Source organism: Polypterus senegalus, chromosome 7 (genome assembly GCF_016835505.1).
Source record: "Polypterus senegalus isolate Bchr_013 chromosome 7, ASM1683550v1, whole genome shotgun sequence".
Classification (NCBI taxonomy): Eukaryota; Metazoa; Chordata; class Cladistia; order Polypteriformes; family Polypteridae; genus Polypterus; species Polypterus senegalus.
Window position 1 is genome coordinate 67,656,309 of NC_053160.1, and position 282,263 is coordinate 67,938,571.

At 38.5% G+C, this 282,263-nt stretch overlaps 7 protein-coding genes, 3 long non-coding RNA genes and 1 pseudogene across 17 annotated transcripts; 6 read left to right on the plus strand and 5 right to left on the minus strand.

Moving 5' to 3' along the window:
* The first annotated feature begins 8,975 nt into the window (after positions 1-8,975).
* ppp2cb (protein phosphatase 2, catalytic subunit, beta isozyme) lies at positions 8,976-52,259 on the plus strand. Its single transcript, XM_039758783.1, has 7 exons — positions 8,976-9,437; positions 45,953-46,162; positions 46,335-46,508; positions 47,904-47,993; positions 48,966-49,127; positions 49,632-49,750; positions 51,508-52,259. Exons 1-7 carry the CDS (start codon positions 9,336-9,338, stop codon positions 51,578-51,580), a joined length of 930 nt encoding a protein of 309 aa, XP_039614717.1. The 5' UTR covers positions 8,976-9,335; the 3' UTR covers positions 51,581-52,259.
* Positions 52,260-53,998: 1,739 nt separating this feature from the next.
* ubxn8 (UBX domain protein 8) lies at positions 53,999-97,966 on the minus strand. Its single transcript, XM_039758785.1, has 8 exons — positions 97,856-97,966; positions 92,290-92,424; positions 85,690-85,760; positions 84,861-84,983; positions 82,408-82,551; positions 81,233-81,274; positions 77,809-77,883; positions 53,999-55,869 (listed from the first exon to the last, which is right to left on the minus strand). Exons 1-8 carry the CDS (start codon positions 97,938-97,940, stop codon positions 55,708-55,710), a joined length of 837 nt encoding a protein of 278 aa, XP_039614719.1. The 5' UTR covers positions 97,941-97,966; the 3' UTR covers positions 53,999-55,707.
* A 320-nt stretch (positions 97,967-98,286) lies between these two features.
* Positions 98,287-112,325, plus strand: LOC120532625. Its single transcript, XR_005634330.1, has 3 exons — positions 98,287-98,579; positions 102,168-102,289; positions 112,298-112,325. It is a non-coding gene; the product is annotated as an uncharacterized LOC120532625 (long non-coding RNA).
* mat2al (methionine adenosyltransferase II, alpha-like) lies at positions 106,654-137,644 on the minus strand. The gene is made up of 9 exons (XM_039758784.1): positions 137,220-137,644; positions 126,367-126,444; positions 117,329-117,451; positions 116,718-116,830; positions 115,935-116,078; positions 114,648-114,866; positions 113,214-113,396; positions 111,570-111,703; positions 106,654-106,881 (listed from the first exon to the last, which is right to left on the minus strand). The coding sequence occupies exons 1-9, from the start codon at positions 137,299-137,301 to the stop codon at positions 106,779-106,781; spliced, it is 1,179 nt and encodes a 392-aa protein (XP_039614718.1). The 5' UTR covers positions 137,302-137,644; the 3' UTR covers positions 106,654-106,778.
* Positions 137,645-163,163: 25,519 nt separating this feature from the next.
* Positions 163,164-172,094, plus strand: si:ch73-234b20.5 (uncharacterized protein LOC449923 homolog). Its single transcript, XM_039758786.1, has 3 exons — positions 163,164-163,289; positions 167,942-168,100; positions 171,234-172,094. The coding sequence occupies exons 1-3, from the start codon at positions 163,287-163,289 to the stop codon at positions 171,375-171,377; spliced, it is 306 nt and encodes a 101-aa protein (XP_039614720.1). The 5' UTR covers positions 163,164-163,286; the 3' UTR covers positions 171,378-172,094.
* Positions 172,095-172,300: 206 nt separating this feature from the next.
* On the minus strand, positions 172,301-182,456 carry LOC120532154. 2 transcript variants are annotated; one of them, XR_005634226.1, is made up of 4 exons: positions 182,348-182,456; positions 180,695-180,891; positions 172,551-172,614; positions 172,323-172,359 (listed from the first exon to the last, which is right to left on the minus strand). It is a non-coding gene; the product is annotated as an uncharacterized LOC120532154 (long non-coding RNA). The 2 variants fall into 2 exon arrangements; XR_005634225.1 differs by having other exon boundaries at positions 172,301-172,614.
* A 2,308-nt stretch (positions 182,457-184,764) lies between these two features.
* Positions 184,765-188,499, plus strand: LOC120532153. The gene is made up of 3 exons (XR_005634224.1): positions 184,765-184,879; positions 186,269-186,424; positions 186,855-188,499. It is a non-coding gene; the product is annotated as an uncharacterized LOC120532153 (long non-coding RNA).
* Positions 188,500-205,086: 16,587 nt separating this feature from the next.
* Positions 205,087-218,999, minus strand: hnrnpd (heterogeneous nuclear ribonucleoprotein D). 4 transcript variants are annotated; one of them, XM_039758788.1, is made up of 8 exons: positions 218,669-218,999; positions 215,105-215,273; positions 213,018-213,179; positions 211,588-211,719; positions 211,141-211,240; positions 208,490-208,642; positions 206,711-206,805; positions 205,087-205,401 (listed from the first exon to the last, which is right to left on the minus strand). In XM_039758788.1, the coding sequence occupies exons 1-7, from the start codon at positions 218,821-218,823 to the stop codon at positions 206,738-206,740; spliced, it is 939 nt and encodes a 312-aa protein (XP_039614722.1). In that variant the 5' UTR covers positions 218,824-218,999; the 3' UTR covers positions 205,087-205,401; positions 206,711-206,737. The 4 variants fall into 4 exon arrangements, with proteins under 4 accessions (XP_039614722.1, XP_039614725.1, XP_039614724.1 ...); XM_039758791.1 differs by lacking the exon at positions 205,087-205,401 and adding an exon at positions 207,098-207,138 and having other exon boundaries at positions 206,722-206,805; positions 208,502-208,642; XM_039758790.1 differs by lacking the exon at positions 205,087-205,401 and adding an exon at positions 207,098-207,138 and having other exon boundaries at positions 206,722-206,805.
* A 2,808-nt stretch (positions 219,000-221,807) lies between these two features.
* Positions 221,808-226,616, minus strand: hnrnpdl (heterogeneous nuclear ribonucleoprotein D-like). Of its 4 annotated transcripts, none has more exons than XM_039758794.1 (8): positions 226,400-226,615; positions 225,526-225,694; positions 225,272-225,433; positions 224,501-224,632; positions 224,321-224,426; positions 223,924-224,091; positions 223,205-223,299; positions 221,808-222,121 (listed from the first exon to the last, which is right to left on the minus strand). In XM_039758794.1, exons 1-7 carry the CDS (start codon positions 226,489-226,491, stop codon positions 223,229-223,231), a joined length of 900 nt encoding a protein of 299 aa, XP_039614728.1. In that variant the 5' UTR covers positions 226,492-226,615; the 3' UTR covers positions 221,808-222,121; positions 223,205-223,228. The 4 variants fall into 4 exon arrangements, with proteins under 4 accessions (XP_039614728.1, XP_039614727.1, XP_039614729.1 ...); XM_039758793.1 differs by having other exon boundaries at positions 221,808-222,817; XM_039758795.1 differs by having other exon boundaries at positions 221,808-223,299; positions 223,924-224,088; positions 226,400-226,616.
* A 22,549-nt stretch (positions 226,617-249,165) lies between these two features.
* On the plus strand, positions 249,166-252,122 carry LOC120532155 (annotated as a pseudogene).
* Positions 252,123-253,519: 1,397 nt separating this feature from the next.
* enoph1 (enolase-phosphatase 1) lies at positions 253,520-271,358 on the plus strand. The gene is made up of 6 exons (XM_039758796.1): positions 253,520-253,797; positions 253,885-253,986; positions 261,276-261,478; positions 264,249-264,381; positions 265,151-265,274; positions 270,371-271,358. Exons 1-6 carry the CDS (start codon positions 253,726-253,728, stop codon positions 270,508-270,510), a joined length of 774 nt encoding a protein of 257 aa, XP_039614730.1. The 5' UTR covers positions 253,520-253,725; the 3' UTR covers positions 270,511-271,358.
* Positions 271,359-282,263: the final 10,905 nt, after the last annotated feature.

Here is a 282,263-nt window from a genome sequence, read left to right on the forward strand (position 1 = left end):
AAAGTCTATTGGTTAATGTAGATTAAGCTTACATGGGACATGGCAGTGGATTTCATTTTGAACACAACTGTTCTTGAAAATGTGCGTGTCATACCTTGCCCCTGTTTATTCCCCTACCTTGCCTCTGGCTACAACCCTGTGTAAAGTTTGTCTGTGCCCACGCCTCCTACTCTCAGTTGCAGGATAATCAGTATTATCTGCATCAATCTACCAGTAACATAAAGCCACTTTTTATGGTCTCTTGACATGCTTAGTCCCAGAATACCTGTTATTTGTGTTGAATTCTCATTGTTTTTGTTCTCTTCTTTGTGATTAGCTACCAATTATTATACAGTTGCTGCCTTTTTTAACCCTATGTTTATCTTCTACTTTGAGTTATTGTTGATCTGGTATGTACATGTTTTACATGAAACACTTCTTCTTCTTTCAGTTGGTCCTGTTAGGGGTTGCCACAGCGGATTATCCTATTCCATATTTTCTTGTCCTCTGCATCTTGCTCTTTTACACCCATCACCTGCAAGTCCTCTCTCACCACATCCATAAACCTTCACTTAGGCCTTCCTCTTTTCCTCTTCCCTGGCAGCTCTATCCTTAGCATCCTTCTCCCAATATACCCAGCATCTCTCCTCTGCACTTGTCCAAACCAACGCAATCTCACCTCTCTGATTTTGTCTCCCAACCGTCCAACTTGAGCTGACCCTCTAATGTACTCATTTGTAATAAAACACTTTTAATGCAAAATGTTAAATGTTAGTTTCCATAGCTAAAGTTCTATAATTATCTGACCCCTAAGTTAGCATCAAATATTTCTAAACCATATCCTGTTCTCTTAAATATAATTTTAATATATAGTTTGGGGAAGTATTTCTTTACCACCTGCAAACCAGAGATATTGCCCACTTCTTAAATATATATTTGGCTATTTTCTAACTAAATGGTTGGCCAGATAAAAGCTTAAATTAATAAAGTGGTTCTCAAGTTTGTGCTTATGAGCTGGTGCTTCTTCAGACATGCCTGCATGTGGCCCAGCATCTTTGATTTCTGCATTTTTAATTGCACTGAAATGTGACCAGCCTAAAGGACAAATGATCACCAATGTATTTTTTAAAGAAAATCTTATGTCTTTCACATTTTTAATAATATTCTATTTTCCTTCACTCTTGGGAGGGAGTTAGAAGACAATAGGTAACTTGAGGAACCTTCTCCTCCCTCCAATACACGCACCTATCTTCTGAACACACTCACTAATCCCCAATACTTGACTTTATTTCTGTCCCTCAAGGGGTTAAATTGCTACCTAATAGGATATGATGTATCCTATATACTAAAATGTGTTACCCCATGACACAGATGTCTATGTATATAAAATACTATAGTTAGCCCATCTGTCATGGAATTACTCACAAACTACCGGGGTTAGGACCTTGCTCTTGATGTTAATCCAAAGCTTATGACTTGATTCATGCTGCAAATTTAAAAAGAATCAAGCAGTGGTAACTTCAAAAACAAAAGCAGCTACATTTGCTGAGTATCAAGCTCATAAAAGAAACTTACTAAGCGGAGAAGAATTAAAATGCAGACAAGATGCTGAATCACATAGACAAGCAAGAAGTAATCCTGAATATTGCCTAATATGATCTGGAAATTCAAAAATGTTTAGGTAATGGGAACCTGGTGACCACTTGACACGTGACCCCGAAAAATAATAGCACATTCCCTGCAAGCCTGATTGATACACATGTTTAAAATTCATGATCAAGTGTAAGTATTGTGTTTATTGATCATAGTACTTTGAACTTTGATGCATGTAATAAAGGATGGCAAAGTCAACTGTGGTCATTGAGTTTACAGCAAATTGATGGCACAATATTGACAGAAAGAAAAAGAAGAGCAGTGACATTTGCTGAGTGTCAAGCAAATCGCAGAATGCAATTAAGTAATAAGTAAGAAGTAATCTTGAATGTAGAGCATTTGAGGAGCAGACAAACATGATGGCTCATAGGTGTGTAAGGCAAAGTCCATGAAACAGTCTGTAAGATTGACTAAGAGACAGAATTGCAGGTCATCAAATAGTTGAAACTTCTGATCGTATGACAGCATTCCTTTTAATTTCAAACATCAATGTTTCTTTAAAAACTCCTAAATTACATCAGCAGTGTGATCAATGTCAAACTGTATCTTTTATTGTTGGAAACCAAAAAATGCGTTGCCAACATAGAAAAGTTCTGCTTACTCTGAATGAGACCAGAAATAATAAAATACCTTATGACTTCTAGAGGATCTGAAAGATGTATCTATTTAGAAAATCCAAAAACAGCTCCTTATCTTTAATTTGGTTTTTATTTGCATTTTATTTTAGGATTGTAGTTCTACATGTTTCACTAGTTTGTTATAACACTGTGAGGCCTACCAGTATAAACTATGGTATACAGCCAAAACACATGTTTTTGACTAGATACATACTATAGAATTTGTAACAAACAAAAGCAATAGAATCAAATGATTTACTAAATAGACTAGTGATTTCATCCTGAATTTAAGGTGGGATAAAAATATCCTTGCAGCTTGAATCTTGGTACTGTTATTCAGCAATTTCCTCATTTTCATTTGTCAAGTACAGGGTGCAGCAGAAATAACTCCCACATTTTGGAAAATCACTGTGGGCTCCCCAAAGCGGGTAGAGGGCTGCGGTCCGTTCTGTTAGGTACGGTACATAATAAAGTTTTCAGTCGTCACCATGCCGTGGTCGGGTGAGCATCGAGGCTTTGTATTGGAGGCTTTTTTCAAAAATGGCGAATCTGTAGCTGCGACGCAGAGGGTGTTTCGCACGCGGTTCGGTTTACCTGCTAATGAAAGTGTTCCAGACCGGAAAACGATTTTGCTGTGGGTTCAAAGAGTAAGGTCAACAGGAGGTTTTCAAACATCGTCCTCGGTTCTTGGACCAACTAAAGGAGGCTATTCAAGAAGAAATTGAAGGAATTTCACCCGACATGCTAGTAAGAGTGATGGAAAACTTCCAAGAACAGCCCCAAATGTGCATCAGCCGTCAAGGCCACCATTTGGACGATATAATTTTTAAAATTTAAAGTAAAAAAACTTTTTTATATCTACATTTGGGAAATAAAAAGTTTTTGGTCATACCTCGTAGCATTTTTTTTCAATCCCCCTTTGAAATGTGGGAGTTATTTCTGCCGCACCCTATACCTTGTCATGGAGTTCACTATTAAAAGTTGACATACAGTATTAAAAAGAAGTTTGTTTGAACTATTAAAAACATTTACTGTGCTAACACCCTTATTACTTAATTTTCCATTCATTATGTTAGTTCAGAAAGTGAGCACATGTAAAAACTGAGGGCTCATTCAGTTACTTTACCAACGCCAGCCAGCCGTCACGTTCAGCACCTTCAGCAAGTCATTTTCCAGTACTACTTCACCTTAAAATAAATGAATCTTGGGTTGATCCAGGCAACTGGATCAAAAGATTATCTTGGCATCACAGTTGACTTAAACATTAATGGAATCGCATTGCTTATGGTTAACAAAAGTATCTTTATTCTCGCTGGGTGGTCTTATTGCAATATAAGTGCAGTAAAGTGTTTGATTATAATAGGAAACCCAGACACTGCTACAAATTGCCTTTTATTGTTGGCCTATATACACACCACATATGGAAATGCAATCTATCACCTTATTGCTCCCAGTACAGCCAGCATAAAGATGCTGAAGCTTGGCTAAGATATTCCTGACATGTTGGCCAGTTCCCTCTGTGGGGTACTGGTTGCCAGAAAACCATCATGGGCAAAAAAATCCAGCCGGTTGATAAAAGCTTGTTCCCCTCATATATGACCATTTGCATAGTCTTCAAGCAGCACCAAACAAGCCATGTTATGTCAAACCATTAGGTTATAAATAGGCTGCATGTCATGATATTTATAGTTTTTGTATGCAGGAGTGAGTCACAAGTCACACCTTTTTACTTAATGCAATTATCAACAATAATCATTTCGTAATACTGTGAAGTGACAACAGGTAGCTGGTATAAACTGAGGAAAACCAAATGATTTTTTTAGTGCAAATATGCAGCATTGGCCCTCCTTTAATATTGCGTCTATATGTCAAATACATTACTTTAAGGTTAAATATGTTTGTCATGTCAATGTGCATTATAATAACAGCTTGGTGATAATGAATTATTAATGTGCATGAGTTGTCATTTAGCTGGTTTCACTACATTTTTTGATCATGTGTGTTGTCATTTTCCACTTTCTCCAAAATGTTGCATACAGATGTAAATATACTATACACAAGTTTTCTTTAATAAATCCCAACTTTTACGAGCTTCTTATTATACATACGCAGTTATTATAAATCTGACCTCAGGTGAGTGGCGGAAGCCTGCAGATAAACCAACAAAAAAGGAGTCAGCATTATAACTACTGTAGAGTAGCCATACAAGAATTAGCTTGCCATGTAGTAAGAGAATGAGGAGCACTGCAAATCTGACAGATTTTCTGTTTTTGCTGGAATTTTATTGTCTTTCCCAGTGTACCTGCCAAAGACATTACAGCAGTAGTAGCCTAGGCACTTCAACTAAGGAGGTGCTTTCTGATAAACACCTCTGTTAAATGCTGACCCTTCTTCTTCGCATCTAAGATCATTACAGTATTTTTTTACGTGTATTTGTAGAAAAAGAAATTTGTGATCATTGTAGCATTTATGATAACGAGTAACTGTTGGCCATAGGTGGTCCTCCATTCCTTTGATTCTGACAAATGGCCCTCTTTTTCACAGCATTTTGAGAACTGATATACTGCACATTTCACTATTCCTAAAAGATCATCTTACCATGTTGCACTGATTTGCCAGTTTATGAGATTATAGATATGACAAGAAAGACAACCTAATATTAATAAAGAATACACAATATATTAAAAGGGCAAAAATTACCAAAATGCTAGGGAATGCAGGACAAAACAGTTCACCCAACTGTTGGACCCCAGCTGTTGGTCAGTGGATGGTGCAGTCAATATGTGTCAATGCTATATCCTTCAACATCTTGACAACATCCCCAAACTCCCACACTAAACCCACCTGGCTTTCTTGTCCCTGCCTCTACCTGTTTGTGGATTGCCAATTTCCTGACAAATAGGAAATGGCAGGTGAAACTCACCTCAAGCTCCTGTACAATCAGTACTGGTGCCCCCAATAATGTGTGCTTCTCTCCCTCTATGCTAATGAATGTACCTATAAGGACCCATCTGTCAAACTCCTCAGATTTTGATTGACCCAACCATCATTGGACTCATTAGAAATGGTGAGAAGTCTGCATGCACAAAGGAGGTTGAGCAGCTGGCCCTTTGGTGTAGTCAGAACAATCTGGAGCTAAACACACTCAAAAGTCTATGGATGACAGTGGACTTCAGGAGGGCATCCCCAATATTATCTCCTCTAATCATACTTAGCAGTGATGTTTCAGTTGAGTAAACCTTTACATTTCTAGGATCTGTAATCACCTAGGACTTGACATGGAAGAAAAACACATTCCATCATGAAAGAGACATGACACTAACTTTACTTCCTGTGGCAGCTGATTTCAATCTACCACAAACGCTGCCATGTGTAATTAATTTCTACACAACAATCACTGAGCCTGTTCTAAGCTCATCCATTGCATTGTGGTTTGGATTAGCAGCTAAATTTTGACAACAGGCTACGACAAAAAAGTTAGGTCTGTTGAAACAATCACTGGCACCAGTCTTCCCATCTTACTGGACCTGTACTATTCCAGTCATGAACCAGGCAGAGAAATTCACCATCAACCTCACATATCCAGTACACCACCTCTTTGAACTCTCCCATCTGCCAGCCATTCTAGACTAATATTCAATGTACTCAGTTTTAGTAATATTACAAAGGCAAGTTTAGAGGGGAATATTATAGTCATGGAGGACTTTAACTACCTGAATATGAACTGGGCTAACCTTGCAAAAAGCAGAGCACAAGAGCAGAAGTTTTTAGAAGTAATAAGTGACTGTTTATTAACACAGTAGGTTAAAGCACCAATGTAGGGTGTGAGGGGAGCCTGTCTGGATTTAGTATTCTAATAATTTGGTAGGGCAAAATAAGGGAACACTTAATCATCACAGTGTAACACCATGTTAATTAAACTTCATGGATATCAATCTGTCCAGTTAGGATGCATAAATGATTGTGAATCAACTTCACCAGCTTTGGTGCAAATGAAAGTGACAACAGGTTCACTGGAGAGGCAAAAGCAAGACAACCCCAAAAGGTGAAGGGTTTTACAGGTGGTGGCCATAGGCAATTGCTCTCTCCTCATCCATACGGACTGATTCTTCTCTAGTTTTGCACTACTTGTCACTACTGGTAGCATGAGGCAGTACCTGGTGCAGCCAATTCAGGTTGCACAGGTAGTCTAGCTTCTCTAGGATGGCAGATTCATATGTGATGTTTGCTGTGTCCCCCAGAATAGCCTCAAGAGCATGGAGGTGATGCCAGGAGATGGGATGTTAGAGGAGGAGAGTTGGACAGGGCTGTAGAATGACATCTGCCCAGCAACAGGACCGGTATCTGCTTTTTTGTGCGAGGAGGAACAGGAGGAGCACTGCCAGAGCCATACATCTAGCTGGCCACTCTGTGCATGTTTCTGACCAGACTGTCAGAAACAAACTTCATGAGGGTGGCATGAGGGCCTGACATCATCTAGTGGGACATGTGCTCACAGTCCATCACCATGCAGTGCAATCTGCATACGCTGGAGAATACTGTACCACAATTTCCTGTTCCACCATTGGCACCCTTCACAGATGTGAGCAAGTTCACACTGAGCACATGTGACAGACATGAAAGAGTCAAAGAGTCTGGAGATGCTGTGCTGAACATTATGCAGCCTGCAACATCATCCAGCATGATCAGTCTGGTGCTGGGTCAGTAATGGTCTGGGGAGGCATATCCTTGGAGGGTCACACAGACCTCCATGTGCTATATAACTGACTGCTGTTAGGTACTGGGAGGTTATGTATCAGTGAATCCGACACCACCAAGTAGCACCACAGACTGTCCAGGAGCTCACTGATGCTCTGATAATATATATAAATGATTTGGATAGGAATATAAGTAACAAGTTGGTTAAGTTTGCAGGTGATACCAAGTAACGTGGATTAGCAGATAATCTGGAATCTGTTGAATCATTACAGAGGGACTCAGACAGCATACTTGTACAAGTTTGGGCAGATTTGTGACAGATGAAATTTAATGTAAGTAAATGTAAAGTATTACACATTGGAATTAAAAATGTTAGATTTGAATACACAATGGGAGTTCTAAAAATCGAAAGTAACCTAATGAGAAGGATTTAAGAGTCGCAGTGGACTCTATGCTGTCATTTTTCAGACAGTGTTCAGAAGCCATTAAGAAGGCTAACAGAATGTTTGGCTGTATAGCGCCCTGCTGTGTGGAGTACCCATCCAAGGAGGTTATGCTCAAGCTTTATAACACACTGGTGAGGCCTAATCTGGAGTACTGTGTGTAGTTTTCGTCTCTTGGCTACAAAAAGGACATAGCAGCACTAGAAAAGGTCCAGAGAAGAGCGACCAGGCTCATTCCAGGGCTACAGGGGATGAATTATGAAGAAAGATTTAAAAAGCTGAACTTTTGCAGTTTAAGCAAAACAAGATTAAGAGGAAACATGATTGAGGTGTTTAATATTATGAAGGGAATTAGTACAGTGGATTAAGACTTACTTTAAAATAAATTCACCAAGAGCAGGGGACACAGTTGGAAACTTGATAAGGGTGCATTTTGCACACACATTAGGAAGTTTTTCTTTACATGTAGAACCATAGATACTTGGAATAAGCTACCAAGTAGTGTGGTAGACAATAGGACTTTAGGGACTTTCAAAACTAGAGTTGGATGTTTATTGGAATAATTAAGTGGATAGGACTGGCAAGCTTTGTTGGGCTGAAATGGCTTGTTTTCATCTAGATTTTTGTAATGTCCTAAACAAAACTATGCCATAACAAGCAGATATAGTAACAGATTCTTGCCTCAGGCCATCAAGCTGACAACTGGTTAATTCAGCTGTACTTGCTCAGTCTGGTTGGTTGGGGGCACCCACCATATGATGAATCACCTGGATTAGGACCTGAACCTAAATCTTAAAATATTCTTACATATAACTAATGCTTAATTTACTATTTCTTGCACTGCCTTGCACATTGCATATGATCGTTATATTGTATTTATCTCAGGTGTGTACTTGTCAGTTTTGTGCAGGTCTATAATGTATACCCTGGAGTCATCACAAATGAAAACTCAAATCCAAATTCCTTCCCCGTGAGCATACCTGGCCAATAAATGTGATTCTGACTGTGATGTATCCATATACTAATAAATTTGTTCATGTACAAACACAAGTTTTTAAAAATGTTTGCGCTCGTTAGGATATATAACGGCGTATAAAACACATTTTCAAATTTATTGGAAAAAGGTACAAATTCGAACTGAAAAAATGTAACCTGTCACATTTTAAAAGTAAAGAGCCTCACTGTGTGGTATTCACCCTTAAAAATGAACGACTCTGACAGAAACTTGGCATACTTTTACACAGCTCCATTCAAATAACTTTTATAATTGCGAATGTTTCCTTACTGCTTACGCAATCAGGACCGCGAAAACATCAGCAGGTAACACCCTTGTTCTTACACGCGAGCTTTTTATTACTTCCTGAAAATGCTAAGTTCAGCAGCGCACGTAACTCCACAATTCGTTCTCTTGTTGTGGCTCGCCGTTACCATGACGTCGTCGCACATGCGCAAAGATCAAAGGGAAGCTGCGCGGCTTGTTGTAGAGGGGGTGGGGCGAGGTCGGAGCGCGCGCACGGCTCCTCGTCGTTCTCGGTCTTCTATGTTGTGGTGAAATGCCGTTGCAGTGACGTCATTGGCGGGGAGGTGTGTGCAGAGCCGGGCAGCCATTACACAGCAGTAACGTTGTTACGGCAGGAAGGTCGGTTGGAAGGGAAAGGCAACTAATCTGGAAATCTAAAATTAAAAACCTCGGTCTAAGATAACTAAGTGATAGCAACGCTTCGGCGTTTCACAGCCCGTTACACGAGGTGTTTGTCAGACCTGTTCGAGCTGTAGCCAACCCGTAATTAGCTTCGGAACTGCTGCTTATTCTGCGAGTGGAGACGTTTTTTTAAGCAAATTCGTGCTTTTCAGAGCAGGCATTCAGCGCGGGAGCGACTGGGAACCTTAATTACTGGAGCACTTTAATTTGGACATACACTAAGGGTTTATTTTCAACACAAAAATGGACGATAAAGCTTTTACGAAAGAGCTGGACCAGTGGATCGAACAGCTGAATGAATGTAAACAACTGACCGAAAACCAAGTCAGGACGTTATGCGAAAAGGTAATGCTTACTGCAGCGATCGGTAATCTATTTCCGAGTAAGATTTACGCATGGCTTGTGTGGGGTCATGTCCGTGAGGCATGGAACGGTATTGAAACATGATACGAGGCATCTTAAATAAAGGGGGTGGGGGTATAATTGAGCTCCATATGTTAGAACTGTTTGTTCGTTGATGGCTGTAATGCTATTTTAGCCTGTAACGAAACCACCGGGCCCCGCGACTGGTAGCGGTAAGAGAGACTAGGCGGCTGGAATGGAAGGGGGCTACCACATTATTGCGCATGCGCCTTGTGAGACACTGGCGGCCTGTACGTAGATATCGCATTCGCCAAAACTGCGGGGCGGGGGCGTGACCTTATCGAATATTATTTCAGCGAACATTTTGGGGACTTTCTCACAATACATAGACTTCCCGCCGGGGATTGGTTCTCAGCTTGTGCGCGATGAAACTTGGTCATCCTAAACGTGGCTAAAGTGGGTTTTGAAAACTGACGGATCAATGGATCATGATTATGAATGAATACTTGTGTCGTTCGTTTAATTTTAATCAGATCTACCTGTCAAACTAAATGGTAATTTTTGCAGTGTTGACTATTGTCTATTACTTTAAGGTTAACTTGCAGCAATTCGAAATTGCCGAATCATTGTGAGTTAACAGTGGACAAGTCGGCACACGTGATGTGATACGAGACGAATATTTTCGTTTTACTTGCAGCAGGGCTTCTTAAAATGCCACGGTGAATTGTTTGGTATCTGGTACTCAGTGTTGCCCTTTTCTTGTAACGTACTGTTCTGCAAGACATATTAGAAACAAAAAGCAAAACAATAATATACACTATTACTTGTCGTCAGGGATTAGGTCAAAAATCAAACGTCTTTCACCGTGATCGATATTATAGAGTAGCGCAGAAGCGATCAAACGCTATACGTTACAGGGCTGTAAAAACGAATTGATTAATGCACATGAGCCAAAAAAGGAGTACTATTTTTTTCTCTGCTGAAAAGGACTAATTTTATTCGGGATCACAAAAAAGACACCCTGTTTATTTCACATAGCAAAATTAGAGACACTGTTAAGTGATTATATCAAAGCATTGTCATATTACAGTATTGATTATTGCTGGCACAAAGCAATTTTCAAAATTGGGAACTCTCCAAAAAGGCTAATATTGAATAGATTCTTATTTTGTATTCAGGCTTGTGATTTCAAATAGGCATAAATAGGATTTTTATTTAAAGTGTTGGGCCAGGCCACAGTGTTAATTGGCTTCAATCTACAAAACCGTTTGTATTTTGTAAAATTTACAATATTGGAAATGAAGTGGAGAATGGTTGTGCTGTTGGTTCATTTAAGTAAAATTTTGTGTTTCTTTTAATTGGCAAAATTTGGTTCCAGTTATGGTTCCAATTAATGAAATTTTTTGGACCAAAACTCAGCAGCCACTGTGGCCTCCCAAAGAACTAACCATCACTGCTTCAGAGATTTACAGTGTTGAATGTACCATAACATCACTCTAGTGCTAATAGCATGTTTTTCCTGTTTAATTATGACATTTTTCTACTGGGTGGTGAGTTTACAGGGTTTTCATGATAGTTTTTTTTTTATGTTTTGCAACCATAAAATGCTATTTTGCAATTTAGAAAGTTTGGTATACTTGTTATACAAATTGTTTGAGTAATATTGAAATCAAATCCTTATAGGCTAATGTGACCATCCGTTTCACTTTATATATAAACAAAACTGAACTCGATCCATTCCACTTAAAACGTTTTAATCTTGGACATGAATTTCAATTTTTATAGCAATATTTAAGTAGCACACTTATGTAGTACAAATTCTGTAGGCATTAGTACATCTTTTAAGCTTAGCTTTGGGTGATTCCTTGTGAATTGTCCTTATGTGGGCTATATTAATGTATTATGAAATTAAGAGTCATGTGTTACCTTAATTAGTACTAGGGTGTTGTACCGTGTTAGCCATTACGGATGCAACGAAATGTCAAGCAAAATAACATCTTGCCTGAAGAAGGGGCCTTAGCTGGCGCGAAAGCTTGCATATTCTAATCTGGTCAGTTAGCCAATAAAAGGTGTCATTTTGTTTGACTTCTCATAACAGTAATTATTAAACTTTATTGTAGTGCTGAGTGATATACCAAGAATTTAATAATACTGACAATAAGAAGCGCTCTCCACTCTAATATGGCCTATTTCGGTTTGTTCTATAAAAGTGTTTTTCTGCTGTGTGCGTTCATGAGCTGTTACCTAATATGACAACAGCATTTAATATCCAGTCAAGTGCTTCCATCTCATCCTGCTGTCATTCATCATTCAAACAAAAGCAGCCTGTCAGGCATGAAAAAACACTAGCTCCAATGCCAAACCCCAGTCAGGCAGGGATGAGCTGAATACAAATAAAAACAAGCTGGTATAAAAAAAAAAAAATGCAATATTGTTTGGTTGCATTTTGGCTTAAGCGAACAGTCTGCTGAACAAACAAACGCAAATTGTAAACTTGGAAAAACATTGCTGTGACTAAGCATAACATAACTTCTTTTGTTGCTTGAAAGACAATCATGACATAGAAAATGAAGTGTGCATTGCCCAAACAAAAAGCAAGAAACTGATTGTTTTAATGGCTGGAATAGTGATTTTGAGAGGCTCGTTCCAACCCTTGATATCCGGTACGCCATAGCTGCCGAGGTAAATGTAGGTGTGTCAGTTTGTTCGGTGATTGGGTAACTTCAGCTTGCCCTTTACCATAAAATCATTTAAAACCTTTTTTTTTCTTCACTAACATGTATATTATTTCTAGCAAGATTGTTTTCAGAATGAAAATTTAGTATGCATTTTATCAATATTCAAATTCAATATGTGCATTGTGCAGTGTGTGAAAATGTTAAATAACAGTACAGTAATTCTGTTCTGAATATTCATGAATGATGTTCTTTTGTAAGCAGTTTAGGTGAGGTGTGTACATGTTTAAAGCATAATCTTTCAACATATCTTGTAATGCACATGGATAAATAAATACATTGGAGTTAAGACACTAAACACGTTTTTTTAGTTGGGGTTGTAAAAAAAAAATGTCATCGAATTTATGTACTAAATTATCACAACATTGATTTGAAGTCAGAATGCTCAGACCTACTTCAATACATAATAAGTAAAACATGTTTTAACACTTCTATGTTGACAGAAACTGGTAAAAATTCTGTATTTATTAACCAAGGGGCATCTGTTATACTCTTTGTTCATGGAGCTTTATTACAGTTTGGACCAGATTTAAATCTCATGCAGAGAAAAATTTTGTCTAATTGGGACAGAGAAGAACAAAGCACCTTCAGATCTGATAAGCAATCACAGCTGAAATTTCTTCTACACAAAATTCCCCCGATCCACTGTGCAAATGGAAGAGAGAGAGCAAAATCTCTGCTGCATTATCTTCGCACCATTTACAGGAAATGCAGAGCAATCTCCTACTGATGAAAGATAACATTGCATTCTCCAATCCACTTGGATTAATTGCTTTTTTAGAAGCAGTGCTCCAATAAAATGCAGTTTCTAAGGTGCCGCATCCTCAGTATGTAAATGATATAATTGCAACAAAAAGTAGTACAACGCTGTATAGAGTGGATACCTCTTACTCATCTGCCTTTATCTTCTGTATGTTTGGGATCCCAGAAAACCATCTGAATCTGTTTCAACTAGTGTATTAATGCTGTTTTTTGAAACAAGATCACCCTGTTAAGCCTTTGTTATCTAGGATAAAAGCACAAGTTTTTAAAGCTTATCTCATAAAGTTTGGAAAGGTGTTGCATAGAATGTGAGAGATTTAGGAATGTTTTCTAAGGCTACTGCTTCCATACTGGTCACAGAGCAAAGTAAACTTAGTGAACAGTTTAAAATAATAGATAAATGTTGTAAAATTTGTTTTGCTTCTTGTTTTTTCCTGCTTCTGCTGTACAAGGATTAACAATGCATATACAGTAGCAGTACAATATAACATTAATATAGTTCAATTTTAAAATAAGTCTGTGTTGCATTTCTTTATAAATTTTATAATCTAGTGTTTTAACTTGGCTTTTCTTATTAATTGGCTCTAGGTAGACTTTCTTATCCTAGAGGGAAATTTGTGTGCCACACAGACTTACAAAAGTACTGTTCTGCCAGTGAACTGAGCAGAAAGAAAGATAGGAACACACACACACAAGAATTCAGAAACATTTTCAGCAGATGTATAAATGTTGATCAGAAATCATAATTGAAAAGTGAAGCAAGGGATCATAATTAGAAATACTAGAAGAGATGCACACCAAAATTTTTGTTTTAGAGGTTTGAATCCAAATCACAAACGAGTAAAGCGGTGTGCTAGTATTTTAAGTCTTCATTTATCTGACTTAACATATCGTGCTCTCAGATCCCTAGCAATTGGGACAGTCTCCTAGCAACACACTTCACATGGTAACACCCATAAAAATTAACGTAGTGGTATAGTGGAACATTACCAATACATAAACAATCAAGTGTACTTTACCAGAACACAGGAGAATTAAGTAACTAGGTTGGAATGGTCTTTGTGTCAGAAAACAAAAATATTTATTATTCAGACCTCACAAGAAGGTGTAAAACACAGAAAAAATATTTTATAAACCTAGTCACATTTAGCCAAGAAGCCGTATATACATTGTTTTAATTCAAACATACACATGTTATTATCATAGGGAAAAATACTGTATGTTAATATAAGCTATAATAGAATTGGTGAGATGTGTTGAAATTTTCTTTTTTCTGGCCGTGACTCTTGCTGAGGCTTTCTGGACTAACTGCAAACGACTGATGTCTGTCTTAGGTAGACCTGTTAGGAGTGCATTACAGAAATCTAGCCGACTAACACCAAAAGCGTGAATTGGAGTTTTTTTTTTTTGTTTTGCATTTAAATTGTATACACTATTTATATATGAGAATGTAGATACTTAGCTACCATAGAATGGATACAAAGCATCAATCAACATTTTAGGTAATCTGGTGACTGCTCTTTGTGGTGTTCTTTTTAACAGATAATACATATGCAGAATTTCTCCTCTAAATCATCTGTGTGTGGTTTTTAAACCAGATGCATTGTTGAGACAGACACAAAAAATACAGATGTATGTACAGCTTTCTAAACAAATGCTGTCATCCACATTAACATCATAGTGTCTATAGATCTTTATATGTGAAAGGTAATACTTGGCTATCATTTCAGCAGCTAAGAAGATTTCTGATAACACTGATGTTCTATTATCCCATAATCAAGCAGATACTATATGTATTTTGAAACAAATATATACAGTGCATTCGGAAAGTATTCACAGCGCATTACTTTTTCCACATTTTATGTTACAGCCTTATTCCAAAATGGATTAAATTCATTTTTTTCCTCAGAATTTTACACACAACACCCCATAATGACAATGTGAAAAAAGTTTACTTAAGGTTTTTGCAAATTTATTAAAAATAAAAAAATTGAGAAATCACATGTACCAACATATTCACAGCCTTTGGCATGAAGCTCAAAATTGAGCTCAGGTGCATCCTGTTTCCCCTGATCATCCTTGAGATGTTTCTGCAGCTTAATTGGAGTCCACCTGTGGTAAATTCAGTTGATCGGACATGATTTGGAAAGGCACACACCTGTCTATATAAGGTCCCACAGTTGACAGTTCATGTCAGAGCACAAACCAAGCATGAAGTCAAAGGAATTGTCTGTAGGCCTCCGGGACAGGATTGTCTCGAGGCACAAATCTGGGTAAGGTTACAGAAAAATTTCTGCTGCTTTGAAGGTCCCAATGAGCACAGTGGCCTCCATCATCAGTAAGTGGAAGAAGTTCAAAATCACCAGGACTCTTCCTAGAGCTGGCTGGGTCAGGGAGGTGACCAAGAACCCGATGGTTACTCTGTCAGAGCTCCAGAGGTCCTCTGTGGAGAGAGGAGAACCTTCCAGAAGGACAACCATCTCTGCAGCAATCCACCAATCAGGCCTGTATGGTAGAGTGGTCAGATGGAAGCCACTCCTTAGTAAAAGGCACATGGCAGCCCGCCTGGAGTTTGTCAAAAGGCACCTGAAGGACTCTCGGACCATGAGAAACAGAATTCTCTGGTCCGATGAGACAAAGATTGAACTCTTTGGTGGGAATGCCAGGCATCACGTTTGGAGGAAACCAGGCACCGCTCATCACCAGGCCAATACCATCCCTACAGTGAAGCATGGTGGTGGCAGCATCATGCTGTGGGGATGTTTTTCAGCTTTGGGAACTGGGAGACTAGTCAGGATAAAGGGAAAGATGACTGCAGCAATGTACAGGGACATCCTGGATGAAAACCTGCTCCAGAGCGCTCTTGACCTCAGACCGGGGCGACGGTTCATCTTTCAGCAGGACAACGACCCTAAGCACACAGCCAAGATATCAAAGGAGTGGCTTCAGGACAACTCTGTGAATGTCCTTGAGTGGCCCAGACTTGAATCCGATTGAACATCTCTGGAGAGATCTTAAAATGGCTGTGCAGCGACGCTTCCCATCCAAACTGATGGAGCTTGAGAGCTGCTGCAAAGAGGAATGGGCGAAACTGGCCAAGGATAGGTGTGCCAAGCTTGTGACATCATATTCAAAAAGACTTGAGGCCGTAATTGCTGCCAAAGGTGCATCGACAAAGTATTGAGCAAAGGCTGTGAATACTTATGTACATGCGATTTCTCATTTTTTTTATTTTTAATAAATCTGCAAAAACCTCAAGTAAACTTTTGGCACGTTGTCATTATGGGTTGTTGTGTGTAGAATTCTGAGGAAAAAATGAATTTAGTCTATTTTGGAATAAGGCCGTAACATAACAAAATGTGGAAAAAGTGATGTGCTGTGAATACTTTCTGGATGCACTGTAGAAGGATTAAATAGTCCAGTTTGGACAAATCTGTTTTATACTGTATTAATAATCGTACATGTAAACAAAATATCCATCTTATTGTTCTCTTAACAGACCTACTCCCTTCTTAATTATTTTGTTTAATTCCTAGAATGCAGGTGTTGTTTTTATAGTTTAGTATGTATTTTGCTGCTTTGATTCTATTGACATTGATGCGACAGACGTACTCAAGATACATGTTACATTAGTTATTTACTTACAGTGTTAGAGCAAAACTGAGACGCGGTCTTATAAGGAGAGTGAATTCTAGAGTTGACAATGATTTGTGCGTTATCATGCACACATCCAGACATTTTGCTGCTGGTCTGCATGTATTTTTACTGTTTTGATTTATTTGACATTGTTCGCCAGATGTGTATGTTACATAGGTATTTTATGCCTGTTTGCAGTGTGTGAGCAAAACTTCTGAGAACTGGTTTTAGAGGGAGAGTGGATTAGAGGTCACAATGATTTCTGCATTACCATTCACATATCTAGATGTTTTGTGGCTGGTCTGCATTGCAATAGTTTCTTTTTGGCTATTAGGCTTGCGTCTTAATAGTCTGACCAAAACATGTTGTGTTTATTGTACCACTGATTTAATTAGTTAGACTTCATATATTTCATGGTACATTAATGTATTTCATTTTCAGTTGTAATCACTGTCCAAAACTCAGTTGTGAGCACAAGCTTATTGATTTTTGGCTAGTTGGTGACCATGACTTGTTCTTGTGTGTTCATTGTAAAGTGAGTGAGTAATCAAGTGGTAAGCACCATGTTAGAAAGAAAAGGAGCAACATCAGCTGAGCATTAAGCAAATCTCAGAAAGTGATTAAGTGAGCAAGAGCGAGAAAGAATATAAAAACAAGACACTGATGCCCATAGACAAGTAAGTCATAAACCTGACTGTAGCCTGATAATGTCTGAAAATTCAAAAATATTTAGGTTATGGCAATCTGGAAGCCTGAAATGTTTATAACATCACCCACAAGCCCATCTATTGATAATCCCAACACGGTACATATGTGTTCAAAATTAAGTATGATGTTTACTGATCATCAAATTTTATTAAACATAAAGGATGACAAAGAGATTGGAAATCATGCGATAGTCACCTTAATGGAAGAAACAAACAAAAAAGAGCAGCAGCTTCTGCAGGGAATCAAACAAATTGCAGAAGGTAAAAGACATGGAGCTGAACCACATTGACACACAAATAGTGATCCTGAATATAGAGCAGTTGAGAAGATGGTAAACGTGGTGGCTCAAAAGCATGTAAGACAATGTCCAGAATACAGAATGCAAAAAATACATAGAGACAAAACTTCACAGCATCAGTCAAGAAAATTATTAAATAGACAACTACTTAGCAAAGTTACATTAGCAGTGTCAAGCTGTATTTTTTCATTTTGAAAACAAAAGTAATGTTTTGCCAAAATATATAAAGTGTGCTTGCTTTAGATGAGCCACCAGAAGTAATATATTATGACTTCAAGATGAACTGAAAAAGGTAACTATTTAGAAAACAGAAAAAATATCAAAAAGAAATATCAGCTGTTTATCTTTAACTTGTCTTTTATTTGCTTTCTATTTTGAGACCATATGTCCACATGTTTCACTAGTGAATTAATATTTTATGGAAAAGATTGCATATACAGTATTTCCCACATACAAGGACCTTTGCAGTAACTGTTACATGCAATTTCTCTTTATGTCTGTGTAAGTTGAAGTGTCCGTTTTTATATCTGCAGAAAATACAAATTATCTTCCCTTTTTTCTCCAAACAGTTTGGGGTATCGTCTTAAGTTCAAAAAGGATGAACTTCCCCTCTTAAGGAAAGTACCTGATTTTTACATTGACAATATTGATTAGTGTTGAGTTAAACTTTTCCACCTTTGATATAAATGAGGTTCAAAATCAAGAAAAGTGCAAATAAGCATTCTTTTATAATACATAGTTTAAAGAGCTAACTTTGAATATTCTTTCCTTGAAGGCTCCAGAGTAGGTTACCACTTCACCACATATTTGTTTAGTAAGCAGTTTTTCTCATTTGTTGCAAGAATAGTCATTGATTTTTTAAATCGGTACTTTACAGTTGAGGCACATTTGTTACTTAGGAATTGATTTATTTTTACTTTAGGAATTGATTTATTTTTTTTTTATTGTTTTGTTAAGATCGTATGCTTACGATGTTGCCTGCCTGTTGCCAATTGCTCTTCACTAGAACTCACAACTAAACTTCTAAAATTGACCTAAACACAGGCTGAAGTATATTTTTGCATACCTGTAATATAGAAATTCATGAAACTGACTTGGAGTGTTTAGCGAATTTGTATTCTGGTTCGTTCTTTTTTATTTGGTAAACCCAGAGCTGCCAATGCATGACTGTGCTGCTGTAAACACACAGTTGTCAGTTCTTTAAAATGTTTATTGTGGGCCAACTGCCCTTAAACCTGAATCTAAAAAGCAAAAAACAGTGACACAGCGAGGTTATTAGCAATCCTCAAAGATCACTCGAGCATTCTAAAAATTGACTTTAGAAGGCTTCCATCTTTCTAACCCTAAAAGGAAGGACACTTCAGCAGAAAAAATTGGACATTCACTTCATAGTTACATTATGCTTTATATTGCGAATTAGCTTATATAGAAACCATTTTCTACCCAGTATCTCAAAAGGAGATAAAAGACTACACTATATTTTTATTACTATCATTATCATTAATAATTTTTAGTGTTTAAGATTTGCTTAACCACTAGACACAAGCTTTTTTCCCCCATCAGAAAAAGTGTCCAATAACTTAACGTATTTGTGAGGCTGTGCCTTGAGAGAATGCCCCAGATATGGCATTTGTGAGAATGGAAAGTAGGTCACATTCTGCTGATTGTATTTGTCAGCCAAAAATGCTTATGCCTCCTTTCTAGAAATTGTTGTGCTATGGCATTTTATTTAGTTAATCCCCTAAAATAAACCTGAACATATTAATATGGATTTAGTATGAAAATGTATTTAATATTTGCTGCAATATAGATGTCTTAGGCTCAGATAAATACTGGCTAATAACGCATTGCTGAAATTATTGCACGTTAGTCATTTGTAACATGAGCCTAAACCTAAGGTATGATGAATACTTTACCAGCTTATTTTTAGATGTAATGGCTGTTTTGTTTTGTGAGGGTGTCATCATTACTGTTACTTTTTTCTTAAGAAAATATGTTTTAGGCCATTCAGTCCATCATTCTTAATTTCCTGCTGGCATACTGTATGTACTGTTGCAAACTGGAATTAACACTGTAACACAGGCTAAACATAATGGAGCTCAAAACCATTTTCCTGATTATCAAATGGATTGTCTGAAATTAGTAGCAACTGATGCGACATATATTTTTCTTAAGTTAGTTTTGGCATTATTTTAATGAATGTATTGAAAGTTAAAGTCTCCTTTCAAAGTGCTAAAATCTCTGTGAATACTCATTGTGTCTATATAGTGGGTTCAGAAAGTATTCAGACTCTTTCACTTTTTTCACACTTTGTGTTGTAAATTTAATTTTAAATGGATAACTTTTTTGCCCTTCTGTATATTAATAACCCATAATGAGTGAAAACATGCTTTCAGAAACGTTTCCATAATTTTTAAAAATCCGAAACTGAAGTTTGGTCATTTATTTAGTTACTCAGAACTTTTGAGGTGACATACTAAATTGTGGGCAGGTGCATCCTGTTCACTTTAATTATTCTAGCTATGTCTAGATCTTGATTGCAGATCGCCTGTGGCAAATTTAATTGATTGGACATCGTTTAGACAGGAATACACCTTTGTATACAAGCTCCCTCAATTCACACTGCATGTTAGGACATAAACCAAGCTATATAAGTCCAAGGACCACTCCCTAGACCTCTGTGATACAAATGTGTGAATGCATGGGTTAAGCTATTAAAACATTTCTAAAGCTTGGAAAGTTCCCGTGAGAAAAGTGGTCACAAAAATTGTGAAGTGGAAGAAGTATGGACCCGTTAACTTCCTTTTTAGCACTGGCCAGCTGCCCAAACTTCATAACCAGGCAAGAAGGGTCTTGGTCAAGGAGGTGACCAAGAACCCAACAGTCACTCAAAGAGAGCTTTGGAAGTCCCCTACTGATATGCGAGAACTTGAATGATGGTCATTTCAGCAGCATTCTTGAGTAAAAGGCATATGACAGCCTTTTAGAGTTTACCAAACCACATTTAAAGGACTCTGACAGCCTGAGGAAAAAGATTCTCTGGTCAGAAGAAACAATAATTGAACTCTTTTCAGAACTTCAAGCACTATGTGTGAAGTCTGGGCAGTGCTCCTCAACTGCCTAATACCATCCCCGTTGTGAAGCATGCTGGTGGCAGAATTGTGGTATGGTGTGCTTCTCTGCAGCAGGGTCAGGGAAACTGGTCAGAACTGAGGGAATGAAAAATGCAGCCAAGTAAAAAGAGCTCCTTGGAAGAAAAGCTGATCCAAAATGCACATGATCTCAGCCTGGGGTAAGGGTTCACCAGTCAGCATGACAATAAAAGCATACACCCAAGATAATGCTGAAGCTGATTGTCCATGAATGGCCAAGCCAAAGCCCAGTCGTAAACCCCACAAACCATCAGATGAGAGACCGGTAGATGGCAGTTTACAGATGCTTCAAATACAATAAAATGGAGCTTGAGAGGATCTGCCAGGAAGACAGCTTCCTAAATCCAGTTATACAAAGCATACAGAGCTGTACCCAAGGAGACTTAAAGCTCTAAGTGATGCCATTGGGGCTTCCACAAAGTTCTGAGTTAAGGTTCTGAATACTTAATGAATGAGAAATTTCAGTTTTTGATTTGACTTTAAAAAAAAAATTGCAAACCTTTCCTTAGTACTAGGGTGTTACCATTTTAGCCATTATGGATGCAGTGAGAAGTCAAGCAAAATGACACCTTTTATTGGCTAACAGATGTATTGAAAAATTAACTTTGTCAATCATTTCTTCTTGAGTATATGTTAATTTTCAAAAATGGCAAAATTATCCATTTAAAATGAAATCTACCACACAATAAAGAGTTCTGCAAATTACGAGTACAATTCTCAAGCGTGAAAAAAACTGTTAAAACTATGTCATTGGATGTACAAAGCATTCTCTATCAAAGAACAAGCAATTGATTTTTGTTACTATGCGTGTGCCGCAAAGGTGGAATGATGGAGTTACTTTTGACAGCGATCGTACTCTAAACATAGAGACTAAAGCTTTGGTTAAATTGCCGCCTCGGTGTTTGTGATCTAACTGGAGTTCTTGGGGACCTGAGTTTTCCCTAGCAGAATTTAGTGAACATCTGTGGGTGATCAGCCCAGGCTATGATGCTAATCCATCACGTGGACCCTTGGACCCTCGATTTATTTTACCTGCGAGTCTTCGTAAGGTCTGGCATAAAGCCCACGGAGATATGGTGAGAGCGTGACCATTTCACGTGAGCCTGAAGTTATTCTCTTCCAGTCAGTTTATTTACACAACTTGTGTAAAACAGTTACTCATTCAACGATAAGTACCAGTCAAAATATTCTGCAGCATAAAATATTAACATGCATCACTAAAATGGACTCTCTTTGAAAAAAAAAAAAATCCACATTTTATACCTGATCGGATACAAAGGAGTTGTGTCAAATTAACTTAATTTTCAAAGTTTTGCGACAAGACAGGTGCCTTTGTTAAATGGCAGTTCAGTTTTGCCCAGCTGAATGGCAAACTTGGCTCACTGTCATATCTAATGAGTAAGATATACTCTGGTGTTTAATGGGCGCAGTAAAGCGTTGGGTGATGTTGGGCAGCCCTCATTTTTACAACTTTGTAAAAAGACATGCCTTTGTTATGTATGAGTTGGGTACATGGGTCAAATTGACAGGCAAAGTTGTCCCATTCCCAGTGATTGGAATTAGATACTTAATGGGCACTGCAGGGAGTTAGATGGCATTGGGCTACACTAGTTTTGAGAAATGAAAGATGCCTTTGTTACATTACAGGTGAACTCTGGGTACATGGGTCAAAAAGACTGGTAAATTTGTTGTATTCCCATATGTCTAATAAACAGATTTCAGTGCGATTTTCTGCTGGCATTATACAGGGTTATGTGCCACTGACCTACTCTAATTTTCAGAGAAAAGTCAATACCTTTGTTAAAGTGCAGTTGAGATTTACTGTCCCTGTGTGGTTACATGGGTCAGACTGACTAGCAAACTTGGCAATGAAGGAAATTAACTATGATGTTTAATGAAAAAGGTGTTGGGCCATCCTACTTGTCACAGTTTTCGGAAAATGCAGATGCTTTTGTTAAGTTGTAGTTGAGTTTTGCACAGACCAATATGATACCTATCTCAGATTGACTGGCAAATTTGTCACATTCCCATTTTTTAATGACTAGGATTGATTTAGATGTTTAACAGGTGATGTAGAGGGTTGTGCAGCATTTTGCCACCCTTTATATTCATAGCTTTGTGACAAGATTCCTTTTGTTATGTTGCAGTTGCTTGGCCCAAAGTGAGTTCATGGGTTAAATTGGCTAACAAACTTGGCATATCCAATAAATAGGTTTCACTGTTATGCTCAATTGCCACATTGTAAAGAGTTAAGTGGGACTGGCTCACCCTAATTTTAACAACTTTGTGACAAGATGGATGCCTTTGTAACATTTCAGTTGAGTTTTTGTTGTCCCAGAAAAACATGGGTCATACTGACTGGAAAAGTTGCCACACTGTAATGTGATGAGTGAGATTTATATGATATTTAATTGGTACAGACAGAAGAAAAGAATAAAGCTTTATGCTTCCTGGGATAGGCTCCAGCTTCCATGTGACTCTGCCTTTGCTCAGGATAAAGTGGGTTTAGAAATTGGATGAATACATGGATAAATACACAAATAAATAAATAAAATGAAAACAAATAGAAGTATTGTAAAATGTGACACTGAATAAATAATAACAACATGAAATGCAATTATAAATAACTAAATAGGTCACAAAATATCCCTTTAGTTCCTTATTTCTTTATGTCATTTAGTCATTTTCAACCCTGCTTAGTCCTGAACAGGGTCGTGGGGGTCTTCCAGAGCCTATCGCAGCCAGCATAGGGCTCCAGGCTGTCGCAGGAAGAACGCACACATACACACCCAATTCAGTACCGCCAAAGCACCTAACCTGCATGTCTTGGACTGTGGGAGGAAACGCCCACAGACACGGGGAAACTCCCATATTTAATGTTATTATGTATTTATTGTCATATTTCACAATTGTTTGATTTATTTTGCTTGTTTCTTTTTGTCCTAAATATTCTTCCATTATAAGAGTGTAACATTCTCCGCACTCAGTTGTATTCTAACTCCTAATTCTTGCTTCCATAGCAAAATAATGAGCGTTAAAAAAACTCACTTAAAAGCGGTGCCGGCACGAGGGGGCTTCTTCAGAAGTTTATATTGTGCTAATCTCCCGATCTTTACATCTGTTTTGTAGTTTTATATATATTCATATCCTCAGGTGGGAAGAATGTGGGGGGTTTCTAGAGGTAGTCATAATTCCGTGCCTCCCACCCAGCCCCCTATCTATGACTAACTGTGCCGAAATCTGAAGACTGTGAGCCTTCAGCAACATCTCGCTCTCCTATTCACAAATATATAAAAAACGTCTGGACGCTTGGCTAAGATGTTATGTAAAGTTTAAAACGCGGCACCATTAAGTTGTTAGTTTCATGCTCTCACTTTTTATTGTTAATTGCATGTTGTTATTGTTCAATTAATTTCATTGTGTCTGTTTTTATTTTGTTTTTTGTGTTTTGCCCTTTGGAGCCACTGTAACAGGGCTAAGTATGAAGTACAATCGCTGTCAGAAATAACTCCAGCATTCTACCTTTGTGGCACATGCATAGTAACAAAATTCGATTTGTTTCTTCCTTGATAGCGAGTCTTTTGTGTGTCCAGTGACATATTTTTGACAGTTTGTTCACACCTGAGAATTGCACTCGTAATTTTCAGAAGCAAGCATAACTTTCAGAAGTGCAAGCGTGTTTTTGTATAAAATTTTATGCCAGAACATTATTACCAAATCACTTAAAAAAAAAAAAAAAGAATTTCAGGTTCTAAAATTCAAGGTTGACAGGTAGCTAAATTTTCAATTAGCTCTGATATTTGCTCATTTATAAGCTGGAAACCTTTGAATGAGCTAATAAATATTCTATTAACAACCCTTCCTGGTTTTATTTTAGAGATGTGTGTTGGCCCTGGCCCATTCATAGAGGAAAGTGATGGAGACTTGGCTATTTTACTCCTCGTAGTGTAGTTTCAGTGCAGATGTCCTTTGACATGGAAATGGACTGTAAACCTTTGGAACCACTGCCAGAAAAGCGAAACAATGAAATAAAAATTTCCATGTTGGATTTTGCCCAGCTGTACTATTTACTTATAAATGCTGACGTTCACTTTTTGTAGAAAACTAAAACAATTGCGAATGATAATTTTTTGCCTTCAGGCACCTGGTTTCTGCTTCATATGCAGTTGTGGCTAACATTATTGACACAGTTGCATTTTAGAGATATCATTTACAATATTTTCTTAAATAATTGGAAATTTGCCAATGTTTGATCCTGAGATTAATTTAGCAGGATGTCCAAATTTAAACAAGAAAAAAAAAGTCTCTTCAACTTGCGTAGTTTTTTCATAGAAGAAAATAAATTGTGAACTGTATTAAAGGTGCTTTTTCCCTAATACTTGATTGTACAACACATGCATCCTTCATCTGGTAGTTTCTCCTGCTCATCAGTTGTATTTTGTTCTTGCTCCTCAATGTTTGCAATCATGTATTTCCAAAGGATTTTCAACTGGATTAAGATCAGGACTTATTACCTTGTTTTCTGACACTGGATAGCACAATCTGCTTTAAAAACTCATAATTCTATGATTTCAAAATTTCCTTAGTATGTTCAAGGCAGTATTGGAGGCAGCAAAAAAGTCCCTGTCAGTTTAGCGAGCAGTGTAATGGTACAGGTTGAACCCATCACTTTCGAGCTGTAAGCTGTTTGGATGTTTTACATTGTATTTTTTTCAACAGTTTACATCAACCCTTGAAGACCTCTTTGGTCACTGCTCCTGTTCTTACTAGGTTTGTCAAAAGTGTCAATATATCTAAGTATTGCTTTTAATATTTTAAAATTACTTCATTACTCATTTTTCATGTGATTCTATGGCCTACATTATGAATACACTTCTGGTTCGCTTTGGCTTTTGATGGTTGAGGTTTGTAGGCTAACAAATGGCATGGCTGTAGATGCAGCCACATTTCCGTTCACACACAGGTGTTAAAAAGTGGCAAATTCTGCCCTGTCTGAGCCTTCACCAGCATGCTTAATTGACAAAGATGACAGCCAGAGTGGCATCTGGAAATACTTCAACTTTAGAACAAGCGAGTGCAAAAAACCACAAGATACATGCCAGCCTGTATGCAAGGTTTGTTATCATACAATACCAAATAAAAGAGCTAATGTAACCAATTTAGCCAGACACATGAAGGACTAACTCACAAGTCAATTCAAAGAATTTTGAGAGGCGGCTTATTTTTAAATTACATAAACAATAAGTATTAACTTGTAAACTGATGCTTTTGATTTAGGCACGTGGTGTTTATTTTTTCTACAGGTTAAAAGTGTTTTTTGATTGCTCGGTATACCACCGAAAAACCCAAATTACACTTAGATTACGTAAAATAGAAGAACAGTTTGCCTGCCTTACTGTTCTGCCTATGGTTTCTCTCCTGGGAATAAAAAACACACCATTAATTTCAGGTTAGTAGAGGTGAGAAAAAACATTCTCAAAAGGACATTCTGTACATACAGCAAGTGTATTCCTGGTTGATACTGCACTATATACTGTATAAGCAGTGGTGTACCTTATTGAATGAAGCTCCATTTGCCTTGTGGTTGTGCTGTGGTTGACAGTCCTCATGTCTGGTAACACACAGGTTTAATAGACATAGTGTAGTCCTGGATAAAACGGCACTATACATCTGTAAACATCTTTAAAACAAATTAGTGTGTACACCTCATGTTCAACAGGATACCAAGAAGAAGTGATTCACCCGTGTTTGTGTGTCTGCTTTTATCCCTTCAGCGTTAACTTTTACAAGTACCATAAGTTTACACAGACTGTTACAGACTCAAATTGTATGGTTTTCATTATATAAAAATAATAGCATCTCACTACTCCAAGCACTTCATGCAGGGAGGATCTGGGATTCAAACCCATGACCCCCGAAACTGCCAGGCAGCAATGTTACCTCTGCAGCGCCTGCGTGGATCTGTACTGCAGCAGCATTACCACTGTGACAGCTGCATTGATATCAAATATAACTGATTGAAAATGAAACACACATGCATGCAAATGGCTTTATTTTGTACCAACTGATATTTGGACTTGGCGTTTTCACACATTCACAGCAACTTGTCATTTGAACAGTTTTCTTTTTGTTTGTTTTTTTGTTCTTGAATAAAAGCACCACTTGTTTTGTTTTACCTTTTGATAAAGTGTTTATTTGATATTTAAACGTTGTCTTTATACATTCTACATTTCAACATTATTACTATAACATGGAAAAAAAAATATTTTATCTATGTGTACCTTTATTGTCTCATGTTTTTTATGTCATTTACACACATCATTGTAGACACTGAACACACATGAAATGTATGTATTACAAATCACAGTATATCATTACCTATATAATTCCTTACAACTCATTGCTAGATAAAATCTTCAGTGCAGACTTGAGCTGTGAGAATTGTGGCTGGCGATGGGTTTGGCTTGCTGAATGGGGGATGAATGAGTGCCGGTTAAGTGCCGCAAATTAAGATATTTGCTAAACAAAAGAACTTATTGGTGGACAAATGTAGGCCCAATTAAAAATATTGATTTTCTGATTAAAATCTATTTTTCATTTAAACAATCCAATATAAATTCTTAAAGTCTCAATATCGATCCTGCTCAATTACTATATGTAGATTTTTGCTGATCTTTGTTTTTCGTGTCTCATCCAGTAGATGGTGCTAATGTGCCTGTTAAGGCTTTCCATGGAAAAGGCGCTTTACTAAATTCACAAAGGATGAGAGGGGTCCGGCTGCAAGTTTAATAGCATGAAATAAAGTGTCCTTTATAACTGAAATCGGCATCTTAGTCCCTGTCCCCACAGATGTCTGAACTGAGCATTTTTCTGCCATTTGTAGTGTCAGATGATCGTGGATCAAGCAGCAAGTGTTTTTTCTGCTCATTGCAGTGAATCAGAGTGTCCACAGGGGTTTTCATCATTTGTGTTCAGTTAGATGAGTGTTCAGAAGGCATCAAAAAAGGTCACATAGAGCTTTTCCTTTGCGTCAGTTTATGCCAAAAGCATAAAGAAAACTTCTTTATTGCATTTACATGTTGTTCATTTAACATTCTGAAGTAGCAGATATCCAGGGCTCCAAAACAATTAGGGAACTGGGATCTCTTACAGAATTCTTCAGCAATGTCAGTCCATAGCTGTTCAGGGCTAACTTTGACTCGCATATTGGTTGACCAGCATGTAATAATGGTGTTAATACAGGCTGCAGCAGGCAATCAAAACTCAAAACTGACATTCAATGGTATTTGAAGAACTTGTGCAGAAATGGTTGCATTTCTTCATAGATTGCTACCTTATTTCTCATGCTGTGCAATCAAAGGGTGAACCCCATAGTGGCGGCAATGATTTCTCTGCCTTAATGTGAGAAATTATTAATCCAGACGTCGCTTATAAACATAATATCATTTGACATCCAAGCTGGTAGAGCTTAAACAGTCTACACTGGAGACAGTGGGTAGCTCCAAACTATTTGCCTTTTGCCCAACAAATTACAGAGTCTATAGCAGTGTTGATCTGTAAAGATATGAGACCCCCACATCATTGTTTAAAAAGAAGGCTTTCGACAAATGATACGTTTTCGAACTGCGACATGCTATGCCAATCAGAAAGCAATTGAGTGAAGGTATTGTACCGAGGCTTTAGAAAGGTCTTAAGCAAAGAATCACCATGTCTCTCTCAGGCCAGTGGAGAGAGTAGTCCTAGCATACGACAGCTGAACAGCCAGGGCGTCAGATTCCTATGTGACGGTCACACATTTTAAACGACTGAGCACCTGTGGTGGAGGTGTTGTGGACACATGCACTGCAAGCCAGTCAGACCGAGCGCAACCTCGCTGCCTAAATGCCGAGAGGTGGAGCTGACTTGCTGTTTTTCCAAAAACCTTTCTAGCACTTCCAGTGCGCTCTTCCATTGTGTGACCACATCAATCACACTTTTGTGTTTTGCCAAGTCCTTTAAATGTTGCTTCTGTACTGCTACTGTGAATGTGACTGCTACAAGTGAGCAACAGAAGATATGTAGAATTATAGAAATTAATTTTATTTTAGATACCTGAAAAGAATATCTTCAAATCATGATATACATTTCAAGATATCTCAAATGGAACAGAAACACATTTTATAATCTCAGGAAATTAATCTGAGGTATCAAAAATTGTAAAAGTAAATCAAAGTGAAGATGCTTGAATTGATTTAGATTTCTGGATTACATTTCAAGGTATCTTGAAATAACCTATAGACTATATTGAGATATCTCAAATTCATTTCTAGATATCTAGATATAAGAACTTCCTGTTTATTTTCCTGTTTTGTATTTTCTTAGATACATTTCAGTGTATCCTAAAATACCACCAGTGGTCAATACAATAACTAGTGGTCATTTTGAGACATCTCGACTTATCTTCTTATATAATACGCTACCGTGGCCGTTTGTTTGTCTACCAGGATTTTAAATCACCTGTAGCTCACAAACCATTTCACCTATTGACTTGAAATTTGGTACACATATGCTACGTGACGTCTACTATCCACTTTCGGGGTGATTTTTTTTATTTTTTTTTTATATATTGTAGAATCAACTGTCGGCATCGCGCAGCAGGGCAGCCGTGTGGCGCATGCGTATGGGCGCCGTTCTCATTCCCTACCACCTTCGCTAATCATTCTTGAGGCAGAGTGAAGACTTATGTGCCAGCTTAACACTAGAATTACCAAAGCCTACGAAAAAACTCGTAGGTCTGTCCCACCTTAAATTGCTTCTTAAAACCGTTCTCACCTCTCCGCCAGTGTCTTTTGTTATTCTAAATTTGCTGATAAAAGAAAAGCTGCAAGTAGCCGGCTATTCCATCCCCCGCCAACTTAGAACGTGCACAAACTTCTCCTAGCTCATGCCTTGATTGATTATCTGGGAGTGAAGTGGAGTTTTAGAGTGGAAATAATAGATCATTATTTGGAACATACGCATTTCACGTGTTCCGTTTCTACAGTAATCCGTGTAAACACATTTTTAAAACAGAAACGTTTTTCATATTGTAGTAGTAAATGACAAAATGTAAGCATAAACTATATAATGTATGAAGTCTGAAGTCCAAATATCAAACACTTTCACAAAAGGTACAAATATAACAGAACACGTATGCTTTTATTCAAAAATATAACTGCAGAAAAAAGCCGCCTTAGCATGCCACATTGACAGACACTTACTACAGCTGTCACGGTAGCGTAACGGTATCAGCCGCTGACTAGTATTCAAAAGGTCATGAGTTCAGTCCCACACAATTCAGTTTTGAGAAGTAAACTGCTCTTATTCTTACTATTTTAGAATAAAAACATGCATTTGATTTCAGTGTGTAACAGCCGATGTAATTTATGATGCTTGTAAAGGTTAGGTTTTTTTTTTTATTCATTCACTTTTCATTCTCTCAGTCGTGTTCAGGATCCTTCCCTATTACCCCCCTCTTAGAATGTTGTTTTCACATAAAGCGTACTTGTGACTGCATTCTCGTACCAATGCATGCGAACTGAAGTGCCTGCGTGCACTTTTCGTGGCATTACACGTCTATTTTTTTGAGCATGCCCGTGTCGCTCAAACACAGGAACATATGTTGGTGTACAAGTTTAACAAAACAAGTGCACTTCTATTCTAGACTATAAGCGAAGAAAAAATAAAGTAAGTTACAGTAGGCGGTTGATACGACAGCTTGCGTGGTGCAATGCTAAGAACTGCTGATTTCCGATCCGTGCTATATAAACTCATCACATTCAAATATTAACAATTCCCACACACCCTTCCTACATTCACGACATGCGTACTTGTTGCAGTGTACACATCTCTCTGTGCTATTACACTGAATGAGCACCTGACATTGTACATTCTTCCCTATATAAATAACATCCCAGTATAACGCGTCTCCAAATAAATCACATTCGAGTATAGCGCGTCTTTATGTGAAAACAGCATTGTCAGATGGGGGGGGTTTGGGATCGTGAACGTGACTGAGAGAATGGAACTGAGTTTAAAAAAAAAAAAAAGCTGACCTTTACAATTATCATGCATTTACACTGGCTCTTACAGACTGGCTGAAATCAAATGTATGTTTTTATTCTAAAATAGTTCAGTACATGCAATATTATTTAAAAATGAACAGCGTCAGATCTGAGAATTCCCTGTAATTTGCAGCTCTATTCATTATCTCAAAACACCACGCACATTCACAGTAATTCCCAGTTATGTCCACCACTCACACCCACGCCCACAACCATACAGAACTGATCCCACATCAGAGAATTTCCAGTTCCTGCATAAATTCACACCCGATCTGACGCTGTTCATTCTCAAATAATATTGCATTAGTGCGATGATATTTTCACATGTATTGTCTCTTTCTTTCAGGCGTGTAATAGAAACCACAGCATAGAGAGAAGTGTGTACATTGCTTCTTACAGGAAAAGGCGATGGAAAAAGTGCACTTGAATAAAAGTGCACTTTTGTTATACTTTTACACCAATATATGTTCCTTTGTTTGAACGACACGGGCAGATGGGGAGTGTCTGATGATTGCATATAGCGCCGAAGTTACTGGTCTTTACCATTCTCTCTCCTCTGCATGTCCTGGAGTACAAAATAAACAGCATACAACAACATGTGGGGACTGGCAGGAACACTCAATAAAACTGAATAAAAAGAAAATTAAGTGACAGTGAGATACGAAGAAGGCAGCTTTGCCAGCGTTTGTGTGTCAGAACCCGGTTGTGTGGGGGTCGTTAGTATGCATCGTGGTACACTGCAGAGCTGTAGCGCGTCTTTAGTGAAAACAGCCGTGTCAGATGGGGTTGTATGGATTGATTCTGAACGCGACTGAGAGAATGAAAAGTGAATAAAAAAAAAAAAACAAAGCTAACCTTTATAAGGATCATAAATTACACCGGCTGTTACAGACTGAAATCAAATGTATGCTTTAATTCTAAAATAGTAAGACTAAGAGCAGTTTACTTCTCAAAACGGAATAGTGCAGAATCGAACTCGCGACCTTTTGATTCCCAGTCAGTAGCCGAATGTATTGCGCCACGGAGGCGATCGCAATTAGTCGCTGTCAATGTCACATGTTAAGGCGGCTTTTCTTTCTGCAGCTATATTTTTGAATAAAAGCGCAATTGTTGTCTTATATTTGTACCTTTTGTGAAAATATTTCTTTGATATTTGGACTTTAGGCTTCATACATTATATAGTTTATGCCTACATTTTGTCATCATCTACTAGAATATAAAAAACGTTTCTGTTTTAACAATGTGTGTACACAGATTACTGTAGAAACGGAACAGACAAGAAATGCGTGTGTTCCAAATAACGATCTATTATTTCCACTCTAAAACTCCACTTCACTCCCAGATACTCAGTCAAGGCATGAGCTGAGAGAAGTTCGTGCACGTTCTAAATTGGTGGGGGATGGAATAGCCGGCTGCTTCTACCGTCTCTTTATCAGCACATTTAGTAGACAAAGGACGCTGGCGGAGAGGTGTGAAGGGATTTAAGAAGCGATTTAAGGTGGGACGGATTTACGAGTTTTTTCATAGGCTCTGGTAATTCTAGTGTTATGTGAAAAAATTTAAGAAAAGTACTTGCATCACAAAAACTAACTTAATCAGTTCTAATGCGGAAAGATGCCAATGAAAGAAGAGAGGCAGCGTGCCGCTAGGGTGGAGAAAAGAAGAGCTGCTCAGGAAGCAGCGAGCACATCAACCTCTGAGCAAACAAATGATAAACCGAGACAGAGGAAGAGTATGAAAACTAGGAATGCTCAAGTCAAGTGTATTCACTGCACATTATAGTGCAGTACGCCATTACTGGTATTAGATATTTTATAATGCAGATAAGATTTCTCAAAATGCAGTGGAGAAAATATATTTTTGATACCTGAAAGTGACCAGTATGATAATCTATAAATGCATATAAGATATCTTGATGTATACATAATTTTCGCTATTCATTTTTAAAAACTGTGTCTTAAAATTGCACTTTGTGATCTTTGTAAATGTCGTTTCCACTTGTTGAAGATGTCTTCATGATGATTCCAGAAGGGGGCACTAGGTCCCTTGGAAAATCGTCTCCTTTTAAAGGGGGGGGGGGTTTAGGAGCAGGCACTGATACAGCACATTGCTGCACCGACCACACGACAAACCAACTCAGGATCCACATTAGGACCAGAGTGCAGCCATGCAATGGGTGACACCTCAGCACCACACTAGTTCAGATGGAATGGAGAGCAGCAAAGAAAGATGTAATTATCATACTTTTCCTGTTTCTGTGCAGGCAGAGAAAAACTTGCACTTAGCTTGTTTCTCTTTAATGTTGAAATGTTACCTCTGCAGAAACAATAGATAAAGGGAGCCTGTTTGGTGTAAAAAAAAAAAAAAAAAAAAAGGTTGTTTATATGAAAGCCATCAAGTCTCATTTTTCTTTAGCTGATTTTACAAAAGCACCATTATAAGCTTGAAAGTGAGCAGATGTTCTCTTTAACCAGTTGTATCATCAATGATGTAAACCAGGACATATTCTCCTTTTTCCAGCTCATCTTCAGGATCTTACCCAGCTATTTCATGGCTTCCCCAGTCAATATTATCCTGAAGTGATATTCATACAGCCTTGTTGTTGGTCAGGATGCCCAGTTTTCCATGCTATAGTTTCATGTTCTATTTTATGGCCTGTAGGGTCTTCAATATTCAAACCTTTGTCTCTGCCGAGAAATCAGTATTCATATATAATGTTGACGAAGTGAGCCACTCCATATGTTCATTTCAAAATTAAGTCTGATCATTTGTGTAAGGCACTTTGAAAACAATACAGAAACAGCTATCTTACATGAGTTCTAAAAAAAATATGGCTTCTCTTTGATTTCACAAAAGTAATCTTGAATTCAGTCATATGTTAAAGTGGAAGAGATTTGGAAAATTAAATCATTAGGAGTTTTGACATTTGAAATTTGAATTAATTTGTCTGATATCCATTAACTATTATTCTTCAGTAAGTGTTACTAACCAGCTAATGTCTCTGCCTTATACTGATACATGCGTAAATCTCACAACAGCAAATGTCACAAACCTGACAAAGTGATTTTCTGATAAACCTAATTTGAAAAGTGTGATATTACGAAAGCAACTTTAAAGAATTTGAGTAAACAAAAATATCTTGAATTGTCTTAGTATTCACAAACTCAAGTGTGTCAACCTCAAGATTCACGGGTCAGATTTCGGCCCAGGGACCTTTTTAAATGCAGCCTGTGTCATCAGTGTTCAAAACATGTTACATACAGCTCACAATGGCTGCTAATTTTCTCAGAAATTGCCTTTAGTATGTGCTTCATATGTAAATTCTGCTTATAATTGACATTTACACTTGGCATTTAAATGCCTGTTTAGTGGTCATTGCACTTACATATAGCACAGCACACAGCAGCCACTGGCCTCTGGTTACAATGAAAACAGGACCCAACAAAAGAAAGTGAAAAGGTGAGACAATACACTGCCATAAAAAAAAACTTTATTTTTTTTAATAAGATGCTAAAGATGTGATTGCCTCATGAGGGAAGTACTGGCCTGATTTCACCCACACCACTTCATTCACTTTTAAAGCTGCACAGGTTTTCAGTGCTGGCTGCTGGTCCCGCCACTGCTTACCTGACTGCTGCCACCATCGCCACCTTACACAGTTCTTTTGTTGTTTGCATTTACATTTACACTCCTGTTAAGTGTGATTTTAGTCTGTTTCTGACCAACTCCAAATGTGGTTTGTGTGCTCCATCACCAGCATAATTTATATTAGCCTATATCCATTTTTTTAAATGAGGTCGGGTGAAATCGATTGTGATGTATGGAATAATGTTACTGTAAATGGACGTTCTTTGCATTAGAAACAAATTGTAGCCTGTGTTCGGAGTGCCATTTTTCTCTTGTCTTTATTTGCTAACCAGGGCACACTTTACCCAGGATGCAGTGTATTAGTTGCTCTTTAGCTGAACATCCTTTCTTTATTTTCTCTTGGTGCAGGCTGGTAGCTTTATTTTTGTTTTACAGCTGTCCTTTGTCATCTCTTCCACCCTTACTTCATCATCAGTTTGATGCAGGTATTAGATATAGCTATAAGGTTTTTCTTTCCGTTTCTTCCTTTATTTTTTTAAGCACAGTGGACTGCCATTTGGAGTGGTTTTAGGAGTTTTTTATGTGCCCTGTTATAAATCCTCAAAACATGAGGAATCAAATTACTTCCAAGGCTGGAATTCTGCTTAACTAGTCAGCATACTCTTTACAACCTTATCATTTCTTGAATTGCATGTTTAATATATGTATACTAGACCTGTTTCTTCTTCTTCTTAATGTATCTTAGTATTAGGCCTGGGAAAGTTAATGCATTATTTTTGGCAATTAATGTGGTCTGTTTAACGCGTTAAAAAATATTGTTGCATCCAGGGCCAGGAATGACGCAAACGCCTCAGGCAGTGCTTTGGTCAGGGTGGCATTTTCATGTTTTTTTTTTTTTTGTTTTTTATTATTACTAAACAATAATACAAATAAATAAAGTTTGTACCTAAAAATTACATACACATTCAGTACCATATTTATATACTATCTTTTCAAAATTTTATGAAATAACGTCAAAATTTACAATGATATGCCACATGTCAATATGTAATACTGGTGCTCATTTTCTTAATTTCTGCATACTGTCATAGGTGCAGGGGAGTGGAAAGAAAGGAAAAGGGTGGGGAGGGTTTTACGATAGTCCTGGTGCGGTGATAGAGAAAAGCTGCAATGGTAAAAATGATACTTTTTTGTGTTTATTCATTTCAAGTTTCTGTAAGAAGATCAAAGCAAACTCGTATCTCATAAGTGCTAAATAAGTTAACTTTGAGTGGCACTTGAACCCAAAAGTCTAGCACCTTGGTATTTAACTTACCAGTGTGCCAGCCAGCTGACTGCCGTAATATAATAACAAAATTCTACAAAATAGAAGTGTAATGATTATCTATACCCATGTCCAGTATCTTTGCTAATTTATGCAAAGAACACAACGTAACCACCCAAGTAGTGCACTGTGTCAGTTTGTAATTGAGCGATAATTGTTTTCGCACGCGAGGAGCAAAAGTGTTGGTAGAACAGTGTTTTCCAACAGTTTTTTCTGTGGTGGCACACTTTTTGAAACCCAAAAAATCCCAAGGCATGATTCTGTCAACCATAGAACCATTAAATCTATACACGTGCTAAACTGTGCAGAACGACGATCCCAGAGCTGATTTTATGTCTGCGTCTCCTGATAGTCCCGTCCTCTTCAGACCGGTCTTGGACACCTGAAGTGTGCGTCTGTCTCTCTCCGGTCTGGACCCAGGGCTATGGTGCCCCAGTTGAAAAACACTTGTGTAGAGTATAATTATCAAGTCATTGATAGTAATGAACAATTGAGTATATTATATACAGAGTTTTAACACAAACTTTTAATGTGTGCCCTTTTAAGAGATGCTTATTTTATTTAAGTAAGTCTTTAGCAGTGCAGTGAAGGTCTACAGTCATTTTGATCGTTTAATTTTTGCTTTGACATTTTTGTCTCACATGCTATATCAATTTGATAATTAATACAATGGCCTTGTTTTCCTGTATTATTCATTCAGGTTGTACTTGCTCAAGTAGTAGTTTGTTAAAAGTTCAGGTTTAAGGTCATTGTTTAAGTTTAAACTATGCCATTCATTTTCTTAAATTCCTTTATGTTGATTATAAATTAAATTTGTGATTCTGTGTGTGTGTTTTGCTTCATGGTTTATGTATTAATTTTTTAATATCTTTTAATGCTAGGTGTGATTAATTGGTTCATTTTTAATTGATTCCCAGCCCTACTTAGTATTAACTAGCTGTCCCCCGCAGCTCCATCCGTGTAGAAGTGAAACGGGACAGTGAGGAGCGAGCGCCCTGCCTGACGCCCAACTCCTGATGTCGCGCTTCCCCCTCCCTTCAGCACACAGCCTCTGTCGAGGATTAGCATGAATATATCGTGCAAAGCGGACAAACATACATAGAGGCATTGAATTTTATTTATATGTATTTTTTTTTTATTTGTTTTGTTTGCTATATATAGTATTAATGTGAACAATTTGTGAAATTAGTTGAAATTTTACAAACCCAAGAGGCATAAAGTATTCATCATATGTGTCCTTTTTAAATTAAAAGCTTTACTTACTTTTTAAAAATGATATTCTATTGTTAAAATGCAACTACCGTTTATTAATAATTTAGAATTATTTTTATATGTATATATTTGCATATACACAAATTTTATAAACAAAATATATTCATTTGCTAAACTGGTAAGAGAAATTTGTATTCATTTATGAAATACAGAGTGTGCCAAAATGAAGGACCTCATTTCTCAAGATCATTGCGAGAGGTAGAGACAGCCGAGTGGGTTGGGGTGGGGGTCCTTTGATAAGCGATCCCTTGTAGTTTTCATTCGGCAACATGCTTTGGTCCGGTGTGCACCATGCTTTCACTGTCAAAGCGTTCTTCAAAACAACAAATCCATCATCACTACGCAACGTGCATTCCGAACACACTTCAGAATTCCTCCTAACAGTGACGTCCCAATTCGGAAAATAGTTCTTTATTGGGTGGCTAAATTTAGACATACGGGTACAAAATTAAACCGAAAATCTGCAGGCCGCTCTCAGAGTATACAAACAACTGAAAACATCCAAGCTATAAGGGCATCAATTTTGCAGGCTCTTAGATGTTCAGAGCGTAATCTTGTTCCTGCCTTGGGCATTTCCAAAACGTCTTTGAGGAGGACCCTTGCACAGTAAGCGTGTTACAGTGTGTTGCGCCATTGCACAATTTGGCATTGTAGGCCCTTACTTTCTTTTCTGGGGGGTTGGGGCCACCATTGTTTCAGAATGTTACATTGAAATGCTAGAGAACTTTTTGCAGCCCCAACTGTAAGAAATGGATGTGGTGGATGCCTGGTTTCAACAAGATGGAGCAACAGCTCTTACGGTGTGGAGATCCATGCAAGGTTTGCGGGAGATGTTTCTGGGGAAGCTGATCTCCCTGTGCGGTGATGTCGGGTGGCCTTCATGTTTGCCTGATCTCGCTCCATGTGATTTCTTCTTGTGGGGCTATCTCAAGTCAAAAGTATAAATACACCAACCTCAAAACCATGAAGCCCTCAAGGACGCTGCTCGTCACGAAATCACCGCTATTTCCCATGAAATGGCCAAACAAGCGAGTCACCTAGCGTCCAGAAAATCGTTTCGAAAAGTGTATCACTAATGATGGCCACCACCTTGAAGACATCATTTTTAAAACACAGTGGGAAAAGCTCTGTTTTGTATTCTTGTGTCGTAATGAAATTTATTTTATCTTGTAAGCGTTTTTGTAGAATAAATATTTGAAATGCGATACTTCTTTTTGGTTCACCCTGTCTCTCTAGTAAAGTGCAAGTTTTCTTTTTGGCATCATTTCTTAAAAACTGGGGACAAGGGACATTTTACAGTTTCATCTAGGCCAGTTAGAAGACAGACATGAGGCAGAGTATAAAATTGTGATAAACAGAGAAGTACTTGTGTGTGCTACTTGTAGAGGAAATGTGGTGGGAGTTCCGTGCATCAGGCATATAAAGTGATCTTTCTAGCCCTTAGTTGAATGAGTTTGACACCCCTGCACTAAGTCATATAGTACTGATGTCATAATGCTTACATTTTTATTTTTAGGATTGCTTTTTAGCCAGATTTATTTTTTAAGTTACTTTACAGTAAATCTAGTATGTGCACATGGTAAGGAAAATCAAATATTCTGTGTTACTTGTGTCATTCTTTAAAAACTGCACACTGAAATAAATACCTTTGTTACATTGGATGGAAATGCCCTCAGCCACCTTTTAAATTCGAGTCCTGTACATTTCTCTTTATTGATCTTGAGCCCCACAGCATGCACTTCCCTCATTGCCTGTTGCAGAAGAGGTGCGAGGCTCATTTGGGGTTCAAGAAACTTAACATTTTAAGTCTTTTGACTTTCTGAAGTGTATTTTCATCTCTGGTTTAAAGCCGACTCTTGCTTTGCCAAATGTGGGAAACTTGAACTGTAGAGACACTTTGCCGTAATGGGAGCACATGTTAACATTAACTGTTACGAGCAGTGATGGTATATTACGTAACACTGCAGTTTTATGTCTTTCAAGATGCTGTTTCCCAAGAAGCTGTCTGTCATTCATGGCATTGGCACAGCAGCAAGCAGAGTTGTTCTTGACCTTATCTAACAAACTGTAACAATCTACAGTTGTCATTTTAAGATGACTTTTAACTAGTTGACTGTGTTCAGCTTTGTGGGTGAAAGCTCAGTTTTTCTGCCACAATACAAATTGTTGCCTTTTTCCCTAAGGTCCATGCACTGTAACAACAGAGTTTTATAATGAAGACATGTCACATTTAAACTGCCATTGGGGGGGACACACTCCACAGATTTACAATGAACTGGGGCCTCATGCATAACGGCGTGCGTAGAACTCCCACTATAACATGGCGTAAGCACAAACAGCCGAAATGTGCTTACGCACAGAAAAATCCAGATGCAGGAACTTCCGCGTTCTTCCGCTCCATAAATCCCAGTCAGCATGAAAAGTAACGCTTGTGCACACGCCTGCTGTCCCACCCCGTCTCCTCCCAGAATTATGCCTCTTTGAATATGCAAATCAATATAAATAGCCCTTAAGCTCAGCGTTCTGTGAAACAACAATGACAAAAGTAAGAGGGGAAAATGGAAGAATTTCAGCGAATACCAAGTGGAGGCAAAGGAAAAATGTACTATTTGTTGGTTTAAACAGTGGTATAAACAACAAAAGGAAGCTGATCGACTGACATAGCATGTCGGAGAAACTCGAAAGCTCAAGTTCACAAAGTCGCACAGTGCCCGAAATAAAAAAGAAGTCGCATATCAAAGTCATCGTGAAAAGGCGAGTTGTAGCCCACCGTGTGAGTGTCATATGAAAGCTTATTAGGGTACAGACAAAAAAAAATAGGCACACAGAGGGGAAAAAAGCACGAAATGTCAACTTTAATCTCGAAATTTCCACTTTAATCACGTAGTTTATTTTGTCATTAAAGTAGAACGTCATAAACTTTATCTTAAAATCATCTGATTTATTTGTTTCTCAAATCCCATCGTAACTAAAGTAGCACATTAAATGCTTTGTTTTGTATTTGATCTTCTATGTGCTCCGTGTGTGTGAATCACTATGTGCTTCCGTTCTTTCTCTTCCTCCGACAGGACACAGAATCCATTACATTCATGATATTACAGCTCTCTGAATAATTAAAATACTGAGATGTATACGTGATATCATTTTCATGGTGATTGGAATGAAAGCATGTTATTAAACATGGGGACACGGTGGCACAGTGATTGTTGATGTTTCACACAAGATGCTTGCTGCGCCATTCATGACCTTCGATGAAATAATTGTTTGTAGCAGTACTGTCTGTCTCTTTCAAACGCACTAACCTCCAATTCATGTCCTTACTTTTCTTTCTTCAAATGCCTGTCCGCCACTCAATCAGCTCTGAAATAGACATTAAGTCATCTGTAAGCTTACAACGAAGATTCTTCAAAACTTTTAAGGAACATTGGAATATCTTCATAGTACGTGTTTAACGATTCTATCCTTCCAGTGTCGTGCCAGCCTCAGCAAATGCAGCGCAAGGCAGGAACAATATGTGAACTTGCTAGCGCTGCGGCACTGTGTCCTCACACGTTTAACTATTAACAATTTTTATCTGTATAATATAATCAACATATTTTGCTGCATTTCATCATATGTAAATACGCGCTTTATAAACCAGATTGTGCAATATTATAACTGTAGTGTAAGTTTACAGTGAGGTGATTGTACTTATAAGTACAAACAGTTCTACAAGGAGCACTTGATTGACTGTTTAAAGTTCTTGGGATTAAACTGTTTCTGAACCGCGAGCTCCGTACAGGAAAGGCTTTGAAATGTTTTGCCCTGGCTTTGGCAGCGTGGGCTTGATACTGTATACCAATAATTCTCTTTCCAATCAGATGCTGCTGTGATTCCCCACTTAGATACAGTGATATAAATACTCTGAGTCGTGCAGTGAGAGTAATATGGAAAAAGATGATCCGCTGTGGCAACTCCTAACGGGAGGAGCTGAAAGAAGAAGAAGAAGAAGTGAGAGTAACAACGCTAAAGCAGTTATGGTATTTGGAATACTATGGCTGTTCCCTGGATCATTATATTGTTACAAGTTAATTACAATCAGATGCATTACACTAACAAACAATATGCGGTTAGCTTCTGTGTATTTATAAAGCCGTGTCAGGAAAATAAAGAGTAACCACACAGGAACAGTAGCACTGCTTTGACGCTGGGTGCCGCCAGTCTGCAAAACCGAGCGTAGAACTTGCGTATGACAAGGTATGAGGTACCGTGGAAAAGTGCGTGGATTTACGCCAAGTGTAGGTTTTATACATCGCGATTTGAACGTGGAAAAGTTCTTACGCAACATTTCTGTGCGTACGTATCGTTTATACATGAGGCCCCTGATCTTAGTTTTTACACATTATAAGTAATTTGTCCCAAACGGATTATTTACTCGAGTGTTTGTAGTTGTGCGTTAATTGGGGTCTTATTTGTAGGTAAATGAGTTAGGTTTGAGCAGCAGTACTCGTACTGATTGTCTTTTTTATTTTTCAGTGATAATCTGTACGCAGAATGTTTGGGGTTTTTTTTTCCCCAATTTAGGTTTGGGGTTTAAGTGCAACCTTTGTGTGTCTGATACTTGCCAGACATCTGGAGCTGGTGAAGTTTGTTTTTTAAATCTGGTTTAATGTATTTTCTGAAAATGTATGAATGGGTATATCGTCAGTCTTAGGGTTGACTTGAGTGTGGTTCAGCCAAATATGAAGTATTAATACTGGACTTCTCAAACTAGAAATGGGGAAAAAATTACAGACCCCCTACTATAACAAAGCAAATCACTTATTATCACAAAATGCATGGAACCCTTGAAAGTAAAAGACCTTTTTGGATTGTTTAGATTTAGAACTGCACTACACCACATTTGTGCATACACTTTAAATGATTGTGTAGCCGGTAAATTACTGAGATGGGCTTGCTTGTCATATTTTCCTTTTTTTTTTTTAGCTGAGGCTAGCATATTTTTACTTGACAACGTAGATGCTTGACCAAAAAATCTGTTAATTGAAAAATCTCAAACTGCTTTCCCTCTCGCCTCATACAGTGGACGTTTTTTGTCTTTGACCACTTTTATGATCAGGTTGGTTCTGGTCTATCATTTTCTTTCTTCTAGTCTGTGGAAGCCATATTTTTATAACCTTGTTCTTTTGAAATCTCTGGATTCCATAATAATCGGTCATCCCTTTGCTGCATGAAAGGTCTTTGTGCTACTTTGCTCGTTGGGAGTGGGATGGCAGTGGGTCTGTCCAGGATTTTTAAATCACCTGTAGCTTGCAAATCGTTTGAACTATTGACCTGAAATGTGGTAGACGTATACTATGTGACGTCTACTATCCGCTTTCGGGGTGATTATTCCAAGGTTATTCCTCTTTTTATTTTATTTTATTGTATAATCAACTCTCGGCAGCGGCAAACAGGGCAGCCGTGCGGTGCATGTGTCTGTGAGCCGTTCTCATGCCTCCCACCTTCGCCGTCACTTCCCCTACCTCTTCATGCATTATAATCATTCTTGAGGCAGATTGAATACTAAAGTGCCAGCTTAAATGAAAAATTAAACTAAGTAATTGCAACAGAAACACTGATGCAGATGAAAGAAGAGAAGCAGCAGGCCACTAGGGTGGAGAAAAGAAGAGCTGCTCAGGAAGCAGCAAGCGCATCAACCTCTGAGCAAACGAATACTAAACCGAGACCGAGGAAGAGGATGAAAACTATGAAGAGTGCACTCAGTATTTATGACAGGCTGACTCTGAGCGGAAGACAATTGCTTGAGCAACTGAGCGCAAAGAACAGACCGTACAATGAAGACAGACCAACATCGAGTGAAAGAGAATCGCAAGAGCAAATGAGATGGAGGAAGAGGCTAATCGACATCTGCAATCAGTGGTCAAATGAGACAGAACAAAATGCCATCCATTGACGACAAAGAGATGCTGATGGTGTGAGAATTGCTAGAAGGCTCTCAGTCAAATGTATTTGTGCAGTGCGCCGTTACTGGTAAATAAATAATTTAGTTGGAAACCAGGGGCACTCCAGCTGCCCCGACACAAACAGGCAGAGACACGAGTTCAACATAGTACACATATATTTACACACGGGAAGTGCATTTCCCTCGCGCCCCACAAAAACACAGTGCATCAGGCATACAGGCCCATCTTCCTCCTTTCTTCCCGCTTTGTCATTCTGCCTCCACTCCTCCTCTGGTAAGCTTTGTCCTCTTCCACTTGACTTTTGACTCCTTGAGTGGAGTGAGGCGGCTCATTTTTTTGTTTCCCTGGGACTGTTCCTGTTGGCTCATTAATCAGACCTGGAATCCCTCCCAGGTGTGTTGAAAGCCAGTGTAGGACTCTGCAGCCTCCCCTTGCAGCCCTCACGGAACTCCCATCGTGCCCTGAGGGAATCCACGGTGCCACGGCTGCCCACTAGCGTCATGGGGGAGGTAGTGCCTTGCAGATGCTCTCTTCCCCGGTCCTTCCATCCAGATGGCTGGGTATTGGCTGTGTACGCCCATCACTATATATATATATATATATATATATATATATATATATATATATATATATATATATATATATATATATATATATATATATACACACACACACACTCACCTAAAGGATTATTAGGAACACCTGTTCAATTTCTCATTAATGCAATTATCTAATCAACCAATCACATGGCCGTTGCTTCAATGCATTTAGGAGTGTGGTCCTGGTCAAGACAATCTCCTGAACTCCAAACTGAATGTCAGAATGGGAAAGAAAGGTGATTTAAGCAATTTTGAGCGTGACATGGTTGTTAGTGCCAGACGGGCCAGTCTGAGTATTTCACAATCTGCTCAGTTACTGGGATTTTCACGCACAACCATTTCTAGGGTTTACAAAGAATGGTTTAAAAGGGAAAAACATCCAGTATGAGGCAGTCCTGTGGGCTAAAAATGCCTTGTTGATGCTAGAGGTCAGAGGAGAATGGGCCGACTGATTCAAGCTGATAGAAGAGCAACTTTGACTGAAATAACCACTCGTTACAACCGAGGAATGCAGCAAAGCATTTGTGAAGCCACAACACGCACAACCTTGAGGCGGATGGGCTACAACAGCAGAAGACCCCACCGGGTACCACTCATCTCCACTACAAATAGGAAAAAGAGGCTACAATTTGCACAAGCTCACCAAAATTGGACAGCTGAAGACTGGAAAAATGTTGCCTGGTCTGATGAGTCTCGATTTCTGTTGAGACATTCAAATGGTAGAGTCAGAATTTGGCGTAAACAGAATGAGAACATGGATCCATCATGCCTTGTTACCACTGTGCAGGCTGGTGGTGGTGGTGTAATGGTGTGCTATCCTATCAATATGGGCCAACATTTCTAAAGAATGCTTTCAGCACTTTGTTGAATCAATGCCACGTAGAATTAAGGCAGTTCTGAAGGCGAAAGGGGGTCAAACACCGTATTAGTATGGTGTTCCTAATAATCCTTTAGGTGAGTGTACATATGTGTGTGTATATGTGTGTGTGTGTATATATATATATATATATATATATATATATATATATATATATATATATATATATACACACACATACATACAAATAGAGACCTATTTTATTCTTTGTTTTGTTTTTAAAGACTAAAACTAACAATGCTGTTAGTCCAGTCCAGGGCTGTGACCACCAGCTCCATTCATTGTGGTGCCTGCTTACGCCCGCTCACACTGTGTGCCAGATTGCAAATCGCCTGTTCTCATTACATTCACATTTCAGGAGAGGTGGAAGGAAAACTGGATTACTTGGAAAACTGGATTACTTTGAGAAGACCAGCCCAGAATGAGCATTTATTTAAATGACTTTTGTGTCATATCCAAAAGAATGTTATATGAACGATTAAAAAAAACAAACCCAGCAATTTAATCTGCCAGAAAAGTCCTAATCTCTGCATTTAAAATTGCCAACATGAGCACAATGTCCGTATTTGTTCACCTTGTACGTGATGTGCGAGTGTGATATTCATTTCAGGCTTTCTTGTTACCACACTGACATCATTCACTTTGTATGCCATGCCGTTGTTTGTCATCTTTATTTATTTTTCTTACTGTACTACGTGAGCGATATTGGAAGTGACTGAAAGTTGTAAAACTGTAAGCTAGATTCCTGAGTACTTTGTCTCTGCCAGTAATTTTACTTGTCCAGCGCCATTTCTCATCTTAGAGGCACATTCTGAGCTCTCGCTGCTGAGTGAGCATTTTGTAGACATTTCAACAAAAGTGGCAAAAATCTTAATGCAGGAGGATGTCGTCTCCAGTCATCAAGCTGAAGAAGGTTTGAGTGGTCTGCCGTTTGAAATGTTTGTGAATGTGAAACTGTACAGGATACATACATACATACATACATACATACATATACACGTATTGAAGGTTCACTGGTTTGTGTTGGTTAAGTTTTTTTTATAAAGGATGTCAAGTCTTCACTGAACCACATTGGAGTGAATTCATGATCCAGACACGGTTTAGGTTAGGATTCATTTTTACTGAGGGAAATGATCGTGCTTTATGATTTGAACTGAGTGGACTTCAAACACATCTTTTAAAATGGAGACTGCACCAAGTCCAGAGTGACGTTTTGCTCAAATCCATCCAATAAAACAAGTCCAGTGTCCCCAGATGGGATGGCAGCGCACATACACACATGCCATGAGCGTTTTGAAGGATCGACTGATTTGTGAGTAGTGCTTTGCAGTGTCTGTGCAGCCTTGTGGTCTGTGGACTGTAAGGCTGTTAGTTTAATTCGCCAACCGTGACCCACCTTAATGTATTCACTTTGATCGTGTTCGCCATTGTACATTATTGGTCTCCATGGATTGACAAATCATTTTTTTTTTTTCTACCTTCCATAGTCAAAACATTTAATATTCTGTATTTCTCACAGGCTAAGGAAATTCTTACAAAGGAGTCAAATGTCCAAGAGGTTCGCTGTCCTGTGACGGTCTGTGGAGATGTACACGGACAGTTCCATGACCTTATGGAGCTCTTCAGAATTGGAGGCAAATCTCCAGACACCAACTATCTCTTTATGGGTGATTATGTTGACAGAGGCTACTATTCAGTTGAAACAGTAACACTTCTTGTAGCATTAAAGGTAAGAAAACACAGTTAAAATAAAGACGGCAAAAATGTTTTAAATCATAATCTCACATGCTGCTGTGTTCAGAGAGAATGTTTTTGTTCCTCTCTAAAGGCCTTTAATGCAAAGATGGAGAACAAGCTTTTTAAAGTAATGTATGTCTTCTTTTTTTCTCTTTTAACTTTAGGTTCGTTATCCAGAACGTATCACAATATTGAGAGGAAATCATGAAAGCAGGCAGATCACACAAGTATATGGGTTTTATGATGAGTGTCTGAGAAAATATGGCAATGCCAACGTCTGGAAATACTTCACAGATCTCTTTGACTACCTTCCTTTGACTGCATTAGTAGACGGCCAGGTGAGAATTTTCAGTTTTCAGCCTCCCTTAAGTTTACACCAGGATGTGCCTTTATTTCATGTATTGGTTGTTTCTGGGCTCATTGGGGCAGAGGGAGAATACTTGTCCTCGGAGTTCTGTGTATGGTAGATGGTTTGTTTCCATGTCCTTGTCTCTCAACTACATGACAAACGTCCTTGAATTTAAGATACTTATAACTTAACGGCGGGATTTGGGGAAAAACAAACTACAAAAATCCATTTCAGTCATACTGTAAAAATAAGTCAGAGTCTGTTATCAGGAATACTGGCATACACACATTCAGTCATACCAGGCCAACTTAGAGTCACTGGTTCACCTTGTGCCCGCCTGTAGAGAAGTGCCACACCTGGAGAAACCCACCCAGGCACAAGAACAGCCTGAGGCTTGGGATGGGGTTCAGGCTTAGCGGTCCACGCGTGTGAGGCTGCCAGTCTGATGCCTTTACCTCAGTGATGACCCCACTGTCAGAAATCTGGATGGGTGCCAGTCCTGCACAGTTGCCTCTTGCCCTACACCCAGTGCTAGTCTGGCTCATGCACGATTAAAAGTATATAAATACAGCTTATGTTCTAATTTTTGATAACTGTAAAAAGAACGTGCAGTTTAAATCTTAAGCGTCAGCAACATTTGTGTTTTATATTTAAAGGTTACTAGTTTTACACAGAGCAGCTCTGAGGAATGAATATGCATATATAGTATTGTAAAGTATAAAATGAATACATTTAGAATATTATTTTCTTTTGAAGAATTCTGATGTGTCTGAAATAACTACAAATCACCAGACACCAACTGACACTGCCAGTGAGGTGGGACCTCCTAAGAGGAGTTAAGGATTGTAAGATCTGCCAGAATTACAGATTCACTTGTGCCACGTTTTAGACATCCTCTGGCTGTCGTCTGTGCTCGTTTTTAGCCACGTACTCATGATTGTCTACTGATGTGCTAAAAATGTGGACGATAGGCGGTGAATTTAAAAAGGGCCTAATGACGTGGATGTACGAGCGAGCGAGTGCTCAATCCTGTGGACAAGCACATCCATCCGGGGTTAGACCCTTCACTGTGTCTAACGCTGATAGATTACGCTGTGTGGTGGATTTCTTCTGTGGCAGTAGCAGAGTAAGATGAGCCAATTAACAATGGGAAGCAAACGCTTCTGGGTAATGTTTGCCTCGTGGGTTTGGGAAAAAAGAAACTCCATTCAGCAATGTAATGTACCATGATATTATGTCATTTTCATATTAACTGACATTGACATGTCACACTTTAACCAGACTCATGAGTTTTAAGTCTGCAAAGCTTTAAAGGATGTAGTGTGGTTCTGAATATATGGAGCATTGCTAGTAGAGTGTAACGGTTATGTTTTTTGTCTGTTAGATATTCTGCCTGCATGGAGGCCTTTCTCCTTCAATAGACACACTGGACCACATTCGAGCTCTCGACCGTCTGCAAGAAGTTCCTCATGAGGTACCCATTTTCTCCTTTTTTAGTTTTTACCTACCGTGGCTGAGGCCTTCATACTCGTAATGGGAACTTCCAAAGCCCGTTCTGTTGATTTTATTTGACGTTTAGCCAGACCAATAACTGCCTCGCTACAATCAGACCTCTACTTGAGGCCGTAGATGACAGTCCATAGCCAGCCCTCCATAGTGTAAACTCTGCTTTTTCCCAGAGTTCTATTTGCAAGCCTCACAATTGTGAGTGAATCTACAGCTGAATCAGAATTTGACTTCTTCTTGCACGTGATTGAGAATATGTAAGGCTTGGAGCTCTTCATTATTGCCATTACTGTGAAGTGATTGCTTAACAAGTCTTGTTTCTAATAAACGTTTTCTTGTTTGCTGATAAAAGTGGAGCTGATTACTGATTACATGTTACAATTGAAACACTGAGATTTGAAGCATGTGGCCAGTGCGTTTGGCAGATTAGATTTGTTCTGCTGTTGTATCCTTTGTCTTTATTTTTACAGGAGCAATTCTCGCAGACAATGTTACGGTTGTCATGCTAACCCCCCACAGAAAGTGGCCAATTCCAGACTCGTGTGCAGCCATCTGAAGTTGCGAGGCAGCAGCACTGAGCACTGCAATTAAAACATGGCCGTAGACAACTGACTGTAGGCCGCTAATAACCGAGCTGGCAACAGAAATGCTGATTAATAAAAGTGGCACGGATTCGTATGATGAGATACAATTGCAGAACCAAAATGAGTCAAATATAAAAATGTAGTCTTTACTACTAGAGATGTTACTTATGAAAGTTACCTTGGGGAGGAAAACTCTGTGCCTGTAGGACAGTTTAATGTACTGACCCCGTGAAGGTGTTTCTGGTCTCAGGGCAGTTTTCTGTCTTTAAACTCGATAACATGGATGGATGGATGGATGGATGGAGAGCTTCATCTCTCTTTATAACCACTGTGATTATGTCTGTGTGTTACTTTAGGGCCCAATGTGTGACCTGCTGTGGTCCGATCCAGACGACCGTGGTGGCTGGGGCATCTCACCCCGTGGTGCTGGGTACACTTTTGGACAAGACATTTCAGAAACCTTCAACCATGCCAACGGGCTGACCCTTGTGTCCCGCGCTCACCAGCTTGTTATGGAGGTAATGAATAAAGAAACCCAAAACTGTGCATTGTATATTCAGGGGTTGCTGAAGATGAGGAAACCTCATCATGTGGGAGAATATATCTGTTATGTCAAAATATTTAGGAGTCTACTTGGAGCTGTTACCTGAACCACTCAGTGAAATGTTTAATGTTTTGTATTAGAATCAGGAATCATTTGAAATAATTTCAAAAAACGGTTGAAAATTCTGCTGCCTTCATGCACGTCTCTGGTGAAGGTTCAGTGTTAGTAATTTCGAAATCTTCTGATGCTGCACTTTTATTTTTGAAATTCCGTATTTGTCTACTTTGTTTTACATGTTTAACTTCACTGTGGCTTTGTTGCTTATCATCTGGGGGAGTCCTGCCTCTAGCCCTGCATTAGCGTGCCTTTAGCGCTCTTAAGGAGGGAGGGGGCTCAACAGCTGTAGTAGTAAAGGCGTGTGAATGTGAACAGGGGATTGTGGGTCAGTCCTAACGTGTCTGTGATTTTTGTTATTTAGGGATACAACTGGTGTCACGATCGAAATGTGGTAACCATTTTCAGTGCTCCAAACTATTGTTATCGCTGTGGCAACCAGGCAGCTATTATGGAACTTGACGACACCCTCAAATACTCTTTGTAAGTTACTCTTTCATTTACTTCCTAGTGTGGAAAATCAGAGCTGCTTAATTTGATTAACACTTAGATTTAGGTTTATTAACTCGGACATGCAGTAGATGAGGGCTTTTCGCTTTCGGAGAACCCTTTTTAACTGCATTTGTGTGTCTGACCAGCACTCGGCCTAAATCCCTAAAGCTTCCCTGACGTCGTTTGTGCCTTTTGATGTTCTCAGTTCTGTGCTCGAGATGTCCGCTCTCGTCTTGTGCCATTTTAATAAACCACAACAAAGTAGCAAGTCATGACTTTTTAAAGAAAACTCGCTGTCTTCTACAACTGCTAAATATCAGATACAAATGAAAAGTCCAAAGTGCAGTGCAGTACATACGTTTAATGTTAACAGCAGAGGCCATCGTGGATGGTGAGGAAGTCTCTTACTTGTGGCAGCTGCCATGCGAGCCGCTTTTTCCCTGAGGGTCCCCTGTTCCTGCTCTCCTCTCCATACTTGTGGGCAGCGGGGCCTGTTCAGCTAGATTACAGATGAATTAATTTATCCAGGACGCCCACCCGTTTTATATGTACAGTCATATCTGCTGGTCACAAACAAATCGGGTCACGGCCAAAAATTTTGTAAACAAATTGCCGTGGTTGACGAACAAAATCCCCGCTAGCCGAGCATCATGTCCACTCTCTCCCAGTCTTCGGTCGCGGTCAGACGTGCGCACATACTGTACGTTAGTTCTTACTGATAGGATTAGTGAGGCGATGGAAAGCAAGACAATCAGTTGCACAGTAACTTGAAGGATAAACCCGTATGACTGTTGAACTTGGAAGGTTTTCAAGCAAGTAGTTTTGGTTTGAAAATGTCAAACGTAGAAGTGGCATTCATAGTGTGGTGAGGCTGTGAGTTCAGACAAGGCAGCTGCGGAAGTGTTAGTGAAAACGTACGGTAAGTTTGTGGATGCGGAAGGGCATCTTGCATCTTCCAAGTCAAGTGTTTAATTGTGACGAGACCAGCTTGTTTTGGAAGAAGATGCCGAAGAGGACGTACATCACGCAGGAGGAGAAGGCATTGCTGGGCCACAAGCCAATGAAGGATAGGCTCACCCTTTTGTTGTGAGCGAGGACTTCAAAGTGAAGCTGATGCTCGTCTATCACTTTGAAAATCCACACGTTTTATTTTCGTATTATTAAGGCTTTTTTATACTGTAACTTTTTTTTCCTAATTTTTTTACTATTAAAAAAAAAACAAAAAACTATGAAAAAAAAAAATAGGGTTAGGTGGGCTTGGGAACCAATGAATTACATTTCAATACATTCTTATGGGAAAATGTGCCTTGGACTACGAACAGATTGGTTCACGAACAGACTTTAGGAATGGCTTGTGTTCATGAACCGCAGGGGCCACTCTATTTGGTGTTAGTTATTCACCCCAGTGCTTCAACTATTTGGCCAATACGAGTAGCTCTTTACTTCAGATTTGGTGATGCAGCGGCCAGTGTCTCTACTGCGAGTCATTGGAGGCTCAGGTCAAGGATGTCAAAAGGGCCTGAAGGCCTACACATATTTAAAATAACTCAATGATCACATTTGCTGGTGTTTCTGGTCTTTTTCATGAAGGTTCATACAGGGACTTAGCATGCTGATCTGTCAAGTGTGCCGTCTTCCATTAAAAAGAAGAAATCACGCATTCCGTTGTATAACGAGTAACAGACTTTTTGTGTAAGTAATGATGTGATGACGTAGTAGTGATTGTGATCATTTCTAATGTTTTTCAGCCTTCAGTTTGACCCAGCACCTCGCCGTGGAGAGCCTCACGTTACTAGACGCACCCCAGACTACTTCCTTTAAGAACATCACAACGGCAATTGAGTTTCATCTGAAAGTAACCCAGTTTGTTAAAAAAAAAAAAAAGAAAGATAAAGCAGCAGTGACACAGAAATTAATTCAGAAGAACAAAGTTTGGGATCTGCTACCACATGAAAGCACCAACACGGACCAAAATGTGCCATATAAATGACAAGCATTTAGCACACCTAGTTTGCCCAGAGTGCTCCAGTATATCCACACGTTCTATTTAGCGTTCAGTTCAACAGTCAGATTGCCTGCTGTATACATTTGTAGTAATGTACTTTTATTATTGGGGTGGGCGGGTGGGCTGATCTCCTGTGACATCTTAGATGCTTTATCACACCCACCGGACCTTCGTTCCTTTTGAGTTGTAGCTACGTCAGGCGGCATGATTTCTAGGGTATCATTTTACAAGGACAATTTCTTGAGCTTACAAGCAGCCTTTTTGAGACCCCTTTCCTCCCAAGTGAATGATCAAGACGAGCCAGACAGACAGACAGACACACATTTCCCCTTAAGGAGTCTCTGCTTCCTTGTGTAAAGACGCCTCAGCCCATTTTTATTATGTATAAGTTTTACTGTTCTGTGTTTACTGTACCTTTTTTTCTGTATATTTGTCATGAAGTGCTTGCATCTTATTTGGTGTATTTGAACAAATAAAAGTGCTTTCAACCATAAATAAAAATGCAGATAAGTTACGAGAACATCCGTTTTGTTCTAAAATACTTATATGGCAGAATAGTCTTTCAAAAATAATTAAAAGCAAAATTGACTGGAAAGGACAAAAAAAAAAGAGGATGCCAGTCAGCAAGAGCGGGCATGGCGCTGGACTCCATCAACCCACCAAGTGTGATTGGTAAGCTGCTTTAGAAACAATTTTTGGCTGCACAAATAAAATGAGCTGGGATTGGCAACCGCTGCCCTGCGACTCAGCCTGGATGAGCGGGTATAGAAAACGGATGGAGTTACAAGTACACAGATTTAAAATAACAGGTGAGTAAAAAATGGGGGGTTCAAAATGTAATCATATTTGTTTAGGAAAAATTAGTTTTGTTCTCGTCACTAGAAAATGGTCTTAAGGTGCGTCCCGTTTCCATTGATGTTTGCTGCCACTGCCGTGATTGTTTACAGTAATCTGGAAAACAAAAGAAGACTTCAAAGTAGCAAATCCAGCTTTTGGGGGTGGAAAGGCCTGCCAATCAGAACAAAGCAAAACTGTAGGACAAATGAAAGCCATGCCCATCTTTTTGGACGCTGTGTTTTGTTCCATTTTCGTTACAAATTCTGGGCTGCAGACTTGTAGATTGTAATTGTGTGTATTTGATATTTTGTGAGATTGCTGCATGTTTTCATGGTTTCTTCTTTTGGGGTTAGGCATGTTATATGAACGACTCCAAAGGCCCTGTCACATTACGCAACCTCACCAGCATGAGATGCAGCACGTAGATGATCTTAGAAGGTACCAGTTGCATTTACTGCCACACCCAATGACTCGCCCCAATAAAATTAAACCAGTCTGACATTGTCTTGATCATAAGTGTCTGAGCACTCACCTGGAAAAGCAACACAAATGCTACAGCAACGAGGAATGAGGAACCTGCCAAACAGAAGAGACTCTCGTCTGTCTGCTTGTGCGTGTTTTATGTGCCGTGATGGGATGTTGGGAGTTCAGGATTGCAGCTGATCCAGCCGTGCCTTTAAAGCCCCAAGAGATAAAGGCTGAACAGGCAACCCTTTGGGAGTGTGACACTGCTGGAGGGCTGTCACCAAGCTTTGTAATCTGACATCCTTGGAAAGAAATCACCAAAGGCAGTCGTCTAATTTGACAGCCCCTCTGGCTAGTAGTCATGTAATGTGACATCGGCTTTAGCAGCACGTAGTCAGTGGACTTCTCTTCTGATCACCCGTTGTATGGAAGTGAATCTAAGAGTCTAATGAAGATAACACTGGGGGGCTCAGGTTCCTGACGGGATTTGCAACTTCCATCCATCCATTTTCCAACCCGCTGAATCCGAACACAGGGTCATGGGGGTCTGCTGGAGCCAATCCCAGCCAACACAAGGCAGGAACCAATCCTGGGCAGGGTGCCAACCCACTGCAGGACACACACCAAGCCCACACTAGGGCCAATGTAGAATCACCAATCCACCTAACCTGCATGTCTTTGGACTGTGGGAGTAAACCCACGCAGACACGGGGAGAACCCAGGAAGCAAACCTGGGTCTCCTAACTGCGAGGCAGCAGCGCTACCACTGTGCCACCGTGCCGCCCGGATTTGCAACATCACCCATAGATCAAAGCTTCTTTTAGAACCAGGTAAGAGGCCTAAGTGAACACGAGAGGCATGTATTTGGGCAAATGCTGATCTATATTAATTCATTATACAATGCTATTTATAATAAATGAGTAACAGTGATCTCAAACATGATTTGTTTACTAAAACCATTTGCAATATATAAACTTTACTAATAAATCATAAGTGAAAATGAGCTCTGGGTTTGAAGGAACTCCTGGAGTCTCGTATATAAAGCCTCTCAGATTTCATACTAAAATTTTACTTAGGCTAGAAAGGCAAAAAAGTTGGAATTTGTCAAAAAGTACATTCTCCATGACCCGTGCTAAATTCCTTTATAAATCTTAAATCAACTTTACAATGTATTGTTGTGTGCCCCGTCACCTCCCACCAGTACCCCCCATATGGTTTAGTCTGGCAAAACTGGATGTACAAGGAGACCACCATAAGTGAACTATGCATAAAAGTGGGTGGGAACAATCTAGACAGCTCAGAGCATCACATTTATAAACCGATTTTTGCAAAAAGACAAGATGGCAGTGATGTCAGGTGCTTTCCCACCACGAGAAATTTTTAGGAATCAGGGAATTTGTAGAAACTTGGGAACATTTGTGCCATTCCCACCACAGAAACTTGGGTCATTTGTAGTTCCTGGTACCTTCTTGAGCTCATACTCCATGTTTGTCCTTCCCCTTCAATCAGGAACTATTATGGGTGGGTCTTCAGCGATGAATTGTGCTGATTGGTTGGCCACAAGCACAGGCGCCACCTTACACATCTGTTAGTTGTGTGGACTTTGGAGTTACTGGTGAAGCTGGAGCTCCACATCACACTTCACAGCTACCTTTATGGTGTGCCGTGTTATCCTCTCCCCTGTGAAACGGCAGTCACATCGAAGCAATAAGGTGGGGAGAGGGTCCCCTGTGAACTCCCAGTCGCACCACACTTCGCAGTGCATCCCTCTTTTTTGCATGTCACATATTTTGCTTAAAGGTTACAGTTGCTGTTGTGCGGTGGGAATGCAGTGCATCACAGGCCACCATCATACCTCACTGGACCTCAATGATTCCTGAAAACAAAGCTCCTGCTCTGGGAAAACTGCTATGAAAGCCGCTGATTTTCAGCCTCTTCACATCTTGGGGGCCTGTAGCCATGATGTGCCTCACACTCTGAACCGGTGGACTTGACATTTTGTTTTGCATCTTTTTCTGTGGGTGGCAGGGTGGAGCAGTGCTGGTCTGCATCACTGGTGCTCTCACCATGTCCTCCTTGGTTTCCTTCAGGTTCCTGCCACAGTCCAAACACATGCAGGTTAGTTGGATCGACAATGTGGATGGCATGTTACCTCATTGGCAGATAATTCTGCAACTACAAGATGACAACCAGAACAGTCTGATGGAGGTCTTCAAGAATGGAGCGATGTCAGCTACTGCTCTTTTGGCTGCATATTCTGAAAGTTTCAGCTCCGAAGTGAAAGTTCACTGTACCGCTGTGTGTATATTTTAAGCAGATGGTTATCAGCCTTCTGAGGTTTTAGCTCATGTGGAGAGGATCGAGGGGCAGACCTGGAATGCGGCAGAGAATTTTTATTGCTTAACTGTCCTTGGAGCGTCTGGGTATTCGTCAGGATGGACTGGAGGAGGCTGTGTTGGCCTACTGTAACAGGAAAAGCTGAAGTACACTAATGTAGTGGAAATGAGTGCTGTGACAATCCTCTGGTCGTTTGGTTTTCTTTCAGGTGTCTACTAGTGATGTCCCTTTGGAAAAGCAGCAGCACATTCTCTCCATTTCTATGCTGTCCAAACAGCTAATCATTAGCTATGGCATCCGAAGCTTAAGTGTCTTTTTCATCAATGATCAAAACCATGTCTTTTACTAGACCGACGTCTCCCAATGTTGTTTCTTGTGTGGCTTCAAGGGGCCTTCTGGGATAGGTGGTGTAGATGGTGTAAATCGCAGGGTGGTAGCCTAATTTCAGGATCCAGTCCATCAGCACCTGTAAGTGAATGGACATTTACAGAGGATTAAGGTATACTGGGAAAGAAACGCAGCTGATAACATCAGAAAACTAGTAGCCTGTGGATAGTGGGCACTCCGTCGGAGTTCAGTTCTAAAAAGGAAATATGCCAATTTAATATACAAATGATAAACAATGAAATAGAAAACTAAATCGTCTTTGTCTGTGTGTTCAAACTGTGCTGTAAGGTGTCGCCATCCTGCTTCTCAACTAAATGACCTACTGGGAGGCTTCAGCCCCCTTTAGAGCTCAACATTTACTGCTGTGAGATCTGAATCAACGCCAATCGATGCTACTCAGAATCACACTGCCCTTGGGTCTTGTGCAAGTCACACCAAGTCCTGGTGGGTGGATGGATGGATGGGTTAACTGACCCTCGGTTAGGACTCAGCAATTTTTACGAGTCAAAAAAATAAAAACATCACCATTTTTTTTTTTTATGAAATGGTACAATTAAACAGTCGAGCAAACACTATAATCAGCTAGTGTGGAAACTGAGGATGTCCATCAGCCCCCGAGCCCACTCTTGAGATGCCAAGGGGTGCGGACTGGGGATGGTGACAGTGCCATAAGCTCGGCGGTGTGAGGTATGGGTAGTTTGCTGAAAGGATAGTGACATCAAGCTCCGATGGACCACTGTACTTTAAATAGGAGGCTGAAAGTTTTGAAATAAATCATAAATTGTCCATAAATCATAAGAAAATCAAGGTTTTATTTTGTTGCCGTATTACCCAGCCCTAACCCTCAGTATCAAATCAATGTCAGAGGCCACCCGCTAGTCGCAATTGAGATATAACAATGACAAATGTCAGGCTCTGCAGGCCTAGTTCATGAAGCAGGCTTAACTTTAATTGATACTGAACAATAATCCACAAATGAATAAGAATAAAACAAGTTATTAAATCTGTCAAATGCACAGTATTCTCATGCCTATTAAAAATGAAGAAACTGTCATCTTGTATCAAAGTAATGCTCTTTGGAGGTGGGCATTGGGGGAGCAGTGAGTGCCAATGAGCTCAGATTTACTATTGGGAGTTTTGTTTTTTGTTTTGTTTTTTTTTTGGCAGGAAAATTTATTTCGCTATGTTTCTGCAAGTGTGTGCGTTATGGCGGGCGATCGGCATATGTTCTTCTTCTGCATATGTTCTAGGGGAGCAGCCGTGGTCTCGTCAGAGCCTCCCCCAGGAAGCTTGGTGGCAGCCTCCCTGGGTGACGCTGATGCCTCAGTTTCCCGCAAGGCTCCATGGGAGATGGAGTTCTCCACAACCCTGTGGGGATCTGGGGCGCCAGGGGGTGCTGCGTGGATCCCGGAGCCGTTATGGACACCTCTACAGCCCCGCCCGGAAGTGCAATTAGCCGGGTGGGCTATAAAAAGGGCCCACATCCACCACTCAGGAGCCAGAATTAGGAGGAAGAGGATGAGGTTACCTGGGAGGAGTGGTCATGGCAGAGGAAGGATTGCTGTAGTGGTATTTGGTGTTTTGGGACTGTGTTGGGTCTGTGGGACACGGGGAAGACATGCCCCACGGCTGAAGAGAAAAATAAAAAACGTATTATTTCCACACATGCCTCAGTGTGAATCTGTGCCAGGCCAGGCGCCCATATAGTGCTTTGTTCACAGCATATACATGTGACAAGAAGGCTGAACTTGAAGTGTGTGTCCATGCGTATGCAGGAGAATCAGTGGTAATGCATTAGTAAACAAACAGCCATTAAGTTAAACGTTTGTAGATAACTACATATAACAAAGATCCCTGGGAACAGGAGAAAACTGCCTACTAGAAACCAGTGACATCGCCCACCGAACACACAAGCTACTTAAAAAAGGCGGGCAAGAGAATGGAAACCAAACCGAGGGCCTTTATGAACAATACAGCACATCCGCCCTCTATGACACACTAGCTTTGAGTACTTTCACCGAACAAATTATTCAGCAGAAGAGGGTCAGAAAATGCTACTGGGGCTCCTTTAGACCAACGGCAATGCGCCTTTATAATGGCTCACCCTGACTGCTCTCATCTTTAGTAAACCTTTGTTGTGTGTTTTGTATGTTGTTGTTGTTGTTTGTTGTAACATTTCTCGAGTTTCTGTAAAAAACAAAAGGCCCCCTTGGGACTAATAATTACATACTTTAGTTACGCTCTCTCTAGCATAATGTTAAGTATCTATTTGCCTAGCCATCTATTTTCTGAAGGCACAAGGTGAGACTCAGCCTTTGAAGGAATGAATACAGGGCTGAAGGGGGCACACGAACGCACAATACAGAGACAGGATGGTAATCTGGGGAGGAGAATGAAATGGTGTAACGATCACAGTGTTTCTCTTTTTGCCATATGTTCACCTCTAGGTCCTAAATTAGAAAGCAGAAATGGTAAGTGCTGTAAATCCAGACACCTAGGAACCCACATTAATAATAAAATTAATACTGCAATGTTACCTCAGAACCAATACAGTAAACCCTCGTTTATCACGGTTAATCCGTTCCAGACTCTACCGCGATAAATGAATTTCCGCGAAGTAGTATTCTTTATTTATAAATCTAATATTTTCACAGTTAGAGCATAGAAAACCATTTTACGACCTTCTAAATACATTTTTTAACATTATTAGAGCCCTCTAGACATGAAATAACACCCTGTAGTCAAAGGTTTAAACTGTGCTCCATAACAAGACAGAGATGACTGCTCCATCTCACAATTAAAAGAATGCAAACATATCTTCCTCTTCAAAGGAGTGTCGTCAGGAGCAGAGAATGTCAGAGAGCGAGAGAAAAGCAAACAATCAAAAACCAATACGTGCTGTTGGGCTTTTAAGTCAAAGCACCGCGATGAAGCGGCACAATGAAGGGATCAATGTGAAGGTAGTCTTTCAGCATTTTTTACAGAAGTGTCCGTATCTTCTAAGCAAACAGGCCCTCTGCTCACACCCCCTCCGTCAGGAGCAGACAATGTCAGAGAGAGACAGAGAAAAGCAAACAATCAAAAATCAATACGGGCTGTTAGAGCTTTGAAGTGTGTGAAGCACCGCGTGGGAAGCATATCGTATATCATTGAGGAGTTTTAGTTAATACGTAATACATTCTCTGATTGGGTAGCTTCTCAGCCATCCGCCAATAGCGTCCTTTGTATGAAATCAACTGGGCAAACAAACTGAGGAAGCGTGTACCATAAATTAAAAGACCCATTGTCCGCAGAAATCCACGAACCAGCGAAAAATCTGTGATATATATTTAGATATGTTTACATTTAAAATCCGCGATAGAGTGAAGCCGCGAAAGTCGAAGCGCGATATAGCGAGGGATTACTGTACAGTATATTCTAAATACAATCCTCTGTAAACCTACGTTATTACTGGTGCACATGCTCATAATGTTGTGCTTTCCCTGCACCTCCTTTCTGTATCAAAATTGATAACAGGCATCCTGACCTCTCAAACTTGCAGGAGTTGATGTGAACAGCCACAATATTTCCAAATATTCTTTTTACCCCTGTTGATAATAAAGTATCTATCTACCTACCTACCTATCTATCTATCAAGTGTTGAAAAGACTTGAAGTGTGAATTTAAGCATTTCCTAAAATGTTCAGATTTTGACCGATTGCTTTTTTGATTTCCTGTACGTGAAATTGAGAAGACAAACAGAATATTTTCTTGTGTTGTTCTCTTTCTCTTTAAAATGTAATTCCTACAGGCCCAGTTTAGAGACATTAACTAACCAAGTGAGATAGTAAAAGCGTATAATGTATTCAAATAATAGCAAACACTAAAGTGGTTTTACTATCCCACTTTTTGTTTGAGAAAGCAATTTATATTCACATCTGCAATAAATTCAGTCCGGCTCAATTATTTCTGTATGGGGCTCTTCAATGATTGCAGGCCCAGAGCACTGTGGCAATGGCTACCCAATGTCTGTCTAATGGTGACATCTTTACATGTACTGACATGACGTCGGCGCTGTCTGCCTTGGCACACATATAGCTGGAGAAATGTAATTTTGGAAAATATCATTGCTTATATCAGAGCTCCATTTAAAAAAGTCAGCAATTTCTCTTCCTTCATTAATATTCATGTTTTTCCTAGCCTACTTTTTCCATTACAGCATCATGGGCAGCCACAGCTTGTTCTTGTTGTGCCAAGCAAAAAGCAGGCGCCAACCCTGATTGGAATCCTAGCATGGTCCTACGGTAGACTGTAATCGCACACACACCGACACCAATTTAGAAATAACAAACCACCTATAATGCTTGTAATTGGCATGAAGTTGGAAAGAGCAGCTCCTCAATAAAAGTCACCTGAACAACAAATGTACGGACTCCATAGAGAGCCTCCAGGTCGCAAGCTGAACCCTGATCTCGCAGTTCTTCTGTTAAAATGTGCTTTTCAATAACACCTTGTCTTTGCCAAAATTGTTATAATGATTATAGATTAAATATGTAGGAATAATCTTTTATTGTCCATTGAATTTTTTTTAAATGGGACCTTTATATATATATATATATATATATATATATATATATATATATTGGATAGCTAAAAGAAAACTTTGATACAAAGTCTTTTCCATTTTTATGCTAGCACTTATAAGGCAGACAATGAATCAGCAGAACAGCCACACTCTGCTGCCTACTAAGTACCGTGTAATATTCTTTAAGTGCTATTACATAAACACTTGACAGCACAGCCTCTTGAATTTATAGTCAGCGTGAAGGCTGCAGCAACAGGATGCTCACCCATTGTGCTGAATGCTCAGCTGCCCCCCACAAGCACACTCTGTCACATACAGCTGGACAGACTTTTGGCCACACTGGCCACCCACAGGGTGCTACTCTACTTTTAGAGGATGCTTTCAAATGCAGAGGGCTGTGCTTTTTAGAAGACAAGCTTGAAAACTGAAGGTGGAGCTCTCTTTACAAGCATTGCAATTCAACTTGGAACAGCACAGCCTTTCAAAGTGACCACGGCATTGAACACCTACATTTCTGATTTGAATGTGCGGCCTCTCATTTTGGAAACATTGCATTTAACTGCTCAGACCTTATTCTTTTAAGACAGCATGTTTTGCTTGGTTTCTTGTAGATTGAATGTGGACAATATAATGACTAATCTCTCTATTACCATAAAAAAATCCTGGGATGAGACGAGACTTTTTAGCCTGGGACGAGATGAGACTTTTTAGCCTGGGATGAGATGAGACTTTTTCAGAGAGAGACTTTCACGTCCCGCGAGTCAAGACTTTGTGCCAAGAGATTTAACCAAGCCCAGGGCCGGAAATAAAAGACAGAGTAGATGACAAAGTAGAACGTTGTAAAGAATTCAAAAACATTGCCGCGATACACATGTAGAGCAGGTTAGAGATAATGAACGTACTAAAATCCGAAAGTCTCAAAAAAATGAGAGTAAAGATCGCATTAGCACAAACAAGCAGAAATTATTACTCAGTGAAATAACAGAACAGCGAAAAGAGATCAAATACATCGGATTTAAACTTTAACTCGGAGACTTGCAGATCGTCTAATTCATGTTGCCATCAGGGAAAAGTTGTGTTTCTTCCCAATGAAGAGGCGGATCTGCAAAAATTAAAAGATTTGTTGTTTGGTGAAAGTGAAATCCACATACACAAGTGACAGAGACGCAAAGTGGCTGGCGTGTAGCACAGATCGGGTGGGGTGGGGGGGGGCTGGCGAGCAAAGTGGAGCAGGGTAAAGCCCCGTAGTTTTACTTAAAAAAAAAAAAATCATATTTCCATACTTGAAGGGAGCTTTTCAAGCCAAGCTGCTTTACTCCCCGATTGCTAATGACATTCATAAATTTCAATCTGCATATATTTTTCAAAACTGGTAAGTAAAACACCACCAATTAGAACAAAGGAAACACATTAGCATTCATTAAACATTTAACTTTGGAAACTTGTTGGAATGTTCACAAAATGTGGATGGAGGAACTGACTGCAGAGCCTTCACCCTGCTTTTACTGGCTTTTTTTGAGAAATTCATTCTAGTCAATGACTACACAATGTTTCAACAGCGTATCATTTTATAATGTAACAGAAGGCTGGGGAAGATGTTACAATTACAAGTACTTATGGCACATACTGTTTGAGCTGTAACTAACTGTGGCAAGTGCTGCTGCCTCACTGTTGGTGTAGGTTAGGTTTGAAAAACAGTCATTTTTGCTCATTCTACCAATGGTTACATGAGTGATGGGCGGCCACGGCCACTACACCTGGCTGGGAGTCCAATAGAATGAAAGGACCAAGGGAGAGAGCACTGGTGAGGCAATACCTCCTCGGGACACTAGAGGGCTGCCTTCTTGGGCGACCGTGGCACCACAGATTGCTGCAGGGCATGTCAGGAGCTGTAGTTTGGTGAAGCTCTGTTGGGTTCCGTGGGCGCCGCCAGGGGGAGGTGCAGAGCCCTGATTCCAGGTAATAATGATGAGCCACCTGGAGCACTCCCGGGACCTGAATAAGAGGAGCTGCCTCACTCCATTGACTGGCCAAAGTCGTGACGAAGAAGACAAAGCCTGAGGAGGATTGGAGGCAGATAGACTGGCGGAAAGAAGGGACTGTATAAAGGTGTGTTGCAGTGTTGGTGTTTTGTGCACTTTAAATAAACCGGGTGTTGAGTTTGAACCTGTGTCCTGCCTGCGTGTGTCCGCGTTAGGGCGGCTGTACACCCCCTAGTGGCTTCACACGTTATTTCTCCAGTTTTCCTTTGCACATGTAAAAGATGTCAATTAAGTCGACCCAGAATTCATGAGTGATCCCTCCCATGCAGGGTTTGGTTTGTATCAAGTGCTGCGGGGATTAGCACTGGCTCTTTGCAACCCTAGAAGGGTATTATGCAATTCAGTAAATGAATATGTAGACCATAATTATGTAATTCTATTGTGATGGTGCAGGGCGACTTCACACTCTCAGACCCTTGTGGGTGTCACTTCTTTAAAAATCACTGTCCCCTGTGCTTCCCTTTAAAACAGAGGTCTCTCTGGCTTTTCCTATATGGATCTTGCAGCACAGAGAGATGTCAACCAACAGGCTCAGAAAACCTTATGTGCTCAAGTCCCTGCCACCTCAGTCTCGCTTCCTTTGGGCTATTCCCCAGTCTTGTGTGGGAGGACCCCCGGAGTAATGCTGCTCCTGCGACTATGCTAGGCAGAAGCAACCCTCAGCCCCCTCAAGCGCCGGCCACATGCTCCTCACCTGAGGTTCCATTCCCGTCCAACTGCTTCCTCCCATCTCACCGGCAATCACTCACTCCTGCCCTTCCACCCTTTAACCTCCACTCTCCCCTTCTGTCCTGTACAGGCCCTTTTTAACTCTGCTGCCTGATTGGGTGCAGGTGCGAGGCGCCATTCTCACCACTGCCCCACTGAGGTGCCCGACTAATCCGCCATCCTATGCAAGTGTGTGCGGAGTGATCAGCCTGCACCTCAATTAACCGCAGATTGAAATACACTCCACGCACACCTACACCCGATTGGAGTCCTGCACCTTTACGGGGACGCGATTATTTATTTAAAAAATTACTCTGCACAATGGACCACTCATCACATCTATAAAACTGAGATTCAGTGCATTTTTTTTGTTCTTTATTTTGCCTTATACAATTTCTTGTATTAGGAATTTGTTAAGTTTTCGCATACCCCTTGGGGTCAGAGTGCAGGGTCAGCCATTGTACAGCGCCCCTGGAGCGATTGAAAGTTAAGGGCCTTGCTCAAGGGACCAGCAGAGTAGGATCTCTTTTGTCAGTGACGGGGATTTGAACCAGCAACCTTCTGGATACCAGCGCAGATCCTTAGCCTCAGAGCCACCACTCCGCACTTACCCAAATGTCCAGCTACAAAACTTCTTAGAGTTCTGCAACATCATAAGAAGGCTGTCATAAAAGGTAAACCATGCAAACATGCACAAAAGTAGTCTGGAGAGTTGAATAAAGCAGCTTTATAAGGAGATTTATAAGTATGTAACAGAATTTTAAATATTTTGTATCAGACAAGACAACTGTGTACACAAAACCTCTGAAGAATAACGCAGTCACACCACCTTATTTGGACATACAGTAAATGACATTACGGGTACCTTGTTGAGGTACTCCTTTGTGTAACTCTTCTGTAGCCCTCAGTTAGCGGTGAGTCATATAAGCGTTTTTTTCTTTTATGTGATATTGCTGAGTAGGTTTGAAGTACCTGGTCAGTTATACATACATCAGCTATGGTCTCTAGAGGGTGCTATTGAGCCAGTGTCAAATGTTAAGTAAAGTTAATATAAAGGAAAACCTATTCCTCTACACAAGAGTTCGACTTTGTCAGTAAGTATGTAAGCCTTTCAAAAACCAACTAGATAATGCATACATTCCACGTGCTAGCTTATTAATTCTTGGTGCGAGTTGTTCACATTGCATATGGCATCATGCCTCAAAATATGTGTTTCTATAGAATGAGTTCTGTTCAAGTGAATGCATTATACCTGTATGTTCACCAATGTGAATGTCAGCACAGAAAAACCGATATAAAATCAACTTGGCTGCTGCTGGCGATAAGCACAGCTTGTAACAGTCAACCAGTATTAAGTAATCAAACCAAAACAAACTATGGGAGAAGTGAAAGTTTTTTCAAAATAAAATCTCCAGTAACTTGGGTGCACATCCCTTGCCCTGAATAATACTTTGGAATCAGCTGATGCCACTGCAACACAGGACTCATGCTCGGGACTTGACTATTGCATATGTACAGTGTACTGGGGAACTACCATCTTGAGAAGAATCTAGTGGAGTGTTATGTTCTAACCCACTTAACGATGTATTATTGTAGTAAATACAGTTGAGTTGATTATCACAGCAGTATCCAGTGGTTAAAGAAAAGAGACAACAATCTGTCTGATACAACACTGCAAAAGCACATGCATCATTTTGGTATTTGATATAATTGGTTACCTTTCTTTTGGTTTTTGGAGTACCAGCTGGTGAAGTGACTTGCTCATGATTACACAGTGTCAGTAGCGGGATCTGAAGTCCAATGCCTTTAAGACTACACCACACTGTCTATCAAATGTTTTCAGTTTCACAACAGGAACAGTAGAAAACTTTAAAAGTGCGTGAATGCAAAAAAGTTGAGGCAGAACTCTGTTCGCAGCGGACTTATTTTTTCGATTTTATTTTTATTATTCTGAGATATCCTGTATTTTCTCAACCAGTGGGATCAATTACAGTATAAACAAGCAGTATACAAGTGGCAGAAAAATGACTCAGAAAGAAACGGAAAAGATAGCTAAAGCTTCATCCAAATCTAAACAGATGTCAACTTCAAACAAGTTGTTGTTGTAAATTTTATAAACACATAGGTGAAAGCACAGATTTCCCAGGGCTTGCTGACGCTGCTGCATCATCTCTAGCCGAGAGTGAAAGTGGGAGCAAAAGTTTTCAGTGATTCGGTCTGGGATATTCGCCAATTCCAGAAGGCCCAGTGAAACTGAAAATGGCCTTACCTTCTGTGTTGTCATCTACCCCTCGTGAGCCAGTAACACTGGCTGCAACTGGGCATAACTACTTGGAGTTCGGGGAAGACCGAAATGATCTGTCCGAGCTGAAGGCAACGATCGCTGCAACTACCACCGCTCAAGACATAAAGGAGCTCAAGGATAATAAAAAAAAAAGAAGGACATAAATGATATAAGGAAAGAAATAAAGGACACACACAAGACAAACAAGAAGCTGTTTCAGGATATTAAAGTCCAGGAAACCCATTTAAGTAATCGCTTTCAGGCAGCCTTTAAAGGTATGCTAGAAAAGATTGAGGAAAAAATACAGGATAATGCATCTAAATTTGAGAATAAGTTTAGAGTTCTTGGAGCTCAGTTTGAAGACGTTAAACAAACGTCCATGACTCGTATTGAAATAATGGAACAACTGGCATCTACTGCTGATGAAAAAGCAATGGCTGCAAATTCAGAATGCAAAGTGCTTGGAGACAGACTAGCTGCACTGGAAGATGGATGCAGAATGAATAGTATCAGAATCGAAGGTCTCCCTGAAAAATTGCAAAAGTCCAAAACCAGTGAAATTCATAGCTGAACTATTCTCTAAAATAATTGGAGAAGATTTCAAATCAAACACAGAGATAGCAGCAGCTTACCGCATACGTGGATCGAATAACAACATTTATTTATAGCACGTTTTCATACAAAAAATGTAGCTCAAAGTGCTTTATATAATAAAGAATAGAAAAATAAAAGACACAATAAGAATATAAAATAAGTCAACATTAATTAACATAGAATAAGAGTAAGGTCCAATGGCCAGGGTGGACAGAAGAAAAAAAAAAAACTTCAGACGGTTGCAGAAAAACATAAAATCTGTAGGGATTCCAGACCATTAGACTGCCCAGTCCCCTCTGGGCAAATACCTCAAAGGCTAGAACTTTCATTGTGTGTTTTAAAAAACTACAGTTTAAACTACATACATTGTTACTTCTCAGACAGAAACAAGAGATTATATATGAAAATAACCACATTCGTATTTTCACTGATTTCTCACCCTCAACATCTGCAAAATATGCAATATTTTACAGCATTAAACAACACTTATGGAAAGTCGAGATCAGATACAGCCTCTTTTATCCTGCCAAACTGAAAGTGGACATTCATGGCAAGTTCTACATTTTTACTACAATGAAGGAAGCAGAAAAAGAGATAAGAAAAGTGATTGCGACACGTTTAAAACACAATTGTGAGTTGCTTTGTTGCCTGGCACGTCAATTGCTCCGTCCTGGGTGTGACGTTAATCTGCATCCAGCCCTGCATGTCGGCCCTCCAACCTGCAGGGGAAAACTTGGGGGTTGGTGGCAGAATTGGCAATCCAGCCACCATAAAAACACCTCACACAGTCCCATTCCATCTGAACTAGTGGGGTGCCGAGGTGTCACCCATTGCATGGCTGCACTCGAGTCCTAATCTGGATTCTGAGTTGGTTTGTCAAGTGGAGGGTGCGGCAATGTGCTGTATCAGTGCGTGCTCCTAACCTCTCTATCTCTCTCTGGCATGGCAAAGAAGATCTTACCTGCTGTAGGATCCATTTGCAATGAAACTCATTCCAAAATTATAATTCTATTTCCTTATCTGCCATTTTTTATGTTTTAATTACAATAATATGTGTATTGTGCCCTGCGGTGGGCTGGCGCCCTGCCCGGGGTTTGTTTCCTGCCCCGCGCCCTGTGTTGGTTGGCATTGGCTCCAGTACACCCCTGTGACCTTGTAGTTAGGTGCATGTATGTTTTTGTTTTCTTTTCTTCATAGTGGACTGTAACATCATACCCTTGGTTCATTGTATTAGGGCTTACTATCAAATGTTATCTGCTTATCCAGGGGCCTCATGTACAACGCCGTGCGTAGAACTCGCACTATAACATGGCGTAAGCACAAAAGCTGAAATGTGCTTACGCACAGAAAAATCCAGATGCAGGAATCTGTGCGTACTCCAACTTCCACGTTCTTCCGCTACATAAATCCCGACCAGCGTGAAAACTAACGCTCGTGCACGCGCATTATGTAACGCCCAAATCCTCCCAGAATTACGCCTATTTGAATATGCAAATCAATATAAATCGCCCTTTAGCGCAGCCTTCTGTGAAAAGACAATGGGAAAAGCACGGGGAAAATATAAGAATTTCAGCGAATACCAAGTGGAGGCAAAGGAAAAACATACTATTTGTTCAAATAAACCGTGGTTTAATCAACAAAAGGAAGTTGATCGAGTGACATAGCGTGTTGGAGAAACTTGAAAGCTCACATTCACAAATCGCACAGTGCGGAAATAAAAAGAAGTCACATATCAAAGTCGCGTGAAAAGCCGAGTTGTAAGCCCACTGTCTGAGTGTCATATGAAAGCTTATTAGGGTACAGAAAAAAAAGGCACACGGTGGGAAAAAGCACGAAATGTCAACTTCAATCTCGACATTTCCACTTTAATCACGTAGTTTATTTTGTCATTAAAGTAGAACATCATAAACTTCATCTTAAAATCGTTTAATTAACCAGTTTCTCAAATCACATCGTAATTAAAGTAGCACGTTAAATGCTTTGTTTTGTATTTGATCTTCTATGTGCTCTGTGTGTGTGAATCACTACTTGCTTTTAAACCGGCTCTCTTCCTCCAACTGGACACAGAATCAATTACATTCGTAATATTACAGTTCTCTGAATAACTAAAATACTGAGATGTATACGTGATGTCATTTTCATGATGATAGGAGTTAAAGCACGTTATTAAACATGTGTTTCACTTGATGAAATAATTTATTGCAGCAGTACAATCAGGGCGGCTCTAGGCTTGTGGTGGCACTGGGCAGAGGAAGAATCGGTGGCTCCTCCGCCCGTCAGTAAGGTAGCTTATGCACAGTGGATGGCTGCATAGCCGCCTCGTGCTCATGACACAAGCATTTAACTTTTGCTGAAATTTGTCGCTGTGTTTTTAGCTGTGTTGTTATTTTCTCTTTCTGTTTTATATTCAATATATATTGGCGTAGCCGTCACTGCAGTCAGTGCTTTTCTTTACCCAAGTAACCGATCACCCTACAATCAGCTCTGTAATAGACGTTAAGCCATCTGTAAGCTTAGCGCCGATTCTTCAAAACGTTTAAAGAACATTGAAATGTCTTCGTAGTACATGTTTAATTATTCTATCCTTAACGACACTCCCAGTGAAGAATATAGATTATTTAAATGAAGTTAAAGTTTTATCTGTATAATTTAATAAACATATTTTGCTGAATTTCACCTTATAAATGATATCGTTTCTGTTTCTGAACCGCGAGGTCCGTACAGGAAAGGCTTTAAAACATTTTGCAGTGGCTGAGACAGTGTGTCCTTGAAGCTGTATACCGATAATTCCCTTTCCGATCAGCTGCTGCTGTGATTCACACTCAGATACAGTGATATAAATACTCTGAGTGGTGCAGTGAGAGAAATATTGAAAAAGATGATCCGCTGTGGCAACTCCTAACAAGAAGAGCTGAAAGAAGAAGAAGAAGAAGAAGAAGAAGTGAGAGTAACAACGCTAAAGCAGTTATGGTATTTGGAATACTATGGCTGTTCCCTCTACCATTATATTGTTACAAGTTAATTACAATCAGATGCATTACACTAATAAACAATATGCGGTTAGTTTCGGTGTATTTATAAAGCCGCGTCAGGAAAATAAGGTGTAACCACACAGGAACAGTAGCACTGCTTTGACGCTGGGTGCCGCCAGTCTGCAAAACCGAGTGGAGAACTTGCGTACGACAAGGTATGAGGTACCGTGGAAAAGTGCGTGGATTTACGCCAAGTGTAGGTTTTATACATCGTGATTTCAATGTGGAAAAGTTCTTACGCAACATTTCTGTGCGTACGCACCGTTTATACATGAGGCCCCAGGTCTACTGTTTAACATCATTCCCTGGTTTTACTTTCTCAAACTGTTTAAGATTACATTTTATGTTTATATTAATTGGACTGTATGATTATTAGATATCCTTATTTTATTCCTCATGCAACGCTGCTGAAGGGGTTGTTTTTTTTTGGACATGCTCTGTTTCTAGATATGTCAGAGGACTGGAACTTTATGAAGTGTGGTTTAGCCTCACTTGGGGAGGCAAAATGGGAGGGCAGGGTGACTGGGGGGGAAAGAAAGAGAGCAAGCTATTTCTTATCTATCCTATTAATCCTTATAATTGTATTAGCCAACGTAACAATAGGCTTCATGGCAATAACACCTGAAAAAATTGGAAATTAAGGTAAAAGCTGTCTTATTTAATAATATACTACTATCTTAAATTAAGACTACAGAATGTCAACAAAAGATCACCAGTTAACTTTGTGAGCTGGAATGTTTAAGGTCTCAATCACGAGTTAAAGAGAAAGAAAGTATTCTCCCACCTAACAGGTCTAAACACTAAAGTAGTAGTTTTACAGGAGACCCACTTAGTAAGCAAGCATCAGGTCCGGCTGCACAGAGACTGGACTGGCCAAATATTCCATTCCAGCTTTACAAAGAAAACTAGAGGTGTGGGTATTCTTATACATAGAACCACCACCATTCAACATCATCCAACCTCTGCTCCTTAGGGACAAGCTGACTGAGATGAGAGTAGATTCACACTTGGTGGCATGGATAGTGGACTATCTTACAGACATACCTCAGTATGTGCGTCTTGAGAACTGCAGGTCTGACATTGTGGTCAGCAACAAAGGAGCGCTGCAGGGGACTGTACTTTCTCCAGTCCTGTTCAGCCTATATATATCAGACTTCCAATATGATTCGGAGTCCTGCCACGTGCAAAAGTTCGCTGACGACACTGCCATTGTGGGCTGCATCAGGAGTGGGCAGGAGGAGGAGGAGTACAGGAAGCTAATCAAAGACTTTGTTAAATAGTGCGACTCAAACCACTTACACCTGAACACCAACAAGACCAAGGAACTGGTGGTGGATTTTAGGAGGCCCAGGACCCTCATGGACCCCATGATCATCAGAGGAGACTGTGTGCAGAGGGTACAGACATATAAATACCTGGGAGTGCAGCTGGATGACAAACTGGACTGGTCTGCCAATACTGATGCTATGTATAAGAAAGGACAGAGCGGACTATACTTCCTTAGAAGGTTGGCGTTCTTTAACATCTGCAATAAGATGCTGCAGATGTTCTACCAGACGGTTGTGGCGAGTGCCCTCTTCTACGCGGTGGAGTGCTGAGGAGGCAGCATAAAGAAGGACGTCTCACACCTGGACAAACTTGTTAGGAAGGCAGGCTCTATTGTAGGAATAAAGCTGGACAGTTTAACATCTGTAGCAGAGCGACGGGCACTAAGCAAGCTCCTGTCAATCATGGAGAATACACTGCATCCACTGAACAGTGTCATCTCCAGGCAGAGGAGCAGCTTCAACGACAAACTGCTGTTACTGTCCTGTTCAACTGACAGACTGAGGAGATCGTTCCTCCCCCACACTATGCGACTCTTCAATTCCACCCAGGACAGTAAATGCTAACATTATTCAAAGTTATTGTCTGCTTTTACATGCATTTTTATTACTCTTTAATTTAATACTGTTTTTTGTATCAGTATACTGCTGCTGGATTATGTGAATTTCCCCTTGGGATTAATAAAGTATCTATCTATCTCATTTGTAGTATCAGATGTAGTATCTGATCCTGAAGGGCAATACGTGATCGTCATGGGTAATTTATTTAACTGTAATTTAGATAAATATCCACACACCCAATGTGGATGACTTCATCCAGAACGTATTTGCATCCATTCCCAATGTAAGCACTCATAAAATTATAATGGTTGGTGACTTTAATTACGTTTTAAATCTAGACATCGATTGCTCTCCTGCCACAGGCGTGATGACATCTAACACTGCAAAAACAATCACACAGTTTGTAACTGATCATAACTTATCAGACCCCTGGAGATTCCTAAACCCAAATTCAAGAGCATATTCCTTCTACTCACCTGTGCATCACTGTTACTCAAGAATTGATTATTTTTTCATAGATAACAATTTCTTGCCCACAATTAAATTTTGCAAGTATGACGCTGTTGTTATATCTTGTCGCAGTGCTACCATTACTTAGAACTGCATCTCCCAGCAGTCCTTTCAGGGGCTGTTGGGGTCAAAGGTGGCCAGAGGGGTTTAAAATGAGGGCAGGGGACGTACAAGAAAAATATATTTTATAAAAAAAAAAAAAAAGTTTTGTTTTGTTTGTTTGGTGATTGTATTTATCTGTTGAACTGCCTGTCGTTTTCCTGCTTTACATCTTCGCGTCCTGGATTATATTGTTTTGCTGGGGTCTGGAATCATTTGTCTACCTGTTTACTGTTACTGAGGACGTTGTCTGGATTCATTGGCTTTCACGGAAGAAGGAGCGCTCCTGAACCATTCCTCTGTCTTTATACTTCAGCAATTACCGGTAGGACTGTGTTTCTTCCATTTCCCTCTCTTCATACAAATCGCTGGACATAACTTCACCGCTGATCATTTCATACATGGACTTTACTGCGTGTTTGTCGTGTTTATCTGTTAAATGTAATATCGCCGAAGGGATCAGGGTGGTATTATTGTTTTCATTTAGTTAATTTAATTTCATTATACTTTTTTATCGTTTAAGTTCCCAGTGTGTTTTCTTTGTTGTCTCTGTAGTGTGTGTGTGTCGTGCCAAGGCTGGGGTTGTCCCTGGTAATCCTCATATAAAATAAATAAATTACCGTCACTGACGACGGTGGGAATCTTAGCGGCTTCTGTCTGCTACAATCTGACCTTGATCCCTTGATCATGGAGCTTAAATCACTTTGCCCCATATATTCATCTTGCAGATGGCTCCTTAACCCACTGTTATTAGCAGACAAGAACTGTATGGAGTTTATATCCAAGCAAATTGATTTTTTTAGAGACAAACACATCCTCAGAAATCTCTGCAGGAATCCTCTAGGAAATTCTGAAGGCTTTCTTAAGAGGGCAGATTATTTCTTATTCGTCCCACAAAAATAATTTGGAAACCAAGAAGGTATCAGAGCTAATCAGTGTTGTAAATGTGCTATATAAATAAACTAAACCTAAACCTAAACCAAATTACCAGAATAGATCAAGAACATGCCAGTTGTCTGAATGAGGCACTTCATAGGAAAAGACAGGCTTTGCATTCAGAACTCAACCTCTTCATAACAAAAGAAACAGAACAACTCATTTTAAAATCACATCATTAGTATGAACATGGATAGAAAGCTTACAAGGTCTTAGCTCAACAAGCCACAAACAGAAAGTTCACAATGCAATCCCAGCAATTACCAACACAGGCATAGACAAAATTATTGACCATAAAAATATAGTGCACACATTTAAAGACACTATAAGGCCTTATATTCTACTGAGACTAAAGAAGACAAGACGCAATCTAACACATTTTTGGATGCATTACAGATACTACAACTGGATACTCTCACTGGCACTATAAAAGAATTACTAGATGTTATGAACTCACTTCAGAGCAGGAAAGCAGCAGGTCCTGATGATTATCATGCCAAATTTTATAAACAGTTCTCAATTAAGTTACTGTAGCTCCCCTTTTATTAGCAACATTTACAGAAGCTTGAGACAGTAAAATTCTACCTCAATCTTTTCGCCAAGCATTAATTGCTGTGTTTTCTAAGCAAAATAAGGACTTATTACAAGGTGCATCATACAGACCAATCTCACTTCTAAATAAGATACACTCCAAAGTCCTTGCCCATACGATTTTGAAATTTCTTGCTTCAATAATATCACAAGACCAAACTGGATTTATTAAAGGCAGACATTCAGCTTCCAATCTTCATTGCCTGTTTAATGTAATATATTCAACCAAAAAGTCTAACACCCTGGAGATATTATTATCGTTGAATGCAGAAAAAGCATTTGACATGGTTGAATGGAACTACCTTTTCACTACACTGGAAATATTTGGGTTTGGTCAGAACATATGGGCATGGATTAAATTGCTACATACCAGTCCAGAAGATTCTGTTTGTATTAACAATATTATTTCAGACTAGTTCAGACTAGAACAGTCTTTCTCAAAGTGGGCGATAACGCCCCTTGTGGGCACTGGAGGCCTACAGGGGGGCGTTAAAGGGCCCAGAGAAAATTGGGGGGTGTTGAAATGGTTTAGGGGGACGATGGCTGATTTGTGTTTTTTTTTTCTAATATTTTAAAATTTAAACTAAAATCAAAACCTACCTACTATACTACATCGATTATTTCGTTCTTATTCCTGTCCTGTTTGATTGTGTAGATATAAATAATTTATCATGGCTTTCGTAGGTAGCCCATGAGCAATCAAGTTTTAAAAAGTTTTTATTAAACAACGCGATTTGTGCAATCCTGTATCAAGCGGCCAGATCATCGATACTTGTTCTAACTGATTCCGGTCGTTTTTATCGAAAATAAAAAATAGAGAAAATAAAAAATATCGAATTAAAAAATGTCAAAATTTTCGTATAAATAAAAAATTAATCTTAGCCCTAGCCTTAACCCCTAAACCAATTTTTTATTTATACTAAAATTTTGACATTTTTTAATTCGATATTTTTTATTTTCGATAAAAATGACGCTTACCGTTCTAACTTGCTCAGTATGAATTCCGTCGAATGAGGTAAACGAGTTTGTGCATGTTTGTCTTATTCCTGTCGGTGCATGCTGTATTTTAATCCTATATAATAACGCGTAATACTTCTTTTATTTTCATTAGCGTTTCCGAACGCAATTGTTAGAAAGTTTTTTAAGCTCGATACTTTACTCACGTATTTGTAAAGACAAAACCATGTCGGAAGCAAAAAAGAAGAGATAGCAATACAGTGTGGAATATATTAAATACGGATTTGTTGAAAATCCCACAAATCCATCTTCGCCTATGTGCCTTCTTTGTCAAAAAACATTTTCGAATGAAGCGATGAAGCCTTCTAGGCTACAAGATCATTTGAATAAAATGCATCCAGATAAGAAAGAAAAAAATGTGGCCTATTTTCAAAACCTTGAAAAGAAGTACATAGCTCAGCCAACTGTATCAAAACTTTTTTCAGCGGCTTCTAAGCAAGACGATGACGGACTTCGAGCCTCGTACAATATCTCTTTGTTAATTGCTTAAACAGGCAAACCACACACTATTGGAGAATAGTTAATTTTACTGGCAATAAAAGAAGTAATAACTACTGTGCTCCATAAACCAGCAGCAGATATTATTCGAAAAATTCCTTTGAGCAATAGTTCTGTGCAAAGACGAATTGATGAAATGGCTGAAAATATTGAAGACTCATTGTGCAATCATCTGAAGACTAGTCAATTCTCAATTCAGTTGGATGAGTCCACTTTACCAACTAATGAAGCACTATTGTTGTCATACATGAGGTTTATTAAAGATGAGAACATATGTCAAGAACTATTATTTGCTAGAAATTTAGAGACAGATACAACCGGAGAAACCATATTTAATACACTGGAAAAGTTTTGTGATGAGAAAGAAATTCCCTTGAAGAATATTATATCAGCTGCTACGGATGGCGCTCTGGCTATGACAGGGTGTCACAAAGGCTTCATAGCGTACTTAAAAAATAAAATTCCAGATGTGCTCGCTGTTCATTGCGTCATTCATCGACAACATTTGGTTGCGAGAAATTTGATTGAATGGCTGTTTCAATCACTGCAACATGTCATCAAAACAGTCAATAAAATCTGAAACAGCTCTTTAAATGACAGATTATTTAATCAGCTTTGTGTTGTTAATGATGAAGATTTCAACCGATTGCTGTTTTACACAGAAGTGCGTTGGCTATCAAGAGGTACTTGTCTGACTCGATTTTATAATCTGTTTGACTCTGTGATAGAGTTCTTGGAAAACAAAGACACAGAGTTGCGCAACAACCTCATCTTGTCAAAGAATGATATTACGTACTTGACAGACCTGTATAAATTGTTTAATGATATTAATCTTCAAGGTAACGACTTGAACTTGATTAAAACAAAAAATATTGTTGCTGCTTTCATAGCCAAACTGCTCTTACACAAGAAAAACATCGGCAGATGTGAGTTTCACAATTTCCCTAATTTATCAGCAGTACCCTTCATCCACGACGACTTGCTTGTTTACTGCCAACATTTGGAGAACCTCCACAGTGATTTCAAAGAACGGTTCCAGGACATTTTAAAATTGGAAATACCGGACTGGGTAAAATTAAAAAATTCCTACCAAGAATTTTGGCTACAAAAGCCAATCCCACAATTGTACCTCGGATTGTGGTCGATTGTTCAATGATTTTTGGTAGCATTCCCATCATCATATTTGTGTGAACGTGGATTTAGTGCTGTGGCAACGCTGCTAACTAAAAAGAGGAATCGTTTGCATGTTACCGAACGCAGTGACTTACGGCTGTTTTTGAGTAAATTTGAACCTGATATTAAAAAACTTGTTAAAAATCATCAGATTCATCCTTCACATTAGATAAGTTTTAAAATTTTAGTTGAAATGTTTGTTTTAATTTGAATAAAAGTCTTTTTAACTATTATAAAGTTGCATTTTTATTGCTCCCGTTAGTTAGAAAGTCTCATTTAAAATGTAAGTTTGAACTCAGAAACAGGATAAGACACATATGGCACTCTAGAATTAAAGTAATGATTGCGTTTGTGATTTTTAAGATGTGGTAAAGTTAAAAATTTTGGGGGGCGCTAGAAAATAATTGATTCTCAAAGTGGGCGGTAGACAAAATAAGTTTGAGAACCTCTGGACTTGAATGTGGTACTAGACAAGGATGCCCCTTGTCATCACTGCTTTTTGCAATTGCCATAGAGCCACTGGCAGTTCAATGTCGAAATGCTTAGGAGATAAAGGGGATTATCAGAGAAGGACTTGAACAGAAAATTTCACTATATGCAGATGATATAGTATTATATATATATATCATATCCACAAAATTCTGTGCCTGCTGTCCTAACAGCAATAACAGAATTTCAAAAGATTTCCGGTCTCAGAATTAATTTGAATAAAAGTGTGCTCTTTCCAGTGAACTCTCCAGCACACAATATTAGATGGAACACCTTCCCATTTATCATCGCAGATCAGTTTAAATACCTAGGGGTAAACATCAAAAGTACACATAAAGCTCTTTGTCAACAAAATTTTGCTATCTGCTTGGAAAAAACTTAAGCAAGACTTGCAACCTTCATTTCACTTTAGCTGGAAGAATTAACATTGTCAAGATGAATATCCTTCCTAAACATTCCAATATACATCAACAACTCATTTTTTAAGAAGTCAGATTCAATAATCATAATCCCATTTATTTGGAATTCAAAACATCCACGCATCTAAAGTGAGACCCTACAAAGACCAAAGGTGGCATGGCTCTACCTAACTTTCAATTTTATTACTGGGTGGAAAATATACAAGCTATAAAAACCTGGACATTGACACAGGCCTGGTCCACAATAGAAATAAAATCCTGCAGCATTTCTTTATATTCCTTGCTTTGTACCCCAGTAAATACAAGTTATTGCCAATATACTAATAACCCAACTGTGCTTCATTCACTCATTATCTAAAATGTTTCCAGGGCACGATACAACCTGCAAATGTTGCAATCAAGTTCCAGCCTCACTGGGTCATATGTTTTGGGCATGCACCAAATTAACATCATTTTGGACCAAAATCTTTAAATGCCTTTCAGACAGCCTGAGTGTCACAATCTCTCCTAATCCACTTACAGTTGTGTTTGGTGTACTTTCAGATGGGCTTAAAGTGAAGAAGGACAAAAAACTGTAATTGCCTTTACTTCATTATTGGCACATAGACTTTTATTGCTCAAATGGAAGAATCCTAACTCACCTCTTTTCAGTCATTGGGTAGCTGATGTTATATATTACTTGAAATTGAAAAAAATGAAATATTCACTTAGATGATCTATGCAAACCTTTTTTAAAAACCCAGTTAAATCTAATTAATAATATTTTAAAATAAGCATTTAAATTGAGGAAGTGGATTCTCTTCCCCTTTTTATTCTGTTTATTTACTTATAAATCTTTTCTACTATTAAAGTTTCACTATGTTGGCCTAGCTCTCTTTCTCATGGGTGGGGGTTAGCTTGATTTGAACCTAGTTTTGTAAAATTTGAATTGCTTGCATGGAATGTTGTTTGATTTTAATAAATTAAAGTAATCTAACAATATAATTTGCCAATTCTGTGCTAAACAGAGAATGAGTTGGTGTATTAACTTCAGTCCACAGCTTTCCTTTTATTGTGATAAAAAAAATCTGAAAATGCAACAGTTTGCACCTATGTGCAGACTTTGTAAATTTGTGGCAAATGGACCTTGGGAGTCACAGCCACCTCATCCTCAAAAAAGTTAATAAACATGCCTACCTGAGTACTTTGTGAATCAATGAACCTTCTTTTGAAAATCCTTCCACTTGGACTTCTAAGGGCTATTGTGAAGACCTAAATAAAATCAAATAAAAAAATAATTACAAGTAGCTGAACCCTTCAAATATAATTCTGTTAACAGCGATGAAGGAGCTAAACTCAGCATATTATAAATCATCAATTTCAATCACAACTGTCTGTTATAAAAAGAGTCAACACAGTGGCACACAGGTTAGCCTCATAGCTCCTGAGCTGGAATGCCAAGCAGATTACATGTTCTCCCTCAGTAATGCAGTTTTACTTCCACTGCCCCAATATGATTATTTGGTTACTCTTATTTTTTCTGTTTTAAACAAACGTGAGTATGCTATACCCAGTCAGGAATCTGTGATCCATTCATGGCTTCTTTTTGTCGCTGCACTGTTGTGCACAATGCTGCTGGGATAGCCTGACTATTATGATAAAGAACTGGATTATCTCCTACCTCCTAAGGTTGGAAGTTCCATGGTCAGTCAGTCTTTATGGATTTTGTATTACATTATTTGAACATGCAGATTTTTCTAGCACACTTGGGCATTGTAAATACATGTACAGTAGGTTAGGTGAACTAACATCCCATTTAGGATTGGTATCTACATTGTGCCTGATGTTGCTGAACAGACCCCAGCTCCCTGGAATTCTGCATTTGGCAAAGCACATGAAGAAATTTTTTAGAGGGATTGAGTTTTGTATCAAGAAAACATCTTTAGCCAACCTTTTTATTTATGCTTGGTATCATACAGAAGGTTGAACAGAACAAGATGAGATTAGATACAAATATTATTTGTACATTTCTCTCTATATATACAGTATATATATATCTATATGTATATATCTATATATATATACTGTATTTATTACCTGGTAGGTAACCACCCACACAATCAGATTGTGATTCAGACTACGAATGCCTTGAATATATATATATATATATATATATATATATATATATATATATATATATATACACACACATACATAAACACACAAATATATAAAAATGGCCATTTTATTAGGTACACCTTGCTAGTACCAAGTTGAACCCCCAGTTGTCTTCAGAACTGCTGTAAGTTTTTGTGACATAGATTAAACAAGGTGCTGGAAACATTGCGCAGGGATTTTGGTCCACATTGACATGATAGCATCATGCAGTTGCTGCAGATTTTTCGGTTGCACATCCATGATGCTAATCTCCTATTCAACCACATCCCAAATGTTATCTATTGGATTGAGATCTGGCGACTATGGAGGCCAATTGAGTACAGTGAAGTCATTATCATGTTCAATAAACAAGTTTGAAATAATTCGAGCTTTGTGACATGGCGCGTAATCCTGCTGGAAGTAGCCATCAGAAGATGGGTACACTATGGTCATAAAGGGATGGATATGGTCACCAACAATACTCAGGTAGGCTGTGGCATTTAAATGATGCTCAACTGGTATTAAGGGGCCCAACATATGCCAAGAAAATATCCCCCACACCATTATACCACCACCAGCCTGAACTGTTGATACAAGGCAGGATGGATCCATGCTTTCATGTTGTTGACACCAAATTCTGACCCTAGCATCTGAACGCTGCAGCATAAATCAAGACTCAGATCAGGCAACGTTTTTTCCAATCTACTGTCCAATTTTGGTGAGCCTGTGTGAATTGTAGCCTCAATTGCCTGTTCTTAGCTGACAGAAGTGGCACCCAGTGTGGTCTCCTGCTGCCATAGCCCATATGCTTCAAGTTTTGACGTATTGTGCATTCAGAGATGTTCTTCTGCCTACTTTGGTTGTAATGAGTGGTTATTTGAATTACTGTTACCTTTATAACAGCTTGAACCAGTCTGGCCATTCTCCTGTGACATCTGGCATCAACAAGGTATTTTTGCCCAGTGAACTGCCACTCACTGGATATTTTTCCCTTTTTCTGACCATACTCTGTAAAAACCCATGAGATTCCCTGCAGATCAGCAGTTTTTCAAATACTCAGACCAGCCCATCTGGCACCAACAACCATGCCATATTCAAAGTCACTTAAATCACCTTTCTTACCCCATTCTGATGCTTGGTTTGAACATCAGCAGGTCGTCTTGACAAAGTCTACGTGCCTAAATGCATTGAGTTGCTGCCATGTGATTGGCTGATTAGACATTTGTGTTAACAAGTAGTTGAACAGGTGTACCTAATAAAGTGGCCAGAGAGAGAGAGAGAGACAGAGAGAGTGTGTGTGTGTGTGTGTTTATATATATATATATTTATTTATTTTTTTTTTCAGATATAAAACAGTGATGAAAAATCTGTAAGCAAAAATAAAGACAAAGGTATTGGAGTTGGAAGTTCCAACTCCATCGCAGCATTAGGTTTAATAAACTGTTCACAAAAAAATTAAATGGTTCAACTGTGGCAAATATTAATGCTCTTCATATCCGAGTAGGCAGGGATTTTCAACAGGGGCTGAAATGTGCTCTGTCAAAGAATCAAGCTATATAACAAATCTACTTTTATATTGCTTTTCTCTAGGAAGTGCTTTCATTTGGTATTGTAGTTATTAATTAATGCTAATCTGGTATTACATTCAATTCCTGCTTAGGTTTATAAATGACCTCTTTAACGGTGTTAAAATTCTGCTCAATTAAACATTAAATTAAACAGATTTGGACATTAAAATCATTTCCTCCCCTTTACCTACTGGTTAATAGAGGTTTAGTACTCTAAGAAGCTCTTTTTAGAATAGTAAAGTCTATCTGAGCCACCACCGTAGTTACAGGGCAACCTGCAAGAAGCAATCATTTGCAGAGAATACAATCTGGCAGCTACTGTAACTCCTAGAAAATAAAAAGCTGTACCTTTAAAACTGGCAGAGTGGATTCAAAAAATGGACAGACTAAAAAGCATACTCACAGAAAAATAACATTAAACTTCAGCTGTTATACAGTTTCTGGAACAATGTTAAAGAATGTAATCAAATTAGTCCATATTACAACAATTATGAATAAAAGTATCCTAGTTCTACATAATGCCTTCAGTTCTATATAATGTAAAATACTTCTTATAATGTATGCTACTTAGGTTAAAGTGATGTTCCCATGGGTTTATTTTAGTATAGTAGGAAGAATTTCTGTTATTTCATAATATTAAATGAACATGTTTTGTTTGTTAATCCATCAATTTATTAATGTTCTAAACCCACTTTTTCCATTAAGCAGTTGTAGAAAGCTAGACTCTATCTGGCTACTTTTGAAGAATGTTATCTTGGATTCATATGGTAAGGTAACTCTGCAAAAGATTTCTAAAACTAACAAATAGTTGCAAAGTAATTTCATTTCCTCAGTTTTGGATGTGTTTAAAGTTAACATGGAGCAGTGCCAAAAGTTACAAGAAACCTTAACCATACCCCTTCCATATCAAACGGAGGTTCTTCTGGCAAAATGACAATCTGTTGGAGGAAAAACATAATAATAAGAATTATAATAAATAAACAGTGTATGAAATCTTACATTCCCCAATGTACAGGTATCACATCTAGGGTTTGTTTGGGTCTTATAGCCATCACTGCAAGACATGTCCAGAATTCTTTGGGCTCTAGAACTGGGAAAGCAGGTAGAAAACCAACTGGGAAGTCCAACAATCTTACATTAAACAATTAAATTTGGTTCAAAGCAAACATATCCACGGAACTATATTAAAAAAATGTTCAATTCAAAACTTTTTCCTCCTGTTAGTCTTATATCAAAAACACAAATGTCATACAACAGTTCACGGTGCGTAATTCCTGTAGATATGACACACTACCAGCTTTTTAGGGCCAATATTTATTGTAAATTTTCCTTTTCTAAACATTCTAAAGACCTATAAAGAAAGTCCTCATTTTAAAAAAGCTACACAAGATGAATGCTACAAAATGTTATTTATTCCACTTAGATGTCCTTAATTAATGTTTAGCTTTACAAATACAAATTGAGGCGACCATTGGCTTCACTCGCCAAACAATGAATGACTACAATTTCAATGAAACAAAATAAATAAATAAAAAATGTAAATATCATTGATTTTAGAAATTAGTTGTGAAAAACATCCATGGGAAGTTCATTCATAGATAAATAGTCCCTGATGGGGAGAGAGATATTCACTGATTTTTCTATCAATATTTCAGAAAAAAAGCATGTGTTTTGCATGTTGTAAGTATACAATTGGGTTTATTTTTTTGTCTATTTTAAGACCCCCTCGCTGACACCATCCCTCCATCACATCCAACATATTATAGATCCTGTTCTCTGTGCTTGAATACAGGTTTGTTTCACAGCTAGGGTGCCTGCTGAGAATTTGCATGTTACCTGACGTCCATTATTAACATTACTTTAGGCATTTGTTAGTCTAACGTATTAGTGACTCATTACCATGATGAGTGAATGCTTTTGGAATCTTAGATGTGTAACCTGCAATGTTACAGCACCATATTAAGGGCTGACTTAGGCCTTGCATTTGTTGCCACTAAGAGATTAAGAATCCTCATAACCCTTAACAGGAGACAGCTAATTAGGGAAAAATGAATAGACTGAACAAAGTTACCTTCTTAGAAGTAATAGGCTTTGGTGAAGGTGGCAATTGGGTAATGCTTTCTGGGAGCTTCCTCCTACATCGTGCTTCTACATTTGGAGACTCAAAAGCAACTTCTGGCTCTTGAGAGGATATGTGCTCTGAATTTTCATCAGCCTTCACAAAATCAAAAGTAAATCATTTTATTTTGGTTAGCTTTGCTACTAACATTAATTTAAATATTGGTAAGCCAGTGGTTATTGAACATCTCTGCACAATTTTTGAATGTATTATTTAAAATTTTTAATACTTTTAGACACAAGGACATTATTCCTGCTACAAATTAGCTTAACATTACTTGTGCTATCATGTAGCTCTCTATACATGGTTATCAGAAATTTAAAATAATTAACTACTGTGTTACTTTACTTAAGTACAATACAATACAGTTTATTTTTGTATAGCCCAAAATCACACAGTAAGTTCCGCAATGGGCTTTAACAGGCCCTGCCTTTTGACAGCCCCCCAGCCTTGACTCTCTGAGAAGACAAGGAAAAACTCCCAATAAAAACCTTGTAGGGAAAAATGGAAGAAACCTCGGGAAAGGCAGTTCAAAGAGAGACCCCTTTCCAGGTAGGTTGGGCGTGCAATGGGTGTCAAAAGTACATTTTCAGTTATTTGTTATGGGGGTATTTTCTGCAGAAAAGGAAATTAAAATTAAAAATCATAAAATGAAAATGCATTCTATGATTTTTTAATTTCCATTTCCTTTTTTTCTAGAAAATACCTCCCATAATTTGCACTTTAGTTGAGTATATTTCATTTAGGACTACTTTTGACTTTTACCCCACTACATTTTTAGGTCAAATAGCATACTTTTTACTTCAATACATTTTCCAGCAAGTCCTCGTTACTTGTTACACAGACCAAAATCAAAGGAATGCTATATATTCACAACACAATAAAATCACAACACTGCACATTTGGCAGGTTGCTTTTATGCTTCCTGCTCACTGTTGAGATATGGAAACTGAATGTGCACATTCCTCACAATTGTATTTGAAAATAGCACATAAAGAAATAGCTGCTTTCAATAATTTTGCTTCAAATTTAAAGAAGAATGTTGAAGTAAGCATTTATTTCCTCTTCTCCAGCAATATATCTTATATAAAGTCCCTCAAGTCACAAAAAGCAGTGCCTTTTTAAAATTTTGTAAAATAACAGCAGAATAGAGGGCTTTTGGAAAAACTGAAAAAAGGTTTCAGAGGTAACCTTGAAATTCACTTCTGGTTATAAAAAAAATAGAAACTTTATTCAGTAAAATGAATGTTGTCTTTTCTAAACACATCCATCCATCCATTTTCCAACCCGCTAAATCCGAACACAGGGTCACGGGGTCTGCTGGAGCCAATCCCAGCCAACACAGGGCACAAGGCAGGAACCAATCCACCACAGGACACACACAAACACACCAAGCACACACTAGGGCCAATTTACAATCGCCAATCCACCTAACCTGCATGTCTTTAGACTGTGGGAGGAATCCGGAGAGCCCGGAGGAAACTCTGACACGGGGAGAACATGCAAACTCCACGCAGGGAGGACCCGGGAAGTGAACCCATGTCTCCTAACTGCGAGGCAGCAGCGCTACCACTGCGCCACCGTACCGCCCTTTCTAAACACATATTGTTCAGAATCAATAGACTTCTGACATATTAGGATTTTAGTAAGAGTACAAAATGTAATTACTATCACTATTATTTGTTCAAATGTTTTGGATAGCACAGACTCACAGATAGTCACAGTGAAGGAAAAAGTCCAACCTTATCAATGACACTTAAAACATTTGAATCTCTTGAAATGTTTAAATCAAAATTTCAATCCCATTACAATTGTTTCTCGCATAATATAAAACATAAATACTGTACTTAAGAATTCCTGTATCTGTCATCTCCAAAAAGTAATACTTGTTCACATTACTAAATCAAACTAATCTTGCATTTCAAAATTTTGCAATTATAATAAAATTTGGTTGAATTTGAATATAAACATAAACCATGTATTTTTAATGTATTAATGTGAATGCAGCATGTAAATATGAAGGATGTTCCACATTAAATTTTAATAATTCTCTGTGCATACAAGTAAGCAAGAGACCTATTTTATTAGAGGAGTTTGCTCACATTCAGAAAAAACAAACAAAAATCTTCAACAATGGTCCACCAAAAATGACACAAACTACTTCTGAGTTTTACAGAAAACAATGACTGTTCATTTGTTATTTCTATTATCTTGTTAAATTGTATTTAATTATTGATGTATGTTTAGTATTACCTTTACATACATCTAACACACAGGCACAAAAAACTTTATCTAATGTATGTTATATTAATGGCTGTATTGATTTAATGTTTTAAAAACAACAACCTGCATTCACATTGAAAGCTAATTAATTTAAACATAAACATAAATATGTTTCATCTCACCCCAAGTACATAACCATGACTTAATTTCCATTTTTCCCCAGTCATCTGATAGAACTTCTCTTCCTTTTTTCTAAGTTTGATTTCTTCTCGTGGATGAAGGACATTTTCCTGGTATGCTACTACCTAAAGGAAATATGCACAACTGCTTACTCACACTTATATCCAAACCTGGTAAAAGCAAGAAGTGAAGGAAGAAAAGTGTTTTTTGTATAACAGGTATTAATGTAGTTTTGACTGTTTTTGCTCTTGTGAAATATGAACAACAGAAAACAAAAAGAACAAGTCTTTAAAATACATACTAGGTTTTCAATAATTATAAAGCATTGTAAGAAAAAGTTAGCCACATAAACACAACAAAATCAGCAGTGCACCATTAATTAAATGTTATATTTGGCTGTCTTATTAATCTGCTTCTGCATGATTGATTGCATTGTGTTTACTTTAATGATTCTTTATACAGCACTTTGACACAACCTCTGTCTTTATAAATAAATAATCTAATTAATCTAACCAAAGAAGCTTCACTTCCTGTAATGGCTTTAAAACATGACATTATTACAAGCCACTTTACACTTCTTATTCTTATTACACTGTCTTATTAATATAAGCATACAATGTGTGTCTGAAAATATGTATCATTCCAAGATTGTACAGTATTTGTCTTAAAGAGACATCACATAATTATGAAAAAATAGATAATGTGATATATTACCTATAGTATGTTTTCTGCAGTAACTCTTATAAAATGACCCAATAATGTTGAAGCAAATAACAATCTTTTTATGAATATTAAAACAAACCCAATTTACTCATCTATTGCTTTCCTTACTCTTGTTCTGTATTCCTCCTGCTTCTCCTTCCTTGCTAGCTGCAGTTTCCTTTCCACCTCTGCATCTGGGACTTAATTAGGAAAACAGCTTTACAGCAGGGAAACATTTCAACTCCTATTAAATCACTTGTAAAATGTTATATTTATGCTTTAATTTATTTTACAAAAACACAGATATGTACCAGGAGTTAAAAAATGCATGCATCTAAAAACTCAGTAACCAACTCAGGTGCTTTCTGCTAAATAGCACTGCAAAGTGTAGAATAATACACAGCACACTGCACAATAAAACTAATGTGTGTACAGGACAGCACACAGGTCTTACTTGTGGGATTCAACAGACTTAATGTTGTGCTCCTAAGTTTACCATTCATTATTAAATTAATTATATCTATTTTTAAGCATGCAGGTGCAGTCCTTCTTGGGTTCCTTCATTAGTTAAAGAAACCACACACTCTGTATCAAATGTAACACAGACTTGGATACAGTAGACAAACCTCAATCAAATTCTTAGGACTGTTGAGTGGTCTCTTAAAGAGGTACATGATCTTTAAATTGATTAAGAGGGCTGTTAGACTGTTTCTTTACTATGCACCTTGTTCCCTCACACATCCCAAGCCTTTACAAATATGCATTTCAGAAACCTCATGGCTACCCTTATTTCCCCACCATCACCTTCTCAAATCTTTAAATTCAGCCATTTAACCTCTACCCATGGTTCCCTTTCAACCATTCAGTGTAGAACGTATTAGAGCAGTAAATGATTCTTGTCAGTTTCTGGTGTCCTTGTGCATATTTCCATGCTATTTCCTTTATTATTGCACAGAATGGTCTTATTCTTCAGAGATTTGCATCTCTACTTTCTTTTCAGATTCTTCAATGGTGGTGTTTTGCGCCACCATCACCTGATCAAGGCACTGTGCATCCACCTGTGATGCGTGAATGAAATCAGGTGCACCAGCTTTTGTTACTTATTTATTACTTACATACTTTAATTTGTTTTAATTTTCTAGTTACAATTTCTTTCACATCTTGTAAAGGCATCTGAGCTATATCACCAAGTATGAAAAAATGCTATAAAAATAAATATTGTTATTGTTCCTAATAATTAAGTGCTGCATCTAACTTCTGGGACTCCCTACATAGCACCAAGTGGGCAGGATAACAACGAGATACAGGGGCCTGCAACACTTCTTGTGTAAAGAATAACCTAACAGACAACTTTCCTAAATAAAGAATTTTTAAACTCCAATGCACCCTTAAATCAAGAGCTCGTTATATCCCATGTGCCCACCCCAATTATTGTTCCTGTGGTGCTTGAATGATAGGCAATATCAGTGCCATCAATTAGGAGTGCCATACTGAAGTCAGGTACAGGGTTCATACAAATTATAAACAGCAACTTTACAAAAACATGTGTATATGAAGAAAGTTATGTAATACCATTTTAATTTTAAGAACCATAATGATGTTGAATTTGTGCAGTAATGAACACAGATACTAGAAAGCTTTCCAACAAGTGCTGCTAGATCTATTACTAGCAAATCGTCACAGTCATTCACCTCACTGCAGCCCATGGAATGGAGTGAGGCTGGATATTGGTGACATGCAGTCACAGCCTCATTAGTCATTCTCACAGCTGATACTGGTTTATATATTATAGTTCAGTCAATCTGGCACATGTGTTGCTCACATATCTTCAAATATTACCTTGATCACTACAGACAAAAAAAAATGAAAATAGTTGTAGAAGCCCAATAGGTCATTCCTTCAAGTATGACACATGAAGTGATAAAGCGTATGTAAACAGTATTACTAAATAGTACCTAATGAAGAGATTAAGTTAAATTGGGGACGTTTTTTAATGATCAATATTATTATTAGACTAAATCTGTCAACTGTCATGTATTTCAGGTAAAGCTTAATTTTTGTCATGTTTCCCTGTAAGCAGGCCTTCATCTTCTTCTTCAGTATAACAAGGCATAGCAGTTCAATTTATATCCCTTTAATAATACTAATAACAGGATCATCTCCAGACAGAAGAGCAGCTTCCGCGAAAGGCTGCTGTCACTGTCCTGCTCCACTGACAGACTGAGGAGATCGTTCCTCCCCCACACTATGCAACTCTTCAATTCCACCCGGGGCGGTAAATGTTAACATTATACAAAGTTATTGTCTGTTATACCTGCATTTTTATCACTCTTTAATTTAATATTGTTCATTATGTATGCTGCTGCCGTAGTATGTGAATTTCCCCTTGGGATTAATAAAGTATCTATCTATCTATTTGTCTTACTGAATTTACTTTAGGCAACCTCCAAACTGAATTATTTTAAGAATACAAAGTATCAGTGAGGGAACTCAAAACACACTATAAATCAGGGAAGTTATCCTGCATGCTGTACTAAAGACCAGAATACAACAGATGACAGCTTTCAGGAATAAATAATATTCTGCATTCAAGGAAAATATATTCCTCTAGATGATAACACTATTGTTGATCGATAAAAGGCAGTAACCAGTCAGGAGTGAATTGTCCTTGATTTATGAAAAGAAGGCAATTAAGTTATTCCTATTTCAAATTACAAGTATGGCAACAGGACATTGTGCAAACAGTGTTAATGTTGCTCTTTTCTATTGTGCCCAGAAAGAAAAAAATATATAGATTGTTCTTAAAAGGCCAAGAAGAGTCAGGGCCAAAAATCAGGATTGAAAATAAAGAGTAAGCAAGTAAGGAGTTTTTTAAATATCCCAAAAATATCCATGTTTTTTACTTGCAATAGGGTCACTAGCAATCTACATGGCAATAATAAAGAAAACAACAGCATCTTTGTTTAAAACAACACAAAATGAAAGGTCAGATAAAAATTCTAAATTTCATTGCACTAAAATCAAAAATAAATAAAATGAATGAATTACAATAAAAATAATTCCAAATAACAAGCATCACAACTATTATGGACACTCTGAATCAAACGTAAGTGACCTGAGGGCTTGGAAAAGAAAGGACATGGAGATGAATATACCATGAATACCAGGCAAAAGACCCCATATTGACAGACAAAAAAAATAATTTTTGAAATTGTTGCAGATTTATTAAAAAAGCAAAACTGAAATATCACATGGTCCTAAGTATTCAGACCCTTTGCTCAGTATTTAGTAGAAGCACCCTTTTGAGCTAATACAGCCATGAGTCTTCTTGGGAAAGATGCAACAAGTTTTTCACACCTGGATTTGGGGATCCTCTGCCATTCCTCCTTGCAGATCCTCTCCGGTTCTGTCAGGTTGGATTGTAAACGTTGGTGGACAGCCATTTTTAGGTCTCTCCAGAGATGCTCAATTGGGTTTAAGTCAGGGCTCTGGCTGGGCCATTCAAGAACAGTCACAGAGGTGTTGTGAAGCCACTCCTTCGTTATTTTAGCTGTGTGCATAGGGTCATTGTCTTGTTGGAAGGTAAACCTTCGGCCCAGTCTGAGGTCCTTAGCACTCTGGAGAAGGTTTTCGTCCAGGATATCCCTGTACTTGGTCATTCATTTTTCCCTCGACTGCAACCAGTCGTCCTGTCCCTGCAGCTGAAAAACACCCCCACAGCATGATGCTGCCACCGCCATGCTTCACTGTGGGGACTGTATTGAACAAGTGATGAGCAGTGCCTGGTTGTCTCCACACATACCGCTTAGAATTAAGGCCAAAAAGTTCTATCTTGGTCTCATCAGACCAGAGAATCTTATTTCTCACCATCTCAGAGTCCTTCAGGTGTCTTTTAGCAAACTCCATGCGGGCTGTCATGTGTCTTGCCTCTCCTCAATGTGTGGAGATTACTTTTGAGAATGCAACGTATAGTTTTGTCCAGGAGAAAACCAATGTTGCCTCAAATCAATGGCAAACTTTTGTAGGGTCTGTCCCTGAGACTTATTAATTGTCATCGCGAAGCAGAGCCTTACTGGAAATTTGAGGCATTTGAATTGAAATGGGAGATCAGAGGGTATAACGGTGATGCGAGGAATACATTCAGAGTGTGGCGCTCTGCTGTTTTTTTGTGTAGCTGCATTCACACAGCTTCTCCGCTGCTTTATAAACGAACGCCATATAAGGCCGTCGTTTCTCCTTGCTTCGCGGTTCTGTACTGTTTTATTGTTCGTTTATTACGATTGTTATAGTTATTGTGTAGCTATTCGAGACTTACTTTACTGTTCAGGTACCCATTTTCTTTATGTAATCCACGGCTTTTACGCTATTTTTTGTTCGTTTATTTCAATTATAGATATTGATTGATTCCCTTCTTTAGCTGACTGCCTGCTCATATACGGCGCTCAGCTGTTTTTTGTGAAGCAGCCTTTACACAGCTTCTCCGCTGTTTTATAAACGAATGACATATAAAGCCATCCTTTTTCCTTGCTTTGCCAAGGAAGCAGCCTTTTTATTTAATCCATGGGTTCTCTGCTGTTTTATTGTTCGTTTATTACGATTATTATAGTTCTCTTTATATATCACGTTGTCAGTTCAGCACTCTGGTTGTAATATGACGAAGCTGCGCGAGTTCACTCTTGAGAATGCAACGTACAGTTGTCCAGGAGAAAAGCAACCTTGCCTGAAATCAATGGTAACCTTTTTGTAGGATCTGTCCCTGAGACTTATTACTTCTTATCGCGAAGCAGAGCCTTACTGGAAATTGGATGCATCTGAATTGAAATGGGAGATCAGAGGATGTAATGGGGATGTGAGGAATACATTGAGTGTGGAGAAACTCTAGAGACAGCGTGTGTATTAACTTGTGAATTTTTCTGTGAGTATTTGGTGGCAGCGTGACGAAGTTGCTTCTGCAAGACCGCGTTAACTGTGGAGCTCAGCTCGGAGCATATTCTTTTCCTACTTTGTCAATTGTGTAATGCGTTTTTTGAACAGCTAAGACCCGGCACTTAAAAGTTTCTCGCTACAGCAATTTTAACTCCGTTACAAAGTGATCCAAAGTCTCGTTTATAACTCGTGTCTTCTCATTAAACTTGTATCTCGTGAATAAAGTATTCAGCGTTTTTCTTCAGCGCTCTTTGGGAGCTCTTCCTTCTTTTCTATGTACTGCGGTCACAGTCAGTTCACGTGATTACGTGGGAGGCGTGATGATGTCACACGCAGCTCCGCCCCCCATGGCCATCAAGCTAAAGTCCATTACAGTATATGGAGAAAAATAGGTTCCAGTTATGACCATTACGCGTAAAGTTTCGAAATAAAGCCTGCCCAACTTTTGTAAGTAAGCTGTAAGGAATGAGCCTGCCAAATTTCAGCCTTCTACCTACACAGGAAGTTGGAGAATTAGTGATGAGTGAGTGAGTGAGTGAGGACTTTGCCTTTTATTAGTATAGATTAAAGTATTACATTTCGTAAGTCTCAAAAAACTGACAGTAAAGGTCGCATTAGCGCAAACAAACAGAAATTATTACTTGGTGAAATAACAGAACAGCGAAAAGAGAACAAATATATTGTTCGGATTTAAGCTTTAAGTCGGAGACTTGTAGATCGTCTAATTCGTGTTGCCATCAAGGAAAAGTAGTGTTTCTTACCAATGAAGACGTGTATCCGTGAGAATTAAAAAATTTGTTGTTTGGTGAAAGTGAAATCCCGTGAGAGAAAATTTCATGCCCCACAAGACAAGACTTTATGCAAAGAGATTTTGAAAAGTCCTGCCCACATCTAAAACATTTACAAACACGCACACAGTTCAATCATTTCTCATTTCTGTGAATGCTATTGTCAGACACAGTTCATGTAGAGAGAAGGAAACGAGATTCACTCACGGGCAGTTATATGTTGCTTTGTCACGATGTAATTCCAAACACAGAATCAAAATTCAATGTGATATTGACAAAAAGGTAAAAGCGAAAAGAGATTGAATATATGGACATAGGTGATATGACAGAAGTATGTAGATATTGTTTGGCTTTAAACTTTAAGTCTGAGACTTGTAGATCGTCTAATTCGTATTGCCATCAGGGAAAAATAGTGTTTCTGCCCAATGAAGAGGCCTATCCGCGAGAATTAAAAGTTCTGTTGTTTGGCGAAAGTTAAATCCACATACACGAACGGAAGAGATGCAAAGTTGCTGGCGCGTTGTGCTGGCAAGCAAAGCCCCCTAGTGTACTATAAGTTGGTCCCGATCTAATTATACAATGTTCATTGCACTATAACTTATTAAATTTATTACATAGAAAATCACCCGAAAAATCCTGGACCACTGAGAAGTGTGTGAACTGACGACATGAAGAATCGTCTTTGCGTCGAACTGGAATCGTCCCCACATAAACCAAAGTCATCCAGATGATCTGAATCTGCATAATTAGATCTGGACCACCCTGTATAATTTAAATGGAGTTACACATGAATGAAGTGGATAATACTGCTGCCTCATAGTTCAAATCCCAACCTTGGATAGTACTTGTTTACATGTTCTTCCATATTGAAAGATGTGCTGCTTAGGTACAATTCTTAGCTAAACACATTTTCAGCAGAATATATTTAAACTTCATATCATGTTAATATATAAAAGAAAAGTGCTTTTTAGAATCAACATCACGAAAGAATGTGTACTCTGTCAGAAATGCATACCAATGTCTTCAGGGAAGTGTTTCGGAGGAGTCCATACTACAGACTTGATCCGAGGGATAACAGTGGAAACAAGCCAGGTGACAAAACCAAGAAAAAGAAGGAACCGTCCAAAGAGTAATAACAGCCCTCGGATACCTGGAGAAGACAACAAATATTTGATGAATTCTCTGCCCAGAAGATTACAGTATTAAGTTTATAAATAATGTGTTCCATGTTTTCATATAATTATACTTTCATGTAAAAAGTACTGTGACCATAATGCATACAATTACCACATTTTATATCTCACATATTATCTATATATATATATATATATCTATCCTATCTATCTATATCTCTCTAACTACAGTCATATGAATAAGTTCATTTAATTCTTTAGTTTCTTAATTCTTTGGATTTTTGTTTATCATTAGCTGAGCTTTCAAAGTAGCAACTTCCTTTTAATATTTGACATTCCTTATGGAAACAGTAGTTTCAGCAGTAGTATTTCAGCAGTGACATTAAGTTTATTGGATTAACAGAAAATAAGCAATATGCATCATAACAAAATTAGACAGGTGCATAAATTTGGGCACCCCAACAGAGATATTACATCAATACATAGTTGGGCCTCCGTTTGCAAATATAACAGCCTCTAGACGCCTCCTATAGCCTTTGATGAGTGTCTGGATTCTGGATGGAGGTATTTTTGACCATTCTTCCATATAAAATCTCTCCAGTTCAGTTAAATTTGATGGCTGCCGAGCATGGATAGTCTGCTTCAAATCATCCCATAGATTTTCGATGATATTCAAGTCAAGGGACTGTGATGGCCATTCCAGAACACTGTACTTCTCCCTCTGCATGAATGCCTTTGTAGATTTCGAACTGTGTTTTGGGTCATTGTCTTGTTGGAATATCCAACCCCTGCGTAACTTCAACTTTGTGACTCATGCTTGAACATTATCCTGAAGAATTTGTTGATACTGGGTTAAATTCATCTGATCCTCGACTTTAACAATTGCCCCAGTCCCTGAACTAGCCCCACGGTATGATGGAACCTCCACCAAATTTGACAGTAGGTAGCAGGTGTTTTTCTTGGAATGTAGTGTTCTTCTTCTGCCATGCAAAGCACTTTTTGTCTCATCAGTCCAAAGCACTGTGTTCCAAAATGAATCTGGCTTGTCTAAATGAGCGTTTGCATACAACAAGCGACTCTGTTTGTGGTGTGAGTGCACAATGGGCTTCTTTCTCATCACCCTGCCATACAGATGTTCTTTGTGCAAATTGCGCTGAATTGTAGAACAATGTACAGATACACCATCTGCAGCAAGATGTTCTTGCAGGTCTTTGGCGGTGATCTGTGGGTTGTCTGTAACCATTCTCACAATCCTGCGCATATGCCGCTCCTGTATTTTTCTTGGCCTGCCAGACCTGGGTTTAACAGCAACTGTGCCTGTGGCCTTCCATTTCCTGATTACATTCCTTACAGTTGAAACTAACAGTTTACACCTCTGAGGTAGCTTTTGTATTGAGCAGTTACATTAATTCAAATCAGCAAAATTACAAGGGGACCCAAATTTTTGCACAGCCAGGTTTTCACATTTGATTTAATTTCATACAACTAAATACTACTTCACTAAAAATCTTTATTTGGAAAACACCCCAGTACTCAGATGTGAATGAAAGAAATACCACCATTATCTTTTTGTTGAAAGTAAATTATTATGTAGGCTGAGAGGGGTTCCCAAGCTTTTTCATATGACTGTATCATATATTATATATATCCATCCATCCATCCATCATCCAACCCGTTATATCCTAACTACAGGGTCAGGGGGGTCTGCTGGAGCCAATCCCAACCAACACAGGGTGCAATTCAGAAAACAAACCCCGGGCAGGGCGCCAGCCACCGCAGTATTTATATATATATATATATATATATATATATATATATATATATATATATATATATATATATATATATATAAATATATATAAATATATATATACATACACACACACACACACATACAGTAAATACACACACACACATATTTTTGGTCCTAAGTGAAGATATTACTTTTATCACAAGTTTAGCAGTAAGGCACTAGTAATACAGAAACAGAAGGTTGTTAAAATGTCAAAATCGTAATTGCATATTGCTTATTAAATGAATGATTAAAGATGTTTCTATATTTAAAGTATGCTTGTAGAAATGCACTCTACGTATTGCAAAACTTTATTCTATATTTCCATTAATAACACAGATCGATTACTGCCTTTTACATTATTTTAAGTAAATAACCAATAGTTTCCAGAAAAACAGCACATAGAAATGGGTATATTAGATTGTCAGAATAAATAAATAAGATAAACATAACATATAAATTGTAGCACATTAGAAAAATGTTGATGAGAGCAAGCCATTCAATCCAACAAAGCTTGCAAGTCCAACTATATCTACTTAATTCCTCCAAAGTAACATCAAGTCAAACTTTAACGGTTCCAAAAGTTCTACTGTCTACCACTCTACCTGGTAACTAAATTCCATATGTCTATAGTTATTTGTGGGGAAAAAAACTTTCTCATGAAGAAAAATTTACTAATATTTGTATGAAATTTACCCATAGCAAGTTTCCAACTCTGCTCCCATGTTCATTATTAAGACTTTTTAAAGTATAAGTCTCAATCCACTGTACTAATTCCTTTTTATAATTTGAAACACTTCAATCCTAACACTTCTTAATCTCCATTGCCTAAACTGTATTTTTTCATCTCCTTTAATCTTTCCTCATATCTCATCTCCTGCAGTCCTGGAATCTGCCTTGTCACTCCTCTCTGGACGTTTGCTAGCACTGCTGTATCTTTTTGTAGCCCAGAGATGAAAACTGCATATAGTACTCTGGGTGTGGGCTCGCTACTACATTACAAAGCTATAAAATATTTTTTACATGTACATTTATACAGTCTTACTACATAATCAGCGTTCAAAGTTCAAATGTATTGTCACATGTATAAACATAACTACACGAATAAAAAAAAGTGAAGGACTGAGAATTACTCATCCTCTTCAGGCTTCATCTCATTTTAATGACATCCTTGGAAAGTAAAAATTCTATGATATAAGAATGACAAACTAAAAACACTAACAACCCATAAAACTGTTTTTAAATAAAGTTTGTTATTGGAGGATTGGCATCTAATTAAGCAATCATGTTGCAACAAAAACCTGAGGCCACTATGGCCCTCCAGGATTGACTTTGCCCAGATCTGGCAAAAAGCAGGTGAATGTATGATGCTACTATCAGCAACCAGGCAATATTTTTTAAGAAATTCAATACAATTCAAACATTTTTGTTCTTATGCGGTGAGAACATGCTTTAGTAGAGGTTTTTACATTAAGGATGATCCTTTAAAGTTAGATGCAGAAAGGTTGTGTTTTAACTGTACAAAGATGAGCCTTTGAAAAGATTTGTAATCAGTTAAAAACAAATTGATTTGTGTAAAATGCATAAAATAGTACTTAAACTGTGTTTCTATCTAATCACTGTTTTGGGCTATCCTGATTTTTTTAAGTAGTTCAGTTTAGATATGTGTCATTACATTCAATTCCTAAAAAGTCATTTTATTTTTAACAGCCTTATGGGATCATTCATATCACGTCTATTTCTTGAAAATCCGATGAATGACTGCCTGTAAAAAAAATAGTTAAAGGATAGCAGAGACCCCTGGTATTTCCTGACGACTACAAACCTGCAAAAAAAAAAAAAACCTTATTTGCAGTTATCTAAAATACATATATTGCGAAGTCAACTCGCTGCAGCAAGTTAGTGAGCAGTGTGCACACCGTTTGCATCAATTTAACTTTATTTTAACTTAATCCTGATACTCTGTATGTTCAATTCTTCATAATAACTATTCATAGTGGCTCTAAAATCCGTACTGACCCCAACTCTCTTCTGTTTCTTTTTCCGTTTTTGTGGTGGCGGCCTGCGCCACCACCACCTACTCAAAGCATCATGATGCACCAACATTGATGGACTGAAAGCCAGAAGTCTACGTGACCATCATCATCAGGTCCTTCCATGAAAACCCTAAATACAAAGAGGATTATTTCATTTATGTTAGGTAGATTGCCCAGAGGGGACTGGGCGGTCTCGTGGTCTGGAACCCCTACAGATTTTATTTTTTTCTCCAGCATTTGGAGTTTTTTTTTGTTTTTTCTGTCCACCCTGGCCATCGGACCTTACTTATTCTATGTTAATTAATGTTGACTTATGTTTATTTTTTATTGTCTTCTATTCTTCTATTCATTTTGTAAAGCACTTTGAGCTACATTTTTTGTATGAAAATGTGCTATATAAATAAATGTTGATTGATTGATTGATATATATGTAAGATGCATTTGTTCAAAGTTCAATGAGATAATGTTATGTAAGCTTCCCAAATGTCATAACCGCAGCCGGCAGCAGTTATGTGCGAATGACAGCAAATTAGAGACTTAATGTATAAAATACAAATCCTTCACAATACCAATGCATTCCTTGTCCAAGTCGTGTTGTGCAATCTGACATTCGGATGAAGGTAAAACTAATCAGCAGGAGTGACACTGGGACATCGCACCCCTGGAAGGCTTAATGCGCAATATAATGTTTGCATATACAGTATATTCTAAGATTTCTTAAGTATGTTTAACTGCTGCCAAATACGCTTCATATTGCAAATTAATTCGTTTTAAGCGTTTCAAGTATGACGTTAACAAACTAATATGTTTACATTTTTATGTGAATAATGTCATTAATGTTTAACTACGCAATGCACACACTCAGAACTGTAATGCACTTAGGCAATAGTCGGCTATAGATTGCTTCGCAGCCTGTTCTTTTTATTGATTCACTAAATTCTTCTCGATCACCTGCTGAAAACAATGACACCGTTCCTGTTACCTGTTCTTTTATTGTGCGACAATAAAACTGTTAACTTTTCAAACTTGTTCCATTTGTGAATTTCCTCTTGGGATTAATAAAGTATCTATCTATCTATCTATCTATATTACAACATAGACAAAGTCACAAGTACTCATTCTGCCGATGTTGCACGATCCTCTGTGCTTTTTGGAGCCCCGATTGATGTTATCGACGATCGGCTGTCAGGGCTGTTTAAATCTCACGCCTCGAGTCTATAACGAGAAACCCTTGTGCCCCGTCTGGCAAAGGGGGCTTATTCAAGTGAGGTTTATTGAGCCAAGTCTCGACTTCATAAGCACGGTTCGTGGAATACCTCCCGGTCTTTTTCAACAAAACAGTAATAATGTTTTGTAATAATACTGCAAGAAGTATTTCTACTCGTTTCATTGCATCGAGTCACAAAGTTAAATACAAACCAAATATCAAAAATATATGTGGTAAAAAAGTTATGGGCTAATTTTTGCACACTTCCTGGTGGTCTGTTTGTTTCATTTACTATAAACCCGAATTAGTGCGAGCGTCTGACGTCATCGACATTTCGGCAACCAACTGTTCCTCTTCGCATAACTCTCCAGGACCGTCACAATAAATAAGCCCGCAGTTAGCAGCTTTCTTACCAATATTCGAGCTCTTCCAGGTGGTCAAACCGATAAAAGATATCGACACAAACGCGAAAGCCAAAACAATCCTAGAGGAAACCATCTTTTAAAAATAGGAGACGCCGCGCTTCCGCAAAGTTTTCTGGGAAATGTAGTTTACATGCAAGACCCGGATATAATCAACAAAAATGCGTTTGACAAGGACAGCTAGAATGTCATTAAGGGCAACCGTAGTTAAAAGCGCAATACTTTAATACGCGTTGTCTTGTAAAAGTAGGCGAGTCGATGATGAGCCCAATTACTGTACTGCCAAGAGTCGTTTGATAGCTACACTTTATTTTCTACTGAAGAATTAAATGGCAAGTCCGCGGTGCGGTGCCAAGGCTTGCCACTTTCCAGGTTACTTCCGGCGCTTACGATCGGGCAAAACTGGGACTTGCGTGTAAAGATACAAGTCTCCAAGTTCTTCCTGATCGCAGCCGCCTTAGATAGTATAGTTTATTGATATGTTTTTCTTCAAAAAACTAATTAACCTAGTAAAAAAAAATGTAAAATGAAGAACAGGCATCATTGGACTGCAAGAGAAAACAAAGAGCCCTACATCGCACCTGAGCAGCACCGACTGGAAGGAGTCTCTCGAAATTAGGGCATATTCTAGTTTATTGTGGTTGAACTACAGAAACCTGGGGTTCAACGTACATCGCTGAAGGTCTGAGAGAAACTGAAAAATACTGAAAGCACGGTACAAAGCTGTACAGTACAGTACAAAATGCACAATGTAAATGGAAATGTCCATGGTTCGAATTAATTGATCGTGTGTTTGGGCGTCGACCGGCAAATGAAAAAGCCGCAAAGGGCAGTGTGCGACGTTTACTTTTTCTTTGATGTGGATTATTATTTGGCGACCTACGACATATGCGATGCAATTGGTTACATTTCTGTTGTTTATTTAATTTAAGCACAGGCAGATGAAGTGACTTGCTTATGGTCATGCAGTGTCAGTAGTGTGATTTCAACTCACATCCTCAGAGTCTGAAGTGCAAAGTCTGAAAACCACGTCACACTGCCTGCCTTAATTTATCTTTAAGTAACCAAATCCATTCTGAAAACTGCAGTTGTTGGACTGGATGGAGCAGCAAATTAATTGGCTGTTTTCATTCACCAGACTTTATATTGTGATGTCATGGTGACACTGGAGCCACACATCACTTCAGCACTGTTAATAAGCCCACATGGGGCTATGGGTGAGGAATTGAGAGCTAGAACCCTGTTTCCCAATGTTTTGAAATGTTAACCTAGTTTATTACATTGTACTACTATTAGAAATGCTTAAAAAAAGATACAAATTGCCACTTTTTTTTGTTAAATTAATGACATATAAATAGATAGAAAATGTAGTTTTATTGTGAGACAAGTAAAACTTTTATATTCAAATTGAATGGCTTGCAGTGTTTCAGTACTCTTGCATATACATAGACATTGCAGGCAGATTGTTTCAATGAGGAGGATGTAATGCTATGACACCTGTTTCATGGGTGACAGGCAGTAAACAGCCCAACATTTTATCAGGGCACAAAGACCCTCACAGGGCCCACTAATGCACACATCCACAGTCCGCACTCAAACATTTGTCAGTTTAGAGTTCCCAATTAACCTAACCTTCATATCTTTGTGGAAGATCATTAATTCCAAAATTAAATAGAAGAACGTTATTTGTCCCCAGGGGGAACTGGTCTTTTTACAGAATCCCTTTATAAAAATAAGTAAGTAAATAAATACATAGATACACACACTTTGGTCTGAACAAACATAAGACACACACTTTGGTCTGAACACACACCAGAATGACTATAAAGGAAGATAATTAAAAAGAAAGAAAACTTCTGACTGTGAGGCATTATGCAGACGTATTGCTGTTGGTGTAAAGGACCCCTCAGTAGTGTTTCTTGACGCACTTTTGATGAACAATTCGTTGGCTGAAAGTACTCCGTGTTAGTGTGTCCGAGAAAGGATGTACAGCATTGTTTTAATTATATTTTTTGCTACAACCTCCAAGGTGTCCTAAATGCATCCTATAACTGAGCTTTCCCGTTTAATCAGTTTATTGATTCACGTTGTGGAAAATCACCCTGTCCATCATAGAGTTATAGAAGACATGAAGGACATCACCTCCCACTTCCCACATTAGGGGAATGCAGTCCTTTTCATACATAGTTACTCTGTGTTCCAACCTGTCATTGTAGACCCCCCAAATACATGTAAGAGTGGATCCTCTACATCCACTACTTGAACTATAACCAGACATAGAAGATCCTTGGTGCTTGTCTTATTTCCTATTCCTCCATTGTTTTTCTCATACTACTGACCCAATATTTTAAGAAATGTAGCAATAGCCAGTACTGTCATAGCTAGCTGCAGGTATTTACAAATCATTACAAATTATTGGTGTACATATGCTCTGGCTGATGATCTGTGTCATCTTATGCTGCAGCTCTTCAGAACATTAGCTCTTAAATACATTCGACACAGAGGTTGGGAGCATGCGCTGATACCACACTGCCACACCCACCACATGATGAACTATCTGGATCGGGATCTGAGTGCAGCAGGGGACACCTCAGCACCACACTAGAACAGTGTGAGGATTTTTTTTTTACCATGGCTGGAGTGCCAATCCTGCCACCAACCCCCACGTTTTTCCAGTAATGACTGAAAGCAGAAAATACTTAATAAAGTATCTATCTATCTATCTATCTGTCTGTCTGTCTGTCTGTCTGTCTGTCTGTCTGTCTGTCTGTCTGTCTATCTATCTATCTATCTATCTATCTATCTATCTATCTATCCATCCATCCATCCATCCATCCATCTATCTATCTATCTATCTATCTATCTATCTATCTATCTATCTATCTATCTGCCTACCTACCTACCCAGGATGAAGTAATTGCAGGTTAAGCGCTTTGCTCAAGGGCCCAACGGACTAAAGTCACTTCTGGTGTTTACATAATTCAAACCAGAAACCTTCAGATTACTGGCGCAGGTCCCTAGCCTTAGAGCCACCATTCGACACAGAACAAAATGACACCATTAGTTTCATTGCCGTCTCCCACCTGTTCAGTAAGACAGGGGCTCACTTTCCATATCAACTCCTTGTTCGGCATCTTTAGTACTGGGTGAGCACACTTGTGATTCAAACGTCTCTGGACCCAACAGTGAACACCTTTTGCCCCACCTTTTGACACTTGTAAGAATGCTAGGGGTCGCTGTTGTGCCATTAAACCCAACACACAGACACTGACACAGGGTAAAAGCACCAAGAAGTATTCTTTTTATTCTTTTACATCTTGAAATAGTACCCAAAAGCACTCCCGGCAACCATACACAGGCAAAACACCAATAATCAGCACAAATCTCTCCTTCTCGCCTTCCAGCAAGCTCTGTCCTACTCCCTCCCAGCTCCGCTCGCCTGCTGGGTCTCCACCAGTCCTTTATACAGTCCTTGACCTTTACAGTGCTTCTGTCGTTCCATGCATGTGACTCGTCAGCACTTCCAGGTCAGATGGAGAATTGTATTTTTCTTCAGCCCGGAAGTACTTCTGTGGTTCCGTCCCCATTAATTGGGAGTACTGCCGAACTCCAAATCCCATGGTCCCCTGCGGCTGGGGTACCGCTATGCTGCAGGGACATCTCCATCTGGCATTCTGGGGGAGGCAGTGTCCTTCAGTAGCTGCCTTCCCCAATCTTTCTCCTCTTTGGGTGTCCCGGCCAGGTTGAGCAGCCGACCATCTGCCACACAATCAACTGTCAATTGATTATATTCAGTTTCAGCATGATTGTGTGGTATTGAATCAAAATGTAATACAGTTGAACCAGCAAAATGCAATGCATTTGCTTTTAGTTATGACATGCAATTTATGGACATGGATGAAGGTGCAATATGCTTTTGTGTTGCAATTTGAACTGACATGAAATTTGCTTGCCATAGTGAAAGCAATCTGTCATTTGCTTTATTATGTTTTTAATTATGACGTGTTAAAACTGTCCCAAAATTAAATGCACCACATGCTTGTAGATTACATTGCAATGTATTTAGCACACTGGAGTAAATTAAATTAACCAAATAAAATGTACAGACTATAAAGGAGCATATCTTTTTTTTTATTTTTTTACACGCAGTGGGCCGACAATAATCATTGCATTTTTATAAATATCTTTTTGTAGTGTCATTATTTGCCTCTTCTGCTTTTTGTTGTCCCAATTTATTCTTTTATTCTCACAACACAGTCTGACATATAACTGACTGTTAACTTTCTCACTTTTTTTTTTAAAGAAGCCCCATTTGAGGGTAACTGTCACACACAATGTCTTCATCGGACTGTCGCCACTCCAGGCAAGATGTTGACTGGGACCCTGAGGAAAGACATGCAGAGGTCCCTGCAATGTGTACACGAGGTAATCAAAACTTTGTAAGTGTATAAAATGAACAACATGCATAATGAGTTTCTAACATGAGGAGCAGTATATTTTTTATTTAAGCAAGATATTTCAAACACAAGTGAAATTTATTGAGTGTTTTATTATTTTTCTGCAAAGCATAGCTTTCAAAATTATTTGTACACTTAAAATTAAAATTTGATTGAATTGTAGAACGATGTACAGATACACCATCTGCAGCAAGATGTTCTTGCAGGTCTTTGGAGGTGATCTGTGGGTTATCTGTAACCATTCTCACAATCCTACACATATGCCGCTCCTGTATTTTTCTTGGCCTGCCAGACCAGGGTGTAACAGCAACTGTGCCTGTGGCCTTCCATTTCCTGATTACATTCCTTACAGTTGAAACTGACAGTTTAAACCTCTGAGGCAGCTTTTTGTAGCCTTCCCCTAAACCATGATACTAAACAATCTTTGTTTTCAGATCTTTTGAGAGTTGCTTTGAGTATCCCATCCTGTCACTCTTCAGAGGAGTGTCGAAGGGAAGCACTATAAGTAATCAGCATTGAGCAGTTATATGCATTCAAATCAGCAAAATTACAAGGGTACCCAAATTTTTGCACAGCCAGTTTTTCACATTTGATTTAATTTGATACAACTAAATACTGCGTCACTAAAAATCTTTGTTTGGAAACCACCCCAGTACTCAGATGTCCATAGGAAATAAAAGACATACCACTGTTATCTTTTTTGTTAAAAGTAAATTATTATGCAGGCTGAGAGGGGTTCCCGAACTTTTTCATATGATTGTACGTTTTAATAGGGGCCTTTTTAGGAGACGTTTCAGCTGTAGACAGTTTACCGTAATCAGAAGCTTGCTCTCTGTTCGACCAGTGTAACAAGAGTACCACTGCTCTTTGCAGTTTCAAATCACTAACCCGTTCTCTGAGCGCCGCCTTCATGAGGCGTTGGATTGGTTTAGAAATGTGACACTCAGTCAGCCGCTAAATTGTTTCCACCCAGTTTTAAGCACAATTCTCTCATGGTTGTCTCTAGACGTATATATATATATTATATGTCTGGCTCTGTGAGACTAATTTTAGGAAAATCAAATATTTTAAAGTGTTTTGTAAAATTAAACCTTTCCAGGTTCCCCATGTTACTGATCCCAAAATAAGACTCATTATACGTGGTGTTGTATTTTATTTATTCATTTTTGTTCAGTTTAATTAAGTATGCCAATAATTACGGTATTGAGTTGACTGTATTTTGCAGATTATGTGAAGTAATTACAAAATGGTGCTGGTGGCCAAGTGATCAAGCAAATCTTAATAATTATCAGTATTATTACAGTACTAATGAACTGGTTGTTGCAATAGACCAAAAAGAATTGAAAAATTAGCATTTTCTAACAATGAAGTCCACAAAATGAGGATGGAACAAAAGAGAGCAACAATTTCACTTTTTTATTCATTTTAATAGGTTTAAAAAATCAAAGCACAAATAGATAAAGATGAACGTTTGTCATACAGCATATGTTGCAGTTGCCTCTTGTCAGTCACCTTGTTGAGAATTCCAATACACTGTTTGAATCAATAATTACAGTGTTGTAGTGTAGTTATGATAAACCATAATATGGAGGTTGATCTAAAATGTTCTTTAAGGAATTCACATTCCTGTAATATCTTCCCTGACAACATGTTTTGCATATATACTCCCCTACATTGAACTGAGAGCATTAGCAAAATGGATGAATAGGCACTGTTTTTTTTCTTTAAATGTATTTTTGTATGGAAGGTTGATGTGGTGTGCAATTTTATATATAAGTTGATAAATATTTTGTATGTCTTTATTTGTAACTTAGACAAAGCAATGCAATATTAGTGTTACATTATAGACAATAACAGCAATGGTTTGATGGTCAAGACCACCAGCCTTCCCACCCGAGGTCAGGGGAAGTGCCTAAAACCAGTTTGGCAAGTGATTCTCTGCAGGACATTCTCTCTCAGTCAACCCTCGCATGGAGACAAACTAACTAGCTGGCAAGCTTCACCTAAAAACCAATGGCATTGGGGGCAGGTGTGAAACCATTGTGTCGCACTATTGATCTAAAGTTGCCTGTTTGGGTTTAAATCAAAACCCATTAAGTACCATGACACCCTGTTGGCTGTAGGGTTTGGATAGAGAGTGTAGGAATTTGCTTGTTTTTACCCCTCCCTCTCTCTCTTACACCATCATCACGAAGGAGCATCTGTCACACCATGAACTGAAAAGGACAACACAATGAAGAGCACAGCTCGGCAGCCATATTGAGACAGGCATGCGGCCTGTTCTGAAAAAAGCTGACCACAAATAATGCCTTTACTAGAGACATTTTAAGTAACAAACAAGTCTGTGTGCCGCCTGAAACTACAAATCAGCATGTACCAGGGTGTATGGTTGCCAGTGTTCACTTGTACTTTGCTTATTGTTATTATTTATTAATATTATCAATAATACATTATTTAAAGTGTAACTTAACTCCTGTTTGTCTTTTACTACACCTAATTGCCTGAGGTTATAAATGTAGAAGGGAAGGTGGGGAGAAGTTATATACTACAATACCTTATAAACAGTGGTATCATTTTCATAATTAATAAAACACCTTATATAAAAATTGTAAAATATATCACATTGTATAGTATGTGCTGATTTTGGAGACTGTTTTTAATGTGTTTTTTAGAAAGCCGTTGTGGGGTACAGCCTGGATACAGACAGGCAGACATGTTGTTTCACCACACACATTTATTTACAGTTATGTATTTACAGCTATAAAGTACACACTTCCAGTGCCTCGGCACCAATCACCCCTTCAAGTCCTGGCCAACACAATGTCTTTTCACACTCTTCAGACCACCTACACTCCTCTCCTCCGAGCTGCATCCACTTCCACCCGACTCCAGCCATCGAATGGAGGGAGGCGGCCCCTTTTATGCACCCCTGGATGGGCTCCAGGTGCTTCCTGAGGAGCCTCCGCCGACACACCCCCATGTGGCGGAAGCACCAGCTGTGTAGCCGGAAGCCCTCCGGGTGTCCCTGATCCTCTTCCCCCCAGCACTTCCTGGTGTGGCGGAAGTGATGAGGTCCAGGGCTCTCAAGGCATTGGGGCGCCCCCTGGCAGTGACCACGGGCCCCTACAGGGTTGGGCTTCCAAGCCTTCTACCCGTGGCCCCCAACACAACCAGAGCGGTTGCCCCCTCATGGTCTGGAGGAGGCACAAGTCCTCCTGGGCGTCCCGGCTGGGTACCACCCCCAGCCGCATGCCACACCGTAAAGAAAGGTCCATGATTTCCGCCACAAAAGAAGTTATTGAGCACTTGTGGGAGCTGGAAAATGACCTGAAGGAGCAAAGAGAGATGGAAATGGAGCAGGAAAAGCAACTAAGACATGAGGGGATGGCATTGGAGAAGGAACTTCGGCAAATGGAAATGAAGCAGAGGGCCAAAGACAATCAAGCTTTTGCTGCTTTTTTAGCCAGTTTGCAGAAATGCTTGCTGTGCATAAGTAACGTAATATTCTGTAACCCACTTAGTCCAATTCAGGGTTATGGCAGGCGCAGACTTTATCATGAAACCATAAGGCACAAAGCAGAAACCAGCCCTGGACAGGAACCCCAGTCTATCACAGAGCCTACTCACACACATGGCCACAGGGCCAGTTTTAAATTGCCACTTGACCTGACCTGCACATCTTTGGGGATGTGGCAAAAAAAAACTCCACACGCACAGTTCTATGGAACACAGACATCAAATTGTGGGGAACTGGAAGAATACATTCTGCTCTGATAGATCCTGCATTTGTTTTAGATTCATGGTAATTGGAAACGTACACCAGAGAGCCCATCAATGGATTTATCCTGCTGATTGTCAGTGGTACAGTCTTGGGTGGCAGTATAAGGATGCAAGAAAAATATTTATGAGACCCTTTATGACTTTTGATATGTCCAAAGCCACGTTTGAATGTCTTGACATACTTGAATACTGTTGACCTCACCTTCATAACAGCAATAAAACAGCTTGGTAATTGGCTTTTTTAAGATATGTTCCACAGGCTATATATCTTTGCATAATATTTAATTAGCACAAATTATGGTTTGCATGGAGGCACAGCATTTAATTTACAAAACTTAAGGTTTGCACAGATCTCGGCCATCATCTTTTCCTCCTGCCCATAATCACTCAAAACAATTTACAGTAATTCAAATTTTTAAACTCCAGTAGGTACATTTTGATGGGTATTGTATAAAATGGTGGGATTTCAAAGGCCATGTTTATGGGTTTAGTTTTCTTTTTTCAGATTCTGTTGGGTTAAACTAATCAGGAAAAGAAACCCATGACTAGGTGTTTTGTTAACAATTAAAGCTATTTATTACTTCACATTAAGAAGTGCCCAAAGTAGGATGTACAGTACTCTAAAACAGTCTTTTATAGCCTATTAAATCCACAAAACTATGGTGTCAGTTTATAGTCTACCACACCAAGGGTTTAGGTCTTTCCCAGGGAAATTCATCTCGACCAAAGTGTCCATAACATGCAGTCTTTTGATAAATGGGTCTTTTCAGATTTAAATCCCTGTAAGTAAATACAAAAACAATTCAAAAAGTAAGTTATGTATCACATGTAACATATTATATCATAAAAACACAGCTCTAACATTCAAATAACTCGCTAATATTAGCTCTAAATTTGCATCTTGAATCAAATAAAATCTTACTTACTACATATGACATGGTGCTCTAATAACAAACCATCCTATACGAGCATACATAAAAGCAAAGAAGAAATGATTCCTTTTGGTAATTCAGGAGACAATAGAAGTGAGCACATATGCATTGCATATCAGACTGCAGTTTAAATTGTTTATTTAGTATTGTTGGTCTAGTCAAGACGTTTTCTCACTTTTAACACTCCTAAGCTTTTTAGTCTTACTCTTAAAACTCTAAAAAAAAATATGATAAATGAGTATGGCTAGAACAGGCAGGCACAGCATGTTGGAATGCATTGTATGCTAACTGTTGTAGTCTTGTTAAGAATTTTTCAAATTGTTTCTTTCAGTTAATTTAAAAGTGAGACACATAACCATTTCATAGTTATATACAGAGTGGATATATAGACACACTGGCCACTTTATTAGGTACACTGTGATAGTGCCAGGTTGCACCCCCTTTGGCCTTCAGAACTGCCATATTTCTTAATGGCATAGATTCAATTAGGTGCTGGAAACATTCCTCAGGGAATTTGGTTCATATTGACATGACAGCGTCACACAGTTGCTGCAGATTTGTCGGATGCACATTCAAAAGGTGCTCTATTGAATTGAGATCTGGTGTCTGTGGAGGACATTCGAGTACACTGAAGTCATTGACAAGTTCAAGAAACCAGTCTGAGATGATTTGAACTTTGTGATATGGCGTATTATCCTGCTAGAATTAGCCATCAGAAGATGGGTACACCGTGATCATAAAGGGATGGACATGGTCAGCAGCAATACTCAGGTAGGCTGTGGCATTTAAATGGGGTCCAAAGTGTGCCACGAAAATATCCCCCACACCATTACACCAGCAGCCAGAACTGTAGATATAAAGCAGGATGGATCCATGCTTTCATGTTGTTGATGCCAAAATCTGACCATAACATCTTAATTTTGCAGCAGAAATCAAGATTCATCAGACCAAGCAATGTTTTTCCAATCTTTTATTGTTCAATTTTGATGAGCCTGAGCAAAATATAGTCTCAGTTGCCTGTTCTGTGCTGACAGGAGTGGCACCCAGTGTCGTCTGCTACTGCTGTAGCCCATCTGCTTCAAGGTTTTGATGTGCTGCATATTCAGAGATGCTATTCTGCTGACCTTGGTTGTAAGGAGTGTTTATTGGAATTACTGTTGCCATTCTATTAGATCAAACCAGTCTGGCCATTCACCTCTGACCTCTGGAATCAACAAGGCATTTTCGCCCAGAGAAATGTCAATCACTGGATATTTTCCCTTTTTCAGACCATTCTCTGTAAACTCTAGTGATGGTTGTGCATGAAAATCTCAGTAGATCAGCAGTTTCTGAAAGACTCAGACAAGCCTGTCTGGCACCAACAACCATGCTATGTTCAAAGACACCTTTCTTCTCCATTCTAATGCTTGGTTTGAACTTCAGCAGGGTGTCTTGAAAAATTTGTATAGGCCTAAATGCATTGAGTTTCTGCCATGTGATTAACTGATTAGATATTTGTGTTAATAAGTAGTTGAACAAGTAAACCTAATAAAGTGGCCTGTGGTTAACATGTATTCTTACAGTTGATGTCAAAAGACTGTACACCCTTATTGAAATATTAACTTCTGTTGATGTGAAGGCTGAAAACATGACAAATTATGTTAGACCTTTTTTTATCTTTGATTAGATTTTGTAACTAAAACAATTGATTATCTTTAGGATATTTTGCTTTAAATAAAACACCTCACTGATTAAGAATTCTTTAATATTCCTTATTTAGCCCACATGGAACTCATGTTCACTATGTTGAAAATGACAGGTGGACACAAGTCAAGACACACTTTTGAGCTCTGTGCCTTGGCTCTATTCAATAAGGGCGCGCACAAAAAGGCGAGCTTCAAAAGGGCAACCTCAATTGAGCGTGGCGAATAAAGGCGTTCGTAGATAATTTAGTTCAAATGGCTCTGGAATATGTGAAGAGCAAATTTGTTCCAGAAATAGTTCGTTAGAAGTTCATGCATTAATTAATTGGATATTTTAATATTCTTGCTTTCGCCTTTTTATACGTTCAATCATTGCCTTTATCTAATAAATTTTCTGTAATAATTTTGTTGCATTTGCCTTTATTTGCTGCACCCAATTGAGGTCGCCCTTTTGAAGCTCGCCTTTATTTACGCGCCCTTATTGAAGGATATCGCATTTCCTTTGGTCTAAAGTATAACTAAGCAGCCTTAGAGATGTGTATTGCACAGGGTACAGTTGGTTTTTCATTTATTTGTTCATTCGATGTCACACCTTGCTGTTCAGTGACTTTTGTTTTTAATTAGTCTAACTATTCAGTCTCAGAAGCTGCCAACAATATGGGATTTATGAATTTCAAAAATATTTTGTTTGTTTATTGTCATTTCTACTTCATTTTAGTTAATTCTGTTGCAGTACTTCAACAATTAACCATCCATTCATTTTCTAACCCTGCTTAAATCTGTAACAGGTTCGCAGTGAGCAAGATTCAATCCCAGCTGCATTACACACAAGATAGAAAGCAAGCATCGACAGAATGCAAGTTCATGGCAGAACACCCTCACTCAGACTCTCTTGTCTTTGGGTTGTGGAAAGAAAATGGGAGAATAAAATTGCACACACGTGTGCCAACTCCATAGAGATAATGAGTGAGCCAAGATTCGCATCCAGTTTTCTTAGTAAGAAATGTGCACTATGCTGTATGGCCAACTAAAAATAAGGTGTAAATAACAATTAAGCCAATAGCTAACCAACTGACTTAGTTAGTCACCATTTTTCAAACAATGTTTTTTAATGAGGTTTTTAGTATGAAATGAAGTAATAAAAAATTAGGATTGAATGATACTAATCTATTCCAGTCCATACATAGCAAAATCACCAGTGGTAAATTAACACTTAAAAGTCTTTCTATATATACTCTTTTAAGGGTCACCTTAACACCACAGCACTGATGATTTTGCTGTGTTGGTGATGTTTTTCAGGAGAATAATAAGCATCTAAAATCTTAAGCCTAAAAGTGCAACAATTTTGTGCAACGATTTTACGTGACTTTTTATGTCACTTTTTTTGTCATGCTTTAAGTCAGACTTATTTTAAAACTCACATATATATATTTGGTATCATTCTTTTCAGAATTTATCGAACTTTAATGTGATGTTGTTAGATTTCCATCCATCCATCCATTTTCTAACCCGCTGAATCCGAATAGGGTCACGGGGGTCTGCTGGAGCCAATCCCAGCCAACACAGGGCACAAGGCAGGAACCAATCCTGGGCAGGGTGCCAACCCACCGCAGGTTGTTAGATTTTATGATTCTTATTCCATTTTTAAATTATAAACTAAAATACCAAGAACTCACATCCCGCAAGACGAGATTTTGTGCCAACAGATTTAACCACGACCGTGGCTGGAAATAAAAGACAAAGAGCAGAAGACAAAGACAGCTGCTGTATAGGCTTTTAAATGTTTGAATTGCTGCACAATATGTACATCAAGCAGCAGCTGATCGAGCAAAGAGGAGGTAAAAAAAAACTATTTGTTTCCCATTGTATCACCGTTTAAGAGGGGGTTTCGGAGGAGCGACCGCATCTCCTTGGGGTGCGTTCAGCCCCCCTCTTCACAACGCGAGAGGCAGAGATGCAAAGTGGCTGGTGCGTAGCGCAGGCAAGGGGGGTTGGCGAGCGAAGTGAGCAGGGGGTAAGTCCTCTAGTATATATATATATATATATATATAATTCAATGTCCGTCTGTATGTCTGTCTGCTTTTCATGCGAGAACTACTTAATGGATTTAGATTGGGTTTTTTTCTATAATTTGCTTGAACATTCTGGTTGATTTTGTGACTTCTCTCATCGTGCTAAGTATCATAGTTCACTTGCAGTACTGATTTATTTGCGCGAATCCAAGAGAGCAGCTGTGGGCCGAGGGGCAGGGCCCTCCTCACTAACACAAGAGCCTCTGTTCGAGTTGGTCTAACTCTCGTAATGGGTTGGAGCATATCTTGCCTCCGCTTATGTACTTTGCCTCACGGCCATGTACTTTTCTCCCCACGCGTGGGATGCTCTCGCATCAGAGCTAAACACGATCACATACAGTGCCAACATTTGTCATTGCAGCATACTTACCTTCCGCTTAGCCAAATTACATTTTTTTACATTACATGGGCAGAGCTGCAGGGGACAGCTAGTACAAGATAGAATCAACACTTCAAGTTAAGTTATGTGGCATTCACAGCAAAAAAATAGTTTCTAATTAAGTAACTGCTTGAGACAGAAACTTTCAGTGACTATGCCACTCCAGGAAAAAGTGTTGTCTTTTTCTGGTCTAAGGGAATGCTGAACAGCATCAACAAATAGTGAGAGGCTGAAATTGTATATAACTGAGAGACACCACATACAATATTTAAACTCACAATCCATTACAAATTAGCAGTAGCAGATACAGACTGGCTCAGGTTTCTTATAATCATATATATTTTGCACAATAATTCTAAAACCTGGATAACTCTATTAAATAATTCAGATTGTGAATACAAACCGTATAATTGCTCCAGGTCGAAGATCAAAGTTCTTTTTTACTATTTCTAAAAGTTCATCTTCATCCTTGCTTGAAGTTCCATAATGAAAGATGGAGACTGAGAGAGGTTGGCTTATGCCAATAGCATATGAGAGCTGCAGTTAAAACACTAAAGATTAATTAAATTTGACATACACATGTTTAATTACATTACATTACATTAAAATAGTGTTATGGTGTCTTGTATTCTTTCACTGGGGACTCGACAGGGTTAAGATCATTAAACAAAGTCCTTACAGACACACCTCACTTTCTTTTTCTTCTTATTGACTGGTTCTAGCTAAAATTAACATCTATTTTGTGTTACTTTTGTTTGCTTTTTATTATTTAAGAAATTCATTTTTATTCTCATTTTTTTTGCACCCTCCCCCACCATAACCTATTGTCTATGGGGAGGAGCTTTAGATTTGTCAAAAATTTCAATCTCCGGTTTTCAACAGATCTCATGTTTTAGGGTCACTTGATACCAAAAACATCGATATCTTGATGATGGGTGTGTGTCTGTGTGTCACAGTTTCTTGATGATGGTGTACAGCTAAAACATTTGGACGGACAAATACCAGACTTGAAACTTGAGCCTTGACACACACGTGTGCATGGCAGGCAGCCACAGGGCTTAAATAATAGTAACACCATGCCAGATCAGGGGTTGGCGAGATGCACTAACTCTCTCTCTCTGTCCTCTGCAGTCTGTCCTCAGGAAATCCCACTAGGTGTCAGTGCTTTTGATGACATCACTTCCGGAACCAGTGCCATTGATGACGTCACTTCCGGTAGTGGCGCTCTGGATGACGCCACTTCTGGTCCTGGCGACATCACTTCCAATTCCAATCCAGAGGATGCCACTTCCTGTCACGGCCTTAGAAGCCGCCATTTTATCTAACCTAAGTCAGTTCTGTTTTGGACCTGAACACAACTCATAAAAATTAACCTTTTGCAGCCAGGAAATAATATATGGGTAACTGCCCCAAACCTTTTTGATGTTCCTGTGTCATTCTTATCACAGCCTATTATGAGATGATGATGTGCTGATTAGTTTTTGACCCAAATTGTGCAAGAGAAAGTGGCACTCTAGATGAACCCTCAAATACCGTAATTCTGCAATTAATTATGAATTCTTCTCATCAATTACTATTGTAATGACCTACTTTATGATCGGAAATATCAGCACCAGAGCAGTAAATGATCAGTTTGGGTAACTTGATTCTGGGGGCACAAAGCCTACTGATGCTCACGTCCAAATTTTTCTAACTTCTGTTCTATCAATTTATGAAAATGTGATGTAACTGTTTTATGAGATGACCAGGAAGCTGAGTCACTTTAAGTGCAACACAATACATTCCGCTAGCATATTCATATTGCACTTGAGTTCTGTTCTTGCTATAGACATTTTAATAGGGCTTCAGTCATTAAGGGCATTTTGCCCATTAATTGTCATCTTTAAACACAAAATTTTCAAGAATATCTTTGGACTATGCATTAAAAAACACCAGAGGAAAACATCTCAGCCTTGGGTTCAACTGAAAACTGAAGTCCTGTAGCTCATGATGCTAACTAACAACATTCTCATTATTCTGAATCTATTAATATCAAAATACTTTTTACCTGGATTAGTACGCGTTTACAGAGACCAGCTTTCACCAGCGATTTGGCCACCCAGCGAGCTGCATATGCCCCAGAACGGTCAACTTTGGAACAGTCTTTGCCTGAAAATGCCCCTCCACCATGGCCACCCCATCCACCATATGTATCAACAATTATCTTCCTGCCTGTAAGACCGGCGTCGCCCTATTTTAACAAAGAAAACAGAGTTTAGTACTGGAGTCATCTATGTCATGTCTCCAGTATTGATAAATGGTAATCTAGAATTAACAGCATATGACAAATAGAAAGAAAACTGAACATAATATTTTCATATTAGACAGTAAACAAGTGTTGTTGAAAAAATAGGAATGGGTTTGAGCGAGCCAGATAAATACTCTGTAACAAATAATGGCTACACCCAGAAGCAGTATTGGTCCAGTTCACACATCTTGGTGGATCATCATTACACAGGTTTTTATCCTATACTTGGATTTCCTCCAAGTATGTGTGGGTAGTGATCTATATAGATTGGGCCCCCAACAAGGTTGTCTCTTTTTTACTTGGGGCATTCTTCACCTGCCTGGTACCCTTAGATGGGAAACCTGCCTGTAATCCTGTTATACCAGAGACCCTTGTCCATAGAAACACCAGTATAGACATGAATTGTTTTCATTTAAAAACACCTAAGCCTAAGTTAACAGGAAATTCCTAATTTTGTTTTATATGTGTGCTTCCCTAGTCTGTTTTCTCACATCCTTCATCTTTGTCATATAAACCAGGCTATTACTATAATCCACATGTTCATAATTGTATAATTTTGTTTCTTAAAAACTAATATAATAATAAATTAATTCTAAATGCCAATGCTTAGAAAAATAAGCAAAAAGATACATCAAACTTTCAGTTTTTTGCCATGTATGAAGCCAATAGTTAATTAAATAACAAAACATTTCCTGAACAGACAATCACACATGTACGCGTATGCTTAGGAGACAACTTCACGGCTCATCAAGTGGCAGTTCTACTCCAGGTCAGAGGGTGGCGCCATCATGTAAATCTGCTCCTTTTCCTCCCTCTGCAGAACAGTGACAATGACGTCACTTCTGCCTTCCAACCTCCTGGACACATCATTTCCACCTGCCCTACCTGATAAGCAGCCCCAATTTTGATTCAGTCAAACTAAAGACACATCTGAGAAGACGTTTCTTCAATTGTTGAATATCCGAATTGTGTCATCCTTTTTTAAGTTATATGGGGATCACTTTCAAGTACCCTAAACTTTCACAATCCCTTTGCTATTTTATCTATAAAACATACGATAAAGACAACTTTTTTCTTTATTTTTTACCATGTCCAACCAAGGAGATGATTCTTATTTTAAAGAACTCCACTAGCCTTTTATTTTGGCTGTTTATAAAAAAAAAATTGCATACACACTAAAGTTGAGTACAGTACCTTTGGGCCGCCATATATGAACTTTCCACTTGGTAGTAGGTGGTACACAGTAGTTTCATCAAGATATTTGGCAGGAATTACAGTTTTGATGACTTTTTCTTTCAGCTCCTCCTTTATCTCCTGCAGAGGTTTACTAGGTTCATGCTGAACTGATATGACAACTGTGTGTATGCGGATTGGCTTCATTGCCCCTTCATTGTCCTGATATTCCACAGTCACCTATGATAACGACAAGAATTACTAGCGGGTGTCAAGCACTATATGCCTACAAAGATCTCACATTTTCAATTTTAAACTTACTATGTTAGTTTCTTTCTTCCCTTTAGGGCATTCAAATATCCTATTATTTTGCTTGCTTGGCCTTTTTCAAAAGGAATGCTTGGGACTCTAATAAGATGTTCTCTAATGACACACTAAGTCATAAGACATAAAAACACCATCTAAGGCAAGTATTTTTGGGAACTGTCCAAGGGCTGAAGACTTTTGCAGAGTAATGAATGTGTATGGACCAACTCGCACTATAATTTCTGTACCCAAAAATGTGCAAGTTTCCCAGTCCATGGCACCTTGTTGATTGTAGAGAATCACAGGCTTTACCAGAGAATTAGCACAGAACTACATCCTGGAGTCGAGAGAAGGCAGCATAATTAAGGAGCCACTGCTAATATGGGGTAATCTTAGACACTTGTCAGTTAAACCAGTTCAAGACTTAAATTCCTCAGGACAGTCCTTTGTATTGGTCTTAGCATTGGTGCCCTGATTTATTCTTAAAAAAAATCTTTATTTGTATCGGTTAATGATGTTGTTTACACCAGATAGCAGCAGGGCTTCTCTGAGCACAGACATGTTGGACATTGAAGTAAATGGCCTGTGGCAGCAGAGGGTCACACTAGTTTCAACTTCTGCTAGAAATAAAAGCAGGAAATTGAAGCTCTAGAGAGCATGTGATCAAGACAACACAGGGCCAGCTTAGAGTTGTCAATCGACCTTAACAGTATGGCTTTGGGCTGATGATAAAGACTTATACAAAGACATGGAGCGATCAACAACAGGTAAGTCACTGCAGGGCCACAACCATGCTGCCCAGAGAACACATAATAATTGCAAATTGATGGTGATGATTTAAATTCTGCTTGTTCATCTTTAAAATGACAGAAACCCACAATAAGAAAATGAATTAAAGATCATCGCAGCTTAAATATACAAAATTCAATGCTACTGCTTATCATCTTTTGATATCCAGGTGACCACATTTTATTAAAGTCTCTATAAAGAAAGAAGGCTAACCTGAGTTTTTGAATCTGGCATAATCCACGGACATACTCCATTGCCGGAAAGCTCCTTCATCTTTGCATTCAGCTTGTGCGCCAAGAGTATTGTTAAGGGCATGCACTCTTCAGTTTCATCAGTGGCATAACCAAACATTAGGCCCTATAAACAATCAGGAGTGAAACATTGTTCAGACAAGCTGATCGAAAGAGCTCTGGCAAAATAATGATGTGAAAAAGACAAGGAACCCATTGTGGAAAAAATTAAAAGGTTTTCAGGAAAGGACAATCACTATAAAAGAGAACAGATACAACTGAATAAGGACTACAATAAGCAAGAGCAGAACAATTTCTTCAGTGAGAATATATGTGAATAAATATTCATTGAATAAATGTACAGTAATCCCTTGAGATTTGCAGAGGTTAGGGACGCAAATCCACGAATATGTTTTCGTACCATGATCACTGCAATTATTCCAATTTTATTGCACTAAATAACATGCAAAAAGTTACAAGAAACACGAGATAGAATGATCACTGTACAAGCAAATCACATGTGTTAGGCTAGGTGCCGAGACAAAAATGCACAGTGTCCACCAAACACAATGTAGTTCAGCAGTTCTTTAGTGAACTGTAACTTTTTACAAAATGTGTAACTTATTATAATAAAGACAACATACCATCTCCATACAAAAGCCACTTCAATTTCAAAGTAGGACTTACTTCAACAACACAGAGCTGTAGTTAAAAAATGCCACTTTCCAATGTTTAAAGATACTTTGCATTAATGTTGATTTAGTACCTGGTCCCCTGCACCAATATCATCATCATGTCTTCCTTCAAATACACAGTCTGTGATTTCTGGACACTGTGGTTCCAGAGCTACTAGTACACTGCAGGTTTTGTAGTCAAAGCCTGAAAATGGAAACGACACAAAGTATTCAAATTGTTTATTATCAGCATTTTGGTCTATAAATGATCACCAGACTTCCTTGACTCATTTTAATAATCACATATTGAACAAGACATTTTCTTTTGCTAGTCATTGTGAAGGAATGTTCTGAGTCCTGGCTCACTGTGTGACCTTGAACAAGCCATATAACCTAATGCAACTGTAGCCAAGTGTGCCATGCCTGTTAAGCCCACGTTTCATTGCACAACTTTTCCATAGATGTTCAGTAGTAGCCTTGATTTACATAATCTTAACGAGTAATCTTCAAATCTCAACTTGATATTATTTTGTAGAATCTAGGTGAATAGGATTGACGAGCATGTTGGGTTGAAAGGCCTGTTCTTGTCAAAACTGTTCTAATGTCCTAGCAGACTGAAATGAGGTATGATGATCCACATGGACTGAAACCTTCCCCCTATACATTGCATTCCTTTTGCAGAAAATATAAAAAAAGCAGTTACCTTTGGAAGAATTATCATAACCAATCTTCTGGATGGTTTCTCTAACAACTCTCTGTAAATCCACTGTTGCTTTTGAAGTCACCTCCCCACACAACAAGATCATTCCAGTCTTGGCCACACACTCTATTAGAATAAATACAAAATATTAGGTCACCAGTCAGTTCTTCTAAGTTCATATTATATCATTGCTCAACTTGTTGCTTTTGGTATAAATTCCAATGTAGAACTCCACCTCAATCTCTTGATTACTCAGATTAACCACATTTCAGGAATAACAGTAAACATGCTGGACTAGGAGGTTTCAAAGCAAATTCACAAATTCCACATCATCAACCATATCTCTCTATTATAATAAAAAAAATCCTGCGATGAGATGAAACTTTTTAGCCTGGGATAACACGTGACTTTGTTCAGAGAGATACTTTCATGTCCCACGAGACAAGACTTTGTGCCAAGAGATTTAACCACTCCTGGGGCTGGAAATAAAAGACAAAGAGTAGATGACAAAGTAGAACATCATAAAGAATTCAAAAACGTTGGCGTGATACACATGCAGAGCAGGTTAGAGATAATGAACGTACTAAAATTCGAAACTGTCAAAAAACTGATAGTAAAGATCGCATTAGCACAAACAAACGGAAAGTATTACTCGGTTAAATAGCAGGACAGCGAAAAGAGGTCAAATATATTGTTCGGATTTAAGTCGGAGACTTGTAGATCGTCTAATTGTGTTGCCATCAGGGAAAATTAGTGTTTCTTCCTAATGAAGAGGTGCATAAGCAACAATTAAAAGATTTGTTGTTTGGTGAAAGTGAAATCCAGAGACGTGAAGTGGTTGGCACGTGGCACTGGCCCGGGGGGGTTGGCGAGCAAAGCGAGCAGGGGGTGAAGCCCTCTAGTTCTAAATATAGTCAACATCATTTGTCAAGGAGTGACAAAAGCAGTAGGAGGAAAAATAAATGCCATAAAAGGAAAAGAGCAAGTCAAAGAAATGTGATCACTGACAACTGGCCTGAACAACAGAGAAGAAAAAGGTGATAAACTCCATAGTAGTACACCCAGGGTTTCAAAGGGTATAATGGTGGTCCCAATATGGAATGGGGAGCATTCAAGAGAGGCCCATTTTCTTCATTACGTTGTGCAGCATGTAGTTATGATTTAGTTTACCAGCCCCCAAAACCAAACAATGACTTTCTGAACGACTTTGCTGTTTTCCTTACACACTTATCTACTGTTTCATCAAACATAATACTTCTGGGGGATTTCAATATACATATGGATAATATCAATGACCCTATTACTAGAGACTTCACATCCTGCTTTGAGAGTTTTGGATTCCAGCAGCATACTAATGTACCCTCTCATTTGAAAGGACATATCTTGGACTTGATTTGCTGTTCTGGAGTTACCCCGCTTGATTGTACTGTGGATGAACTCTCCATAACTGATCACTTTCTTATTTCATTCTATGTTAAACTTGCACTTTCCAACACTAAGCTTTCCCATCTCATGTCTTTCCATAATATTAAGAATATTAAATTAGACTCTCTTTCCTCTAGTATCGATTCCCTTATGGACATTGATAATTTATCCATTCCTGAAGAACTGGTCTCACACTAGAACACTGGACTTAATGGTATTCTTAACTCTGTCGCTCCATTAAAAGCTAGATCTGTTTCTTTCTCCTTTTCTGCTCCCTGGTTCACGCCTGAACTTCGGCTTTTGAAAGCCACAGGCCGGCAATTTGAGCGGTTATATAAAAAAACTGGACTCTTTGTTCACAAAGAGATGTACAAAAACCATATACTTTATTACAAGGACTGCATTGCCCAAACTAAATCTAACTATTATACTCTCATTATTTCTTCCAATGAAGGAAACACCAAGTCATTGTTTTCACTACTTAACAATATCACACAACCCCTAGATTCTTTACCTTCTCACCTTTACTCAACTGAATTTTGCAATTCCCTTATGTCCTGTTTTAATGAAAAAATCCAGAAGATTCATCAGTCTTTCTTTATGGATTCCTCCAGTACTTCATTTGAATTTCACCCACCAACTCACTCATTGTCCTCTTTTCAGCTTCCTACTTTCTCACAAATCTCAGATCTTGTCTGTAAGTCTAAGCCATCCACCTGTCAACTGGACCCCCTCCCTACAGTTCTAGTCAAAGCCTGCCTCCCCTCTCTGGTCCCCCTTATCTCTACTATGATCCACTCTTCTCTCACTACTGGCACTGTTCCTTGATCTTTTAAAAGTGCTGCAATAACCCCAATACTGAAAAAACCAGGTGCCGATTGGACTAATTTTAGTAATTTTCGTCCTATTTCTAATCTACCCTTCATTTCTATATATATACTGCTGCTGGATTATGTGAATTTCCCCTTGGGATTAATAAAGTATCTATCTATCTATTTCCAAAATTCTTGAAAAAATAGTGGCTATTCAACTTCATTCTCATTTATCTCAAAATAATCTGTAGGAACATTTCCAGGCTGGTTTTTGTCCCCTCCACAGTATAGAAACGGCACTTATAAAAATTACTAATGACCTCCTTATGGCAGCTTATTCTAGTTTATTTGCTATTCTCATTCTCCTTGATCTGAGTGCAGCCTTTGACACTATTTGTCACACTACTCTTCTCAATAAATTATCTTCGATTGGCATTACCCACACATCACTAGATTGGTTCAGATCCTACCTCTCGGGCCGCACTCAGTTTGTTCAGCTTAAGACTTTCACATCGCAACCCACCGCTGTTACATCAGGTGTGCCCCAGGACTCTGTCCTGGGGGCCCTCCTTTTCATTATTTACCTTCTTCCCCTTGCCAATATCTTTCGTAAATATAACATTAGCTTCCACTGTTATGCTGATGACACCCAGCTCTATCTCACTAGCAAACCTACTGCTTCCTTTCCATCCTCCTCGCTTATTGATTGCATAGCAGAAATCAAATCCTGGTTTTCTTCTAATTTTCTTAAATTAAATAGTGACAAAACTGAGGTTTTTGCCATTGTTACAAAATCAACATTATCTAAAACGGATCATTTTTCATTTGTTATTAATAATTCCTCTGTCTTCCCTTCCCCACAGGTTAAGAGTCTGGGTGTCATCCTTGACAGTACTTTATCCTTTCAGTCCCACATCAATAACATCTCCTGGCCTGCATATTTACACCTGCGTAACATTAATCGTATTCGCCCCTCCCTCACTCCCTTCACCACTGCTATTTTTATTCATAGCCTTGTCACTTCTTATCTGGATTTTTGCAATTCCCTTTTCTTTGGTCTTTCTCGCAAATCTCTTTATAAGCTTCAACTGATCCAGAATTCAGCTGCCCGCATCATTACTAGAGAACCCCCTCTATTCACCATATCACTCCCGTTTTGCAGCAGCTTCATTGGCTTCCAGTTCAGTTCCGAATTGAATTAAAAATTCTCCTACTAACTTTGAAGGCTATCCACAACCTTGCCCCTCCATATCTGTCTGACCTCCTCCATGTTGCCATTCCCTCCCGCACCCTTAGATCTTCCTCCATTCACTTGACTGTCCCCTTCGTCTGTCTTACCACTATGGAGAGCAGAGTATTCAGTTGCTCTGCTCCCCAGCTTTGGAACTCACTACCACCTGAGCTTAGAAATATTGAATAATTTTCATTTTTCATATCTAAACTTAAAACTCATTTGTTTAAGACTGCTTTTTTTCTTTGATTACAATTGCTCTGTCTGATTTTAAGTTTTGTATTTTACTTTTGTTTATAATCTGTGTTTTGTCTATTGTTCAGTGTCCTTGAGTGTTTAGAAAGGCGCCTACAAATAAATAAAATGTTTTATTATTATTATTATGATATTACAGAGCAGCTGATGGGCCTAGGGTCTAGGTCCTCAGAGATATAAACTTGTCGGACATGAGCTTGACTTTGACTGGATCAACTAATCATGAGCCCCCAAGAGGTGTTGTTGACTGGAGTTTTTGATTTCCTTTCCTTCACTGTCAACAGGCCATATCTCGATTATAAGGTGTTGCCACTAGGAGGCACCCCAGAGCCCCAAACACCAGACACAACTCAGCCTAACACAATTTCATGTGAAATGAAATGATATTTATTTCATAACAGTACCTTACTACATGTTTAAGTTAATCCGGCACCATATAATAACCAGATAAGTACTTCGGCCTCTCTTTACTCCTCAGTGAGCGTTATCCACTGCCTCCCAACTCTGACTCCCTGGTGAAGTGAGGCGGCTCCTTTTAAACTGAACCCAGGAGAACTTCCGGTGCCACAATATTGCAGGTCATATGTAAACTCCCCAAAATAAGGTGGTCCATTCTTCATAATGCCCCCCTGTGGCACTCAAAGACCCCGAAAGGGTCACCCTTCCGCATTACAAGTCTCAGGAAAGTTGAAACTGGGCTCCAGTGAAATAAGCACTGCCATCTCTCATGCAGGGGGATGAATTATTTATAAAATCCATTTGTCTCATTATTTGGTCATCTCAACTGGTACAGAAACTGAGCACCATCCCCGCCGGACTGTACCTCCATCCCTGTGATGCTTCCACTACAGCCTCCCAGCCAGGTAGGAAATCATCCCAAACCCCTGTTGTGATTCCAACTCATCCAGTACGATTCTTACAAAGTCCTTGTTATTTTCATTACTTTACTTTTCTCCCCATTTATTATCAATTTAATTTATTATTAATTTCCTTTGCAACTGTTGTTTGCGTACTGCAATTAGTGCTGAACCATATGAAGAAATACACTTTGAAACAGAATACTGTAGTGCACTTGTCTCTGAGAAGGATATTCTCATCAAACAAAATTGAAATTTTGTTTTTTTTGTTGAAAGCTGCAGTCAAAAATCATTCAATCCAATTTTATTTACTGAACCTTATTTTTATATGATTTTATTCAATTTACCCTCTCTGTTTGCCTGGGTCAAATTTTGCAGGCAATTTTTTACCTACTTTTACCAAACCAGTTTCCTTCCAACTTTGCATGCATGCTGATTTCTGAAGACGATACAATATTTCATTAGTTTTGACGCAGGATCTGAGTGTTAATTATGTCAAATTTAAATTACTCATTACCTTATATTATACATAGCAAAATACCCGCGCTTCGCAGTGGAGAAGTAGTGTGTTAAAGAAGTTATGAAAAAGAAAAGGAAACATTTTAAAAATAACGTAACATGATTGTCAAAGTAAGTTGTTTTCGTCTAGCTGCATCAGAAAATGTACCACGACGTCTGACACGCCTCCTTTTTAGTGTTTTCTCACAGCTTGGATTGCTGCTGTTATAATCAGTTTGGGTCTACATATATATATATATATATATATATATATATATATACATACATATATACATATATATATATACACATACATATCTTCATATCTATATACATATCTACATATACACATATATATATACATACCTATCTACATCATATATACACACACATACATACATACACACACACAAATTATATATATGTGTGTGTGTGTATATATATATATATATATATATATACAATGTAGATAGGTGTGTGTGTGTGTATATATATGTATGTGTCTATATGTGTGTGTATAGCTTTGGTCACTGAGTGCAAGGGAAAAATAATAAAATATAGTCTATAAGTTATTAAACAGTAAAACATTAACGTTTTAAGAAGTACAGGTACATTGAGCACTACTGGAGTGGTTGCGGGTAAACTACATTTTAAAGACTGTGTAACACAACAGGTAAGTAGTACTAACAGCAGCTAAAATGTATATGGATCATCTCTCGGTAGTTGATCCCTTTTGAAAGGCGCTACACGACGGCTGTGGTATAGAAATTACATTTTCTATGTGAACGTCCAAATTTCTGCCTCTGGTAATGTGCCTTAGCGCATTTAAAGAAAATTAGTTTTGTGTCCTCTGCAGTGTTAAGAGAGAAAGGCTTTGGTTTGGGATAAAAGGAAAAAAGGTGTAAAGAAAGGAAAGTTGCCTTTTTCTTTTATATAGTATAGAGAGATGTGTTCGCTGACGTTATGATCGCCTTTTGAGGACAGTCGCGGTGGGTCTTGTGTAGACTGGTGAGACGCCCCTGCCATTAATCGGCTGTGATGGCACTGTTGGTCCTCCACTCGTGTGCGTGTCTTCATAATCTGAGCTAACGACCTCATAATCGTATACGTGCAAAAGAAAGTGCGAATCGCCTTAATATTAGTTCGCCGCAGTGTAGAAAAGGGGTCCTGTGTTTGCACTTGTCTGGGCTATAGCTCAGGGGGAGGATGAAAAAAATTAAAAGTGCTCACTTTGACTTAAGGCAGAAGCGCAGTCAGCGTCTCAAAGGCCGGCACAGCTATGCACGCGCGCTGGCTGCTCGACTTTCACTGGGCAGGAGACCCCATTTTTTGCAGACTCGTTCACGTGATCAAAAGTCTCAGCACTCTTTGTAAAAATATATATATTTATTATATATATATATATATATAATAATAAATATAGCAAAATACCCGCGCCTCACAGAGGAGAAGTAGTGTGTTAAAGAAGTAATGAAAAAGAAAAGGAAACATTTTAATAATAACGTAACATGATTGACATTGTCATGAGTGTTGCTGTCATATATATGCCTGTCTGAATAAGTCACCCTCGCTTCGCTCTTACTTTTTTACCGTTCATTTAATCATGGCTAGTGGCGGAAAAATTATAAAATGGAAGGAGGATTACACTGAGTATGGCTTTACCAAAACAATTATTGATGGCAAATCGATTATTCATAAAGGTTGAATTGGTGATCTGTTTTTCTGTGTTAACCTCATATTTTTTCATACTTCTTCTCAAACCAAGGGGGTGCGAGGGTAAAATGAATCGAGAAGAAAAGGAAACATTTTAAAAATAATGTAACACGATTGTCAATGTAACCTTTTGTAAGTAGTGCCTGGAGGATTCAGTGTGGAGAAACTCTAGAGACAGCGTGTGTATTAACTTGTGGATTTTTCTGTGAGTATTTGGTGGCTTCGGAAGACGGCGTTAGTCGTGGAGCTCAGCTCAGAGCGAAATGAGGTGAATGGGAGGGGAGAGGATGACGTGACTCCTCCACCCGTCTTAACTGTCAATCTTCCCACAAACACAGTCTCTCGGAATTTGCATAAGCACAGCCTTTGACCAGCAATTTGAACTTAGTTACAAAGTGATCAAAACTGTCGTTTATACCCTGCGTCCTCTCATTAAACTTGTATCCCGTATTAGCCGTGGGTATGACAAACGCCAGCGGCAGCCTGTCTATGAACTTAATGTAAAGTTTAGGTTTACACTGTGCTTTGTTTCTGAAGTAGCTGCAGGCATGAATATGCTTGTACAGTATGTGTCAGTTCACGTGATTACGTGGGAGGTGTGATGATGTCACACGAAACTCCGCCCCCATGGCCATCGAACTCAACTCCATTACATTATATGGAGAAAAATAGCTTCCATTTATGACCATTACGCATAGAATTTCGAAATGAAACCTGCCCAACTTTTGTAAGTAAGCTGTAAGGAATGAGCCTGCCAAATTTCAGCCTTCTACCTACACGGGAAGTTGGAGAATTAGTGATAAGTCAGTCAGTCAGTCAGTCAGTGAGGGCTTTGCCTTTTATTAGTACAGATTTAGCGATTACACATATATAGAGTGTTTTAGCCAAAACACACATATATGAAAAATTAGCAGTGTTGCTCAAGCGATTAGTGTGTTGGACTTGCCATCAAACGGTCGAAGGTTCAATACCAATGTAGACAAATTAATTAAAAAAATCATTTTGATTAATTGATAGTTTTGTCAAATTACTTCAATATGACAGTTAAGCACTGTTAGTGAAGGGGTCAGTGTGTTGGACGATTCAATAAAATGGTCGAAGGTTCGAGACCAGTGTACTTAAACTCATTTTTTTTTAATTTGACCAATTTTTCATCATTAATATTCAAATTTGGCAAAATACACTTTTCAGTGATTTAGCAGTTGGCTCCATGAATAAAGTGTCTGGCCTTTCTAAGAAAGATTGAAGGTTTGATTATTCAATAGACAAACGCACATTTCCAGTACTTCACACTTGTAAAATTTCACTGTGGTAAGGATTTTCTGAAATGAGAAATGATTGTGTATGAATGTTACATTTCACTTTAAGATAGTTGGGTCAATTCCACTTTGTCGCTAATGTCATCTCTGTCAAATCGCCTTCCCACCCAAGTCAAGGTTTTTGTAACATTAGGATGGCTAAAAATACATAAAAAAAAGATTTTTAAATGATATGATTTTATTCAAAAATACACTAAAAAGTAAAAAAATATTTTTTTTCTTATACTAAAGTTTTGTTGGTGATATACGACTAAAAATAAAATCATGGGTTGCCCATACAAAAATGAATTGAATTCAATTAAATGCATAGATTCCTTTAATGATTCCTAATAAAATAACCTCTTACAATCTGAAAGTTTCTCCAATTAAAACCATTATCCTACATACTTTAATTAATGTTTATGTGATGTGACTTTCTTTCCATAGTTAGAAATTTTATTTTAAAGAATCCATGCATTTTAAATGAATTAAATTAACTATTTTATGGGCACTCCATCAATGGACCATATAATAAAACATTTTAACTTTAGAAATACATCTTTTGTGTGAACTGGGTCAATTCTGTACATATAGACAAACAGCACAGAGAAGTGATGAGGTAAGCTTTAACATGACTGATCTTTTATCAGACCTCCTCACTTCTTCTTCTTCTTTCGGCTGCTCCCATTAGGGGTCACCACAGCGGATCATCTTCTTCCATATCTTCCTGTCCTCGTCACCTTGTTCTGTTACACCCATCACTTGCATGTCCTCTCTCATCACATCCATAAACCTTCTCTTAGGCCTTCCTCTTTTCCTCTTACCTGGAAGCTCTATCCTTAGCATCCTTCTCCCAAAATTACCCAGCATCTCTCCTCTGCACATGTCCAAACCAATGAACAACTGGATTAAATTCTTTAATTCTATGTAAACAATATATATTACATCTTACCACAAGCAACCTTGGAGTCTGGGTCCAAAGAAATATAGGCATCTAAGACAGCATCACTAATCTGGTCACACATCTTATCTGAAACAAAAGGGAAAAACAAATTGTAGCAATTCAATACATGCACTGAAAAAAAACGTATAATAATTATGTTAAAATGAAATACACGATAATTACACTTCAATTTACATTTCTGCCCAAGCCCACACCCTCATGCAAAATGCAATAATCCCATAACCTGAAACGTGCAAAAATCTTTTGTTAATAAAATAGATGATTAAAGGGAATAACTCAACATAACAACATATTAAAGATAAGCCGAGGCAAGGTAAATGTCCACTACCACTTTTCTAATTTGCCCCCTGTAAAGAAGCACTTCCTGTCATTTATTTCATGCTCAAACTGTGCTACTGCCTGTCCAGACAGCCTTTCTTTCTCACAATTCACCTCTGGCCATTTATCCACAGTCCTTTCTGGGGAATTGGAATCCTGGGAAGTATGTAAGGCTAGTGAAAGATATGCGTTATGATTCTAAGACCAAAGTCAAGAGTAGTGTTAGAACTAAGGATGGACTCCACCAAATATCATCCTTAAGCCCTTACATTTTTGCTCTTATAATGGACATCCTAAGTAGTGAACTCATACAACAAGCACCTTGGTCCGTGTTCTTTGCTGGTGATATATAAGTAGTTCTCATTGCCTCCAACAGAGGGGAACTGCAACAAAGCTTGATCTATAGAGAGAGACTATGCAGGATAGGGAATTTAAGATGAATTACTGTATATGTGGTTTAAAGAAGAACATTGAGAAGGAGGCATTCAGTTGCTGTCAGAGAGATTAAAAAGGATAAATACATTTAAATACCTTAGTTCCTACGTGACAGCAAATGCTGGATTAGATAGTGAGGTACACCATGCGATCCAGATAGTTTGGAACAACTGGAAACAGCTGTCTGGTGTGTTATATGATCAAAGAATAACTGTTACGATGAAGGGAAGACTCTATAAGATGGTAGTCAGACCAGTTATGATGTATGGAGCTGAAACACGGGCCCTGAAGAACACCCAAGAGAGGAAGCCAGAAGTAGCTGACATGAGGAAGCTGAGGTGGACATGTGGAGTGACAAAAATTGATAACATCAAAAATGAAAAGATGAGGAAAACAGCAAAAGTTGTGGACGTCTCGAAGAGGATCTAAGGGAACTGCTGCAATGGTATGGTTAAGTAATGAGAAGAGATGACAACTATGTAGGTGGCAGGGTCATAAAATTAGATTTGGAGGGAACAATAAGGGGGGGAGATCAAAGCTGAGGTGGATGGATTGTATAAGTGAAGATATGAGGGAGACAGGATTAAATGGGAGCAAATATGAAGATTGGCGAGTGTGGGGAAGTCTAGTTAAATACAGCTGCCTTGTATAAAAATGGGAAAAGCTATGGAAGAAGAAGATGAAGACATTTCTTGGGTACCAAACTCAAGTTCCAGAACTTGCAGGCTGTGCCACCAATTTCAAGCAAACACCCCTCTGCCCCAATGTAAAAAGCAGAAGTGGGAACACATTTCAACACAAATGTAAACCCCTGTCCTTTTAGACCTAACCTCCAATAGCACCTATAGATGATGCTCAGACAGCATGAGGCCATGAACAATGTACAGTATGTTTTTATTTGGATTCAATTAATTGAGTTCTGCAGGGTCTGAATTCAAAATCCGTCTGTGTTGTAGCTGTAATACAGAGAGAGCATGTTACACTGTTGTGTAACATTGATTTATTTCATTATATTCAGAGCCAGCATGTGGAGTGAAGTGATGAGCAGCAGTTTGGTAAGAGTGGCATTTTCATATGACATTTTTTTATATTAGAAAAAGGTTAAGTGTGTTTACTTTAAGAATTAAATACATATTCAGGGCCTTATTTATATATTACCTTCAAAAACTGTGAGAAATGTTTTAATTTTAAGAATTTTAAACTTCATATAATGCAGTTCACAATGCCTCGCCACACAGCGAACATCCAAAAATCAAAACAGCGCCCTTTTCGAAGCGCATTTCGAAGGCTCATGTCAATCCATGGTATTGGCGTTCACTTTTCTGAGTTTTCCACTTTACTTAGGTGCCATTTATGGGTGTGCAATTCTGCTGGAGTGATGGTAGCGAACATTTGTGCTGGTAAAAATGCTAAAAAGTCCATCCTGGCTGTGTTTGACTACACAGCCTACAAAGGCTACATTTAGACTACCGTTACAGTGTTTTGATTCAGTTTGCAAGTGTTTCAAATCTGATATGACTGTGTATCAATATCTGTCTATCTGTTAAAACAAATGAATTCATCAGACAGATGCGGCCTTAAAAACAAACATGAACACCAGCTACATGCTGATTTCAAATTCTTTATAGTGCAAGATTTGTCAGCTCATGATGGCAAGCACTCAAATGTTTTTTCAGAGGATTCATCACTGCCGAATGTATCTCCAAAACTCTTATCAGAAAAATACAGGTGCCGGTCATAAAATTAGAATATCATGACAAAGTTGATTTATTTTAGTAATTCCATTCAAAGAGTGAAACTTGTATATTAGATTCATTCATTACACACAGACGGATGTATTTCAAATGTTAATTTCTTTTAATTTTGATGATTATAACTGATAACTAATGAATGTCCCAAATTCAGTATCTTGGAAAATTAGAATATTGTGAAAAGGTTCAATATTGAAGACACCTGGTGCCACACTCTAATCAGCTAATTAACTCAAAACACCTGCAAAAGCCTTTAAATGGTCTCTCAGTCTAGTTCTGTAGGCTACACAATCATGGGGAAGACTGCTGACTTGACAGTTGTCCAAAAGACGACCATTGACACCCTGCACAAGGAGGGCAAGACACAAAAGGTCATTGCTAAAGAGGCTGGCTGTTCACAGAGCTCTGTGTCCAAGCACATTAATGGAGAGGCGAAGGGAAGGACAAGATGTGGTAGAAAAAAAGTGTACAAGCAATAGGGATAACCGCACCCTGGAGAGGATTGTGAAACAAACCCCATTCAAAACTGTGGGGGAGATTCACAAAGAGTGGACTGCAGCTGGAGTCAGTGCTTCAAGAACCGCCACGCACAGACGTATGCAAGACATGGGTTTCAGCTGTCACATTCCTTGTGTCAAGCCACTCTTGAACAAGAGACAGCGTCAGAAGCGTCTCGCCTGGGCTAAAGACAAAACTGCTGCTGAGTGGTCCAAAGTTATGTTTTCTGATTGAAGTAAATGTTGCATTTCCTTTGGAAATCAAGATCTCAGAGTCTGGAGGAAGAGAGGAGAGGCACAGAATCCACATTGCTTGAGGTCCACAGTCAGTGATGGTTTGGGGTGCCATGTCATCTGCTGGTGTTGGTCCATTGTGTTTTCTGAGGTCCGAGGTCAACGCAGCCGTCTACCAGGAACTTTTAGAGCACTTTGTGCTTACTGCTGCTGACGAACTTTATGGAGATGCAGATTTCATTTTCCAACAGGACCTGGCACCTGCACACAGTGCCAAAGCTACCAGTATCTGGTTTAAGGTATCCCTGTTCTTGATTGGCCAGCAAACTCGCCTGACCCTAAGCCCATAGACAATCTATGGGGTATTGTGAAGAAGAAGATGTAATACGCCAGACCCAACAATTCAGAAGAGCTGAAGGCCACTATCAGAGCAACATGGGCTCTCATAACACCTGAGCAGTGTCACAGACTGATCAACTCCATGCCACGCCGCATTGCTGCAGTAATCTAGGCCAAAGGAGCCCCAACTAAATATTGAGTGCTGTACATACTCATACTTTTCATGTTCATACCTTTTAGTTGGCCAACATTTCTAAAAATCCTTTTTTTGCATTGGTCTTAATTGATATTCTAATTTTCCGAGATACTGAATTTGGGACTTTCATTAGTTGTCAGTTATAATCATCAAAATTAAAAGAAATAAACATTTGAAATACATCAGTCTGTGTGTAATGAATAAATCTAATATGCAAGTTTCACTTTTTGAATGGAATTACTGAAATAAATCAACTTTGTCATGATATTCTAATTTTATGACCAGCACCTGTATACCTCTGTGGTGTGACATTACAAAAGACATGTAACTGAACGGCTGGCTACCTTGTGACAGGATTTCTTTATTTTTAATTTGATGATTCTGGAAAAATATTGAACCAATGTCACAAAAGTAAAAAGTAAAACACTGTTTGAATGGCAGTACAGAAACAAAATCTATTTATGGTAGCTCTCTATTTAACCCTCCAGCCTGCCAGGTCGCTTACTGTAATGGTATAATTTTTACTATGAAACGCCATAAACTGTAAGCAAATAAATTATATTGTAGCCCTAAACTAACCTGACTAGGCTAATGCAATTGCAAAATTCAATGACTATGAAGTATAACGATTACCTCTAAACATTTACCCATGCTTCATGTTGACTGTAATCTTTCTAATGTTGGAAAATAATGCAAAATCACCATCTAATCAAGCTATGGAGAATATTTTTAGCATGCCAGAAGCAGGAGTGAAAGTGAAGAGCATAATACTCAAGTAATTAGTGGTGGTGAACAATACTTTTAATATAAGTTAATTTGAGAGATTCTTATACTTTAAATATAATCAGTATTTAGCAATGCATTCAAAGTCTGCAGTTGTAGTTGACTGTTTAATTTTACTTTGCCACATCTTTTGTTTCCTATGCTACACCAGTGTCCTATCTCAGACAGGAGTCCTCCCCTGGATATGGTTCTAATTCATGTTTTATGCCTCTTCTGTTCTATCTTGATTCTTTTATTTCTCTTAATTATGTTCATCACACTTTATTTCTGATTTTGTCTAGGTATGTAAGCTGCCACTGTTATGTTCTATGTGTTTTGTGGGTTGTCCCCAAGAGATGGGGTAACCGGGTGGATTGCATAACGTCACTAAGTATAATGTCAAGTGATAAACTTCTCAACAGAACAGAGCTCTGGAGGTCTATAGCTTGACTCTGTTGGGGTTGTTGCTATTTTATGAAAAAATTAACATTCTCCAGTTCTGGTAATTTTCCATTAATGAGCAGAAATATGAGCAGTCAACACAAGTCAGGAGCACAGAAAAGAAAAAAAGGAAAGCATGAAGCAGCAGCTTGTGCTGCACTTACCGATGTGTTTAAAAATTTTAATTTGTCCAACTTCCAATAACCCTATTAACTCTTTTAGGGCTAATTATTTTTTCTTTTTCATTTAGTAGAGCAGAATATTTTTTCCAAAAAAAACTCAGTTTTCTAAAAAGCACACAAAGCAATGGTTATACACATAAATCAAAATAAAATACTTATTTATGACAAATGTCATACTGTTTTATGTTCCATGAGCCACTACAATAATGTCAATTCACCGACTTATTTCATTAGAATCATCATTCATAAGCTAAAAGGCATGTTCCGGAAAAAAAAACAGCGTGCAGTCGTTAAGTGGCCAGTAATCCGTAGCGTCCACTAGCACACTGTGTCGTGTGATGAAGTCCAGTTGCCAGCTTACCTCCCACAGATTTAGGTCTGGTAGTCCTCCCAGGGTGAACTTTCCCGTAGGTTTGTCAGATGCATGATCAGCTGGGGACTGATCAGCTGATACAGGTACCTGACATTCATTTTAGATCTCCAGATCACTTGCATCAAAATCTGAGTTCAATAAGTCAGAGTCTGATTTAGCAATAATATGCAATAAAAAACACACAAAGACCATTTACTTTGCTCTCTCTAGCCTGATGTTGATGCTATTCTAGACACTGTTTACTCTATGTTACTCACGCACATGCCGGGATTCAATATGAAGTCAAAGAGTCTAACAGTCCTCCGAGCAAAGAGGGCCCACCTATAATGAAATGGCAAGTTTTATCGACGTTTATGGCTTTTTTTTTTACTCCCTCTGCCCCTGGAGGTTACTTTAGTCGACATCCGGTCTTAACCCCCTTGTTTTGACAAAAGTCCACATCTGCCCTAAAAGAGTTAATGTTACATCAGTTGCCACTACACTAAAGCTAGCGGTTTAACAGAGTAGCAATAGCATTATGTGTAATAGTGCTTAACAGATATTCTCCAATGTTATAGCACTTAGCTGGCACATGGCTGAGGATTATTCATTACTGCCATTTAGACCTCAGGACCACGACACGTTGTTAAAAGCTGCCATTAGTTGACATATGAAGTGCTCTGAGTGTTGTTGCATTGAAGACACGTTCGTAAATGTCGCGAACACACACAGGCTCTCTTACCGACTAGTTGGCTAAATTGTGGGAAAGCACCATGCAAGTTAAGTTTGACATGCAAAAAGAACAATTACCTCAGATTAACTTTAACTGTTTGTTAATTTAATTGGTAGATAACGTTACTGATTTAGTTACTACCTTATTGCTATCTGCTGTCATTAGATAGGTTTAGATAAATTCATAAGTGTAGGTCATATAATCATGTTTTCATTTTTTAAATATCAAAATATTGAGCTTTATTTTGACTCTGTATTTACTCCATTAATTATGTTTTATAAGAATGTTCAGTAGTAGTAATATTAGTAGTTTTTTTTAATTATTATTGTAATTAATAATAGTAGTAGTTGTAGTATTAAAATTGTTTTTCCACATGTCACAAGTGATACAATTGACTATATCAAGTAATATAGGGCGGCTGAACATTGACACCCTGGACCATTATTATTTTTATTATTAATTATTATTATTATTACTAACTAGCAAAATATTCGCGCTTAGCAGCGGAGAAGTAGTGTGTTACAGAAGTAATGAAAAAGAAAAAGAAACATTTTGAAAATAATGTAACATGATTGTCAATGTAATTGTTTTGTCACTGTTGTGAGTGATGAGTGTTGCTGTCATATATATATTATATATATATATATATATATATATACACACACATATAAACATATATATATATACATATCCATACATATATACATATACACATATATATATACACACACACATATATACATACATATATATACTGTATATACATATATACACATACATCAACAACAACAACATTTATTTATAATGCACATTTTCATACAAAAAAATGTAGCTCAAAGTGCTTTACAAAATGAAGAAAAGAAAAATAGAAGACACAATAAAAAATAAAAATAAGACAACATTAATTAACATTGAATAAGTAAGGTCCGATGGCCAGGGTAGACAGAAAAAACAAAAAAAAAACTCCAAAGGCTGGAGAAAAAAAAAAATCTGTAGGGGTTCCAGACCAAGAGACCGCCCAGTCCCTCTGGGCAATCTACCTAACATAAATCAAACAGTCCTCTTTGTATTTAGGGTTTTCATCCACATATATATACATATATATATACATATCTACATATACACACATACATACATACACACACATATATACACACAAATACATATATATATATATATATATACACACATACACACACATATATAAACATATATATACATATACATACATATCTACATATATACATATACACACACACACACACATATACATATATATACACACTCTTTGGGGTGCGAGCAACTGTTGCTGGGGGTGCCAGAATCCATCAAGGAAGAAAAATGAAAAACATTATTTGTACAAAATCTTAATTTATTTATCCATTCATAAATATTTAAATGGGCAGGCTATTTCGTATCAGTGCAATACGCTGCTTGTTAAAACGGATGACTCGCTCTTACGTGCAAGTCTGCGTGGATATTATGAACTATCGTATCTGTTCAAGTTCTATTTAAATTTTAAATAGAAGGAATTTTTATTTAGTCAACAGAAATATCTTTGGTAGGAATGTAAGTTAAATGTAGGCATCATTGCATAAATTTTTCTTCACTATAGAAATGTAAAGAGTAAATTCGCCTTACATTCCAACCAAAGATATTTGTGTCAACTAAATAGAACTTGAAAAGATATATTTTTTCGAATGTGATCGCGCAATTCAGATTGAGTTGACACGCACTACATCGAGCTCGCGTGCTATTGTGGTTTCGCCTGCGTGCCTCATTAAGTCACCCTCCCCTCGCTCTTACTTTTTTACTGTTCATCTAATGATTACACTGAGTATGGCTTTACCAAAACAATCATTGATGACGAATAAAGTATCCATTATTCATAAAGCTTCAATTGGTGATCTGTCTTTCTGCATTAACCGCATATTTTTTCATACGTCTCAAACCAAGGGGATGTGAGGGTAAAATGAATCAGGAAGTGCACGTACATACTCAGTGCACCCCCTCTCGGGAATCGAACCTCGGACGTCGGTGCTAGAGGCGAAGCGGAGAAGTAGTGTGTTAAAGAAGTTATGAAAAAGAAAAGGGAACATTTTAAAAATAACGTAACATGATTGTCAATATACAGTAATTGTTTTGTGAGTGCTATGAGTGTTGCTGTCATCAAGGATTTGATTATCATTATTTCTTTCAATCAGGTTTGTATTTGTACGATGTGTTGTGTTCAAGTTACATTCCGTGTTTGTCAATCGTTGTAAAGATGACAGGTTTCATTCATCGATTCGTTTCTTACTGCATCAATAAACAGCTCGTCTTCCTCTTTATCTGAGACGTGACACACTGCATGCACGGGTTTTTTTTTACACTGTCTTCCTTTAGCGGGACATTGACTTTTTCCACCGTGTGCTTTGTTTCCGCAGTAGTGGCACTTATGAATATGCTTGTATGTGTCACACGCTTCATATTTTTTTTTGCTGCCTTCTCAATTGTGTAATTCGGTTTTTGTTCAGCGCTCTTTGGAACTGTTGCTTTTTGTCTGTGCACTGCGTCAGTTCACGTCAGTTCGGTGTACATGCATCAAAGGTTCCCAGCTGTGCTGGTGCCATCTCATGCGATGTCCATGGCTATATTTAATGTTAGCTAAGACCCGGCACTTAAAAGTTTCTCTCGCAGTTTCGCTGAGTTTGTGCCAAACACCACCCTGACCATCTCATCTTCCTCTGCATAAGCACAATCCTTCACCCGTGAATATTTAGCGGCAGTGTTTCTATTGGATTGCCGCTGACGGACAGCCTTATATGGGCAGGCACTAAGTTACGCCTCCCACGGGCATCGAGCAGAAGTCTATTATAGTATATGGACGAAAAAATAGGTTCCAGTTATGACCATTACGCGTAGAATTTCGAAATGAAACCTGCCCAGTTTTTGTAAGTAAGCTGTAAGGAATGAACCTGCCAAATTTCAGCCTTATACCTACACGGGAAGTTGGAGAATTAGTGATGAGTGAGCGAGTCTGTGAGTGAGTGAGTCAGTGAGGGCTTTGCCTTTTATTAGTATAGATTAGGCTTTTATTTATAATGGAAACAAATCAATTGGGGCACCCTGCCTGGGATTTGTTCCTGCCTTGCGCCCTGAGTTGGCTGGGATTGGCTCCAGCAGACCGAGAGACCCTGTGTTAGGATATAGTGGGTTGGAAAATGAGTGACATGACAAATCAATTGGTGTATCATTGCCATGAAATACCATTAAAATTCGAGTCCAGTTAGAGCTGGATCTGCTGAGTGAGGCTTTTCATAACTTAAGCTCATACTTCTGGTCATCTCTGGCACGAGAACAAATAAGCAGCTTGGATATCATCAACATCAACTCAAACCTCGAACAGAAGCTGTCGTGTGGCAGCCTAATAAATGATTTTGCCTCCAGTAAATGTAGATTTGTGCTATTGTGATATGCAAAAAAGGCATCCCTACACATTCACTTTCAAGCTTTCATTATTTTTAAAAAATATTTTTTTATTTAATGTTAAAAAGTTATAGTTATATTTGTGATGTGTGCTTCTTTGTTTATAATTTATGTATGTATTTATTGTTCAAAGAAAAACTAATGTAGTGGATTCAGGGAAGTGTGTGGCAGGGTGATGCGGGAAGAAGACTCTGCCTAGGGTCCCAGTATGGCTAGAGGCTGCACTGCCCTGACTAATTAATTAATTATGGACAGGTAGCTTCTAGCATGGATGTCATTGCCTGGCTGGCAGTGTTGTCGCATCACTGTACTTTAGCCCAGCTCAATCCATTGTTGGGATGTCTTTTGTTTGACTACATCTGCATGTTCTCCAGATTCTTCCATGCCTTTCACCAGGCACTCCCTTGTCTTCCCAAAATACAAAAAGACAATATGTTAGATTAAATGGCTTCTGTAAATCTGCACACTGTTGCAATGGACTGGTATTTTATTGAGGGGTGATTGCAGGGCCCAGGATGATGGATTCTTGGGGTAGTAACTGGACAAAACAAATTAACTGTAATTTTTTTTAAGCCAGAAATGTATTAACTCTATGAGACCTCTCCTCAAATATGTTGAGGTTTGTCGTTTTGTTTGTCATTTGTATTTAGTGCACTATGTTTTATTTTCGCCTTGTCTCTCATTAGTAGTTTAAAAACAGCAGAAACAACAATGAAATAAAAATGCTCTTACTTGGAAGTGTATTCATATGTAGTTTCCAAAACATCCTGAGGCAAAAGGCGCTATATATGCAGCATAAGTGATGTATGTAATGCTTTCCGCACACATCAGCCTTTCTGAGCGGCTTGAGTAAAGGCAAGTCGTGCAAGAAGCATGACACGCTTACAAATGAACAGCACCACAATCTAAGGACAAAGATCGACAAGTTTAATACAGGCGATTCTGCTACTGAAAAGTGTCAGCTGGTAATGGTGCTAAGGTGCAAATCTCGTATTTCCTTCAGTGTCTGATTAACTTGTCGCGGAATGCTCATTACTAAAACTACACGTGAAAGACACTATATGTGACACAAGAAGACTTAATTGCCGATTAACTGCAACGAAATAAAAGTACATAAAGGCCTAGGAACTCACCGGAATGTCCTTCCCCGACTGATTCCGATGTAAAGAGGAAAGTTTTCCTACGTCTAGCCTTTCTCGCGTTAGCATGATCCATGTCTTGCTTTAGTTCGAAGTAAAAGTTTAGTTCTTCTTAAAAGTGGTGACGTTTGAAATAATATAGCAATTAGACTTGAAGGCAAAAATAATCTCTATAGATAGCGCCGCCCATCCAGTGCGAGTTAACTGTCTCCTGTCAGATCGCATCTGCCGCGGTTAAAGGACAGCTGGGAAGGAAGAGGGTGTTCGGTCTTGGGGGCGGGGTCAATTGCTTCGCCAGTTATCAAAGAAAACCGGCGTCGTTAGAACGGGTCCGCGATGAGGCTTGCTATCCTTTGTGTCATTATTTCTTCCTTTAAGATTCACTTCACTGCTCGCTGACCATGGCACTGGAAATTGGCGACGTACTCCAAGTTGGCCAGACATCCAAGAAAGGATTTCCCGCAGCAAATTTAAACTTAACCTTGGACTTTAATCACCATGTAATAATCAGAGTATCCCTGCTATCACTCTTCATTTTCAATTACATGGTAATTGACTCGAGAACAGCACTGTGCACATTCCTACCTTACCTTATAGATAGATAGATAGATAGATGGATAGAGTAGGGCAAGGATATAAAACTATTTTTAAAGATTTGCGTATTCCTGGGATCACAGTGGCGTTCACAATTGTAAAATGGGAGAAGGTTGGACCAACCAGGCCATCTAGCCAAAGTGACAATCTGGGAAAGAAGGTACTTGGTCAGTGACCAAAAAGCCAATAGTTACTGTAACAGACTGCTGAGATGGGAAAACCTGTTTGAAGAACAACCGTCTCAGCAGCACTCCACCAATCAAACATTTATGGTAAACGGGCTAACTCTCACTTGGAGTTTACCTGATGGCATTTACAGGGCTCTGAGAGAACAAGGAAAAATATCCATCCATCCATCCATCCATCCATCCTCTTCCGCTTATCCGAGAACGGGTCGCGGAGGCAGCAGCTTGAGCAGAGATACCCAGACTTCCCTCTCCCTGGCCACTTCTTCTAGCACTTCTGGGGGAATCCCGCGGCGTTCCCAGGCCAACCGAGAGACATAGTCCCTCCAGCGTGTCCTGGGTCTTCCCTGGGCCTCCTCCCGGTTGGACGTACCCGGAACATCTCATTGGGGAGGCGTCCAGGAGGCATCCTGATCAGATGCCCGAGCCACTTCATTTGACTCCTCTCGATGCGAAGGAGTAGCGGCTCTACTCTGAGCTCCTCCCAGATGACTGAGCTTCTCACCCTATCTTTAAGGGAAAGCCCAGACACCCTGCGGAGGAAACTCATTTTATCCACAAGGCTCTATGCTGGGTCCACTGCTTTTCTCAATCTATATGCTTCTGTTGGGTCAGATTATCTCAGGGCACAATGTGAGCTACCACAGCTATGCTGATGACACCGACACTAACACAATGTCTTACTTGTATTTCTGAATGGATGAATAGTAATTTTCTCAAGCTAAATAATGAGAAAACTAAACTTTTAGTGATTAGCACTAATGGATATAATGAGGTTATCAGAAATAAACTTGATGCATTTGGATTAAAAGTCAAGATGGAAGTAAAAAAACTTAGGGGTAACTGTTGACTGCAACCTGAATTTTAAATCGCATATTCATCAGACCACTAGGACAGCATTTTTTCACTTATGAAACATAGCAAAAGTTAGACCTCTTATATCCTTGAAAGATGCTGAGAAATTAGTTCACGCTTTTGTTTTCAGTCGACTAGATTACTGTAATGCACTCCTCTCAGGACTACCCAAAAAAGACATAAATCGTTTGCAACTAGTGCAGAATGCAGCTGTTAGAATCCTAACTAGGATAAGAAAATCCGAACACATTTCTCCAGTTTTGATGTCACTACACTGATTACCTGTGTCATTCAGGATTGACTTTAAAATTCTGCTTATGGTTTATAAAGCCTTAAATAATCTCGCTCCATCTTATATATCAGAGTGTCTTACACCTTACATTCCAAATTGTAACCTTAGATCCTCAAATGCGTGTCTCCTTAAAATTCCAAGAGCAAAACTTACAAGAAGTGGTGAGGTGGCTTTCTGCTGTTATGCACCTAAAATCTGGAATAGCCTGCCAATAGAAATTTGCCAGGCTAATACAGTGGAGCACTTTAAAAAACTGTTAAAAACACATAACTTTAACATGGCCTTCTCATAACTTCACTTTAATTTAATCCTGATACTCTGTATGTTCAATTCATCATAATAACTATTCATGGTGGCTCTAAAATCCATACTGACCCCTACTCTCTCTTCTGTTTCTTTTTCCAGTTTCTTTGTGGTGGTGGCGCACCTACTCAAAGCATCATGATGCTCCAACAATGATGGACTAAAAACCAGAAGTCTGCATGACCGTCATCATCGAGTCCTTCCATGAGAACCCTAAATCCAAAGAGGACTGTTTCATTTATGTTAGGTAGAATGCCCAGAGGGGACTGGGCAGTCTCATGGTCTGGAATCTCTACAGATTTTATTTTTTTCTCCAGCTGTCTGGAGTTTTTTTTTTGTTTTTGTTTTTTCTGTCTTCCCTGGCCATTGGACCTTACTCTTATTCTATGTTATTTAATGTTGACTTATTTTAATTTCCTACTATGTCTTTTATTTATTTATTTATTTATTATGTAAAGCACTTTGAGCTACATTTTTTGTATGAAAATGTGCTATATAAAGAAATGTTGTATTGTATTGTATTGTATTGGCGATCTCGTTCTCTCGGTCACTACCCATAGCTCATGACCATAGGTGAGGGTAGGAACGTAGATCGACTGGTAAATCGAGAGCTTTGCCTTACGGCTCAGCTCCTTTTTGACCACGACAGACCGATGCAGAGCCCGCATCACTGCGGATGCCGCACCGATCCGCCTGTCGATCTCACGCTCCATTTTTCCCTCACTTGTGAACAAGACCCCAAGATACTTGAACTCCTCCACTTGGGGCAGAATCTCGCTCCCAACCCTGAGAGGGCACTCCACCCTTTTCCGGCTGACCATGATCGCAGATTTGGAGGTGCTGATTCCCATCCCAGCCGCTTCACACTCAGCTGTGAACCAATTCAGAGAGAGCTGAAGATCACGGCCTGATGAAGCAAACAGGACAACATCATCTGCAAAAAGCAGTGACCCAATCCTGAGCCCACCAAACCGGACCCCCTCAATGCCCTGGCTGCGCCTAAAAATTCTGTCCATAAAAGTTATGAAAAGAATCGGTGACAAAGGGCAGCCCTGGCAGATTCCAACTCTCACTGGAAACGGGTTTGATTTACTGCTGGCAATGCGGACCAAGCTCTGACACTGGTTGTACAGGGACCGAACAGCTCTTATCAGAGGGACTGGTACCCCATACTCCCGGAGCACCCCCCACAGGATTCCCCAAGGGACACGGTCGAACGCTTTTTCCAAGTCAACAAAACAGATGTAAACTGGTTGGGCAAACTCTCATACACCCTACAGGACCCTGTTAAGGGTGAAGAGCTGGTCTACTGTTCCACAACCAGGATGAAAATCACAGTGTTCCTCCTGAATCAAAGGTTCGACTATCCAACGGACCCTCCTCTCCAGAACCCTCGAATAGACTTTTCCAGGGAGGCTGAGGAGTGTGATCCCTCTGTAGTTGGAACACACCCTCCGGTCCCCCTTCTTAATGAGGGGGACCACCACCCAGGTTTGCCAATCCAGAGGCACTGTCCTCGATGTCCATGCGATGTTGCAGAGGTGTGTCAACCAAGACAGTCCTACAACCTCCAGAGCCTTGAGGAACTCCGGGCGTATCTCATCCACCCCTGGGGCCCTGCCACCAAGGAGTTTTTCTCAGTCCCAGAGATGGGGGAGCCCACCTCCGAGTCCCCAGGTTCTGCTTCCTCATTGGAAGACATGTTAGTGGGATTGAGGAGGTCTTCGAAGTATTCCCCCCATCGACCCACAACGTCCCAAGTCAGCAGCACACCATCCCCACCATATACAGTGTTGACATTGCACTGGTTCCCCCTCCTGAGATGCCAAATGGTGGACCAGAATCTCGTTGAAGCGTCCGAAAGTCTTTCTCCATGGCCTCCCCAAACTCCTCCCACAACCGAGTTTTTGCCTCAGCAACCACCAAAGCCGCATTCCGCTTGGTCTGCCAGAACCTATTAGCTGCCTCCAGAGTCCCACAGGACAAAAGGGTCCTGTAGGACTCCTTCTTCAGCTTGATGGCATCCCTCACCACCAGTGTCTACCAACGGGTTCGGGGTTTGCCGCCACGACAGGCACCGACCACCTTACGGCCACAACTCCAGTCAGCCGCCTCAACAATAGGGGCACGGAACATGGCCCATTCGGACTCAATGTCCCCCACCTCCCTCGGGATATGGTCAAAGTTCTGCTGGAGGTGGGAGTTGAAGCTACTTATGACAGGGGACTCTGCCAGATGTTCCCAGCAGACCCTCATAATATCGTACGTTTGGGCCTACCAGGCCTGACTGTCATCCTCCCCCACCATCAAAGCCAACTCACCACCAGGTGGTAATCAGTTGACAGCTCCACCCCTCTCTTCACCCGAGTGTCCAAGACATGTGGCCGCAATCCAACGACACGACCACAGTTGATCATCGAAATGAGGCCTAGGGTCTAATCTATCCTCTGGTCTAATTAGACATTAGCTGAACTCTCTGGGCAGAACTTCAAGCTCTATGCCTGACTAAGACCAGACACTGCTCATCACCTGCCTAATACGACCCCTACGGTAAAGCATGGTGGTGGCAGCATTGTGGTATGGGGTGCTTCTCAGTAGCAGGGACAGGGAGACTGGTCAGAATTGTAGGATGGATGAATGAAGCCAAATACAGAGAAGCCTTTGAAAAAACTTGCTCCAGAGTGAATGCAATCTCAGACTGGGAAAACTGTTCATCTTTCAGCACTACAATCACTCAAAACATGCAGCCAAGACAACGCTGGAGTGGGACAAGTCTTACTGTCCTTGAGTGACCCAGCCAAAGCCCAGACATAAACCACATAGAATATCTATGAAGAGACCTAAGGATGGCAGTTTACAGAAGCTTTCCATCCAGTCTAACAGAGCTTAAGAGGATTCACCAGGAAGAATGGGATAAATTGCCCAAATCCAGGTGTACAAAGCTAGTAGAGACTTACTCAAAAAGACTCAAAGCTGTACAAAGTACTGAATTAGGCTCTGAATACTTACATGAAAGAGAGATTTTAGTTTTTGATTTTAGGGAAGTTTGCAGACCTTTCTGAAAACAGTTTTACTTTGCCATTATGGGATATTGAGTGTAGACTGATGGACAGAAATGGCAAATGTATTTATTTGAAATTAAATCTAAAACACAATAAAGTGTGTAGAATGTGTCCTCCTCTGATATCACTTCCGGCAACCTCCAAAGGCATACCTCTTCCTCCCTCTTTTTTATATAAACTCAGCAGATCCCTCTCCCTGACGGTCAAGTTTTGGACACAGTCCCGAAAGACTACTTTGTTTTTATTGCTATTTTTGCCAAGCCTGATTTCAAGTATACAGGGTGGAACCCCAAACCTTTTCATGTCTCTCTTGTCTTCTCCTTTACAATATATAGATTATATTTTTTTTACTATATATATATATATATATATATATATATACTAATAAAAGGCAAAGCCCTCACTCACTCACTCACTCACTCACTCACTCACTCACTCACTCACTCACTCATCACTAATTCTCCAACTTCCCGTGTAGGTAGAAGGCTGAAATTTGGCAGGCTCATTCCTTACAGCTTACTTACAAAAGTTGGGCAGGTTTCATTTCGAAATTCTACGCCTAATGGTCATAACTGGAAGGTATTTTCTCCATTAACTGTAATGGAGTTGAGCTGCAATGGCGTGGGGGGGGAGTTTCGTGTGACATCATCACGCCTCCCACGTAATCACATGAACTGACTGTCAACGCAGTGCGTAGAAAACCAGGAAGACCTCCACAAAGCGCTTAAGAAAACATGCATTATATAATTGAGAATGCAGCGAAACAATAAGAAGCGAGCGAGTGACATATAATACCATATTCATGAGTGCTGCTACCTCGGAAAGAAAGCAAGGTGTAAACCTAAACTTTAAATTAAGTTCATAGACAGGCTACGCTGGCGTTTCACATGCCCACAGGTAATGCGGGATACAAGTTTAATGAGAGGACGCGGGATATAAGCGAGCTTTGATCACTTTGTAACTAAGTTAAAATTGCAGGTGAAGGGGTGTGCTTATGCAAATTCCGAGAGACTGTGTTTGTGGGGGATTGACAGTTAAGGCGGGTGGGGGAGTCACGTCATCATCACCCCTCCCATTTACCTCATTTTGCTCTGAGCTGAGCTTCGCGGCTAACGCAGTCTTCCGAAGCAACTTCGCCACACTGCCACCAAATACTCACAGAAAAATCCACAAGTTAATACACACTCTGTCTCTAGAGTTTCTTCACACTGAATCCTCCAGGCACTACTTACAAAAGGTTACATTGACAATCGTGTTACGTTATTTTTAAAATCTTTCCTTTTCTTAGCACAAGCACAGCTGAGAAGCTTCGATGCATGTGCTCCATAACGTTAAAAAATAATGCATTTAATCACACTTTGCATTACAAGCAAAGGGAGCTTTTAATCAATGCATGATTTCCTGGTACACCGATTACATTGATCAGCGCACCCCGATTCATTTTACACTCGCACCACCTTAGTTTGAGAAGAAGTATGAAAAAATATGAGGTTAACACAGAAAAACAGATCACCAATTCAAGCTTTATGAATAATCGATTCGCCATCAATAATTGTTTTGGTAAAGCCATCCTCCTTCCATTTTATAATTTTTCCGCCACTAGCCATGATTAAATGAACGGTAACAAAGTAAGAGCAAAGCGAAGGTGACTTATTTAGGCAGGAATATATATGACAGCAACACTCATGACAATGTCAATCATGTTACGTTATTATTAAAAGGTTTCCTTTTCTTTTTCATTACTTCTTTAACACACTACTTCTCCGCTCTGCGCAGGTATTTTGCTATATATATAATATATGAATTACCTCCAAAGAGTGCTGAGACTTTTGATATCATGAACGTGTCTGCAAAAACTGGAGTCTCCTGCCCAGCAAAGCGCTTCTGACTTAAGTCAAAGTGAGCACTTTTAATTTTTTTCTTCCTCCCCCTGCGCTATAGCCCAGACAAGTGCAAACACGGGACCCCTTTTCTACACCACGGCAAAATAATATTAAGGCGATTCACACTTTCTTTTGCACGTATACGATTATGAGGTCCTCAGCTCGGATTATGAAGATACGCACAGGAGTGAAGGACTGACAGTGCCATCACAGCTGATTAATGGCAGGGGCGTCTCACCAGTCTACACAAGACCCACCGCGACTGTCCCCAAAAGGCGATCATAACGTCAGCGAACACATCTCTCTATACTATATAAAAGAAAAAGGCAACTTTCCTTTCTTTACACCTTTTTTCCTTTTATCCCAAACCAAAGCCTTTCTCTCTTAACACTGCAGAGGACACAAAACTAATTTTCTTTAATTGCCGGTAAGGCACATTACCAGAGGCACAAATTTGAACGTTCACATAGAAAATGTAATTTCTATACCACAGCCGTCGTGTAGCGCCTTTCAAAAGGGATCTACTACCGACAGATGATCCATATACATTTTAGCTGCTGTTAGTTACTTACCTGTTGTGTTACACAGTCTTTAAAATGTAGTTTACCTGAAACCACTCCAGTAGTGCTCAATGTACCTCCATCCATCCATTTTCTAACCCGCTGAATCCGAATACAGTGTCAGGGGGTCTGCTGGAGCCAATCCCAGCCAACACAGGGCACAAGGCAGGAACCAATCCTGGGCAGGGTGCCAACCCACCGCAGCTCAATGTACCTGTACTTCTTAAAACGTTAATGTTTTACTGTTTAATAACTTATAGACTATATTTTATTATTTTTCCCTTGCACTCAGTGACCAAAGCTATACACACACATATAGACACATACAAACATACACACAAGTATATGTATGTGTATATATATGTATGTATATATATATATATATATATATATATATATATATATATATATACATACACACACACAGACACATACACACACACACACATACATACATATATATATATAATTTGTGTGTGTGTATGTATATATGATGTAGATAGGTATGTATATATATATATATATATGTGTGTGTGTATGTATGTATGTATGTATGTATGTATGTGTGTGTGTGTGTGTGTGTGTGTGTATATGACAGCAGCAATCCAAGCTGTGAGAAAACAGTAAAAAGGAGGCGTGTCAGACGTCGTGGTACATTTTCTGATGCAGCTACCGAAAACAACTTTGTGACGCTGCCAACAAATACACAAAACAATTACTTTGACAATCATGTTACATTATTTTAAAATGTTTCCTTTTCTTTTTCATAACTTCTTTAACACATGACATCGCTGCGAAGCGCGGCTATTTTGCTATATATATATATATATCACAGCGACACTCATAACAGTGACAAAACAATTACATTGACAATCATGTTACGTTATTTTTAAAATGTTTCCTTTTCTTTCTCTTTCCTTCTTTAACACATTACTTCTCCTGCCAAGCCTTGGTATTTCTATATATATATACATATATATATATATATATATATACATATATATATACATACATATATATATACATATATATATACATACATATATATATACATATATATATATATACACATATATATATATACACATATATATATATATATACATATACATACAGATATATATATATATATATATATAAATAGATAGATATGACAACAACACTCATATCAATGACAAAACAATTACATTAACAATCATGTTACGTTATTTTTAAAATTTTTCCTTTTCTTTTTCGTACCTTCTTTAACACACTACTTCTCCTCTCGGCCTTGGTATTCTGCTAGTATATATATATATTGTGGAGGATGGCCGGCCATTTATCCCGGCCAATACCCCCAAGCCGCCAGGTGGAGCCCTCCTTGCAGCATGGAGGTCCCCAGAAGACCACAGGGCATCATGGACAATGGAGTTTTTATGCACAGCCCTGCTGGATGCCATGGGGGCCACTAGGAGACACTGCAGGGAGGAGTAATGAATATTTTCCCTATGCTCCGGAAGCACACATGGACAAGAGGAAGTGATTGAGAGTCACATGGACTGGGGATTAGGAACACGTCCGGGTCAGGAGATATAAAAGGATTGTGGGAGCTCCTAGACGGAGAGCTGAGCTGGGTGGAAGGGTGGCAACGCGTCTGGGAGCTGGAGGATTGTATATTATTGTGATTATTGTTATTTGTATGAATATAGTGGAGGAGAGGGTGCTTTGTGCACTGTGGCAATTTAATAAAGTCATCATTTGGACTTTTACCTGGTGTCTGGAGTCATGGACAGGGGAAGAGGGAGCGAGAGTGCCCCCTATCTACCACAATATATATACTGTATATATACTTTATATATATATATATATATATATATATATATATTGTCACACACGTGTGCATGGGAAGCAGCAGAAGGGCTTAGGAAATACTGTTTATACATCTGCCCAGGGGGGGGCGGGGTGCACTGACGCTCTTTCTGAGTTCTCTGCAGGTCTTACCTGGGAAATCCCACCAGGAGCCGCCATTTCCAGGAAGGACACATCACTTCGGTTCCGGCCCCAAGAATGAGGTCACTTCGGTTCCGGCCCCAAGGATGATGTCACTTCAGTTCCGGCCCAGAGGGCGACATCATTTCCGCCCTCTGTGCTATAAAGCTCACTGCCTTGGCTTAGGCAGGCAGTTCTGTTTTGGACTCTGTTGTGTAAACAACTATTACAATGCCTCAAAGACTTTTGCAGCCGGGAAACCGTAATAAACGGGTGGCTGCCCCAAACCTTTCCGCGTCTCTGGTCTCCACTTATTACAATATATATATATATACTGTATATACTCTTTTACAAGTTTTTGACAACTTGCCAGATGTAATCATCAGAGCAAAATGATTAGACATACAGGAATCAAAGGCAATATATAGGAAATGAGGGAGGGGGGTGAGTGTAAGGGGGGTGGATTAATAAATTAGGGTTCAGGGGTTGGTCTCGTCCGATGCGAGAGATGGACGTCTGAAGTGGAGCTCCGCTAGCAGTGGTGCTATTTTTCATATTATTTGCTTATTATTCTGAGATATCCTGTATTTATTCAACCCGAGAGGGACCGCTACAGTATATGTAAACACATATAAACATGGCCAACAAGAAGGGGGGTCCGAAAGAATCGAAGACTAAAGCTACATCCAAGCTGCGATCAGCAAGCCCTAGTTCGAGATACGGCCTCTCAGAGACAGACCTGGATCAGATGGGCGAAAGTACAGACTCCTCGGGACCACGGTCCGCTACATCGTCGCCTGCTGAAAGCGAAAAGGGGAGAGAAGGTGCGATCGTGAGTGCAGATGTGGATAGCTCGCCGATTGGAGAGGATTACCTGAAACTGGAAAAGGCCGGGAGGTCCGCGGCTTCAGTTACGCAATCACGCGGGACTGGAGCAGCGGAGACACCGGCTTCAGCAGAGTCTGCTGCTTCATCTACGGTACAAGAAGGCACATTTGAGCTATCTGAACTGAAAGTGTTGCTCGCTGACCTCAGGCAAGATATAAAGAAAAGCGAGAAGGCTAATGAGAAAGCAACGGCAAAGGCACATGAGAGACTGAAACAGGAGATGAAACAGGCCAATGAATGTCTGCGACAGGAAATCCAACAGGCAAATGAAAGGCTTCGTCAAGAGGTACAGCTTGAACTTCGACAGGTGCTGGGTAAAATTGAAGAGCGCATTGAGAAAAACTCGCTAAACTGGGCACGCTTGCTGATCGATTGGAGCATCTTAGTGAGACATTCACGAATCGGATCGAAATAGCCGAACATCTAGCTGCCAGTGCCGAGGAAAGAGCAGTAAATGTCAGTTGAATGTAAAAACTCGGAGAAAAACTTGGAGACAGACTGGCTGCTTTAGAAGATGGGAATAGAAGGTATAATGTCAGAATTGAAGGCTTGCCGGAGAATCGAGAAAGTTTAAACCCGTGAAATTCGCAACTGAACTTTTTCTAAAATAATCGGGCGACTTTAAAGCAGAATCTGAGATAGCAGCGGCTTACAGCGTCTGCTGATCAAACACCGTCAGACCCCGACCAAGATCTTTTATAGTCCGTTTTGAACGATTATCATTTAAGTTAGAGGTGATGGAACTCCTCAGGAAAAAAAGGAAGATATTATATATGAAGATTGCCAATTCGCGTCTTCCCTGACTTCTCTCCAGCAACAGCTATCAAACGCCGCCTTCTATAATATTAAACAGCGCTACGGCAAGCCAATGTCAAATACGGCCTCCTGTATCCGCAAAACTGAAAGTGGAATGGCAGGGTCATTTCTATGTTTTCGCTAGCAAGGAGGAGGCAGAAAATGAGTTAAGAAAGCTGATCCGGGACTATTCTGATACATAATTGTGAGTCATGGCGGTAAATGATAAAGCTAGGATTAATAATCTACTGTCTGATCTATTTGTTTTAAAATACGGGTTTTTATCAGCATATATTCTCATATTCTTATATTATTATTACTTACTTATTACTTATCATTACTTAGTATTACTAGGGCTAAATGTTTGTGTTTTATTGTGCTTAATTACGTTTTCCTCCTCTTTTTTTTCTTTTCTAATTATTTCATGTGTACCCTAAATGAGACTGTTCAATATCATACCCTTGGTTTGCTGTTATTGCTATTACTGCATTAAGACTTGTTATGCTTGTTTTGGACACATCTTTAACACCATCACCTGGGTTTATTATCTGGGGATATCATCTTAATGCACTAAAATTGATGAAGATTATATGTATGTATGTATGTATATATATATATATATGTATATGTGTATATGTGTATATATATATATATATATATATGTATATTAAGTGCAAAATTCTTTTCTTTTTTTTTTTTTTCCTCTTTTAAAGACTATATTGGTAACAGATATCTCTATCTTTTAACCTTAAAGCGCCACTGCATGGGGGCTTGATGTGCTTTGGACGTGCTCTGTCTCTGGGTATGTCAGAGGACTGGGACTGCATGAAGTGGGTTTTAGCCTCACCTGGGGAGGCAAAAAGGGAGGGTGGGGGTTAAGGGGAAGAGAAAGAGAGCAGGCTTGATCTATATCTAATCTATCATCTCAATCTTTATAATTATAACTATCAACGTAATAATAAGCTGCATGGCAACAACTCTTGGGGGAATAGGAAATTAAGACCTAAACTATTTCACTTCCAGTTAAGACTATAATATGACACCAAAAACTCAGAATCAGTGTCTCCATGATGGGACAGTTAACTTCGTAAGCTGGAATGTTAAAGGCCTGAATCACGAATTAAAGAGAAAGAAAGTACTTTCTCACCTAACAGGTCTAAATGCTAAAATAGTATTTTTACAGGAAACCCACTTACTAAGTAAGGATCAGTTCCGGCTGCAAAAAGACTGGACTGGCCAAATGTTCCATTCTAGTTTTACAAAGAAAACTAGAGGGGTGGGAATTCTCATACATAGAACAGTACCATTTGTAGCATCAGATGTAGTATTGGATCCTGAAGGGAGATATGTGATGGTCATGGGAGACTTATCTAACTGTAAAATGATTTTGATAAATGTTTATGCACCTAATGTTGATGATAAGGAATTTATACAAAATTTATTTGCATCCATTCCCAATCTGAACACTCATAAACTTATAATGGCTGGGGACTTTAATTGTGTTCTAAATCCACTTTTAGATAAGACTTCCTCCACAGGGGAACGCAACTAACACCGCAAAGATAATTACAAAGTTTATAACTGATCACAACTTATCAGATCCCTGGAGGTTTTTAAACCCAAATTCAAGAACATATTCTTTCTACTCACCAGTACATCATTGCTACTCAAGGATTGATTACTTCTTTATAGATAATAACTTCTTGCCTAAGATTAAATCTTGTAAATACGATGCTATTGTTATTTCAGACCATGCTCCGATGATCTTGGAGCTGAAATTACTAAGCCCCATACACTCACCCGCAGATGGCGTCTCAATCCGCTTCTATTAGCTGACGAGAATTGTACTGAATTTATATCCAAACAAATTGAATTCTTTCTAGAGACAAATACATCCCCTGAGATCTCTGCAGGAACACTCTGGGAAACTCTTAAGGCCTTCTTAAGAGGACAGATTATCTCATATCTTTCCCACAGAAATAAATCCGAGCGAAGAAAGTAGCAGAGATAAAAGCGAAATTACTAAAATAGATGAAGAACATGCCAGACTACCAAGCGAGACTCTACATAAGAGGAGGCAGGCTCTACATTCAGAATTAAACCTCTTGACAACTAAAGAAACCGAACAACTAATTTACAAATCCAGACATCATTATTATGAACATGGAGAGAAAGCTAATAAGCTTTTAGCGCAACAAATTCACAAGCAAGAAGTGCAACGCAATCTCGTAATTACTAACACGAATGGAGATAAAATCATCGAACACAAAAATATAATGTGCACTTTTAGAGACTACTATAAATCCCTATATACTACTGAGTTTAAAGAAGACAATATACAATCTAATGCATTTCTGGATAAATTACAGATACCACAAATTGACGCTATTAGTGTGGAGGAGCTCGATAAACCTCTGTCATTATCAGAATTACTGGATGCTATAAAGTCACTCCAAGGTGGAAAAGCAGCAGGCCCTGATGGCTACCCTGCAGAGTTTTACAAGAAATTCTCCGCTCAGCTAGCTCCCCTCCTATTAGCAACATTTACAGAAGCCAGAGATAACCAATCTCTTCCACAAACCTTTCGCCAAGCACTAATCACTGTCTTTCCAAAACAAAATAAGGACTTATTACAATGTGCATCATACAGACCAATTTCACTTCTGAATAACGACGTTAAAATACTCTCTAAAATCATAGCTAGAAGGATGGAGAAAGTGCTCCCCTCAATAATATCACAAGACCAAACTGGATTTATTAGGGGCCGACACTTATCTTCAAATCTTCGACGCCTGTTTAATGTAATATACTCACCAACTAAATCAAACACCCCAGAAATATTATTATCATTGGATGCAGAAAAAGCATTCGACATGATTGAATGGAAATACCTTTTACTATTTTGGAGAAGTTTGGGTTTGGCCCGAACATTTGTGCATGGATTAAATTACTGTATACTAACCCAGAAGCTTCAGTTTGCATCAATAACATTTGCTCAGACTACTTTAAACTAGAACGTGGCACAAGACAAGGATGCCCTTTGTCACCACTGCTGTTTGCAATTGCCATTGAACCACTGGCAATACATTGTCGAAATACTGATCAGATAAAGGGGATTAGCAGAGAAGGACTGGAACAGAAAATCTCATTATATGCAGATGACATGGTACTGTATATATCGGACCCAGAAAATTCTGTGCCTGCAGTCTTAGCAGCACTCACAGAATTTCAAAAGCTCTCTGGTCTCAGAATTAATCTGAATAAAAGTGTACTCTTTCCGTGAATTCGCAAGCATATAATATTAGATTAGACACCCTTCCTTTTATCATTGCAGAACAGTTTAAATACCTCGGGTAAACATCACAAGTAAACATAAAGCTCTTTATCAAAAAATTTCGTCGTCTGTATGGAAAAAATTAAACAAGACTTGCATAGATGGTCAACCCTTCATCTCACACTAGCTGGAAGAATTAACACTGTTAAGATGAATATTCTTCCTAAGCTCCTTTTTTTTATTTCAAAACATACCAATATACATTAATAAATCGTTCTTTAAGCAATTAGATTCAACAATAACCTCATTTATTTGGAATTCTAAACATCCACGCATCAAAAGAGCGACCCTACAAAGACAAAAGGCAGAAGGCGGCATGGCTCTACCTAACTTCCAGTTTTATTACTGGGCGCAAATATACAGTCGATAAGAACCTGGACACAAATAGAAGAACATACACAGGCATGGACCGCAATAGAAGTAAAATCCTGCAGTACTTCTTTGTATTCCTTGCTTTGTGCTCCAATAAACACACGTTATCGGCAATACACTAATAACCCAATTGTGCTCCACTCACTTAGAATCTGGAACCAATGTAGAAAGCATTTTAAGACGGAGAAGCTTCTTTCTGTGGCACCCCTGCAAAAGAACCACCTCTTTCAACCCTCACAAACATATGCAGTTTTAATATCTGGAAAAATTTGGAATTAACTTGCTTAGAGACCTTTATATAGACAACGTCTTTGCATCCTATGAACAATTACGTTCCAAATTTAACATTCCAGCTACAAATTTCTTTCACTATCTTCAAATCAGGAACTTTGTTAAACAGAACCTTCCAGATTTTCCTCATCTTGCACCCTCATCCACGCTGGAAAAATTATTGCTCAATTTCAAGGAGTTAGACTCCATCTCTACAATATATAAAATCCTTTTACAATCCCTTCCTTTCAAAGATCCAAGAGGACACTGGGAAAATGACCTCTCAATTAATATATCAGAAAAGGAGTGGAAAGTAGCAATGCAGAGAATTCACTCAAGCTCCATATGCAAAGCATACAATTATACAACTCAAAATTATATATTGAGCACATCTGTCTCGACTAAAACTCTCAAAATGTTTCCAGGGCATGATCCAACCTGCGAACGTTGCAACCAAGCCCCAGCCTCACTAGGTCACATGTTCTGGGCCTGCTCCAAATTAACATTATTCTGGACAAAAATTTTTAATTACCTCTCAGACAGTCTTGGACTCACAATCCCTCCTAACCCATTAACAGCTGTGTTTGGGGTTCTTCCAGAGGGTCTTAAAGTGGAGAAAGACAAACAAACTGTGATTGCATTCACTACACTGTTGGCACGCAGACTTATTCTGATAAACTGGAAGAACCCAAACTCTCCTCTTTTAAGTCAGTGGGAAACTGATGTATTATATTATTTAAAATTGGAAAAAATCAAATACTCAGTTAGAGGATCTGTGCAGACTTTTTCAAAACATGGCAGGATCTAATCAGTAATATTTTGAAATGATTTTATAAAGCACAGAGAATTTGTTGATTTAGGTATTTTTAAAAGCCTTAAATTTTACACCGTTTGGCTTGCTCTCTCTCTCAAGGGTGGGGATCGATCTGTTCTTAGCATAATTCTTTTTTTTGTAAAAACTTGATTGCTATGTATTGATTGTAATAAAATTAATAAATAAATAAAAAAAAATAAATAAATAAATTAGGGTTCAGAGGGTGTTGCTCATAAAGTCTTTTTTCATTATTTGGATGTTTTTCTTTTTTTAAGCCTGCATATGCTGGTTTCACACCCAAGTGCTTGTTAATGGTGTTTTCATTTGATAGCCATGATTCAGCTAGCTCTCTGGCATTTTTAGTATTAGCCCTTAATTTTACTTGCACTATGTTCCAGTTAAACATGTGTCTGGTTGAAGATGTATGTGTGTATATCAGAGATTGTGGGTTCTTCCTTCTGACTGCATTGCAATGTTCTTGTATATGAGTTGCAAGTGTTTTAGATGTTTGTCCCACGTATACAGCAGTGCATGAACTGTATGGTATACTGTGTATTGTGTTCCATGCTTCTGCTGCAGATTTAGGAAGGCTGATTAAGATTAAGGAAGGCTGTGCCAGGTAGAATGGGAGATCAGGTTGGAGTTGATTGTTTGTGAACAGATGGAACAGATAACGTCTTTCATTCTTCTTCAATTCCTTTGTATTATAATGAGTATAAATCCTTCTGAAAAACATCTTAACACAACTCCTTTTACAATTAATTTCCAAAATGTAAAAGTTTCCTTTGAGTTGGACAGAGTAGCACATGGATTTATGTCCGTTTGTATTCTTATTGGGACCCCATGTGATGTTTAGGGCCCTCCACCTCTTACCACTGTGTAGTGGCTTAGATCACTTATGTCATTAAATGGCCCTGCCAGGGGTGTAACCGCTCTCATCCTGACTCAGTCTAACCTTTGGCCAACCTCTAACAACACAGGCAGCTGTTAACTTGTCCTCGATAGTCATCCATCCATTTTTTTTAACCTGCTTATCCAGCTGCAGGTCGTGTCTATTCTTGTAGAAATGGGTTCAAAGTGGGAACAAGCCCTGGGTAGCCAGATTGCCCTTGCGAATAAAATTTAAAATAACTGTATTTGCACTTCAGCAATCTCTTCTTCATTACCTTTATGAAGTTTAGCTGAAGGCAGAATTCTGACACAGCTGGCTTTTTCCAAAATGGCTTTGCTCTATTTGTACAAGAGCACAGTGACTAATTCTCCAGGAGTAACAATTTCACAACATCCCACCCACAGCCAAGACGTGTTTACAGGATAAAATGACAGTAGTAAAGTGTGGGAGCCGGACTGTGTTTAGGCAGGCAGATTATACTGCACCTTCAGTGTGTAGGCACAGCTGACAGGGGGAGGCTGGAGACTCAGTGGAGCATTTTCCTGAACCCACCATGCATTTCTATTGTGGAACTGTTTCAATCTCTCCTCTTATATTTTTTAGTTGAGCTAACAAAGCATGCGCTGAAGTTACATACATTACTAGTCTTCACCTTTCTTCTCAGTTTTGTCTGTTGCTATTTGCTTGGTTCAAGGTTTACAAGGTTGTTGCTGGTGTCATCCTTATTGTTTTTCATGATATTTCATGGCTTGAATAAAATTGTGCCCTTATTTTAATAAAGCAAATTTTGAAGTTTCTGTGGATAACTGAGTGTAAGCAATGCAATTCATAAAGGATTCATAATGGATCTGGTAATTAGCCTGATTACTTATTTATTTTTTGGTCTACATTCTTACCACTAGAACATACACTAAACACGACGATACTAATGCAATTCTACATTAAATGTACTAAATGCACTGAGCAGTAGATTAGCACTTCTCAGTCGTTGCTCAGCTTTGTGGTGCACATAGATTGGGTTGAGGTCCACCTGATGGTACTCAATTTAGCGTGGTTTTGTATTCCACTCCACTGTAGTGTTGTTCATCAGCACTTCCAGATGAAGACGCTTTGTCACAATGGAGAGCAGGCAGGGGATCATCTCTAACAATTTTAAAGGAAGTGTGGGTGTGTTTTCTCAGTCCCAACAATGTATAATCCTGCTGGCCACATTTTTGCAGAATTTTTAAAATATGACTCTAAATATGTTTTTTGGTCCCACCACTTATATTACTAAATGTACTATAAAGTGACTCAAGATTTGGTAAGCTTTTTCATACTGCTGCTCCCTACTCGATGGTGACCTGTGTGGTGGCCAGTCACTCCTTAATGTCTTTCAGTTCACTGTTAGTGTATTTTTTTTCTGTTCCAGAATAATTATGTGGGCGCTATAGCATTATCTTGATTGCAGAATGACCCTAAACATCTCTGTATTAAGGGCAGGGGGTACTCCAGTGCAAAAGTTAAACAACTAGTAAACTGCACTTAGTTTAACATATTTTGAAAACATTTATAGCAAACTCAACTTTGTTGTCATACCGTAGTTTCCTATTTAATTTTGTCCTGACTTCATCTTAATGGATATTTTGTGAATTTCTTTCACCCATTTGTACTCCACTATTTGTAATATTTGGGTAATCTCTATCCCCCATGACTATAATATCCTCCTCCATACTTGCTTTTTTAATATAATTAAAAGTGTGAAGCGGCTGGGATGGAAATCAGCACCTCCAAATCCGAGAGCATGGTCCTCAGCCAGAAATGGGTGGAGTGCCCTCTCAGGGTTGGGGGAGAGATCCTGCCACAAGTGAAGGAGTTCAAGTATCTCGGGGTCTTGTTCACAAGTGAGGGAAGAATGGAGCATGAGATCGACAGGTGGATCGGTGCGACATCCGCATTGATGCGGGCTCTGCATCGGTCTGTCGTGGTGAAAAAGGAGCTGAGCCGTAAGGCAAAGCTCTCAATTTACCAGTCGATCTACGTTCCTACCCTCACCTATGGTCATGAGCTATGGGTAGCGACCGAAAGAACGAGATCGCGAATACAAGCGGCTGAAATGAGATTCCTCTGCAGGGTGTCTGGGCTTACCCTTAAAGATAGGGTGAGGAGCTCAGTCATCCGGGAGGGGCTCAGAGTAGAGCCGCTGCTCCTCCGCATCGAGACAAGTTAGATGAGGTGGCACGGGCATCTGATCAGGATGCCTCCTGGACGTCTCCCCGGTGAGTTGTTCCGGGCATGTGCAACCGGGAGGAGGCCCCAGGGAAGACCCAGGACACGCTGGAGGGACTTTGTCTCCCGGCTGGCCTGGGAACGCCTTGGGATTATCACGGAAGAGCTGGAAGTGGCCGGGGAGAGGGACGTCTGGGCCTCTCTGCTCAAGCTGCTACCCCCGCAACCCGACCTCGGAAAAGTGGAAGAGGATGGATGGAAAAACATGCACATTAAAACTACTGTCTGCATTGGGTGACCTATATCACCTTCCAAACATAAGGTCTCTATTACTAATGCTTTCTGCTGAGATACAGACATCCTCGCTAAGATATAATTCATTATTCAAATGAAGACAACTTGCATTCATATTCTATTCTATTCATATTCTGTTTTACATTAATGGAACCCCACCTCATTTTTCTTTTTTGTCTATCATTCCTAAAAAGTGTAACCATTTATGCTATAGTCATCCTCATCTCTGATATTTATGCGGGTTGTTACTGCTATAATATCATAATTGTGGACAGTTATGTTGAACTTCAACTCTTTTGTGTTATTTTTGATATCCCTAGCGTTAAAGCAAGCAATTTTCAATGTGTTACGTGTTTGTTTTTTTTTTTTGCCACTTTAGCTTTGGGCTACAAATTAACTTACTATGCATGTTGTTCGTCCCTTCATTTGAATTTGTCCTGAACTCTCTGAAGTAACCCCCTTTACCCCACCAGTCCTTGGTTTAAACAATCCTAGGCTAACTTACTTGTATGTCTTCCCTCTGGTTCAAATAGAACTCATCACAGTGGAACAGGTTCCATCTTTTCCAGTGCCTCATAAACCAATGCCTTACACCTAGACACCTATAATAAAACTGAGAAATCATATGTACATAAGTATTCACAGCCTTTGCCATGAAGCTCAAAATTGAGCTCAGGTGCATCCTGTTTCCCCTGATCATCCTTGAGATGTTTCTGCAGCTTAATTGGAGTCCACCTGTGGTAAATTCAGTTGATTGGAGATGATTTGGAAAGGCACACACCTGTCTACAGTATATAAGGTCCTACAGTTGACAGTTCATGTCAGAGAACAAGCCAAGCATGAAGTCAAAGGAATTGTCTGTAGACCTCCGAGACAGGATTGTCTTGAGGCACAAATCTGGGGAAGGTTACAGAAAAATTTCTGCTGCTGTTAAGGTCCCAATGAGCACAGCGGCCTCCATCATCCGTAAGTGGAAGAAGTTCGAAACCACCAGGACTCTTCCTAGAGCTGGCCGGCCATCTAAACTGAGCGATCAGGGGAGAAGGGCCTTAGTCAGGGAGGTGACCAAGAACCCGATGGTCACTCTGTCAGAGCTCCAGAGGTCCTCAGTGGAGAGAGGAGAACCTTCCAGCAGGACAACCATCTCTGCAGCAATCCACCAATCAGGCCTGTATGGTAGAGTGGCCAGACGGAAGCCACTCCTTAGTAAAAAGCACATGGCAGCCCGCCTGGAGTTTGCCAAAAGGCACCTGAAGGACTCTCAGACCATGAGAAACAAAATTCTCTGGTCTGATGAGACAAAGATTGAGCTGTTTGGTGTGAATGCCAGGCGTCACGTTTGGAGGAAACCAGGCACCGCTCGTCACCAGGCCAATACCATCCCTATAGTGAAGCATGGTGGTGGCAGCATCATGCTGTGGGGATGTTTTTCAGCATCAGGAACTGTGAGACAATTCAGGATAAAGGGAACGATGACTGCAGCAATGTACAGAGACATCCTGGATGAAGACCTGCTCCAGTGCGCTCTTGACCTCAGACTGGGGCGACGGTTCATCTTTCAGCAGGACAATGACCCTAAGCACACAGCCAAGGTATCAAAGGAGTGGCTTCAGGACAACTCTGTGAATGTCCTTGAGTGGCCCAGCCAGAGCCCAGACTTGAATCCGATTGAACATCTCTGGAGAGATCTTAAAATGGCTGTGCACCGATACTTCCCATCCAACCTGATGGAGCTTGAAAGGTGCTACAATAAGGAATGGGCAAAACTGGCCAAGGATAGGTGTGCCAAGCTTGTGGCATCATATTCAAAAAGACTTGAGGCTGTAATTGCTGCCAAAGGTGCATCGACAAAGTATTAAGCAAAGGCTGTGAATACTTATGTACATGTGATTTCTCAGTTTTTTTATTTTTAATAAATTTGCAAAAACCTCAAGTAAACTTTTTTCACATTGTTATTATGGGGTGTTGTGTGTAGAATTCTGAGGAAAAAAGTGAATTTAATCCATTTTGGAATAAGGCTGTAAAATAACAAAATGTGGAAAAAGTGATGTGCTGTGAATACTTTCCGGATGCACTGTAGATGTGAGTTTGAAACTAATACAGCACATGTGGATCTAAAGGTGGATTCTGGACTCTAAGGATCTATTTTACCTAAATGTGTACATGATTCAAACTTTAAAGGGGAACCTTTACTTCAGTTAATTTAGTGACTTACTCATATTCTCCACTCCCTGTGTGTCCAAAGATGACGTTACATGTTCTACACTAGCATTCATAGTAGACCTTGGTACTAATTTGCTGGGCATGAATTTAATAAAGGGTCGGTGTTTGTGCTTTATTGACAATTCAACTCTGTCTACACAAATTCTACTTCTGTGATCAAGCCTTTCACAATTTTATCACCTGCTGTTGCCATGTAAAGTACAAAAGGCTTCGTGCACAAACTTAAAGTACTAGAAGACTGGTGGCATTCGTCTGTGCACAGATCTGAGAGAACCTAATAAAGCTATGATTTTGGACAGCTATCCTCTTCCTTGCATTGGCGAAATGCTGTCATTACTGAGAGGAGGTGCAGGGCTGTATTAACTAAGGAATCCATTCCCGGGGTCCCGCATTCTTAGGAATGAAACTGCTGTAATTCCCGGAAAACCGGGAACAGCCAAGCTCGCATATATAGCGTGCAAAAGTGTAAAAATCGATCAAGAAAGAGTTATAGTTGAAAATAATGAAATGGCACGGTTTTTTGGCCCACGGTGTAGTGTTTTGCAGATTAATTTAGTCAACCAGCAGCAATCGTCAGTATCCCGGCTCCCTCTAAGAGTGAGCACAGTGGACTGGGAGGAGTCTGCACTCTGCAGCTCATGGATTCCGGGACAGGGCAGACTTCATTGACGTCTGTCAGACAACAGCTTTGAACAGCAACTTGAAATTGCAATGCGTCAGTCTGTTGCATCTGCATTATCTGTGCCAAGAAACTTGCCATCACAGAATGATGACAAGAAACTGGATGCATCAGTAAAAGCTGAAATGGCGGTGTTTCAGAGCAACAGCAAGCGCGGGCATTGTTTAGAACAAGTGTATCTACATTGTTTAGAACAAGTGTATCTATATCAGATCAGGTAGATCGTGTTCCACTCAAATTTTTTTTTAAACGTTAGTCTATCATTGACTTGATTGACATACAGGGCGGCCAGTCTGAGATCACTTTCCTTCTAACACACTGGTCATTCCACATGCACCCATACAATCAGATTGTGATTCAGACTACGAAAGACATGAAAGTAATTACACCGATCTACAGGCTGTCAAACTAACCACATGCTGTGGCTTTGCCTCTGACGCTGACGTGCAGTGAGTGTGTACGCCTGATGAGCCCAGAAATAGGACGAAACACATGTCTCGTACTCTTTGCATTATTTGACAGTAAAACTTTGCAACATTCTATGATCTGCTTCTCACAACTGAAGAGGGCGGATGTTTGCCGACACAAGCGTTACCTGGTAGGAAACGACCCATAAAATCAGATTGTGATTCTGACTACGAATGCCATGAATGTAATTACCCCGATCTACATGCTGTCAAATAAACAATCCACCGTGGCGCAAAGTAAAGGGCGAAACACGTGTCGCGTACTCTGCATTATTTGACAGTAAAACTATGCAATATATATATATATATATATATATATATATATATATATATACACAGTAATCCCTCCTCGATCGCGGGGTTGCGTTCCAGACCCCCGATAGGTGAAAAATCCGAAGTAGAAACCATATGTTTGTGTGGTTATTTTTATATATTTTAAGCCCTTATAAACTCTCCCACCCTGTTAACATTATTAGAGCCCTCTAGACATGAAATAACACCCTTTAGTCAAACGTTTAAACTGTGCTCCATGACAAGACAGAGATGACAGTTCTTTCTCACAATTAAAAGAAAGCAAACATATCTTATCTTCAAAGGAGCGCCGTCATAAAGGAGCGCGTCAGGAGCAGAGAATGTCAGAGAGCGCTCGCAAAGAAAAGCAAACAATCAAAAAATCAATACATGCTTTTAAGTATACAGAAGCACCGCGATAAAGCGGCATTTTGTAGAGGAGCGTCCGTATCCTCTGTTCAAACAGCCCCTCTGCTCACACCCCCTCCGTCAGGCAGAGAGGCGAGAAAGATAGAGAGAAGCAAACAAGCACAGCGCGGGAAGCATATCTTATAGCATTGAGGAGTTTTAGTTAATATGCAATACATGCTCTGATTGGGTAGCTTCTAAGCCATCCGCCAATAGCGTCCCTTGTATGAAATCAACTGGGCAATCAAACTGAGGAAGCATGTAACCTAAATTAAAAGACCCATTGTCCGCAGAAAGCGGCGAACCAGTGAAAAATCTGTGATATATGTTTAGATGTGCTTACATTTAAAATCCGCGATAGAGTGAAACCGCGAAAGTCAAAGCGCGATATAGCGAGGGATTACTGTATATATATAGCGCATTTTCAATGTAGGTAGATCATTTCGACCTGGGCATTTTAAAAGTAGCTTGCAAGCCAAAAAAGAAAACTCATCACCACAACAACGGGTTCACTCACAGCTCTCTGAGCAGAGCATACGTCATCCAGGGACCGTTTGCCGATAGAGGGGAATATTTTAATTCAGTTATTAACCTGGCCCACTTTCTCTTTGTACCCTCTCCTTCAAGACAATTATATCCTAATAACAGCCATGGGATCAAACCTGAGGAGGAGGATTATCAGTACCTGGACTGAAGTAGGGAGCCAGGGAGGAATGACTAATGAAGTCACTGCTTGCTTGCTGTGTTTGTCTGTTACAGAGTGATAGCTCCCACCAAAATAAAAATGCTTGATGTTCCTATTTTAGGTTGTTAATAAAGACTCAGCCTTCTGTTTTTGGGGTGTAAGACAGTGACTCACACATCACAATATTAAAATCTATGTTTAGAGTAAAACCATTATTTTATTTGATAATAAGGTCAGAATATAGCTGAAAGTTCTATGTATCTTACTGGGCAGCAGACATGGCATAAAAATTTCCCATTTCTTCTTTGTGAGTGGGACAGCAGAGCCACGTCATGGTTGCCATCCTATTTAAAATTGAGCTATATACAGTATCTCATTATTGTCCAAGTTTTTATCTCACACACATGCCCGAGGACCTCCTCACAGGCTCGGTCGAGGTATGTAATAACCCACCAAAATGAGAGGAGCTGCTTCTGTTAACCTTGTCATCTTACTCTTTCTCCACAGCACCGAGAAGTTAACCAGTGATGGCATTTGACCCCATCCCTTCCAGTCCAGCTGCCATAAGATTCTGGGTGTCCCAAAAAAAGACATTATTTACTGGACAGAGCAACCCATATTATGATAAAAGCTGTTTGTTATTTCAGTCAGTCAGTCATTGTCCAACCTGCTATATCCTAACACAGGGGTCTGCTGGAGCCAATCCCAGCTAACACAGGGCACAAGGCAGTAACAACACCGGGCAGGGCACCAGCCCACCGCAGGGCACACACACACCCACACACCAAGCACACACTAGGGCCAATTTAGGATTGGCAATTTGGGAGGAAACCAGAGCACCTGGAGGAAACCCACGCAGACATGGGGAGACCATGCAAACTCCATGCAGGGAGGACGCGGGAAGTGAACCCAGGTCTCCTTACTATGAGGCAGCAGTGCTACCACTGTGCCACGCCACCATGCTGCCCTGTTTGTTATTTCAGTTCCCGTGTAAGGGACGCACATTAGAGATTTTTCTGTTTATTTTGTTTTTCATTGTCCACAGGCCATGAAAGGGACAACACGGCTAATGAAACAAACTTTGTTCTTTGCTGTCTGGAGACCTGTCATTCCCGCACCCGGCCACACTTTGCTTAGAAATTTTTTAGAATGAGATAACTCATTTCTATGAGAGGTTCTTTCCGAGTCTATTTTTATATGAATCTTATATGAATTTTGGTCTAGTCTTGTTGTCTTAATGACTTTGATTTTGTCTAGTCCTTCTGTTTTGTTTGCTGATTTTTTAACCCTTTTGTGAATTGCACATTGCTCTTTCCCAGGGATTCATTTAGGACTGGAATGAGAATGCACATGAATCATAATTCCATCTGCGGTCTATCTGTTGGAACTATCATAAATGCAGCTTTTTCCACCTCTCCCTCTTCAAGGTGTTGGTCCTGACACTGATGCACAATGGTGATCAGTGTTTACATTAAACTACAATAGCTGGGTAGGTTAATGTTTAAACAGTGGAGATTGCGTGTGCTTTGGGTTGTCTATGCTGCCAAGAGCACCTGACAGGTCTGTTGTTTTTTTTTTTTCATTTAGTCGTGTTTCTTCCGTGAACGGCCACAGCAGCTCTCTTTCACGTTTATTTGCCCATGATGTGATTGTGAAACATTAACTAGCAGTTTAAACATTTGTCCCCTTCTCTGCAGAGCTATTCACTCACAGAACTCAAAGACGATGTGGTGTCAACCATGGTGAGTCTCAGCGTGAACTTTGCACAACTGAATGCATTTTACTGTTTATGACTAAAAACTTTACCTTTAAAAATAATGGAAGTAAACGTTAATCTAATCTAATCAAAGTGCATGCAATGATGTGAGTGTGTTAAAAGCAGCTAATGTGAGGTGATGGTGATGCCACACACCAAGTGTATGCTTTATTTGATCATTATGTAATGATGAAAGATACAAAAATGCTTGTTACAAAGATGTAAAAAAAACTTGAGATACAGGTTTAATTTGCATGGTGAAATCTCATATTGCGTCTGTTGTGCTTCTGTTCAGTCCTGAATGGATTTTCCAAAGACAACTTAAACGTTTAAAATCCGCAAGGTTGTGTGGTGGAGTGCCCGTCCTGACAGCAATGCATGTTAATGCAGGAATCAGCTCTGGATGGAACACCAGTGAACTTTGACAGCTAATCCCAAAAATATTCTTTCATATGAATTAATATCAATCAAACTGTCCTTTATATAGCACCTTTACTGGTCTGTAATGGACTGGTGTCCCATTCTGTGTTGGCTCATTCTTTATAGTTAGTGATGTCAAGTTAGAAACCAGCTTCCTGCAAGTGGGTTAGAAAACGGATAGATGGTTGAACCTTTTTGTATTTGGTACACTGTATAAACCCCTGAGGAGAAATTATCTTTCTGCATGACCTTTGGAGGTTAGAAAACAGGGTTTTTATGTTGTAGATTCACACTTTATAAGCGTTTAGTATTGTATTTCATCTGCAAAGGAATAAAAGAGAATTTACTGAATATCCTGACATGATGAATATTTGTATTTGCATTTGTGTTTGGTACACTGAGTATGTACAGTAACCAAAATGCACATAAAAGTCTAACATTTTTGCTTAATACATTTCCATAAATCATCTCGTTTTTTTTCCGGGACTCATATTAATTCATTTACAGCAACAATATATCTAAGTAAGTAAATAAATAAATTATCTGTATTATCCCACCTTTCTTACAACATAATAAATCATCTTTCAACCATATTGCACCCATCCAACAGAGGTCATAATATCAACTGTGCTTAGTTTGTAGTTGAGAAATCATTTTATAAAGTATAAAATTATAAAGTAAATTATGAATTGAACACCATCAGTACAAACTATACGCCCACCAGTCTCCACATCACCAAATGTAAGGAGCCAAAAGAGCTCCTGACAACAAATGCACAAGCCCTAAAAGATATGCCAGGTCATCGATGGGTACACACACACACATGCACACCTATTGGGCACACCAATAAAGCTAGCATCTAGAGTGGATTCATAAAGTATTCAGATTCCTTCACTTACTTGCACATTTTATGGAGTTGCACACTCAATAACCCATAATGACAAAATGACAATACATTTTCTGAGAGAGGTTTCAGTTTTATTAAACGTTACAGTTACTCAGGCGACCATCTCTGTGGGATGTCTGATGGCAAAAAAAGCCTACCTATTAAGAAGTAGCATCAGGTACATTAATTTTTTTTTCTAGACCTTGTCTGTATTTCCCACCAACTTTTAACCTGGCAACTGTTTCTCTTGCTTGCCACTGCTGAAAAAGTCCTGAAAAGTTGTCCCTCGGAGTCATCTTTCATCATGACAACATTTCCCCACCCAGAGCTCACAGGACGGTGGAAACTTTGCAAGAATGAAACTTTGAAATGTTGCTCTACTCTGTTTATTCACCAGATTTGGTGTCATCTAACTTCTTTCTCTTTCCTGAGATGGTTGCCATTTTGACACAAATGATGCTGTCAAAGATGAGGTGGAATAATGGTGTGACTAGCAAGACGTTTCATTTTTTACAAGGGTTTCTGGAGGTTGTAAAACTGGTGGGAGAAGTGTGTTCACCTTCAGGGAGATTTAAGTGAAAAATCGTAAAATGTCATTGTACTGCACCACTTCCTTCTCAGGTAGGCTCACTTCCCAACAGAAAATAGGAAAAGTCTTGGTGGTTCAAAACCTCTTCCTTTTCACAATTATTGAGGCCACTGTGCTTCTGAGAACATTGCCCTGAACTGTGTCTCACCACAGGTTTATCGTGGAGGTCTACAAAGAGTTCCTTGGACTTCAAGGCTTGGGGTTTTATCCCAACATGCAGTGTGAATTGTGGGATATGGAAGTGTGTGCCTGTAAGTTCAATTGGCCCATCTAGAGAATAATGAAAGCAAACAGCATGCACATGACCACAATTTGGAGTGCAACAGCTTAGGGTGTGAATACTTCAATAAATGAGGGATTTCAGTGTTTGATTTTTAACAGATTTGTGGACCTTTCTTAAAACGTGTTTTCACTTTGACATTTTGGGTTTATTGATGATAGAAAGGGCAAATTTGTTCATTTAAAATTGCAGAAAATTAAGGTGCCTGAATACTTTCCACTGTATGTTTTTGCAATGTTTGAACTAATCCATGGAGAAAACCCAAGAAGATCTTGATAAAATCTGCAGGTTCCACAAAGAAAGCACTGTTTATCAGCTACAAGGTGTAGTTGATAAAACATTAAAGATTTACCATGTGAAGGTGTTTAATTGTGAAGGTTTCCACAAAAAGCACTTTCTTTTTTATTGGTGGACACAAGTTATTCACAGAACTGCCTAAATGATGTTCCTGAGTTTACTAACGCTGTTTCAAATTTGCACCTCACATTCTTTACATCTGGAATCCTTAATAAGAGCTGACTACTGTCTTTTGAAAGGGTTCAACACTGAATATCCTAACAATGGCTGAGACCAATCTTGCTCTCCGTTTTCCCGACACCAAGGGCTGAATTGAACCAACCAGAGGGGACAACTAAGAGTGAGAATGGTCACAGCTGACATATCTTAGCCAGGGATCCTCCTCTGGCTGGAGTTCAGGTTCATGTTTAATGTCTGGAGTTTTCTTTTTGTTTTTTTCTGTCCTCCCTGGCCATCGGACCTTACTTTTATTCTATGTTAATTAGTGTTCTCTTATTTTAATTCTCACATTGTCTTTTTTTTTTCTCTTTCTTCATCATGTAAAGCACTTTGAGCTACATTATTTGTATGAAAATGTGCTATATAAATAAATGTTGTTGTCTCTTCTGCTCATTTTTAATTCTATAATTTATGTACCTACTGTGCATGCATTATTTTTGGGTGTGTCTATGTTTATATGTACCCTGTGTTATGTTCTTTGTGTTTTTGTTGGTGGGGCCACCTGACAATCACCACCAGGATCTGCCCACCGCCCTATAAATAAGGTGGTTCATTCTGTATGGTTTTGCCGTGCCTTGTGCTTATTGTGACTTATTGGAATATTTTGGCCTTCAGCTCTATTTTTGACATAGCCTTGAGATTCTGTACTGGGACTGTGTTTGTTTTGGATTGCTTTACCTTCTCAGGCAATTCCTTTTTATGCCTCATGGATCGTTTTGTACAAGGGAGCATTTTTGTTAAAAATAAATATTTTATTTTATAAAGATTCTTTGAAGTCCCTTTTTGTTTCTTGTCTGGGTTTTGATGGTAATTCCCTCCTAATGGGTGATTTTGGAAGTATTTATATAATTGATATGGTTCACAACAGCAACCAGTGTTAAGGTTTTGAAGGGCCACATAAACAAATGAAGCCTATCTTAACAGTGTGGTGGAATTAAATAACTTGTTTTGTTTGAGTTTGCTTGTGATTTTACTGTTTTGATTTGTTGTTTTGTTCTATTTTTAGATCACCTGCTTTTGGCTTTTTGCTTTGTATAAAAAATTACATATTTTGGACCAGTTTGAAGGATTTATTGCAATTTGTTTTTGAGTTTTTGGCTTCTTTTTTGTTTTAATTTTTTTTTTTTTTTTGGGGGGGGGGCTTTCTTATATATTTAGACATTTTTAGTGTGTACAATTAAAGAATCACTTTTTTTAAGACAGGGATTTAGTGGTTCCCCTCTCCCTTTTTAAAGTTTGTAAACTTCTCACTTTTTATGGAGACTTCAGGGTTTTTAAAAATTGGTTAGGCCTAATCACAACATAAATATATTACAAAATATATTTCTATTTCTTATGTAAAACTGTAAAGTTGTAAGCAGTCATGAAATATTGCCTGGGTCAGTGCAGCATAATAAGCATAATAATTTACATGTACAGAATGAACACCTCAGCTCCTTTAACCCCATTTTGTGTCGTGGAGAGCTGGATATCCCAGACAGGAATGAGGATGTCAGTCTATTGTAGCGCACACTGAATCACAGGCCCAGTTCTGAGTTACCCATCAGCCTGGCCTGCATATCTTTGGGGTAAAAAAAAAAAATGAAAAACACACCCAAACAGACATTATGGATAGGCTGGGGTTTCGTCAAGGAGTCTGGAGCAACTGGTGTCCAGTTTAATGTCTTAGTCACTTAGAGATTCAGCAAATATGGCTCTTTTATACTGCACACATGTGACAACAATCCATTTCAGGCATGATGATGTTTAACCTTCTGCAAAATAAAAGCTATCTGGTTAACATTTTAAATTTTAAAAACTAACTTAGTACAAATTTTTGATCTGTCAGTTTTAATGAAGTTCAACAAATCATCAAGTACAAAGATGTGCATGGTTCTTTACAAACAAATGTTTTTGACTTCTGTTTTTATAATATTCTTTATTTTTTTTCCCCTTACCGGCTCTTAGACTTCCAGCAGAACAAACCCAGGCTCTGACAAACTGGATAACCTGAACAGCCAGGTCAACGACGTGAAAGATATTCTGAAAGACAACATTGGAAAAGTGTTAGACAGAGGAGAACGGCTAGATGATCTTATTGGCAAGACAGATGAGCTTCAAGCAACTGTAAGTATTTTGAGTGCCTGTCTGCTGATAAAATAATATGCATTTTGTATATCAAGAAAGACCACCAATGCAGTGCTGATAATATATGTTGCTATAGTCAATACCCCATTATGTCTTCAGGCTTAAATTTTGTGACTTCAACTTAGTAGTAGCAGTAGAATTAGAAGTAGGATTGTCATATACATTGAGTACAGTGAAGTTCTTGCTTTTATATGCAGCCAGCATGTAACATGTCACTACCCACTAGTGCCATGATAAACATTAAGATGCACTTGCAGCTACCAAGCAGTCACTTCATTGTCATCATGAGCTTCATCCTCCATCATGACTGCTTCATTTCACCAAATCATCACCAGTACATAATTATACAGGTGGTGTTCGCATTGTTTAGATACACTCACCAGTCACTTTATTAGGTACACCTGTTCAACTGCTTGTTGACACAAATATCTACTCAACCAATCACATGGGAGCAATTCAATGCATTTAGGCCTGTAGACATTGTCAAGATGACCTGCTGAAGTTCAAACAGAGCATCAGAATGGGGAAGAAAAGTGACTTTGAACGTGGCAAATTTGTTGGTGCCAGACGGGCTGATCTGAGTCTTTCAGAACCTTTTGATCTACTGGATTTTCATGCATAACCATCTTTAGGGTTTACAGAGAATGGTCCAAAAAGGGGAAAATATCCAGTGAGTGGCACTTCAATGAGCAAAAATACCTTGTTGATGCCAGAGGTCAGATGAGAATGGCGAGACAGGTTTGATCTGATAGAAAGGCAACAGTAACTCAAATCACCACTCATTACAACTGAGGTATGCAAAAGAGCATCCATGAACGTACAATACATCAAATCTTGAAGCATATGGGCTATGGCAGCAGGAGACCACACTGGGTGTCACTCCTATCGGCTATGAACAGGCAACTGAGGCTGCAATTCGCTCAGGCTTATCAAAATTGGACAAGAGAAGATTGGAAAAATGTTGCCTGGTCTGATGAGTCTTGATTTCTGGCTGCAATGTTCGGATGCTAGGGTTCAGAATTTGGTGTCAACAATATGAAAGCCTGGATCCAGTCTGCCTTATATCAAGGTAAGGTGGTGGTGTAATGGTGTGAGGGATATTTTCTTGGCACCATTTCGGACTTAGTACCAACCGAGAATCATTTAAATGCCACAACCCACCTGAATATTGTTGCTAACCATGTCCATACCTTTATGATCGCAGTGTACCCATCTTCTGATAGCTACTTCCAGTAGGATAACATGCCATGTGACAAAGCGCAAATCATCTCAAACTGGTTTCTTGAACATGTCAATGAGTTCACTGTGCTAAAATGGCCTTCACAGTCACCAGATCTCAATCCAATAGAGCACCTTTTGGATGTGGTTGAAAGGGAGATTAACATCATGGATGTGCAGCCAATAAATCTGCAGCAACTGTGTGATGCTATCATGTCATTATGGAACAAAATCACTGAGGATTGTTTTCAGCACCTGGTTGAATCAATGCCACAAAGAATTATGGCAGCTCTGAAGATGAAAGGGGGTCCAACCAGGTATTAGCAAAGTGTACCTAATAACGGTGAGTGTATATGAGCTTCACGATTTTTGTCAAATATTTAGACTATAGCAGGAAATTCAACTGATCCAATAGTTTTTTAGTTCAGAATATCTGATACTGGAAAATTCACTTTCATTTCATTTCACTAAATGTATAGTTAAATAAAAAAGCATGGATATTCAACTGATTTGGAACATCTGGTAAGTGCACTGCAGCATCCTGCCCTGGTTCTCAAGCCCCACTGTTTAAAATGTGTGCCCAATGAAACCAGATACTGATTTGTTATTCATTACTGGCAAGATAAGACTTTTCCTGCCCCTAGATTTCCTTTTCTGCCTTCTGCTTACTTTAACAATGTCGTCTTTCACAAAGACTTACAGAAAACAGTTTCAGCAAAACTTACAGGCTTACAGAAGTGTATCTGTTCCACTGTTACTGTTGTGTAACAGGACTTTAAAGGAATATTCCACCCCCAAATTTTTTTGTATGTTACTTACATTTATCAAATCTATACCAAGATCCCAAAAATCAAAAACAAAAGCAAAAATCATAAACTTAAAAAAGTAATACTGACGAAGCTGCTCTCTTAGAAATGGTCTGACATCAGGGTGGTCCCGCCCCTTGGGGTTCACAGGAGAGCGCTAGACAGTACATGATAAGATAACAGGACAATAATAATAAAAAATATATTATAACAATAAGCATGTCAATAATTGATCATTTCAAATAAACAAAGACGACAAAGTAAGGGAAATCAACCTAAGGTTTACAGCAGGAGTGCACCTGCAGCCTGTAGGGGTCCTCTTGAACTGATTCTCAACCCTAAACACCAGAATACAAGTCCAATATGATAAAAAAGTTTATTAACTAAAGACTGAATAAACAATGCAAGACAACAACAAAGTACCACAGAACAGATAATGGTAAACATCTCTGCCCTTTCGGCCTAGCTAAACAGTAGTAACCCTTGACTACTCTGTTACTGTCCCCTTTGCTCAGCTTTCAATACTTTGGCTCTCCTTCCCCCCTTTGGCCTGCTGAGTCCTTGTCACCCACTGCCTCCCATTTGTAGGCTTTGTCTAGTAAAGGAATCAGGGCCCTTTTATACTGTGGCTCAGACTCCTACTGGGTACCCCTCGTAAGCACTTCCAGGATCCCAGCTAACATCAGCCGCTGGTGTCATTTGGGTAGAACTCCCTCTTGCAGCACAAGGTGTCTCTACAAGTCAGTCTTACTGCAGGAGCACAGGAGAGAGTCTTTGGGAACCTCAAACCCTACAACAGAGCTTATGTTACTAGCCTCAGGGATTTGAGTGACCCCCAGCTGTCAAGGCAGTATTCCCTGGTGGTCAGTAAAGGTAACTGCTGCCCAGACCAGTTTGAAAAGGTGCCATATATATTATTAGTAGAGCACTTTAGTCTGTTCTGATGAGGTCTGTATGTCAGCTAAAGACATCTAGATAACACAATGTTGCCAAATATATATAAATTAATTAACATTGAACTCAAGTTCAGTTCATGTTTTTTTTTTTTAATTCATAATTTTAATTTATTTGCACTTTCTCATTGCCAGGCTGAATCCTTCCAGAGGACGTCCACAAAGATTGCAAGGAAGATGTGGTGGAGAAACAAAAAGATGATAATTATTCTTGTCATTGTAGTGCTGATTATCCTAATTGTGATCATTCTTCTTGCCACCAATGTTATTCCCACATAGTCCTCAGGCTTCCTTTAGAAAGAGCACAATTGTAATGCTCTGTAATGTTCTTGTATGTGTTGTTTTTCAAGATCACTGCTGAATCACGCGAAAAACTGAAATCAACTTATAACTGAAGCACAGCCAATTTGTCAAAATGAAAAGAAAAACGACTAAAACCCTGAAGCCCCTATAGAAATTAAAGAAGAAGTTCATTTAGAAGAGTCGTCAAATTTGTTATCTCTGAACTAGCATTAAAGGCTACGAATGTGCATCCACAATGGCTATTTGCATAAAACCTATTTAGCGTCACAAAGATGCCCTGCAGGCTGCCTTACCTGATGCACACAGATTCAGAAAATCCCATGCAGACCACCTTCAAGACTGAAATAGCTGAGATCTCCCCATTATATGTCATGTCTTTATCTAATGAAGTAAAAAAGACATGCAGTGCTGCCGGAGAATCGACTGGTCTCATTCAGTCAGCATGAAGACACAGGCATTGCGGTTGTGGAGCTGATTCTGGCTGATAGCAGCCCATGTAAGTGTGCGTGGCAGGCAGCTTTTTGCACGGCTGGCAAGGCCATGCCAGCAGAAGGTGATGAGCAAGAAGGCATAAAGAGAAGACTTGTTTGTTTTGTTGTACTTCTCTCTCCAGCACTGTCTTTGCCCAATGAAAGCTGCAGCATGATTGTGCTGTTTTGTGAAAGAACATATAAACACATACCACATGTGAAATACCGTAATGACTTTTTTCTTTTAAAAATTAATGTTTAGAATTTTACAACTCATTAATACAAAGTCTTTACCATTAAAACATACCTATTATAGTGTGAACCACAGGGGGCCCTTCTGTAACATCTCCATCCATCCATCCATTTCCTAACCCGCTGAATCGGAATACAGGGTCACGGGGGTCTGCTGGTGCCAATCCCAGCCAACACAGGGCACAAGGCAGGAACCAATCCCGGGCAGGGTGCCAACCCACCGCAGTCTGTAACATCTTCAATTCCCAAATCATATCAAGGAAGTCAAAGCAAATATTTATTTATTAAATTAAACATCTCCACAAGGAATGAGTAGACACAGGAAGCAACCAAACCACAAATAAATAAAGATAAAATATCAGATCTGCTGCCCTTCATGGCCGGACTACTTAGACTACTTACCATGGTAAAGCATGAAAACACTTACTTTGTCACTTTGCATCTCTCTAGGCCATCGATACTCAACAGACCTCCTGTGAGCCAAATCCAGCCTGCAAGTCAAATTGAAGTGGCCCATTATGTAATAAATTAAACAGAAAAGTATATATCCATCCATCCATTTTCCAACCCGCTATATCCTAACTACAGGGTCATGGGGGTCTGCTGGAGCCAATCCCAGCCAACACAGGGCACAAGGCCACTAAACAAACCCCAGGCAGGGCGCCATCCGACTGCAGAAAAGTATGTATATTATTTCTATTTAAAATAACCAGTAGGATACTTAACACCAGTGGCAAAGTGGGCTGTAGGAGCCAAAGCTTCCTCTTCTTGTCCATCCCTTTTTATTCTCGTTCTAAATGCACTTAGTGGACCTGCTTTCCAGAGTCACTTCCACTCAAGTCACCAATTTGCCACTGGGGTTAGGGTGACCTTATGTTTGCAATACAGGGATACCAGGCTAGAATCCCTTTTTATGGCTGCGGGTGTACCTGCAATTCTGCTCCTTCAGTTACACTTAAAGGCCTGTGTGTTGTTTCCACACAGCACACCATTATAAGGTGCTTTTCAAAGCACCTGTGGCCTTTAACAACATTTTTAAATATAATCTTTAGTGCATAAAGCACCTTTCACAGAGCTCACCATTATAGAGCCCTTTAAAACCAAGTAAGAGTACAATTTAAAGAACAGTATAAGATGATACATGACTTAAAAGCAGACAGAACTGATAATATGATCTGACAATGTAAGCGATCAACGTCAACAGATTTGACTGCTCACTCCTTCATTGATACTAATTGTAATATACCAGGAAAATTACTCAGTTTTTATTTTACAAATACGAGGGTGCAAAGAGCACAATAAACAGGAAATGTACACCATACACTGTTTTAATATTCAGTTAACAAGTAATCCATTCTGGTAACACACTGAAGAGTCTTGCCTTGAACCCATGCAGTGGCACCAAGTAACTACAGCCCATGCTGTGTATAAAAGCTGTGACTATGCAGGTTAAAACTATGTTACATTACATTACTTTTGCAGTGACTTTTAGTCATGGCCTTCATTTGGATAATCTTCGTGAGTCGGAGGCAGTTGGCATCGTGCTTCCGTGAAGCTACTTGTGTAAAGAGACACACCCGGCAACTCTCTCCAACAAGTCTGTGACTCACTCCAATAAAATCAAAGCTCTGAATTTGTCTTTAGTGGTAGAGGTGGACTCTGTGGGTATGAGAACTGACAACCAATGAGTGCTCATTCTGAAGAGCATTGCATATAATACAGGACGAATCGGGAATACAGGTGTTTTGGACATCACAAACAGAAGAGAAACTTGTCTGTCACATACTATGACGGAATGGAAAAAACAATAACAAGTTTGTGGACTGTGCAGGCAATGAGTTCTAGAACCTTCTCAATCCATGTCAGAATTATGTGGGCCGAAGGCCATCCATCCATCCATTATCCAACCTGCTATATCCTAACTAAGGGTCGCGGGGGTCCGCTGGAGCCATCTCACCACAATTGGTCAAAAGACTGAAAACAGGCCTGGACAGGACTCTAGTCCATCACAAAGACCACTCTCTCACACACACCTATAAACACGTACATACACACACACCCCATATTCACACACGACTATTTGCAATTTTCAATTAGCATAACCGAAATATAAATTAGTAAAAATAAAAACCCTTTTCATTAATTCTTTCTTTGCTTGAGCATCTCTAGCTGTAGTCATTTTAATGAAATGGTACTATAGTAAATTAACCATTGGGATCAATGTGCTTTCGATCATTAGCTGTAGAATTAGTGAAAACCTATGACTATCTCTCTATTATATAAAAAAATCCTGGGACAAGATGAGACTTTTTAGCCTGGGACGAGATGTGATTTTTTCAGAGAGATACTTTTATGTCCCGCGAGATGAGGCTTTGTGCCAAGAGATTTAACCATGCGCGGGGCCGGAAATAAAACACAAAGAGTAGATGACAAAGTAGAACGGCATAAAGAGGCTCAAAAACGTTGGCACGATATACATGCAAAGCAGGTTAGAGATAATGAAAGTACTAAAATTCAAATGTCTCAAAAAAATGATAGTAAAGATCGCATTAGCGCAAACAAATGGAAATTATTACTCTGTAAAATAACGGAACAGCGAAAAGAGATTGAATATATTGTTCGGATTTAAACTTTAAGTCGGGGACTTGTAGATCATTGGGAAGAAACACTACTTTTCCCTGATGGCAACACGAATTAGATGAAGAGGCGTATCCACGAGAATTAAAAGATTTGTTGTTTGGTGAAAGTGAAATCCACATACGTGAGTGGCAGAGACACAAAGCGGCTGGCGCATAGCGTAGGCCGGAGGGTTGGTGAGTGAAGCGAGCAGGGAGTGAAGCTCCCTAGTATTGTTATATTTAGTTATATTTAAGTAGTTTAAAAGCCCTCATTTATTTGTTAGTATAAAGGTTGCTTTTTGCTTGCAAGTGGCCTGTCTTTCTTTCTTGCTGCTAGAGTTGTAGTGACAAGTTTAGATACACTTAGAATTCTTTAAAACTCACTTTAGAATGCCTCCACAGATTTTATACTAACAGACTATAAATTTGGCATATCATTTAAGACATCTGCTTTGTGTAGGGCAAAAGTATTTTTTTCTGATAATGTTCAAAGACAGAGTATTTCACTTTTTATTGACTATCACACTATCACTTTAGGCTACTCGGACAGTAGAATGAGGTAATGACTAGGGCCCATGATTTACCACGGCAAGAAATTGTAAATTCCGTGGCATGTTTTTTAAAATTCCGCGGTGTATTGCGGCACGGCAAATGCAGTACCAGAACTCCAAAAGACTAATTTGTAACCCAAGCAAAATAGATGCAATTTTTCTTATTCTTAATCCTTAATAATAATCGATCATAATTCGTAATACTAATCAAATAGGTATATCAAAGCATTCACATCAGCACATTTTAATCTACAGATTTGCTTTAGGCAAACAATGCTGAAACATATGTAGGCATAATATTATTCTCAACAAACTATCGAATAATGTTTCTAAAGTTATTGTTTATTTATTGTTGAAGAAAACAGCACTGTAAGCTCATAGGTTTTCTTGTGACAGAGAATATAGCAGTGGTGACAACACCGATCCATATTTTGAGAACGAATTTTCCATATCAACAGAAGAGATCGGCAACGCAATGTAAACTTTAGCAAGAGCTGCTAAGTGAGGCAGTCTGTCCTCTAAGGCACGCCAAAAAGCAGTGATATCAGCTGGAATTACTTCACGAGATGCTATGTCCAGATAAGCTTGCCATTCGTCTGCTGCAGCCATCCTTGTTGGCACTGATTGTGCATGATCAGCAAAATTCTTCGATAAGAGTGGTAACTGTCATGGATCAAATATTCTCACAGATCTGAATAGGTCTATTGCCGGCTGTTTAGTTCCCACAAAATATTCTTCAAGTTTAGCAGCAGCATTGTGCTTTGCATCTTTGCAAGTCAGACACTTTTTTGTAGACATCAACAGCCATGAATGACTGTGCCTCAAAAGAAGTCAGAGTGTTCATAATTGGCTGGCAGTGAACAGATACAAATTCAAGTTCAGCTCTCAGCTCGTTAAGTTTATCAGTACTTTGCAGCAATGCCGACAGATTCTTTAACTGGACTGTAGCTCCACTGTGTTCGATTTCAGTAGCAATGAATGAGATATAATAGTCTAGATACTCAGCGTGATACAGCACAGCCTCAAACCAAGACTTCCATCCATGACTGGAGTTGGCGGCACGACTGCCTTTTCAACTATCATTTGTCGCAGATGATGAAGATATCTAGCATGATGTCCTGATGCTTTGGAGAATATGGCCTTGACAGAAGCAGCCAGCATATCACAAAGTCGTAGTACTTCAAGAAACTCTTCTCCAACTAATAGGATGTGGGCCCAACATGTGACATGAACAGCATTTGGCAGTATTCCTCGCAAACTGTCATGAAAACATTTTTTCATATAACCTGCATTATCCGTAACAAATGCTACAATGTCATTGAAGTGCACATTAACCTCAGTCAGAGTACGGATAATTAGCTGTGCGATGCTAACATTGTTTGCTTCGGTTAAAAAATCTGTGTTCACTAACACTGCTGTGCATTCATCTGGTTTAAAAGCATTGAGCGGTTGAATAAGTTACAAGTCTTGCACCACAGTAAACCACCTTCAGCGTAGAATTTATCCTGTCCAAATTCTTTAAATCGCTGTTCCGGTCCGGTTTATTGCGTTGCTTGTTATTGTTATTGGCCATACTCAAAGATTAATTTTACTAAATTTAAATAAGCCTAATTGATTGTAAAGTACACGATAAGTCAAATTGTTACCACAGCCAATAAATAAATTGCTACAAGTACCACCAATGCTATAAATCAACTTAAAAAATTAATGTTTACTCTTCCAACGGAAGGGCTAATGACGTAATGAGATGATACAATAGGCTAAAGAAAGAACTTAAAGAAGTAATTAAAACTAATCATACTAATATCAATATGCCTAAAATGGAGAAATTTCATTCAGATTTGGTATATTCTGCGGCAGTTAGGTTAATTCCTCAGCGTGGTGTTTTACCGCTGCAAAACCCTAAATTCCACGACGTGGTGTTAAATTCCGCGGGCCGCCATAAATCATGGGCCCTAGTAATGACAGGCCAAGTGAAGAAACAGCGCTATTGACTTAGGGGATGCAACTGCCTAAAAAGCAGCTTTGAGGGATGTTTGTGCAGCAAGCAGCAATTCATTTAAGCGTCCCAGTATCTTATGTGTGGGTATTCCTGATTTCAACTTAGCGGTGGGAAGTGATCGATAAACAAGGCTCAGTCATCTGCACAGGGTAAGAAGTAGTCTTGGCAAATTTCGATCAGATAATGGACATAAGACCAGGGGCCTCATGTATAAACGGTGCATACGCACAGAAATGTTGCGTAAGAACGTTTCCACGTTCAAATCACGATGTATAAAACCTAAACTTGGCATAAAGCTACGCACATTTCCACGGTACCACATACCCTGTCGTACACAAGTTCTCCGCTCGTTTTGCAGACTGGTGGCACCCAGCATCAAAGCAGTGCTACTGTTCCTGTGTGGTTTATCTTTCTTTCTTAGATTCATATTCCTGACACAGCTTTATAAATACACTGAAATTAACCGCATATTGTTTATTAGTGTAATGCATCTGATTGTAATTAACCTGTAACAATATAATGGTGCAGGGAATAGCCATAGTATTCCAAATACCATAGCTGCTTTAGCGTTGTTACTGTCACTGCAACTTCTTTTCTTCTTTCAGCTGCTCCCATTAAGGGTTGCCACAGCGGATCATGTTTTTCCATATTACTCTCACTGCACCACTCAGAGTATTTTTATCACTGTATCTGAATGGGGAATCACAGCAGTAGCTGATCAGAAAGAGAATTATTGGTATACAGCATCAAGCACACACTGCCTCAGCCACAGCAAAACATTTCCAAGCCTTTCCTGTAAGGACCTCGCGGTTCAGAAACAATTTAATCCCAAGAACTATAAACACACTCAATCAATTGCTCCTTGTAGAACTGTTTGTACTTATAAGTACAATTACCCCCCTGTAAACATTTACTACAGTTATAATATTGTACAACCTGCGTCACTTTATAAAGTGTGTATTTACATATGATGACAATATCATTTTTAAGATGAAATGCAGCAAAATATGTTGATTATATTATACACATAAAACTTTAACTTCATTTAAATAATCTGTATTGTTAATAATTAAACATGTGAGGACGCGGTGCTGCAGCTCTAGCAAGTTCACATATTGTTCCTGCCTCACGCTGTATATTTGCTGAGGCTGGCGTGACACTGGAAGGATAGACGGATAGAATAATTAAACACATACTATGAAGATATTTCAATGTTCCTTAAAAGTTTTGAAGAATCATCGTTGTAAGCTTACAGATGGCTTAACGTCTATTACTGAGCGGATTGTGTGGCGATTGGATATATGGAGAAAGAAAAGTAAGGACAGGAATTGGAGGTTAGTACGTTTGAAAGTGACAGTACTGCTACAATAAATTATTTCATCGAAGGTCATGCATGGCGCAGCAGCATCTTGTGTGAGACATAAACAATCACTGTGCCACCATGTTCCCATGTTTAATAACATGCTTTCATTCCAATCATCATGAAAATGATATCATGTATACATCTCAGTATTTTAATTATTCAGAGAGCTGTAATATCACGAATGTAATGGATTCTGTGTCCTGTCGGAGAAAGAGAAAGAACAGAAACATGTAGTGATTCACACACACAGAGCACATACAGTAGAAGATCAAATACAAAACAAAGCATTTAACTTGCTACTTTAGTTACGATGGGATTTAAAAAACTAGTAAATTAAACGATTTTAAGATGAAGTTTATAATGTTCTGCTTTAATGACAAAATAAACTACGTGATTAAAGTGGAAATTTTGAGATTAAAATTGACATTTCGTGCTTTTTTCCCCACTGTGTGCCTATTTTATTTGTCTGTACCCTAATAAGCTTTCATATGACACTCAGACGGTGGCTACAACTCGCCTTTTCAAGGAGACTTTGATATGTGACTTCTTTTTTATTTCGGGCACTGTGCGACTTTGTGAACTATGTGAATTATACCACTGTTTAAATCAACAAATTTTATGTTTTTCCTTTGCCTCGACTTGGTATTCTCTGAAATTCTTATATTTTCCCCCGTGCTTTTCCCATTGTCTTTTCACAGAACGCTGAGCTTAAGGGCTATTTATATTGATTTGCATATTCAAAGAGGTGTAATTCTGCAAGAAATTGGGGCGGGACAGCAGGCACATGCACGTGTGTTACTTTTCACACTGAACGGGATTTATGTAGCGGAAGAACGTGGAAGTTGGGAGTACGCACAGATTCCTGCATCTGGATTTTTCTGTGCGTAAGCACATTTTGGCTTTTGTGCTTATGTCATGTTATAGTGTGAATTCTACGCACGGCATTATGCATGAGGCCCCAGGTGATGGACAGCAGGTGATGGTGGGTTTGAACATTAGGTAATGGGTGAAGAACCAGAAGGCGGGGGTATTTTGCATAACATATAAGAACTGTAATAAAAGTAAGGTCCTGCCAAACTGCTGGCACTCACTTCATTGAACTGAGTCAGCTTTGTGAATTTTGGAATAAAGTCTTTATTCTGATTGCTCGTCCAGAGGCTCTGTGTGTGTTTTTCCTGAAGAAGGTTCTCTCCATGACAGTACTTGCAAAGCAATTCAGTAATGACAAATGTTAGAAAATTACAGAAGTGAAAGGAAAACTTCATTACAACAATAAACCATTAAGGATATCAGGTGAATGTGGCACTCTGATGGTAAAATATAGGATGACTCCAAACTGTGACAGTTATGTAGCATGTATTCCCATGCATAAGGCCCATCCTCATTTGTTTAATGCTGGTGTTATCTCATCATCAACAGTGAAAATTCTGGGCACGGACAAAAATAAAAATCCCTTTCACAGATGAACACAGAATTCCACACACTTCTTTATATGGACATAAATAAATGCCAGTGCTCTATGTTTTTGTCTTCTTCTTGGTCAAATTTAACACAAGTTCTTAAATGAGATTTTCCTATCAGAGTTTTGACAATGCTATTATACGTATATTATATCGAAATTGGAGCAGGGTATGTAGATGCTCCCATAGAGTTTGGTACACACTCTTCTAAATATATTCTGATGGCGTTGTTTTGGCATAGCATTGTTTAATTAGATGCTGGGCAGACTGTTAAAACATTTGGATATTCTGGAGTTATTTATTGGGATGCGTAGCCTGAAACTGGTACTATCACTGACACCTGAATGTCTGGCCACCCAAATACATTATTGTGACAGTGAAATAGTGAATCATTATAATGTGCAGATAATTGAGCTATGAGGATGGTTTAGTGTAAGGTAAATGGCACTGACTAAATGTTTATTTGCTCTGTACACAGTGGCGCACGCCATGGGGTACTTCATTCATATGTAAACAAGTTTTTGTTTTCCTTGCTTGCATTTTACACTTTTACAGTTATTAAAAACATTTAACATACCTGTTAAGACTTAAATCATCAGGATAGGAAGATGCATGCATTAGTTTCTGCATACACTGTGCTGGACTTGCTGATAGGAGGACTTCAGTTCTGTCGGCACGTAAACAGCCAGTGAAAGTGACTTCCTATCCCATTCAAGCAGTCTGCTGTTTTTTCATGAACTTGTATTGGGATATTTTTGTTGTCAGTAGTGGCTACTGGAATCGAAAAACAGGGAAATATATAAGTTGGTGTAACTGCTGTGATGGTAAAACTGAAACAGTGATCTAATTTGTAGTTGAAGTCGCACAGAAAGTTTTGCTGTTTAAAGTTAGACGAGTTTGCATATTCGACAAAGCTTTGCAATGGGAAATTTTAAAAGTGTGTACAGCATGATCTGTTCAAGATATTTCAACAAAAACGGGACTGTCTTGACAAATGTCCTCAAAAAATAAGACTAGTCCAAAGGGTGCCGAGTTGTTTCATTTGGAGAGATTAAAAGAGACATGGCTATCACAATAGGTGCTTCCTGCATAATATGCAAAGTCACCCAAAAGGGCCTGAGATTGCAGCTTAACTCATCCGTACTGGTTAACCATTTGTACAGTGCCAGTTCTGGCTGTGAAAAAAAGGGATGATCATGCCTGTGCTGGATGGTCAGGACTCAGCCACTAAAGTTGACATTGGCATCAATTTTCAACCATTTAAATTGACATGGACCTGACATACCCCACGATTAGAATTGATTTTAGCTTTACATACTGTAGATCTTGCAGCCAACACTACCTCCAGGTCTGATTTCAAAGCTTGTGACAGTAAAATTTTTTTTAAGCAAACACCTCTGGGGAGATTTATTGTGGATTGTTCCTTGTCTAGTCAAAACTGCTTGTCCAACGTGAATCTACCAGGTGTTCAGTCTCCCCAACAAGTGAGTTACATAACTTCCTGTGTACAAGAAGGATTCAGTGGTGCATTTGATGATGATGCCATGCATGAGCCTCCATTTAAAAACTAGGCCTCAAGGCCCCAGATGAGGCCTAACTATAAAAATAAGCCTTTCCCCAAACCCAAGAAGCAGGATTTGAGGCCTACACAGACAAAGGAACCAGGATCACATTTTATACTTGCAAAGGGAGAGGGTAACTAAGAAACGTTTTGACCCAAAATTACAAAAATATAAAGGTAATTTTAGAGGTTGCTACAGAAAAACATTCCAAAACAAAATCAGATCAAAGGTTCAAAAGTCTTCAAAAAGATATGCCTAAAAAAATCAAACCCTAAACCAAACCTGCAATCTACCAATCCAAATCCTGCAATAATGCAGAATCAGAAAAACAGGAAACAAAGAGCCAAACAGACATGAGTGAACCCTCAGCCCTGACATTAAGGCTGTTACTGGCTTATATGAGCCTGGCGGATGTCCTATAATTTCATCATCAGGAGGTCTCATCACCTTAGACTCAACATCAAGAGGAATGGTTATAAAGAGTAAAAATACATGATTATTTAAAAACAACCAAACAATACTTTTGAATAATAATAAAATACAAATACATTCCATCGTATAAAATGAAACAAGATATGTGATGAACAATAAAGTAAATAAATAAATAAAAGGAAACTTGAGCCAGGGATACAACTCTGTCTGCAGCATAACATACAGGGCATACTCACCCACACCATGCCCATTTAGATGTATGTGGAATATTGTAGGGGCATTAGTGTCCCAGAAGGAAAGTAACATGAAGAAATACACAGGTCAAACCGGGGTCCAAGCAATTAAACTGCTTATGCCAGTCTGGCATATTTAAGCATACCTGTGGGTTACAAAGACAAATTAAAAATGAAATTAGATTCCTGGGTGGGGCTGTGTTCATATTGTATAACTAAAAACACAATGCCGCCACTCATTCCATTGACGCTGCTTACATGCCAAGTAGGAGCAGGTGCACTCAAACTGTAATGCTAAGCCTTCTAGTGTTTATATTTGTTCTTCTTCTTTCAAAGGGAGTTGTAGGACAACTAAAATATTTCAAAATATTTACAAGATAAGTTGATTTATAAGGGGGCATTAGTTGGATTCTCAGATTGTTTTATATGCTATATTAACGCCCAGCCTGTTTTTACCCTATTGTAGCCTCTGAAACCCTCCTAGCAGGTAAGTGCGTCAGCTCCAGGGTGTTTGTTGACTCACGTCAAGCACCTACTCAGAACATCACCTGGTCAGAGGACGATAGCCTGCTTGTGTAGTTAAAAAACCACTGAAATGCATGCAGTCTATCAAAGCCAAGCTTCCTGCAGCTATTATTTTCTGCTGATCATGTAGCAGTGGCAAGAGCTGATAACTAAGCTGATACAGCCGCACATGACTCACGTTATATAATTCTGGTTACAGATTAGACAGTCTCTATCGGTGCACACCACTGCTGCAAGGTACAAGGTGCAGAAGAAGGCAACCATATTGTATTCTGCAGTAACACTTAGACCCATTACAGTTGTATTTTTCAGAAAGACCTGTCATTACTGCCTAGCGGCAATTGCCAGTAAAAAAAAAAACAAAAAACAAAACATTTGGTTCAAATAATCATGGCTACCCTGACTCCATATTTATAGGAAATTTACAGAACATGTCAGTTATAACTCTTGGATCCACCACTACAAAGGTGCACTTGCACAATTGGAGGTCAAAGTATCAGAAAGAATAAGTAACCAAGGAAGGGTGGGCACAAAGGACGAGCTGTGTGCTAAAATGAACATGACCAATAGGCACACTTCTTTGTGCTGGAAGTCTGGGTACCTTCATACTTTACTCCAGCCTCAAAATGTGTCCATTTTAACTTTGTTTCATTGCTTGTCTCAATAAATGCAGATAGATAGATAGATAGATAGATAGATAGATAGATAGATAGATAGATAGATAGATAGATAGATAGATAGATAGATAGATAGATAGATAGATAGATAGATAGATAGATAGATAGATAATACAGTTGTACAGCCATTTTATAAACCATCTTATTCTAAATGAAGACCCTAAGCTGTCAGGCTGTAGGCTGTAAGGGTGAACTCTCACACATCAATTAACTAAAATCCAAATGTGTGGTGGGTAGAATACCCTGGACATAAAAGATAATGAGTCACATTAATAGGCAGAGACCAATCTGAGGTCCAGACCTTGGTCTCTGAAGTTTGGATTTCAGTACATACTCTTGTTTGATCCTACGTTTTACTGATTTCAGTATTAGGTTATCTGGGAGCTCCAAAAAGCTCCAATGTGAGTTAGCAGGTGGGTGTATGTGTAGACTGCAATTTAATTTAGGATGGGCTTAATGTCTTGAAGTTGATGCTGCCATTTCCAACTTTCTGGAGAAAGCAGGTTTAGAAAATGTGCCTATTGGGCCAAAAGAGAAAATTCAGCATGTAGATCTGAAACATGATCAGCAGTTTTCTTATTGCATTCATGATGTTCTCTCTACAGGCCCTTATTGGTATGCCCATTGAGGACCATAAGCCTAATCCTATCCATTATCCACAGCTAAACGTACCTAACCTTAACCTTAATCATAAACCTTCTCCCCACTTTATTTCCCAGGATCACTTCCAGTTTGCCCAGCTTGCGTTACTATTATTGTTAATAAAAATAACCCTGGCTTCACCTTCACATGAATAACACATCCATTTTCAAACATACAAGGACAACATGAATAATGAAATATTTAGTCCCACTGGTATGGTGCTCTGATATTCAAGCTGGTGACCACCATTCCACTTTACAACTACTCCCATTTTTACAGCATGTCCTGGAAAACATGTTCCATGATTAACCTTTTCTAGACATATTTACATATTTGAAACATCTTTTTGTTGCTTGCTGATTCTTAAATTCCTTTACCCTAGTATGCCAAGAGAAAGAACTAGAGAGCTAAAGAAGGCTGTAGAAACTGGGCAAGCAGCAGGAAGAGAAAGCGACCTTTGTTCATCTGGCACAGGCTAGCGTTAGCGACTGTTATTTATCAGGGCATTTCAACAATTAAAAACGTAATGCAGTAACTCAGACTTTGTTTCTTAGTTACCTACACTAGGAAAAGAAGGCTTCTTCTGGCGTAGAACTTCTCTGCTCCTGTTTGGTGTGTGCCTCATCGTTTTTTTGCTCTCCTTTTGTACTTTTATGGGCTCTTACTTTATAAGGTGTGGTGTCAAGCCATGGTGAGTATGCGTGTTTTTTACTTTTGTAAGATCGTCTGGGCAGAGCTTGTGTGACTGGATTAAAAATGAGTGAAATGTACAGTTTTAAAGTAATATGGTTTATTTGGAATAGTAATAAATTGTACCTACAGTCAACTTTAATCCAAACCCTCCACTTGCAGACTAGCCTAGGTCAGTTCTATTGCACCTTTCACACTAATTAAATAAGAAATTTAGTTATTTTTGAATAAACGATTGACTGCAATTGAAATTTGTGACTGTTGTGGTTTAAATATGTCCCAAGTATTTTTCCTGGGCTTCAGAATGGAGTCGGATAACTATTATAAACAGGGTGATGCTTGGTTAGCTATAAAATTTAGAAAAACGGCTAATGTCCAAGTGAAGACAGCATAAATGGGGCCTAAATGAAAAGGATAGTCATGCTGGTTGTATAAAAAAAACAAAAATATCAATAGCAATAGGCAAAGCCAAAACTGAAACGGACTTTGTAGTTTATGAGAACATAAAATCCTAACCATAACTAATTATTTCTTTTCCTGAGTATGCACTTCAGCAATAGTTTTTAATCAGTAGTTTAGTAGTGTTTCCCAAAGTTTGGACTCTTGAAAATATGTGCCATCTGTGTTATATGAATGGACAATGATAACGTACGCTACCATCTGATCACATGGCTAGTGACGGCGCCATTACTATAAATAATATGGTGTCATTCACAATATTAAACCCATTAACAAAATGGCACCATGATGACATTAGCAAAACAATGAGGAATTACATTATAATGGCATAGTTTTGTGCAAATATTATGAAAATGATGAATATAAACACAAACAGTTATGCAGATAGATAGATAGATAGATTATTCAGCAACATTATGACTTTGTGGGTAAAAACTGTCCCTTAATTTACAAGTGCAAATGCACTGATACTTTGTTTACTGTGAACAAACAGAAACCAACTATGTCAATAAAGCAAATGCTATAAAATTAAATTATAAACCTTCACTTTTAGTCCAAAAATTCTATAACAGAAACTGCATTCCTTTATTTTCAGTATTCAATTACACTACCATGTAAGTGCAATAGTGCTATTCTCGATAAGGACAAGTAACAGACAAAAACACTGCTTAACAGCAAAGACTGCAAACAATAGCTAAGACACTATAAACAAATCCCTCTATATTACATTATACTGTATATGTGATATTATTATTATTATTTAGTATCTTGACTTTGCCTTATACACCCCAATTTAGTGATGCACCTTGAGCGATTTGAAAAAGTGCCAAAGACATAAGTGAAATTAGGATATAAGAAAGAAGACAGACAGACAGAGAGATAGACAGATAGATACCATGTACACTCATTAATAAAGCTTTTTTGTCTCTAGAATGCCTCCAATACAGGGACAACCTCTACCACCCAAGACTGTGCGTTAGATCTGGAAATAATAACAGATACTGCAAGAGTAGAGGTTGACAAAATCCTGAACAAAGAAGAAGTTCTTGATGTCCTTCTAGCTAAATCAGAGGATCTTAAGAATTCAGTGAGTGTCATACATCATCATTGGTGGGGATGGTGATTGTTTGTTTTCAGTTACCTCATTAAATATGCAATTTTGTTAACAGGCATGACTGTCAAGTAATTAAGATTTACATTAAAGAGCTTCTTATAATATGAGCACAATGACAATACCTTCAAGAAGCACAGCAGGGTGATTATCCAGATGATTACTCTGTAAAGGTGTGTGTAAAGCAGTTTATTTTTAATTGCTGGTTGGACTTGCTCAGAGTCACTGTACCTTCTTTGAAGCAAATTTTGGTTTGCTAATTTTACAGTAAGAGAGCAAAGCCTCCTTTTTAGGCAGCTCAGTGAAAAGAGAACTCACAATTTCTTCCATTCTATTGACTGTTTTTTGTGAACACACCAATGAATAGCAGGGGAATGACGTTTTCTTATTTGGATCTCTTTTGCAGGTTGGAGTTTTCAAAAAAACACCTCATAAAACAACATTAGCATCTCATTGTACTAGGACCCGAGTGTTGATTGGCACTGTTGTCCTGATGGTGGCTTTGGTTCTTCTCATCTTGGTCATTCTTTTTGCCACCAATGTTATTCCAACATAATGTCACTGTCTGCTGTTATTCTTCTTTAGAAAGAAATACTTGATCCACCATCAAGATTTCCTAACTGATGTCTTTTATTCTTCCACTCTTGGCTGCTTTAAAATTTTGGACTATGCCAGGCAGGCAACATGTAAAGAGCTGAACTTCCTGTTAACTCATGAAATGGGTACAGTTGTCAGGCAAAGACAGCCAAACTCAAGAACTGTGAAGAATGGAGGAAGAATTCAAGAAATACTTTAGACAGGGCATACTAAACATCTCTTCAAAGTACCATGAAGAACTGCCACCTTTACTTCTGTTGTCCACTTCTGGTTTAACAGCAGAAATACACAACAGGCATACTCACATTGACTGGCTGGCATCTAGAGCTGGACCTGGAGAGATACCTAGGTAGAATGAAAAGAATTATGAAGGCAATGGAGACCTTTGGGTACTGAAGATTCACCCTGCAGTTCCAGATCTCTGGTTCTCGTACCTGATGTTGAGACTTTAACAGGTTTGCTTTACCTGTCACAGGCCGCTGTCCCACTGGCCTGTATTTAAAATCTCCAACCCTGCTTAACCCTTCAATGAAAACCTTACCTTGACACCTTCCCCAGCTGAACCTTTGAGACCAGATAAACGTAAAAATCTAGAGCAGACCAAGTTAATATCAAGACAGGTCATTTTATATAACCACAGAAAATAAAATGGAAAGATAAACGGTTAAATGCAAATATTATCTAATGTAATACTTTAACTTGTTACCTGCTTTAACTATTAACTTCTATAGTACAGTTAAAATGTAAGTAACAAAGAAAATTATTTTCTTATAAAAATTCTGCAGCAATAATATAGATTCAGACCTACTTACTCTCTTCAGGATGTTCACCATTTGTTTTTCAAATCTCACTGGGTTTTTATTTAAAAACTAGTCGAGCTACCCATCTAAGACAGGTTTGAATCTAATAAGCTAATTTCTGTCCATCTGGCAGTTAATCTTTGTTGGACATCTTCTTAACATCTGACATGCACAATCTATTGGAATGCTCTTTATAATGCACATAGTAATAAATCCAACAGATGGTGCATCACAAACATTAGCAGTGCTTTTGCAAATCTCATATGAAATGACATAACAGAGACATAGCAACCAGACAGACATGCAGACACACACACTTATCCTTTTATTAAGATTGAGTTTTCTCAAAATGTGCATAGACGTTTCTACTTCTTAATGACCTTTGTCCCAATCAGGAGCTTTTTTATGCCTACTAACCGTAATTAAGATATACATTTCTTTGCATAAATAACATTTCTCGATTTCTAATTCAATTACATTTGCCAAAAGCTTCCTATTTACTATTATCAAAAAAAAAAACAAACATTACTACAAGTTCATTATTTCAAAGCATAATACTTGAGCAATAAATCCACAGTTCCAAAGTTTAATTTTCTTTCTAGCAAAACTCTTTTGTGGTTTTAATATATACCTTTAGGCAAAAATAGATTAGGAGGTGACATGACTGAAGTATTTAAAATTTTGAAAGGAATTAGTACATTGGATCGAGACTGTGGCTTTAAAATGAGTTCATCAAGAATACAGTGACACAGTTGGAAACTTAAGGGTAAATTTCACACATATTTGGAAGTTTTTCTTTACACAGAGAACCGTGGACACTTGGAATAAGCTACTAAGTAGTGTGGTAGACAGATTTTCAAAACTCGACTTTTTTTAGAAGGATTAAGTGGATAGGAGTGGTGAGCTTTGTCGGGCTGAATGGCCTGTTCTTGTCTAGAGTGTTCTAACGCTCCAATTAGACCTTACTGATCGAGGAGACTTTATTAGTAAAAACACTTTGGTTCTGTTTCAACTTCCACTGTATCTCTTAAACATTCCTCAGGATATGGCTTTTTTTGGTGCCAGTTGTGAGACTTGTACAACTGCTTTTATATGTAAAAACAACATCAACCTAGTTTTGGGACTGTAAGTAAAGAAACTGGTTTTCCTGATTTGTTCCTGCATAATTGAGTGAGTGTGGCACACAGCACACCATACACTCAATAAACTTCCTACTTCTGCCCACTCTTTGACCATAAGAAGTTCCTTCAGTCATCTCCTATTGTAAATAATCAATATAGTAACGGATTACAAGAGAGTCATCCCCAAAAAGCTAAGTTTTTAATAATATTATGGTTGGCATCCTGGAGTCGTCTTTTCACTGTTGTAGATGACACTGGTATTTGGAGTGTTTTCAAGAAAGAACCCAACTGAGGACCAGTACAGCATTTGGTTCTTTGACTACACACACTGATGTCCTTATCCTCTTACTTAGTTGTTCATCTGGGTCTTCCCCCTTCTTCTTCTATCCTGGTTAGATCCAGTTTGTCCCTTTCTCTCCAGACAGTAATAGACACCTTTGTATGAAATCTTCAGTTTCTTGAAAATCTGTCAAATGAAATAACCTTAAAAAAAACAAAAGACTGGCATATTTCTTGAGAATGCTGTTACACTTTTCCATTTTTAAACCCAGAACTTAACTTCAGGAACGTCATTACAGAATAACAGGTTTCAGCAGTATTAAAGCAATTAAAAGTTTCTCTAATAAACAACTAGCATTTATATATGAGAAATTAAGGATACGTTTTAGGAGTTTACCATAGGACACTGAAGGAATGGCTGCTGAAAGTGAGGCTTTGCAGTCAAATGTAAATAATTAAAATTAAAAATCTATCATTTCAAGCAATAATAGACATTAGCAACACTATAAATACCGTGGCTGTATTTTTAAATCAAATTAATGGGATATTGATTAAAAAAAGGGTTTCAATTTCTATCCAAAACATCATGATGTGTCCAAACTTTTGACTGGTAGTGTTAATACATAAATACTCATACAGATATAGTAACATACAAGTGTGTGTGCATGCGTGTATATATATATATATATATATATATATATATATATATATATTTATATATATATACTAGCAAAATACCAAGCCGCAGCGGAGAAGTAGTGTGTTAAAGAAGTAATGAAAAAGAAAAGGAAACATTTTAATAATAACGTAACATGATTGACAATGTAATTGTGTTGTCATTGTCAGGAGTGTTGCTGGCATAAATATATCTATCTATCTATACTAATAAAAGGCAAAGCCCTCACTCACTCACTCATTCTCCAACTTCCCGTGTGGGTGGAAGGCTGAAATTTGGCAGGTTCATTCCTTACAGCTTCCTTACAAAAGTTGGGCAGGTTTCATTCGAAATTCTACGCGTAATGGTCATAACTGGAAGCTGTTTTCTCCATTTACTGTAATGGAGATGAGCTTGAACGCCGTGGGGCGGAGTTTCATGGTGACATCATCACGCCTCCACGTAATCACGCAGTACATAGAAAATCAGGAAGACCTCCAAAAAGCGCTGAAGAAAACATGCATTATATAATTGAGAAGGCAGCGAAACAATAAGAAGCGAGCGAGTGACATATACAACCATATTGATGAGTTCTGCTACTTCGGAAACAAAGCACGATGTAAACCTACACTTTAAATTAAGTTCATAGACAGGCTGCCGCTGGCGTTTGTAATTTAGTGCCTGCCCATATAAGGCCGTCCGTCAGCGGCAATCCAATAGCAAACTCCACTAAATATTCACGGGTTAAGGACTGTGCTTATGCAGAGGAAGATGAGATGGTCAGCGTGGTGTTTGGCACAAACTCAGCGAAACTGCGAGAGAAAGTTTTAAGTGCCAGGACTAAGGTAACATTAAATACAGCCATGGACATAGCACGAGATGGCACCAGCACAGCTGGGGAACTTCGATGCATGTACACCGAGCGGCTCACGTGAACTGGCGCGTGCACAGATAAAAGCAACAGTTCCAAAGAGCTGAACAAAACCGAATTACACAATTGAAAAGGCAGCAAAAATATGAAGCGTCTGATACATACAAGCATATTCATAAATGCAGCTACTGTGGAAACAAAGCACACGGTGGAAAAAGTCAATGTCCGCTAAAGGAAGACAGTGTAAAAAAACCCGTGCATGCAGTGTGTCAGGTCTCGATAAAGAAGAAGACGAGCTGTTTATTGATGCAGTAAGAAACGAATCGATGAATGAAACCTGTCATCTTTACAGCGATTGACAAACACGGAATGTAACTTGAACACAACACATCCTACAAATACGAACCTGATTGAAAGAAATAATGATAATCAAATCCTTGATGACAGCAACACTCAGTAACACTCACAAAACAAATACTGTATATTGACAGTCATGTTACGTTATTTTTAAAATGTTCCCTTTTCTTTTCTAGCTTTTTAACACACTACTTCTCCGCTGCGATACGCGGGTATATATATATGTATATATATATCCCGATCTACATACTCGAATAATGGATACTTTATTCGCCATCAATGATTGTTTTGGTAAAGCCATACTCAGTGTATTCATTAGATGAACGGTAAAAAGTAAGAGCGAGGGGAGGATGACTTATTGAGGCATGCAGGCTGTAGTGCGCCAACTCTATCTGAATTGCGCGATCACATTTGAAAAATATATCTTTTCAAGTTCTATTTAGTCCATATGTGTCAAACTCAAGGGCAGGGCCACATCCGCCCGGTGTAATTATATCCAGCCCGAGATCATTTTATATACTGTATTATTGTTATTAATGGCCCGGGTATATGAAGTGCTGGTAACACAATAAACTACAGATCCCATAATGCAGCGCTTCAGCTGCCTTGCCGAACACTTACCGCGTTAATCAAGTCTAGCTTATGATGCTGCAAGTTATTGCGAAGCTAGCTCACACGATGCTGAAGAGAAAAGTTGATTCTGAAAATAGAGCCTTTAAAAACCGATGGGAGGCTGAGTATATGTTTACTGAACCCGTGTGTCTCATTTGTGGAGCTAATGTGGCTGTAATTACAGAATTTAATCTAAGATGGCACTATGAGACAAAACATCAGGGAGTTCTGTGTTGTGGAGATTCTCAGGATGGATTGCAGGTGCTCATCAGTGAGCGTGTGTATGAACTTAATTTAATCTTTTCCAGTCCTGCAAAAAAAAAAAAAATAGACAGCACAAAAGATGGTATGTGAGACTTTTAAAATGTATCGTGTCATTTATATATGTCTTTTTTATTTTTTAATTTTTGCAACTTAACAGCAGCAACATAACGTATAGCGTTATATTTGAGCCACTGAGAAAAAAATAAAGGACACGGTGAAAACGTGTATTTTGTGATTAAAGTGGAAATTTCGTCTTTAATCTCAAAATGTCCACTTTAACCTCGTAGTTTACTTTATCATTAAAGCAGACGGTCGTAAACGGCATCCCAGTTTTTCATCGCTACGAGCTTCTTGGACCTGACAGCAGGTAAAGTAAAAAAATAAAAAATAGACTGCACAAAAGATGGTATGTGAGACTTTTAAAATGTATCGTGTCATTACGATCGGGAATATGCGACGCTTGAATATAAAAGCACCACGAATGCATCTGTATGTCGGCATTTTGCTTCAGCGGCAGAAAGCAGAAATAGATCACCACACAGAACAAATTAAATGTCTGATATTCCAACTCTCTGCACATTTAGAATCTTTAGATTTATACTTGATATCACTTTCATGATGAAATGCATTAAAGTGTGTATGTTACATTTTACATATAATTTCGTTTAAATAATGAATACAGTCAACCCTCGTTTATCGCGGTTAATCCATTCCAGACTCTGCCGCGATAAATGAATTTCCGCGAAGTAGGATTCTTTATTTATGAATCGAATATTTTCGCAGTTAGAGCATAGAAAACCTGTTTACGACCTTCTAAATACAGTACTGTTAATTACACACATGGGGGAATAATTACATACATGGGGGTGTTACGGTGGCGGAGCGATAGCACTGCTGTCTTGCAGGGAGTTATGTTGCTGGTATTTCCTGCTTGTATTCCACACTGTGCTCCGGTTTCCTTCCAAAGATATGCAGATTTGGGGATTTGGTGCCGCTAAAATGACGCTAGTGTATGTGTGTGCTTGTATTCACCTTGCGATGAGCTGAGGCCTCGTCAAGGGACTGTTTCTCATTCGTGCCCAATGTTTCCTGGAATGGACACATCCCTGGATTGATGGATTTAATCAATAAACATCCTTTTCAGAGATATTGCGGTAAGGTGTCATCAGAATTTAATAGGTTTTCTAGGCAATTCACAACACAGAAAACACAAACATGTTCTCTCCGTGATAATATCTCGCACTGCCACCTGGTGGATTCCTCCAGATTTACTTAAAGTACGCGCGCAAGTATGAACACTCCAACGGCCTTATGAGAAGAATTGTTGAGATGGCCACCGGTATTGAAAATCAACTTGTAGAGGGGATAAAGAAACTGAGATGTTTTGCAATTCAACTTGATGAATCAACTGACGTGAGTAATTATGCTATCCTACTTTGCTTCGTGAGGTATAGTGAAGATGAAGACATAAGGGAAGAACTTCTTTGTTGTCACAACTTACCTGGACGAAGAACTAATTCAGAAATATTTAATGTTCTTGATGAGTATTTTCAAGTGCAGGGCTTAGGCAGGAGCAAATGCGTCAGAGTGTGTACTGACGGTGCTGCGAGCATGACTGGACGTCGCACAGGAGTAGTTGCGAAAATAAAAGAAGTCGCGCACCCTGAAGTTTTGTCCACTCACTGTATGATCCACCGAGAGCACCTAGCTGCAAAGAAGCTTTCTACTGAACTAAGCACTGTGATGAATGACGCGTTGAAGATTATTAATGAAATTCGTAGTCGAGCTATGAACTCAAGATCTCCTTCTCCATGCAGAAGTGAGGTGGTTATCGAGAGGAAGGGTTCTTTCACGCCTTTTCGAACTGAGGGAAGAAGTAAAGCAGTTTTTGCGAGAGTGAAAATCTGAACTGGAGCCTTTGTTGAATGAAGAATGGCTGGCAAAGCTTGCTTACATGGCGGACATATTCAGTCTGCTCAATGAAGTTAATATTTCTCTGCAGGGGTCATATACAAATATTTTTACTTTAAGAAATAAAATGGATGCGTTCAAAAAGAAGATAGCTCTTTTGAATAGTCGCTTACTTACAAGAGGAAGATATAGAAATGTTTCCACTTTTGGAAGAATTTTTGATTGCTGCTAATGTCAACCAGAAAGTCATATTCAACATAAAACGTCAACATTTAAGAGCATTAGCTGAAAATTTTAATAATTATTTCCCTGAAAATGAGGATTCTTGTAAAGGTAACCTCTGGATTAATAATCCATTCTTGGAAGATATAAAGTCATGTGCACTTGATCCTTGTGGAAAAAGAAAAGCTGATCGAGTTGTCTTCTGATGTCACTCTGATGTCCAGACATAAAATACAATCACTGTCTCAATTTTGGAAATCGCTAGAAACAGAATATCCATCTTTTGAGTTATAATGCTATCAAATTATTGGTCATTTTTTCGACTTCCTATTTGTGCGAAAAGACTTTTTCAGCCATATCAATAAAAACCAAACGGAGAAATCGAATGGATGATAATGCAGCGCTTCGTCTCTCAGAAACAATTCTGCAGCCACGTACATCAAATTTTCTAACAAAGAAGCAGCAGCAGATGCTGCACTAAAAAATTGTAATTGTATAACTGTATAACATATACCTATATAATAATAAAATACTATCTATATTGGTTTTTATTTGTGTCTTAGCTTTTTGCCGGTCCGCAAAATATTTATCCTATTTTGACCAGTCTGCAGCTGCAAAAAGGTTGAAGAACACTGCATTAGATGATCTACAAGTCTCCGACTTAAAGTTTAAATCCGAACAATATATTCAATCTCTTTTCACTGTTCCGTTATTTCACCGAGTAATAATTTCTGTTTATTTGTGCTATTTTAGTACTTTCATTACCTCTAACCTGCTCTGCATGTGTATCGCGCCAACGTTTTGAATTCATTATGATGTTCTACTTTGTCATCTGCTCTTTGTCTTTTATTTCCGGCCCTGGGCATGGTTAAATCTCATGGCACAAAGTCTCGTCTCGTCTCGCGGGACTTGAAAGTATCTCGCTCTGAAAAAGGATTTTTTATTATAATACAGTAATCCCTCCTCGATCGCGGGGGTTGCGTTCCAGACCCGCCCGCGATAGGTGAAAATCCGCGAAGTAGAAACCATATGTTTGTATGGTTATTTTTATATATTTTAAGCCCTTATAAACTCTCCCACACTGTTAACATTATTAGAGCCCTCTAGACATGAAATAACACCCTTTAGTCAAACGTTCAAACTGTGCTTCATTACAAGACAGAGATGGCAGTTCTTTCTCACAATTAAAAGAATGCAAACATATCTTATCTTCAAAGGAGCACCGTGAAGAGCAGATAATGTCAGAGAGAGCACTTGCTAAGAAAAGCAAACAATCAAAAAATCAATACGTGCTTTTAAGTATACAGAAGTACCGCGATAAAGCGGCATTTTGTAGAGGAGCGTCCGATCTTCTAGGCAAACAGCTACTGTGTAAACAGCCCCCTCTGCTCACACCCCCTCCATCAGGCAGAGAGGGTGAGAGAGACAGAGAGAAGCAAACAAAACAAGCGCCACGCGGGAAGCATATCTTATAGCATTGAGGAGTTTTAGTTAATATGTAATACATGCTCTGATTGGGTAGCTTCTAAGCCATCCGCCAATAGCGTCCCTTGTATGAAATCAACTGGGCAATCAAACTGAGGAAGCATGTAATCTAAATTAAAAGACCCATTGTCCGCAGAAAGCGGCGAACCAGCGAAAAATCCGTGATATATATTTAGATGTGCTTACATTTAAAATCCGCGATAGAGTGAAGCTGCGAAAGTCGAAGCGCGATATAGCGAGGGATTACTGTATATGGTATATATCATAACCACAAGGGGGCACCAGAGCCTCAAATCACAAAGAAAGCAATACATAACACATTAAATAAATAAAATAAAGGCTTTTTATCCACTCCAAAACACACAGCCAAAGCAGTTTCTCGCAATCAGCCAAAATACACAATAAGTACACAATTCTTCCTCCTTCCATCCTCCAGTTGAGTGTTGCCTGCTGCTTCCCGACTCCGACTTGTCCATGTGTGGCAGCAGGCTTCCTTTTATGTTGAGCCCATGAATGCTTCCAGGGCCATGCCACATCAACAGGGAAGCACTTCAGGGTCATAGTGAAAGTAGGCAGGTCCTGCCCCAATAACCTGTATTGGAATGTAGGGACCCTTACAGGGCAGCACTTCCAGACTCCATATCACAAGCACCCCTGCGGGTGTCCAGACTGGGTTCCAATGCAAAAAACAGTACCACCTGATGTACGTATGTGGGGTTGAACTTCTCCTGACTCCTGGCTTCTGCTGGTCTATCCATTACTTTACACCAGCTGGGCACAAAGTTGTTTTCTCATCCCGCCGGCCAATCCATCCATCTTTGTGTCTGTGTAATAAAGCACACTCCTCTCAGGCTGGAATGCCCGTTCTTATCCTACTATATAAATACAGTACTGTATATATATTTTCTTGAGCCACTGACTAGGCAAAAATATATCTAAGCTTATATAGGCATGGATAAGAAATGGCAGTTAAAGAGTAATTAACCATCCTATAGACTGTGAAAAGGATAAGAGACTTAAAATAAACAACTTCTCACATGACCAAACTGTTACATTGTATTAGACAAAGATTGCAGTAGTCATTTGTCTTTACTTTTTGTAATTTGTCTAAATATTTGTCATATATATATATATAAATATATATATATATATATATATATATATATATATATATATATATATATATATATATATATATATATATATATATATATATATAAACAGACAGGCCCTTCTCCCACCATGTTAGCGCCTGACTTGCTGACTTGAACTGGTGCCCTGCCATTAGGAATACAGCTACAGGCCCAGCCGTCTATTCCATCAAGAGCCACTCTCGTTCTATCAGTCCATAAAGCCTTTGATAAATCTTCAAAATCTTCTGTTGTGGTCATGTTTCATGCTTCTTTAGCTTACCCATTTCTCTGAACATTTGATACACCTTGTATTTTTGGACATTCCAGGTAGGTTGCAGTTTTGGAATATGGTGGCACTGGAGGCTAATGGGTTCAGGGTAGCTTCATGGTTTAATTTTTCTCAGGTTTTTTGGCAGTTAATTTGTGCCTTTCCTCTCCACACATTTTTGGTGACCCTGTTGATCATTCACAAGAAAATGTTCAATTGGTGGTCAAACCTCAATTGTTTAGCAATTTCCAGAATATTACATCTGTCTGAAAGGCATTTTACTATTTTTTGAATTTTCAGTATTAATTAAATCTTTTTTTCTAATTATGCACACATTCATATAAGGTGTTCATTACTTTATGCCACACCAAAGACTACATCCAATAAGTGTTCAGGTTTATATGGTTTAGAGTTAGGAAATAATGGTCAGAATACTGATTTGCCTAACAGTTGTGCCTGCATCGTAAATCCCAAACCCGTGACTGTGGTGCTGACAATATTGTCCACTACTGGTATGTATTTTATTGTCCAAACTATTGCTCTCCTCTTAAACACTGCATTCATCCATGTACTCCATCTCCTGCTTTCTCCATTCACAAGTTACATTTATATTTTACCGAACTGATTATATTTTTTTTCTTCATTGTATTATTTCAATACCTCAGCTAAACATTTGTTTTCAATCAAACATCTTACTTTGACTATACTGTATATTGATTTACCGGACTGTATGATGTCCTTGAATTATGATATCCCATCACAAAACTGACCTAATGACATGTTCCCTGCCACTGTTTAAGAACAAACAGCCAGAACTGAGTTTTATTAATTCACTACCACAAAACAAGCAGTCTGGTGATCAATTCAGCATTAGGTGGAAGAAACTTTACTTCAGTAAGTGGGAGTTCTATATTGAATCTATCACTTTTTATAAAGATAATAAAGAAAAATTATGAATAACCCTGCTACCACACAAAAAAGTTGATCAGTCGGAAAAAAGTGAAAAGGAAAATGCACTAATATTTTTATGAATTCTGATAAAACTCTATAATCCACAAAGGTCTTCAGCTTTGGTGTCTGAATTATATGCTTCCATTCTCAAATCTGCTGAATCCAATTTAGGGTCACAGGGGTCTGAAGCATCCTGGCAGCAGCAGGTTCAGGGCAAGAACAACTTTGGACAGGATGCCAGTCCACTGCAGGCCTTACTTGGACACACACGGCCAATTTAGAGTTGCTCATTAACCTGGACATCTTTGGGATGCAGAGAATTCAAACCAAGGCTGCTGGATCTATGAAGTGGCAGTGCTAACCACTAAATCAACCAGCCACCATAAAAATACAAAAAAAAAATTTTAGGTAACTTTGTTACATGTAGTATCATATGGAAATAAAATAATACTTTTGTTCAGAACATACCATGCTGCATAACAGTGCTAGTCAATCTCTATTTAACCTAAACTTTGCAAATAACTTGAAGGATTGCCAAAACTAGCAGAAAATTCTTCTAGGCAATGGTTCGGTTTGTGAAGAAATAGTTCTGAATGTTTTGTGCCAATCTGTTCCAAAACAGCTTTCATCTGTGCTAAGGTTTTCCTTTAGCAACAATAACAGTTGGCATGCGCCCTAGCAAGTTACTTCTACCAATTTATCTGAATATGTTTACTTAACACAAAAACATGCACAAGTTTTTCAGAGCACCCTAATGCAGTTTACACAACATAAAAAGATTCAAGTATTTCGGTCTTTATTCATGGTGGAGTTCATGACATCATGAACCTATTAGCTCTTCCCTGGAATGTCTCTTTCTTCTTCCTGCAACACAGATAGCAAAACTGCAAACTTCCAGATGAAGTTGCACAAGTATTCTACACACAATAAGAATAATTTACGTGAACGTCTACTCAAAACAGCATTAACATTACAGTAACTCAACATGCATAAAACCTTGTTAGTGTCTTCTCTATGTTGACTTGTCCCAAGTGTCCAGTGACAGGCTCACACTCCCACTCTCTCTCTCTCTCTATGTATCCTCCTTCAGATGGCAGAAGTGGGATGAGAACACAGATCAGTGGAATCAAAGCTGCCCTCACTACTGCTGTGCTAAAGAAAATGGCTGTCAGCCGGCATCAGATATGGCCTGTCTGGGCAGCGGCTTTCTTTCTCAGCTAGGTTGCATGCACCTGATAGTTACAGTGCAGTTTATAGTTTCTAACCTCTAACTGTACAACTATATTTCTTTTAAAACCTATGTGTAGAAACACATATTTATCTGTATTAAAACCAACAAATCTGAAAACTGTCCAGGTTTATCTCTAATGATTTTGCTCAATTCATGACATATATCTAGCTCTAAGTCAGTTACACATTTGATACACATACAGTATATCCACACTATTTAAATATTTACATCTTTGTCCATATTGCCTCAGTAAGTGGCAGTAGCCCTGGTGAACTTACTTTTAATCACACAAGTCAAAAAAAAAAAAAAACTTTTTTTAGTACTATGCTAATTCTGTATGCTGTGCTATTTCACCTCTCTTTTAGACTTCTAGAACTTCAACTTCTATTGAAATAGTCAAAATAATCACCATGATCAACATTAATTCCTCATAAAATACTATTATACTAATGAAAACACAGTCTCACATGTCTGAATTTATGCCGAGTGTTATTTAATACACTTGTGCTTCATAGGTTGCGCAGAACTGCTAAGAATCTGTGCTGGTATCCCGAAGGTTGCCGGTTCGAATCCCCGTCACTGCCAAAAGAGATCCTACTCTGCTGGGCCCTTGAGCAAGGCCCTTAACTTTCAATCGCTCCAGGGGCGCTATACAATGGCTGACCCTGTGCTCTGACCCCAAGGGGTATGCGAAAACTAACAAATTCTTAATATGAGAAATTGTATAAGGCAAAATAAAGAAAAAGAAAAAAAAAAACAAACTGAATTTAATCATTGTTTCTGTTTGTATTACACTTTAACCCGCTGACATACAGTTATCAGGGTAAGCCTTAAAAATTTTATTTTTTTTTTAAAAAGTGCGTTCACACAATGTGAAAAGCACCTACTGTGATTGCCAATTTTTACTATATGAAACAAACTAACCAAGTTAAACGATTTGTTAAAATCTAGCACAGTTATTCTTCAAGAAAACGTGTCATGACAGTGCAATTTTTATTTTGACATCTCAAATAGTGTGTGCTGTACAAAGTTATGAAATTTCAAAATGTTCTACTAAAAAGCACCAGCAAATCCACAAAGTTATATTATATCTTAACACAAATATATATATTCTGTGAAATTTCGGTTACGGATTAATTTATGGTTTTAAATTTACCTTGAGAGAGGCCACATCAACTTCCATATTCTTCTCTTTCACTTATCCGACAGCTGCTTCTAATGGTGAAACAGATCCCAAATACAGATTAGTCAAATGTTGGAAGAGGTGCATGCAAGCCACTTGTGCAACAGCTTAAATCCCCTGCTACTGAGGTAAGTTTACTGTAAAAATTAAAAAATAAAATCACTGACCTAACAATGAATATTAGAGCTAAGGAATAATTTAAGCGTTGCTCTGTAAGTATATAGTTAACATTCAGTATATATAGTATGCTACACTACTAATAACCTCACAGATTGAATTATCTACATATTACAATGATTCAGTATTTCTCTGACACTAAAGTTAATCAGCAAAGCTACAGTCCTGATCTCTCCATTATGGTCCAAAGAAGCTTTAGAGTTCAGAGATATTTAACTCTCCTTTCAGTATTTCTTTCAAAAATTGTATGTTTAAGAAATTTAAAAGTACAAATAGTCACTGACCCCACCCCCACAACCAACAACAAACAATATGACATCATTCAAAGTAATTTTTTACTTGAAACACTGGAATTGCAATCTACTGTCTGAAAGATACTAAACCGCAACACAAGACTATTGCGCTAAGCTTTTAACTACATGCAGTGCTTGATGAGGATATGCGCGAGTGCCGGTACCCAATGTGTAACAGATATGTAAAGATCAAAGAGTGCCGAATGATAGTTTTGAGGGTTGCGACACAATTTAACTCCCCACCACAACTGGAGAGGGTTGTTTCTGGTATCACACTCTTGTAGATTCTAGCGCTGCTATCGTAGAGCTTAGGTTGGTTTACCGTTTGAGGAAACTGGGGCTGGTGGGATTGGAGGAAGTCCCTCTTGACAATTCTAACATCACAATCAGAGAGAGAGAGAGAGAGAGAGATCTATTTAGTGTAGCGAATGCCCTTTCGACAGCACTACTGGAATAACCATGAAGTGAGCCGGTATTCTTCAAAACACTGCCAGTATGCAATAAAGAGTACTGGTACACATAAGCAAAAAATACAGAAATGCCAGCACTTGATACCTGTGAGTATCAGCCCACTTCAAGCACAGACTATGTGACATTGTAAAGTACTGTTAAAAAATATTTAATGTAGCATACTAATGCATGTAATTGTCTAGTATCAATGTCATTTTTGAATAAGACTCGTTACAAATCTCTGGCATTCAAACGTTTGGAATCACACAAAGAAATTGTGGTTTCTTTTTGAATAAACTAATACCCTTTTTATCAACATACCAGTAAATGGATTTAAAAATACAGTCAACACATACAGATTTGTAATTTATTATCCACTTATGACTGCACAGTCCCATTGTCAGCTACCATTCCTTGAATGTCCTAATGGCAACCACCCTTAGCTTATCCTTATTAAGTCCTCACACATCAAAACTTGTTATTCTATTCAACAAAGCATATAAATTGGCTTTGCTTGTGCTTCAAACTCCTGGCATTCCTAGAACTCTGTTCCTTGTTCAAAATTGCCAAAATGAAACAGCTTTCGTAAGAAACATGTCAGTCAAATATTTCATTTATATTTATTTTGCAGAATGAAGGTTATTCCATGTGACAGAAACTAACAATTTCATACAAAGGTGTCTGTTCCTGTCTTGAAAAAAGGCAAACTGGATCAAACCAAGATATAAAAAAAGAAGGGGAAGGCCCAGATGAGTAACTGCATAACAGGATAAGGACACCATAGTCTGTGGTTTGAGAAACAAATGCCTTAAAAGTCCTTATCTGGCCTTTTCTTTAAAAATATTCCAAATACCAATATCAAGAGGACTCCAGAATGGTGACCATATTGTAGGTCTCCAGTCACCTTCTGTCCAATATCTGTCTTTTGCCCAATTTAACCTTTTGTTATTATTTGACAGTTTCACATATGACTTTCTTTAAAACTTTACATTTAAGGCCAGCACCGCAGAATCATCTTTTTCACTGCTGCAGATGACACTGACATTTGGTGTGTATTTGTGGAAGAAACCAACTGAGCATCTGAAAGACATTTGTTTCTCACGCTACAGACTGTGAAGTTCTTAAACACTTTAATGGAGTTGTTTATCTGGGTCTTCCCCTTCTATTTTTGTCTTGGTTAGATCCAGGTTCTCTCAAGACAGTAATAGACTTCTTTACATGAAATCTTCATTCAGTTTCTTGCCATTGTGTCTCAAGGCATAACCCTCAATCTGCCACAAAAAAAAAACACTTTATTTAGAAAGCAGTTTCAATTTGCCTATTTCTGAAACATTTCAATTTACATGTTTTGTTGAACAAAATAACAGGTTTCAGTGGTGCTAATGAAATTACAAAAGGACTCTCTAATAATTAATCCTATTTAAATATTTATTTGTTAAGAATAAGATAATTACTATTTAAATTGTTACTATATATTCACTTAGCTATTCTTTATTTTTAAATTATGCATTTATCTATTGCATTACAGTTTACCTGTCTTGCACATGTCCTGTGCTTATGTATATTTTGCTTTGCAGCCCTGTTGAACGTTATTTCATGCCACAACACTGTGTATAGCTGGTATGATACCAAAGCCACTTGACAAACTAAGAGAGTTGTTCAATAGATTAGATTACACTTTATTTGTCCCCAAGGGGAAAATAAAATTTTATAGAAGGTCGGTCAATAAATAAATAAAAATGCCCCTATACTTCTGGCTTGGATAGCAAATAGCTGCTACTGTCAATTACAGGCTTATAGGTGGCAGTAAGAGGAGGTCAGAGATGCTCAAGTAGAACTCCGAAGGAATGGCTGCAGAAAATAGGTTTTTCAGTCATAATAAATTAACAATCAGTTATTTAAGCAGAAATAGCCATTAGCAGCAGCAGTAATGTCAGCTGTATTTTTAAATCAATTTAATGCTATTTTGATAATCAAGGTATCAATTTCTATCACAAACATGAACATTTCTGGGTGATTCCAAACTTATGAACGCTAGTGTATTTAATAAAAATGTGATAATTGACTCTGTGATGAACTAAATATTAAAATACTCCAGCTTTTGAATCAGTTAACCAAGACCCTGAACACACATGAATGTTACACTATGCATACATTTTTTTAACTTATACAATGAAATGAGATCTGCTTGGTTTTAGACTTCAAGAATTTCAAAACATCATACAGGACACAAATGACTGACATAATTCTACGCTTCTTAGAACAAGTGTACCAGATTTAAACAATGCCTTGCACCCAGTGATGCTGAGCAGGACTGGATCCCTCTCGATACTGTAATTAGAATGCATAGTTTTATCAATGAACAGAGAGATAGCTTTTTTACACACTTCTGTGTAAATTTTATCTGCACTTTGTGATTCACTTGATTTGAGGGTTTAAAATTCTTATTAGCACTCTAGCTCTCTGATCGCCATAGTGCTCATCATTTATTTATTACCTGTAGCTACTGGTAGGTTTTCGGACTTAACAGGTAAAAACTTAAGAAAATTGAAATTAGCAACATTTTACTTTATTCACCAGTTTTGTTTTTAATACACTTCACTCCCTCTAAAAGGGACATTTACATGTTTAGTAATATTTTTCTCATATTAACTGGCCAACACATGCCCATAAAAGATTTGTAAACCAGATGCAGCTGAGCTAATTTAAACCTACAAAATGAAAGATTTTCAGTAAAGCACAATCCTTAAAAGTCAGTCTAATTTTCTAAAACAGAGAAAATGAAAATAATGTAAGACATTAAATAGCTTTAGTCTTATGTTTAGAAAGACACTAAACAACAAAACAGATGCTTTCAGATAATGCACCAACCTATTATTACATTTACAATGTAATTATAAACTTTAGTGAAGACTTCAACTATCAATGAAAAGTACCACATGATCACTGCTATATGTATAACTATGAACAAGTTACTTAAACCAATAACAAAAAAGAATTTCATTTCCATAGAAAACCTGGTAAGTGAAATGAATAAAGTCCAAAATCAAGAATCAGTGGAATGGGTCCAAGCAGTTGCAAGCTGTATTAATATTAAAGCAAACACAAAAGCCCAATGCCATACAATTCTGAAAGAACTAGTGCAGGAACAGTGTTTTCCACAAATAAAGCACACACATACAAAAGAGATGCATTTCAGAAAAAAGGGTTTTCCCCCCCAAAACTCAAACTGTAAAAGCATAAGAAAAAATATAATCAACATGTATACTAGAACTTTTTCTTAGTTTCCATCAGTGGCAGATGAAAGCATTCTGTTTTTCAGAACAACTAAACTCTGAGTATCTGCAACTTAAATAATAAAATATTGGTTCTGAATTAGTTCATGATTAAAGTAACAATATGCAGGAAACGTATACATGAAACACTAAAATTAATTAAAATGCATTAACTGTTTAACAGCAGAGTTGTGTAAATAAAAAGGTTCCATAACAATACATATTCACATTACAGAGTATGAAATTAATTCAAGTCCAACCAATAATTTACCTGAAATTAATTTTCTTCCACAGCACAAATACTTTTTTATATAAAAGTTCAGCAATCACCAGTATTTCTTTGCTGATCTGGCAGATTGCAAATCTGCTTGGACACATTCTAGAACACAAGTCCATAAATTGTCAATGAAGTCAATACATTTTTTCACAAAATAAAGTATGTCTCCTTTTTAAATATTCTTTATTTCCATAACCAAGAACAAAAAGATTAAACAAATACAAAATCCTTGTAGAAAAAGATTTATTTTAAAAAATGTACACAATTGTGTTTCACTTTTTATCACAATATACCTCAAAAACATGACTTCACAATAAAGAAAAATATACAGCACACTGTTGGCTGCTTTATAAGCATAGTGTTTGCAATAAGGAAATAAAAGTATTATATTAAAATTAAAAAAAGTAAGTGCACAAATAAACAAAGACTTGATTGAAACATACAAGGCCAAACGAAACACAAAAATGACAAAAAAAAGTCAGTCTAGTCTAAAAACCTCCTTTGAGGATCTTCTGCATGATGTGAAATACTGCTCCTTCACCTAAAAAAAGACCAATAATAAAAAAAACCTGTTAATAAGAATTTAAAACAAAATGGCTTATACACTCAAAATATATACTATAAAGGACCCCCAAAGATACTCATTTATGCAAATGTATAATTATATTTTTTATATAAATAAATATATATATTTATGTATGTATATACAGGAAATACAATTAGGCTTAAAAAACGAATAGTCCATAAGCTAGAAATCTTAAAAGTGCAATGAAAAACACAAGTGCTAATGTGTAAAAGAACAAAAACAAAACAAAAAAAGACAAAACAAAAAAATTACAGTATCTTCTGATTTTTATTTTATTCAAACTATAACAACGGACATATTCTATTTTCTAAATAATAATATGTTTTCTTGTAAAATTTAATTAGGTCACTTAATTATGTGTATCTTATTTAAAGATTTAAAAAATTTTTAGAGAACATGGGAGAAAAAAATAATGCAATAAATCTAATCGGTATTAGAAATATTAAATACAGAGAATCTCTTTAAATTAATGTAGTGAAAATCAATGCACAAAACATGTTTCAGCTTATGGACTACTCCATGAAATTACTGCTACAAGGGCTATAAAAACAAGAAAGGCAAGCATTACAAATAGATTAGAAATAAAATATATTAAGACACTGGAAAATCCAGAGAAAGCTGTATCCTTAGAAGAATAAACAGTTATTTTTTTTCAGTAAGCTGTCGTATTTAACCATTACATGGGGCCTGTAAAAAATAGTATTAAAATTATTTTAAGATATATTTATATAAAAAGCAAAGAAATAAGTGAAGGCAAAGCTTGAAGTATCCATTTTATTTTATAATGCTGATACAGGATGTTGGAAGAGACCATACCAAATGGCAGCATTCGAGAGCGTGAGCATCTCGTACCCTGTCCGCATTGAGCGGGCCTGTGAGAATCGTGAAGTCAGCGTGACACATGGCCTGCAATGAAGTTCCCGCTGGCGGGTACAAACAAGGTATAATGTCAGAGTTAGTAGACAACATTCTTCTTTCGATGTAATTCCTTAATTTGTACCCATTAGCAGTACTTTACCTGTTAACGTTACAGTTAAAAAAGGGCAAAAGCCTTAATAAGTTCACCACTGTTTTTTTAAAAAAAATAAAAAATAAAAAAAAAACTTCAAAAGCACACTTTATGTTACCATTACAGTTAGCACTTCAGGTGCTGTGAAACTTTAAAAAAATTTTAATTATATTCATTAATAAAAGATAAATATAATATGTATAATTATATTAATAAAAATTATGTATTTTAACCATAAACAATAGGTCAACATACCTGCTTATAAAAAGTAGGGAATATATTTTAGTATGGCTTGTAACTGTTTTGGTGACCACCTCGCCGTGGAGCTTTGCCATAACCACTCTGCTGATCTAGAGTTTAAAAAAAAAAAATAAAAAAATAAAAAATAAAATAAAATAGCCTAACATTACATCATAGGTCAAAGTATGCTCTTTTAATTGAAAGCGCTCACTGAATCACTGTAAACTGCAAAGAAATAATTTCAAAGAAAGAAAAAGCTTTAAAATGCAAACATTTTAGAAAAATGAAGAGGAAGAAAAGCTAGCTTGCTAAAGTATAAAAGTATAAAATAAATAAACAAAGAAAGTACCCCAAATTATAAGTAATTATAAGCTATCACAATGATAAAAATGTGTTACTCACACATGACCATGTAAGGCTGATTTCTAGTAGTCATTTTGGGCCTGGAGAAGACAAGATTCTTTGTAAGTCGTGATAGCTTATATCGGAATATAAAATAACTCCTAGATCTTGTTTCTCATGGAGCTTTCAAAACCACCAACTCCTGATGAAGTAACATTTGCAGTTTCAAAAGTGATCACATCTGACAAAGACATCTATGTGGTTACAAGAATGATCTCATGTTACAAACATCTAGAAAGTGACAAAAATGATCACATCTGAAGAAACCACCATTGTGTTTTCAAAAGTGATCACATCAAGAGAGCCCAACTATGTGGTTAACAGACCATACAAAATGAAGAAACCAACATAGTGAAAAAAGTGACCACAACTGACAAAGAAACCAGTCTAGCTACAATAGTGATTACATTTGATGAAGAGATTCTGCAATTTCAGAAATGATGAAGACACCTATAGGGTTACAAAATGATCACATCTGACAAAGACATTTTATGTGACATGATCACAACTTATGAAGAAACCAATGTAGCTACAACAGTGATCACATCTGACAAATTAACCTTAGCAGTTTCAAAGGTGATCACATCCGATTGAGAAGTGGGTGGTTTCCAACGTGAACACATCTGATGAACAGCCTGGTGATTTTTAACTGGATCAAATTGGATGAAAACTGTGCAGCTTCAAATGTGACCACACCTTATTATGAAATATCTGCAGATTCTAGTTAATGCTCTTGAAGAAATAAGATCTATACATTTTAGATTAATCCAATAAAAGATATCACAACCAAAGAATCTACACTACTATAAAAGAGACATTGTTGTGGTTTTGCTACAGAGTTTAAAAAAACAAAAAAATAAACAAAACAAAACAAAAAAACAAAAACAAATAAAACTAAATTATATTTGACCAATTCAAGCAATTCTATAACTAACCTTAGATAAAATAAGAATTGGCTGTAGTTTCTTAATGGATATTATAAACTAAATATGTATATTTAATACTTTGACATTCCTTTAGTTATACTTTATTATAATCATAGCATTATGCTAAAGTAATTCACTGTTGAATGAAAGACTACCACATTTCCCCTAACTGGAAAGGTTTGTGTTTTTTTTTTGTTTTTTTTTTTTTGTTTGTTTGTTTGTTTCAAAAGAAAACATTGAAAAAGTGGAAAACTTCCATTTTTCCATTATTTGAATCTTTTCAAAGTAAACCAACATCAGGTATCAATAATTGTGAAATTCACAGCAAAAACACAATATGATAAATGTTTGAACGATTTAGTGACAAACTATTAACTTAAAAAAACAAACAAAAAAACGAGATGTTGTGATGGTGGATCATTTTCTTCCTTTTATTGTGTGTGCTTTCACAAACAACTTTACATACTGCTGTAGTCACCATATCCGTAGTAGTTGTTATAACCATGGTAATCATAGCTGCCATATCCTCCATAGCCTTGGTTATTATAGCTGTAATTATAGTTGCCATATCCTTGATTCCAATAGTTTCCATACCCCTGGTTCCAATTTTGGCTTGAACCTGCAAAGCAAAATGTTGATATTGATCAAATAACAAAGGCTAAATAAATTATTCTATTGAATACACATTTATGAAAATTGTATTTAAATTTTGTCACTCTGAATTAATGCAAGGATATAGTTATAAAGATCAACATTTTTCACTCTTCACCTAAGTATTCAGCTGTGGCTGAGCAAAATAAGTGGGCAAGTAAAAGCAATAATTAGAAGCACTAGTATACCTTATACCTGCTGACAAAATAGCCCCAGAACTTTCTTGACATAGTCTATATGAGGAGGACAAAAGCATCAAGATTCGGCATAGAAAATATTTAACTATCATTCGTTGTCCCAATTTCAGTTTTTCTTAGTGAAAATGTGTTTCACTGAAAGATGTGGCTATCATAGCTAACACATCAGCGCTTGGGAGAAATACTCATTTGATAACACAACAACCCAGTGTAAGCAAATGGACCTACACAGTATAAAACAAGTACAAACACAAAAAAGCCAAATGAGGGCAAAATTCAAGTGAAATAATGCTAATTATTTGAGGGGGAAAACCCCACAATGAAATCCTTAGAAAATAAAAAGCAAATGGAGAGATGACTAGATGTATGGAAAGCTCAAGATCAGTAAACACTTTCTTCAACAGTTGTAACAGGTTTCTCAGCAGAACTTGATGTAAGACTGACAGACAAGTGTCAAAAAAGGTGACTAAAGAACAGGGCACTAGGAATGATTTAGTGCCTGAGAAACACCAAGAACTAATAAGCCAGATTCAGAAAAATTACTATTTACAGATAAAGCTAGTGAAGACCAATAGTTTTTGTCCAAAATTAAGAAACATACAGTGGGTATAGAAAAGAATCGCCCCTTTGAAATATTCCCTTTTTTTTTTTTTTTGGCTTTACAGCCTTATATGAAAACACGCAAACCAATATTTTTTCCAGCTTTAATTACTCAATGCAATCTATAACATCCAAGTGAAAGATATCACAGCTACAGTTCAGAAGAAATTTAAAAAACAACAAACAAGAAATATTGAAATGAATAAAGGATCATCCCCCTCCTAAACAATATTTGTAAACTCAATCAGGTGTAAGTAACCACCATTTCCACTGCAGACCACGGTTACTGGCTTCCACCTGTGATCAGTTGCAATCATTGTGATTAGTGAAGCATAAAACAGCTGTTCCTGGAGCATTCCCTTGCTTCCAATTGATTATGGGTGGCAAGCCACTTTCAAAAGATCTCAGGGATAGAGTTGTGGACATACATAAGGCAGGAGATGGATAGAAAAAAATCTCAAAGGCTTTATCAATCCCAAGGAGCACTGTAAAGTCCACAATAAAGAAGTGGCAAGTGTTTGGTACTACTAGGACCCTTCCTGGATGCAGTCGTCCCTCCAAACTGGATGGAAGAGCAAGGAGGAAACTGGTAAGAGAGGCTACCAAGAGCCCAATGGCCACTTTGAGGGAGTTACAGGATTTTATGGCAAAGAGTGGTCATTGTGTGCATGTGACAGCAATTTCACAAGCACTCCACAATTGTGGCTTGTTCAAGGGGGTCACAAGGAAAAAGCCACTTCTCAAGAAAGGCCACATTAAGGCTCGTTTGAGCTTTGCCAGAATGTACCTTGAAGATTCTGATGCCAAGTGGAAAAAAGGTCTTATGGTCAGATGAGACCAAAATCGAACTATTTGGCCTCAATACCAAACAGTACACCTGGCAGAAATCAAATACAGCTCACTCTCCTCAACACACCATACCTACAATAAAGCATGGAGGTGGCAGCATCCTGCTGAGGGGGTGTTTCTCTGCCGCAGGGCCTGGGGCTCTCATTAGGGCAGAAGGAAAAATGGATGGGGCAAAATATTATCAAATTCTTGAGGAAAACCTGCTAACTAACCTCTGCCAGAAAGTTGAAGATGGGCAGAATGTTTACCTTTCAACACAACGACCCGAAGCACACAGCAAAATTGACCACACAGTTGCTGATGGAGAAAAAAAAGTGAATGTCCTCGTGTGGCCCAGTCAGAGCCCAGACCTAAATCCCATTGAAAATATGTAGAAAGATTTGAAGATAGCAGTCCACCAATGCTCACCATCCAATTTGACCAAACTTGAACAGTTCTGTAAAGAAGAGTGGGCAAATATTGCTCAATCTAGATGTGCAAAGCTGATAGAGAAGTATCCTAACAGACTCAAGGCTATCATTAAAGCAAAAGGTGGTTCAACAAAATATTGACATTGGTCATATAATCCTTAATTATTAATTAATCTCAGTATGTCTTGTTTTGATTTTTTATATTTTTTCTTAACTGTAGCTGTGATATCTTCCACTTGGATATTATAGGTTGCACTGAGTAAGTAAAGCTGGGAAGGAATATTTTTTGTGTGTTTTTTCATTTATGGGATACTTTGAAAGGGGCGATTCTTTTCTATACCCACTGTATAAGAAATGTATTCCAATATAGTGTTACCTCTATGTTAATATTAAGGCAGTAGCTACATTACCTCCTCTTCCACGTGGTCTTGTTGTAAGACCACCTCTGCCTCCCCACTGTTGCTGTTGCTGTTGATACTGCTCTTTGGACATGGCAACTTTAATTTCACACTGTCAAAAGATAAATAAATAAATAAATAAATAAAACCCAGTAATTTCTAGATTTCTCTAGCTTCAAAAAATAAAAAATACATAACATAGACCACAGTAAATAGTACATTGTAACGAGGTCTTGATTAGTAATTAGCCTTCTGAGCTAATGAGTATGGATATATTGATCAAACAACTTTATTCACAAAATTTTCCAAAGTTAAACAAAACAATTCCCTACAATAGACATCACTAACACTTAGAAGACTTATTCTTTCTAAATGATACAGTGAATATTTTGAAAAGCATTAGCTTTCAAATACCTCTTTCACTGTATGACTAAAAACTTTAGTCTCAAAATAACCTACTTTACTTAGTCCAACATTATGGTATTTCTTTTCCATGATCTTCTTCACAGGTTCTTCTTCTTTAAATGTTATAAAGCAGAACCCTCGCCTTTTATTTGTCTTGTTTTCCATGGGCAACTCTATTGACTCAACCTACAGATAAATGAAAACCCAAATTATTTCACAATAATTAATATTGCATGGATACACAGTCATGTAATATTCACCTTTCTCTAGTACAGAATAGATAATATTTCTTAAAAAATATTAATTCAAAATTGATCCTAATACACTAAGCAATAAAAGAGGCTATACCTTGAAATAGATAAAATACATGTATAATCTGTAATGGATGAAAAGATTTCACACCACAGGATTCCAAGTAAGATGGTATCTCAAACTAAAGTTTATTTCTTAGCCTTATAACCAGAGATACAAACTACAATTCAGTTATGAGAGAAAATTACTACTTCTAATGGGAAATTATTTTGTCTCACAATGTATTGTTAGATTATCCTTACTTGCATTCTTATCCACATAATTAATTACCCAGGTTAAATAAAAAAGAATGCAAGATAATGTGTTGGGCATCATAAAGGAACTACACAAAATAATAACACTACTAAACACTTCTTATATTAAAAATAAATCTATAAGCATAAGATGTTTACATTAGTTAACAGTGGTAGCACATATTTGGTTTCTATTTACATGTACTTGATCAAAATCATCACAATAAAAAGTTTTCATGAACAACAGAGACAAATTGTAATATATTGCTAAAACTTAGAATTGTTTTCTATTATGTATGATGCATTAAACCAGACACAACAGTATATATTAATACAGCAAAACAAAACTGTATAATGATTATAGTCATCTACAAGTTTTAGAACAAACAGGAGAACCCCCTTTTTTCAACAAAACGTGCGGTCAATACTAACCTTAATCAAAATTTTCCTTGAGCTTCTATAAAGATGCAAGTATGAGTAATTGAGAATTTAGATATAGTCAAGAATAAAATGAGAACTGAACTTACATATTTTATAATTACAAAACTAAAACTATATTTTCAAATTATGGCCACCCATTGCTTTATTGCAGTATTAAATTTCACTGGAGCACAAAAATTGGCATGACCGCCAGCTGAAGAATTAGTGATGTGCGTGTTCTACTTCTAGTGAAGAAACACCCTTAGAGAACTAGCCATGCACCACACCCCATTGGACATGTATAAATAAAGTCGGTTGCTGCAATGAAGAACATATGCAAAACTAAGAGCAAAACAGCAAAGAAACAACTGGCTTCATTGAATATACTGTACATTATTAAGTGGATAGATACAGTATATTCTGTCATGATTTTTTTCTTTGTTTAAAGAAAGAAAAATAATCAGAGAGATGGAACAAATAAGGCAATATAGATAATGCAGTAAAGGAGAAGTATCGTACCTCTCCAAAACCACCAAAATATTCTCTAATTTTTTCTTCAGGTGTATCTGGAGAAAGGCCTCCAACAAATATCTTCTTAACAGGTTCTTTTGTTTTCATTGCCTTTGCTTTTTTAGGATCGATGACTTTTCCATTTAGTTTGTGTTCCTTTTGCTCCATCACCTAGAAAATAAAAACACCACGTAACAGTAAGTGATAAGTTAACTCTTTAAAGCCTGTATCATTAGGTGATGTTAGATATATACCTATAAATTTGCTTCAAAATGAGAATTATTACATTGTATTTCCTTAAAAATTCAGTACATGTACCAAAAGGCAATGCAAAATATTCAACTCTGAATTATGAATTTTGTCACTTGGACATGATCTATTACAGTCTTTTGTGGAATCTTTGCTTATTATGTCATTTCCATGTTATGAGCAACCAGGGTAACAGAGATATTTAACTGCTAACTCAACAAATCACAACAGATCAAATTAAGCAACAATAAAAAGCAATTCAAATAAAGTTGAATTTTCATTTCATCCAATACATTTAACATCAACTTTTGTTTTCTATAATTCTCCTTAGCAAAACCCCCCTGGCACCTACGCCAACTGTCACATCAAGCAAAATTACATTAACCATACAGGTACTTCCCCACCAACTGACAGACTAGACAGTAAAAGCCACTAGTCAAATACACTAATTTCAAGCAAATTGTAATATGTTCTTAACAATACTGGTTCTAGTTTAATATCAAAAATAAAAATGTTGTCAACTACTTGGAATTTCTGTGCAGCATATTGGATGACCAAGCTTGAAAACATTTTCACTTTTTAAATTTATCATTTTTTGTGTTTTGTGTTCAATCACATAAGCATAGAGAAACTAGGCATACAAAGCCTAAATACTTGTATTTTCTAACACTGTAAATGTCAATTTTTTTCAAATCAGTGACTTGAGTCTTATCCTATCACATCTTTCACACAGTATACTGTATGGTTTCTGCTTACAATCTAAGAAAGATGCCCAAATGCTGTGTCACAAGGGAGAACAAAACATCCTTATAGAGTGCTCCTTCCACACAGGCTTCCATCAATGTTACAAAAATAACATGAAAAAAATGTTTTTTTATTTGGGCAAACTGCCTGTTATGTGTTTATATTTAAAGCAAAGCACCATTAACAAAAATTATTTAGTTTTTTTTCCCCCAGCAAGAAGTAAAAATAAAGACATTAAATAGGCATGGCTCACTAGATACACAAAAATGCCCAACGTGAAAAAGTATATTGTCATTCTGTCTGCTCACTAACATTTTCATTGAGGGTAAGTAAAATGCTTTAGAGGCATCTTTTGCTAGCTATGGGAAAACTACATTTTGAAGACATTTATCTAAATAGTCTATCTCACACTACACACACATATATATATATATATATTTATATATATTATATATATATATTACAAAAACAAAACTGAAAACTGAATGGGAGCTCCTCTCTTATGTATTTGTTTACATGCTTAGTGGTCAGTTTATGCCACCCTGGGAGATATGCAAATCACAACTTTATTACTGTTGGCTTAAATAATTTCTTTAATGAATGAAATAAATAAAAAATCTAAACAAAAAGTTACTAATTACATCATTACAATAAGTGTGAGTTATTTGTGGTCATTCACAAAGAAAAAGTCAAACTCAATATAAATCACCTGACGTTCACCTTAGCCAAACTATACTCAAGTTTTTACAAATCTAGGTAAAATTCTGGCCTTTTTATCTTCCAGGATTTTTATTGAGTTCTATAACATTGTTTTCATATTTGCTAAAGGTATTGAGTTCAAAAAATAACATTTAAAAAGAGAAACAATCTTACTTTATAAGGAAAAATGATGAGGATCAGAATATATTAATATATAATATGTATGTTCATGTTGTTTATATTGCAACTATCTTATAAAAGATCTTTTACAGTGATTTCAAAATGAATACATAATTGTGCCTGACAACACAAAATTAGAATGCACAAAAACAAGCCATGCTAACTAAACAAAATCAACTATAATATGTTTTGTATGGATGTTGCTACTTAAATATAAGCCATACCTTATCGACACTGTCTGCTTCTTTAAATAATACAAAGCCAAATCCCCGTGATCTTCCAGTGATGGGATCCAATTTTAGTGTGCAGTCTACAACTTCTCCAAACTTGGAAAAATAATCTTTTAGATCCTTCTTTGTAGTATCCCAGCTGAGCCCACCTACAAACATTTTCCTGTTGAAAGAGTTTCACTGTTTAGTCTAGTGTAAATTTAAAGGAACAGACTTTATTTTTATTACATCTTAGTAACTACTGAGCAAAACAGGAAGTATTTCCCCAAACAACTGGCATTTGCTGTTACAGAGAGATTTTCAACATTAATTTACAATACAGGGGTATAGAGCAGATGATCATGGCAATACTTTTTTTCGGGTCTTTCAATGTCAAGAATGGAAAAACAAAAATACTGTGCAACCTAGATCTTTACCAGTAGGCCATAAAATTATGTACAACCATTAGTTTACCACTAAAATTATGAACAATACATTATTTGATTTTTAACTGTATTTTCATTCACTTCTTGGTTTGTTGACATGTTGACCTTTGACCAAGTGAATCCTCCAAGCTATTGGACACGACAAGAGTCATAATTTCAATCTCTCTTGTTTTCAGCTTTATATCAACAGCCTTAATTCACAGTTGCCAGCCTTGTCCATGACCTCTTTCTACTCCAGACACTTGTGTTTTTTTTTGTTGTTTTATTTAATACAACTTAGGGATCCAAAAGTGTTTTCTTCTTGAGGAATTGAATAGCAAATTTCATGCAAATGCTGTACATTTGTACTTTAGCATGTGTTCCTTCCAGGGCAGGAAATAATTTAAGATGCAATATTTGCCTCCACAAACTGAAACCAGGAGCTGTTTGCAAAATATAAAAGAACATCTTACCTTATCAGAACAATGAAAGTGACTTGTTTAGACTCATTAATTGCAGAACAAAAAATAAAAATTAAGCAGTGTTCATATTCAATTTCCTGTCTTTTTATTACATAATGTTAAAACATGAACAATACATTGATAAGAAAAAACATGGTATGTATAATTCAGTGGTAATTAATGTGTTTCAGACCACATACCAGTTAGCTAAACTTAAAAACAAGGTAGTTCACCTACATGTGACAACAGGCATATGATAGCACAATTCAACATTAACATTGATGCATTTAGTATAATAAAGGTCTTTATTTGAAATATACTAAAATTCTAGTCCAGTGTTGTTGGCTCTACATTTCAAAGTCTCAAAATTCAGTCAGTCAACACACTAACATGCAGCCTGGCAGTCAACATAGGCGAAGAGTTAAAAGGATTGAGGTGGGCTCTGTAGGCTGGCATGAAGGCGAATTTAAGGAAGACCCACAGAGTAACTGATAAAAGTTTGAATACATAGGGAACAGGTCTCAAAAAGTGTCAGAAAGAGAGATGGAGACCACAACAAGTCAACACAAATGGAGTACACGTTGTTACTATACGACAGGGAGTCAAACTAAGAACCTTGAGGGCAGCAGTGGCTGCAGGTTTTCATTACAGCCACTTTATTAGTAACTAATTAATTCTGTTAAAGAAACAAACTTCTTCTGCCTTGATTTTAATTAACTTAAACAATAAGATGCAATCTGGACCAAATCCTTAAGGGGAAAAATCGTTCATTTTGGGGGCATTCTACTCTTTGACCCTAATTACTTCTGTTGCTGGTTCTCTTTAATTATGTTTCAAAAATGTGGCCTTTTCACAAAACTGAGCCTCATAACAGTGTGAAACTCCCACTCTTTATTAGACCTGCTTAATCTATGTTAATACTCAAGGGGAAAGTGCCTAAACCTTCTGTATCAAGTACAGGGCAGTAATATTTGGTAAGCTGGATGAAACATGGAACTTCTTCTCTTGCCTGTGTGAGTTTGTATCTAGAACCTGTACATCCCAAATACAGCATACAGAGGATAAAATTCCTCGTTGGCTGACCCTATTGTGGCCAGCCAACCAGCAAACATGATGTAGAATTTGCAGATGCCAAGGCTTCTCTCTCAGGGATTCATTACAAGAGTAACTGAAATACACCCACAAGCCTGACTAATTAGCCCAAAGGGACAAAAACAGTCTGCATGAGGTATGTTTCACATAAACATTTTGTAAGGGCTGGTGTAAGCATTAAGTATAAGAATGCAATTCTAAATAGCAGAATGCAGTACATTAAATATGACACAAATAAACAACTGGGCAAATGTTATTCAAATATAAACAAATATTTATACATGCATAACAGTAAACAGTATGTAATCCTAACAAGACTAGTGCTAGAAAAAGGCAGGGCAGGCACTGGTTTGATTATCCAAGCAAATGCCAGTGTATCACATAGTATGTAACTTCATGGGGACCCTTCCCTGCCCACCAATATCACATACTAAAATGAACATGCTCTGATCTATAAAAGGCACAGGCTCTTAGATGCCATATAATACAAAAATGAATGTGCTGTTACCTACATTTATAGATGACACATAATACTAGTATCAATGAGCTCCTATCTTCAGGGTGGACTGGTCCTCAGGTAAAACTCATTAAGCTTTGCAACAAAGAACAAGATGTTGCTAACCCATTGTTGTGCCAGTGATTGTGTTCCAATGTAATATTTTTTGTAAGAATTTTCAGAGGGGGGCACTACTAGTAGTATCAGTTAAACACACTTTCACACCAAAGATAGCAAGGTGAACTGTATGTTGTTGTTGTTTATAAGAAAAAAACTGAAAATATATGTATATGAAGAAGACTTTTTTTTCACATAAAAACAACACAGAACAAGCAGATTAGCCACACATATGGTTAATAAAACTGTTTAGCTTACAGCAGCCGTGATCATGATACATATGGGTAGCTATAAAAAAAAAAAATAATAATAAGCAAACTATCACAAAAATTACATCTGTAAGATTTCATAAACTGTTCTATATGTATATATATGTGTGTGTGTGTGTGTGTGTGTGTGTGAGAGAGAGAGAGAGAGAGCGAGCACAACTGCACGGCCTTTTAGGCAGGTACAAGGAGGGGAGGAAAAGAATGACGTAAGAAGGTGCGCGATGCGGCATTACAGAGGGACTAAACCACGCCCATAGAATGAGAGGGTGTGGCCATCATTCTGTAGCATCTCTGATCTCCGCTAAATGTCAGATTACGAAATGCCAGTGTAACGCCGCAGAGACGGCGGCACAAGAGGATACTTCACCACAATAAATTCACACACTGAGAAACAAACTTATTTTGCCGATATCTGTTGAGATTAAAACGAAACATTTTTAAAGTTTCAAAATGTCGTCCGGCTTCTCACGTGGGTGGTTTAATTTTTACAGGTACCGATAAGAAGATGACATGCATTAAACCAAATAATCAGTCGCGTGCCAAATTGAAGGGAGGGTACACATTTACTAACATCAACATTCGCTGAATTCAGATAATTATAAATAAATAATGGTGCTAGCCGGTAGAAGGAACAGACAAATTGGGAGCATCAAGAGTTGACTGCGCCCATTTTATTAAAACATTTAAACAGCCAGCCGTGCCACTGTTCTCACTCTCACCCTTCGTCTTCTTCGTTTTTACTGGCATCGATTTTGGCTCCCTCCGAGTCTCCGGAGGCGCTTTCCACCACTGCTTGAACCTCTCCGCAGCTGTCTGCCGCCGCCTCCTCCATCTTCAACACCGCCTCCTCTCCGACGTGTTGCTCCTCGGACATGGCGCTCGTTCTGTGGCTTGTTTAGGTGTTTAATGTCGGGTAAAGCAGAGATATATTCTAAATAAATAAATAAAAAATAAACACACGAGAACTTCTTCTCGGGTTAGATATCTAGATCTTTATTTATTCCGAGCCGCACAGACTAATGGCGCCGATCACAAAATGGCGGCAACTCGGAAGTGACGTTTTCGACGTCCTTTCGTTACAGGCGCTTCCTTGATGACAATACCTCAACGTCAGCAAACATTTTTTTAATAGAACGTCTGTGCTCATGCGCATCGCCACAATACAATCTTCGTTTTGACCTGCAGGTAATTAGCGATTCTTTATCATCTTAAGCCAAGTTTCTTGTGGCAAACTGACCCCGATCTTAAAGTGCAAGTTTTGTTTGTATCTTTGTGTTAATCTTAGCAAAATACCGAACATCTTAGCTTTGGCTTTACTGTGTCACCACGATTACTACTTTTAAGTATGTGAATCTTTGGCATAGCCAGGTTGTCCCCGAAATACTAACGCTGGTATTTAATCAACTCATCCTTCATTTTATTTACATACATGACATTCTGTGTCCCCGAAATACTAACGCTGGTATTTAATCAACTCATTCTTCATTTTATTTACATACATGACATTTTAAGCGGTCTTATCCCAGTGAACGATGCGGGAGCTCGAGCCTATTCGGGTCGCGTCAAACTGAGGACCAACAACGAACGAGGAAGGCCGAGACCCTAGAAAGAGAATCGCCAGTAATCCTAACCTGTGCTATCTTTGGCATGTAGGATGAAATTCACAACTAGGACACTAGATCTGTGAAGCACTGGCGCTTAATGTCCTCTCATGGAAAGCTTTAACAACACGTTTGAGTAAACTTCTTAACATCCATATTACAAGTGCTGTTCAGCCGAGCTTGCTGGGATCACAGGCGGTACTCGCACGCAAATACACGTTTGAAAGTAATTCTTTAAATGTACTTTTCTAGGTGGTATGGTGCCTTATATAACTATTGCTTGACAAATAACCGTTTCGTTCTGGGAAGGGTTATTCAGGCTTCCAAAAGGTCCGTAATAGATACACGTTTTTAACGCATATAAGGTACTGACTAATCATTAAAACCTGAACTTATAATAATGTACATCAAATCAGAAATCAAAGCAAAGCCAATGCATGTTAGTTTGTTTGGTGATGTTCCACTGACCTCCGAATTCGCGTGGTCACCAGGCGATAGGCTTAGTAGTGCCTTGCACCAGATGCTTCGGTTATGTGGTTAAAGGATCTGTGGTTTCATTCTGGGAAGGGTTATTCAGGCTTCCAAAAAGGTTCGTAATAGATACACATTTTTAATGCATATAAAAGTACTGACTAATCATGAAAACGTTAACTTATAATAATGTACATCAAATCAGAAATCAAAACAAACACAATGCAGGTTAGTTTGTTTGGTGATGTTCCACTGACCCCCAGACTCGCGTGGTCACCAAGCGAAAGGCTTAGTAGTGCCCTGCACCAGATGCTTCAGTTATGTGGTTAAAGGATCTGGGATGGTAATTCGAAGGATGCTGGTTCGTATCCGACCAGTAACAGAATGAATGCTATCCCGTTGCGCCTTTGTACAAGTAACAGAGCCCAAAACTCCGTAGAAAGTCGGGTAATTGTAAATGACTAAGTAAATTATTACAATGCTTGCTTGGATAGGCTCAAGTTACCCAAAACCCCTGCTCAGCACACAGATAAACCACCAACCCAAAGACATTTCTTGCTGAGTAGAGTTCATATATTTCCCAGCTGTTAATTATCCACAGCAGGGGCAGATCCTCTGATGGCTAGATTTCACGTTGAATGTGATGAAGTGACTTCAATGTTGCTAACCTAACGCGCGCACACACACGTAGAGACGTCCCTCTCAAGAAAACATTTTCTGTACCAGTTTTGTAAATTGTACAATTTCATGCATTTACTGAACGCAATAAAAAAGGCCCAATGACCAATTTGGGACGTGAAAAATTAAAAGCATCACTTAAGTTGTACAATATCCAAAAAGCCAGATGTGACCACTTTCCTTCCACCTTGTAACAATGTTCAACGCTGGAGCATTATGTAACACTATTCAGTATTAACAATAGTTGAACTGTATAAGAGATGTTTGTCAATTATTTGTTAATAGTACAAGAGATGTTTGTCAATTATTTGTTAAGAGTACAATCACTTTTTTTCACACTCAGTAAAATGAATTCCAGTGTACCCAACAACCCACGTATTTCTTTTTTACGAGCATGGTTAGGTCAACCTGATTAGCTCTTGTGTTTGTTGTACAATGCTGTTAAATACACTGATTTGGGAAATATACTTAAAATGTTAGGGCTCCCATAAAAGAAAACACAAGTGTAGTTTTATAGTTCCAAGGGTTGCTACAGACTACAATGATGTCACTCACTCTGGTCAGTACTGATTACATATGACATTGATATTAGTAAAAAGCCAACACCAAGACAAATTTTATTGATCACTTTAACCAACTTCAATTATTCAAGTCATTTCCCTACTACATTTAGATGAGATAGATTACAGTCTTTCTTGAAAACACCACCTTAAGGTAGATTTGGCATCACTGGATTCGAGAATGTTGAATTTGCACCAAAAATTACTCAACAGAAAGTATGAACTGGACCCAGAAATAAAATGGCAGCATAAATCTTCAGAAAATATTTAACCTCTTGGCAAATCAGTATTTGCTAGAAAATAATCCATGTACCAATTACTTAACTCACTTAAAATGTGTATTAATACTGGTACTAATTGATGAACTAAATGCACCATTTAATTTCATGGTCCAGTATAGTTTGCAGTAATTTCAGGAACAGCCATCAATTAAAAAAATCAATTAGGCAGGCAAAGGGCAGCATTTGTTGTAATAAAATAGAAAAAATGTATTTTCCAATAAATTCCAGATAAAAAAAAGCTTATTAGTAAATAATGACAAAGTAACACAGGATCATTCCCCCTTTAATTTTCTCTTGGTTGCAAAAAAAAAAAACAAAAAAAAAACGAGTTACATAAAAAGGAACAGAACACATTACAAAACAAATAAGAATTAACAACAGCCACATGGCAGATGGGAAAAATTTCAGTAACAAAATTAGAAATTCTGAATGGCTATTTACAAACTGGACACTTGCTGTAACACCATGTATGATGAACTTGTTTATAAACAAAAGGTCATCAAAAAAAAAAAAAATTAAAAAAGGACTAGAATCTCTCTGCTACCAGGAAAACGAGCAGAACCACCATCCGAATCTCCCACCTGTAAGAAAAAGATAAAATGCATGTTAGGAAATAACAGAAAATGATACTAAAGGTGTCGAAAGCTGCATTAACTTCTTTTGCTGTCAACTTTCATTATTACATTTATTTTCAAATTAAAGATCATATGTACACCATTCTAAGTTAATAAATTAAAACTACTTATAAATATGCAACTTCCCAACTTGCTGTCAAAAATATGACAATTTATTCCGAAAGATTTCACAATTCAAAAATATATGGCAGAAGATTTACTTTAAAGGCCTGTTTACATATGATCTTTAACAAACTATTTTAAGAATTGAGATCTTGTTTATCGTTTGATGGTTTCTCTATTAGCTATGAAGAAAAAAGCAAGCATTAAAGTTTAAGCAATTAAAAAAATTATCACAGAAGGTCCAGAACTGAAATAAAAACATGACTCTAAAAATAAAGAGAATACAATTAAACATGAAAGTGATTTAAGATTTTATTTTTAAATAGAATCCTGCAAAAAACAATTTATAAATTGTTAAAAAAACCATTTTCAAATAAAGTCTGTAGTTTCCATTTTAATCTTTACGCTGGTACAGGAAGTTGGAAGAGACCATACCACAGGACAGCGTTTTCTTGTGCATGCCTTGCTCTCTGCCCGCTATGTGCGACCCCCAGAGAATGACGTGGTCAGGGTGACACACGGCCTGCAATGAAGTTCCCGCTGGCAGGTACAAACAAGGTACAATATCAGAGTTAGGAAGAAAAAAGTAGGTCCTTAATTTGTACCCTTTAGCAGTACTTTACCTGTTAACATTGCTAAAAAGTCTCTTTTAAGTTATCTCCTTAAGAAAAACCTGTTATCAAAACAAAAACTACAGAAAAACGCTTATGTTTTTCTGGAGGCTAGAAGACAAAACTGCTAACCAAACTGTTATGTTAAAGATCTATAGACATAAATTTAAACAACACACTCAAAAAAAGCTATATGCATGGTTAAAAATCACCGTGAAAACTTCAGCTTTTAAAAAGTAGTTTGAGGGTTGTCTATTGATCTTTAAAGTTACATTTTAGTTAAAAAACGTGTCTATAACAGTTAAATTATTCTTACCTAAACTTCAAAATCAGTTTCAGTTCAGTATGGCTGGTAATTATTTTGATGAGTTGTCCCTCCCCTGGATGCTTTGCCATAACTACTTTGTTGACCTAGAGAACAAAGTGTAAATGAGAAAAGAAAAAAAAAAAAAGAAAAGGAAAAAAAGACCCGATATAGCTATTTCATTTCTACAAGGAAATATGTACACCTATAGTCAATACAATATAATACTCACTAAGCTGTACTGTCCTGTCACTCAAGCCTTACAATCCACATGTCCTCAGCAAAGCTCAATCTAAATTTAAACTGAATGTTGGGCAAAAACGGAAGAAATCCATATCTCATTTCTCCCGATATGGCTGACCCAAGTAATAATTAAATTTTGCATATGCATGCGGCCACTAGAGATTTAGACATTAAAGGAGCTACAAATGAACGTTCTAAACACACACAAAAAAAAAAAAAACCAAAGAGCAATAGAAAAATATTTATTACCATAGTAAATTTTGCAAACCTACCCAAATAGCAAACTAGAATAGACTCCTATGAACAGTAAAATTCTTTTTGAATACAGAATGAGGAAGTGAACACATTCAAAGACTACAAAGTATACAACATGTACTGGCTTATGATATGTTTATTTAGTTGTAGAATTTGAAAAAACACCTTGTGATGATCACAACTGACATCTTAAAGCAAGTTATTTATAATTAACAAACATCAACTGAACATACCATTGTAGTCACCATAATTCTGGCCATATCCATAGCTATTATAGTTATAACCAGAATAGTCGTAGCCAGTGTATCCACTGTACCCTTGGTTGTATCCATTTCCATAACTTCCATAACCCTGACTGTAATAATTTCCATAGTTCTGGTTATAATTTTGACTTTGACCTGCTAAAATAAAACAAACAAGGCTCACTCAAATAGAACTCAAAACTACAAGATATGAGAGAGAATTAAAAATTGAGATTTAAACTTATGCATACTGTATCATAATCCAGGACAGTACTGAACTTGAAATGTGAACGACTACTGTAATTTAACACTATAGTACTTTTAACAATTTATATATGTGAAAGATGCATAAGTTTTGTCAAGTCAAAAAAAGAAAACAGATGCTTACCCCCCCTTCCACGACCTCTTGATCCACCCCTGCCAAATGACCCTCTGTCACCCCTCTGTTGCTGCTGTCTGTAAACTTCTTTAGGTTGTGCTACTTTTATCTCACACTGCAAATAAAAGCATTATATTAAAAATAGCCAGTTGCTTCCAAAAAATAAATAAAATAAACACACATGAATACCTTTCCAGATCCAATAACATGATATCTGTTTTCCAACAGCTTCTGAACTGGGTCTTCATCTGCATAGGTAACAAAACAAAATCCTCTCCTTTCATTAGTTTTTGTGTCCTTGGGGAGTTCAATACTTTCAATCTGTAAAAGCAACATTTTTTTTCTCAATTGTGGGAAATTTGTTTTTTACCAGACCCTACTTGGAATATTGCAAAGCCAAAATAACATTTGTATATAGCTAGAGATGTGTTCTCAGAATATATTAGCAACATTTAAGTTTCAATTAATCTTTCACATGCTAACTCATTTCCACCTAATGTGACTTTTAATCTAATTTTTCCTACATCAGGCTAAGATGGAGGGGAAAAAGACTAATCATAAGTGCCACATACTCTATGTAGCGCAAAACAATCAGATGATCAATTACAAAAAAGCCAGCAGAAATGGCAACTGGCAAAGTCAAGGCAGGCCACAAGTGACCATGAGCTATGACAAACAAAATGTAAGGGATTCATAACCAGTGTAAAATGCATGTTTTCTTCTACACGTGTAGCTATTAACAGATCTCTACATACTAGCAATGCATAGATAGTATAAATACATCCATCAAAAATATGCCTGTCCAGATAATCACTCAACTAACAATGTGGATCAATTCAACACACCAATTGTACTATGGTGAGATTCAGATATGGGCGGAATAGGACTAGAACTGCAGGAATTGTTCAAATTCTGAACAGCAAATCCATTCAAGAAAAAAAAAAAGATCAAGTCACTCACAGTTCCAAAACTTCCAAAATACTCTCTGATCTGATCTTCAGAAGTGTCTGGACTCAATCCTCCGACAAATACTTTCTTGGGGGGCTCTTTGCCTTTTATTGCCTTGGCTCTTTTTGGGTCAATAAGCTTCCCGTCTAATTTATGTTCTTTCAACTCGAGGACCTAAAGGTTGGAGAAATAAAGCACTTTTAACAAAACTAATAAAAAAAAAACAAAAAAAACAGGTTTGAAGTGGTAAATTTTCTTGCACTTACCCGGTCAACACTGTCAGAATCTTTGAAAAGCACAAATCCAAACCCCCTCGACCTTCCTGTGATGGGATCTGTCTTGATTGTGCAGTCAACCACTTCCCCAAATCGTGACAGGTAATCCGTCAGATCTTTCTTGCTCGTGTCCCAACTAAGCCCTCCAATAAATATTTTCCTGAAATGAAACAATTCGCTTTTTAAGAAATGATTGTGTACGGAAGAATCTGTGCCATCCTTTAAAAAAAAAAAAAAAAACCCAGGGACCTCTTTCCTGCAAATCAAGAACTTAAACAGCAACTGCCACCTTTGATGTTACGAACCGTATATTATACGTATATTGGGCAAAACGAAGTTTCGTTCATTGGTCGGGGAGAGTTTAGTCGCTAGTGCAAAACGCGGTCACCGCGGTAAACATTAAATGCGGCTATTCACTACTTGCACGCCAAAGCCGTCCATCATGGCGGAAAAGGTGGAGCATTAAAATCGCCATACTGCAATCATGGCGCGACTGGTGTCACATGTTATGCGGCTCCCAAAAAGGTCCTGACGTAATTGAAACACTGTCTGGCCACCCTCCCCCAATGACAAAAGTAGGTCAGCGTTTCACCTACAAAACAAAAGTACAGGATACGATTACGTCTGTTATGCCCAAAAAATTATGTTTCTCAAAATACATCAGCCCTGCATGGAAATAAAATGTGAAGTATTTGTTCAAAAGGGCATATTTTTAAGTCGTTCTTTTTTAACCATATACAGTCAAGAACAATCTACCTAAATAATATATAACTTTTCAAAATTTCACGTTCCGTTAGCGAGGTGAACAAAGTGCAAATTATCGCCATTTTCTAACGTTTCCATTGGCGCACAGGACGTCGCTTACCCATCGTCTTGCTGGTTTTTGCTGGCGTTGATCTTCGACCCTTCTGGAAATTCATCCACGTTAAGAGCGACCTGTCCTTCGGTCTCCATCATTATATACAAAGAAGGTTCAATGTATTAAAATAACTGAAACTACCTAAAAATGCTAGCCACCACGAAGAAGAATAAACGTGCACCACAACCCAATGTAAAATGGCCTCGAGAAGGCTGGTGAAAGAAAAGTGAGTTGCCGTAATAGAATCGCGTGACAAACATGACCCAATCACATTCTTTCAAAGATAGGCAATGGGCGGAGTTGAGGAGTGAGGATCTCGCGTTATCATAGCAGGTTATCGACAATGGCGCCTCTTGTTTTGCTTTAGGAATGTAGAGCATTATTGAGTTTTCGCGTGGTTTACCAGCGACCAGAAATAAAGTGATTGTAACAAGACACGAATTAAAATAAAACCAGACAGTCAAATGTGATGGATTCAGTATTTTCTTACTTTTGTAATGTACTTGGTCGGAAAACAACTACAGTAAAACAATACTGAGCTCGTGTGAGTAACCGAAAGAACAAGTTTATCTTAGACTGGATAATAAGTAGCTCCACGGTCTTCGTCCCGCTCAAGATCTTAGAAGCACGGTGTTGCATATAAGTAGCGTTTTTTTTTTTTTATAAAAAAATGCTGCATGAGAAAAATAAACTCCACTATTAAATATGTATTATCACAAAATAAAGAATTTTTGTGAACGCATAATAGTTGAATATGAGCGATGAATTGAACCATAAGAGATCGTAATATAATTTTGACAATTGGGTCTGGTGAACTACATGCAAATGTTATTTTGGCTTCGCATCTAATGTGCATTCCATAAAATATTTTGGTTTACTTGCTCAGCGCCAGCCGGTCACGAATGAATTAGCACAAAGGCGATATTAACCTTTCAGTTTTTCGAGTGCCTTTTTCCATTGTTAGGACAGCAATTGATTCCTATTTCAGCATGGGAAGCCAGTTCGTCGAAGAGTAGTTTATATCATATATATCCAGTTAACGTAACATACATCGTTTTCAGATTCCAGATAATGTGAATGGATGAACACCTCTCAGTGAACAAAGTAGGGTTCGGCAGCAGCGCTTTGCACTTATGGCACTGTGTTCCCAAATTATTAATTTGTACAATTCATATAATTGCTTTTCCATTTATGTGACCATTAGAACCTTGGTCATTTCTTCATGGTCTTTTTATGTACTGGATAATGGTCTAAAATACAACATTACAATAAAACCTTAACTGGCCCTGGTCTTCTTTTTATCAGTTTACTGAGTTATAGATTCTGTACATAATATATGTGCATCTGCAAAGGATAAAAAGCTAAAGATTATTTCCATGCTGAAAAGAAGGTAAAAGACTGGCTGTAAAGTCTTTACTTTGTGTCTTTGCTATGAACAGAATAAATATAAAAATATTGGTTATTTAAGATCTCTTGCCTTACATGTATCCTTAGTGTTCCTCCTTCATGTTTATTTGGTATTTTCAAGTGTCTTGGCTTCTCTATGTCGATCGCCTTCCTGTAAAGCTTCTTAGATGATGTCATTTTGAGATGCTTTTTGACCACCACCAATGGTAGATGTGTCTCATTTACCCACAGTGAAATAATCATTAGTATTTTCCCAAGAACTTCTGTCTTTGCAAGTGACTGTCAGTATTCATTCAATGTTTTTCCTCAGTATGTATATTATGTTTGGGCCTCTTTTGCCTACACATGTATTAGCACAGGCAGCCATCTATACCTTGCATTGCCCCATTTGAATATTTCAGAACAAAACATCGTCTGTGGTGTTCCACTGTACAAATAAGGGAATCTGTGCAAAATTTGATGGAGATAGATTCAAAGGTGTGGATTTGTATATTGGACACACTCGGGCAGGGGAAAGTTCACAAAGAATATACAAACTGCAACCAATCTGAACCCAATGGATTCATGAGCAATCTGCACTTCCCTAATTTACAGAGTAAATTTCTTCTCCTTATTGTTTGGCTGTTGATTAATGAAAAAAGAAACAAGGGTTCTGAACCTTAAAATGAAAGACAATTAAAATTATAGCAAAGGTAGCATTTTTCATTCGCAGCAGTAATTTGTCATTTATTTAAGAATGTCTGGAATGAAGACCTGCAGGCGCTCCTGCTTTAAGAGAATAGGAATGGGGTTGCTGGAAAATCAAAATATATTGCTTGTCAGATTGTGACAATGGCAGTCATAAAGTAAGTGAGCAAAATCTGACTGAGAGAAGGCTGAGCTACTCTTGATGTGCCTACAGGTTCCCCATGAAATATCCTTATTACAAGGCAGTGCGGTGTAGTGGTTAAGGCTTTGGACTTCAAACCCTGATGTTGTGGGTTTAAATTCTGCTACGACAATGTACGACCATGAGCAAGTCACTTGACTTACCTGTGCTCCAATTGGAAAACCAAAAGAAATGTAACTTTGTAAGTCGCCTTGGATAAAGGCATCAGCCAAATAAGTAAATGTACATAAATGCAAGGGACTCAAGCTTAGAAAGAATTTGCACCTTCACTGGAATACTGTGTTTCTTGGAAGTACTGCTCTCAAGGGTGGGATGTTGATGCTGATAATGGCTCATGAGCTCAAAAAGGGTCTAAGCAATCTGAAAATGTTCTTGCTGCATAATGCACTGCTGGAGAAGTCCACTAGTACAACAAATGGCATGTCCTCTTACTCTTCAAAGATTTCTGCCCATATTGTTTATATGGTAAACACACTGCCATAATTGGTTATTAAAGATGCTAGACCAGTGAGGTGAATATTACATTGTAACTAAGTGATACTTGAAATAAGAAGAAAAACAACATGATGTATTTTAGTATTGTGTATGTTTTTACATAAATTGAATTATCCAGTCCTTCTGTTACATGCTCTCAATCAGTCTTTCTGCATTTTCCTCCTGCTGGCCTGTATCATTATGTTATGTCATTCTCATGTTGGTTGTCATAGTTCTCGTTCCTTTTTAATGGTTTCACACTTGATGTTAGCTAAACTTATTTACTTTGTTTATTATTGCTTTACATGTAATATAAATCTTGTGCCATTATGATTAATGCTGCATTCATCATATGCCAGAAATGGGAAGTCAAAAGTCACAATTGCATTATTTGTGACCGCCATGTGTTTGTGCGACACAAGTTGGAAAGTAAATATAGATGCCCCATGGAAGCAGGTGTTTGGTTGGTGTTCCAGCAACAAATTCTAATTAAGAGTTACATAGATTAACTCCAAGAAGACATAGGAGAGCAAGAAAGGTGTAAAAATTATGTTGTCATGTCTGAAAAAGATTTTTATGCTCTTGGCATCGCTAAACAGTACTCTGTCAGCTGGGAAGCTGCAATTAAAACCACTGCAAAGTACAACCAGTAGTGCTTATCAAGTATCAGTTAGTCCATTACTGTTTGTTCTGGTAATGTTACCATTTACCTTCTAAAGTATTCAGGATTATGGATTGAAGCAATTCATTTAAATCAAATTCTTCCAATAAGCAAATTAAACCTGTAAAGATTTACTATACTTCTGATCATGTTGCACATCTTCATTTTGGATTGACATCATAATCCGAAGTGGAGCAAACTCAGACTTTTGAGACCAGGCCCAAGTTTGCAAGTAGAAATTCTGTATTCAGGGTGTATTTTCTTTCCATTTTCCGAGCTGGAGGTCAGACATTACGAATTTTGAGTTTCAGTCAAATGCACCACAAGTCTCCTGTCTTGGAAAAAACAGTGTTTGAGGTGTCCTACCAGTGCACATACACAAAGAAATGTTTGTGTCCATACAGTTTCATATACAGTAAAAACATTTTGATTTAAATTTCAGGTTTTATAAATCTAATTTTCAGGCTTCCGTGTGGGATGAAATGCAAGCTATATAAGATCAAATCTGTTTTAACGACTGTTTTATAACAGTGGCCCATAAAGTATTTCATTTGAACATTCAGTGCAAAGCAAGAACCAACTCTGGATGGGACAACAATGCATACTAACACACACAACCTCCATGAATCAAACCTGGACAATTAAGACTTGCCAGTGAACACTAATGCACATGGACTTTGGGATTTAGGAGGAGAAAACATATGAACTGCAGGAACACCTCATGATAAAATATAAATCCTTGCCCATTGTCTTTTTCTTGGTTTTCTCCCACATTCTAAAGACATGCATGTTAGACAGACCAACAACACTAAACTGCTCTGGCATGAATGAGTATGAGTGTGTGCATAAATGCTCTCTGTAATGAATTAGCATTGTATTCTAGGACAGTTCCTGTCTGAATTTTAATAAAGATCTATGTATAGCTTTTGTATATCTTTTCTTCCTGTTTTTGAGTGCTTACAACAAAAAAAGCCTGTTTTAAAACTTTGTAAGCATATATCCTTACAGTAGAAAATAAAGGCAAATTTAATGTTCATACCTGTTTACACATGTTGTCTCTCCCTACCATAATTAGGTCTGTCATGCCCTGAGACCATGTACCTGAATTAATTGGGTTTTTAAAGAGAATTTATTCAAGACATAAAAGGCAGGCACTGAGCAAGATGTGCTAAAGTTGGAGACATGGGGTGTTTATTTAAAATATAGGTGACTATTGTACACTATACTATTTTTCCATTTACATAAGTAATTGTGACTATTTAATTACTGGAGTTTAAAGAGTATTTCAGTACAGTCATATGAAAAAGCTTAGGAACCCCTCATAAATCTTTGGATTTTTGTTTATCATTGGCTGAGCTTTCAAAGTAGCAACTTCCTTTTAATATATGACATGCCTTTTGGAAACAGTAGTATTTCAGCAGTATTGGATTAACAGAAAATATGCAATATGCATCATAACAAAATTAGACAGGTGTATACATTTGGGCACCCCAACAAAGATATTACATCAATACTTAGTTGAGCCTCCTTTTGCAAATATAAGAGCCTCTAGACGCCTCCTATAGCCTTTGATGAGTGTCTGGATTCTGGACGGAGGTATTTTTGACCATTCTTCCATACAAAATCTCTCCAGTTCAGTTAAATTTGACGATATTCGATGATATTCAAGTCAAGGGACTGCGACGGTCATTCCAGAACATTATATTTCTCCCTCTGCATGAATGCCTTTGTAGATTTCGAACTGTGTTTTGGGTCATTGTCTTGTTGGAATATCCAACCCCTGCGTAAATTCAACTTTGTGACTGAAGCTTGAACATTATCCTGAAGAATTTGTTGATATTGGGCTGAATTCATCCGACCCTCAACTTTAACAAGGGTGCCAGTCCCTGAACTAGCCACACAGCCCCACAGCATGATGGAACCTCCACCAAATTTGACAGTAAGTAGCAGGTATTTTACTTGGAATGCGCTGTTCTTCTTCCGCCATACAAAGCGCTTTTTGTTATGACCAAATAACTCAATTTTTGTCTCATCAGCCCAAAGCACTTTGTTCCAAAATGAATCTGGCTTGTCTAAATGAGCATTTGCATACAAGTGACTCTGTTTTTGGTGTGAGTGCAGAAAGGGCTTCTTTCTCATCACACTGCCATCTTTGTGCAAATTGTGCTGAATTGTAGAATGATGCACAGATACATCATCTGCAGCAAGATGTTCTTGCTGGTCTTTGGAGGTGATCAGTGGGTTGTCTGTAACCGTTCTCACAATCCTGCATATATGCCGCTCCTTGTATTTTTCTTGGCCTGCCAGACCTGGGTTTAACAGCAACTGTGCCTGTGGCCTTCCATTTCCTGATTACATTCCTGACAGTTTAAACCTCTGAGGTAGCTTTTTGTAGCCTTCCCCTAAACCATGATACTGAACAATCTTTGTTTTCAGATCTTTTGAGAGTTGCTTTGAGGATCCCATGCTGTCACTCTTCAGAGGAGAGTCAAAGGGAAGCACAACTTGCAATTGACCACCTTAAATACCATTTCTCATGATTGAACACACCTGTCTATGAAGTTCAAGGCTTAACAAGTTAATCCAACCAATTTGGTGTTGCAAGTAATCAGTATTGAGCAGTTACATGCATTCAGTCAGTCGGTCACTCATTGTCCAACCCGCTATATCCTAACACAGGGTCACGGGGTCTGCTGGAGCCAATCCCAGCCAATACAGGAACAAATCCCCGGGCAGGGCACCAGCCCACGCGGGGCATACATGCATTCAAATCAGCAAAATTACAAGGGTACCCAAATTTCTGCACAGCCAGTTTTTCACATTTGATTTAATTTCATACAACTAAATACTGCTTCACTAAAAATCTTTGTTCAGAAAACACCCCAGTACTCAGATGTTCCTAGGAAATGAAAGACATACCACTGTTATCTTTTTATTTGATAGTAGAGTAAATTATTATGCAGGATGAGAGATTTCCCGAACTTTTTCATATGACTGTATCATGCATTCATTTACACTGCTTATACTATGTTTTGTTTTATAGTAATGTTCTTATTTTTATGAAGTTTTTAACACAGTGGACCTGGAGTGAATTATTTTGTGCAACAACAAAGTTAATGCAAGAAAGGATTGTAAAAATTGAAAATCACATTGCAGTGTTACTGAGATGGGAATTTTGAGATAATTTGACATTTTAATAACTTCAGCAGTGAAGAAATATGATGGATAGTCCAGTGAAGAGGAGTATTATAGCAGAAAAGAGCATTTCTAAAGAGTGGGACTTGCCAGGGGCAGGAGCATTGCCCAGGAAGGCCTAGGACATAGAAGTAATTGTTCATTTTTAGGGGGCAGCGTGTATTGCATGTACACTGGATACACTGGAATGACTAGAGCCTCCTAGAAGGATGATAAAAAACTGAGACATGTGACACAGTAGGTAATGCTTCCCTAGTATGCTAGAGAGCAGGCAACCCAGCTCGTGCCAGGGATGTTGACCCTGTGTATATAACAAAAAAAAAAAAAAATCAAGTCATGGAATAATAAGAAAAGGGGTAAAAACCTACAGACCAAATTAAGGCAAATCAAAGTTACTGACAGTGACAATGCAGATGTATTTTCCACATTACAGTTCAGGCAGTGAGGGGGGCTTACCTAGAGAAGGTTTTTCCAGGAAAATTGGAAGGGAGATAATGAGCCAAAAATAATTAGATATTGGTTCTTTTGGTTTATTGACTTCTCCTTCTTCTTCTTTCGGCTGCTCCCATTAGGGGTTGCCACAGCGGATCATCTTCTTCCATATTGTCTTGTATTCTGCATCTTGCTCTGTTACACCCATCACCTGCATGTCCTCTCTCAGCACATCCATAAACCTCCTCTTAGGCCTTCCTCTTTTCCTCTTGCCTGGCAGCTCTATCCTTAGCATCCTTTTCCCACTATACCCAGCATCTCTCCTCTGCACGTGTCCAAACCAACACAACTAGTTAAATGAAATTAATTAATTAATATAAACAATTAAATAGAAAGACCAAGAAGCAAAAAAAAAAACTTTAAAGAAATAAAGGCCAATCAATATAAAAAAGCTTAGATACAAAATATTGTGATGAAATAATGACCTTGCAATGCAAATGGGAATATAAAATACTAAAATGAAGAAAAAGCCAAATAAAACAAAAGGAAAAAAATACAAAAATACTATAAAGAAAAAAAAATGCCAAGTAAATCAAAAGTTCAGTGTACATGAAATTGGCCAAGCAATGCAAAGGGCCATAAAACAAAATATTCCAAACAGTATGAACTAAAAAAATTCCAAACTAACCCTAGTTAATGCAATTTGAATTTTTAGTAAAGCAAGAAAAGGGATGCCAATTACAATGAAGTTAGTGCCCTAACGGTTACCCTTGAACCAAATAAAAGCCTGGTTGTATGGCAGAGCCTCAGGTTCTTTCCCGAATGGCCATGCACATGCAGAATTAGTGGTTCCTGCACTCCTGGGTCTCACAAGATAATGGCAAAGCACGTACCAAAGAAAAACATTACAAAATAATGAAAACACCAGTAAAGAATTACTACAGAAAACTAAAGTAAAAAAAAAAAGTGAAAAATAACTAAATAGTAAAATGAAGTCATTACCATAAAGAAGTCTATTAACAAAAGAAACAAACAATTTATAACTGAAAAATAAAAATAAACAATTATTAAATCTAAAAACAAGAGTCGGAACTCTTTTCAAGCCATGACAGTATGATTCAACAACTGACTCTCATGATGGTCATTTAAAAAGAAAGGGCACTAAAACCCAATGTGGAGCCACCATATAAACTCACCACTAACAATAAGAGTTTGTGCAGATATTCACAAGCAGCTGCTTAGATACAGTACAACAAAAGGGAGTATTGACTGCAATGTCCTTTTGAGTTACATAGAGTACTTCTTTGATTGTTCTTGGGATGTATAGAACTATAAACTAGGATTTTTAACCTTCAAAGAGATGGAAAGGTATTAACTTATGAATGTAATGCTATTAGAAGGACTTAATATTCTAGTGGTGAACATGGAGAACCCATGTTGCAGCATATGGTTGTTCATAATTTTGTTTGGTGCTAAGTACACCCTGGGACTTATGTTCAATGATCAGCTTTGTAGTTATGTAGTAGTAGTTGTAGTGCAGTAGTGTTTCCTCATGGCATACTGTATATATTAATGTATGTTTCAGTGTTTAAAATCCAGTTGTTGGCACTGCATTAAGACGATTCCTAGTGCATCTGGTCTTCTATAAAACGCTTGTTGCTTTTCTCAGTCAAGCATCCCATAGAGCTATACGTTCAGTATAGTACCTTTTTATGTCCCCTTTCCTAGTTATTGGGGTTTTCTTCTTCTCAATCCAGCACAAACTTTTTCATTGCCCTCTCACTGAAAGTGGCATACAGTATATATATGCCTCGCAGTTAGGAGACCCGGGTTCACTTCCCGGGTCCTCCCTGCATGGAGTTTGCATGTTCTCCCCGTGTCTGCGTGGGTTTCCTCCGGGCGCTCCGGTTTCCTCCCACAGTTCAAAGACATACAGGTTAGGTGGATTGGCGATTCTAAATTGGCCCTAGTGTGTGTTTGTGTGTGTCCTGCGGTGGGTTGGCACCCTGCCCGGGATTGGTTCCTGCCTTGTGCCCTGTGTTGGCTGGGATTGGCTCCAGCAGACCCCCGTGACCCTGTGTTCGGATTCAGCGGGTTGGAAAATGGATGGATGGATGGATATATATTTATATATACAAAGTATATGACCCTTTTCCTTTTTTCACTCTTACTGTTTCTTAACAACACTGTATAGAATTTTTTCTACATTTGCTTGTGCATGTCACTTGTCTTGGTTGCATTTGACAGACAAGGTTGTTCAAGGTTGGTCAGTGTTTTGGCCATTTTTTCACTGCTTGAAATCACCTGCTCTAGCTTTAGTCTATAAAGTGTCTTTAGAAGTGGGATTTTTGGCATGAAATTTCTGGTTAGTCCATTCCTGAATATTCTTTTATGCTTACTTCTCTAACATAAACATTAACTTATTTAATTAATAATATCTGTCCCTCTTTTGCTAATGTCTAGCAGAACATACAAGTTTACACACCTCTCATGTCACAAAAAAAAACAATCTAACAATTGCTTGCTGGTTCCTGGTATATCTAAATTGGTATCAGATTGTTGTGATACTCTCTGACATTGTTGCAAAAAAACAACCATATAGATTTAAACATTAAATAATGGGAAAGCCTTGAAATACCCAGCTGCTCATGAAAAAACATTGGAATATGAAATGTTTAAATATAAACTACAGTACAATGCCTCAGTATTAGAAACGATTATTTTTGAGGTGAAAAGAGAGAATCTACAGTAACATGGAAAGAATGCACAGACTGCACACACTGCTGCTTGAACTGCACACTACATATCTGGGAGCAGGGCTAACTAGCGTTTAGCCAGGTGTTTGTTGGTTAAACTGAGAGCAACAGACAATTGAAAAAACAATTTTCTACTTACATACTTGGTTTTTCCAATCTATGATGTTGGGCTTCTTTGAAACAAGAGCATCATATTGCTGGCTGATTTCCCTTGAAGTGGAAGGAACATATTTAGGCTTCCTTTGTGGCTGTTTCAAATTTAGTGTGGTCCTCCTCACCAGGGGTGAAAATCAAGATGCAGGGCAATGGAATGTGAATGATATATTCCTGATATTGATCTTCTTTCTTTTAATTACTGTGGCTATCTTTAAGACTGCAAGGAGTAGTGGACATTTCATACCTAGCTTATACTGCATGGGTTCAACTGGGTAGAGATCAAACAAATTGTGATTGCATTCACTACACTTTTGGCACGCAGACTTATTCTGATAAACTGGAAGAACCCAAACTCTCCTCTTTTAAGTCAGTGGGAAACCGATGTGTTATATAATTTGAAATTGGAAAAAATCAAATACTCAGTTAGAGGATCCGTACAGACTTTTTTCAAAACATGGCAGGATCTAATCAGTAATATTTTAAAATAAGTTCATGAAGCACAGAGAATTTATTAATTTAGGTATGTTTACAAGCCTTAAATTTTACGCCGTTTAGCTTGCTCTCTCTCTCAGGGGTGGGGATCGATCTGTTCTTAACTCAACTTTTCTTTTTGTAAAAACTTGATTGCTTTGTATGGATTCCAATAAAATTAATAAAAAAATAAAAAAAAAAGATCAAATCAGAAGTGCCAACAAGCAATTAAAAAAAAAACAACAGGCTGTCTTCATTTTAATATGGATCATGACCTTCAAACTCCATGGCTAACCTGGAAAGTTCAGGTTGCACAAGTGTGCTCATACTCAAGGGTACAGAGAACACCGCAGGGCCACTTGATCCAGCTCCCTCAACTGCAAACAGGCATGCAGTACCCAGCATAAAGTCAGTCTCACATATTACAAGAAGTGCAAATTTTCTAAGTGATTATATTTAGCATAAAATAGAAAATTTGAAACAATTCTTAAGAAGACAAAGGTGAAAGATTTCATATACAATTTACTAATAAGCTAAATTACAGAGGCAGGCTTATTACTTATTTTGCACAACATCTTAAGGGGCTTAATGCAGAAACACCATTATACAGTAGTTTCTTTCCTCTCCCCACTGACCATCTCACCCTTAGCATAATTAATTTATTTGATAATTGTTTTTCTTTGTTTCCACCTACTGCCATTTGTAAAGCACCTTGAATTATACCGTGTATTGCAAGGTGCTATATAAATAAATGTTGTTGTTGTTTAGCTTGATTGTCAGTTCTTTGATCAGAAAATTCCAGGAATTCCAGGAGTTTGTTTTTTTAAAACAAAAACATCTCCTCTCCATAGCACTGTAGGTTTTCCTTCCAGGTATTCAAATTTTCATCCCACATTCCCAAGACATGTATGTTAGTAACTGGCAACTCTAAATTGTGTGAATGAATGTCAGTGTACGTGTGAGTGTACCCCATGTTGGAAGGGTACCGTTTCCAGGGTTGGTTCCTGCTCTGTGCTCTTTGTTGGCAGGATAAACACGAGCTTTGTGATGACTGGAACCAGATACCCAGAAAAGTAAAACAACATCACACTAAATTCCCCACTGCTCACCACTTGGACTTAGCCTAACCAGTTGTTGATCTGAAGGTAAAGTGATGAATTCCTTTTCAGAATGCCTGTTTTGTCCCAGTAATACTGTATAAGACAAACTTGCAAAAGAAGCCTAAAATGTCAAAGCTCACAGTCTCCCTTTTATACTGAATGTTGAACATATAGTCTACTTTCTATATATAAAATCCTAAGCCTAAAAGTGTAATGATTTTGTGCAACGATTTTATGTGACGTTTTTATGCCACGTTTTTTGTCACGCTTTAAATCGGACCTATTTTAAAACCTACATATATATGTTTGGTATCATTCTTTTCAGAATTTATCAAACTTTAATGTGAAGTTGTTAGATTTTCAGATTCTTCTTTTGTTTTTAAATTATAAACAAAAAAATATGAAGAACTCACGTCCTGCGAGACGAGACTTTGTGCCAATAGATTTAACCACACCCAGGTCCGGGAATAAAAGACAAAGAGTAGATGGCAAAGACAACTGCTGTACAGGCTTTTAAATGTTTGAACCACTGCACAAGATGCAGATCACGCGGCATGGCAGCAGCAGCAGCAGCAAGCCAGAAGCAGATCAAGCAAAGGAAGTAAAAAAAAAAAACTATTTGTTTCCCATTGTATCACCGTTTAAGAGGGGGTTTCTGAGGAGCGACCGCGTCTCCTTTGGGTGCGTTCAGCCCCCCACTTCACAACATGAGCAGCAGAGAAGTGACTGGCGTGTAGCGCAGAAAAGGGGGGCTGGCAAATGAAGCAAACAGGGAGTAAGCCCACTAGTATTAATATATTATGAACCTCTAAGAGTGACCACTACTCAAATTCATGATCGTCAGACTGAACCAAATTCTATCAGCACTATTTGCAAGTCAAGAACCAGCCCCAGATGGGGTGCCAATCCTTTGTAAGGCCTACTCATGCACATAACCCACACTCAAACTGGGTCAATCTAGAACTTTCACTTAGCCTAAAATACACATAAAGTATTTGTGAGTATGAAAAGAAAACGAGAGCACATAAAGGAAAAAATTAAATGAAGCCATACAGAGAATGCTCTACGAACACTAAACTGACAATTATCATCTCTAAATGAAATGAGTGAAACATTCCAGCAATTCCTGCTTTTCCTAGTGACTTGGATTTTGTTAATGGTCACAACAAAACACAACTTTACAGGAAGGTGTATTCTTTTGAATTGAAAACAGTGGTCAGTAGGTATATTTTAAATATTTATTGTTATCATTATTAGATGCACACAATTTTCATTGGTTTACAACATTCACTCAAGTACAGAATTTCTTTTCATGTTTCTCATCAGTTGTATGTGGTCCATTTTTAACATCCCCAGATGTGAATGTATGTGTAAAGCAATACTTGAAGTGGATATACTGTACATAAGTGTCAATACCCGATGCATTACAGTAATGTGTTAACATAAAGAGTGAGGAGAGTAGAGCAGTAGCTTTGAATGTTGCCAACACAATTTCTGTGGCTTCCCTATTATAGTTCAAGCCCCAATAATCTAAGACAAGTGCTGATATATTGTATGATTTAAATGCTACAGTTGAGAGGGAGACCCTTTGGGAGTTACTAACGCTGCATATATGCCAGCATTAACAGCTACATAACTCATGCTGTTTCTGTTGTTGTAGGAGGAATTAATCGCACCAAACTGTGGAAAGTTCTTCTAAAACATTACCAGCTTGTTTTCTGTCTATCACAAGGTTTGAATACCCTTGATCACTGTTACACCACTATCAAAGAAGTGTAATGCTCCATCCCCCACTTCAGACAGCTGGGCCATCTGCCGGTGCTTCTCTAGCATCATACAATTCACTATATGAAGGAGACAGATGAAGTCCTGCAGGACTACTTTAAGTGTGTGAACATATGCTATGTTTAAAAGTTCATCAGAGAAGCTGAAGGAGTATGCTACAATTGTTGCAGATTTTCTTTAGAAATGAGAGGTTGACTGTGTGCTCACAGAGACAGTTCTCATTTCCCCAATCATTAACACTAAAAGGTAATATAGTGTCAAATTAAAACCACCAACTACCTCTGCCGATTTGTGCCTAATGCATGCCTATTTTGTGCAAGTCCCGGTTGCTGACAATCCCATTGTGTTTGTTAGAGAGGAAGCCTTCATTCGGGATATCACATGGAAGGCAACCAGACCAGATGCTGGCTGGGTCCTTAAGTTGTGTGCAGAATGGTTGACCTTTGTTTTTAAAGGTATTTTTAACCCTTCATTTTTAGCTTTCTGCTCCCCTGTGTTTTTAAGAAAAATCGTAATATTCCAGCTTTAAAAAAATACATTTGTGACCTGCTTTACTGATATAAAACTATTACCACTTACATTCACAATAATGAAATGCTTTGAATGTCTGACCAAGAAGGACATTAACATAATGGTGCTTAGACCCACCCCTGCAGTTTACATACAAATGTAACATGTCCAGTGAAGACACTTGTTGCTTGGCTCCTCACACTGCCTTGATTTATTTGGAAGACAAAGACACACACATTAGAATGCTATTTATTGTTTACAGCTCTTCATTTAACACAGCTGTTCCCTTTTGACTTGTTCTCAAGCCGAATGACCTGGGAAATAACACTTCTTTATGCAGGTGGATTTTGGATTTCCTGACTGACAGACCACAGACTGTGAGGGTAGATGAAAAACTTTCTTCCATACTGACCCTCAACACAGGAGTCCCTTGAAGTTTTGTGCATAGTCCCCTGCTGTTCTCCTCTTTTACCCATAATTTTATAGCCAGATGTAACTTCAATTTCATATTCAAATATCCTGATGACATTACTATCATTGCCAAAATAACTGATGATGAAGTCAGGAACCTGGTGGAGCGATGTCTTGAGAACAACCTCTCCCCCAGTAAAAACAAAGAATAACATACATTTCTGAAATTGTTGATTTTCCCTTTTCTAAGAGCACTGTTAAAATGTTTAGGGAACCTGAGCAGATCTGCATTCTTGAGCCCTTCATCTTAATTTCTTTTCAGATAATATATGATGGACACAGTTTGCTGGTCATGTTTTGGCTCATTTTGTGTCTCATTATTTGGCTACTAATTATGGAAAAAGGAAAAAGGGTTCTGAGTCCTCAAGAGCAAGTAAATTAAAATTAATTCAAAAGTTATTTAGCAGAAAAACAGGTCAGTAATTAAGAAAAAGGTTAGAATGAAAACCTGCAGCCACTGCAGCTCTCCAGTACCAAAGTTGGGGACCCCTGCATTATAGGTGATAACAAATTCAGCTCTGTTCATCATTGGAGAACATCCCTCTTCTATTTCTGACATTTTTATCACTCACTGCCTCAAGAAAGCTGGATGTATCAAGGATATCAGATATCCTAATTAATCACTTTTCACCTTCTTCACTCTAGTACATGAAAGTATTGACTTCCAAACTTCCCCATAGATGGGGAAAAATCCTGTTACTTGCTCTCAGTGTATTGCTGATATATTGTGATGAAAAATATTGAAATACTCTGATGTACTAATTTTTCCATCGATCTCTATTAACTATTGCCAAATTTCCCCCAGGAGACAAATAAAGTTCTGTCTATCTATCAATCTATTGTAACTACCATACGGGAAGGATGGGCATTCTGGCTAAGAGAGAGTAAGAATCCTTAACCGGACTGTAAGTCCCAAGTAGATGAACAGGCATCTCGACCAAGAGAGAAAAAGGTTCCTTACCTAAACTGGAGTCCCCATGTGGATGGATGGCTGTCCCGACAAGGAGAGAAGAAGTTCCCAGGCCTGGATGGGAAGCCCCAGGCAGATGGACAGGCAACCTAGTCTGGCCAGGATTGAAGGGAAGGACAGGGAAAGACTGTCTCTGGAGCCCGTTTTATCCCTCAGGATGCTAGTTGGCAGCAACCCTGGATATCAGCGCCCGTTCAGACACCAGCAGGGAATGAGGATGCTAGATGGCAGCAGCTCTGGATATCAGTGCCTGTTCAGACACCAGCAGGGAATTCTGGGAATTGCAGTCTGGTAATGCAGCCCTGCTGGGGTCCAGGGGTGTTGGAAGAGGGCACTGTAGGGAGATACACTTCTTACAATTTGGGACTTCCATAATACCAATGGGTGAAGACCTGGCACTGGAAGTACTCCTGGGTCCTCAATAAAAGGGACAGCACTGCCTTGTCCAGGCAATTCAGAGCTGAGAGGAGGATGGCAATGTGGTGGAGAGAGGAGACGTGCTTGGAGGAGAGATAACTTGTTCTTTGGTACTTTTTGTGAGGTATTTGTGAAATAAACACCCATTTCGTTGAACTTGGGACTGTCTTGCTGTGTTCTTGTTGGGGTTTGGGGCTCTCTGGTGCCCCTGACCTTTCAAACTATCTTAGGCCAACTTAATGTTCCCTGGGAATCCCTCCAGAGAGAGATATTTAGTTATTTAGTATCAAGACATGAATGTGGTGTGGGAGGTCTGGCTACATTGATTATAGATTTGGTCTTCAATTGAGGAGAACACTTTTGCTCTTCCATATTTTTAAGATGATAGTATCTACCCTTTGCAAACTCATGGCATTTTCCATGTTTTTCACTATGGGTATTGAGATATTTCATAATTTCTCTGATGTTGTTTTATGCCCTACATATTGTGATTTATTCACTTCAATAGCCTCCAAAAGCCTTTGGCCATCCTTTGAAATTGCCCTGTAAACTCTGTATCAGCTGGGCTCATTTGTAAGTGGCATTGAAAAGCCTCTGTTACCACCGAGATCAGCAACATTTCAATCTCAAGGGCTTTTCCTGTCAACAACTTACTCTTATGTTGTCTAGACTGATTTCATACCTCTGGAGTTAGCACTTCTCACTGCTACTGTGGCTGGAGTTAAAAGTTTTTTGTGTTTTTTTTTTTTTTTTGCCAATGAGAGGTTTAATTCAAGTTATTTTTTAGTAAACCAATGTGTTTTAATCTTGATCTTAATTATTTTCCCACATTTCTTAGAGATAATAATTTGCAAACCCAGTCTCTATGAATGTCATCATTGTCTCTAATGGGACATTTTTATTGACAGCATCCTACAAGTGTTACAGTAAATTAGCATCACATAAGCTTTTGATGTTAAATCTTGGCTTGATCAGACTTTTCTTCTGTCCTTTTTAAAAGCCCTATTAAACATGAATATGATGGCATGGATGAGTCGATTTATCAGTCAAACAACTATCTGTTCTAGTCATTGCTCTGATAATTGCTTCACCTATATGATTGCTCATACACCCAGATTCCTTTTAGAAGCCATGTACTGTATGTGCACATGTGTACAATAGCCTAAATATTTGTGATAAGATACTGACAATTGTTGATTAATCTGACAACAGTGGAATTCTCTGCAAGAGAAAATTTACTTAGTAAGCTAGTACTCTGATATGTTACAGAAAGACAGTTCAGGGCTGTTAGCTATGTTTTATGCTGTAGCTAGTGTGGTCCAGGAGGAGGAGAGGAGGGCTTGTGCCTCCTCCAGACCGCGAGGGGGCGTCCGTCCTGGTTATATCGGGGACCATGGGTACAGGGCTTGGAAGCCCAGCCCTGTAGGGACCCGTGGTCACCGCCAGGCGGCGCCCCGATGCCGGTTTACCCTGTGTGGTCTTTGGCCGGGGATAGAGCCCGGCCGGGACGCCTTGGAAGACCGGAGGAGGGCGTGTACCTCCTCCAGACTGAGTGGGGGCATCCGTCCTGGTTAGGCAGGGGGCCTCGGGTACAGGGCTTGGAAGCCCAGCCCTGTAGGGACCCGTGGCCACCGCCAGGCGGCGCCCCGGTGCCTAATTATCCCGGGAGCCCGGCACTTCCGCCACACCAGGAAGTGCTGGGGGGAAGACTTTGTGTGGCGCCCGGAGAGCCGCCAGGAAAGCAGCCGACACTTCCGCCACGCTGGGGCGTGGCTAAGGAGAAGAGGCCGGAAACACCTGGGGCTCATCCGGGGGCGTTATTTAAGGGGCCGCCTCCCTCCAGTCAGTGGTGGAAGTCGGGAGGAAGAAGACGGAGCTGGAGAGAGGACAGGAGGCGGCCAGAGGAAAGGCACAGTGACTGTGGGCCCTGGACTTTGGGGGATTCAGTGCCAAGGGCGCTGGGGTTGTGAGTGCACGTGATTTGGACTTGATATTGTAAATAATTGTAAATAAACGGTGTGTTGGGTGCAAAAATGTTGTCCGTCTGTCTGTGCCGGGGCCAGCGTTCACACTAGAAATACACAGTATTTTCACACTTTTGTAAAAATAAATATTAGAATTTTTTTCTTAGATTTTTCAGGTTAGGAAGGTATAGGTTTCAAGGTAGGGTAGTTATATCCTTTAATGACCTCTTGGGCACAGCCATCAGCAGTGTGTCTGTCTGCGGAGAGATTATTGACCTTGTCGAAAGGGTTACTTACCTTGGCAGTGACATTCATGTCTCTGGTGACTCTTCCTGTGAAGTCAGTAGACGGATTGGGAGAGCATGGGGGGTCATGAAGTCCCTGGAAAGGGGTGTGTGGAGCTCCCGATATCTATGCAAAAGGATGAAGGTCCAAGTCTTTAGAGTCCTGGTGCTTCCTGTCTTGCTATATGATTCTGCGACATGGACACTATCCTTTGGTACTGTGTCTCTCCAGAAAATCCTTGGGTACCGTTGGTTTGACTTTTTATCCAATGAGTGGTTGCTCATGGAGTCCCAAATGTGGCACATTACCTGGATTGTGAGGGAGCGTCAGTTACGGCACTACGGCCATGTGGTGCATTTCCCCAAGGGTGATCCAGCTCATAAAATCATCATTGTTGGGGACCTGAGTGGTTGGACCAGGCCAAGGGATTGCCCATGTAACACCTGGCTGCGGCAGATAGAGTGTCATTTCAGGAGGGTGGGACTGGACCGTGTGTCTGCCTGGGGGGTTGCAAACCAGGATCACGAGTTGTTTCTTCGTGTAGTGGGTGGGGCAACACACTGTACCAGTGCATGCTCCCCAACTTGACTTGACTTGTAGTTATACTAACTAATCATTATATCAAAGGGTTGGCTATATGTTTCATGTTAATTAGCACTTGCAAATAAGAATTTCACTGTGTTCTGTACACATGATAATAATGACCCAATAACATATGTACTGTAATGTTTTAGAGCGGGGGGCACATCCAAGTAGTTCTCAGTTGGTTTTCTTGCCTCAATAGCTTTCTAGTGATGATGAGATCATGCTCTGTGCACATTGGAAAGACTACAATGAGAGCCAATTCTGTCAACATGCTCCATTCTACTGATGCCTTTCTGTAGTTTATGATCTTTGTCAAATAGAGCAATATGATTTTTTTAAAGTATTGAAATCACAGTGATACAGGACATCTTGTCCCTTCCGCTTTTAAGTAGACATTCTCCCTTAAGCCAGCTGGTATGTTTTTCAAATGAACACTCATGAGCTGCCCATCCAAATCCATGCTTGCTGCCTCGGGTTAGTGAAGGTTTTCAGATCCAAAACAAGGTGTACTGTCTCTGTTACTTGTTCAGTTTGTCTCTAAGGCTTCAGAAAGTGTCTGTGCTGTGGAAAACATCCTGCATAGTTCCTGTTCCAAAGAAGGCAGACGACTCTCCACCTAAAAGCTACAGACCAGTGGCACTTGTGTTTCACATCATGGAGTCTTTGAGGGGCTGGTCCTAGACTATGATTACTCACATGGTATACTTCCTGGACCCACTGCAGTTTGTCTCTTGGACAAAGATTGGAGTGGAGGATGGAATTATCAATCTACTGGCAGCATTGTGAGGATTATGTTTTTTGATTTATCCAGTGCACTTAATACAATCCAGCCATTCCTGTTAAGGGGTGAACATAGAGATATACAGGTGGATGAGCCTAAAGTGTCCTGGATAATGGACACAAGGACTGTGTTTCTGAAATAGATATAAGCACTACTGGAGCACCAGAAGGAATGGTCCTATCTCCTTTTCTCTTCACTCTGTACACCTCAGACTATAAATATAACACCAGGATATGTCACTTGCAGAAATTCTCAGATGAACTGCACCTATGGGGTGTATTAAAAGAGTGGATGAGACAGAGTATAGGAGTTAAGTGGAGAACTTTGCTTCTTGGTGCTAAGAGAATTGTCTGCAACTTAACATCAGCAAAACCAATGAACTGGCTATTTACTTTCGCCATACCAAGCAGCCTCTATGTGCAATCACTATTCAGGGAGTGGGTGTAAAGGGGGTCCACATTAATAAAAGGTTAGACTGGTCTTGGAATACAGAGGACCTATATAAGAAAGGGCAAAGCAGGCTCTTTTTCCATAGGAGACTGCGCTCCTATAGTATGGGTAGTGACATCCTTCACATCTTCTGATTTCCACACTGTGGTTTGCTGGGCTAATAACATCTTATCAAGAGAGGCCTGTCTAATCAACAAACTAACTAAAGGGGAAAGTGGTAGCAGAAAAGGAAAGTATTAAAAGAAAACTGAGTGCCACTATAAGCACATCCTCTCTTTGATACACTAACACTGAAGACTTTCTGCTAATTAATTATTCAGCAAAAATGTGTCAAGAAACGTTACTGGGGGTACTTTATAGCAACAGCAATACACCTGCATAAAGAGACTGTGACAGCCAAGTCAGATGTTTTCTTTTTTTTTAATTTACTTGCTTTTTAGTAATGCGGATGTGTTTTCAGACCAAAGTGTGTGTATTTATTTACTGGGTTTGGCTCCAGCAGACCCCCGTGACCCTGTAGTTAGGATATAGCGGGCCGGATAATGGATTGATGGATGGATGTATTTATTTAAAGAGCTTCTCTAAAAAGCCAAACTTCCACTGGGGACAAGTAAAGGTCTATCTTTAAAATAAAATATTCATAAAACACTGCTGTGTTCTCTAGAGATGATTATTTAATAATCACCCAGAGAGATTAACTTAATTTCAGAAGAGTATGCATTCAACATACTCCAAATTTAGTATAAGTATGTGCTGCAATAACCCTGCAGTTTCTACAGAGTTTAAAATTCTTCATGATAATGAATTTTCCTACCTTACTGAAACCTTCACAAATAATGAATTTGTATTCATTTGAAAGCTCTCTACTTTTTCCAGGATTGGTACCAGCCCTTTGATCAGAGTTTTGTATTTGCATTTAGGAGAAATTACACTGCATGAAATTAATGTATGAGAGATTTTCTTAAAATAAGATGCTAGAATGCAGTTCATTGACTTCAGTTCACCAGTTGTTTTTTATAGCAAACACAGTTTATTCACAGGTCTGTCCATTGTGCTGGTTTTGGTCTGCACACAAACTCTTCTAAAACGACCTTTGGCACCTGGAATTGTCTTGATGGCTTGACGCATTACCCAAAAGTTGCAGGACGCAGGATCATCTACTATCAAAACAATGACTCCTGGTTCAAAATGTAGATTCTTGCAGGGGTATTTGAAGTTGTTTCCATCATCTCTCAGAAGCTCAAAGGGAGGCAACACTTCAATATGCAACTGGAACCAGGACTTCCCCATAGAGACTCACCATTACACTGAGCACTGGCAACCACTAGGGCTAGATACTTCACCTCCTCCTGTTCACTCTGCTGGCTTACAACTTTGCAGCTCTAACACCATCACTAAGTTTACAGATGACACAACAGTGGTGGGTTTCATCAGCAATGGGGATGAGCCAGCTTATAGAATGGAGATGCAACAACTGGCCAATCTGTCTCCTTATGTCAACGAGATGAAAGAGATGATTGTCGACTTCAGAAAGGCCCATACTGTCCATACTCCACTCCATACAGGGGTCCCTGCGGAGGAATTGGACAAAAGCATCAAATGCATCGGTGTGCACCTGGCAGACCTTAGTTAACACCACCTCCATAGCCAAGGAGGTGCAGCAGCAGCATCTCCACTTCCATAGGTGGCTGAGGAAAGCAACTGTACTTTCCCAAATTCTTGACGAGCTACATAAATGGATGGCTTGTGAACTGCAGTGTATCTGAATGCAATGTCTTATAAAAGATAGCATACAGAGCAGGAAAAATCATTAGGATTTCTCTACCCACCACTAAAGACACCTTTATCAAGTGCTACATCTGCAAAGCCTACAGCATTGTGGAGGGCAGTTCCCACCCTTCTCAATGTCTCTTTGTCCCACATCCATCTGGAAGAAAGTATTGTAGATACTGAACACATCCTTCCAGGTTCTGCAACAGCTCCTACCCCTTGGCAATCCAACCTCTGAACTGCCCCCTGCCCTCAGATCTGCTTTTGATAGTTTATTTATATGATAGTTTTCCAGCTATAGTTACGGCACATTGGTACGAATGTCACAAGGGTTCCAGGAGACTGGGAACTGTAGCAGAAAATCTTTATGCAACACTTTTTGTCTAATAAGTTTTTCAGTTATATTGAATTTTGTCTAACTTTTCTCAGTAGGACGAGTTAATCTTTAGTATGCAGGCCCTAGCTAGCCCCTGACCTTCAGCATGAAGCACCACGTATCTCTCGAAGTAACCTAATACCAGGTGATCTAATCTCCCATATACTGACCTATTTGTAATAGATTAACATGTTATCAGCTACAGTACATGCTATATATTCTCTTTCATATTCATACTCTACCATACCAGTGCATCCAGGTGATATTTCTTATATAGTCAGAGCCTTGCACAGCCAGTGATTCCTAAGTACAGTCTAGGTGACAACCAAAAATAGTTTGCCGACTACTGGAAAGTCAGGTGTCAGCACGGCAATGGGGACAGTATGGGCTAGCACCCCAGCCTGTGTCTTCCATGAGGAAGAACCCCAATAAGCTACAGAAAGCCCTAAAGAGAGATACCCCCAGGAGATCCTGTGGGGGTGAGATCTCTGATTGGACGGACAAAAGGTTGACGACCCATGTGAACAGAAAACTATGAGAACAACATGCATGTGCGGAAAGCTGTGGAAGAACCAACGTGGACTAAGAATCCATCAGACCAGAATGAAGTGTTTGGAGCGGGAGAAGGAGGTGCAACGCACAGGTCTTGGACCTGGTGAGACACAGAAGGAGCCCGGCCAGGAGGCAACCCACAGGGCCCAGTCCCTCCACGCACCTGAGCTTCCCAAACCTGGCAGAGTAGTTCCACAGCAGTGGATTAAGTGGCCTCCAGCCAGCAAATGGAGAGATTGGATGCAGTTTGATCAGGACATGTCCAACATCATCCATGCCACAGCCAAAAGAGATGTCGACAGGCGACTCCAAACAATGACTATGATCATCGTCAGTTATGCCTCTGAGAAGTTTGGTCAGATGGAGAAGGGTAAGACCAAGTCCACCTCATATACTATGAACCGCAGGGCCCTCAAGATACATCAGATACGGCAAGAGCTTCGAACCCTCAAGAAGCAATACAAGACAGCTGCTGATGAGGAAAAGCGGGTATTGGCAGAACTGCAGAACATCCTGCAGATGAAGCTGATAACCCTTCGCAGAGCAGAGTGGCATAGGAGGCGGGGAAGAGAGAGAGCGAGGAGGCGTGCGGCTTTTATTACCAATCCCTTTGGTTTTATGAAACAACTGCTAGGGGATAAGCGCAGTGGGTGACTTGAGTGTTCCTCAAAGTAAGTGAATTGCTTCCTCCAGGACACATTGAGTGATCCTAGGAGGGATCAAGATCTTGATGGCAATAAAGCCCTCATCAACCCTGCCCCCCTAATAACAGCATTCAAGCTGGGTGAGCAGAGTCTGAAGGATGTTGAGGAGGTCATCAAGGCAGCCCGATCAGCTTCCACACCAGGCCTGTGCAGCGTAAGCTACCTCATCTATAAGCGCTGCCCTGGGCTTCTCTGGCACCTATGGAAGATCTTGAAAGTGATTTGGTGAAGACGGAAAGTTGCTGACCAGTGGAGGTGTGCTGAGGGTGTTTGGGTCCCTAAAGAGGAGAATTCCAGGAACACTGACCAGTTCCGAATGATCTCCCTGCTGAGCGTAGAAGGAAAGTATCATATCCCAAAGACTGACAGAGTTCCTCCTCAAGAATAACTACATCAACCCCTTGGTCCAGAAGGGGGAATGCCTGGCTGCCTGGAGCACACAGGTGTGGTAACTCAGATTATCATAGAGAGGCTCATGAGAACAGAGGCAACCTTGCTGTGTTGTGGTTGGACCTGGCCAATGCCTATGGGTCTATACCACACAAGCTGGTTGAGCTCACACTACATTGCCACCACGTTCCCAGGAAAATCAAGGATCTGATTCTGGATTACTATAGCAACTTCAGGATAAGGGTCACTTCTGAGTCAGAAACATCATGCTGGCATCGGCTTGGCAAGGGAATAATAACATGGTGCACCATCTCTGTTATTCTTTTTGACCTTGCCATGAAAATGGTGGTCAAGTCAGCCGAGGTAGAATGCAGAGGGCCCCTGACTAAGTCGGTTGTACGACAGCCCCCAAAAAGAGCCTATATGGATTATATAACCATTACAACAACATCGGTCTCAGGAAGCAGGTGGATCCTACAAGGACTTGATAGACTCGTCACAAGGGCAATGACGAGTTTTAAGCCTTTCATGTCAAGGTCCATGGTGCTAAAGAAGGGGAAGGTGATTGATAAGTACCAATTTGCTATTGCGGGAACATTCATCCCGTCCATTACAGAGCAGCCATTCAAGAGTTTGGGGAAAGTCTTTGACTCAAGTCTGAAAGACACAGCTGCCATTCAGAAGTCCACCCAGGACCTTGGGACGTGGCTCACCAAGGTTGATAGGTCTGGCCTGCCTGGAAGGTTTAAAGCCTGGATCTTATCAGCTCTCAATCCTGCCCTGAGTCCTATGGCCTCTGCTGTTATACGCAGTCCCATTTTCAACAGTTGAGTCTCTTGAAAAGAAGATCAGCACCTTTCTTCTGAGGTGGCTGGAACTCCCACGCACCCTCACAAGTGCAACACTGTATGGGACAAGTAACATCCTGCGGCTACCATTTACTGTAGCGGCCTCACTGAAGAATTCATGGTAGCACACACCAGAAAAGCCCTACAGTACAGGGACTCCAAGGATTGTAAGGTGTCAGCAGCTGGCATTGAGGTGATGACTGGCAGGAAAAGGAGGGTGGAGAAGGCTGTGGAGGCTGCAGAGTCATGCCTGAGACAGAAGGCTCTGGTAGGCACTGTGGCAAAAGGTAGAGCAGGATTCGGCTACTTCCCAAAGACCCAGGTCGGCAAGGCCCATGGCAAATCGAGAATCCATCTACTCCAGGAAGAGGTCCGAGCAGGGGTAGAGGAAAAGAGAGTGAGCAGGGTAGTAGGACTCCGGCAACAGGGTGCATGGACAAGGTGGGAGAGTACTCTCCAGCAAAAGATCACCCAGTCGGACATCATGTAGGGAGATTTCTTTTGTGTCCGGTTCCTGGTGAAGGAAGTCTATGATGCTCTGCCAAGCCCAGTAAACCTCCACGTCTGGGGGAAGAGTGAGGCACCCTCCTGTCCACATTGTTCAGGAAGAGGCACTCTAGAACACCTACTCAGCAGCCGCCCTAAGGCTCTGGCAGATGGCCGCTACCGGTTGCGCCATGACAAGGTGCTCAAGGCAGTTGCTGAAAGCTTGGCTTCAGTCATCAACAAAAGCGAACTCCTCCATGGCTCAAAGAAGGCAGTTACCTTCTTTAAAGCGGGAGAGCAATCCCAGGCAAAGGCAGTAATAACAGGCTTCTTCCACACAGCCTCAGACTGGCAGCTGCAGGATGACTTGGGAAAGCAGCTGAAGTTCCCGCAGCAAACTGTTAACATCATTCTGGCCAGACATGAACATTACCTCTGAGGCCTCAAAACAGCTGATCATGTTGGGACTGACACTTCCCTGGGAAGAGCATATCAAGGAAGCTAACGAGAGGAAACGTGACAAGTAACAGGAGCTGGTGGAGGAGTGCAGGGACAGAGGCTGGAGGGTACTCTGTGAGCCCATAGAAGTTGGCTGCAGAGGATTTGCAGGGCGCTCACTCTGCAGAGTCCTCACAAGGCTGGGCATAACAGGAGCGGCCAAAAAGAGGGCCATTAAATCCGCAAGTGAAGCCACAGAGAAGGCCTCAAGGTGGCTTTGTGTAAAGAGGGCTGATCCGTGGATTGTTACTGGGACGCAAGTGGGGGATTGATCAACACTGGCTGGGTCGCCTGAGCAAGGCTGTATGATGTTGCAAGACCCGAAATGCCCGATGACCTCAGGATACATCACTGATGATGCATCCCAGTGCATCCAGGTGATGTTTCTTATATATATTGTCTAACAAAGGATTGTCAGCCTTACCTCACTTGTAATACAAGAATAACCTTGTATTAGCTGCTTCAAAGAAATAATTACTAAATAAATTTCTTATATATTGCAGAAGTCTGAAGAATCTTTTAATGAAACTGCATCAAGATGTTTTCTCTATCAGTACAGATTCTGACCTGGCCCTTGTCTGTGTTGAATCTGCATGTTCTCCAAATGTCTGTGCATTTTTTCCTCCCAACATTTGGTTTCTGACATGAATTTAAGGTTGTGATGGATTGGTGTCTCACCCAGATTTAATTTTTCTGCTTTGTGCCTGATGCTGCCAGAATGGTACACACTCCCCTAAAATCCCAAATTTGTATTTAATGAGTTTAGGAAAAGGATGTACAAATGGTAATCTTTTGTGTCTATATTACCATCTTTGTTATATCTGTTTCCCCGTAGTCTCTATTGTAAATTTAAATATGCATTGAATAGGTAGAATGAAGAACTGGGTCAAGGATATCACTAACAGTATTCTGTTGGAAGAGATGTTTTCAAGTGGAGAACAGTTGCTTTGAAATAATGACGACAGAGGAAAAAGTGTACGACTGGGAACATTGGAGAAGAGTGTAATTTCTCCTTGGGAGATGTTCACAAACCAAGACGGATTTATACTAATAGTGGTTAATACTTTGGACTTCAAACGTTGAGAAGTTATGAGTTCAATTCCTGCTACTAACACTGTGTTACTATAAGCAAGTAACTTTCACCTGTCCGTGATCCAATTATTAAAACAAAATAAATGTAACCAATTTGAAACGTTGTAAAACGCCTTGGATAAAGCTGTCACCCAAACAGTATTTGTCATCATTTATTATTCACAATTGACAGATACACATTTGGTTTATCTTGGTATCTATTTGCAAAAAAATTAAACAAAAAAATTTACATTCGATTTCAACTTGTGCATGTACATGTTATTTTTTTAGATCAAATTTACTGCTGCTAACTGCTTTAAAGATTAAACTTTACTCTCAGCATTCTGTATTTGACTATTAATTTAGTGCCGCTTGTTAGTTATACTGCAATTATTCTCCTTACTTATAGCATCCCCTATGTTGCCACTGCCCTTAAATACCGTAATGCTTTCCTGTAAGTATATTTCCACCCAAAACGTATTTCTCTTATTTTAGCACCTCGCTTCTCCTGAAAAGTTGCAATGTTGTCCCAATGACAATCTAAGTAGCTCGACAAAGCTTCGGGAACAGAAAAGACAGACCGGAAGTCCGGCAGCTTACGCGCAGCGGTTTCTTTTTTACGTCCCCAACTCGATTGGCGGCAGAGGGGCGGGGCCAGCCCTCTGCGGCAGATTTAAAGGGAAAGCTCCCTGCTTTGTCTCGGCGGTGTGTTTCTCCAACAGATATCTGTCGACATGTTAGCAGTTTTCGGCTCTTGTGCCTCTTAAAGGGACGGTGGAGAAGCACACGTGAAGTCAAGCAGAAGGAAGAAGGCTCTAACGTCGTGAAAACTGTCATTAGACGGGTTTTAAACTACATTGCAATTGAGCTGGAGGACAATGGCTAAGCCTGACGTGAATGTATTTTTATTAGATATTGAAGGCACAACGACCCCGATTTCCTTCGTGAAGGTATTTCGCGATGCAACTGCGGTGCTGATTTGTCTGGCGCTTCGGTTCGATGTTGATTAATCTCGTTTTGCTTTAATTTTGTTTTAGGACATTTTATTTCCATACGTGAAAGATAATGTTCAAGATTACCTTATCGCACATTGGGAAGAAGACGAGTGCAAGCAAGACGTGTACTTACTGAAAAAGCAGGTAGGTGCCCTATATACGCGAGAGACGCTCCTTCGCGGTGCTGTTACAGGAATCCACATTCTGAGCCACAGCGGCACATCCCTTGCTCAGTAGTCAGTGGCTGGATAAGGGGTAAGAGAGTATTGGTGCTCTGAAATTCTGACAGCGATGCGCCCATTCATGGGTGCGACCATTGTGATTTCCCCCAATCCTATAATGGGAGGGGTCGAAATTCTTTGCTGTCTACATTTATACGTTTTGTCTAATTTAGAAAGTAAAAAGTACTGATCAGTATAACGTGTTTCCTTACAACGTTTTACATTTTTATACCACTTTTTGCACATAAGCAAATATTGTATAGCGCCCTTCCAATTACTACTTGTCATTATGATGTTGACGTTTGGTTATGTTCATGCAACAAAACAACTGATTAGAGCCAGAGCAACGCATGTAATGTCCAAATAGCTATGTGATTTGTTTAAATAAGTTTTTAAATGTGAAGATAGGCCTATATTATTTAGCTGTGACTTATTGTGTATTATCATTAAAATCTATCTTGCAGAATCAGTCATCAGTTCTGTATATAATTCACTTTTAAAATCGCATCTGCTCACAAAAGGTTTCCTTTTGGGTTAGATGAGAACGAAATACATTTTAGCTCAGACCTTAAAGTTTAGAAGGGCAGCACGGTAGCACTGATGCCTCACAGTTAGGAGACCCGGATCTGCTTTCCCCGTGTATGCGTGGGTTTCCTCCGGGTGCTCCGCTTTCCTCCCACAGTCCAAAGACATGCAGGTTAGGTGCATTGGCGATCCTAAATTGTCCCTAGTGTGTGTACGCGCCCTGCCTGTGGTTTGTTTCCTGTCTTGCGCCCTGTGTTGGCTGGGATTGGCTTCAGGAGACCCTGTAGTTATGATATATCGGGTTGGATACTAGATGGATGGACTTAGTTAAGTGGATTTAAACTTTTTTAGAATGCAGTGTAAGAAAAATTCAACTAAAGTTAATTATTAAGAATTTCTGGCCCACTATCTTAGAACTGTCTAATCAGTTGATGCATTTTAGAAGTAATTAGTAGCAGTAGTAGTAGTGTCAGGTGTAAGGAAGTTTCCTGTATATCTGCCATCCTTGTTCCTTATTGCATTGAAACATGGTGTTCCCTAAATCTCTCTCGGTTCTTCCTTTTAATGCCCTGAAATTAAAGTCACACCTCCCTGTTTTAAGTTCCTTAGTTTTACATGCTCTGCAAGTTTGGCAGAATTTTGAAAAACATCTTTGCACAGATCCAATTTGGCATATCCATAACCCCATCTTTTGGAATACATTCCTTTGTATGTGTGGCAGGCCCATCTTGTTTAAGCCATGGACTGGTTGGGGCTTTAGGATGTTTGGTGATTTTTATAATGAGTTAGAATAACCTGGTTTGTCGTGCTTGGCATGTTTCCATTGCGACCCTCATTATTTTATGAAAAGCAGCAGAGTATATACTATCGAGCTTTGGCTGTTCTGTGCTTTGAGCCATGTAGTATCCATCTTGATGGTTTTTCTTTAATTGTCAATGTTTGTCAGGTTTTACTGTGAAGGGATATTTGTCAGTGAAAATGTACATACAAATGGTGTTTGCTGTGGTGGGTCAGTCTTCCAGTGATATTTTGTTCAATAAGTCTCTTTCAAAAAGAGCAAACTGCTTTTTCAGCATATGCCTTATTTTAAGACATGGCTGGATTGGCTATATGAAGAAAAATTAACTTCAGCGCACACTAATAATAAAATCCCTTCTGGCAGTGTTGCTTGAAAACATGACATGCAATTTAAATTATGAGATGCCAAAAATGCAAAATGACTGGTTCCGGTGCCTTTAACAGATTCCCCTCAAAACTAATTTCTTCACTTTCTGCAGTCTTGAGGATACATAGACATAAAATTTTGAAATCTTTGAAACATTAAGAAAGAAAACACACTTTTTTTTTTATGAGATTCTGATGCTTTTAAATAGTCTGTCCTCCTATTTCTCGTGCTGTTGTGGGAAGATCTGGCACATCCCAACCTTGCATTACTTTTCCTGTGGTATTAAACTTTTATTATGGAAGAACTGCATACATGTGTAATACAATGTGTTTTTTACCTGTCAGGGTAAAAATTATTCAGAAATGATATACAAAGTTCTGAAAATTCATAAAAGTATAAATGGCAGAAAAACAGTTGCACTTCTTGAATTTATTGATGGCGTCCTTGGATGATGAGCAGCTAAGAGTGGACACATAGCTTGAAATGATCCATGATTGTAATATGACTTTGCTCCATGTACAATTTTACTGTCTTTCTGAAATTTGTTTTCCTGTTTGAAATGTCTTTTTTGAATATTTGGGCAAGTACTGATGTCAAGAAAAAATCTTGGAAAAAACAAATCTTTGTTTTTCATGTAAGGCTTGAAAAGTGGCTAATGTGTTCACATAAACATAACAATCATGTCAAATATTGGACAAGAAGATTTCAAGAAGAAAACGGCAGGAGGTTTTGCACTCCCTTATGATTAAGGACGTTCCACCTGAGCTCGTGTGTGTTTGTGTGTGTGTGTGTGTGTGTGGTTTTTCGCACTCCCCCAAGTACACAGTAAGGGAATATATGCATTTACTGTACCTGTACAAAAGTGTTCATTTTCTTGGGTTTGAAAAGTTTACTGAATTGTGCCTTAGTTTTGTGTCTTTTTTTTTTTTTTTAAGATTGCTTAAGAAACATGCTTAGTGTATGATGTGCCCAAGTGTGTGTTGTTGTATTTAGACACATTCCTCAATTTTTGCTTGAGCTGTGAGACTAAAGAAGATGAAACAATTTTGACATTTCCCAAATTGGTATTACAGGTTCTCATAACTTTTTTTTTTATTTTTTTTATTTAACATAATTAGCTTTGTCAAAAATAAAATATTGCCCACTGACCACATATTTACTGGTGGAAAAAAATGTATGCATGCAATCAAGAGAAATGTTACATTTTCTTGTCAAGTTTGAAAGAATAAAGATAATAAACCCTATATGGTTAATGTCTGACATGGTACTTGGCTACCTCATGTGTGTCTTTGTCTTATGTAAAAGATGAAACAGTTTGGCTGTCAGAAGGGCAAATATTAAATTGGCAAAAGATAAGGACAATTGCTAAATGACATGTATTTAAAAGAGTTTAATAAAGCTTAAAGGGCTGGCCAAAGGTGAAACTATTAAATCAGCAGTGTGGGTATCCTGGGAGTGATGGAGTGTGGCAACCTCATTTAGTACAGTATGTAACCCTGAGTTGAGTTTAGTGGTACCAGGTCATGAGAATGGTTTATGGAGCCTGTCATTTGGCAGGACACAATCACTTTTTTCCTTTTAGTTTGCTACAAGCCTTACTGCCAGTTTTATCTGAGTTAACAACTCGAGGACAGACCAGGATTTGTAGTATTTCATCAAGCTTAAAAATATGGTCTGAAGTTTTCTGGGCCTTGCAGCCTAGTAAACAAGGTTAACTCTTGATGGAGTTCAAATTTTTATTTTTATACAACACTCTGAGATCAGAGTCATGAAGTGAGACAGGGAGCTGTAGTTGGCGGCCTAATAAATAAAAGTGGGACACAAGAATGATGATGGTTTTTTTCACAGTTGTCAATTCTGTTATGAATGATAGTGTGGATGGCAAGCGATTGTGGGTAGCAGGATCACCAAGTAGGATGGTGCAAGTGAGTATACATCTCTATATAAGATTTCTAGAGAAGAGAGTGAGCAGCAACTGCACTGGCAGTAGGATATGTTTTGCACATGCCAGTGTTTGAATAAGCCCCACACTTGTGGAATGTAACAGCAATGACAATAGGCAAGTGCATCAGTGCAGAAAGGAAAAATCTACAATATTCTGTATGAATGTTGACCCCTACATAGAAATGGGGAGTCAGAAGCAAGAAAGACTAGCAAAAGGCTGCAGAAGTAGCCACACTGAATTGTGGCATTACATTGGCATTCATTTTTGAAACTAGAATGGGTTTAATGGGGTTTGGGGAGTTGACTTACGGGACATACTTCTCCTCCTGCCAAATTACTTTGGGACAGCAAAGAATTTTGGAATGAAGTGAAATATGAAATTGACTCTTCTGCCCCCTGAAGTCTGGGGTGACACAAGTAGCTAATAGAATGAGTTCTAGTTTGGTGTCTCTTTAGCAAATGTATTATAGCCAACAAAAATACTGAACTGATCTGATACTTGCAGGGAGAAAGCTGAACATGTCACATGTATAATTAACTTAAATAATTAAAAAAATTGAGAAAAATGTTATTTGTGTGACAATTTTCCCCATCCCTTTTTTTAAAAAATCTTTGTGTGGGGGCAGCAGAAAATTGGGCATCAGTGTGTTTTAGGCACACATACACAAACATACAACCAATGTAAAAACTGCAGTTAAACTAACTTACATGTCTTTGGGATTTGGGAGGAGAACCCATATATATGAGGGATTATGCATATTCCACATGGACAGTGCCCAGACTCCGGAGCTCTGAGCCAAGATCTCCTAGACCCTGTGTTGCTGTGCTGCCTCTGCATGGCAATTAATAGCTATAAATTCAAAATGGATATATTCCTTCTAGACGACGGCTGTCTTTAAATAAAGCTCTTTCTCTGAAATGTAGCACATTGAGAGTGACCTGTGATGCACCTTTTGACAAAAGTGACCATCTGGATTATTTGTTTATAGCACTGTAAACCAGTGATTCCACAGTTTGAGCATGAAAGTTATGGTAAAATAATTTTAAACAATGAGTAGAGTTGTGTGGAGTATTTACTTTTGATCTAGAATGTTTATGCAGCATTTTAATTGGGGGACTGTGTAGCACAAGTGTAGTTCCATTTGCTTTTGTAATGTTGTCTTGTATTTTTTTACAGCCATTCATTCTTTTTTTTTTTTTTTCATCCATATGTCAGCTATTTGTAAAATGATAATCTGACAGGACGTAAACTTTGACCTGTACAGGCTAATTTGACATGGTATTACTTCAACAAGGAGATTGGAGGATAACTCTGTGACATCATATAAGACAGGAATATGAAAGGAGTTGGGGACATGACAGCAGTGAGGAGTAGCAGTCTGATGGGGCTGTTTTTTTAATTTTATTAAATTACTCTTAAGGAGTAGGCTGGGAAGAGGCCTAGCAACACTGCTCCTTGTAAAGATCAAAACAAGGACATTCATTAGCTACTTTCACATATGCATCTTTGGAAAATTCCCAGGTTTTCCATCCCAGGTATTTATACAATATTCTTGCTCATACCATACAGTACTAGCATGACCCAGGTGTTCCCTAGATCAATAGCTTTCACACACAATACTTTTATCCCAGGCAAGGGGATGAAGAGGGCATTCTGTTTCAATTTCAGAAGGCTACACTAAGATGGGTTTGCACAAGGCTGTGCAGAGAACCCCCTACTATGTCATGTTATTAAATGTGGAGATGAGGTACACGTTGTGAAATAGCATTTGTAAATCGGAGATCACTTTAAATCATAATGTATTTATTTCCTATTTAATAATGGTAAAATTAGACATATTCTCATTTTTGACAGCCGTTAGCTTGTTGAACTCTTATGATATATACCATTTTGAAAGTAATTCTTATTATTGAAATGTTTCTGTTCCTGGATGCTCTTATTGAGCAGTATGCATATTAGATTAAATTATAATACAAAAAAAATCCTGGGATGAGAGAAGACTTTTCCAGAGAGATACTTTCACATCCTGCGAGACAAGACTTTGTGCCAAGAGATTTAATCACGCCCAGCACCGGGAATTAAAAGACGAGTAGATGACAAAGTAGAACGTCGTAAAGAATTCAAAACTGTTAACGCGATACACATGCAGAGCAGGTTAGAGAGAATGAAAGTACTAAAATTCGAAGTCTCCAAAAATGATAGTAAAGATTGCATTAGCGCAAACAGACGGAAATTGTTACTCTGTGAAATAACGGAACAGCGAAAAGAGATCGAGTATATTGTTTGAATTTAAACTTTAAGTCTAAGAGACTTGTAGATCATCTAATTTGCGTTGCCATCAGGGAAAAATAGTGTTTCTTCCCAATGAAGAGGTGTATCTGTGAGAATTAAAAGATTTGCTTATGTGTATTTCACTTTCACCAAATAACAAGCGACAGAGATGTGATGTAGCTGGTGTGTAGCGCAGGCTGGGGGGGTTGGCAAGTGAAGCAAGCGGGGGGGCAAAACCACCCTAGTATATTATAAAGTAATAGTCTATATTTATATATTGTATATTTAATTAGGATTTTTGTGTGTGCATGTGTTTTGTTTTTGGTTTGTGAGAATTATTGTTCAAAATACTCATTTATATTGTCTCCTGTTAATTTCTTCAATTAAACATTGTAAGTTTAAGACAGTATTATTATGTTATTATTATTTATATCGCATGTAAATGTCAAGGGTATTGTACCATATTAAGAATGACTCCATAGAAACTATGCTTAATTGGTAAATGCAAGGTTGATAAACTGGATTATTCAATACAATAGTGATCAAAAAAGGTTTTTAGTAATACTCCTACCTGTGAGACATGGCTTGTAGGTCAGTAAAGGCATGGTCAATACCTTTTAAAAGATTCTGCCTGTCAACTTGTTTCAAAATACACCATATACAGCTGATTGTTCAATTTTGTTCTATATACATTTCAAAGCAAAACCCATTGCTCACTTATCAATAATTCAGACTTGTTCCTGTCTTGGTTTTAAATGTATAAATGGAGATAAACTTTCTTAACAAATTTACAGTTTACCTCACAAAGCCATATAAACAACTAACTATAATTTGCTGAAAAATAACCGATTAATTAAATATTGCAACTTGTTGCATAGCACTTGGAAAATTAGTATGCAGTCTGTGTAAAATTAAATGAAATTTTCAAGTAGCAAAAATGTGTAATATGGGTTATATTTTGTTCTGGTTTGCATTTTTTGTGATAAGTTTTTAAGTCTGAAAGAAATATTTGTATAATTAAAGTCCAGATCTAAACCTATTAGTTTTTAACAACAGGCATTGCAGCAATGTAGTGTTAAATTAAGGAAACGATACATACAAAATTAATTGATAGTCTTATCTGGGACTGTGACTACAATGAATTAACTGTACCAATGATTAGATGTTCTTTTATCAGTCCTTGTTATACAACATGGTATTATAACAGAATGTGAATGCTGTCTTATTAGACAGTAGCAAAAGTGACTAAAGTAAATGGAATCGCTTTTGATCAGCAGAATATTGAGCAAATGTTTTTATTTTAAAGGCAGAAGAAGATTCTAGACAACATCGTGCAGGACCAGTTCATTGTCTGGATGAGAGTGTGCACACCGATGAGGAGAAAGCAATCCAAGAAGTGGTGGACAATGTTTTGTGGCAGATGGCAGAGGATAGAAAGACTACAGCTTTGAAACAGCTGCAGGGTCACATGTGGAGAGCTGCATATGCTGCTGGAAAAATCAAAGGCGAGTAAGTACCATTTTTTGAATAAATCTGAAATATAAACATCTCAAGAAGTGAATAAATATACAGTGCATCCGGAAAGTATTTACAGCGCATCACTTTTTCCACATTTTGTTATGTTACAGCCTTATTCCAAAATGGATTCAATTAATTTTTTTCCTCACAATTCTACACACAACACCCCATAATGACAACGTTGCAAATTTATTAAAAAATAAAAAAATTGAGAAAGCACATGTACATAAGTATTCACAGCCTTTGCCATGAAGCTCAAAATTGAGCTCAGGTGCATCATGTTTTCTCTGATCATCCTTGAGATGTTTCTGCAGCTTAATTGGAGTCCACCTGTGGTAAATTCAGTTGATTGGACATGATTTGGAAAGGCACACACCTGTCTATATAAGGTCCCACAGTTGACAGTTCATGCCAGAGCAAAAACCAAGCATGAAGTCAAAGGAATTGTCTGTAGACCTCAGAGACAGGATTGTCTCGAGACACAAATCTGGGAAAGGTTACAGAAAAATTTCTGCTGCTTTGGAAGTCCCAATGAGCACAGTGGCCTCCATCATCCGTAAGTGGAAGAAGTTCAAAACCACCAGGACTCTTCCTAGAGCTGGCCGGCCATTTAAACTGAGCGATCGGGGGAGAAGGGCCTTAGTCAGGGAGGTGACCAAGAACCCGATGGTCACTCTGTCAGAGCTCCAGTGGTCCTCTGTGGAGAGAGGAGAACCTTTCTGAAGGACAACCATCTCTGCAGCAATCCACCAATCAGGCCCGTATGGTAGAGTGGCCAGACGGAAGCCACTCCTTAGTAAAAGGCACATGGCAGCCTGCCTGGAGTTTGCCAAAAGGCACCTGAAGGACTCTCAGACCATGAGAAACAAAATTCTCTGGTCTGATGAGACAAAGATTGAGCTGTTTGGTGTGAATGCCAGGCGTTTTGTTTGGAGGAAACCAGGCACTGCTCATCACCAGGTCAATACCCTCCCTACAGTGAAGCATGGTGGTGGCAGCATCATGCTGTGGAGATGTTTTTCAGCGGCAGGAACTGGGAGACTAGTCGGGATAAAGGGAAAGATGACTGCAGCAATGTACAGGGACATACTGGATGAAAACCTGCTCCAGAGTGCTCTTGACCTCAGACTGGGGCGACAGTTCTTCATTCAGTAGGACAACGACCCCAAGCATTTTGCCAAGATATCAAAGGAGTGGCTTCAGGACAACTCTGTGAATGTTCTTGAGTGGCCCAGCCATAGCCCAGACTTGAATCCGATTGAACATCTCTGGAGAGATCTTAAAATGGCTGTGCACCGACGCTTCCCATCCAACTTGATGGAGCTTGAGAGGTGCTGCAAAGAGGAATGGGCGTAACTGGCCAAGGATAGGTGTGCCAAGCTTGTGGCATCATATTCAAAAAGACTTGAGGCTGTAATTGCTGCCAAAGGTGCATCGACAAAGTATTGAGCAAAGACTGTGAATACTTATGTACATGTGATTTCTCAGTTTTTTAATTTTTAATAAATTTGCAAAAATTTTTTTCACGTTGTCATTATGGGGTGTTGTGTGTAGAATTCTGAGGGGAAAAAATGAATTTCATCCATTTTGGAGTAAGCCTGTAACATAACAAAATGTGGAAAAAGTGATGCGCTGTGAATACTTTCCGGATGCACTGTAAATTTATATTTCAAATGTAAAAATATGATTACTCCACATTTTTGAGTAGTGTCTGATATGACATTAGAGCCTAGCTACTCCTCTCAGTCCATGGAAGGTCATGATGGGTGTTGGGTTTTGTTCCAAGCAAGACCTGCTTTTAATTAGAACTTCTGTCGTAATTAAGCATACTTTTATTTACTGCATTACAACTTTATTGTATAATTGCAGAATAACTCAATAACATTTAACTTTTACAGGTGGGAGTGTTATTTATATTGCCACTTCTGTTTAGCATTTATTGATTGTGATGTTTTTTTCTGTTGTCATTGTTTGGAATCAATTTAGAGTTGAAATACTGTAAAAATTAAATAAATAAATGGGAGAAAATAAAAAATTAGTATGGCATTATCATACGTGTTGAATTTCTGTATGAAGTAAATCAACACTGTTGAGAATTCCTGGATTGACACAATAAAACTTGAAACTTGTGTCTTTTGTTTTTTTTTTTTTCTTTTCAAGGTTGTTTTTAAAAAAACGGTGACTGGATAGTCATCATTGTCTAGTCCAAAGTGCTGTGATAGTCTGTATTATTTTTAGAAACCATAGTTGGGGGACTCGCTTGATTTACTGAATTATGCATTGTCTATGGGTAGCACATTCATTTAATAAGTTTTATTTCTGAAGATGTACGTGGTTCCGAATCTGTACCTTACACTTCTTCTAGCAAGCTGTGGACATTACAATAAATTAGAACAGTATAGCTTGAGTATTTAGTGTTACTAAGAGTTTATTACATTTTATTAAATAAAATACAAATTGGCCACATGTCAAATTTCTAAAGTAGACTGGTGTCCTATTTAAATTTAACTTGCTACCCATCACCTTCACTGGGTAATTCAGTATCAAAAATGGATGCAGTGATGTGTATTATTTTCCAATACAAAAGTTTAATTGACTTTCCAAAAGGTAGGCATAGATTTCAAAGTAAAACACATGTGCTTATGATTTTGCATACCTGTTTTGAAGCTAACCTCAAATTGAGAACTTTGCTTGCTTTCTTTTGGTGCCACTGCCTTCCACTGATCAGCTTGTCTGTTTTGTGTACTCCTATATTGAACAGAGTGTATGAAGATGTAGCTCCTGCAATCCAAACGTGGAGACAGTTGGGAATGAAAGTGTATATATACTCATCAGGCAGTGTAGAGGCACAGAAACTTCTCTTTGCTAACTCAACTGAAGGCAATCTTCTAGATGTAAGTATTCACACGTGTCCATTGTGCTTACTGTAAAATAATTGTAGCTTATTTTCAAAGAGCTGTCATTAAAATCAACTTGGTAAAGATGAAAGTGACATCATTATTGGGCCATACACGGTTTCAATATGTAAAAGTAAACTTTAGTATTTTTATGGCATTATGGTGGAAGGAAGAGAGGATGTCCAAATTACTATAGTAATATTGATCAATGCATCATGATGATTTTTATTGCTGTGGGTGTTTGGATGAAGTGCTGCAAGGGTAATTTCATTTTTTTTAACTGCACTACAAAGGGGAAAAAAAACAGTTGGTCACATAATCACCCTTCCTTCAACTATTATCCATTACTTTAAAATAGCAGAACAAAACAAAAATAGCATTGGCAGTCATTTTTTTTCATACACAGCTCTCCTGTCAGAATTGGTGAGCTTTCCAAGCAGATGTGATACTGGCCTTTCATGTACCCCCTGTTGTAACGGTAGAAGCAATGTAGTGCAAGGAGGCCAAGGCATTTTGCAGGGTTTCACCCCATTACCTTGTTCTAGGCATTCGTTCAGTGTTATTGTTCTTAATTTTATAAAGCACTGTGTGTGAATGAAGCACACCAGACTCAATGCATGTGGCCTGTTCATTAGAAATCGAGCGTTCTAATCCATCGCGCTAGATTCTGAAGATACCAGCAGTTTCTTAGGCTGGCAGTTGTGTGGGCACCCATTTCCATTTGCTGGATTGGTATATTTCTTATTTATTTTTTTCTTTAATACAGCTGTTTGATGGCTATTTTGACACCAACATTGGCGCTAAAGTTGAAAGTAAGAGTTACAAGAGAATTGCTGAAAGCATTGGATGTTTACCCAGCAACATCTTGTTTTTGACAGATTTAACACGAGGTATGGACAATCATTCAAAACTATTAAGTGATAAAAATGTTTTTATTTATGTTAAAAAATGTGTTTTCTTGACCTCTAAAATATTTTTCAAATTGTACATGCAAAGAAACTGAAATCAGAATGAGAGATTGTTTTTATTTTGCAGTCTCTAAATTAACTAATCCTCTCTCCACAATCTTCTTTTATGTTTTCGAAACACCTCACCTGATGTTTTGGATGATTTTTGAACCCTTTTCCCAGTCTATGTAGGTGGCATATTTTTACTTTTACTCCAGTGAGTAAAAGTTAAGTTCCTAATTCCAAGAATACTGTGACTACTATATTGTCTTACAGTATCTTCACCAGTCCTCGTCTTGATTTTTTTGCTATTTTGAGTGCTTGGATGAGGATGGTAGTCTGCTGATTCAAGCCATTCTTTTAAAGCTACTTTGCTTTATGCATGCTTTCATTAGTATATTTAATAAATAAAAATATTTTAGTTTTATGCAAAAGGTAATATTTTTACTAGTACCATGGCACTGTTTTGGAGCAAGCTACATAGCAAAGAAAACTAATAATATAAAGTTCACTTTTGGAAAATATTTGAGTGCTACATATGACCACCCTTAACAAATATACATTTATAAACATTTTTTTAATTGTCAACTTGCATTTGAACCTACTTTGTGGTTCTCAAATTTGGGAACTGACCTTGTCTGTATATTACAATATTTCAAAACCTCAATGAGTGGGGTTAGTTAAAGAGAAACTGTTATACCCTTTCTAGTGTTAAACTTCATTTGCTCAATGCAGCAGCACCAGAAGTCTCCATTAATATTTAAACCAATTTTGCATACACAGCATTTTTTTCTGGATCTTCTACTAAGCAGCCTCCGAGTGATGATGCATTGAATTTGAGAGCACTGCACAGCTGGGTGCAGAAGTGATTGCTATTTTAGATTATCACAATCGAAATCCTGTCAATTGAACCAAGAAATTAAATACAAATATATAAAGATGACAAAAGCAAAGGAATGTTTCACAAAAAGAATTATTGATGTGCATGACGTGAATTATAATTTTTCCCATGGCTAGGGTTAAAGTTGCTTTTTGAGCTTGTAATCTCCAATGTGCTGGGGCCTCATGTATAACGCCGAGAGTAGAATTCGCAGTATAACATGACGTAAGCACAAAAGCTGAAATTATGCTTACGCACAGAAAAATCCAGATACATAAATCTGTGCGTTCGCCCACTTCCGCGTTCTTCCGCCTGCTGTCCTGCCCCGTCTCCTCCCAGAATGACACCTCTTTGAATATGCAAATCAATATAAATAGCCCTTAAGCTCAGCATTCTGTGAAACGGCAATGACAAAAGCACGGGGGGAAATATAAGAATTTCAGCGAATACCAAGTGGAAGCAAGGAAAAACGTACTATTTGTTGATTTAAACAGTGGTATAAACAACAAAAGGAAGTTGATCGAGTGACATAGAGTGTCGGAGAAACTCGAAACCTCAAGTTCACAAAGTCGCACAGTGCTCGAAATAAAAAAGAAGTTGTCACATATCAGAGTCACCGTGAAAAGGCGAGTTGTAGCCCACCATCTGAGTGTCATATGAAAGCTTATTAGGGTACAGAGAAAAAAAGGCATACAGTGTGAAAAAAGCACGAAATGTCAACTATAATCTCGAAATTTCCACTTTAATCATGTAGTTTATTTTGTCATTAAAGTAGAACATCATAAACTTCATCTTAAAATCGTTTAACAAGTTTCTCAAATCCCATCGTAACTAAAGTAGCACGTTAAATGCTTTGTTTTGTATTTGATCTTCTATGTGTGTGAATCACTACGTGATTCTTAAACGGGTTTTCTCTTCATCTGTCAGGACACCGAATCCATTACATTCATGAAATTATAACTCTCTGAATAATTAAAATACTGAGAAGTATACATGATATAATTTTCATGATGATAGGAGTTAAAGCATGTTATTAAACATGGGAACACGGTGGCGCAGTGATTGTTCGTGTCTCGATGGAAGATGCTTGCTGCACCGTGTGTGACCTGCGATGAAATGCTTTATTACAGAAGTACTGTCTTTTTCAAACATACTAACCTCCAATTCCTGTCCTTCCTTTTTTTCCTCCAAATACCCAATCTCCATACAATCAGCTCTGTAATAAACATTAAGCCATCTGTAACCTTAGAACACAGATTCTTCAAAACTTTTAAGGAACATTGAAATATCTTCGTAGTACATGTTTAATTATTCTATCTGTCTATCCTTCCAGTGTCGCGCCAGTCCCAGTAAGAATATAGCGAGAGGCAGGAACAATCTGTGAACGGAGCGCCAGCGGCTCGCTATAGCACTGCGACACCATGTCCTCACATGTTTATTTATTAACAATATAGATTATTTAAATAAAGTTAAAGTTTTATCTGTATAATATTATAAACATATTTTGCTGCATTTCATGTTAAAAATGATATTGTCATCATATGTAAATACGCACTTTATAAAGTGGCTCAGGTTGTGCAATATTATAACTATCGCACGTTTACAGTGAGGTAATTGTACTTAGAAGTAGAAACAGTTCTACAATGAGCACTTGATGAACAGATTGAGTGCGTTTATAGTTCTTGGAATAAAACTGTTTGTTTACCGCGAGGTCCGAACAGGAAAGGCTCTAAAGCATTGGTCGGATGAGAATCATTCAAATAGAGAATGGCTGAGGCAGCGTGTGCTTGATGCTGTATTTCAATAATTCTCTTTCCAATCAGCTGCTGCTGTGATTCACATTCAGATACAGTGATATAAATACTTCGAGTGGTGCAGTGAGAGTAATATGGGAAAAGATGATCTGCTGTAGCAACCCCTAATGGGAGCAGCTGAAAGGAGAAGAAGAAGAAGAAGGTGTAGTGAGAGTAACAACTCTAAAGCAGCTATTGTATTTAGAATAGTTTGACCATTCTGTGGACCATTATATTGTTACAGGTTAATTACAATCGGATGCATTAAACTAATAAACAATATGCGGTTAATTTCAGTGTATTTATAAAGCCGCATCAGGGATGTGAATCTGAAAAAGAAAGGGTAACCACACAGGATCAGTAGCACTGCTTTGACAGTGGGTGCCGCCAGTCCGCAAAACTGAGCGGAGAACTTGCGTACGACAGGGTATGAGGTACCGTGGAAATGTGCGTGGCTTTACGACAAGTTTAGGTTTTATACATCGTGATTTGATTGTGGAAATGTTCTTATGCAACATTTCTGTGCGTACGCACCGTTTATACATGATGCCCCTGATTTTCAAAGTTTATGGAAGTGAAAATAATTTATTTCAAACAGTGTTAACCTTTTCACATATCATATACTTTTTGATTGCAATAACATATTCCTAAAATAAAATGAGTGGAGGCAGGACCCCTGTGTTTTTCCCAATTGATTCTGGGGTTCATCAGGGGTGTGTTCTTGCTCTTACTCTGTTCAATGCTGATATGGACTGTGTGTTGGGCAAGGTCGTGGGGTCTAGCGGCTGTGGGGCATCTGTTGCTGAAGAAAGATTCACGGATCTTGACTTTGCTGATGATGCAAAAGGATGAAGGTCCAAGTCTTTAGAGTCCTGGTGCTTCCTGTCTTGCTATATGGTTGCGAGACATGGACGCTACCAAGTGACCTGAGATGAAGACTGGACTCCTTTGGTACTGTGGTACTTTCTTTGGCGCATCCTTGGGTACCGTTGGTTTGACTTTGTATCAAATGAGCGGTTGCTCATGGAGTCCCGAATGAGGCACATTACCTGCATTGTGAGGGAGCATCAGTTACGGCACTATGGCCATGTGGCGTGTTTCCCTGTGGGTGATCCACCTCGTAAGGTCCTCATTGTTGGGGAGCCGAGTGGCTGGACCAGGCCAAGGGGTTGCCCACGTAACACCTGGCTGCGGCAGATAGAGGGTCATTTCCGGAGGGTGGAACTGGACCGCGTGTCTGCCTGGGGGTTTGCCAACCGGGATCCCGAGTTGTTTCGTCAAGTAGTGGGTGCGACAACACACTGTACCAGTGCATGCTCCCCGACTTGACATGATACCATACTTGTTCAAAGAAGCTATCAATCAGATTGAAGCCATGTTTGATTATGTCAGGAAATTCTGTTGTAGAATTTATTATTTGGTGTTGCCTATTTTGTATATTTGGAGAATTTCTACTAATGAACAATTTAGTAATGTTATACTGCAGAATACGCAATAGGTTTTTCTTTTGTTACAATATATTAACCTTGTACACTTTCTGGCTAATCACTCAAATAGATTTCACGTAGTTTGGTATTTCTGGATAAAAATTTCTTTTAAATAATAAAGATAATAATAATCACTACAATAATGCAGTACATTTACTTGTTCAAATGTTACAATGTGTTTAGAATCACAGGGGCTCAGTTTATAAAGTAGAGGAACTGACCATGCCCAGTTTTCTTCTAACCCAGAAAAGGGATATTTTGTAATGAGTTTGATCAATTATGCATTTTCACAGACTTTTTTCTGCAAAGAATTCTCACAGTGCCACTGGGAGAGCGAGAAGAAAATGACACATGTACAACAAAATGTTTGCTCCTTTACTTTCCCTTTGATTACGTGACCTGCTGCACAGAGAACCTGAACATGTCCCTGAAGTATAAGTTGGCCTTTAAGCATTTATGACAGGAGGAGTAAAGAACTGCAGCCAACCCGAAACATTCCCATTATAAAAAGAAAAGGGTGCATTAGTAACTAACCACCCAAAAATAAGAATAGACAATACTTTTAAGTACTGTGCTGGAATGATGGGTCAATTTGAGAAATCCAGGAATGTTGCATTGAGTTTCAATAAGGAACATTTGTTTGGAAAAATTGAAAAGTGTAATCTTCCAATATTCAAACTGCAGTAAAAATGTAAACTTCTGATCCTAATATAACTGCTGTTATCTGCACTTATTTGTGTTTGTCCTTTTAAATTTGTCCAAAGGATAAATAAGTAGAATCTTTTTTTTTTTTTAAATAAATCCTAATACAGTGCATTTTTATGACAAGTATGGACTTTTAAACCAATTAATATTAATCTTAACCAATTGCATCCACAGAGGCAAGAGCTGCTGAAGAAGCAGGAGTAAATGTTACTGTTGTGGTGCGGCCTGGAAACTCTGAGCTTACAGAAGAGGAGAAATCTCATTTTCAGTTGATCACATCCTTTAATGATTTACCACTGCCAAACTCTGCTTAAAAAATCTTCTTGTGGAGGGAAAAAAAAAATGAAAGGACTGCTGGTCTGCTTGGAGGATAAGGAAGCGGGCTTTTTAATAGCCAAACATCAAGATCAAAGCAGTTTGATGAAAAAGCTGTTGGTGCTGCTTAATTTTTTCATAGTTTGATAAAATATTATTTAAGTTTTTAATTTATCATCCTTATTTCTCACATGAAACAGCCTTATAACATAGTGAAATGCACTTTTAGCCAAACACTTTTATATGTTTTTTTTTTTTATTTCTACATAAATATTTCTTAATTGGCATTGAGTAAATTGCATCTTGAATTCTCAGATTTAGTACCTGACCAAAATATAGATATTTTTCATATTATTGTGAGTATGTTGTGTAGAATATGTTGTTAAAACTGTAAAGGACTATGCTAGTTTACAAAGACATCATAAAAATGGTGCCAAAAACAGACAATTCTATCAAAAGTTGTGTCTATTATTAGTAAACTTACCTTTATTGCACACACAAGAGATGTAACATATAAAAGTAAAGCAAGACTTTGAATTAGTCACAAAGCAGCCAACACTTACGTCATGTTCATTGTACATTTGAGGACAACTAGAAGCTCTTGGTTCCTGTCTTAATTAAGATTATAAAAGAGCATGTTTAATTGAATTTGTTTACATAATTCTAAAACTTCATGATAAAGATTGCCAGCAAATGCATGAATTTAAGACATTTTTCTGTACATCATCTCATGGTTACATTTCTTTGAAGAACTTCCCCACTTACCACAGTTTTCTGTAATGACGTCCAGATATGAAATGCTGGCATCGTATCTGAGGCCACTGCCTTTAATAAATTGTGAACAGGAGGATGGTAGTCTTTAGCAACGTTAATTCATATAGGACTATGGTAATGACTTGCCCAAAATTAAGGGGGATTTTTTTTTTTTAATTACCACAATGTCTTGGATTTTAATAATGAGAAAATAAATACTGTTATGTCTATGCAGTGTGTGTGTATATATATATATATATATATATATATATATATATATATATATATATATATATATATATATATATATATAAATCAATTTTTTCCTTCTCTGCACTTGGGCCCTGGTTCACTTCCAGGTGGATGTGCCTTTTGGGTGGAATTTGCATGTTTTCCAAGTTCTGATGTGTGTTCCTTTGGATATCCTCAGACTCTGCTTCCAACATCTAGAGATATTTAAGTGTTTCATTTACCACATTACCTTACGCATGTGTAATTTATTTGTTTAAATATCTACACTAGTAATTCAGATTAGGCAGGCAGTGTTGTGTAGTGTGGTTAAAACTTGTGGGTTCAAATCCTACTATTGACACTGTGTATCCCAGGAGCAAGTCACTTCACCTGCTGTTGCTGCAAATGGCGGTCGGGGGGGGAGTGAAATAAAAGAAATGTAACCAGCTGTATCTCTCAAATGTAGATTGACTTAGATAAATGCTTCAGCTTAATAATCTTCAGGTTTAGCCAGATAAGGAATTATTAAAAAAAAAATAGTAATTCATAGTCTTGGGGTTGCAGTGCAGAAATGGGTTGTGGTAAATGTTTTTGGAAAAATAATCCACCAAAATGCTTCCAGGTTGGTGTTAAAATCCTTTAGGCAATCAAATGTACCTGTTCTGAAAGACCAGTGACCACCATTACTAATTGCTAAATTAAAGTTAGCAGATCTTTGACATTAAAGTTAAAAAAAAAAAATAGATATAAATATCTTAAAAGTGATCGTCTGTGCCCCAGTATGGGGTCAAACGTCTTTGTTTGCAATTCTTGGATTGATGAAGTAGTGAATGTGGGTGCAGTATCGTCCATCTCTAACCTGAAGGGTGTCTTTACAGTATGCAGTGGAGAACGCATGTGTGATCTGTCATAGCAGGATGACAAGTAGTGGACATTATTGAAGATGGAGAAAAGAGAAAAAAAGTACTAAATCACATAGGATTTTTATTTCCATATTTTTGCTGATTGTTTTAATAAGGTTTCCCTGTCTACATATGCAACATTGTAGTTTTAGGTGACCTGGTGAAGGGGGGATGGAGATATGTTACAGAAATGACAGAAAGATGCTTCACTCATGTAATGCAGCTCATTTGGCCAAGGAAATTCCTTGCTATAAGGAAGGAATACGTTCTGAGGTAAGAGAGTTCTGCTCAGTTTGAGTATTTACCCCTTGAAAGTGTTCACAATGTATTGTTGTATAACACTGAGCAGTTTAGAAAAGAAGAATGGAGGACAAAAGCAGAGTCCAGATGTGTAAAGCTGAATGAGACCTGGGCACACAGTCTGAAGGCTGTCATGGCTGACAAACATGGACCTGAAGTGGGTGAATACTTATGCAATCAATTTTGTGATTTATATTAATAATTTAATTTAGACGACTTTGTAGAAATTGGTTTTCAGTTTGCCATTAAATGGTCTTTTTCTGTTGATCAGTGTGTCAAAAAAAGCTAAAATAAATCCACAGTGATTCAATGTTGTATAATAAAATGCAAAAAATTACCGGTGGTGAATACTTTTTATAGGTAGTGCATAGTAATTAAAAATCTGCAAGCTAGTTAGACTGATACCAATGCAGTTTAAGATCACATTAATGTACTGTATATGTAAAAACATTAAGAAAGACAGGAAACAAAATATCTTAAGATATAACTATATCTGAAAATGTGTGTTAATGACAGGATCTGTTAATGCAGGACTTTTGATTAATAATAAAAAAAGGGACATCCTCACTGATACTGGTACGGAGGCAAACAATGTCAAGGACAGAAGCTGATTTCCCAGCACACACTGCGTCAAGAAGCAGATTGCTCTTGGGGTTTTTATCTTGCATTTTGGTTAACATAGATGTACAGTAAATGTTCTAAAACACTGCAGAAGGTAATGTTATAATTTGAATTCTCCATAAAACATAAAGATCTCAAGTTTTCTACTTTATGTATAAAAGTTATGAAAATATACAAATATACTGTATACAGTAAAGCAGATTTCATAAAAAATAAAGTACATTTTTAAGGAAATAAGAATACATACAGTGGTAAAAAAGGGAGGGAGTAAATGTGATACCCAAAAAAAAGGGTTAGACACTTAGATAAAAACATGATGAAATAAATGAGCCACATGAATTGATCGAGTGCGGTAAATCTAATGACTAAATCTTTCTAAACAGAAACAGGTCTTATGACCTCCAAGTGCTGTGTGTGGTAAAGAAGTGGTCTTCAGCACAGTAAATGGCTTGGGAGTAAAAGGAGTTATCAGAGTCATGTTTTGAATTTTTGGAACTGAACCCACGTTTCAGGAGCTGAGAGGTGAAGGGAACAGCATTCACCACTGGGCTACCTTATTTTTAACAGAATGAGCCTTCTTGTACATCTGTTATAGCTTTTGTTTCACTTCGCATTTCATATTCATCAATTATATAGGTCAACTTAAACAATCCCGGTCAGCAATTATCCAGTGTACACTTCAAAGAGACAAAAGGTATTTTCTCACCGAAGGAACTTGGTTTTTGGTAACCAAAGAGTTTCTGTACGATGGAGGCCCTGGGCCACTTGTGGTCCTTGACCGCTTTTGTGTGTTGTGTTCCCACCGCATAACAAACTCTAACCTTTATGGAAAATATGTAACGTGCAAAGAAGATATGTTGCAGTGCAAAGTGAGGCCCATTCAGGAGTTCATGGGGGACATCTTATGATCACAACTTCATGTCATAAATTATTGCTTGGATGCAGTGAATGGCATGGAACACCATTCAGGAGCCTACAAAGAGTGAAGTGCTCCATCTTCATCAATGACTCTAAAGGTAAGATGGCGCCATTGCTTTTGGTCAACTAATCAGCACAGTTCATCACCTGAGCCCCATCCCTGATAACTCCTAATTGAGTGAAAAGTACAAACCCTGGAGTAGGAACTAAATAAAGTACCAGAAACTACAACTGGCCTGAGTTCCTGCAGTGGTAATGCTACAGAAGTTTCTGAGTTTCTACATAGTCTCTGAAAAAAGTTTCTGTGGTGGGGAAGAACCTAAAGGCTTACAGTTGCATTAAGTCAGGAGTTTTCAAGTCAAGTTCTGGCCACTTCCTGGGTTGTATAGGCACTTGGCAGGAAGGGGCGGATCCAGGAGCCCAGACAACGGAAGTGACATCAGCAGTGGAGTGACTGTCATTCTTTTGTTCTGCAGGGTCCTTAACTTTACAATTGCTCCAGGTGTGCTGTACAATGGCTAACCCTGTGCTCTGACCTCCCAAGTTTCATGTGAATAGACCATTTCCTCTTAGGGATTAATAAAGCGCACCAAATACCAAATATGTTGATTAGTTAGGTTTCAACCCATCTTAGATGGATAGTACAGTTAGTTATATGTAATAATTATGAATAATTTTCTATGAGAAAAGTGGGTGCTCCCCTGTCAGTTTTCAACAAAGAAGAGCAGCAATCAGCGATTCCCTTTTTATGGGTTGAAGGTTTTTGCCACTGTGATTACGGACACACCATATTGTGCAAAGGGAAAAACTGTACAGCCAACCCAAACAAAATGATTCCAAAAATGAGAAGAACTACTGACTTGATGGAACATCTGCTGTGATCTACAGTAAAAGGAATGTAGCTGGGATATACAGAGTTCGGTTGCGTTATTTGTGAATGGGAAGGGTGTGCTGAAGAGTATCATTACATTAAAAAGAATGGGCCACTCCGCCAGCATTTAGTTCCAGTGTGGCACATGAACCACTTTTTGACCCAACAAAGATATGTTGGTCTTCTCTTCATATGAAAACTTGGGCTGATGAAAGTGACAAGCAAGGAAGGCGATTTGAGATGTTAGATGTTTCCACAAATAACTGATGTCAAGATCAAGAAAGGCATTTTTCATTGGTCCACAAATCAGTGATGAGTTTGAAGATCTGCTAGTGGAGCTGGAAGAAACTGCATGGAAGGCATTCAAGATTGCTGTTGAGTATTTTATCGGTAATATTACACAACACCAAAGTATGGCCATGTTGTTGACAACGTGCTTCAAGTAAACAAAACCACAAAGTGCAGCATGTTGCTAAAGATTCAGTTTTTGCATTCACAATTCTTTCCTGCTAATTTTGGTGAAGTCAGTGATGAATAATGTGAAAGCTTTCACCAGGACATTACAATGATGACAAGAAGTTGCAGGGCAAGTGGCATCCATCAGCCGACTATTGATGGACACTGGAACAAGAACCGCCACACACAGAGTACAAACAAAAATCAGTAGCAAAACCTTTAATAGCTTAACTGAACTAATGCAATGTGTCAGAATCATTAAGGGATTGAACACACTAAAGTTAGTGAAAGTTACTTTCATGTTTCTCCAAATCCCTATGTGATGCAGTCAATCTGAAATTTTATTTGTGCTCCGCAGTCTATCATAATCATAAAAATAATTCAGGAAGCACAACTTTAGAAGAAAATTGTTGTCCAGTGTTACTTTTAACAAGCGGAGAAAACTCATTGTGGCTGCTTATACCTGCGATCTCACTCTTTCGCTCATCAACCAACGATCATGACCATAAGTGAAGGTGGGGATATAGATGGTCTGCTAAATCGAGTGCTTCAGCTTCTGACTCAGCTCCTTCTTCACAACCACAGATTGGTATATTTAATTCATAATTGTGTTCACCGCCACAATCTGTCTGTCAATATGACCATCCATTTTCCCCTCACTGGTGAAGAAGACCCTGAGGTACTTAAACTCCTCCACATGAAGCAGTAAATCACCTTCCACTTGGAGAGGATTGTCCATCTTTTGCCTACTGATGACCAAGACCTCAGATTTGAAAGAGATGTTCCTCATCCCTGCCACTTCACACTCAGTTACAAACTACCCCACTGTGTACTGGAATTCCCAGCCCGTTGAAGCCAACAGGACAACTTCATCTACAAAAAGCAGTAAAGCAATTCTAAGGTCACCAAACTGTCCATGAAAACCACAAACAGGACAACAGACAAAGCACAGCCCTGTTGGAGTCCCACACCCACTGGAAACAGTGCTGATGTTTTTCCGAAAAGGTTTTATAAAACTTAAAATATATTAAAGTCATTTTTGTTTTCTAACATATAACCAAACAAGAGAACTGTACGGCTTAATCGCAAGTAGTCAATGTTGTTGCTTCATAACTCTTGGTTTGAATCCCAGCCTGGTCACTGTCTGGGTGGCTTTTTTGCCATATCTCAAAGAAATGCATTTTGGGTAATATGGTGATTCTAACTTGACTAGATATGAGTGAGTGTGCATGTATGCCCATGTGTGTGAGGAACGGGTATCCTATTTATGGCAGATTCAGGCTTGATGCTGCCAGGATTTTAGCTTTCTTTGTCCCAGAATTACAACATTTAATGAGCTGTAAGGGTAAATTTTCAACCATTTGGAATTAATCTATTTTACTGTACAGTATTATATGTCTGAAATGGATTTATTTTGATCTCTGCTTGTTGTCAGGTGTACAAGTAAGTAGAGACCATCAGTAAGTAAGTGTTCTGTGGCCAGTTTTTCTTTTTTTTCCGTTCATGAACATCACCCCCGGCTAGCTTATTTATTTAAATGAAGCAATCAATGATTAGAGTTGGAAATCTGGGGCCTCATGTATAAACGGTGCGTGCGCACAGAAATGTTGCGTAAGAACGTTTCCATGTTCAAATCGTGATGTTTAAAACCTAAACTTGGTGTAAAGCCACGCACATTTCCACGGTACCTCATACCCTGTTGTATGCAAGTTCTCTGCTTGGTTTTGCAGACTGGCGGCACCCAGCGTCAAAGCAGTGCTACTGTTCCCTGTGTGGTTTATCTTTCTTTTTCAGATCCACATCCCTGACGCGGCTTTATAAATACGCTGAAATTAACCGCATATTGTTTATTAGTTTAATGCATCTGATTGTAATTAACCTGTAACAATATAATGGTGCACGGAATGGTCAAACTATTCTAAATACAATAGCTGCTTTAGTGTTGTTACTCTCACTGCACCTTCTTCTTCTTTTTTCAGCTGCTCCCATTTGAGGTTGACACAGCAGATCATCTTTTTCCATATTACTTTCACTGCACCACTCGGAGCAGCTGATCGGAAAGAGATTTGTCGGTATACAGCATCAAGCACACGCTGCCTCAGCCATGCTTCCTATTTCAACTGCTTCTCACATGGCAAACACTTCAAAACCTTTCCAGTGCGGACCTCGCGGTTCAGAAAGAATTTCATCCCAAGAACTATAAACGCACTTAAATCAAGTGCTCCTTGTAGAACTGTTTGTACTTATCACCCCATCACCCCACTGTAAACTTGCACTACAGTTATAATATTTCACAACCTACGTCACTTTATAAAGCACGTATTTACATATGATGACGATATCATTTTTAAGATGAAATGCAGCAAAATGTTTATTATATTTAAATAATCTATATTGTTAATAATTAAAGGACACGGTGTTGCTACGCTAACAAGGATCTGGCGCTCCACTCACGGATTGTTCCTGCCTCGCACTGCTTCACTGGGACTGGCGTGAAGGATAGAATAATTAAACATGTACTACGAAGATATTTCAATGTTTCTTAAAAGTTTTGAAGAATCGCCATTATAAGCATACAGATGGCTTAGCGTCTATTACAGAGCCGATTGTGTGGGGATCGGTTACTTGGAGAAAGAAAAGCAAGGACAGGAATTGGAGGTAAGTACGTCTGAAAATGACAGTATTGCTGGAGCAGCCATAGACATGTGCAAACTGTGCAACTGCACAGGGCCGCCACGCCAATTTATATTGAATATAAAACAGAAAGAGGAAATAACGACACAGCTAAAAACGCAGTGGCAAATTTCAGCAAAAGTTAAACGCTTGTGTCATTATCATGAGGCGGCTATGCAGTGTCTGCAACGGGCGTGGCCATCCGCCATGCATAAGATACCATATTGACATTGGCGGGCGAAGGGGCCCAGGGCCGCCACAAGCCTAGAGCCGCCCCTGAGTACTGCTGCAATAAATTATTTCATCGAAGGTCGCGCACAAATACTGCACCAGCGTGTTCACATGTTAAATAACTCCTATCGTCATGAAAATGATATCACATATACATCTCAGTATTTTAGTTATACAGACAACTGTAATATCACAAATGTAATGGATTCTGTGTCCTGTCGGAGAAAGAGAAAGCCGGTTTAAGAAGCACGTAGTGATTCACACACATAGAGCACATAGAAGATCAAATACAAAACAAAGCATTTAATGTGCTACTTTACTTATGATGTGATTTGAGAAACTAGTTAATTAAACGATTTTAAGATGAAGTTTATGATGTTCTACTTTAATGACAAAATAAACTGCATGATTAAAGTGGAAATTTCGTGCTTTTTTCCCCACTGTGTGCCTATTTTTTTTTTCCTCTGTACCCTAATAAGCTTTCATAGGACACTCAGTCGGTGGGCTACAACTCGCCTTTTCACGAGGACTTTGATATGCGACTTCTTTTTTATTTCGGGCACTGTGCGACTTTGTGAACTGAAGCTTTCGAATTTCTCCGACATGCTATGTCACTCGATCAACTTCCTTCTGTTGTTTATACCACTGTTTAAATCAACAAATAGTACGTTTTTCCTTTGCCTCCACTTGGTATTCGCCGAAATTCTTCCATTTTCCCTCTTGCTTTTCCCATTGTCTTTTCACAGAACGCTGAGCTTAAGGGCTATTGATATTGATTTGCATATTTATATAGCGGAAGAACACGGAAGTTGGCGAATGCACAGATTTATGCATCTGGATTTTTCTGTGCGTACGCACATTCCCGATTTTATGCTTACGTCATGTTATAGTGTGTTGCTATATATCTAGATAAAGGCTCTGTCCACACTAATGCATTTTTATTTAAAAATGGATAAAACTGTCTACTTTTGTGTATTTTGCCCACACTACCCTGCTGTTTTTTGACCTCTGAAAATGAAAACTTTTAAAAATGCTTTTCAGAGACACAGCATCAGCATTTTGGTGCGGTTAGCGTGAACACAGTTTTCCAAAAATGATACTCGAATTGTGCTCTGACTTGTTCAAGCTTATTTGGTTGCCCTTCTCTGATTGATTCCTGCTCATAACAGATCATTTCCTGATTGGTTCCCCTTCACAGAAGAAAAACATTTTCCAAGATGCTGGACATAAAAGATTTGCTTTCCATAGCACCTGTTGTGGTGCTTACATGTATGCATCCAACTTCCATTTTGTAAAGTTTGAATGCTGCATACTATGGAAGATTATTTGTGCCAAAAGTAAATGCAATCCAATGCGTTAACTACTTTGAAATGTAATGCATATTCACGTGGGTCACTTCATTTTGGCATTTTTTTTTTGTGTGTCAAAATTTAAAACATACCAACCAAATAATTGATTGCTTTTTATTACGGCAATCCATCTTCCTGTCAGTTTGAAATGCTATTCAAACGTGTATTGCATTTCAATTCAAGACCACTCTTCAATCGTGCCAAAATGAAATACAATCAAATGACCAATCTGTGTCAAGAGGTGGGGAAAGAGGCATTTACTACTGAACACTTTTGTGTTATGGTGGTGAACATCATTTTCGTCAATATGGAGCAATTAACCAAAACAGCAGAAAGTATGTGTTACTCATAGACCTTACTCATATATTTTTTTCTTTTTATACGTTAAATTAAGCAATGTGACAACATCTTCAACCAATAGGTTTTTTAGTAATTTTAACTAAATACTGAATATAGTGAAACATTTAGTATGACCAAGCTTGGTTTCTTTATAGCTTTTCATTTCTTCCCTCTGTGATAACTAGATATATAGAGCATTTTCCTTCATTTAACACACACGAGAATGAAATCATCATTTGGATTGCAAGCTTCCAACTGTTCAATGAGATGGAGGATCCCTTGTTTTACACCTCCCTGCTCCTCTTCTTTCCAAGCATAAACACAGCAGTGATTGGAACGGCCCTTGCCCCATCTCTTTATGCTGATTGGCCAGTTGATTACATTTAGTTTTAGCTTGTTCTTGAATCAAAATGCAATATCAATATAGATGCTGCCATGCAAAATACAAAACTTTTGCTTTGCTTTTAGTTATGACACACAGTCTATGGCCATGAATTAAAATACAGTTCGCTTTTGTAAGGCATTTTAAATTGACATGAAAAGTGTGTGCTGTAGTGTAAAGCAATAGACAATTTGGCAGATATGTAATTTTGACACGATAAATCCGTGACAAAATGAAATGCAATCCAATGTGATATCTAGGTTGAAAGGCAATTGTTACACACATGCACAGACCGGGTGTTGACGCTCTCACCTGCCCCTCTATCCTCTTGTTCCTCTGCATCTCAAAGACATCACCACTGGTCCACCTACTGCTGACACCACTTCCTGCAACCTCTGATGATGTCATTTTTGGCACCCAGAATCCATCTTACCGCAACATCAGTTCCTGTTCCGGTCACCCTGGCTCCACCTCTTCCTTTTTTCCACCATATTTAAGACCAGTATACAACCTGTTAAGTCAGTTCAGTTATGAGCTACCCGTATATTAACCATGTTTCTTTTACTTTTGCTGAATTTTCAGTAAATGGGGTGGCCATCTCCAAACCTTTTTCTGTCTGCTGCCATTTTTTTTTTTATTACAGCAATATATATATATATATATATATATATATATATATATATATACACACACACACACACATACAGTGGTACCTCGGTATACATCCTTAATCTGTTCCAGATCCTTTGACTTATACCAAACAGGACGTATACCAAACAAATTTTTCCCATAAGAAATAAGGGGAAAATGATTAATCCATTCCCATGAAAAAAAAATCCTATTGTTATTGGCATATTATAAATTGATGGGGTTATATAAAGTAATTTAAACACTGCTTAATACTAAAATACATAAATGCAAAAGGAATTAGATGAAATAAATGAAAATTTAACCTCAAGTTACTTTTTAATAACGTCTTTGTTTTTCACAATCGTAGATACCGTCGTTCATGGCATACGGTATGCAGCAGCCATGTCCCGGATAGGCATGCCATGTTCATACTTTTCAACAATCAATTCAAATTTATGCGAAAAAACACAAAATCCCATAAAAATTCACATACAGTTATAGTGCGGGTTGTTCACTGAATGCTAGCAACTGTACTGTGTACGGACGCTCGTGGGCAGTCGTGGCTTTGTCTCAAGAGAGGTAAACAAGGGTAGTGTGCGTTGTTCTAGCACGTGAGTCGCATTCCAAACAAAGGTCATATACTAAGCAAAATTTTTTGCGTCCAAACAGGTCGTATACCAAGGTATCACTGTATATATACACACAGGGTGATTCAAACTTACGTTAACATCTAAATGGTGGAAACACTTTATTCACAAAACATACTTCATATGTGCAAAATGATTTTCAGAAATGTCTCAACATGTTCGCCATCATGTTCAACACATGTACCATATGTGGCACATAAAATGTCCACAAAAATAGTATATAAGTATATACATAGCTGTACCATTAGTGTTAACATAATTTTGACTAATTTTAAATATATATATGCAAGTGGGTTCATTTAATTTTGTCACAAATAATCTTCTATGGCATACAGTACATGCTTAAAAAGCAAATTACTTACGGGTTACTATAGTTTTGTGATTAATCATGTGTCTGGCAGCATTATCATTGTACTTAATCTGTTCAGTAAGAAGGCGCTCACAATGTT

Bases quoted from the DNA above. Each gene is read 5' to 3' on its own strand.
- hnrnpd (XM_039758788.1), bottom strand. From the start codon at position 218,823: ATGTCCGAGGAGCAACACGTCGGAGAGGAGGCGGTGTTGAAGATGGAG. The intron at 211,241-211,587 runs GTAGGTTATTTT...ATCTTTTGACAG, and splicing joins ATAATGTTGGACTAAGTAAA to TGTGAAATTAAAGTTGCCAT. The intron at 208,643-211,140 runs GTAATGTAGCTA...TTTGCTTTGCAG, and splicing joins AAGACCACGTGGAAGAGGAG to GTTCAAGCCAAAATTGGAAC.
- hnrnpdl (XM_039758794.1), bottom strand. From the start codon at position 226,491: ATGATGGAGACCGAAGGACAGGTCGCTCTTAACGTGGATGAATTTCCA. The intron at 225,434-225,525 runs GTAAGTGCAAGA...TCCAACCTTTAG, and splicing joins ATTCTGACAGTGTTGACCGG to GTCCTCGAGTTGAAAGAACA. The intron at 224,633-225,271 runs GTGAGTGACTTG...TTGCTTTTACAG, and splicing joins ATTTTGGAAGTTTTGGAACT to ATTGAAAGTATTGAACTCCC.
- ubxn8 (XM_039758785.1), bottom strand. From the start codon at position 97,940: ATGGTTTCCTCTAGGATTGTTTTGGCTTTCGCGTTTGTGTCGATATCT. The intron at 84,984-85,689 runs GTAAGGAAAGCA...TATTTCCTTTAG, and splicing joins AGGAGGAATACAGAACAAGA to GTAGTAGCATACCAGGAAAA. The intron at 77,884-81,232 runs GTATGGTTAAGG...GATTTTATTTAG, and splicing joins CTCCGTTTGATATGGAAGGG to GTCTTCACAATAGCCCTTAG.
- si:ch73-234b20.5 (XM_039758786.1), top strand. The intron at 168,101-171,233 runs GTAAGTATTTTG...TCTCATTGCCAG, and splicing joins CAGATGAGCTTCAAGCAACT to GCTGAATCCTTCCAGAGGAC.
- mat2al (XM_039758784.1), bottom strand. From the start codon at position 137,301: ATGGATCATGCTAACGCGAGAAAGGCTAGACGTAGGAAAACTTTCCTC. The intron at 116,831-117,328 runs GTAACTGCTTTT...TTCCATTTTCAG, and splicing joins TTATGATAATTCTTCCAAAG to GCTTTGACTACAAAACCTGC. The intron at 106,882-111,569 runs GTTTGTATTCAC...ATTTACTTACAG, and splicing joins CGACCTGGAGCAATTATACG to GGATTTAAATCTGAAAAGAC.
- enoph1 (XM_039758796.1), top strand. From the start codon at position 253,726: ATGGCTAAGCCTGACGTGAATGTATTTTTATTAGATATTGAAGGCACA. The intron at 261,479-264,248 runs GTAAGTACCATT...TATATTGAACAG, and splicing joins GCTGGAAAAATCAAAGGCGA to AGTGTATGAAGATGTAGCTC. The intron at 264,382-265,150 runs GTAAGTATTCAC...TCTTTAATACAG, and splicing joins CTGAAGGCAATCTTCTAGAT to CTGTTTGATGGCTATTTTGA.
- ppp2cb (XM_039758783.1), top strand. From the start codon at position 9,336: ATGGACGATAAAGCTTTTACGAAAGAGCTGGACCAGTGGATCGAACAG. The intron at 9,438-45,952 runs GTAATGCTTACT...TATTTCTCACAG, and splicing joins TCAGGACGTTATGCGAAAAG to GCTAAGGAAATTCTTACAAA. The intron at 46,163-46,334 runs GTAAGAAAACAC...TTTTAACTTTAG, and splicing joins CACTTCTTGTAGCATTAAAG to GTTCGTTATCCAGAACGTAT.